Raw genomic sequence first — 285,562 nt, 5'->3', positions numbered from 1 at the left:
TCTTTTCAGTACTGGTGATTGACCCCAACAGCACTCTGCTACTGAACTACATCCTCAGCCCTTTCTATTAGTCTACTTTTTTGTTGTTGTTGTTGTTGTTTTGAGACTTGCTATGCCGTTCAGGCTGGCCTTGAGCTCACAGCAATCCTCCAGACTCAGCCTACCAACAGCTGGGACTATATGTGTGTACCACTCCTTTAGGCCTTATATTTTATTTTGAGATATGGTCCTGCTAAGCTGCCCAGGCTGAGCTTCATACCTCCTGCCTCAGCCTCCTGAATAACTGACATGACACCTGTGTGCCACCATGCCAGCTTCCTGCTTGATTCTGATATGCTCCTTTCCTGGATGTAAGGTGGGCCAGGGAGGGAGATTCCCAGGTGGTGATGGGAACATGTTCCCAGTGACAGTCTATCCAGAAAGCTTCTAGGCTCACCTCTTTCTGAGTTTTCGGGCCCACTTTCTCCTGATTGGTATAACAGAGGGATAGTTGTCAAGGATCTCAAGGTGCCCGGCAGGACGCCAGCGAGGATGGCCCTTGTCAGTGCACACCACGGGGGGCAACAGTGGCTGGCTCAGTGTGAGGGATTTCTCCTGCCCCCAGTCCAGCACCCCCTTTGGGTGAAACTGACGCCAAGAATTCGAGGCTGGGGGGATGGGAGGCGGGGGTGAGCTGGGGGAATCCGAGAAGCGCCTCGCTCCCTCAGCTTTCCGAGCTGGCGCGCGCGCGCATCCTCCTGCGTGATGCCCGCGGCGGCGAGGACCGAGCACCGTGGACAGCTGTCGCAGTGCGCACAGGCGGAGAGCGGGCACATGGTACACAGGGGCGGACGCCACAGGCTTTGCAAGCGCGCCCCCGCCTGGGGCTATAAAAGCCGCGCCACCTGCTGCCACCAGCCAAGCAGTGCGTCCAGTTGCCTGAGAAGCCAGTTTCCCCTCTCCAGTGGCTGCCTGTCTCGACATGGACCCGGAGACCTGCCCCTGTCCTGCTGGTGAGCTCCCGCCCTGCGGCACGGCACACCCCTTTACTGGCAGAGTCCCAGGCCCTAGGGCTTTGCTCAAGGACAGCAGGAGGGGGAGCCCCTTATTTCCCATTCTTAACCTTGTGAAGGATGAGGGTGCCCAGGTCGTGAAGAGCGGTGAGCAGAGAGTGGCAGGCCATCTCCTGCTCTGAAGCCTGGGCCGCTTTAATTAACCCTTCCTGTGGCTTCTCCCTCTAGGCGGTTCCTGCACCTGCGCTGATTCCTGCAAGTGCAAGGGCTGCAGATGCACGGACTGCAAGCAGAGTGAGTGCACACCCGCCCTCCCCACCCAGAGCCCCCACTTTCCCCCATTCTCACTCTGCAAACCCCTCCCAGACCTTAGGTACAGATTCCAGCAGTAGGTCCAGGGTGGATGCTTCTGTAAATCCGAAGAAGACTCCCAAGGGCAGCTGAGGACTAAAACTGGGGCCCTGGAACAAACCCTTCCCTTGAGCCCCACTCTCAAATCCTCCAGTGTCCGGGGGAGGCCGCCCACGTGAGGCTGGGGAGCAGCTCTGGAGCTCCACCCTTGTCCCTCTCAGGTCTTGTGGAACCAACCCCTCAGTTTGAGCTCCCCCCCTCACAGCAGTGTGAGGTGCATGGCGGGGTTAGGAGCTGGGAGAGGGTCTCCCTTAGTGCCCTGGATGTGAGACTAGGCACAGAGCCCCATGGATTTCCTGGCCCTGCTACACCTCCACCTCCCTGCTTTCCCTCAGGCCCCTCTCAAGGCCATTTACCCTGGCACGCTTCCTCCTAAGGCCCAACACGCCTCAGCCTGGGCCCAAACCCACACCATCCCTGGGAGCTCATTCGCACCCACGGAGGGGGCTGTGGGCTGGGTCCAGGGTGACTTTCCCGGGGTAGCCCAGCAGGCAGCTTGGGCTCCATAGATGCTGAGTCACATCAGACTTGAGAGCACGACGGGGACAGCATCCTGGCTGGACCAGGATGACTTCCCAGACCCCAGCAACTCTCCTACATCCTCCCGTGATGGGGCATCCATCTGAACACCCCCATCTCATCTGCAGGCTGCTGCTCCTGCTGCCCTGCGGACTGTGAGAAGTGTGCCAAGGACTGTGTGTGCACGGGTGTGAAGGGGGGCAAGGCGGAGGAGGAGAAGTGCAGCTGCTGCCAGTGAGGATGCGGCCCTCCTTGGGGAGCCTGTGTCAATAGTGCTGGGTGGCCCAGCGCCACCTCTGCCCATGGTGGGGTGTGGCTTTGCCCCTCTGCTGCCTGCTGATGAGTGACAATAAATCCCATGAGCAGAATGAAGCAAGGACTTGGTCTCTTTTTACAGGGAGAAGGATCTGGGGGAGAAGGGGAGCCCACTCCAGGGGACTCCACTCCAGGGGACCCACCCAGGTGAAAGTGAAGTCTTGAGACTTGGCCACTAGTCTTTTGGGGGCTGGGATGGAGCCCTGGGGACAGAGTGCATTGTCCCCCATTGTCAGATGGCACTTGATCCTCCAGCAAGGTTGAGCTCAGCTCTGGAGAAAGAGAAACCAGACCCACTGAGGCTTCTCTCTGCAATTGTCCAGCCTCACTTTCTTCACCTGCACATCAGGGCAAGGAGGAGTTAAAGCTCAGCCCGACTCCAGGGCCTTATGAAACTGCCTGTTTTCAGGGTGATCCCCAGGCTCGCCTTGGCAAACTATCAGCTGTGTTTCCAAGGCCTCCTCCCTGAATGTCCTGTCTCCCCAGAGCGGATTGTTCAGCTCCTTTTCAAATCTTCTCATCTGGAAGTTTGCTACCAGTCCCCCTGTGTTCAAGGGGAGGTAGGGAAATCCAAGCTTTTCTCTGCAGTGGCTGTGGTGAAAGAGAACTCTCAGGCCTACCTAGCGGGCAAAGAAGGGAAAAGACACAGACTTGTCCCTGCAAGGGGATAACAGGCTGTGAACACTTCAGTTTTCCTCCAAGTGAGTTTTTCAGGACATTCCATTCCAAAGCTCGCCACAATCCTGATGTGTTTTAATCTAACAGGTCGAGGTTTTCAAAAAGAGAGTGCAAGAAGAGCCAAGCCGGTTTTGAAAAGAAGCCACCCAAGTGGCTTTGTCTAACTGGCCACCCGGAATTGTTCCTTGTTCCTTGTTCCCGAAGCGGTAGGAAGTGGTGTTGGCTCCAGAATGGATTGGGTGGACCAGAAATAAGGCCCCAGTACCCCACAGCACCACCCAGAGCTGTCAGTAAGAGATGCTCATGACAGGCAGTGACTGGTGTTGGCACAATTGGCTACCCTTTGCAGAGTGCATAAAAATAAATTTCAATCGACTTAAATCAATTGAAATAATTGACTTAATTCAAAGCTATAAAAAATTTGAAAAGGGGAAATAGGAGAAAGTTTAAGGCTTTGGGGCGGAAAGAACCCTTTAAGACATTTTTTTCCCAAAAGATTGAAGCTGGGAATGAGAGTGTACACCTGCCTGTAACCGCTCTGGGAGGCCAGGCTCAGGCAGGAGAATCAAAAGTTCAAACCCACCCCAGACAATTCAACAACACAGACCTTGTCTCAGAATATAAAATTTAAAAGTGGCTGGTGATGTAGTGCAAAGACCCTGGGTTCAATTCCCAGTACTACACACTCACACACACAAGCGCACACACACACACACACACACACGATAAATTTAAGACTGCCTTCAGCTGGGTCCTTTAAGTATATCATCTCACTGTGGTTTACAACTCTAGATGAGTGTGATTATTATATCTGTTTTACAGATGGAACAATGGGGCTCAGGGTCATTTGTAGAAGGTCATACAGCTAGGATGTAGTAGAGACCAGGCCCTTAAATTTAGCTGTGCTTTATTTTTGCACTTCTAGCTTGTCTGTGGGGAAAAAAAAAACCCATTGAAAACAAAGCTTTATTGGGAAAGGGCTGTAGCTCAGTGGTGCAGCACTTACCTAGCATGCATGAGGCCCAGGGTTCAATTTCCAGTACCACAGAACAAACAAAGAAAAACAAAAACACCACAAAGCTAAATCATCTCACACCCATTAGCATAGCTGTCATATTAAAAACAAACAACACCAATTGAAACTATTGTGTATTGCTGGTGGAAATATAAAATGTCCACAGCAACCACTGTGGAAGAATCTTGCAGTTCCTCAAAAGTTAAAAATAGAAAACCATATGATCCAGGAAAAGAATGGAAAAGTAGATTCTTGATGAGATAAATGTGTGCTCTTGTTCATAGCAGGTTTATTCATAATAGGCAAAAGATGGACGCAACCAAAGTGTGCATTGATGAATGAGCAGATAAAACAATGTGGGATATAAACACAACAGGATATTATTCAACCAAAAGAAGTAATGAAATTTTGCCACATGCTGCAACATGGGTGAGCATGGAAGTCAGTATAGTCAAGAAATAAGCTGGTCAGAAAAGTGCACATTCCATATGATTCCATTTACATGAGGTACCTGGTATAATCACATGCAGTCTACACAAAGGCAGCAAGTAGAATGGAGGTTTCCAGGGGCTGGGGAGCGGGTGATGGGGGTGATGGGCATGGAGTTCAGTTTTGCAAGATGAAAAGGGTTCTGCAGGTGGGTGGCAAAGCTGTCTCAATGTACTAGACATTGCTTAACTGTACACTTCAAAGTGCTTAACATTTTTATGCGTTTGTACACTATTTAAAAGAAAGACCACTTGGATATGGTGGTGTACACTTCCAATCCCAACACTGAGGAGGCTGAGGCAGGTGGATTTAGAGTTGGAAACTAGCCTGGGATACCTAGCAAAGCTCTGTCTCAAAAAATAAAATAATAAAAGCTAAACACAATAGAAAATAGTGGCTATATTGTGTGCTATGGCCTGAATTGTCCTGCCCCCAAAATCGAGTTGAAGCCCTAACCTGCAATTTGACTGTATGTGGTTGTAGGGCCTACAGTGAGCTAATTAAGGCTGAATGAAGCCCTAAGGGTGGGGCCTTGGTACTTACATGGATTAGTGTCCTAGTAAGAAGAGTCACCAGAGGGCCTGCTCAGTACCTCTCTGTTGCATACAAAGAAGCTGTGTGAACTTGAAGGCTGTAAGGTGGGGGCCCCTACAGGCCAGGAAGAGAAGCCTCACTAAGAACCAGCCACACTGATGCCTCAGTCTAGGATCTCTTGCTTCGAGAACTGTGAGGAAAGAAACTTCTGCTGGTTCATCCATCTAGTCCTTCATATCGGACCGACTGGTAACAATGTAAGTATACACTTCCGGTCTTTTGTCATCCGTGTGTATGTACCTATTGATCTTTTGTTCATCCATTTGACAAAAGTTCCATATTGACAATGTATAGAATTCCCACAAATTGATAAGAAATGGACAACTCAATAGAAAAATTAGCCAAATAAATAAATAAATAATCAAGGAAAAATACACTTGAAAGACCAAAGAACAAGGAAAATAATCAATCTCACTACACCAAAGAAACACAAACTAAAATAACATTTTGCCCATCTATGTGGCAAAAGTGTCAAACACTGTTTTTTTTTATTAACAGAGAAAGGTGGATAAATGCTTACATATTTCCATCCCCTTCCGGAGTATAAATTGGTTAGAGCCACTTTGAGGCCATTTAGCAGAAGTTACTCAAATTAAAATGTACATCCCTTCAACCTAAGAGGTTCAGTATATCATCATATAGACTCCCTGCAGAAGTCTAGTGAAATGTCCGTGTGTAGGAAAGTAGTTTAAGCATGATCGTAATGAGCATTAATAAAAAGAATGAGGTAAGGCTGTGGGAGCTGCAATGGGAAGACTTCCACAGCTTATCATTATGTGGAAAGGGCAAACTATAAAACAGCACACACAGAACAATGTGGATTTTTTTTTATTGATTAAGCTTGTTGGTACATTTTAGGTATATATTATGATCAGATTCATCATTGGGATTTTGTACATGTACATGATATACCTTGGTTCTTTCCATTTTTCCCACTCCCCTTCCTTCCCTTCCACCCCTCCACCTCTCCTTGTTTACAAAAGCTTTCATTTTTTCCTTCTTTTCTCACTTTTTCTTTCCCTTCTTTCCTTTCCCCCACAGTCCTCCCTAGTTCCCCTTCCCCTTTGAACCTTTTCTTCCTATTCCACCTTATCTATTATACATTTTGGACTTCATTTACACTTTCAGTTTCTCTCTCTTTTTTTTTTTTTTGTACCAGGGATCGAACTCGGGTCCTTGTGCTTGTGCAGCAGGCAGCGAAACCACTGAGCTATATCCTTGGCCCTACACTTTCAGTTTCTCATAGGAGAGAAACAATTTGGTATTTACAGATGTGTGTCTTTTTTATTTCACTTAAGAGTATATTCTCTTTTTTTCTTTTCTTTTCTTTTCTTTTCTTTTTGTTTTTGGTACTGGGGATCGAACTCAGGTCCTTGTGGTAGCACAGCAGGTGGTGAAACCACTGAGCTAAATCCCCTACCCTAAGAGTATATTCTGAAGGTGCATTCATTTAGCTATAAATTTCTTTAGATTATCATTCTTTATGGCTGAGTAGTACTCCATTTTGTAAAAAAAAAACCAACACATCTTCTTTATTCAGTCACCAGTTGGTGGGCATTTGGGCTGTTTCCAAGATTTAGCTATTACAAACTGTGCCGCTATATACATGAATGCACATATCCATGTATATAGTGGTATATACTATACACTACACTATACATCCTGTGGTATGATGCTTTGAATTCTGGAGCTATGGGGAGAAAAGAATCCTTCTTCACTGTTGATAGGAGTGTAGACTGGTGCAACCACTGTGGAAATCAGTTTGGAGATTAATCAAAAAACTAGGATTATGGTTCTGCCACCTGCCTTGCAAGTGTAAGGTCCCAAGTTTGATCCCTGGTACCAAAACAAAAAACAAAAAAACAACTAGGATTAGAGGGCCAGGGATTTAGCTCAGTGGTACTGTGCCTGCTTTGCAAGCACAAGGTCCTGAATTTGATCCCCGGTACCAATAAATAAATAAATAAATAAATAAATAAATAAATAAATAAAATCCCATTTGACCCAGCTAGTCCCCTGCTGGGTATCTTCCCAAAAGAAATAAATGCAGATTATTTTTTAAAAGGAAGTGAAACTCCACATGTATATATGTATACGAATATAACTGCACCGAAAAGAAGTGGGATATTCCAGGAGAATCAAGTAGGTCTTTAGCTTTATCCATATTCATATTGTACTTCTGTTTGACTAATTCTTAATGATGCAAGTAAACACCATCACTTACACTGTTTCACTTAACAATCTGTCTGGGATCTCAGGAAAGATAAAGATCTAACTGCTGTAGAGAACATCATGCAATGGTTATTCTACTTCACTTTTAAAACCCTTCTCTTCTTTTTTTTTTTTGGTACCAGGAATTGAACTCAGGGCCTCACGCTTGCCAAGAAGGTGCTGCACCACTGAGCTATATCCCCAGCCCCTTGGAGCTTAGTTTTTGTTATTATGCAGACTGTGATTACTGTTTGGCTTGGTTTGGTTCAGTTTACTTTGGTTTTCCCAAGCTGGGGATCAAACCCAAGGCCTTGTGTATGTTAAACAAACCCTGTAACACAGAACTACGTCTGCAGCCCTCATGATTCCTTCTTGTGCCACTGTGTCAGTGAGTTTCTCTGAATTATGAGATGTATAATTACTGGAGCATGGAAAACAGTCCTTTGTACATTTGTGTGTGTGTGTGTGTGTGTGTGTGCGTGTGTGTGGTACCGAGGATCAAACTCAGGACTTTGCACATATGAAGCAGGTGGCAGCTAAATCCCCAGCCCTCTTTTTACATTTAGTAGGAGCTGCTAGATAATTCCCTCCTGAGGCTGTTCCAATTTGCATATCACCAACAATATCTGAGTGTTTTTCATGCTCCATTCTCTTGCATTTTGTTAACCTTGCACTTTGGTAAACCTGGTAGGTAAAACAATGACATCCTAGTTTTATTTGCACCTAGTTTAAATTATATCTGATCTTTAAGACTGGCAATTTTCTGCGATTGCTGGTTCATATTCTTTATCAGGTTTTCCCTACACAGTTGTTTGCCATTTCTTTTTAAAATATAACTTCATCATTTTCTTACTGATTTGTGGAAGCTCCTTATATATTGTGACCACTATTCCTTTGCTTTCCATCTACTTTGGATTTTTCAGGAAGTTCTCAAAGTTTCTGGCCCACTAAAAGCATTCATCAAGAATGGCTGTATTTTCTTTTTATCAAGATATAGTTTATGACATAAAATTCACTCACTGTAAGCATTCATTAAATACCAGCAAATTTTTAGAGTTGAGCAACCATCCTCAGTTTTAGAACACTTCTGTTATCCAAGGCTCTCTTGCATCTGTTTGCAGTTAATCCCTAGGTATCCTAGGTATCCCCAGATCTATTTCCTTTTTCTGTAGGTATGCTTTTTCTAGGTATTTCATATAAATACCATAATACAATAATTAGTCTTTTTTATCTGGCTTCTTTCACTTACTATAATATTTTTCAGATTTATTCTATGTTGTAGCATGTATTAGTAATCTGGTCTTTTGTTTTGCTTTGCAGTGCTGGGATCAAACCCAGGGCTTCAGGCACTCTACCATGGAACTATAACTCCAGCCCTGTGTGCTTCTTTTGTTTTTTTGGTTTTTTTTTTCCAGTTGTTGCGTAGTATATAGGTACACTACATTTTTTTTATCCATCCACCCACTGATGGACCCTTGAGCTCCCTGGATATGTTCATTAATGGCTATGAAGTGAATAAGCATGAGTCTTTGTGTGCACATGTTTTTATTTTTCTTGGGTAAATATTTAGGAGCGGACTTGCTGAGTTACACAGTAGCTCTATGTTTAATTTTTGAATAAAAATTGCCAAATTTCTTTCCAAAGTGGTTATATCATTTTATATTTCTAGCAGCCATACACAAAAAATCAAATTTCTCCACATTCTCATGAACAATTTGTCTCTCTCTTTGTAATGATACCGGGGATTGAACCAAGGACTTTGTTGCATGATAGGCAAATGCTCTACCACTGAGCTACATTCCCAGCTCTTTTTATTTTTCTGGTACTGGGGATGGAACTCAGGACCTTGCACTTGCGAAGCAGGTGCGGTGACACTGAACTGAATCTCCAGCCCTCTATTTTTAAAATTTGAGACTAGGTCTTATTAAGTTGTCCTGGTTGATCTTGAATTTGCAGTCCTGCCTCAGCCTTCCAAGTAGCTTCAAATACAAGCCTGTACCACCATGCCTGGTTCTTGTCTTTTTATTGTACTCATCTGGTAAATGTGCTGTGCTATCTCATTGTGGCTTCAGTTTGCATTCCCCTGGTGGCTAATGATGTTGAACATCTTTGTATCTGCTTATTATCCATTACAAGCTTACTAGCTTTCTTTGTTGATATATTAATTTGAATATTTTACCTACTTTTTGTGTGTGTGTGTGTGGTACCGGGGATCGAACTCAGGGCCTTGTGCTTGCCAGGCAGGCCCAGCGCCACTGAGCTACATCCCCCCCAGCTACTTTTTTCTTTTTATTGCAGTAAATACACACGTAACATAAAATTTACCATTTGTAAGTGTAAGCCCAGTGGCATTGAATACATATACATCATTGTGAAACATGACAATCAAACATCTGCAGAACTTTTCCATCTTCCCATATTGAAACTCTGTATTCATCAAACACTCTCTCCAGCCCCTGGTACTATCATCCTATTTTCTGTCTCCCTGAAGTTGACTCTTCTTGGTACTTCACATAAGAGGATTCATACCATATCTGTCTGTGTTCACATTATTTTACTTAGCACGTGGTTTTTAAAATTTTCATCATCCATGTTGTAGGATGTATTAGACTTCATTTTCTTTGAAGGATAAATATACCATCATATATACATATATATTTTGTTTATCCATTTATTTATCAATGAACATTTGACTTGTTCCTCCTTTTGCCAGACATAAGTAATGAGGCTATGAATATTGCCATACAAATGTCTGTTTGCATCCCTGCTTTCAATTCTTTTGGATATGGATGTCTGCTCTTTTTTAGGGTTTGGGTTTTTTTTTGGTTTTTTGGGGGGTACCAGGGATCCAACTCGGGACCTTGCTCTTGCAAGGCAGGTGACGGAACCACTGAGCTAAATCCCTGGTCCTGCCCTTTTTTAAATTCAGAGGTTTGTCTGGTTATTGAATTGTAGAAATTCTTTATATATTCTGGATATCAGTTGCATATATGTGCTTTGCAAATATTTTTTTCAAACTTACAATCTAACTGACTCAGCCTCCCAAATGCTGGGATTACAGGCATGTACCACTATACCTGGCTCTGGATGCATTGGAGGTGAAATAAATTCTCAGATCAAGCTCTTTTCATTTTTTACATAAAGAGACTGAGGCTCAGGAACACAAAGCCGGGGTAAACAAAAAGCTCTGGCGGTGGTGGCTTCAACAAGGGAGAGACTCCCTAAGTTAGGGGACTCAGGGAAAAGTTCTTGGAGGAGAAAGCACTTGAAATGGGCTTTAGGGGCACATACAGGGGACCAAGACCTGGAATATACGAAAGGGCTGTGGGTTGCCAGGGTTGATGCCAGGGCAGAGGGGCAGGGCTTGGGGTGAGAAGGTTGAAGCCTCAGGATGTTGCTTCTCCTTAAGTGCAGGCTGTCAAGGTTGACTCTCCACAAGGCAGACCCTGCCCATCTTGGAGTCTCCTTCCTGGCCACTGGTAGGATTCAATATTATCCCATGCCTCTGTATTATCCAGCACCCACCATAAGCCAGGCACTCTGCCAGGGGGCTGAGCTAGGGTGACCAGTGCCACAGACCCAAACCTCAGCCTTCGGGGAGTGAGGGAGGACAGGGATTAAACACAGCACCACACCTGCAGTCTGAGAAGCCATGCAGAAGACAGGCCAAGCACCTGGCCCAACAGTGTGCTGCTACTCACCTCAGCCCTTCCTTCACTAAGGAGTCACTTTGGCTTTAACTGAGCCTCAGTTTCTCCCTCTATAAAATGTGGGTCACAGCAGTCTCTATCTTGCAGGGCTGTTGGAAGAAATGAGTTCATACAAGGACAGCCTTTAGCACCTGGCTCAAGGACATGATCTGTGTGTAGCTCCTTTAGGACTAGTAACTGTAACTGTATGAAGTGCTACAGAGAATGGGTGGGCTTGCTGGTGACAAAAGGCCTCAGCCTGACTTGGGGCCCAGGAAGGCCTTTCTGCGGAAACGGACTTTGCACTGAGACCCAAGAGATAGAGGGTGGAGAGAGAGTTCTAGGCACAAGGTGCAGCATGTGCAAAGAGCCTGAAGTCAGATGATTCCCACTGCCTCTTTCCCAAGGGAGCCAGACTTTGCAGATGCAACCAGCAATCCCCAGCCATGGGATCCTGTCCCTTGCAATAGGGCCCAGACCTGGTGACTGACTTCTAACAAATGGAATACCGCAGAAGTGATGGGAGGTCACTTGCGTGATTATGTGACAGAAGACTATGATGTAATTTCTAAAATTGGAGGAAAAGTGAGGGGGGCTTAGTGGCAGAGCACATGTTCAGCGTGCATGAGGCCCTGGGTTAGATTCCCAGCATTCTCCTCCACCGCCTCACCCAAAAAACAGAGACAATATCTTCCAAATAATTTGGAAAGGGGAGACAGTGGTTTTTCATTAAATTTATTGGTACACTGTAGGTATACAATACAGTTACCTTCATCATTGGGAACTTATACCTTTACCTGAGTATCTTGGTTCTTATTTTTGCCCCATTCCCCTCCCCTCCCTTCAACCCATTCACCCTTCCCTCTTTACAAAGACTTTATTTCCATTTTGTCCTCTTCTCATATTAATTCCATTTCCGTTCTTTCCTTTCCCCTCCCCCTCCTACTTCCCCTACCCCTTTAGAACTTTTCCTCCTATTTCACATTATCAGTTGTACATTTTGATCCTTATTTATACTTTTAGTTTGTCACACCAGAGAAACTATTCTGTATTTACACATGTGTGTCCTATTTATTTCACTTAAGAGTATGGCCTCAATGTGCATCCCCTCAGCTATAAATGTCTCTAGTTTCTCATTCTTTATGGCTGAGTAGTACTCCATTTTATTTTTAAAAAACACATCTTCTTTATCCAGTCTCCAACTGACAGGCAATTGGGCTGTTTTGAAGCTTTAGCTATTACAAACTGTGCCGCTATAAACATGGGTGTACATATGTCACTGCGGTATGATTCTTTTAATTCTTTTGGGAAGATACCAGGCAGAGGAATAGCTGGGTCAAATGGAACCTCTAGCCCTAGTTCTTTGAGGTATCTCCATATTGATTTCCACAGTGGTTGCACCAGTCTGCACTCCCACCAACAATGGAGAAGGGTTCCTTTCTCCTGGAAAGGGGAGAGATTTTTATCTTATGGAACAATATAAGTATACAGGGAGAAGAAAAAAAACTGACAAAGTGGGTTTCTTCTATATAGAAACAGTCTTCTACAATCAAATTTTCATCTCAGTTGTTTAAAGGCTGGCAGTGGCGTATCTTTTCTGACGATGTGTAAGGAAAAGCTTCCTGTGTGCCAGGGCAGAGGAGAGGAATGTGCTCTGCCTAAGGGGGCTGTCTTATGACTATCTGGGGTCCATCCAAGAGAATGTCATGTGTTGGACGCTTTTTTTTTTCTTGCTACCAGAGATCGAACTCAGGACCTTGCGCTTTCAAGGCCCGTGCCGGAACCACTGAGCTAAATCCCTGGCCCTTGGACACTTTTGAATACATGCAGCAGCAGCAGCATCTATCACTAAGGATGAATAGGAAAAAGTACCACTTCTGCCTCGCTCTCCCTGTCTTTTGTGGGCACTCTCCCTGGCCCTTGCTGACCCACTGTGCTGCTGTGAGATGCCTTAGGGAAGGTCCACAGGGCCTTGGAGCTGGACAACTCCGGCCATCAGCTCCTGAGGCACCAAAACCAAAGCCTTGGATCAAGAGTCCAAAAACTTGAAATCCACCCCATAGTGTCACCGGGGGATCTGGAGGCAGATCCTGTCCGCACTGACCCTTGAGATGACTGCAACCCTGGCTGTCATCTAGATAGAGCCAGAAGGTCCAGCTAAACTTTTCCAGATTCCTGCCCTGCAGAAACTACATGTGTGACAATCTATGTAGTAATACACGTGTCCTGTCTGAAGCTGCTAAGTTGTGGGGCAATTCGTTATATAGCAATAGAAAACTAATGCACCCCAAAAATAAAGGCAGAGTCAATAGAAAGAAGGAGGAATAATACTGAGCTGATGGTAACTGTATCAATATCCTTGGAGTCACGGAATCTCCCCAGGAGGGAGGGGCCTAACCTCTTCCTATTCCCCTAAGCAATGCTACATACACCAGCCTCTGGTTCTGTAGCTGTTGTGACAAGGAACTAGCTCTCAAGGTGGTCCCTTGCCTCATGGCCAGCTCTAATTGAAGGAAGGGCCTCTCTAGCCTGGAGCAGAATCTTTATCCCTGTAACCACCACCCACTGTCCTGCTTCTGCCACTAGGACCGATTTTCTCTTTCCATAAACATGCAGGCATGGGTTCAAATTGCAGTTCTCCCACTTGCAAGCTGGGTGTGCCCTTGTATGACTCCTCACTGTCTCATCTGTGAAGTGGAGATGACAGCAGAATCTGCTTATGGGGCTGTTTGGGGTTGGGGGGTTGTTGTTGGGGGTGGTTTATTGACGCTAAGGAGGGAGCTAGTAAGCATGTACTCTGCCACTGAGCTACACCCTCACCCCTGTGCTGGGGTTTAAATCAGAAATTGTCTCAGCTACTTTTCTTATTGCTGAGACACAATACCTGACACCTGCAACTCTAAGAAGGAAAGATTTATTTTGGCTCACAGTTTGTCAATGTATTCATCCATAGTCATTGGCTCCAAGGCAGGGGCACAAAGCAGAGGGACACGGAGGAGGAGAAACAGCCCATGGCAGGGTGGCAGGAAGCAGAGAGAAATCAAGGGTGGTGGGAAGGGAGGTAGAACCTTCCAGGCCAACACTCCCAGTGACTCACCTCCTCAGACCACGCCTCACCTCCCAACCTCACATTTAGCTATAATTTCACTGGACTAATCCACACTGATGATCAAATCACCCCCCAAAAGCCCCACTTGCGAGTGCATGAGGCTTTGAGAGGGCATCTAGAAATAAATCATAACAGAGACCTTAACGTCCTCCACACACATCCTAGTGCACAGTAGGTATTCAAGCTGATTCCCCACCGCCAGGGTGGCGGACTAGAGATGCTGCAAATTCACTGACTCCTCCCATCAAGAGGTAGAAACATGGTCCCCCTCCCTTTGAATCTGGGCGGGCTCTGCAACTGCTTGACCAAGAGAATGTGGTAAAAGCGGCCTGTGCCAGGGTCAGGGCCCAGACCTTAAAAGACTCAGTTACTCCCTCTGATTCCTTAGGACTTATACCTTTGGTGCCCTGAGCCACCAAAAGGCAGAGCTTAATTGCCCTGAGACCAACATGCTGAAGAGCCAGCTGAACCGTCTCAGCTCCTCCAGACCAGCCTGTACTCCAGCTTAATTCCACAAGGACCTCTGCTCCAATTCCTGACCAGCAAAGGCAGAAGAAACCCTAAAACGGCAGTTGTAAGCATCTAAGTTTTGGGTAATGTGTCGTATAATTATAGATACCATTCAGAGTGACCAGTGACAAATATTTGACGGTTGCTGTCCCCTTCCAAATCGGACCTGCCCTCCCCTCTCGCCTCTCAGCTGCTGCTCATGGGTCTTACTGACAATCATTGTGAATCTTATGGACAGTTGAAGCCCACCGATGAACAGACCCCATAGGGCATCTTTTCTGACGAGTTAGGAATCTATCCAAAGTGATGTCAGTAAAAAAAGGGAATTACTGCCTCACGATGGCTTCAGACATGACTGGATCCAGGTGCTCCAATGATACTGTCAAGCTCCATTTCCTTCGTGAAGACTTTATTTGAGGCTTTTCACAAGGAGAGAAAAGGCTTTAGAAACTCAGCTTCGTGCCAGGTGTGCTGCTGCAAGCCTGCAATCTCAGCTGCTCAGCAGGCTGACGCAAAAGAATGGAAAGTTCCAAGGCAGCCTGCGAAACTTAATGAGAACTTGTCTGAACATTAAAAATTTACTAAAGGACTGGGCCATGTAACTCAGTGGTACAGCACATCTGGGTTTGAGCACTTAAAAAAAAAAAAAGGAGGCGGAGATATAGCTCAGTGGTACGGTGCCTTCCTCCTAGGCGAAAGTTGCAGAGTTTGATCCCCAGTACCAATAAATAAATACATACATACATACATAAAATTTTTAAAAAAGGAAACTCAGCTTCAGAGATGCTCAGGTTCAAGTCCAGATGGAAACCATATGTATCATTCTCCCAGCATTCCCAGTAAAAGTTTCATTGATACTCCCCCCCCCCACTCCCGCCCCCAGTCCAATACTGGAAATTGAACTAAGGACCTTCACACTGAGCTATATCCCCAGCTACCCCCTTAAAAAAAAACTCGTTTTTAAATTTTTCTTGGTTTTTTGGTACCAGGGATCGAACTTGGGACCTTATGCTTGCGAGGTAGGCAGCAGAACCACTGAGCTAAATCCCCAGCCCTCTTCTTTATTTAATTTGTAAAGAGGGTTTCACTAAGTTGCTAAGTTACCTAGGTTGGGCTTGCCCTGTTGGGCCAGGACTCTTGTAACATCCCAACTACGGATCCTCCTATGATCCCAGACCTTAACAGACCCAGTACCTGCCCCAGTGGGGGGCCTCTGCTCTTCTCATTGGCCCTCTTCCTACCCTGAGCAGTTTACTTTTGCTCTTTCACGTGGAATAAAACTCTTGTTGTTCCTTCTGTGTATCCTGCTCAATTCTTTGTTTGGGATTTCAAGAACCTAGAAACAATTCCCTCAAGTCCCTCCACCCAAGAATTGAGGCTTTGGGGCACGGAGATTAATAAAACTCGGCCCCAGCCCTTCCACCTTTCCTGATTCAGTATTTCTCACTCCCCTTAAAGACTCAAAGGGATTTGAGGCAGACAGCTTATGCCCAGAAGAAACTTACTGTCAACATGCATGGCACAGACGCGGAACTAGACCCCCAGCACTTTTCAGGGCCAAGCAAGCCTTATTGTCTAAGCAATGGAACATTTCCCCTGAGTTGATCGTGGCTATACAAAGAACAACAATAAGGCCAGGCATGGTGGCTCACACCTGTAAGCCCAGCACTTGGGAGGCAGAGGCAAGAGGGCTACTACTATAAGTACAAGGCCATCCTGGGCTACAAAGTGAGTTCAAAGTCAGCCTGAGCTACATAGTGAGATCCTAACTGAAAACAAAACGTGTTTCAAGAACAACAATAAAATCTGGCCAGTGTCCAAATAGGGCTACCAGACACAGGGATTGCTATGATCTTGGCTCTAAAGTCAGAGATGCCTAGACGTGACCCTTGAATTCTAGTATAATCTGATCACCTGACAGATGAGAAAGCTGAAGCTCAGAAGGGCCCTGGCCCATAATCACTCCATTGGAATTCAGTCCTTCTGGCAACTCACCTCTTTGGGTTTGTTGTTGTTGTTGTTGTTGTTGGCTTATTTATTTGTTGGCACTGGGGATTGAACCAGGGGCCTCTCACCTGCTAAGCAAGCACTGTATCTCCAGCCCTGCTCACCTCTTTCTAGTTTAGCGAGCACCCAGTTTCAGGGTAGTGAAGAACTTTAAACTTTCACTTTGTAAACAGAGCTCTAATTGGAAATAGGAGCTGAGAACGGAGGGACAGTTCAGGGAAGCCCTCCATCCATTCATTTGACAAAGATTTATGGAGTGTCTACTGCAAATCTGGCCCTGTGCTAGCAGCTGGGACACAAATAGAGTAGAGGGAGTGGGGGCTGCTCTTGCAGTTTTCAACGCCAGGCAGGGCAGAGGGACAGAGAAAACAACTAAGGATCGCACACATTTCAACACACCACTGGCATGGAAAGATCTGGGAAGGGAAAGACAACATGTTCACCTGCACATTCCCCTGCCATCTGTGTGCACGGGGTCAGGAGGCTCCCAGGAGGATGTGACGTCTGAGCTGAGTCAGAGACATTTCCACAGAAGCTTCCAGTAAGGGCTGGGGAGACAGCCCGACCTCCTCGCCTCCCTGCAGTCCCTACACGGGCCAAGCAGCCTCCCAGGACATGCCCTGGCTGCTCACAGGACACACTCCAAGGATAGTGACCTAGGCTGTTGCACAGAGGCCAGAATGTGTGCAGGCAGGGAAGCAGGAGGGGACTCCCCAGAGAGGAATCAGGACAGCACCGCGGCTCTTCCCCAGGACATGCACTGGGGAAGAAAGTCCCTGTGCATTTCCTTCCATGAGCTCTAAGGCAGTGCCAGCTGTGAGCACAGCTCTGTGCCCCTGTGTGCCTGACCAAGGCTTCCTGCCCTCTAGCTCAAGGCCTGGCCCACTTCCTCCCTGGTTGCACTGGGTCTCTCAGCTCTGCTGCACGTACCCATGAACGTAATCTCCTCCATCCTAGCAGGGACCTGGTATTACTTTTCCCTACTCACTCTGGGGCTGCCTGAGGAGCTTCTTGAGGACATGACATGTGACTTCTCCTTGCTTGGAATGTGTACCACTAGATGGCCTTTGGCATGTGCTGGATCCTCTGATTTGTGGACTGCTTTTGGCGTTTACTAGCTCTGTGATCCTGGGCAAGTTGCTTGACCTCTCTGGGCTCTCAATCCCTCCTCTCTAAATTGAGAATAAGCCTATGGTGCTGGTGCCAATGATCCCAGCACTCTGGGGGCGGGGAGGCAGAGAATCACCAAATTCAGGTACTCTTAGCAATTTAGCGTACCTCGTCTCAGAATTTTTTGAAAAGCAAGTGGGGTGGGAATGGAACTCAGTGCTAAGGTCCTAGGTTCAGTCCCAAGTACTGTCAATAAGTAAATAAATAAAAGCGGGCACTCACTATCACAACGGGGGTTATAATATTAAATGAGTTCTCCCATATAATACTATCCCGGTTACACACTATAAAATATAAAGTGAGTATATCATCAGTAAACGACACCGTTTTTTTGTTTGTAGTTTTCTGTGTGTTGTTTCCTTTTGATTTGTTTTTGAGATGGGGTCTCAGCCCACGCTGGTCTCAACTCTCGCTCATGCTACAAAAGCCTGCCAGAGGGCTGGGATTACAGGCAAGGGCCACAGTGCCTGGTTGCCCATCGTTTATTATGACGCAACACAATGCGTACACCCGGGTCGGTACAGATTTCTATAATCTGTCGACACTCACAACCGGTCCAGCAGCATCCCCCAAACCCGCTTTTGCCCGCGCTCCAGCCGCTCAGTCCAGTCTCAGGACACGTGGGGGGCGGGGTTGCACACGGCGGAGGGACGCGGCAGGGGCAGAGTGCTCGGTGCACGACCCTGCGCACGACACACACAAGACACACGGCACACAGTGTCCCACCTCTGCACCCAGCCCCTTGCGCGCGCTAAGGCTACCCCGAGGCTCACCTGGGGCGGCTTCTGGGAACCTGCGCCCGGCGCTCCGTGTGCATTGGCCGCTGCGCTCAGCTCTACGGCGTCACTCGTGACTCGACTCGGTGCCGGGCGGAGCGTTTGCACTCGCCACGCCACCTGTGGCCTATAAAGGCAGCGCGCCCAGCACTCGGCGCCACCACGCCTCCTCCAGTCCTCCAGCACCCACGCGCATAACTTCGGACTCCAGCCGCCGCTCTGCTCGCCATGGACCCCAACTGCTCCTGCGCTGCCGGTGAGGGGCTTGGTCTGGTGTGGGACCGGGGTGACCTGCGGGGCCAAGCATACAGCTAAAGAGAGGGCTTCTGGCCTCTCTGTGCAATACACCAAACGACCCTTCCCAGAGCGTTTGGTGTATTTCTGTCTACTCTAGATCACCCGGAGCCCCCCTTTCCCAAGAAGCCATTGAGTTAAAGGCTTGCCAGGGCTCCTTTGTTCAGTCCCGCCTTCAGGGACCATGCTCATCTGTGCCTTTCTCCTCCTCCCAGGCGGCTCCTGCTCCTGTGCTGGCTCCTGCACCTGCAAAGAGTGCAAATGCACCTCCTGCAAGAAGAGTGAGTGGGACCCTCAGTGCTCTCTACCCCGTCTCCGCCCCCAACCCGTGCCCACCCAGCCACACCTTCCTTAGGGGAGTTGAGCAGTCCGGGGGCGGGGGGTGAGGTCCCGGGTCTTCCAGGTGGAAGTTGGCGCCTCCACAGTGATCTCAGTGAGGGAGGGCGGGAACCCTCATCCCTTCTGCCCAGGGCTCATCTCTGCCACCCTCTCTCTGCCCCAGGCTGCTGCTCCTGCTGTCCTGTGGGCTGTGCCAAGTGCGCCCAGGGCTGCATCTGCAAAGGGGCGTCTGAGAAGTGCAGCTGCTGCGCCTGATTGTACCCAGCCCTGTTCCCACGTGTACATAGAACGACAGATACAAACCTGGAATTTTGTTTTGTTTTGTTTTGTTTTGTATGACTCTGACCCATTTGCTAAGTTCCATTTTCTATGAAGTTTTGTTTTGGATAATAAAGTTGTTGACTTGATTCCGAGTCTGGGTTGGTTTGTGTTCCTTGGAAATCAGGAACCAGAGTGAGGGACTGAAGTAGGAGTTTTGGGGTCTGGATTGAAATGTTAGTCCCTGGGTTCTGGGCTCTGGGCTGAGTGTCCTATAGCAAGTGCCATGTCTAGAGGAGCCATGCACCAGATCATAGTGGTTGGAGTAGGTCGAAGCTGCCCCTGAGACAGAAACTTCTCAGCTTGTACTTTCTATTGGCAGATTTCTCTGACCAGCTTGTTTCTTATTGGATTTTAGGCTTAAGTGACTACAGAGAGGAATGTTAACTATAGTTTTGTGAATTCTCTCCCTTCCCGCCTGTCCTGGTACTAGGAACTGAACCCAGGGAGCATCGAGTACATCTCATCCCCTTGGAAATTTGTTTTTTTTTTTTTTTTGTGGTACCAGGGATCAAACCCAGGTCCTTGAGATTGCGGGGCAGGTGGTAAAACAACTGAGCTAAATCCCTGGCCCAGGAAATCTTTTTTTTTTTTTTTTTTTTTGGTATGGGGGATCAAACTCAGGACCTTGGGCTTGCAAGGCTGGTGCTATGCCACTGAGCTAAATCCCCAGCTGACTCTTTGAAATTTTGTGACAGGGTGTAAACAAGTGGCACAGGCTGGGATTGAATTTTGCTCTTCCAGCCTCAGCCATCTGAGAAACTGGGATTACAGGGAGGCACCATTGCACACGGCCTAATTGCTTGAATCTTACATGGAGTGTCGCAAACTCCCTATATGAATGAGGAGATCATATTTTCTATCAGTTGTAGACCTAAATTTGATGAAAACAAAAGAAAGTCAGGCATGGTGCCCCATACTCCTAATCCCATCTGTTCTGGAACCTGAAACAGGAGGACTGAAAGTTAACAGCCAAACTTTGAAACTCAGTGAGACCCTGTCTCAACATTTTAAAAGGCCCAGGGTTGTAGCTCAGTAGTAGAGTGTTCACCTAGCACATGTGAGCACATGGGTTCCGTCCCCAGTACCCCCAAAATAAATAATGAAAATATGGGTTGAGAACATACAATAAATAGAAAATACAAAGTCCATTTCTAATTGAAGAGGAAAGTTTATATGAATGTATGGAGAACAAAATAACAAGGAAAATAAGATAACCACGAACACTACACGGTAATACAAGGGCATGCGTTACACACCAGAAACTGGACCTCACACTGTGTGGCCTGGACTCCCTACAAGGAGCCCTCAGTCTTGACTTGTGCAGGGACACTGCTAGGACTCTCCCTACCCACCAGAGCTCCCCCTCCTGACTTTGCTGGGAGCCTTGGGAAGTTCCTCCCAAGCTGAGCTCAAATCTGCTCCTCATTCCATCCCAGCCCCTGGCTACTTCAAACTTGCAAAGTGCCTGGGGATTTGGTGAGAACTGCCCAGGAGGTTTCTGGAAAGACAAAGTGGACACGAGCATCAGATGCAGGTAAGGTACTTAGTGTCTGCCCTCACACAGGGTGAGGGTGAATTCTGCGGTTTGGAGGGTGTGGTGGTGATCACTGGAAGGACTGAGGCTGGGTGGCTTATAATTATAACTGACAGTTAGTGCCCCAGGGTATCTGTTGAGGGAATGCGATTTGAAGTTCTGTCCAACAGGAAAATGAGTCTTGGGCAGAGGTGAGGACTGGCTTCCCTCTGATTCCCCATGAGAACCCAAGTCAGCCAGGGCCATGGGCGGGATCCGTGTCAGGCAGTCCTTGTTCACAGCCCACTTCACCACTTAGTGGCTGTGCGGCCTGGGAAAATCACTGACCCTCTCTGAGCCTCCAGTTCCTTTTTGCTAGTGGGGAGAGATCTCAATGTAGAGATTAAGTGAGTGGACTGGCTCCTGACTAGGGCTTAATAAGCTGTGGCAATGATGATCGTCCTGTCCACATGGACTTCTGGAGAGAATCCTGTGCCAACACACTCACACGCACTTAGCCAAAGAGCTGTGTGCTTCCCACTGCAGCTCAGTGTCCCATTTTCAGTCCTTGCCTTTCCTGTGGCATCGGATGCTGGGGAAGGCAACACGCTGCAGGCAGCCGGCCTGAGTGCAGATCTCACCTGTGTTACTTGGACCTGGGTAACCTGACCAAGTTGTGGCTCCCTTTTTATTATTGTAAAGAGGGGCTAATTGAGTCTCGTTGGTAAAAATAAATCTAAAAATGTGTATTCTCGCTCCATACAGGTAAGCCAGGGCTATGGCACCTCACTGAGTACCCAGGACTCTCTTCATCAAACCCCTCAGCCTCTGCCCAGAGGTGTGGAGAGTCACTTACTCTTCCTGCAAAAGTGTGATCGGTCCTGGGGATATAAAGCCTGGAACAAGGCAATGCAGGATCTCAGGGCATAGAGAGAAAGTTGCCTGTCATTTCTGCTACTACCTATACCTGAACTGTATTTAATCTTTTTCTGTTAAATTACTCATATTTTTATATAGGCATATTTGTGTTTCTACTGGCTCCCATGAGAAATAATACTAATAGAATGAATTTAGTTTCAAGAAATTGAAAGAGTCGTTCTTTATTATTTATTTATTTTTTTCTTGGTGCTGGGGATCGAACTTGGGTACTTGGAATTGCACAGCACTTGGTGAAACCACTGAGCTAAATCGCCGGCCCAAGAGTGATTCATTTTAAGAACCTGGCCCATGCTGGGAGTGGTGGCACACACATGTGATGCTAGCACCCTGGGAGGCTGTGGCAGGAGGGTCAGGAGATCAAGCCCAACCTGGGCTATTCAGTGACTTAGTGAGACATTATCTAAAATTAAATTTTAAAAAAATTCTGGGAGTGTAGCTCACGGGGAGGCTCTTGGTTCAATCCCTAGTCCTGCTCTAAGTAAGTAAGTAAGTAAGTAAATTGGTTAGTTTTCGATAGGGGCTGACATATCTGAAACCTGCAGGACAAGTGGGCAGCCTAGAAATCCTGCCAGGTGTTTGTGCTGAGCTCTTTAGTTCCCTGCAGCCTGGGCTGAGACTCCCCTCTCACTGCGGGACCTCAGTCTTTTAAGATCTTCCACTACTTGAATGAGGCCCACCAATATTGTGGGCAGGAATCTGCTTTGCTCAAAGTCTACTGATTTCAATGTTAATCACCTCTGGAGAAGGACATCATAACAACTTGTAGTCTGATGTTCAAGCAAGGAATAGAAACACTAGAGCCTGAGCAAACTGACATACAAAATTAGCCAGCATATTTTTTAATGAATTTTTAACAACTCTACTGAAATTTAGAATCATAACCAGTCTTACTTCCAGACATAGGTTAAACAGTCCAGGATTGAGATTCAGGCTTATCCTGTTTATAAGAATTCAAGCACTACAGTGGTATTCACAATATATCTAGAGCAAAAGAAAAAGTGTGTATGTGTGTGTGTGTGAGAGAGAGAGAGAGAGCGTGTGCATTTTCCTGAGGATTAAATCAAAGCCTCATTCATAGTTGGCAAGCATTCTACCACCAAGCTACATCCCCAGACTTTTTAAGACTTTATTTACTTTTTTTTTTTCTTGGCACCCGGGATCTAACTCAGGACCTTGTGTTGGCACGGCAGGCTCCGTCCACTGAGCTAAAGCTCTAACATTCATGATTTTATTTTGAGGCAGGTTCTCACTAAGTTGCCCAGGCTGGCCTCAAAATTAGAATCCTTTTGCTTGTGGCGGCACAGGCCTTTAATTCCAATAGTTGAGAGGCTGAAGCAAGAGTATTGCGAGTTTAAGGCAAGCCTGGATTTTGTTAGTTGAAGGGCGGGGGGGGGGGGGGGGAGATCTTTATCATTGACTTTCTTCCCTCTTTGGGAAACTGAGTAGATTCACACCCACAGGCATCAATGCCTTGGTGTAGGACCGAAAATTGACAGGCATTCCTGGTGCCTTCATTTTCCCATTAGAAAAATGAGCTCCAAACCACATTTCTAGTTTATGGTGGTTAGGAGGGTGCAAAGAACAGAAGTGACTCAACAGGGCTGACATGCACCATGTTATGCAGCAGGAATATTAAAAGGAAAAGAACCACGTTTCCTGCGTTCTTATTTTTAGAAGGTCTGCACATAACCTGCCTGATCCCTCCCTTGAGGGAATCCCGAGTTTTCGAAACTGCCTTCCCACTGCCTTCCCGGAGTGGGATGGGCCACTAGGCTGTGGCAGCCCCAGGAGAATCTCAGGCAGAGGAAGACTGGGAGACTGCGCCTAAGTGTGTCTGTGTACTGAAGACCTGAAACCCAAGGACTGTGAGGGAGCAGGGGCTGGCAATGCGGGAAGCGGTGAGTCACAGCCACACCAGTCCTTTGCGGGAAACTCCCTCGTTCTGGTCCCCACCAGCACGGATCCAAGATGCCAACTCTGTCCTGGAGCTGCACACGGACTGGGGGAAGGACTGAGAGGCAGCGATGGGGGCTGGGATGGCAGCGAGGTCCCCGGGTCTACTTCCGGGAACTCCCAGGAGTGGTGGGGCAGGGGCAGCAATCCGGAGGAAATCAGGAAGGGGCGGCGGGGAAGCAAGAAACCGCGCTGGGAATCACGCGCATCCCCTTGTGATGCAAGCCTGAGCCAAGCGGTCAGCCCCGGCCGTGCGCAAGGAGCCACGTACCGGGAACCCTGCATTCTGCCAGGCAAGTGCGCACGGCTCCTCCACCGCGCCGCGTGCACCCGCAGGGGCGGTGACTTGCGCCTGGCCAACGCTGACGGAGCAGGGAGCGCCCCGCCTCTGGGCTTGGATCCGCCTTGGGTGAGGCACAGCCTCTCCTGGCCTGCCTTTGCCTCTGGTGCCTATCCAGGTCTCTCAATGTTCCCTGAGGGCTCTGGCGCCCTTGGGAAGCCACGCTGTTTTTAGGACACTTCCCAGCCTTGGACAGATTTCTCTGGCAGTGGAGGATGCATTTTGAGTGTTGGTACAGTCCTTTACTTCTTCGTGGTCCTAATGCTTTCCCTTTTGTTCCAGCACCTTCAGCAGCCCTTAGCCTTCACATCTTCCCAGGGACTCCCATTTCAGAGGCCTGAGTATTTCAGGCTCATGACTGCCCTGCTCTGCATCGCCAAGACATCCCAAGCTGGTAGGCTGAGGCCTACAGAGCACACCAGGCAGAAAGGGCAGACCTGATACTTGAGGCCCTTCCTCTCCTTAGTGGAGGGTTGGCCTTCATCTCTCCGTGCTGGCCCTGTCACTCATTCCAGTCTGTCTGCCCTATCCTGGAATCAGGAGGGCCGAGTAGCTTTCTTATAAAAAGACTCACCCCACAGATGCACCAGCTGCCACCTGCCAGAGTATACCGTACTGAACTAAGGGTCCTCAGAGGCTGGGCTTAGAGCTTGAGCCAGGCTTGCTATTGGGCAAGTCTTCTCTACCTCTCATTGTGCCTTCTTCCCCAAGCTGATTCTCCTGCTGCCCTAGGGCCAGGAGTTTTAGAATCAGGAAGATCTGCATTACAACACATTTCACCCTTTCCAGGCTGTGTGGCCTGGGCAAATTGCTAAACCTCTCTGAGCTGTTTTCTGTGGAGAGATTGTGTCTCTGTAATAAACAGTGCTATAATCAGTCTGTACAGAGGGACTCCCTAGAGATAAATTTCTGTTAGATAGCATCCAGCTTCTTGAGAAAGATCAATCTACTTGGAACTCACTCTGCATTGCAAGTTGGGAATGTGATAACAACTTTTCATCAGACTCAGCTGGAGGCTTGCTCCAGTGTAAGAATCCAGCAGTGAAGAAATGAAGACACACGCGGGCCATGGGTGGCTTCTCTGAGACTGTGAACTTGTGTTGTAGTTGTCCAGTTGGTAAAATGGAATCGTGGATAGCGTTTCCCTTTTGGATCTCTGAAGGAGTTCAAAGAATTTAAGTTATTAAACAGGGCCTGACATTAGTTACTAAATGTTCCACAACAGTCAGCAATACCAAAAGGGAATCACCCGTGCCTCTTGCTTTTTCATATAATACAGGTTCTCAATATCACCAAAGGCCCTCCTTGATTGGGAGCGTCTGTCAATTTTCAGAACTGCCACCCTGGAGTACAGCTGGCCAATAGGCTGTAGGCAGCCTCAGGTAAAGGCAGACCCGGATAAAGCACCCAGACATCCCTCCCCATGGAAAAGGGGAGGGAGAGACCTGAATTTTGTTGGCCTGTTCCTGTGTACAGGAAGAAGGATCTGAAGACTGAGAGAGAGGCAAAGACAGGCGATGAGAGGAGGGGAAGTTCATATCCAAGTGTTATAAGGTGGTTTCTTTAGAAATGGCTCGCCAATAAAAAAGACTCCTGGTTCTTCTTTCCTCAAACAAAGAACTGGAGGAGACAAGCCAATAATGGTACCAAAAAGTATACTTGAAAAGTATGAGGTAAATGGATATGGAAGAACCAACTCTGCAGAGCAAAGTTGGGCCGAACAAAGAGAAAAAGGTGGTAAAGGCTCAAAGAAAAGTATACACCGTGTCTGCTGCCTACTGTGCAAACTCAGGAGCGATAGCGGCTTTTTGTGGTGGCCACTCTTTTTTATGCCATCCTCATCTAGTGGAAGCTTGGGAGAACTTCTACATAGGGTTCCTCATGTGTCTCAGGGATCTTGTGATTGATGGGTCCCGCTCATTTCCCCAGCCAGCCTTGCCACACCTTATCTTCTATAGCAGGAGGATAGTGTTTTGCACAAAACTTCCTGCTCTGGCAGCCTGCTAGCATCCATCCAGGAACTTGAGGAGGCTGGGGTTGAACTCGGACAGGGGCCAAAGCGAAGTTGAAGACAGTCACATTGCAGATGGGTTTGGAGAAGGGACAGGACTGGGACTCAAGTTCCCCAAATGGATAGGGCACAGAAGGCCTCTCATCTGGTGGAAATCAGAACAGGCTGAGCAAAAGAGCTGCAAGAACACTAACTACCACACATGGATGCAGCCCTCCACCAAGCACCCAAGGGGTGCACCATGGTGCACACCAACTAGTGATGGGAGTGTGGGGGAGATCCCCAGGAGGGACAAGGGCTTTATTTTGAGGCAGAGTCTCACTAACTCACTAAGTTAATTAGGCTGGGCTTGAACTTCTGATCTTCCTGCCTTACCTTCCCTGAGTGCTGGGAGTACAGGCATGTGCCATCCTGCCTAGCTGGAAAACAAGCAATTTCTAAGAAAGCTAAACACCTATCTACTCTATGACCTAACCATTCTCCTACTAGGTATTTACCCAAGAAAAATGAAAACGCATTTACATGAAGACACGTGTACAAAGACATTTCTAACAGGTTTATTCCTAATAACTCTAAACTGGGAACGACAAGGATATTTATGGATAAGCAGACTGTGGTACGGTCGTATCATAGAATACTACTCGGCACTAAAAGGGAAAAAACTACCAACTGCTGCATCAGTAAGATGTAAATGGATGTCATGAACCACTGTGACCACTCAAATCAGACAGAAAACAAGAAATACTATGAAATTTTATTTATACGAACCCCAGGAGTAGGCAAAGCTAATATATGGTGATAGAGGAGAGAATCATTGTTCCTTGGATATCCTGACCAGCAAACAGCACAGAGAACACTTGAGAGAGAGCCAGAAATAGTCTATATGCTGAGCTGAGGGTCAACACAGAACTATACATACACCAGATTCTATTCAGCTGCACACTTAGGATTTGTTCATTGGAGGGGATGAAACTATTTCTCAGTGAAATACCTGATAAAGAAAAAGAGATGCACACCCAGGCTGGGGATTTAGCCCAGTGGTGCCACTGCCTGTGTAGGAAGAGCAAGGTCCTCAGTTGGATCCCCGGTACAATAACAACAACAACAAAAAGATTCACACCTGTTTTTCTCCTGAAACTTGAAATCCACTAAGAGCCAGGTTTATTTTCCTGTGGACCATGGAGAAGCTAAGCTCTGGAGGGTTTCAATGTCTTACCAGAGCCACACAGGGCCACAGGGCAAGGCCTGCACCTGCCTTCAAGTCTTCTGCAATGGAGGCCAGTGTGCTGTATTCCAAGAAAGCCTCAGAAATAGCCAGGTGTGGTGATGCATCCCTGCAACCCCAGCTACTTGGGAGGCTGAGACAGGAGAGTCACAAGTTGAAGGCCAGCCTGAGTGGATAACTTAGCAAGTCCTTATCTCAAAAAGGGGGATGGTGGTCTAAAGATGTAGCTCAGTGATAGAGAACTTGCCTTGCATGAGCAAGGCCTTGGGTTCAATCTGTCAACCTCAAAAGCATAAATAAATAAACAAGAAAGCCTCAGACATTCATGCAGAACCCTCACGAACTCTAGTAAGGAGTTTTCCAGAGAAGTCCTTAATCAACTTCACTGCCAACTTGCTGAGGTGAGACTTGGAATGAGTCCCACACTCATTAATCATTAATAGCTGACTGTCAGGTGACATTGTGAAGGTGGTAGGTTTCTTCACACATCTGGTTGTTTTGTTATTAAACTTATTGGCTGTGGAGTGAAAAAGAAAAAAAAACCAATCCTATGCATATGGCCATTGCTGTGGTTGAAAAAGAGCTTTGCCCACATCTATCAACATTGTTTATGTCACATTGGGCAGTTTGTCCTGATGCTGCATTTGCCAAAAGAAAACTGAACTTGACTGACAATGCTTTAAGTTTCTCCTCTCTCCCTTTTTTTTTTTTCATTTGAGTGTTTTCTGAGACCGAGTCTCACTATGTAGTTCAGACTGGCCTTGAACTCACTATGTAGCCTCAGCTGGCCTCAAACTCACAGCAATCTTCCTGCCTCAGTCTCCTGAGTACTGGGAATCCAGGTCTTCAGAACTATACCCGGATATCTCCTTTTTAACACTGCAGATGTTTGAAAGTTGCATCCAACCCCAGGAAGGCTCTCCCAGGGATGAAAAATGTACCAAGGGAGACCAGAGGATATGGTTTCAGCTCTTGCAGAAACTTTGCTTCCAAGAGCCCCATCTTCCTGATTGGTTCAGATTCCCTTCTCCTATCCATAGCTGCCTTCCTATGAAGCCATCTCTTCTGAGGCTCGTCTGTCAAGGAAGGGCTCTGTTGGGGTGATTACTAACGGTATTTGGAGCTGAGGTTTCAAGAGAGAAAAAACTTAAATGACAAAAGGAAAGTGTGCCCAAGAGTGAAAGTAGAAAACAGAAACACACTTGTGGCCATGGCCGCACTTAGAACGCAGAGCACTTCCTCCTTCTGTGCCAACCCATGAGAAAATTGCTGTCAGCAATCGATTCTGGAGGAAGGCGGTGAACATGGGTGACTTTGGGCATGGTAGTTTTTCACATTGTAGGTACACATTTTTGATTCTTTCTTTTTTATCTTTTATTTGGTGATAAGAGTCCTGGGAATTGAAGCCAGGTAGCACTAAGCTGTCACCAGCACTTTCTGTTTCATTTTGAGACAGGATCTCGCTAAATTGCCCAAGCTGGCCATACAACTTGTAATCCTCTTGCCTCAGCCTCCCAAGAAGCTAGGATTCCAGTCCTCTACCACCATGCCCAGCTCACAGTGTCCGTATTCTTATAAGAATAATAATACAGGACAATGACAAGTTGTTAGAAGCATTGAATTAGTGAATACTAATTAAAGACTTAGAGCAGAGCTTTGCATATAGGGTATGATCAGTGTTCAGTCTTTCTTTCTGGCAAAACCTGTGGATAGAAGAGTCTAGAATAGAGTAGCAACTTGTTTACCAGTAAGTACAGAACTGCCATGCCCCCTACCTGCACCAAGGGACATGGCACTTGTCCACAAATGTCAGCTGAAAAGGTGCAGAAGGACCCATCAGGACTCAGAACAGTGACTCCAACCTTACCATTTCAGATTGCTTTGAAGGCAGACCCCAGACTTCTCAGTGGAATCGGCAGGCCCAGCATCTGACCCCACATCAGCTAATGGTGGCCAGTGTGACACCTAGGGGCACGACAAGCACCTACGCATGGGGCCATGTCAGTGGTCAGCAGCTGTCCAGGCTGTGACAGGCCTGGGCACTGGAGCCTGCCTGAGCCGTGGTGCCCAACCTCACTGCGATGCGGGGATGAGACAGTGCTGAGCGCTGGCTGAGAGGCAGATTCAGACTGACTCTACCCTTATGAACACCGTGGTGCACATTCTCCCGAGGCCAGGACAGCTCGTGTTGTGCCCAGATCGTGAAGTCCCAGAGACCACCAGGAGGCCGTTTCCGATGTAAGCACACGAGGGTCGTTTATTCAAGCTTAAGCAGGGACTCTCAATTGTCACCGACGCAGCGGATCGAGATTGAGAGCCCTGAGTCTCTAACTAGCAGGGTTTTTATTGAGAATACAACAAGCTTTGGTTGTTAGTAGCCAGGTGATTGGTTAATACTAAATACATATGAAGTGTAGGGTTTTGATTGGTTAGGCTTAGGGGGGGGTTAAGGGGGTTACGTATAGATTTTTGCAAGGGAGAAGGGGGCAAAGGTTAGTGGTCGACTGTCATAAGCTGATGGTTAGCAGATCCACTGACTAATGGTCACATCTATCTTTTGTGGGCAGTTAGCCATTAACTGTTTACCTTATAGGTAGTGTGTCCGGAATGTCCTTCCTGAGGACACAGATGGCTGGGTAATAAACTTAGGAATTTTGAGTGGATAAGCACAAATTTGAGAGAACAAAGGAGACAGCTCCAAAATGGAGTCACTCTGGCTCCACATTCCCCCCTTCTCATGGTGCTATAGAGGGCCAATCATGGGCCTCTGGGGGTTAATTCTGTCAAATCAATAGGTATTGGCTGGTATTGGGACCTGAGTACCATTAACTGAACAGCGTTAATTCGCTTTTTGATGAACGAAACTAGTCTATTGAGCATACAAGGTCTAAAGGTCAACAGTAGTAACACGATAAGCAAGGGGCCTAGCAGGGTAGAGATTAGGATAGTTAGCCAAGGGGAAGAATTAAACCAAGATTCGAACCAGTTTTGAGATAGTTTTTTTTTTTTTTTGTTTACGTTTGGCGATGTCCTCCCTAACTCTAGCCATGGACTCTTTGACCACTCCTGAATGATCTACATAGAAGCAACATTTTTTTACCTAAGGCAACGCAGAGTCCTCCCTGTAGAAGGGGGTGTCTCGTAATATTGCCCTGCGAATTACATGGTTGTAACCCGGTGTTTGTGAATCGACCGGGGGGAGGGTACACCCCTTTTTTTTTTTTTTTTTTTTCCACATTCAGGCCTTTCCCGTGACTCTAGGCTCCAGTGTCCGATATCTCAGCTGCCAGTGGCTAGCCGACAGAGATCAAACTCTAGAGCAGGCCACCAGGTTAATGGTGGGCTCACTTTGGACGAGCTGTTAATAATGTCACCTGTGGCGATATTGATGATCATCTAGGTTAAATTTAGGGGAGCATGTGGGTTCTGTCTTTTTAAAATCGGTGTCAAAAGTACAGTTACCACAATCATGACCGTCGATGACGCAGCTTGAGTTTGAGGGGATTGTCTTGGTCTTTGGACACCTGCCATGATGGAACGAAGTCCTCTAGGACAGCGTGAGGATCTGCAGGGCGAACGTGGGTGTAGTGCACCCACGAGGCAATCCCGTCGACCTTGAGAGCGGTGGGCGTGGTCAGGACTGTGACGTAGGGTCCTTTTCAACGGGGCTCAAGGTCTCTTTGTCGGTGTCTCCGGACGAAGACCCAGTCTCCTGGTCGATAGCGATGGGGCTCGGGAGGCAGTCCAGTTTGATATAAGGCTTTTAATTTAGGCCAGATATTCTCATGCACACTTTGGAGGCTTTTTAAAGAAAGTAACAACTTTTGGTCATCAAATTTAACAAGCACATTTGATTGAAGGTTGGGAATAATGGGAGGGGGAATTTCAAACATGATTTTAAAGGGAGTTAATCCCATCTTATAGGGTGAATTGTGTACCCTATAGAGGGCGAAGGGAAGGAGAGTCACCCAGTCACCGCCAGTCTCTAAGGTTAATTTAGTTAAGGTCTCTTTTAATGTTCTATTTATCCTCTCTATCTGTCCTGAACTTTGGGGTCTGTATGCACAATGTAATTTCCAATCCGTCCCCAATATCTGTGTTAGGGTTTGACTCACCTTGGAAATAAAGGTGGGTCCATTATCTGATCTTAGCATTACTGGAAAACCATACCTTGGCAGGATGTCTTCTAGCAGTTTTTTAGTCACACTTTACGCTGTTTTATGTTTGGTAGGAAACGCTTTTGTCCATCCTGAAAAAGTGTCTACAAAAACTAACAAGTATTTATAACCATACCTTCCAGGTTTTACCTTGGTGAAGTCCAATTTTCAATAGGCTCCAGGTCGGCTTTTTCTCAGCCTATTTCCTGGGTTGGCCCTATTGTGGGTGGCATTTGTCAATTGACAGGCTTTGCAGGTAGCAACAATATGTTCAATTTTAGAATTAGCATCACGGATCTTAATTTTAGCATGTCTCAGGAGATCTTGCATTTTTCGAGTGTCCATGTGGGTGGTCCGGTGCATCTTGGAGAGAACTTGTTCTCCCAGCGCTTTAGGCAAGATGACTTTACAATCAGAAGATTTCCACCACCCGTTGAGGCACTGAGGCATAGGTAATTGTTTTATCCAATTTAAATCTTTTTCAGTGTACTGGGGTTTTTCTGGTAGGGCTGTACTTCCCGGATCGGGCAGCTGAGTGGCCAGTGTCAGATTAATCTTTAAGGTTATTTTTCGGGCTGTCTGGTCAGCTAAATTATTTTCTCTGGCAATTGGAGTGTCGCCTTTTTGGTGTCCTGGGCAATGGATAATGGCTAATTTTTTAGGTAGCCAGAGGGCTGTTAAGAGGGCAAGGATCTCCTCTTTGTTTTTAATAGTCTTTTCTTCAGCTGTCAGGAGTCTCCTTTCTTTGTAGATGGCCCCATGGACGTGTGCAGTGGCAAAGGCATACCGGCTATCTGTGTATATATTTAACTTTTGGCCCCGTCCTAGAGTCAATGTCTTGGTCAGAGCTATGAGCTCCGCCCATTGTGCTGAGGTCCCGGTGGGCAATGGTTCTGCCCAAATGACCTCAGTCTCTGTCACCACTGCTGTTCCTGCATACCTGCGGCCATCACGAACAAAGCTGTTCCCATCAGTGTACCAGGTATCATCTGCATCTGGCCATGGTTGGTCGCTCAGATCTGTTCGAATTTCATGTACCTGGGCTAGGATGTCTGTGTAGTCGTGAAGCGGAGCCTCCAAGTTCGGGTCTGGCAACAGTGTGGCTGGGTTTAAAGCAGCCGGGGCCTGAAAGACAACTCGGGTTGGATTTAGGAGTAAGCTCTGGTAGTGGGTCAGGCGAGCATTACTGAGCCATCGATCCGGAGGCTGTTTTAGGACTCCCTCAATAGCGTGAGGGGTGGTCACGCACAGTTCTTGGCCTAATGTCAACTTGTCAGCATCTTTGACCATTAGAGCCACTGCTGCAATCATTCTTAGACACGGGGGCCATCCTGATGCAACTGGATCAAGTCTTTTTGATAGGTACGCCACTGGGCGGCGCCATGGCCCTAGATGCTGGACCAGGACGTCCTTAGCGACTCCTTTGTTTTCATCAATGTAAAGGTGGAATGGCTTAGTAATATCGGGCAAGCCCAAGGCTGGTGCCGTCAGCAAGGCTGTTTTAATTTGATCGAAAGATTTTTGTAGCTTTTCTGTCCATTGAAAAGCCTGATTGTCTTTGGTTGCCTCATAAAGGGGCCTTGCGAGCTCTGCGAACCCCGGTATCCATAGGCGGCAGAAGCCCGCCGATCCCAAGAACTCTCTGACTTTCCGAGGAGAATCTGGTGTGGGTATCTTAAGAACTGTCTCTTTTCTAGCATCCGACAGCCATCTCTGCCCTTCCCTAAGCATGTACCCCAAGTAGCTTACCTCGGGTTTGTAGATCTGGGCCTTTTTGGCGGACGCCCGGTACCCCCAGTTCTCCTATGACTATCAAGAGTCTCTTGGTTCCACTTAGGCAGTCTTCCCGCGTTTCAGCTGCTATGAGGAGGTCATCTACATATTGTAACAGAGTTAGTTGGGGGTTCTGGAGGCGAAACTCACCCAGGTCTTCATGTAGGGCCTCGTCGAAGATGGTGGGAGAGTTTTTGAATCCTTGGGGTAATCGGGTCCATGTCAGCTGTCCGTTGAGGCCTTGTTCTGGGTCACTCCATTCAAATGTAAAGATGTGTTGGCTTTTGGGTGCTAGCGGAAGGCTAAAAAAAGCATCTTTGAGATCCAAGACTGTGTACCATCGATGGCTCGGGGGAAGTGAACTCAAAAGGGTGTATGGATTAGGCACTGTGGGGTGGATGTCCATAACCCTCTTGTTCACTTCCCGGAGATCCTGCACTGGCCGATAGTCATTAGAATGAGGTTTTCGCACTGGCAACAAGGGGGTGTTCCAGGCTGATTGACAAGGCCTAAGAATCTCCTGAGCAAGCAACCTCCTGATGTGTGGAGTTATTTCCTTCTGGGCCTCTAGGGGCATAGGATATTGGCGAACTTGTACAGGATCTGCCCCAGGTTTTATTTTTACAAACACTGGTGCTCTGTGTGCAGCTAACCCCATGCCTCCAGTCTCTGCCCATGCTTGTGGGAGCATGATGAGCCATTGTTCCATGTCAGGATCAGGAGGAGCCCTCTTCTGATGTAGCAGATATTTATCTTCTAGGTTTATGGTTAGTACCTGAATGGGCCTTCTCTCTTGATTAAGGACTTTTGTGCCCCCGGGTTGGAAATGAATTTGAGCCCCTAATTTAGTCAGTAAGTCTCTTCCCAATAAGGGGTAGGGGCAGTCTGGTATAATCATAAATGAGTGGGTTACTTGGCCCACTCCCAAGTCTACTGTTCTTTGGGTTGTCCATGAATACTTTTTCATGCCTGTAGCTCCTTGAACCCAGGAGGTCTTATCAGAAACATGGCCACATGGTTTAAGTAGGACCGAATGTTGAGCCCCTGTATCCACTAGGAACTCGATAGGTCTCCCCTCCACTTTTAGGGTTACCCTGGGCTCGGGGAGGGGTGCCGAACCCCGTCCCCCCTAATCATTTAATTCATCCATAGCCAGGATAGGGGCCTTGGGGCGTCCTTCCTGTTGTTTCTTTTTGGGACAGTCTCTGGCCCAGTGTCCATACTCTTTGCAATGAGCACATTGATTTTTCCCCAACTGGGGGCGCTCTCTGCGTCTCTCTTTGTTTTCTCCTTCCACCGCAATCTTTCTTAGTCTACGTTCACGTTCCTTTTGTTCTCCTGCAGTGGCAGCCAGAAGGATCCGAGCTAAGTTTCGGGTCTGGCGGTCATCAGCTTTTTCTCGTTTCTCCTCTGCGGTTTCTCTATTGTTATACACTTTCTCTGCCACTGCCACTAAGTCTTGAATACTCTTTTCTCCTAACCTATCTACTTTCTGTAACTTTCTCTTAATGTCTGGCACCGCCTGGTTGACAAAATGTATTATTACAGCTGCCTTTGTCTCAATTGCTTCTGGGTCCATAGGAGTGTACCTACGAAAAGCTTCCTGAATTCTTTCTAGGAAAGCAGCAGGGCTTTTATCTAACTTTTGTTGTATATCTCTTACCTTAGCCAAATTTGTAGGCTTCCTCGCTGCTGCTTTTAGACCTTTTAATAGAGCCTGGCGATAGACCCAAAGCCTCTCCTTACCTTCTGCCGTGTTGAAGTCCCAGTTGGGTTGGGACAGAGGAAAAGAAGTGTTGATAGTGTCAGCATTGGTGGTGGGTTGACCATTGTCACCAGGAACCAATTTTCTGGCCTCATTCTGGATCCTCTCTTGTTCCTCAGTGGTGAACGGGACCTGCAGAAGCTATTGACAGTCATCTCAAGTGGGCTGATGGGTAAACAAAACGGTTTTTAACAGGTTAATCAAATCTCTAGGGTTATCAGAAAAATTGGCGTGTTGTCGGCGCCAGTTATAAAGATCGCTGGTAGCAAAGGGCCAGTAATGATGAGGCTGGTTTCTATGTTCATCAGGGGGCCCTATTGTTCGCAGCGGGCAGACAGTTGAGTCTGCCGGTCCTGCCGGCGAGGCGGCGCGCCGGTGACGAGTATTTTGGGCGGGACCATCACGGTTGTCGGCGGCGCCCGGGGCGGGCTCCCTAGCCCCGGCTGGGACTGGGTCACCTCTTCCAGCCTGCTGTGGCGGAAGAAAGGGGAGGGAATAGGGGGGAGGAAATATAAGATCTTCTTCGGTCCCTCCCTGGAGGACAGGGTAAAGTGGCGCGGTTGGCTTGGTTTCGGTTTGTTTTTCATCCGCGCGCTTTTTAGGAGCCTTTTCATTGGCCGTCGGGATTAACTCCGGTTGCTGCTGCTGTGGAGGCAAAAAGAGCTTAACCCATGGGGGCGGGTTAGAAATCAGAAATTTCCAAACGGCGATGTAGGGTATCTGATGGGGGGGGGAGGATGGCTTTACGAACTCTGCGAATAATCTGCAAATCAAAAGTTCCCTCGGGGGGCCATCCTACCCCGAGGGAGGGCCACTCTGAGCTACAGAGGGTGATGAACTTAGTCTTCTTAATTTCTAAACTTAAGTTATGAGCGCTCTCCCTAACTTCTTTGAAATGGTCTGTTACAAGGGAAAGAGGGGTAGTCACAGTCTGTCCCATCGTCTCGGTCCAAGTCAGCACAAACAGACACACAAACGCAACAGAGAAGCACAAGGTGAGACAAAATCGTCCTCCGCGCGATCGGAGGCAATGCAAATGGGACGACGGCCTCCTGCCGTGCCGCGGGAGCGACCCGCAACGTCCCTCCAGGAGTCTCACTGACTCGTACTCTTGGGGCACTCCGTCCCCACCAGCGGAATCCGGAACGTCTTCCAGGATCCCGGGTCGGCGGCCCTTGCAGCGCGTCCGCCTAGACCGTCTGCCGACCTTCCCAGAAAATAGGCCCAGACTTTACAAACACAAAAAACACTCACCAGCCGGCGTTGACCCTCCGGTACGGGAGTCCTGAAGGTCTTGGGATCCCGGACGAGCCCCCAAATGTTGTGCCCAGATCGTGAAGTCCCAGAGACCACCAGGAGGCCGTTTCCGATGTAAGCACACGAGGGTCGTTTATTCAAGCTTAAGCAGGGACTCTCAATTGTCACCGACGCAGCGGATCGAGATTGAGAGCCCTGAGTCTCTAACTAGCAGGGTTTTTATTGAGAATACAACAAGCTTTGGTTGTTAGTAGCCAGGTGATTGGTTAATACTAAATACATATGAAGTGTAGGGTTTTGATTGGTTAGGCTTAGGGGGGGGTTAAGGGGGTTACGTATAGATTTTTGCAAGGGAGAAGGGGGCAAAGGTTAGTGGTCGACTGTCATAAGCTGATGGTTAGCAGATCCACTGACTAATGGTCACATCTATCTTTTGTGGGCAGTTAGCCATTAACTGTTTACCTTATAGGTAGTGTGTCCGGAATGTCCTTCCTGAGGACACAGATGGCTGGGTAATAAACTTAAGAATTTTGAGTGGATAAGCACAAATTTGAGAGAACAAAGGAGACAGCTCCAAAATGGAGTCACTCTGGCTCCACACTCGTTGTGTTTTAGAGTAGATAGGGAAAAAGCATCCTGAAAGAGTCATGACAGAAAGGCAGGAATATCTGGAAGGTTTTAAAAACTTCTGCTTCCTAATAATTAAAAAGACAACTCAATTTTTTAATTAGGCAAAATTTTTACAGCTTCTAGGAATGAGGAGGTTTTGACCCATAAGACCCAACTCTTCCCTGTGCATTGAACCTGACCTTTCTGAGGCTGCCTTTCCCCCCTGACAGACAGCAGCAACCTGGACTCTTCCCTGTCCCCTCATGGATGGCCTTTTCCCAAGGCTCCTCCATCTGCCAGAGCTGGGCTTGTCTCCCCTGCACCTTCCCCTCTGCCTCCTGCTGCCTCCCGTTCACTGACTCTGTGTGTTTCTATTTAAAATCCCATTTGGGGGAGCCTGGGATTTAGCTCAGCGGTTCCACTGCCTGACTTGCAAGCACAAGGTCCTGAGTTCAATCCCAGGTACCAAAAAAAAAATGAAAAAAAAAAAATCCCATTTGGGCCCTGATGCAGCTGATCTTTCATTTCATTCCATGTCCAGCTGCAGCCTGAGCCTGGGTGTTTGTGGTCTGCAGCAAGACATGAAAAGGGAAGGGACTCATTTCCTGTCTCTATCCCAGCTCAAAGGTCTCTGATTCATCCAGAGCTCCTGGTGCTTTGCCTCTCCTCACAGAGGCCACTATGAAGCTGTCCCCTCATGTGGGTGTCAGCAGGGACCTCAGAGGCAGGATGTGGGCCTGCAGACTTGCAGAGCCCACACAGGCTGTCACTTTGCCCTGCTGACCGGAGGTGGAGGAGGGGGTTGGGGCTGTGGTGACCACCTGGGCCCCTGACTGTCCCTTCCTGCCATGCCCCTGTCCCTGGCTCTGCATCTGAGAAGCCAGAGGCGGGTCAACTCCCTAAACCTCACAGGTGGAGGAGGTCTGCTGGCAGAAAGCAGTAGTGCAGGGCTGAGTTCGGAGTGGGCAAAACACCCTTCCTGTTTTCTCCTCTACTGAAGTCCTATTTCTTTTTGAAGTCCTATTTCTGTAGAACAAAATTACCCATCTTCATTTGCCAACAGTAGGGAATGGGCTTCCTAAGTTATGGTAAATGCATCCAATATGCACTGTGCCATCATTAACAGTGCTGCATGAAGCATAGCACAAGGCTGATGCATGTGTAAGTGGGGATGGGTCTGTGAGAGTTGTTTTACTGCTCTTTCCACTTCTGTATATTTTAAGATTTTGCATAATAAAATGAGCACTCAAAGATAATTTAGCTGGGGATGTAGCTCAGAGGTGCCACAACTGCCACGAAAGCAGAAGATCCTGAGTTCAATTTTGGGTATGGAAAAAAAAAGGTAAACAGGACATGGTAACTTGTGCTGCAGCCCCAGCTACTCAAGAGACGGAGGCAGGAGGATCCTTTGAGCCCAGGAGTTGGAGACCACAGGACCCCTCCCCAAAAAGGATGCAGAAAATGCAGTGGGATATTTACAAATTGCATTATGTAGTTAAGTAAAAAAAAAAAAAAAAAGGCTAAGACTGTGAACCCAAGAACTTAAAATAGTAAGTCTATACATTGATGTCTAAATGTTAAGACATTAAAATGTACGTTCCTATGGACCCAGCAATTTCACTTCTGGGTAGGGAAACTGTATGAGAAAGGAAGTGAGTGAAAAGCCTAAATGTCTACTAGTAGGAAAAAGGCTCTGAAGACTGCATCATATTTTCTTGGAGCCAGTAGGCAACAGGTAAAAAGGTAATTAGAGTGGACCTTTAACTTACAAATTAAATTCATTCACAGGAGCTGGATGTAACTCAAGTTGTTCAATTGAGGGCTGAAACTCCTTTACACAGCCTTCAAAGTCTCTCTCCTGTACATAGGCAGATCTCAGTGTCCTTGGAGAGACATTGGCCCAGGATTTCTCAGTTAACCCCCCCACCCCCCAGAAAGGATGTTGTACTCTCCCTTCCAAAACTGCTGGAGGGTTAAACTGTATCTGAGACCATCTGGAAGCACAAGGGGCCAGCATTTGAGTTGTAGTGCAAGACTTTGTATGAAAGTTAAAACTAAAATTCCAGTCATAGCCCAAGTTGTTCATATGTCAGGCCAGTCGTAACTCCAGGGTCCACTGTGCCAGCTAACACTCAGGGTCAGGAGCTTTTCTAACTCCTTCAGGCCCATTAGCATAACTCTTACTCCATGGAAAGGGCACTACTCTGAAGCCACTTTAGAGATAAAGAGAAGAGATGCTAAGGTACCTGCCCAAGTGCAGGGCACTGGTGCGCTTCCCCCGTTTGAACCCAGTGGATCTTGCTGAAGAGTCTGAGCTCTTAGCTATCATGCTGTGTCCCGACCCAGCACCTAGAGGGCCCTGTCCACAGTAACCAAAGGGTCACACCTAACATTTAGCCTAGCACTCTACAAGGTGGCATTGCCTCTCCTAGCTGCCATGTGTGATCCCATTGGCCTCATGGCTACTCTCGGAGGAGGAAAGACATTAACTCCTGAAAGCCCCCTGTATAAAGAAGACAAGTGAAGCCCAGGGAGGTTAAGTAACCCGTGTGGGTCACAAGGCTGGGTCACACGGCTGGGAAGTCACACAGGGTTCAGATCTCTGTGCTGCACTCCAGAGCGTGCACTCCAGCCTCTTTGCCCTAAGTCAGTCTATCACACAAGCTGCACAGTCAAAAAACCAACAGGGCTTGGGCAAACTTTAAAGGTAATGAAATAATACATTTTGTGTAGGTGCATATGGAAGCATACACCAAAAGTACTCACATATGAGAAGGGAAAATGCAAACACAAAGCAGAGTTTACAATATAATTCTAACTAATAAAAAGAAAAGTTTAAACCACATGTGGTGGCATATGTTTGTAATCCCAGAACTACAGGAGGCTGAGTCAGGAAGACTACAAATGGGAGCCAAGCCTGGGCTGCTTGGACACTTAGGGAGTCCCTGTCTCCAAAATTTTAAAAAGGGCTGAGAGATATATGTGGTGGAGCAGGTCTGTAATCTCAGCACTCTGGAGGCTGAGGTAGGAGTTAGAGCCCAGTCTGGTTTACCTAGTGAGTTCAAGGTCAGTCTGTGTTCCATAAGGAGCAAAAATTCAAAACAAAGAAATGGGCTGGGATGTAGCTCAGTGCAAAAGCCCTAGGTTCAATCCCCTGTATGTTAAAAAAGAAATCCAAAGATTTCTACTTCTCTCTCTACATAAAGAACAGTGTGGAATGAAGTGTCTTCCCCTAGTTCATTGGTCTTCTGGGAAGCAAGGGCTCGGAAAGAAAAAGAGGGACCAGGAGTGAAACTGGCTGCAAACAGAGTTGAGATCTATCTAGAACCTTTTAGATTTTACAAGAAGAACATATTCATGTATTGTGCATAGTGAAAAATTAACGAAGTCAAAAATATACTCCATGAATACATGCTACAATGTTATAGCAAGGCTCACCTCTGGATGGTGAGATTTTCTTTGTTCTTTTCTTATTTATGAATTTTCTGCAGTGAGCATTATGCCTTGAGCAGTCAACGCTGGGGGAGGAAGGAAGGGAAGGAAGAGACAGAAACTAAAACACCCTTATTGTCCCCAGATGTGCCCTCCCCACCTTGCTCTCCACTGCCCCAGTTCATTCTCCCAGGCCCACCCAGGGCTCAAGGTCCCAACCCAAGCCCTGGCCTTGGCAGAGCCCATGGTGGGTGAAGACCACGGGGCCATGTGGATAGAGTGGAGGCTCCTGCCTGCCCTTGCTAGGAACTTCTGGGCCTGGGCCACTCTCCCTGGCCTGGGGCCCTGGGCATCAATAAGCATCGGAATTTACATGGCTCTATGTCCTTGGAAAGAGAAGAGGAGCCTCCTTCACATGTATCTTCCCCTTCCCACATGGGGTTCTTTGAGAGTCCCAGGGCCTTTGCGCCACTGCCTCCTGCCCAATGGGTACCCAAGGGTACATTACCAAGGCAGACTTCTCGTTCATTTCTTCCTTTTAAAAATTATTTTTCCAGTATGAGAGATTAGACCCAAAGACTTCAAACTAAGCCATAGCTCCAGCTCCACCACCACCACCCGCCCCGTTTTGTTTTTTTTTTACTTTGGGTCAAGTTTTTTCTAAGTTGCTAGGTTGCCTAGGCTGGGCTGGAACTTGCAATCCTCCTGCCTTGGCCTCCCAGCATACTGGGATTACAGTCCTGGCCTTACTTATTTCTTTTTATGGAGCATCCATTGTGTGCCAGGCACTAATATTGAACTTATTTTTTATATTGAACTTTAAAAAAAAAACTATAAAACATCTTTTTATCAGAACTATGGCTTAAATAATGTTGTTAATAATGTTAAATAATGTTAATTTTTATCATGGAAACAGATCTTTAATTTGTAAATTTATGCGGTCTTTCTTATTTCCTATGTCTATACCCTCCCATTTAATATCTTCAGTAAAGAAGAACTTTCCATTTTAAGAAAAACTGGGCATGGTGGTGCATCCCTTCATTCCAGCTTCTCAGGAGGCTGAGGCAGGAGGATTGAAGTCAGTCTGGGCACCTTAGCAAAACCTCTTCCCAAGATAAAATTTAGAACAGGCTGGGCACTGGGGAAGAAGCTCAGTAGTACAGCACTTGCCTAGTATGATGAAGCCCTAGGTTCCATCCCCAGTACCAAAAACATGAATGAATTAAATCCCTGCCCTGATGGAGAATGCATACAGTCCAGGGAAGAGACAAAGCAACAAATAAAAATATAGAAGGGGGATCGGGCCTACAATTCCAGCACTCTGGGAGGGTGAGACAGGAGGATGACTGGTTTGAATCTAGCTAGAACATAGTACATAGTAAGACCTTACCCTGCCCTATGCACCCTCCCCCCCAAAAAGTTAGAGGAGAGCAGATGGGAAAAAAGTACAGCGTGGAACAGCCATGGAGTTCCAAAGGCGAGGGGCTCAGACTGAGGGAGGTGAGGGAAGGAGTCCATCTGACAAATGTCCCAGGCACTGGGGCAGGAGGAGCAAAGGCCCTGAGGCAGGACATTCTTGGTGATCTCTAGGAGCAGGGCTAAGCAAATGTGGCTGGGGGAGGAGTCATGCAGAGCCTTGAGGGCCAAGGGAAGGACTCTGGCTTCTACTCCAAGAGAAATGGCAAAGTGTAGGGTGTGGGCCGAGGCATGGTGTGGGTCCCTGAGAGGAATCTGCTATCACTATCACCTATCACAGATCCAGCAGAGTGGGAGGAAGCAGGAATGAACAGATGGATAAATCCAAACCCATTTTTGCTTTGTCGCTTAACCCCATGTGGCTCCATATAATCTGGGATAACACAAGAGTCTCCATTTCCAGGTTTTTTCTTATTCTGTGCCCTCCTCCAAGATAAGCAAAGGCTCACAAAGGCATGCCTGTGTGGTAAGGCAAGTCAGGGAGGCCAGCACCCCTCTAGGAGAGCTTGCCTTGGGGCTTTTGCCTTGTTTTTTCAGCTCTACCTGGGTAACCCACTTCCAATTGGTGCAAATGTTGAATTCTAAATTTTCCCAGGCCTGACAGTGACAAGCCCAAGGGCAAAAAGGGCTCGGAGAGAGCCTCACCCATGCTTCACAGGCACAGACAGGAAGGATCCTGGCTGGGACAGGAGGTAACATGCAGTCCCCTCCCTTCTTCTGCCCTGAGTCTGGGGCCCTGGGGGCTCTGGTAGGAACCAACTTGACCACAGTTGATGGTCCGGTGATGCTGTGGAGAAATCCCCTCACCCTACCATCATCTTTCACACAAAAGCATTGTCTGTCCAAATACTACTTTCAAACAGTAAAATTAAATTAAAGGTCTTTTGCTGGAAGGGCAAATAGGAGGCAGGGGATTCATTCTTGGCAAGAGGCAGGAATCAAGGCTGTAGCCTCAGGATGGGAATTATCACAGGCTGGGTCTTGCAGCCCATAGAATCTGTTTGTCCCCGTGCCTATCATGAGTATCCTCTGAGACTTATCCTACCCCACACCTCAGAGTTCCCAAGGTGGACACTGGCTAAGAAGAGTGTGGCCTTTAGCTTGTATGGACGGAGCCAGGGGTCTGGCTGTGAACAGTGGGCAGAGGGGATTCCCTGAAAGGAAATAGGGAGATGGGTTCCCAACAGTCACGCTTGATCAATGGCCCTCCAGAAACTGAATCCACCTGCAAAGTCCTCTCTCTGGATGAAGCCCTGCTCTCTCTCTCTCTCTCTCTCTCTCTCTCATTGGCCACTTAGGCTGACAAACTCTCCCTAGCTGGGTAACTCAAGATCCCTGACCTACTGCTGTGGGTTCCAGAGTGGCCTTGTTCAGGTTTGGGGTGCCCCCCGACCCCCAGGAATGGCAGTGATACCTGGGGCCAGCGTGGGTGGCTGGAGCTGGGCCCTGATCCTATCCCACGGCTCTGCCAGGCCACCTCTGGAGTCCTAGTGGGTGAGTCCCTGTGCTCCTTCATATGGCCAAGCCTCAGGGACAGCCTTGCTGTGGCCTCCTCCCATGGGGACTCCAGAGTCACCAAGTCTGTCTCTGTGGAGAGGCCCAGGGGAGGGATCCCTGGCCCCAAAAGGTAAAAGTGCAGCTTGATTTCCTGGAGGCCCCAGCCACTGTCCCTCCTGATAGGTGATTGGGGTCTGCAGGCAGAGAAGGGCCACAGTGAGGGTGAAGAAGGCCAGGGAGCAGGGGCCACAGTGAGGGAGGCGGACAGGAGGCAGCTTCATTGACCTCATAGGTTTCTCCAGGGCCGGAGATGGATGGTTTTCTGCCAACCAGGGGTCCCCACAAGGATCACCCTGGGCGGGTGACTCACTGGGTATTGTGATACCATAGGTGGAACCAGGTGAGTGTCCCCTGGGGACACAGGAGTATGGCTTAAGTCCCCCCCAACCCCATTCTCCATGGGACTCTGTGCTGCCTTGCTGGGCCACAGCTGCAGACAGGGGCCTCACATGCCCGCCCTGGCTCCCCTCCCTACCCAATAATTGGGGGCTTTAAGCATCCTCTTTGACCCTCCCTCCCCCAAGCCCAGCAGACAGAAGTCAGTCTTGGACTAGCTCCATTCTGGCAGAGGATAAGGAAGAGACACGTGGGTTCTGTTGTCAGGGCACAGCATCTTTCAGGGTCTCCTGACCCCCTCCACAGCCAGGGACTGGATGGGCACTTCAGAGACAGCATCTGGCTGGGTTTCGCCAACAAGCACACAAGCAGGAGATGGGAGAGGGAGGATGACTCACAGAATGTCTTCCCCCGGGGGCCAGGGATCTAGCTCAATGGTTCCATTGCTTGCCTTGCAAACACAAGGACCCGAGTTCGATCCCTGGAACCAAAAAAAAAAAAAAAAAAGGTCTTCCCCGGACTCTGGGTGACTTGAGTGGAAACCCGAAGGTCACCGCTCCCTTTGGACAACATCTCCGGAGGCTACTTTCTGAATCCAATGACACTATGCCTTGAGCCTGGGAACTGCTCCCCACTGGTGTAGGCCTGGGACACATCTCTTGCTCATTCCTCTTAAATCTTTTGCTCTTTAGTGAACAATTGCTCTATTAAATTTCCTCAGCTGTGTAGGGAACAGGGGAAGGGGACATTACCAGAACCTCTGCAGTGAGTCCTGGTCTCCTGCGAGCCACGGCAGCACACGGCGAATTACAGGAAAGGTAGACAAATGAGACTGAGAAGAAGCTGAGCTTTGGGTCTGATCAGTGCTGCTCTGGGTGGCAAAGACAAGAACCCCTAGCTTGCAGCACCTTTTATTTAGTACATGGGGAAACAGATGTAACAAGTGAAAATGCAGAGTTCAGTACTTTACATTGGGATAAACAAGGTGTAAAAAGACTAGGGGGCAGTCAAAATCTAAGAACAATGAGGAACTATGCAGATGAAGATTTGGTTCCTCTCTGGCTTCTCCCCGAGGTGGGGTCTTGTCCTGGAGCATTACAGCATCCGGGGATCACTGAGGTCTCAGTTGTGACCTGAGGCCAAAATGCAATTATGTCTGGAACCTCCCTAGCTGGGCTGTAGGCAGGAGAACTAGGCCTACTCAAATGATTTTTTCCTAGAATTATGTAGCATTGCTCCCAACACAACTGCTCGCTGGTTTCCTGCCAGGATTCTTACTGGTAGAGGAAGAGAATAAGGGTGAGTCTCAGGGCTATGCAGGGCCCTAGGTTCTACTGGGGAATCTGAAGGTGGCCAGATATTCCTCCTCACCTTTGCAGCTACCTGGACTTCCTTGGCCTTTAGGTCTTGTGTGAGGTATGAAGAACTCAAGGGAGAGTTAAGAATCCATTCACTATAGTAGTGCTCAATGACAAAGGTGGGAATATTTGGGAAGGCAAAAGCAGCTCATGGAAAACAACCAGCTGTCTGGTCAGCTACAGCTCCTGTCCATTTTCTGAGCCTAGTTTTCCATCCTGGCAGTCAATTCCATGGATCTCCAATACACCCTTCCAAAGGATTTGTTTTGCCTAATTTAGCTGGAGTCCATTTCTGTTGCTTGCATCTAAGGAATCCTGAAGCAAGGTTTGCTTTCATAATTCACAAGGAAGTAAGGTGTCCTTGGAACCTCTTTTAGCAGATGTTCAGCCTCACAGGGTCCATAGGAGACTGAAATATACTTCAGTTTCACAGAAAGGCAGCCGTGGTGCTTGGTCTGTTCATTCTCATGGGTATCATTTGGGGTAGGTCTGTACTGTGCCACAAATTTGGTCCAGTTATACAGAAGTTTCAGTGTATCCCCTAACCTGCAGCTCGGAAGAGAGAATCTGCTTGGTTCAGTTTGCCTTCATCCAGTATGGATCAACCACAATGGGCAGGGTGCCCTGCCAGCCCCTGTGGAAGAGTTAAGCTCCTGCTTTTGTAGCCAACCCACAGATGCTCCATGTGCTGTGACCAAGATGTGATCACGTGAGTGAGTCAATGAGTGAGTGAGTGAACAGGGTCATCACCCAGCCTCCTGGTCAGAAGTCATACTCTTCTCCAAGGCTTCCATACTTCCATCTTCGCATGTCTCACACTCAGCCTATCCCAGCATCTGTGTGGAAAGATCCTTCTTGTGAAGCTGGTAATGTTCACTCTCTGCAGCTCTGTGCCCAGCTCAGCAGCAGCATCTTGAAGTGGTAAATGCTCCCTGAATCCCATCCACAGTATATGTATACAGCTTGACAGGACTGCAGCCATCTTGGGTCATAACCACCATGGTTGCCTCAGACTGACCCTAGTTGGTTTTCTCCCACATAGTTTTCCAGCAAACCATAAATAGATATAACTGCTAGAATCATATGAGAAGTTTTACACCAGACTCTGGCTTCCATGATGTGCCCGAATTTTCAGTATGATATTAAGACAAAGCAGATACATTCCAGCCAGGATGAAGTCACTTTTGTTCCAAACCATAATTATGCCTCTTTCTAACACAACTGGTCTTGCTGCTGTTGTTCACTTCCATCAGTAAGTCCCTGTATATTGTACTCTGTGCAGTCCTATACCTGTCTGCCTCTTTCTTTGATCTGAAATCATGGGGCCTATCCTCATACACTAGGACTGAGTTGTTCTGACACAAAAGGAGACTTGAATAAGATCTCCAGGAAAAAAAATGATTGAATCTTCTGTGCCTGGTACACTGATTTAAAGCCAGAAGAGGATTCCATGAGTGCCCACTGGATTAAGTAGAGAACACTTATGAGTCACCTACTATTTGTCAAACATCACACCTTACCATAAAGGAATGGAACTTACTGAGCCCTTGACATGTGCCCGGGGTGGAACTGAACACTTTCAACTTCACAATAAACCCGCCAGGGCAGCATGATTACTGTCTCTACAGAAGAGGCATGGGAGGCACAGACAGGCACACAACCTGCCTAAGTGGTGGATGGGGTCCCAGCCAGGCAGTCTGGCTGCAGAGCCAATGCTCTCACCTGTTTCACCAGGCTTTTTCTCCAGGGTCAACTGGGCACTGAAACTTCTGGGATTCAATTACAGCCACATCAACAATTTAACAATTGTTCCAAGTTAATCTGCTTCTCGGTCCTGGCTGCTGTTTAGAAGTCTTCCTATTCCATGACTGTCTCTCCAGGAGAGGTACTCTAGGTGTTATGTTCCTTTCATTACTGCGAACTCCATGTCCAGCTGTGTAGGCAGTAGGTGCACCAGAAATGGCTACTGGATGTAGGTTGTGACATAAAAAGGACAGTGACCAGCAGCTCACTGTTTATTAAGGTGGTGGAGGAAATTCCTGGTACAGTTCACAGAGGACAACCAGAGCCAGGACAAATGCAGGACACCTTGAGCCTGGACTCCACTCCCATTGTCCTCCCTCATCCAGGGACCCCTACAACCCAACTAGAACCAGTCCCCAATTCCCAAGAGACACCTGGAGCCAAATAGTTTGGATCTGTTTATTCTGCTCACATATTTCATAGAAAAAGATGTAGTAAGTCGTTCGGAGCAGTGCTACATAATTTTAGGGAAAAATCATTTGATTAGGCCTAGTTTTCCTGCCCACAGGCCAGCTATGGCATTTCAAGACAGATTCCATTTTGGCCTATGGTCATAACTGAGACCTCAAGGATCCCGTGATGCTGTGATGCTCCAGGGCAAGACCACATCTGCGGGAGACCTCCTGGGAGGAACCAAATCTTCATCTGTATAGTTCCTCATGGATCTAGGGATTCCACCACTCCCCAGTTATCTGTTACATTTGTTTCTCCCATGTACTGAATAAAAGGTGAGGCAAACTCCCGGGCTTTTGTTTCTGCTATCCAGAGCAGCCAGCACTGATCAGGCCCAAAGCTCAGCTTCTCCAAGTCTCATTTTTTTCGACCTTTCCTGTATAATATGTTAATTCACCTTGTGCTGCCATGGCTTACAGGAGACTGGGACTTACTGCAGAGGTTCTAGTAACATCCCCTTTCCCTGTTCCCTACAGTAAATGGGTCAGGATATGAAAAAATGTAGGTTTTTACAGGCACTCTCTGCACACATGGGAGCAGGATCCCCCTTCATCAGGTGCAGCAGATGTTCTTGTCTGATGCCTCTGTGCAGATGCAGCCCTGGGCACACTTGGCACAGTTTACAGGACAGCAGGAGCAGTAGCCTGAGGAAGAAAGGAGACAGTGTCAGGTTAAAGCAGTGTCACCCAACAGCTACCCTGACAGGCGGTTTGCCAGCTCCGTCCCTACCGTTGGAGCAACCTCTGTTCAGGAGGAGCCTCTGTCAGGAGAAGCAGGTGGATTTGTGGGGCAAGCCATGCTTCCTATGAAGGCTGCTAGCCCCACCTGAGCACAGGACAGGGCAGAAGACCTGGGACAGCCAGCCCCCCAACAGCCACAAGGCGAGAAAATCCAGGATGAGGTGAGACAGGCCTCTGTCAGAGCAGCTCTGGTGGAACCAGCGTAGCTTTCAAGGTGCCCTGATGGGAAAAGGCTGACCCAGCAGATCAGAAACCACACTTGGTGGCCAGGGATTTAGCTCAGTGGTTCTGCTGCCTGCCTTGCATGTACAAGGTGCTGAGTTCTATCCCTGGTACCAAAAAGAAAAAAAAAAAGAAACCACATGTGGTCACCAAGATCATATGCACTAAGGGCTTTAGGACCCAGGTGTATGGAGAAACAGGAAACCAAACTCGGCCTGGTGGTGCAGTCCGCTCATCCCAGCCCTCTGGAGGGCTGAGCCAGGAGGACTGCAAATTTGAGGCCAGAATGGGGAATTTAGCAAGTCCCTGTCTCAAAGTTCAACATTTTCTAAAGAGCAGGGTTAATAGCTCCATGCAAAGATCCTAGGTTCAATCTCCACTACTGGGTCCTGGGGGGAACAGACCTAGGTTCAAGTCTGGCTCAGACTCTGACAGAAGTTGGTGACCACTCTGGGCATCACTTTCCCAGTGTATAATGAGAGGATGGGACTCCCTCACCTCCATGGGTCTTTGATCTCAGATCCTAAACCCCTGGCTGAAGGAAGGGAGTGGGGAGCAGGACATGGCCTGTGCCTGCCTTCTGCCCTCAGGGCTCCACCTTTGACTCAGCCCAGACCCACACTCCCAGGGAAGCCACACTCACTCTTCTTGCAGGAGGTGCCTTTGCACCCTTTGGATGTGCAGGAGCTGGCACAGATGCAGGAACCACCTGTGAAGAGGAGAAAGGCAGTGAGCTCACACTGAGATGCAGGGGGCACAGCAGTGGATGTTAACTCTCCACAGCCTCTCCTGTGAGAGGGGTCATCCCCCAAATTCCTCCCTCACTGGGGAAGGAGGGAAGAAGCACAGCTTCTGTCTCCTCATCTCAGAAGGCCAAGTTTCCCCTCTGCTTCCCCACTCAGGATGGTCACAGACCCCAGACCCAGCCCAGAATGACTGGGACTGGAGACCAGGGCCATCTGTCCTCAATTCCAAAGAGGCCCCTTCCTCTGCCTTCCATCCACCCTGATTACTTTGAGATCTGCACAGAGCCCTAGGGCCCAGCCAGCAGCCAACTGACCAGCTGTGTGACACCAGGGAGGATAGCATTGAACCCCAAACTTTGACAGAGAGGCACAGGGAAGATGCACATACTGTCAGGTGCATAGCCAGAAAGAAAGCATCGCACAAAGTGAGTCCACATAGGGAGCTCAGAACTCAATGTGACCTCCTCAAAGCCAGGGATACACTGTCCTGGGGCTGGGAATGGGATACCCATAGACAGAGAGCCAGGCATCTCTTACCAGTGGTGAGGAGCAGTTGGGGTCCATGTCATGCCTAGGTGAGACCCAAGGCCCAAAGCAGACAGCAGATGACAAGCAGCTAGCAGATTATCCTCTGGAGTTCTCTGGATCCTTCAGCCTGCCTGCTAGTCTTACAGCCAGGGAACTGGGCCCCAGGGTACAAAGGCCCCACCCCAGGCCTTGCACCAGCCCTGGACTTGCACTGTGAGCTGGGAAGCTGCTCAGGGCAGGGCTGAGCATGCTCTGCGTGCCAGGCAGGCACCGAATCCCACATGCACTGTGAGTGAGCAACGGGGTACAACCTTGGGGAACAGCTGCCTCTCGAGGGAGGGGCCTTGCGCTGGGCACCACTCTGCCTTCCCGCTGCCCCTCACTGGTTTCCCCAAGTTTGCCCTTCCCTCTTGCTCCTAGCATCCCTGGAATACAGTCATGGCCTCGCCTAATGCCAAGCCCAGCACCATGGGTGTCAAATTAGTCTGGCCAGAAGTCTGAGTACAACCTTATGCCCACCCTGCCACTTCGTCACTATCCCGTGAGCCATGAACCAGTTGTGTGCATAGGACACGCTGCCTGCTTATGTCACCTATGCCTGGATGTCCCTGTCTTCACCTTAGTCCTTCTGTCCTGTTTTCCTGTACATGGTAGCAAGTGGATACAAGTCTCCTCTTACCCCATCCTTCCATTCTCCAGGCCAGGAGTAACTTTGGGGACAGCTGGAGGATCCTCCTCAGAGCTCCTGTGGCCTAGCCAGGCCAGCCTACTCCAGGATGGCAGTTTTGAAAAGAGAAGATGCCCCCAAAGAGGGAAAACTTTATGCTATATGCAGATCCTGCATTAAATGAAAAGGCAAGACAAGTAGTTATTTCTCCACTGATACCCACCCTGCCCCACACTGAAGACTGAACCCAGGGCCTTTGTATCAAGCTACATCCTCAGTCTTTTATCATTATTTTATTTGAGATGAGTTCTCACTAAACCACCAAGTTGCCATCCTCATCCATGTTTCCTTCCCCCTCTCCCTCTCACTCATTTGACCAGGCTGGCCTTGAATTCATCACCCTCCTGCCTGGGCCTCTCCAGTAGCTCACATTCCTGTACCAGCACATCCAGCTCTCCTTCACTACTTTTCACCATTGCAAATCGTTTACTCTGCTGGGACTGTTTCATTGCTTTCCATCTTTGAAGACATACAATAAATCCTAAGTAGAAATACTATTTATGAGACAGGTTTACTAATCAGAAAACTTCAAGAGTTTAATTAGCTAAGAGTCCCAGGCAAACGAAGTGGGTTGCTGCATCTGAATCCTTGCATCTGCCTGCTTGGGCTTGATGTCCAGAGGAAGCTTCCCTTTAGTCTAGGTGTGTCTTCTGCATCTGTGGTGCTTGAAATCTGAGGGCAAGCTCAAGGTCAGTTACAGGAGAGGTAAAAGAGATACACTTTATACATATATATCATGGGTACCTTCCATGTCTGTGTCAGGTAAAAGGGCCAAAGACCAAGACCAGACCAGGCCACAACAAGCCTTTATTAGGAGAATAGATCTGCCAGGCTGTCTCTGAACAAAGGAGAGACAAAAGCAATATGGCCGGGGCAGGGAGAGTCTTTTATAGAGACTGGGGTGGGGTTTGTAGGGACTGAGGTGGGGTTGAGTGAGGTAGTGACTAGGGAATGGAGGAGCCAGTGATGTCACTATGTGGTAGGAGGTGAGCGAGTATTAGGTTACTCTCTAGGTGGGACCAGGGGCATGCTGGGAAGAAGGGTTTGTTCTTTGGTGGGAGCAACCATCTTGGCATGACGTCACACAGGGGAGGGGGCAAGGCACCCTAGGAAAAGGGCAGCTACTATACATAATAGCTGCTGAGGTGGTGGGAGACCTATCATCTGAAAGTGAGACTGATTTTGGCTTTTAGCACTGGTAAACAGTGTACACGAAAACACATGGATGGACAGGGTTTACCATGCAGTGACATCAGGTTCTGCCAGCTCTGGCCAGGGGGACAGTGTATCACATGGTAGCACACATCTTCAGTGTTCTTATTTCTTCATATATTTACTGAAATTTTTGTTACATCTAAAAAAGGTATTTTGTGTATTGCTCTTTGATTTCATTATCTCCAGCATTAACATTATTATTATTATTATTATTATTATTATTGGTACTGGGGATCGAACTCAGGTCCTTGCACTTTTGAAGCAGGCACCAGAACCACTGAGCTAAATCCCCAGCCCCATTAACATTACTTTATTTACCAAAGGTTAGGTCTGAGATGGAGAGGAAATAAAACACCAGTTCCTCACTGAGCAGTTTGAGACTCTCCAAGAATTCCAACAACAGGGGAGTGGATTTCACACCCTGTAGTCACTTTGCAGCCTAACATTCAACAAGGAAAAGTAGTTGAGAAATAAAGGATTGAGGAGCTTCTGTGACATCAACATTTCACACAAGGACCAAAGGGACCACGTAGCTATCACCCCCCCATCCCCCCACGGAATCTGGCATGCTGCTCTTTCCTTCTCTAGAAAACGGAGCTCAGTCAGGTGACCTGACCTAACCCTAACCCCAGCCCTAACTCCTGGGCTGGCCTGAAGACATTGTTTCTTAGGGACTAACATTTAATTCCCAAACCCAGATCTGTGCACACCCAATTCAATCCTTTGTCACAGTCCTTTTATTCCAAGACAAAAAAAAAAGGAAGCCAAAGTCAAAGTAAAGTCATCGAGTTTTAGTATTCACATACTTTATATAAAAAGAATCTTGGCAAATGGGTCAGGGTTGTATTGTAAAAATCCAGGTTTGGACCGGGGATTTAGCTCAGTGGTTTCGTTGCCTGCTGTGCAAGCGCAAGGACCCGAGTTCAATCCCCGGTACCAAAAAAAAAAAAAAATACAGGTTTGTAACATCACTCTATGTACACATGGGAGCAAGTTCTCCCCACATCAGGCACAGCAGCTGCACTTGTCTGATGCCCCTTTGCAGACATATCCCTGGGCACATTTGGCACAGCCAAGGCAGAAGCAGCAGCCTAGAGAAGAAAGGAGACAGTGAGAGGTCAGGGCACATTAACCAGGCACCTGTCCCAACAGCAGGCCTGGCACAAAATGCCCCATCCCACTCCACAGGGCCCTGTATAAGGCTAGCATGGCTCTGTTCTGAGACAATAGGTGGTTCCTTCAGGGTTTCTGTCCTACTATGCAAAAAAGCTCACTGTCTTTCCTGAGCTCAAGTCATATTTTGAGCTCAGGGCAGTATAGCAACCCTGGAAAGGGAATGCAATGGCCCTGGGGGAAAAAAGAGCCAGTTCCCCAGAGGAAGTTCCTCAGAACCAGCTCTGGTTCCCTCCCAGCTCAGCAGAGCTCCGGATGTCCCCCAGAGGCCCCCACACCCACTCTTCTTGTAGGAGGGGCATCTGCAGTTTGAGGGTCTGCAGGAGCCAGCTCAGGTGCAGGAGCCATCTGTGAAGACAAGGACAAGCCTTGAGCCCTGGGTGTGATGTGAGAGACACAGTAGTGGGTCCCCAACATCCTGCATCCACGGGTTGCAGACTGGGCCCTGGCAGCATCTGTTCCAAAGAGGACGACTGATGAAATCTCAGGGTACCTTCTCCACCCTGCTTCTGGGAAGTACAGTGCACTCTCCAGCACTGTGCACAGGAGGGAAGGTGCCTGGCTCCAGACCCAATCTGGTGCAGTGATAACTAGCAGGGCAGTTTTAAGCCTCCCTCCATTCCCCTTGAAATGGGACCCATGGGGCATCAAAAGGGAGAAGCCCAGAGAAGGGGGACTCAAAGTAAGGAGTCCACCTAAGGCAGCCTGAAAACATACCCTCCTCCAAAGAGACATTCTATCCTCTGGCTAAGACATGGAAATACCAAGAGCCAGAAAGCACTGTCCCTTACCAGTGGCACAGGAGCAGTTGGGGGGTCCATTTCAAATCCAAGTGAGTCCAGGTGGAAACTCCAGTGCTGTGCAGCAGGGGAGCTGCAGGAAAGGCCTGTTCGGGGCATTGGCCCTGGCTCAAAGGCACCCATAGACCTTTGTAGCCTCTGGGCTGAGCCAGTGCGGGCAGCACTGGCCTTGTTGGGGCTGAGCACATGCTGCAGGGCCTAGAGCACAATTCCTACAAGATCTGGACTCTCAGCTCCTTGAGCACTATGTGGTTGCTCTCTGGTCATCAGCCAGTGTCAGCACAGGCCATGTTGTGCTCTGGCCCTGCACCGAGCCCCTGCCTCCCCTTACAGATTTCCTGGAGTTGGCCAGCCTTCCCTGCTGCAGACCATTCTGGGAACCTTTACTTCAGTTTTGCCTCTCCCCCAGCTCGAGTACAATCCAGCTCGGTGCTCACATATCTCTTTTTTTTTTAATCTTTTTTTTTTTTTTTTTTTTTGTACGGGGGATCGAGTTTGGGACCTTCTGCTTGCTAGGCAGGCGGCAGAACCACTGAGCTAAATCCCTGGCCCCTTGCTCACATACCAAGGTGCTCAAGTATTTACGCCAACTGCATAATGGAACAAGTGAAATGTATGCAGAGAACTGACCTCGATTGTGCTCCCCCAACCCCCCCATCTGTATTGCCTGTCCCTGTCCTGGCTTAGGTCAGTTGGGGACATTTTTCCTGTTCACAACAGCATGGAGATACAAAATTGTGCCTCTTCCCTTTCTACTCTCTGCTATGGCAGATGCGGAGGCTTGGGCTGGAAACATCTGTCTGGGGGCTCTTGGCTCAGCTTCCCAAAGCCTAGGCACTCTTCCCCCCACCCAACGTGCACAGAGAAGCTCAAGGCATGGCAAGGCCCCTCGGAGGGGTGCATTTTAGGTGACAGGCAGACCCTGAGTTCAGTGTAAAACTAGGGAGTGCCTATTTGCCCTTCTATATCTCTACCTACATAGATTTTACGTTTTATTTATTTTTCCAGTACTGGGGATTGAACCCAGGTCACTCTATCACTGAGCTACAACCCCAGTTCCTTCTGTTTGGAGAGTGTGTCTTGCTAATTTAACCAACCAGGTCTCAAATTTGCAGTCCTCCTGCCTCAGCCTCTTGAGCATCTGGAATCATATGAATGAGCCACCACAGCATGCTCCCTTTCACTATTTCTCATGGTTACAAAGTTTTCAGTTGTGTCAGGCCCTGTTTAGTGGGGAACAGGGAAAGGGGAGAAGGGGACGTTACCAGAATCCCTGCAGTGAGTCCTGGTCTGCTGTGACCCATGACACCACAAGGTGAATTCATTAATAAAGACAGGAAATAAGACTTAAGGAAGAAGCTGAGCTTTGGGCCTGATCAATGCTGCTCTGGAAAGCAAAGACCAAAGACCCTGAGCTTACCACACCTTTATTCTGTACAAAGGGAGTAATAGATGACTCAGAAGGCAGCACTGGTAATCCTAGGACAAGGAGGAATTTAAACTGATGAAAATCCTAGTTGGTTGAGGAATTTATGTTGATTAGGAATTTGCCCCTCCCCAGTATGTCTTCAACTGACCCAATCCTGCTCTGCAGGGTCACAGCATCAAGGGACCACTGAGGTTTTAGCTATGCCCAGAGGCAAAAATGGAGTTATGTTTTGACATGCCATAACCCTCCTGTAGGCAGAAAAACTAGGCCTCATCATAATTTTATTGTGAAATGATTTTCCCCCCAAATTATGTAGAATTGCTCCCAACACTGTTTAATTACTTTGGATCTTGACACTCTCACAAAGCCTTAGGGAAATACTACCTATGAAATTATCTTACTTAGGGACATTTGCAAGACAAAGGAGCCCACTGGTAGACCCTGGGATCATTGGATCTGAATGCAGTCAAATTCACAAAGGAACTAATGGTGTCCAGGGTAAATCTTCCATTTGGCCTAGATATGTCTTCCACATATCTCAACTACTTGGAATCTTGAAGACAAGTATAAGTTCAAGATCAACAGATGAAGCTGTTGCAGATACAGCTGCCTTGATGTTTGCAAATGAGGTTGATTCTCATTGTCACTAGTGTTGAAGAGTTTGCATTCTACCAGATGTTGGGGCACCCACTTGTAACTCCAGCTCCTCTGAATGTTGAGATAGGAGAATTGCAAGTTCATGGAAACCTGGGAAATCTATCAAGACCCTGTCTCAAAATAATTTATTGCTCAGTGGTAGAGCTCTTGCCTAGCATGAAACTCAGCCCTGGGTTCAATCCCTAGCACTATATGCAAACACACACACACAAACACTCACACACCACACACAACAATAAAACAATACCCAATATTATGAACAAATCATCACTTGCAGGCAGTATTCTAAGTTTTCTATGTATTAAGTCATTTAATCCTACAAGTCAGAACCTTTTATTATGCACCTTTCATAGGGCATAGTGGAGGAAAGAGAGCCAGAAAGACGTCATGTCAGCCAGGTATAAATGACACATGTAGGATTGGCACTCATGCAAGCTGGTGGTACAACTCACAACACTCTCACCCTGCACCCTATGTCTCCCTGTCCTGTATAATGACCAGGACAATGAAATTGGCACAGAGGCGGTAATGGGAAGGCTACCAAGCTGGCAGATAGATCCCTCTACAGAGCTCTGTTCCTCTCCTGACTTTATATACCATCATCTCTCAAGCACAACTGAACTCCCTCACTATGGGCCCTTCCCACTCTGAGCCTTGAGAGCTGAGTGTAGCATCCAGGGACATGTTCTGCCAGCTCTGGCCAGGGAATGAGGACAGCTGCACCTTGAGCTCATTTATACCTTTACTTCTGAGCTGTGTGACCTTGGGCAAGTCGCTTCACTCCCCTGGAAGACAGCACAGTCTCACCAGTCTGTGCATATTCCTGGCCTTACTGGTTCCCAATTAGAGCAAAGCACAACAGTGTGAGAAATGCTGATGTCTGTCTAAAAATTTGGGTGCTGGCTTCTCTGAGATGCATTTGGTCAGGAGGCCATGCACACTTTCTTGGCCCCAGTCAGCAGGATTTGAAGCCCAGCAGCAAGTTGTAGTTCAGAGCAATGCTTCCAGGCAGATAGGTATTTTCCAAGGAAGCTGAGGGAAGGTAATAGGATTCTGTCTGCAGAAAGACCTCAGGGACCAAATAGCTCTAATGCCAGAGTATTAAGCCTGAGGCAGGAGCCAGGCCACCATCACATTGCATCCCTACTGGGATATGATCGTGATCTTCTTTGAACAATGGTGAGAGGAGGCACAGAGAGGTTCATGAACTTGTCCAGGCCACACAGGCAGTAAGGGGCAAAGCAGGCTGTTAACCAAGACTTTTGGACACAAAAGCCATGCCCCATCCCTGAGCTGCATTTTGAAACCTGCTCCTCATGGGCCACCTGCAGGCATTCCCTTCCTGACTTCCTGGCCACATGATTCATCATTGGCCCATCACACAGAAATTCCTTTAACAAGTAGCCAGGGAACTGCAGTCATGGATTAGTAAGCTATGGCTTCTTTTTCCTCGCCCCTGTGCTGAATTGCCCAGGCTGAGCTCAAATCTGGATCCTCTGGCCTCATCCTTCCAGAGAGCTGAAATAATAGGCATGCTGACCAGCTATTCTGACTCCATCATAATGAACACCACCACACTTTGTCAGAATCTGCATTTGCCCTGCATACACATACACACACACACACACACACACACACACACACACACACAAAGAACTTCATCCGGAACAAATTAATATCCATGTGTTGCCTGGATAATGCTGAACTGTGTTTTCCATATCTCTAGACACTTTCCTGATTTTATGTATCTAAGGGCTCAGCTTGGGATCACTCCCCTGTCTCCTGGCCAGCTCTCAAATTCCCAGAATACCACACTATCTGTGTAGGAGCCACCTGGGAGCAGCAAAAGGACAGTGAGCCAGCAAGCAGCACGATCAGGAGACACAGCACTAGGCAGACATGCTACTGGCTCAGTGAGAGGCCAGATGAATCCCAATCAAGCAGGGGAGCTCCATTTCTCTCCACCACAGGCTAGGCTATAGACCTTATGCCCTAATCCAAAAGAGGCAATGTCCCCTGCCTCACCTTCAATGCAGGCAACCCAAATGCTGATGTGAATTGAAAGCCTGTGAAGAAGCTTAGAATATATTACAGATCGTACAAAATGCTTGACCTTCGCTGAACACTGGAATTGTGGAAGGAAAGAATACAATAGGTAAAGACTCTAAATTATCTTGGACCTTGAATAGCTATTTATGTTAACTTTAGTGTCTGACCTACCACTCCCTTTACTATTAGGCAAATTTCTTGGATTGTATTGGTAGCTGACCTTCACCCTCCACCTATGCTAAAGTTAAAAATGCAAAAATTATAGCATGGATTTCCCTGTTTTGCTGTACCATTTTTGCCAATTTGGTTGGTAAACAAACTGGTTTGTGACTCTCATCTTTTCCATGATTATATAATTTTATGTAACATCTTCCATGGTGGTACATGTCAATCACAGTCACTGGAATCTGTGTTCCTGGGCCATGATCACTTAAAAGAAACGATTTCCTTATTTCTTTGAAAGCAGGCTCATTATTGACCCTGGACAGAGCTCTCGGGGCTCAGCTGGCAACCCCAGCTGTCTGGCGATGAGGAGCAGGGCAGTTATGAATCTGAAATACTCGGGCCTCTGATATGGGAGTACCTGCGAAGATGTTTTTGTTTTTTGTTTTTATGGTACCGGAGATCGAACTCAGGACCTTGAGCTAGCAAGCTGCGAAGATGTTAATGCTAAGGTCTAATGAAGGTGCTGGAACAAAAAGGAAAGCATTAGAACTAGGAAGAAGTACTAGATTCTGTACCAATACTCAAAATGCGTCCTCCCTGCTAGAGACATCTGTCCCAGGCTGGGAGGTGGCCTAAGTACAGCATGCCTTCCCCAAAACGCCAGAGCCCTCTGGGATGTGCCAGAGGCAAAGCCAGGGGAGCACAGGCTGTGTCTCAGCCAGGGCTGGTCTGAGCCGGAAGCAGCATGCTCCCTGCTCAGTAGGGTTGGCTGGCTCAAAGGCTCCGCCCCTGTGGGTGCTAGCGGTGAAGTCACAGGGCCTTACTCACTTCCTGGGCACTTGCCGGGTGGAATGCGGGGTTCCCCGAATGTGGCTTGGTGCTCATGGCCAGGCTGACCCTTTGACCCAGGCTTGCATCGCAAGGCGCTACGCGTGTTTCCCAGCGCTGTTTCCTACTTCCCGGCCGCCCCTTTCCGATTTCCTCCAGATTGCTGCGCCTGCCCCGCCACTCCTGGGAGTTCCTGGAACTAGACCTGGGAACCTCGCTGGTGTTCCAGCCCCCAGCGCTGGCTCTCAGTCATTACTTGAGTTTGTGTGCAGTCCCAGCCTTGAATTGGCATCCTGGATCCCTGCTGGTGGGGAATAGAAGAGGGAGTTTCCTCGCAAAGGACTGGTGTGGCTGTGACTCACCGCTTCCCGCATTGCCAGCCCCTGCTCCCTCTCAGTCCTTGGGTTTCAGGTCTTCAGTACACAGACACACTTAGGCGCAGTCTCCCAGTCTTCCTCTGCCTGAGATTCTCCTGGGGCTGCCACAGCCTAGTGGCCCATCCCACTCCGGGAAGGCCGTGGGAAGGCAGTTTCGAAAACGCGGGATTCCCTCAAGGGAGGGATCAGGCAGGTTATGTGCAGACCTTCTAAAAATAAGAACGCAGGAAACGTGGTTCTTTTCCTTTTAATATTCCTGCTGCATAACATGGTGTATGTCAGCCCTGTTGAGTCACTTCTGTTCTTTGCACTCTCCTAACCACACAAAGGGGGAAATATGGTTTGGAGGCCATTTTTCTAGTGGGAAAATGAAGGCACAAGGAGTGCAGGTAACTTCTGGGTTATACGCCTAGGCATTGATGCCTCTGGGTGTATCCACCCAGCTTCCCAAGAGAAGAAAGTCAAAAATAGAGATCTCTTCCTTCTTTTCATTTCCCTTTCCCTCCTTTCCTCGCCCAGCCTCTCATTCTTTCTATGTTTTCATCTAGCAATATCCATTATGTGGTCCAGGCTGGCCTTAAACCCACAATTCTCCTGTCTCAGCTTCTAACTATTGGAATTAAATTCCAATTAACTATTGGAATTGGAATTAAAGGCTTGTGCTGCCACAGTCAATTTTGAGGCCAGCCTGGCCAACTTAGTTTGAACCTGCCTCCAAATAAAATCGTTAAAAGTCTGAGGATGTAGCTTGGTAGTAGAATGCTTGCCTAGCATGAATGAGGCCCTGGGTTCAATCCTCAGTGATACACACACACACACGCACAAACACACACTTTTATTTTTTTTGTCTAGGTATATAGTGAATACCAGTCTAGAGCTTGAAATCTTTCAAACAGACCAAGCCTCAGTCTCAACCTTGGTCTTTTTAACTAACGTATGATTGGATGTAACACTGATTCTGATTCTAAATTTTAATAGAGATTAAAAAATTCATTAGAGAATGTGACCCCTAATTTTGCATGTCAGTTTGCTCAGGCTCTGGGGCCCCTATTCCTTACTTAAACATCAGACTAGATGTTGCTGTGATGTCCTCTAGAGGTGATTAACATTGAAATCAGTAGACTTTGAGTAGAGCAGGTTCCTGACCACAGTATTGGTGGGCCTCATTCAAATAGTAGAAGGTCTTAAAAGACTGAGGTCCCAGAGTGAGAAAGGGATTCTCCCCCTAGGCTGCCTTGATATTAAACCCTGAAGAGATTCCAGGCTGTCCCCTCGCGCTGAAAATTTCGGATCCGTCAGCCCCTACAGCACACTAACCAATTTACTTACTTACTCACTCAATTAGTGCAGGTCTAGGGATAGAACCAAGGCCCTCCCCATTGAGCTACATTCCCAGAATTTATTTAAAATTTAATTTTAGATCAGATCTTTTTAACTCACTAAATAGCCCAGTTGGACTTGAACTCTCCATCCTCCTGCCTCGTGCCCCTTGGGTGCTAGGATCACATGTGTGTGCCACCCATCCCAGTTTGGGCCAGTTTCTTAAAATGAATGACTCCTTCAATTTCTTCAACTTAAATACATCTATGAATACTATTTCTTGGAGTAACCAATAGCAACAGAAATGTATATGAAAATATGAATGATTTAAAGGAAAATTGTTAAATACACTTCAGGTGTAGGTGGTAGCAGAAATGACAGGAATCTTCCTCTCCATGCCCTGAGATCCTGCACTGCCTTCCTCAGGGCTTTATATCCCCAGGATCAATCACACTTTTGCAGGAAGAATGAGTGACTCTCCACACCTCTGGGCAGAGGCTGAGGGGTTTGATGAAGACAGTCCTGGGTACTCAGTGAGGTGCCATAGCCCTGGCTTACCTGTATGAAGCGAGAATACACATTTTTAGATTTATTTTTACCAACGAGACTCAATTAGCCCCCCTTTACAATAATAAAAAGGGAGCCACAACTTGGTCAGGTTACCCAGGTCCAAGTAACACAGGTGAGATCAGCACTCAGGCCAGCTGCCTGCAGCGTGTTGCCTTCCCCAGCATCCGATGCCACAGGAAAGGCAAGGACTGAAAATGGGACACTGAGCTGCAGTGGGAAGCACACAGCTCTTTGGCTAAGTGCGTGTGAGTGTGTTGGCACAGGATTCTCTCCAGAAGTCCATGTGGACAGGACGATCATCATTGCCACAGCTTATTAAGCCCTAGTCAGGAGCCAGTCCACTCACTTAATCTCTACATTGAGATCTCTCCCCACCAGCAAAGAGGAACTGTAGGCTCAGAGAGGGTCAGTGATTTTCCCAGGCCGCACAGCCACTAAGTGGTGAAGTGGGCTGTGAACAAGGACTGCCTGACACGGATCCCGCCCATGGCCCTGGCTGACTTGGGTTCTCATGGGGAATCAGAGGGAAGCCAGTCCTCACCTCTGCCCAAGACTCATTTTCCTGTTGGACAGAACTTCAAATCGCATTCCCTCAACAGATACCCTGGGGCACTAACTGTCAGTTATAATTATAAGCCACCCAGCCTCAGTCCTTCCAGTGATCACCACCACACCCTCCAAACCGCAGAATTCACCCTCACCCTGTGTGAGGGCAGACACTAAGTACCTTACCTGCATCTGATGCTCGTGTCCACTTTGTCTTTCCAGAAACCTCCTGGGCAGTTCTCACCAAATCCCCAGGCACTTTGCAAGTTTGAAGTAGCCAGGGGCTGGGATGGAATGAGGAGCAGATTTGAGCTCAGCTTGGGAGGAACTTCCCAAGGCTCCCAGCAAAGTCAGGAGGGGGAGCTCTGGTGGGTAGGGAGAGTCCTAGCAGTGTCCCTGCACAAGTCAAGACTGAGGGCTCCTTGTAGGGAGTCCAGGCCATACAGTGTGTGATTCAGGTCATAGTCTTCAGTGTATGGCACTATATAATGTAGTGATTTTCTTTATTTTATTTTCCCTATTATTTTGTTTTCCATATATTCATATAAATTTTCCTGTTCAATCAGAAATGGATTTTGTATTTTCCTTTTATTGCATTTTATGAACCCATACACTTATTATTTATTAGATGGGTATTGGGGACTGAACCCATGTGCTCACATGTGCTAGGTGAACACTCTACTACTGAGCTACAACCCTGGCCTTTTTCTAAGGGTGGCCACTTTCAGTCCTCCAATTTCAGCCTCCAGAACTGGTAGGATTAGTATGTGTACCACCATGCCTGACTTTCTTTTGTTTTCCCCAAATTTAGGTCTGTAACTGATAGAAAATATAATCTCCTCATTAGTTTGTGACACTCCATGTAAGATGCAAGCAATTAGGCCATGTGCAATGGTGAATGCCTGTAATCCCAGCTTCCCCGGTGGCTGAGGCTGGAGGAGCAAAGTTCAATCCCAGCCTGTGCCACTTGTTAACACCCTGTCTCAAAATTTCATAGGGCGGGCCAGGGATTTAGCTCAGTGGCACAGAGTTTGCCTGTTTGACAAACCCAAGGTCCTGAGTTTGATCCCTCATACAAAACAAAACAAAAAAAGATTTCCAAGGGTATGGGATGTAGCTCAATGCTCCCTGGGTTCAATTCCTAGTACCAGGACAGGGGAGAAGGGAGAGAATTCATATATCTCTGCTTAAGATTCCACTCTGTAGTCATTTTAATCCTAAAATCCAAGAGAAACATAAATTGAGCAGAAAAATCTGGGAATACAGACTGAGAAGTTTCTGTGCTGGGCACATGCTGTACCTACCCCCAACCACCATATGGTCTGGTGCACTGCTCTTCTGTTCTAGAGATGGCCCTAGGTGAGCTAATCAACTTGCTGTAAGACACTCAGCCCAGACCCTAGAACTCAGGGACTAACATTTCAATCCAGACCCCAAAACTCCTACTTCAGTCCCTCACTCTGGTTCCTGATTTCCAAGGAACACAAACCAATCCAGACTCGGAATCAAGTCAACAACTTTATTATCCAAAACAAAACTTCACAGAAAATGGAACTTAGCAAATGGGTCAGAGTTGTAAAAAACAAAACAAAACAAAACAAAATTCCAGGTTTGTATCTGTCGTTCTATGTACACGTGGGAACAGGGCTGGGTACAATCAGGCGCAGCAGCTGCACTTCTCAGACGCCCCTTTGCAGATGCAGCCCTGGGCGCACTTGGCACAGCCCACAGGACAGCAGGAGCAGCAGCCTGGGGCAGAGAGAGGGTGGCAGAGATGAGCCCTGGGCAGAAGGGATGAGGGTTCCCGCCCTCCCTCACTGAGATCACTGTGGAGGCGCCAACTTCCACCTGGAAGACCCGGGACCTCACCCCCCGCCCCCGGACTGCTCAACTCCCCTAAGGAAGGTGTGGCTGGGTGGGCACGGGTTGGGGGCGGAGACGGGGTAGAGGGCACTGAGGGTCCCACTCACTCTTCTTGCAGGAGGTGCATTTGCACTCTTTGCAGGTGCAGGAGCCAGCGCAGGAGCAGGAGCCGCCTGGGAGGAGGAGAAAGGCACAGATGAGCATGGTCCCTGAAGGCGGGACTGAACAAAGGAGCCCTGGCAAGCCTTTAACTCAATGGCTTCTTGGGAAAGGGGGGCTCCGGGTGATCTAGAGTAGACAGAAATACACCAAACGCTCTGGGAAGGGTCGTTTGGTGTATTGCACAGAGAGGCCAGAAGCCCTCTCTTTAGCTGTATGCTTGGCCCCGCAGGTCACCCCGGTCCCACACCAGACCAAGCCCCTCACCGGCAGCGCAGGAGCAGTTGGGGTCCATGGCGAGCAGAGCGGCGGCTGGAGTCCGAAGTTATGCGCGTGGGTGCTGGAGGACTGGAGGAGGCGTGGTGGCGCCGAGTGCTGGGCGCGCTGCCTTTATAGGCCACAGGTGGCGTGGCGAGTGCAAACGCTCCGCCCGGCACCGAGTCGAGTCACGAGTGACGCCGTAGAGCTGAGCGCAGCGGCCAATGCACACGGAGCGCCGGGCGCAGGTTCCCAGAAGCCGCCCCAGGTGAGCCTCGGGGTAGCCTTAGCGCGCGCAAGGGGCTGGGTGCAGAGGTGGGACACTGTGTGCCGTGTGTCTTGTGTGTGTCGTGCGCAGGGTCGTGCACCGAGCACTCTGCCCCTGCCGCGTCCCTCCGCCGTGTGCAACCCCGCCCCCCACGTGTCCTGAGACTGGACTGAGCGGCTGGAGCGCGGGCAAAAGCGGGTTTGGGGGATGCTGCTGGACCGGTTGTGAGTGTCGACAGATTATAGAAATCTGTACCGACCCGGGTGTACGCATTGTGTTGCGTCATAATAAACGATGGGCAACCAGGCACTGTGGCCCTTGCCTGTAATCCCAGCCCTCTGGCAGGCTTTTGTAGCATGAGCGAGAGTTGAGACCAGCGTGGGCTGAGACCCCATCTCAAAAATAAATCAAAAGGAAACAACACACAAAAAAAGAAAAAAAGAAAGAAAAAGAGAGAAACAAACAGAATCAAAACACACAAAAAACTACAAACAAAAAACTGTGGGTCAGTTACTGATGATATATCCACTGTGCATTATAATAGTGTGTGGATTGTATTGAGGGGATTATGTCACAGATCTCATTTAATCATATAACCCCCTTTGGGATAGTGAATGCCTGCTTTAATTTATTTACTTATTGGCAGTACTATTTAGCTAGGAGCTTAGCACTGAGCTACATCCTCAACCCACCTGGTTTTTTTTTTGGTACCAGGGATCAAACTCGGGCACTTGAGCTTGTGCAGGAGGCAGCGAAACCACTGAGCTAAATCCACCCCCCCCCACCCCACTTTTTAAAAGTTCAGAGACAAGATATGGTAAGTTGCTAAGGGTACTGTGAATTTGGTGATTCTCTGCCTCAGCCTCCCATAGTGCTGGGCTCATAGCCCCGCATCAGCACTGTAGGCTTATTCTCAATTTAGAGAGGAATGACTCAAAGTTCAGAGAGGTCAAGCAACTTGCCCAGGATCACAGAGCTACCAAATGCCAAACTCCATCCTCAAATCCGAGGATCCAGTAGATGCTAACCGCCGTCTAGCAGTACTCCTCTGGCTTAAACGTTTCTTTTTATTAGTTAGAATTATATTGTAAACTCTGCTTTGTGTTTGCATTTTCCCTTCTCATATGTGAGTACTTTTGGTGTATGCTTCCATATGCACCTACACAAAATGTATTATTTCATTACCTTTAAAGTTTGCCCAAGCCCTGTTGGTTTTTTGACTGTGCAGCTTGTGTGATAGACTGACTTAGGGCAAAGAGGCTGGAGTGCACGCTCTGGAGTGCAGCACAGAGATCTGAACCCTGTGTGACTTCCCAGCCGTGTGACCCAGCCTTGTGACCCACACGGGTTACTTAACCTCCCTGGGCTTCACTTGTCTTCTTTATACAGGGGGCTTTCAGGAGTTAATGTCTTTCCTCCTCCGAGAGTAGCCATGAGGCCAATGGGATCACACATGGCAGCTAGGAGAGGCAATGCCACCTTGTAGAGTGCTAGGCTAAATGTTAGGTGTGACCCTTTGGTTACTGTGGACAGGGCCCTCTAGGTGCTGGGTCGGGACACAGCATGATAGCTAAGAGCTCAGACTCTTCAGCAAGATCCACTGGGTTCAAACGGGGGAAGCGCACCAGTGCCCTGCTCTTGGGCAGGTACCTTAGCATCTCTTCTCTTTATCTCTAAAGTGGCTTCAGAGTAGTGCCCTTTCCATGGAGTAAGAGTTATGCTAATGGGCCTGAAGGAGTTAGAAAAGCTCCTGACCCTGAGTGTTAGCTGGCACAGTGGACCCTGGAGTTACGACTGGCCTGACATATGAACAACTTGGGCTATGACTGGAATTTTAGTTTTAACTTTCATACAAAGTCTTGCACTACAACTCAAATGCTGGCCCCTTGTGCTTCCAGATGGTCTCAGATACAGTTTAACCCTCCAGCAGTTTTGGAAGGGAGAGTACAACATCCTTTCTGGGGGGTGGGGGGTTAACTGAGAAATCCTGGGCCAATGTCTCTCCAAGGACACTGAGATCTGCCTATGTACAGGAGAGAGACTTTGAAGGCTGTGTAAAGGAGTTTCAGCCCTCAATTGAACAACTTGAGTTACATCCAGCTCCTGTGAATGAATTTAATTTGTAAGTTAAAGGTCCACTCTAATTACCTTTTTACCTGTTGCCTACTGGCTCCAAGAAAATATGATGCAGTCTTCAGAGCCTTTTTCCTACTAGTAGACATTTAGGCTTTTCACTCACTTCCTTTCTCATACAGTTTCCCTACCCAGAAGTGAAATTGCTGGGTCCATAGGAACGTACATTTTAATGTCTTAACATTTAGACATCAATGTATAGACTTACTATTTTAAGTTCTTGGGTTCACAGTCTTAGCCTTTTTTTTTTTTTTTACTTAACTACATAATGCAATTTGTAAATATCCCACTGCATTTTCTGCATCCTTTTTGGGGAGGGGTCCTGTGGTCTCCAACTCCTGGGCTCAAAGGATCCTCCTGCCTCCGTCTCTTGAGTAGCTGGGGCTGCAGCACAAGTTACCATGTCCTGTTTACCTTTTTTTTTCCATACCCAAAATTGAACTCAGGATCTTCTGCTTTCGTGGCAGTTGTGGCACCTCTGAGCTACATCCCCAGCTAAATTATCTTTGAGTGCTCATTTTATTATGCAAAATCTTAAAATATACAGAAGTGGAAAGAGCAGTAAAACAACTCTCACAGACCCATCCCCACTTACACATGCATCAGCCTTGTGCTATGCTTCATGCAGCACTGTTAATGATGGCACAGTGCATATTGGATGCATTTACCATAACTTAGGAAGCCCATTCCCTACTGTTGGCAAATGAAGATGGGTAATTTTGTTCTACAGAAATAGGACTTCAAAAAGAAATAGGACTTCAGTAGAGGAGAAAACAGGAAGGGTGTTTTGCCCACTCCGAACTCAGCTCTGCACTACTGCTTTCTGCCAGCAGACCTCCTCCACCTGTGAGGTTTAGGGAGTTGACCCGCCTCTGGCTTCTCAGATGCAGAGCCAGGGACAGGGGCATGGCAGGAAGGGACAGTCAGGGGCCCAGGTGGTCACCACAGCCCCAACCCCCTCCTCCACCTCCGGTCAGCAGGGCAAAGTGACAGCCTGTGTGGGCTCTGCAAGTCTGCAGGCCCACATCCTGCCTCTGAGGTCCCTGCTGACACCCACATGAGGGGACAGCTTCATAGTGGCCTCTGTGAGGAGAGGCAAAGCACCAGGAGCTCTGGATGAATCAGAGACCTTTGAGCTGGGATAGAGACAGGAAATGAGTCCCTTCCCTTTTCATGTCTTGCTGCAGACCACAAACACCCAGGCTCAGGCTGCAGCTGGACATGGAATGAAATGAAAGATCAGCTGCATCAGGGCCCAAATGGGATTTTTTTTTTTTCATTTTTTTTTTGGTACCTGGGATTGAACTCAGGACCTTGTGCTTGCAAGTCAGGCAGTGGAACCGCTGAGCTAAATCCCAGGCTCCCCCAAATGGGATTTTAAATAGAAACACACAGAGTCAGTGAACGGGAGGCAGCAGGAGGCAGAGGGGAAGGTGCAGGGGAGACAAGCCCAGCTCTGGCAGATGGAGGAGCCTTGGGAAAAGGCCATCCATGAGGGGACAGGGAAGAGTCCAGGTTGCTGCTGTCTGTCAGGGGGGAAAGGCAGCCTCAGAAAGGTCAGGTTCAATGCACAGGGAAGAGTTGGGTCTTATGGGTCAAAACCTCCTCATTCCTAGAAGCTGTAAAAATTTTGCCTAATTAAAAAATTGAGTTGTCTTTTTAATTATTAGGAAGCAGAAGTTTTTAAAACCTTCCAGATATTCCTGCCTTTCTGTCATGACTCTTTCAGGATGCTTTTTCCCTATCTACTCTAAAACACAACGAGCTGTCCTGGCCTCGGGAGAATGTGCACCACGGTGTTCATAAGGGTAGAGTCAGTCTGAATCTGCCTCTCAGCCAGCGCTCAGCACTGTCTCATCCCCGCATCGCAGTGAGGTTGGGCACCACGGCTCAGGCAGGCTCCAGTGCCCAGGCCTGTCACAGCCTGGACAGCTGCTGACCACTGACATGGCCCCATGCGTAGGTGCTTGTCGTGCCCCTAGGTGTCACACTGGCCACCATTAGCTGATGTGGGGTCAGATGCTGGGCCTGCCGATTCCACTGAGAAGTCTGGGGTCTGCCTTCAAAGCAATCTGAAATGGTAAGGTTGGAGTCACTGTTCTGAGTCCTGATGGGTCCTTCTGCACCTTTTCAGCTGACATTTGTGGACAAGTGCCATGTCCCTTGGTGCAGGTAGGGGGCATGGCAGTTCTGTACTTACTGGTAAACAAGTTGCTACTCTATTCTAGACTCTTCTATCCACAGGTTTTGCCAGAAAGAAAGACTGAACACTGATCATACCCTATATGCAAAGCTCTGCTCTAAGTCTTTAATTAGTATTCACTAATTCAATGCTTCTAACAACTTGTCATTGTCCTGTATTATTATTCTTATAAGAATACGGACACTGTGAGCTGGGCATGGTGGTAGAGGACTGGAATCCTAGCTTCTTGGGAGGCTGAGGCAAGAGGATTACAAGTTGTATGGCCAGCTTGGGCAATTTAGCGAGATCCTGTCTCAAAATGAAACAGAAAGTGCTGGTGACAGCTTAGTGCTACCTGGCTTCAATTCCCAGGACTCTTATCACCAAATAAAAGATAAAAAAGAAAGAATCAAAAATGTGTACCTACAATGTGAAAAACTACCATGCCCAGAGTCACCCATGTTCACCGCCTTCCTCCAGAATCGATTGCTGACAGCAATTTTCTCATGGGTTGGCACAGAAGGAGGAAGTGCTCTGCGTTCTAAGTGCGGCCATGGCCACAAGTGTGTTTCTGTTTTCTACTTTCACTCTTGGGCACACTTTCCTTTTGTCATTTAAGTTTTTTCTCTCTTGAAACCTCAGCTCCAAATACCGTTAGTAATCACCCCAACAGAGCCCTTCCTTGACAGACGAGCCTCAGAAGAGATGGCTTCATAGGAAGGCAGCTATGGATAGGAGAAGGGAATCTGAACCAATCAGGAAGATGGGGCTCTTGGAAGCAAAGTTTCTGCAAGAGCTGAAACCATATCCTCTGGTCTCCCTTGGTACATTTTTCATCCCTGGGAGAGCCTTCCTGGGGTTGGATGCAACTTTCAAACATCTGCAGTGTTAAAAAGGAGATATCCGGGTATAGTTCTGAAGACCTGGATTCCCAGTACTCAGGAGACTGAGGCAGGAAGATTGCTGTGAGTTTGAGGCCAGCTGAGGCTACATAGTGAGTTCAAGGCCAGTCTGAACTACATAGTGAGACTCGGTCTCAGAAAACACTCAAATGAAAAAAAAAAAAGGGAGAGAGGAGAAACTTAAAGCATTGTCAGTCAAGTTCAGTTTTCTTTTGGCAAATGCAGCATCAGGACAAACTGCCCAATGTGACATAAACAATGTTGATAGATGTGGGCAAAGCTCTTTTTCAACCACAGCAATGGCCATATGCATAGGATTGGTTTTTTTTCTTTTTCACTCCACAGCCAATAAGTTTAATAACAAAACAACCAGATGTGTGAAGAAACCTACCACCTTCACAATGTCACCTGACAGTCAGCTATTAATGATTAATGAGTGTGGGACTCATTCCAAGTCTCACCTCAGCAAGTTGGCAGTGAAGTTGATTAAGGACTTCTCTGGAAAACTCCTTACTAGAGTTCGTGAGGGTTCTACATGAATGTCTGAGGCTTTCTTGTTTATTTATTTATGCTTTTGAGGTTGACAGATTGAACCCAAGGCCTTGCTCATGCAAGGCAAGTTCTCTATCACTGAGCTACATCTGTAGACCACCATCCCCCTTTTTGAGATAAGGACTTGCTAAGTTATCCACTCAGGCTGGCCTTCAACTTGTGACTCTCCTGTCTCAGCCTCCCAAGTAGCTGGGGTTGCAGGGATGCATCACCACACCTGGCTATTTCTGAGGCTTTCTTGGAATACAGCACACTGGCCTCCATTGCAGAAGACTTGAAGGCAGGTGCAGGCCTTGCCCTGTGGCCCTGTGTGGCTCTGGTAAGACATTGAAACCCTCCAGAGCTTAGCTTCTCCATGGTCCACAGGAAAATAAACCTGGCTCTTAGTGGATTTCAAGTTTCAGGAGAAAAACAGGTGTGAATCTTTTTGTTGTTGTTGTTATTGTACCGGGGATCCAACTGAGGACCTTGCTCTTCCTACACAGGCAGTGGCACCACTGGGCTAAATCCCCAGCCTGGGTGTGCATCTCTTTTTCTTTATCAGGTATTTCACTGAGAAATAGTTTCATCCCCTCCAATGAACAAATCCTAAGTGTGCAGCTGAATAGAATCTGGTGTATGTATAGTTCTGTGTTGACCCTCAGCTCAGCATATAGACTATTTCTGGCTCTCTCTCAAGTGTTCTCTGTGCTGTTTGCTGGTCAGGATATCCAAGGAACAATGATTCTCTCCTCTATCACCATATATTAGCTTTGCCTACTCCTGGGGTTCGTATAAATAAAATTTCATAGTATTTCTTGTTTTCTGTCTGATTTGAGTGGTCACAGTGGTTCATGACATCCATTTACATCTTACTGATGCAGCAGTTGGTAGTTTTTTCCCTTTTAGTGCCGAGTAGTATTCTATGATACGACCGTACCACAGTCTGCTTATCCATAAATATCCTTGTCGTTCCCAGTTTAGAGTTATTAGGAATAAACCTGTTAGAAATGTCTTTGTACACATGTCTTCATGTAAATGCGTTTTCATTTTTCTTGGGTAAATACCTAGTAGGAGAATGGTTAGGTCATAGAGTAGATAGGTGTTTAGCTTTCTTAGAAATTGCTTGTTTTCCAGCTAGGCAGGATGGCACATGCCTGTACTCCCAGCACTCAGGGAAGGTAAGGCAGGAAGATCAGAAGTTCAAGCCCAGCCTAATTAACTTAGTGAGTTAGTGAGACTCTGCCTGAAAATAAAGCCCTTGTCCCTCCTGGGGATCTCCCCCACACTCCCATCACTAGTTGGTGTGCACCATGGTGCACCCCTTGGGTGCTTGGTGGAGGGCTGCATCCATGTGTGGTAGTTAGTGTTCTTGCAGCTCTTTTGCTCAGCCTGTTCTGATTTCCACCAGATGAGAGGCCTTCTGTGCCCTATCCATTTGGGGAACTTGAGTCCCAGTCCTGTCCCTTCTCCAAACCCATCTGCAATGTGACTGTCTTCAACTTCGCTTTGGCCCCTGTCCGAGTTCAACCCCAGCCTCCTCAAGTTCCTGGATGGATGCTAGCAGGCTGCCAGAGCAGGAAGTTTTGTGCAAAACACTATCCTCCTGCTATAGAAGATAAGGTGTGGCAAGGCTGGCTGGGGAAATGAGCGGGACCCATCAATCACAAGATCCCTGAGACACATGAGGAACCCTATGTAGAAGTTCTCCCAAGCTTCCACTAGATGAGGATGGCATAAAAAAGAGTGGCCACCACAAAAAGCCGCTATCGCTCCTGAGTTTGCACAGTAGGCAGCAGACACGGTGTATACTTTTCTTTGAGCCTTTACCACCTTTTTCTCTTTGTTCGGCCCAACTTTGCTCTGCAGAGTTGGTTCTTCCATATCCATTTACCTCATACTTTTCAAGTATACTTTTTGGTACCATTATTGGCTTGTCTCCTCCAGTTCTTTGTTTGAGGAAAGAAGAACCAGGAGTCTTTTTTATTGGCGAGCCATTTCTAAAGAAACCACCTTATAACACTTGGATATGAACTTCCCCTCCTCTCATCGCCTGTCTTTGCCTCTCTCTCAGTCTTCAGATCCTTCTTCCTGTACACAGGAACAGGCCAACAAAATTCAGGTCTCTCCCTCCCCTTTTCCATGGGGAGGGATGTCTGGGTGCTTTATCCGGGTCTGCCTTTACCTGAGGCTGCCTACAGCCTATTGGCCAGCTGTACTCCAGGGTGGCAGTTCTGAAAATTGACAGACGCTCCCAATCAAGGAGGGCCTTTGGTGATATTGAGAACCTGTATTATATGAAAAAGCAAGAGGCACGGGTGATTCCCTTTTGGTATTGCTGACTGTTGTGGAACATTTAGTAACTAATGTCAGGCCCTGTTTAATAACTTAAATTCTTTGAACTCCTTCAGAGATCCAAAAGGGAAACGCTATCCACGATTCCATTTTACCAACTGGACAACTACAACACAAGTTCACAGTCTCAGAGAAGCCACCCATGGCCCGCGTGTGTCTTCATTTCTTCACTGCTGGATTCTTACACTGGAGCAAGCCTCCAGCTGAGTCTGATGAAAAGTTGTTATCACATTCCCAACTTGCAATGCAGAGTGAGTTCCAAGTAGATTGATCTTTCTCAAGAAGCTGGATGCTATCTAACAGAAATTTATCTCTAGGGAGTCCCTCTGTACAGACTGATTATAGCACTGTTTATTACAGAGACACAATCTCTCCACAGAAAACAGCTCAGAGAGGTTTAGCAATTTGCCCAGGCCACACAGCCTGGAAAGGGTGAAATGTGTTGTAATGCAGATCTTCCTGATTCTAAAACTCCTGGCCCTAGGGCAGCAGGAGAATCAGCTTGGGGAAGAAGGCACAATGAGAGGTAGAGAAGACTTGCCCAATAGCAAGCCTGGCTCAAGCTCTAAGCCCAGCCTCTGAGGACCCTTAGTTCAGTACGGTATACTCTGGCAGGTGGCAGCTGGTGCATCTGTGGGGTGAGTCTTTTTATAAGAAAGCTACTCGGCCCTCCTGATTCCAGGATAGGGCAGACAGACTGGAATGAGTGACAGGGCCAGCACGGAGAGATGAAGGCCAACCCTCCACTAAGGAGAGGAAGGGCCTCAAGTATCAGGTCTGCCCTTTCTGCCTGGTGTGCTCTGTAGGCCTCAGCCTACCAGCTTGGGATGTCTTGGCGATGCAGAGCAGGGCAGTCATGAGCCTGAAATACTCAGGCCTCTGAAATGGGAGTCCCTGGGAAGATGTGAAGGCTAAGGGCTGCTGAAGGTGCTGGAACAAAAGGGAAAGCATTAGGACCACGAAGAAGTAAAGGACTGTACCAACACTCAAAATGCATCCTCCACTGCCAGAGAAATCTGTCCAAGGCTGGGAAGTGTCCTAAAAACAGCGTGGCTTCCCAAGGGCGCCAGAGCCCTCAGGGAACATTGAGAGACCTGGATAGGCACCAGAGGCAAAGGCAGGCCAGGAGAGGCTGTGCCTCACCCAAGGCGGATCCAAGCCCAGAGGCGGGGCGCTCCCTGCTCCGTCAGCGTTGGCCAGGCGCAAGTCACCGCCCCTGCGGGTGCACGCGGCGCGGTGGAGGAGCCGTGCGCACTTGCCTGGCAGAATGCAGGGTTCCCGGTACGTGGCTCCTTGCGCACGGCCGGGGCTGACCGCTTGGCTCAGGCTTGCATCACAAGGGGATGCGCGTGATTCCCAGCGCGGTTTCTTGCTTCCCCGCCGCCCCTTCCTGATTTCCTCCGGATTGCTGCCCCTGCCCCACCACTCCTGGGAGTTCCCGGAAGTAGACCCGGGGACCTCGCTGCCATCCCAGCCCCCATCGCTGCCTCTCAGTCCTTCCCCCAGTCCGTGTGCAGCTCCAGGACAGAGTTGGCATCTTGGATCCGTGCTGGTGGGGACCAGAACGAGGGAGTTTCCCGCAAAGGACTGGTGTGGCTGTGACTCACCGCTTCCCGCATTGCCAGCCCCTGCTCCCTCACAGTCCTTGGGTTTCAGGTCTTCAGTACACAGACACACTTAGGCGCAGTCTCCCAGTCTTCCTCTGCCTGAGATTCTCCTGGGGCTGCCACAGCCTAGTGGCCCATCCCACTCCGGGAAGGCAGTGGGAAGGCAGTTTCGAAAACTCGGGATTCCCTCAAGGGAGGGATCAGGCAGGTTATGTGCAGACCTTCTAAAAATAAGAACGCAGGAAACGTGGTTCTTTTCCTTTTAATATTCCTGCTGCATAACATGGTGCATGTCAGCCCTGTTGAGTCACTTCTGTTCTTTGCACCCTCCTAACCACCATAAACTAGAAATGTGGTTTGGAGCTCATTTTTCTAATGGGAAAATGAAGGCACCAGGAATGCCTGTCAATTTTCGGTCCTACACCAAGGCATTGATGCCTGTGGGTGTGAATCTACTCAGTTTCCCAAAGAGGGAAGAAAGTCAATGATAAAGATCTCCCCCCCCCCCCCCCGCCCCTTCAACTAACAAAATCCAGGCTTGCCTTAAACTCGCAATACTCTTGCTTCAGCCTCTCAACTATTGGAATTAAAGGCCTGTGCCGCCACAAGCAAAAGGATTCTAATTTTGAGGCCAGCCTGGGCAACTTAGTGAGAACCTGCCTCAAAATAAAATCATGAATGTTAGAGCTTTAGCTCAGTGGACGGAGCCTGCCGTGCCAACACAAGGTCCTGAGTTAGATCCCGGGTGCCAAGAAAAAAAAAAAGTAAATAAAGTCTTAAAAAGTCTGGGGATGTAGCTTGGTGGTAGAATGCTTGCCAACTATGAATGAGGCTTTGATTTAATCCTCAGGAAAATGCACACGCTCTCTCTCTCTCTCTCACACACACACACACATACACACTTTTTCTTTTGCTCTAGATATATTGTGAATACCACTGTAGTGCTTGAATTCTTATAAACAGGATAAGCCTGAATCTCAATCCTGGACTGTTTAACCTATGTCTGGAAGTAAGACTGGTTATGATTCTAAATTTCAGTAGAGTTGTTAAAAATTCATTAAAAAATATGCTGGCTAATTTTGTATGTCAGTTTGCTCAGGCTCTAGTGTTTCTATTCCTTGCTTGAACATCAGACTACAAGTTGTTATGATGTCCTTCTCCAGAGGTGATTAACATTGAAATCAGTAGACTTTGAGCAAAGCAGATTCCTGCCCACAATATTGGTGGGCCTCATTCAAGTAGTGGAAGATCTTAAAAGACTGAGGTCCCGCAGTGAGAGGGGAGTCTCAGCCCAGGCTGCAGGGAACTAAAGAGCTCAGCACAAACACCTGGCAGGATTTCTAGGCTGCCCACTTGTCCTGCAGGTTTCAGATATGTCAGCCCCTATCGAAAACTAACCAATTTACTTACTTACTTACTTACTTAGAGCAGGACTAGGGATTGAACCAAGAGCCTCCCCGTGAGCTACACTCCCAGAATTTTTTTAAAATTTAATTTTAGATAATGTCTCACTAAGTCACTGAATAGCCCAGGTTGGGCTTGATCTCCTGACCCTCCTGCCACAGCCTCCCAGGGTGCTAGCATCACATGTGTGTGCCACCACTCCCAGCATGGGCCAGGTTCTTAAAATGAATCACTCTTGGGCCGGCGATTTAGCTCAGTGGTTTCACCAAGTGCTGTGCAATTCCAAGTACCCAAGTTCGATCCCCAGCACCAAGAAAAAAATAAATAAATAATAAAGAACGACTCTTTCAATTTCTTGAAACTAAATTCATTCTATTAGTATTATTTCTCATGGGAGCCAGTAGAAACACAAATATGCCTATATAAAAATATGAGTAATTTAACAGAAAAAGATTAAATACAGTTCAGGTATAGGTAGTAGCAGAAATGACAGGCAACTTTCTCTCTATGCCCTGAGATCCTGCATTGCCTTGTTCCAGGCTTTATATCCCCAGGACCGATCACACTTTTGCAGGAAGAGTAAGTGACTCTCCACACCTCTGGGCAGAGGCTGAGGGGTTTGATGAAGAGAGTCCTGGGTACTCAGTGAGGTGCCATAGCCCTGGCTTACCTGTATGGAGCGAGAATACACATTTTTAGATTTATTTTTACCAACGAGACTCAATTAGCCCCTCTTTACAATAATAAAAAGGGAGCCACAACTTGGTCAGGTTACCCAGGTCCAAGTAACACAGGTGAGATCTGCACTCAGGCCGGCTGCCTGCAGCGTGTTGCCTTCCCCAGCATCCGATGCCACAGGAAAGGCAAGGACTGAAAATGGGACACTGAGCTGCAGTGGGAAGCACACAGCTCTTTGGCTAAGTGCGTGTGAGTGTGTTGGCACAGGATTCTCTCCAGAAGTCTATGTGGACAGGACGATCATCATTGCCACAGCTTATTAAGCCCTAGTCAGGAGCCAGTCCACTCACTTAATCTCTACATTGAGATCTCTCCCCACTAGCAAAAAGGAACTGGAGGCTCAGAGAGGGTCAGTGATTTTCCCAGGCCGCACAGCCACTAAGTGGTGAAGTGGGCTGTGAACAAGGACTGCCTGACACGGATCCCGCCCATGGCCCTGGCTGACTTGGGTTCTCATGGGGAATCAGAGGGAAGCCAGTCCTCACCTCTGCCCAAGACTCATTTTCCTGTTGGACAGAACTTCAAATCGCATTCCCTCAACAGATACCCTGGGGCACTAACTGTCAGTTATAATTATAAGCCACCCAGCCTCAGTCCTTCCAGTGATCACCACCACACCCTCCAAACCGCAGAATTCACCCTCACCCTGTGTGAGGGCAGACACTAAGTACCTTACCTGCATCTGATGCTCGTGTCCACTTTGTCTTTCCAGAAACCTCCTGGGCAGTTCTCACCAAATCCCCAGGCACTTTGCAAGTTTGAAGTAGCCAGGGGCTGGGATGGAATGAGGAGCAGATTTGAGCTCAGCTTGGGAGGAACTTCCCAAGGCTCCCAGCAAAGTCAGGAGGGGGAGCTCTGGTGGGTAGGGAGAGTCCTAGCAGTGTCCCTGCACAAGTCAAGACTGAGGGCTCCTTGTAGGGAGTCCAGGCCACACAGTGTGAGGTCCAGTTTCTGGTGTGTAACGCATGCCCTTGTATTACCGTGTAGTGTTCGTGGTTATCTTATTTTCCTTGTTATTTTGTTCTCCATACATTCATATAAACTTTCCTCTTCAATTAGAAATGGACTTTGTATTTTCTATTTATTGTATGTTCTCAACCCATATTTTCATTATTTATTTTGGGGGTACTGGGGACGGAACCCATGTGCTCACATGTGCTAGGTGAACACTCTACTACTGAGCTACAACCCTGGGCCTTTTAAAATGTTGAGACAGGGTCTCACTGAGTTTCAAAGTTTGGCTGTTAACTTTCAGTCTTCCTGTTTCAGGTTCCAGAACAGATGGGATTAGGAGTATGGGGCACCATGCCTGACTTTCTTTTGTTTTCATCAAATTTAGGTCTACAACTGATAGAAAATATGATCTCCTCATTCATATAGGGAGTTTGCGACACTCCATGTAAGATTCAAGCAATTAGGCCGTGTGCAATGGTGCCTCCCTGTAATCCCAGTTTCTCAGATGGCTGAGGCTGGAAGAGCAAAATTCAATCCCAGCCTGTGCCACTTGTTTACACCCTGTCACAAAATTTCAAAGAGTCAGCTGGGGATTTAGCTCAGTGGCATAGCACCAGCCTTGCAAGCCCAAGGTCCTGAGTTTGATCCCCCATACCAAAAAAAAAAAAAAAAAAAAGATTTCCTGGGCCAGGGATTTAGCTCAGTTGTTTTACCACCTGCCCCGCAATCTCAAGGACCTGGGTTTGATCCCTGGTACCACAAAAAAAAAAAAAAACAAATTTCCAAGGGGATGAGATGTACTCGATGCTCCCTGGGTTCAGTTCCTAGTACCAGGACAGGCGGGAAGGGAGAGAATTCACAAAACTATAGTTAACATTCCTCTCTGTAGTCACTTAAGCCTAAAATCCAATAAGAAACAAGCTGGTCAGAGAAATCTGCCAATAGAAAGTACAAGCTGAGAAGTTTCTGTCTCAGGGGCAGCTTCGACCTACTCCAACCACTATGATCTGGTGCATGGCTCCTCTAGACATGGCACTTGCTATAGGACACTCAGCCCAGAGCCCAGAACCCAGGGACTAACATTTCAATCCAGACCCCAAAACTCCTACTTCAGTCCCTCACTCTGGTTCCTGATTTCCAAGGAACACAAACCAACCCAGACTCGGAATCAAGTCAACAACTTTATTATCCAAAACAAAACTTCATAGAAAATGGAACTTAGCAAATGGGTCAGAGTCATACAAAACAAAACAAAACAAAACAAAATTCCAGGTTTGTATCTGTCGTTCTATGTACACGTGGGAACAGGGCTGGGTACAATCAGGCGCAGCAGCTGCACTTCTCAGACGCCCCTTTGCAGATGCAGCCCTGGGCGCACTTGGCACAGCCCACAGGACAGCAGGAGCAGCAGCCTGGGGCAGAGAGAGGGTGGCAGAGATGAGCCCTGGGCAGAAGGGATGAGGGTTCCCGCCCTCCCTCACTGAGATCACTGTGGAGGCGCCAACTTCCACCTGGAAGACCCGGGACCTCACCCCCCGCCCCCGGACTGCTCAACTCCCCTAAGGAAGGTGTGGCTGGGTGGGCACGGGTTGGGGGCGGAGACGGGGTAGAGGGCACTGAGGGTCCCACTCACTCTTCTTGCAGGAGGTGCATTTGCACTCTTTGCAGGTGCAGGAGCCAGCGCAGGAGCAGGAGCCGCCTGGGAGGAGGAGAAAGGCACAGATGAGCATGGTCCCTGAAGGCGGGACTGAACAAAGGAGCCCTGGCAAGCCTTTAACTCAATGGCTTCTTGGGAAAGGGGGGCTCCGGGTGATCTAGAGTAGACAGAAATACACCAAACGCTCTGGGAAGGGTCGTTTGGTGTATTGCACAGAGAGGCCAGAAGCCCTCTCTTTAGCTGTATGCTTGGCCCCGCAGGTCACCCCGGTCCCACACCAGACCAAGCCCCTCACCGGCAGCGCAGGAGCAGTTGGGGTCCATGGCGAGCAGAGCGGCGGCTGGAGTCCGAAGTTATGCGCGTGGGTGCTGGAGGACTGGAGGAGGCGTGGTGGCGCCGAGTGCTGGGCGCGCTGCCTTTATAGGCCACAGGTGGCGTGGCGAGTGCAAACGCTCCGCCCGGCACCGAGTCGAGTCACGAGTGACGCCGTAGAGCTGAGCGCAGCGGCCAATGCACACGGAGCGCCGGGCGCAGGTTCCCAGAAGCCGCCCCAGGTGAGCCTCGGGGTAGCCTTAGCGCGCGCAAGGGGCTGGGTGCAGAGGTGGGACACTGTGTGCCGTGTGTCTTGTGTGTGTCGTGCGCAGGGTCGTGCACCGAGCACTCTGCCCCTGCCGCGTCCCTCCGCCGTGTGCAACCCCGCCCCCCACGTGTCCTGAGACTGGACTGAGCGGCTGGAGCGCGGGCAAAAGCGGGTTTGGGGGATGCTGCTGGACCGGTTGTGAGTGTCGACAGATTATAGAAATCTGTACCGACCCGGGTGTACGCATTGTGTTGCGTCATAATAAACGATGGGCAACCAGGCACTGTGGCCCTTGCCTGTAATCCCAGCCCTCTGGCAGGCTTTTGTAGCATGAGCGAGAGTTGAGACCAGCGTGGGCTGAGACCCCATCTCAAAAACAAATCAAAAGGAAACAACACACAGAAAACTACAAACAAAAAAACGGTGTCGTTTACTGATGATATACTCACTTTATATTTTATAGTGTGTAACCGGGATAGTATTATATGGGAGAACTCATTTAATATTATAACCCCCGTTGTGATAGTGAGTGCCCGCTTTTATTTATTTACTTATTGACAGTACTTGGGACTGAACCTAGGACCTTAGCACTGAGTTCCATTCCCACCCCACTTGCTTTTCAAAAAATTCTGAGACGAGGTACGCTAAATTGCTAAGAGTACCTGAATTTGGTGATTCTCTGCCTCCCCGCCCCCAGAGTGCTGGGATCATTGGCACCAGCACCATAGGCTTATTCTCAATTTAGAGAGGAGGGATTGAGAGCCCAGAGAGGTCAAGCAACTTGCCCAGGATCACAGAGCTAGTAAACGCCAAAAGCAGTCCACAAATCAGAGGATCCAGCACATGCCAAAGGCCATCTAGTGGTACACATTCCAAGCAAGGAGAAGTCACATGTCATGTCCTCAAGAAGCTCCTCAGGCAGCCCCAGAGTGAGTAGGGAAAAGTAATACCAGGTCCCTGCTAGGATGGAGGAGATTACGTTCATGGGTAGGTGCAGCAGAGCTGAGAGACCCAGTGCAACCAGGGAGGAAGTGGGCCAGGCCTTGAGCTAGAGGGCAGGAAGCCTTGGTCAGGCACACAGGGGCACAGAGCTGTGCTCACAGCTGGCACTGCCTTAGAGCTCATGGAAGGAAATGCACAGGGACTTTCTTCCCCAGTGCATGTCCTGGGGAAGAGCCGCGGTGCTGTCCTGATTCCTCTCTGGGGAGTCCCCTCCTGCTTCCCTGCCTGCACACATTCTGGCCTCTGTGCAACAGCCTAGGTCACTATCCTTGGAGTGTGTCCTGTGAGCAGCCAGGGCATGTCCTGGGAGGCTGCTTGGCCCGTGTAGGGACTGCAGGGAGGCGAGGAGGTCGGGCTGTCTCCCCAGCCCTTACTGGAAGCTTCTGTGGAAATGTCTCTGACTCAGCTCAGACGTCACATCCTCCTGGGAGCCTCCTGACCCCGTGCACACAGATGGCAGGGGAATGTGCAGGTGAACATGTTGTCTTTCCCTTCCCAGATCTTTCCATGCCAGTGGTGTGTTGAAATGTGTGCGATCCTTAGTTGTTTTCTCTGTCCCTCTGCCCTGCCTGGCGTTGAAAACTGCAAGAGCAGCCCCCACTCCCTCTACTCTATTTGTGTCCCAGCTGCTAGCACAGGGCCAGATTTGCAGTAGACACTCCATAAATCTTTGTCAAATGAATGGATGGAGGGCTTCCCTGAACTGTCCCTCCGTTCTCAGCTCCTATTTCCAATTAGAGCTCTGTTTACAAAGTGAAAGTTTAAAGTTCTTCACTACCCTGAAACTGGGTGCTCGCTAAACTAGAAAGAGGTGAGCAGGGCTGGAGATACAGTGCTTGCTTAGCAGGTGAGAGGCCCCTGGTTCAATCCCCAGTGCCAACAAATAAATAAGCCAACAACAACAACAACAACAACAAACCCAAAGAGGTGAGTTGCCAGAAGGACTGAATTCCAATGGAGTGATTATGGGCCAGGGCCCTTCTGAGCTTCAGCTTTCTCATCTGTCAGGTGATCAGATTATACTAGAATTCAAGGGTCACGTCTAGGCATCTCTGACTTTAGAGCCAAGATCATAGCAATCCCTGTGTCTGGTAGCCCTATTTGGACACTGGCCAGATTTTATTGTTGTTCTTGAAACACGTTTTGTTTTCAGTTAGGATCTCACTATGTAGCTCAGGCTGACTTTGAACTCACTTTGTAGCCCAGGATGGCCTTGTACTTATAGTAGTAGCCCTCTTGCCTCTGCCTCCCAAGTGCTGGGCTTACAGGTGTGAGCCACCATGCCTGGCCTTATTGTTGTTCTTTGTATAGCCACGATCAACTCAGGGGAAATGTTCCATTGCTTAGACAATAAGGCTTGCTTGGCCCTGAAAAGTGCTGGGGGTCTAGTTCCGCGTCTGTGCCATGCATGTTGACAGTAAGTTTCTTCTGGGCATAAGCTGTCTGCCTCAAATCCCTTTGAGTCTTTAAGGGGAGTGAGAAATACTGAATCAGGAAAGGTGGAAGGGCTGGGGCCGAGTTTTATTAATCTCCGTGCCCCAAAGCCTCAATTCTTGGGTGGAGGGACTTGAGGGAATTGTTTCTAGGTTCTTGAAATCCCAAACAAAGAATTGAGCAGGATACACAGAAGGAACAACAAGAGTTTTATTCCACGTGAAAGAGCAAAAGTAAACTGCTCAGGGTAGGAAGAGGGCCAATGAGAAGAGCAGAGGCCCCCCACTGGGGCAGGTACTGGGTCTGTTAAGGTCTGGGATCATAGGAGGATCCGTAGTTGGGATGTTACAAGAGTCCTGGCCCAACAGGGCAAGCCCAACCTAGGTAACTTAGCAACTTAGTGAAACCCTCTTTACAAATTAAATAAAGAAGAGGGCTGGGGATTTAGCTCAGTGGTTCTGCTGCCTACCTCGCAAGCATAAGGTCCCAAGTTCGATCCCTGGTACCAAAAAACCAAGAAAAATTTAAAAACGAGTTTTTTTTTAAGGGGGTAGCTGGGGATATAGCTCAGTGTGAAGGTCCTTAGTTCAATTTCCAGTATTGGACTGGGGGCGGGAGTGGGGGGGGGGGAGTATCAATGAAACTTTTACTGGGAATGCTGGGAGAATGATACATATGGTTTCCATCTGGACTTGAACCTGAGCATCTCTGAAGCTGAGTTTCCTTTTTTAAAAATTTTATGTATGTATGTATGTATTTATTTATTGGTACTGGGGATCAAACTCTGCAACTTTCGCCTAGGAGGAAGGCACCGTACCACTGAGCTATATCTCCGCCTCCTTTTTTTTTTTTTAAGTGCTCAAACCCAGATGTGCTGTACCACTGAGTTACATGGCCCAGTCCTTTAGTAAATTTTTAATGTTCAGACAAGTTCTCATTAAGTTTCGCAGGCTGCCTTGGAACTTTCCATTCTTTTGCGTCAGCCTGCTGAGCAGCTGAGATTGCAGGCTTGCAGCAGCACACCTGGCACGAAGCTGAGTTTCTAAAGCCTTTTCTCTCCTTGTGAAAAGCCTCAAATAAAGTCTTCACGAAGGAAATGGAGCTTGACAGTATCATTGGAGCACCTGGATCCAGTCATGTCTGAAGCCATCGTGAGGCAGTAATTCCCTTTTTTTACTGACATCACTTTGGATAGATTCCTAACTCGTCAGAAAAGATGCCCTATGGGGTCTGTTCATCGGTGGGCTTCAACTGTCCATAAGATTCACAATGATTGTCAGTAAGACCCATGAGCAGCAGCTGAGAGGCGAGAGGGGAGGGCAGGTCCGATTTGGAAGGGGACAGCAACCGTCAAATATTTGTCACTGGTCACTCTGAATGGTATCTATAATTATACGACACATTACCCAAAACTTAGATGCTTACAACTGCCGTTTTAGGGTTTCTTCTGCCTTTGCTGGTCAGGAATTGGAGCAGAGGTCCTTGTGGAATTAAGCTGGAGTACAGGCTGGTCTGGAGGAGCTGAGACGGTTCAGCTGGCTCTTCAGCATGTTGGTCTCAGGGCAATTAAGCTCTGCCTTTTGGTGGCTCAGGGCACCAAAGGTATAAGTCCTAAGGAATCAGAGGGAGTAACTGAGTCTTTTAAGGTCTGGGCCCTGACCCTGGCACAGGCCGCTTTTACCACATTCTCTTGGTCAAGCAGTTGCAGAGCCCGCCCAGATTCAAAGGGAGGGGGACCATGTTTCTACCTCTTGATGGGAGGAGTCAGTGAATTTGCAGCATCTCTAGTCCGCCACCCTGGCGGTGGGGAATCAGCTTGAATACCTACTGTGCACTAGGATGTGTGTGGAGGACGTTAAGGTCTCTGTTATGATTTATTTCTAGATGCCCTCTCAAAGCCTCATGCACTCGCAAGTGGGGCTTTTGGGGGGTGATTTGATCATCAGTGTGGATTAGTCCAGTGAAATTATAGCTAAATGTGAGGTTGGGAGGTGAGGCGTGGTCTGAGGAGGTGAGTCACTGGGAGTGTTGGCCTGGAAGGTTCTACCTCCCTTCCCACCACCCTTGATTTCTCTCTGCTTCCTGCCACCCTGCCATGGGCTGTTTCTCCTCCTCCGTGTCCCTCTGCTTTGTGCCCCTGCCTTGGAGCCAATGACTATGGATGAATACATTGACAAACTGTGAGCCAAAATAAATCTTTCCTTCTTAGAGTTGCAGGTGTCAGGTATTGTGTCTCAGCAATAAGAAAAGTAGCTGAGACAATTTCTGATTTAAACCCCAGCACAGGGGTGAGGGTGTAGCTCAGTGGCAGAGTACATGCTTACTAGCTCCCTCCTTAGCGTCAATAAACCACCCCCAACAACAACCCCCCAACCCCAAACAGCCCCATAAGCAGATTCTGCTGTCATCTCCACTTCACAGATGAGACAGTGAGGAGTCATACAAGGGCACACCCAGCTTGCAAGTGGGAGAACTGCAATTTGAACCCATGCCTGCATGTTTATGGAAAGAGAAAATCGGTCCTAGTGGCAGAAGCAGGACAGTGGGTGGTGGTTACAGGGATAAAGATTCTGCTCCAGGCTAGAGAGGCCCTTCCTTCAATTAGAGCTGGCCATGAGGCAAGGGACCACCTTGAGAGCTAGTTCCTTGTCACAACAGCTACAGAACCAGAGGCTGGTGTATGTAGCATTGCTTAGGGGAATAGGAAGAGGTTAGGCCCCTCCCTCCTGGGGAGATTCCGTGACTCCAAGGATATTGATACAGTTACCATCAGCTCAGTATTATTCCTCCTTCTTTCTATTGACTCTGCCTTTATTTTTGGGGTGCATTAGTTTTCTATTGCTATATAACGAATTGCCCCACAACTTAGCAGCTTCAGACAGGACACGTGTATTACTACATAGATTGTCACACATGTAGTTTCTGCAGGGCAGGAATCTGGAAAAGTTTAGCTGGACCTTCTGGCTCTATCTAGATGACAGCCAGGGTTGCAGTCATCTCAAGGGTCAGTGCGGACAGGATCTGCCTCCAGATCCCCCGGTGACACTATGGGGTGGATTTCAAGTTTTTGGACTCTTGATCCAAGGCTTTGGTTTTGGTGCCTCAGGAGCTGATGGCCGGAGTTGTCCAGCTCCAAGGCCCTGTGGACCTTCCCTAAGGCATCTCACAGCAGCACAGTGGGTCAGCAAGGGCCAGGGAGAGTGCCCACAAAAGACAGGGAGAGCGAGGCAGAAGTGGTACTTTTTCCTATTCATCCTTAGTGATAGATGCTGCTGCTGCTGCATGTATTCAAAAGTGTCCAAGGGCCAGGGATTTAGCTCAGTGGTTCCGGCACGGGCCTTGAAAGCGCAAGGTCCTGAGTTCGATCTCTGGTAGCAAGAAAAAAAAAAGCGTCCAACACATGACATTCTCTTGGATGGACCCCAGATAGTCATAAGACAGCCCCCTTAGGCAGAGCACATTCCTCTCCTCTGCCCTGGCACACAGGAAGCTTTTCCTTACACATCGTCAGAAAAGATACGCCACTGCCAGCCTTTAAACAACTGAGATGAAAATTTGATTGTAGAAGACTGTTTCTATATAGAAGAAACCCACTTTGTCAGTTTTTTTTCTTCTCCCTGTATACTTATATTGTTCCATAAGATAAAAATCTCTCCCCTTTCCAGGAGAAAGGAACCCTTCTCCATTGTTGGTGGGAGTGCAGACTGGTGCAACCACTGTGGAAATCAATATGGAGATACCTCAAAGAACTAGGGCTAGAGGTTCCATTTGACCCAGCTATTCCTCTGCCTGGTATCTTCCCAAAAGAATTAAAAGAATCATACCGCAGTGACATATGTACACCCATGTTTATAGCGGCACAGTTTGTAATAGCTAAAGCTTCAAAACAGCCCAATTGCCTGTCAGTTGGAGACTGGATAAAGAAGATGTGTTTTTTAAAAATAAAATGGAGTACTACTCAGCCATAAAGAATGAGAAACTAGAGACATTTATAGCTGAGGGGATGCACATTGAGGCCATACTCTTAAGTGAAATAAATAGGACACACATGTGTAAATACAGAATAGTTTCTCTGGTGTGACAAACTAAAAGTATAAATAAGGATCAAAATGTACAACTGATAATGTGAAATAGGAGGAAAAGTTCTAAAGGGGTAGGGGAAGTAGGAGGGGGAGGGGAAAGGAAAGAACGGAAATGGAATTAATATGAGAAGAGGACAAAATGGAAATAAAGTCTTTGTAAAGAGGGAAGGGTGAATGGGTTGAAGGGAGGGGAGGGGAATGGGGCAAAAATAAGAACCAAGATACTCAGGTAAAGGTATAAGTTCCCAATGATGAAGGTAACTGTATTGTATACCTACAGTGTACCAATAAATTTAATGAAAAACCACTGTCTCCCCTTTCCAAATTATTTGGAAGATATTGTCTCTGTTTTTTGGGTGAGGCGGTGGAGGAGAATGCTGGGAATCTAACCCAGGGCCTCATGCACGCTGAACATGTGCTCTGCCACTAAGCCCCCCTCACTTTTCCTCCAATTTTAGAAATTACATCATAGTCTTCTGTCACATAATCACGCAAGTGACCTCCCATCACTTCTGCGGTATTCCATTTGTTAGAAGTCAGTCACCAGGTCTGGGCCCTATTGCAAGGGACAGGATCCCATGGCTGGGGATTGCTGGTTGCATCTGCAAAGTCTGGCTCCCTTGGGAAAGAGGCAGTGGGAATCATCTGACTTCAGGCTCTTTGCACATGCTGCACCTTGTGCCTAGAACTCTCTCTCCACCCTCTATCTCTTGGGTCTCAGTGCAAAGTCCGTTTCCGCAGAAAGGCCTTCCTGGGCCCCAAGTCAGGCTGAGGCCTTTTGTCACCAGCAAGCCCACCCATTCTCTGTAGCACTTCATACAGTTACAGTTACTAGTCCTAAAGGAGCTACACACAGATCATGTCCTTGAGCCAGGTGCTAAAGGCTGTCCTTGTATGAACTCATTTCTTCCAACAGCCCTGCAAGATAGAGACTGCTGTGACCCACATTTTATAGAGGGAGAAACTGAGGCTCAGTTAAAGCCAAAGTGACTCCTTAGTGAAGGAAGGGCTGAGGTGAGTAGCAGCACACTGTTGGGCCAGGTGCTTGGCCTGTCTTCTGCATGGCTTCTCAGACTGCAGGTGTGGTGCTGTGTTTAATCCCTGTCCTCCCTCACTCCCCGAAGGCTGAGGTTTGGGTCTGTGGCACTGGTCACCCTAGCTCAGCCCCCTGGCAGAGTGCCTGGCTTATGGTGGGTGCTGGATAATACAGAGGCATGGGATAATATTGAATCCTACCAGTGGCCAGGAAGGAGACTCCAAGATGGGCAGGGTCTGCCTTGTGGAGAGTCAACCTTGACAGCCTGCACTTAAGGAGAAGCAACATCCTGAGGCTTCAACCTTCTCACCCCAAGCCCTGCCCCTCTGCCCTGGCATCAACCCTGGCAACCCACAGCCCTTTCGTATATTCCAGGTCTTGGTCCCCTGTATGTGCCCCTAAAGCCCATTTCAAGTGCTTTCTCCTCCAAGAACTTTTCCCTGAGTCCCCTAACTTAGGGAGTCTCTCCCTTGTTGAAGCCACCACCGCCAGAGCTTTTTGTTTACCCCGGCTTTGTGTTCCTGAGCCTCAGTCTCTTTATGTAAAAAATGAAAAGAGCTTGATCTGAGAATTTATTTCACCTCCAATGCATCCAGAGCCAGGTATAGTGGTACATGCCTGTAATCCCAGCATTTGGGAGGCTGAGTCAGTTAGATTGTAAGTTTGAAAAAAATATTTGCAAAGCACATATATGCAACTGATATCCAGAATATATAAAGAATTTCTACAATTCAATAACCAGACAAACCTCTGAATTTAAAAAAGGGCAGGACCAGGGATTTAGCTCAGTGGTTCCGTCACCTGCCTTGCAAGAGCAAGGTCCCGAGTTGGATCCCTGGTACCCCCCAAAAAACCAAAAAAAAACCCAAACCCTAAAAAAGAGCAGACATCCATATCCAAAAGAATTGAAAGCAGGGATGCAAACAGACATTTGTATGGCAATATTCATAGCCTCATTACTTATGTCTGGCAAAAGGAGGAACAAGTCAAATGTTCATTGATAAATAAATGGATAAACAAAATATATATGTATATATGATGGTATATTTATCCTTCAAAGAAAATGAAGTCTAATACATCCTACAACATGGATGATGAAAATTTTAAAAACCACGTGCTAAGTAAAATAATGTGAACACAGACAGATATGGTATGAATCCTCTTATGTGAAGTACCAAGAAGAGTCAACTTCAGGGAGACAGAAAATAGGATGATAGTACCAGGGGCTGGAGAGAGTGTTTGATGAATACAGAGTTTCAATATGGGAAGATGGAAAAGTTCTGCAGATGTTTGATTGTCATGTTTCACAATGATGTATATGTATTCAATGCCACTGGGCTTACACTTACAAATGGTAAATTTTATGTTACGTGTGTATTTACTGCAATAAAAAGAAAAAAGTAGCTGGGGGGGATGTAGCTCAGTGGCGCTGGGCCTGCCTGGCAAGCACAAGGCCCTGAGTTCGATCCCCGGTACCACACACACACACACAAAAAGTAGGTAAAATATTCAAATTAATATATCAACAAAGAAAGCTAGTAAGCTTGTAATGGATAATAAGCAGATACAAAGATGTTCAACATCATTAGCCACCAGGGGAATGCAAACTGAAGCCACAATGAGATAGCACAGCACATTTACCAGATGAGTACAATAAAAAGACAAGAACCAGGCATGGTGGTACAGGCTTGTATTTGAAGCTACTTGGAAGGCTGAGGCAGGACTGCAAATTCAAGATCAACCAGGACAACTTAATAAGACCTAGTCTCAAATTTTAAAAATAGAGGGCTGGAGATTCAGTTCAGTGTCACCGCACCTGCTTCGCAAGTGCAAGGTCCTGAGTTCCATCCCCAGTACCAGAAAAATAAAAAGAGCTGGGAATGTAGCTCAGTGGTAGAGCATTTGCCTATCATGCAACAAAGTCCTTGGTTCAATCCCCGGTATCATTACAAAGAGAGAGACAAATTGTTCATGAGAATGTGGAGAAATTTGATTTTTTGTGTATGGCTGCTAGAAATATAAAATGATATAACCACTTTGGAAAGAAATTTGGCAATTTTTATTCAAAAATTAAACATAGAGCTACTGTGTAACTCAGCAAGTCCGCTCCTAAATATTTACCCAAGAAAAATAAAAACATGTGCACACAAAGACTCATGCTTATTCACTTCATAGCCATTAATGAACATATCCAGGGAGCTCAAGGGTCCATCAGTGGGTGGATGGATAAAAAAAATGTAGTGTACCTATATACTACGCAACAACTGGAAAAAAAAAACCAAAAAAACAAAAGAAGCACACAGGGCTGGAGTTATAGTTCCATGGTAGAGTGCCTGAAGCCCTGGGTTTGATCCCAGCACTGCAAAGCAAAACAAAAGACCAGATTACTAATACATGCTACAACATAGAATAAATCTGAAAAATATTATAGTAAGTGAAAGAAGCCAGATAAAAAAGACTAATTATTGTATTATGGTATTTATATGAAATACCTAGAAAAAGCATACCTACAGAAAAAGGAAATAGATCTGGGGATACCTAGGATACCTAGGGATTAACTGCAAACAGATGCAAGAGAGCCTTGGATAACAGAAGTGTTCTAAAACTGAGGATGGTTGCTCAACTCTAAAAATTTGCTGGTATTTAATGAATGCTTACAGTGAGTGAATTTTATGTCATAAACTATATCTTGATAAAAAGAAAATACAGCCATTCTTGATGAATGCTTTTAGTGGGCCAGAAACTTTGAGAACTTCCTGAAAAATCCAAAGTAGATGGAAAGCAAAGGAATAGTGGTCACAATATATAAGGAGCTTCCACAAATCAGTAAGAAAATGATGAAGTTATATTTTAAAAAGAAATGGCAAACAACTGTGTAGGGAAAACCTGATAAAGAATATGAACCAGCAATCGCAGAAAATTGCCAGTCTTAAAGATCAGATATAATTTAAACTAGGTGCAAATAAAACTAGGATGTCATTGTTTTACCTACCAGGTTTACCAAAGTGCAAGGTTAACAAAATGCAAGAGAATGGAGCATGAAAAACACTCAGATATTGTTGGTGATATGCAAATTGGAACAGCCTCAGGAGGGAATTATCTAGCAGCTCCTACTAAATGTAAAAAGAGGGCTGGGGATTTAGCTGCCACCTGCTTCATATGTGCAAAGTCCTGAGTTTGATCCTCGGTACCACACACACGCACACACACACACACACACACACACAAATGTACAAAGGACTGTTTTCCATGCTCCAGTAATTATACATCTCATAATTCAGAGAAACTCACTGACACAGTGGCACAAGAAGGAATCATGAGGGCTGCAGACGTAGTTCTGTGTTACAGGGTTTGTTTAACATACACAAGGCCTTGGGTTTGATCCCCAGCTTGGGAAAACCAAAGTAAACTGAACCAAACCAAGCCAAACAGTAATCACAGTCTGCATAATAACAAAAACTAAGCTCCAAGGGGCTGGGGATATAGCTCAGTGGTGCAGCACCTTCTTGGCAAGCGTGAGGCCCTGAGTTCAATTCCTGGTACCAAAAAAAAAAAAGAAGAGAAGGGTTTTAAAAGTGAAGTAGAATAACCATTGCATGATGTTCTCTACAGCAGTTAGATCTTTATCTTTCCTGAGATCCCAGACAGATTGTTAAGTGAAACAGTGTAAGTGATGGTGTTTACTTGCATCATTAAGAATTAGTCAAACAGAAGTACAATATGAATATGGATAAAGCTAAAGACCTACTTGATTCTCCTGGAATATCCCACTTCTTTTCGGTGCAGTTATATTCGTATACATATATACATGTGGAGTTTCACTTCCTTTTAAAAAATAATCTGCATTTATTTCTTTTGGGAAGATACCCAGCAGGGGACTAGCTGGGTCAAATGGGATTTTATTTATTTATTTATTTATTTATTTATTTATTTATTTATTGGTACCGGGGATCAAATTCAGGACCTTGTGCTTGCAAAGCAGGCACAGTACCACTGAGCTAAATCCCTGGCCCTCTAATCCTAGTTGTTTTTTTGTTTTTTGTTTTGGTACCAGGGATCAAACTTGGGACCTTACACTTGCAAGGCAGGTGGCAGAACCATAATCCTAGTTTTTTGATTAATCTCCAAACTGATTTCCACAGTGGTTGCACCAGTCTACACTCCTATCAACAGTGAAGAAGGATTCTTTTCTCCCCATAGCTCCAGAATTCAAAGCATCATACCACAGGATGTATAGTGTAGTGTATAGTATATACCACTATATACATGGATATGTGCATTCATGTATATAGCGGCACAGTTTGTAATAGCTAAATCTTGGAAACAGCCCAAATGCCCACCAACTGGTGACTGAATAAAGAAGATGTGTTGGTTTTTTTTTTACAAAATGGAGTACTACTCAGCCATAAAGAATGATAATCTAAAGAAATTTATAGCTAAATGAATGCACCTTCAGAATATACTCTTAGGGTAGGGGATTTAGCTCAGTGGTTTCACCACCTGCTGTGCTACCACAAGGACCTGAGTTCGATCCCCAGTACCAAAAACAAAAAGAAAAGAAAAGAAAAGAAAAGAAAAAAAGAGAATATACTCTTAAGTGAAATAAAAAAGACACACATCTGTAAATACCAAATTGTTTCTCTCCTATGAGAAACTGAAAGTGTAGGGCCAAGGATATAGCTCAGTGGTTTCGCTGCCTGCTGCACAAGCACAAGGACCCGAGTTCGATCCCTGGTACAAAAAAAAAAAAAAGAGAGAGAAACTGAAAGTGTAAATGAAGTCCAAAATGTATAATAGATAAGGTGGAATAGGAAGAAAAGGTTCAAAGGGGAAGGGGAACTAGGGAGGACTGTGGGGGAAAGGAAAGAAGGGAAAGAAAAAGTGAGAAAAGAAGGAAAAAATGAAAGCTTTTGTAAACAAGGAGAGGTGGAGGGGTGGAAGGGAAGGAAGGGGAGTGGGAAAAATGGAAAGAACCAAGGTATATCATGTACATGTACAAAATCCCAATGATGAATCTGATCATAATATATACCTAAAATGTACCAACAAGCTTAATCAATAAAAAAAAATCCACATTGTTCTGTGTGTGCTGTTTTATAGTTTGCCCTTTCCACATAATGATAAGCTGTGGAAGTCTTCCCATTGCAGCTCCCACAGCCTTACCTCATTCTTTTTATTAATGCTCATTACGATCATGCTTAAACTACTTTCCTACACACGGACATTTCACTAGACTTCTGCAGGGAGTCTATATGATGATATACTGAACCTCTTAGGTTGAAGGGATGTACATTTTAATTTGAGTAACTTCTGCTAAATGGCCTCAAAGTGGCTCTAACCAATTTATACTCCGGAAGGGGATGGAAATATGTAAGCATTTATCCACCTTTCTCTGTTAATAAAAAAAAACAGTGTTTGACACTTTTGCCACATAGATGGGCAAAATGTTATTTTAGTTTGTGTTTCTTTGGTGTAGTGAGATTGATTATTTTCCTTGTTCTTTGGTCTTTCAAGTGTATTTTTCCTTGATTATTTATTTATTTATTTGGCTAATTTTTCTATTGAGTTGTCCATTTCTTATCAATTTGTGGGAATTCTATACATTGTCAATATGGAACTTTTGTCAAATGGATGAACAAAAGATCAATAGGTACATACACACGGATGACAAAAGACCGGAAGTGTATACTTACATTGTTACCAGTCGGTCCGATATGAAGGACTAGATGGATGAACCAGCAGAAGTTTCTTTCCTCACAGTTCTCGAAGCAAGAGATCCTAGACTGAGGCATCAGTGTGGCTGGTTCTTAGTGAGGCTTCTCTTCCTGGCCTGTAGGGGCCCCCACCTTACAGCCTTCAAGTTCACACAGCTTCTTTGTATGCAACAGAGAGGTACTGAGCAGGCCCTCTGGTGACTCTTCTTACTAGGACACTAATCCATGTAAGTACCAAGGCCCCACCCTTAGGGCTTCATTCAGCCTTAATTAGCTCACTGTAGGCCCTACAACCACATACAGTCAAATTGCAGGTTAGGGCTTCAACTCGATTTTGGGGGCAGGACAATTCAGGCCATAGCACACAATATAGCCACTATTTTCTATTGTGTTTAGCTTTTATTATTTTATTTTTTGAGACAGAGCTTTGCTAGGTATCCCAGGCTAGTTTCCAACTCTAAATCCACCTGCCTCAGCCTCCTCAGTGTTGGGATTGGAAGTGTACACCACCATATCCAAGTGGTCTTTCTTTTAAATAGTGTACAAACGCATAAAAATGTTAAGCACTTTGAAGTGTACAGTTAAGCAATGTCTAGTACATTGAGACAGCTTTGCCACCCACCTGCAGAACCCTTTTCATCTTGCAAAACTGAACTCCATGCCCATCACCCCCATCACCCGCTCCCCAGCCCCTGGAAACCTCCATTCTACTTGCTGCCTTTGTGTAGACTGCATGTGATTATACCAGGTACCTCATGTAAATGGAATCATATGGAATGTGCACTTTTCTGACCAGCTTATTTCTTGACTATACTGACTTCCATGCTCACCCATGTTGCAGCATGTGGCAAAATTTCATTACTTCTTTTGGTTGAATAATATCCTGTTGTGTTTATATCCCACATTGTTTTATCTGCTCATTCATCAATGCACACTTTGGTTGCGTCCATCTTTTGCCTATTATGAATAAACCTGCTATGAACAAGAGCACACATTTATCTCATCAAGAATCTACTTTTCCATTCTTTTCCTGGATCATATGGTTTTCTATTTTTAACTTTTGAGGAACTGCAAGATTCTTCCACAGTGGTTGCTGTGGACATTTTATATTTCCACCAGCAATACACAATAGTTTCAATTGGTGTTGTTTGTTTTTAATATGACAGCTATGCTAATGGGTGTGAGATGATTTAGCTTTGTGGTGTTTTTGTTTTTCTTTGTTTGTTCTGTGGTACTGGAAATTGAACCCTGGGCCTCATGCATGCTAGGTAAGTGCTGCACCACTGAGCTACAGCCCTTTCCCAATAAAGCTTTGTTTTCAATGGGTTTTTTTTTTCCCCACAGACAAGCTAGAAGTGCAAAAATAAAGCACAGCTAAATTTAAGGGCCTGGTCTCTACTACATCCTAGCTGTATGACCTTCTACAAATGACCCTGAGCCCCATTGTTCCATCTGTAAAACAGATATAATAATCACACTCATCTAGAGTTGTAAACCACAGTGAGATGATATACTTAAAGGACCCAGCTGAAGGCAGTCTTAAATTTATCGTGTGTGTGTGTGTGTGTGTGCGCTTGTGTGTGTGAGTGTGTAGTACTGGGAATTGAACCCAGGGTCTTTGCACTACATCACCAGCCACTTTTAAATTTTATATTCTGAGACAAGGTCTGTGTTGTTGAATTGTCTGGGGTGGGTTTGAACTTTTGATTCTCCTGCCTGAGCCTGGCCTCCCAGAGCGGTTACAGGCAGGTGTACACTCTCATTCCCAGCTTCAATCTTTTGGGAAAAAAATGTCTTAAAGGGTTCTTTCCGCCCCAAAGCCTTAAACTTTCTCCTATTTCCCCTTTTCAAATTTTTTATAGCTTTGAATTAAGTCAATTATTTCAATTGATTTAAGTCGATTGAAATTTATTTTTATGCACTCTGCAAAGGGTAGCCAATTGTGCCAACACCAGTCACTGCCTGTCATGAGCATCTCTTACTGACAGCTCTGGGTGGTGCTGTGGGGTACTGGGGCCTTATTTCTGGTCCACCCAATCCATTCTGGAGCCAACACCACTTCCTACCGCTTTGGGAACAAGGAACAAGGAACAATTCCGGGTGGCCAGTTAGACAAAGCCACTTGGGTGGCTTCTTTTCAAAACCGGCTTGGCTCTTCTTGCACTCTCTTTTTGAAAACCTCGACCTGTTAGATTAAAACACATCAGGATTGTGGCGAGCTTTGGAATGGAATGTCCTGAAAAACTCACTTGGAGGAAAACTGAAGTGTTCACAGCCTGTTATCCCCTTGCAGGGACAAGTCTGTGTCTTTTCCCTTCTTTGCCCGCTAGGTAGGCCTGAGAGTTCTCTTTCACCACAGCCACTGCAGAGAAAAGCTTGGATTTCCCTACCTCCCCTTGAACACAGGGGGACTGGTAGCAAACTTCCAGATGAGAAGATTTGAAAAGGAGCTGAACAATCCGCTCTGGGGAGACAGGACATTCAGGGAGGAGGCCTTGGAAACACAGCTGATAGTTTGCCAAGGCGAGCCTGGGGATCACCCTGAAAACAGGCAGTTTCATAAGGCCCTGGAGTCGGGCTGAGCTTTAACTCCTCCTTGCCCTGATGTGCAGGTGAAGAAAGTGAGGCTGGACAATTGCAGAGAGAAGCCTCAGTGGGTCTGGTTTCTCTTTCTCCAGAGCTGAGCTCAACCTTGCTGGAGGATCAAGTGCCATCTGACAATGGGGGACAATGCACTCTGTCCCCAGGGCTCCATCCCAGCCCCCAAAAGACTAGTGGCCAAGTCTCAAGACTTCACTTTCACCTGGGTGGGTCCCCTGGAGTGGAGTCCCCTGGAGTGGGCTCCCCTTCTCCCCCAGATCCTTCTCCCTGTAAAAAGAGACCAAGTCCTTGCTTCATTCTGCTCATGGGATTTATTGTCACTCATCAGCAGGCAGCAGAGGGGCAAAGCCACACCCCACCATGGGCAGAGGTGGCGCTGGGCCACCCAGCACTATTGACACAGGCTCCCCAAGGAGGGCCGCATCCTCACTGGCAGCAGCTGCACTTCTCCTCCTCCGCCTTGCCCCCCTTCACACCCGTGCACACACAGTCCTTGGCACACTTCTCACAGTCCGCAGGGCAGCAGGAGCAGCAGCCTGCAGATGAGATGGGGGTGTTCAGATGGATGCCCCATCACGGGAGGATGTAGGAGAGTTGCTGGGGTCTGGGAAGTCATCCTGGTCCAGCCAGGATGCTGTCCCCGTCGTGCTCTCAAGTCTGATGTGACTCAGCATCTATGGAGCCCAAGCTGCCTGCTGGGCTACCCCGGGAAAGTCACCCTGGACCCAGCCCACAGCCCCCTCCGTGGGTGCGAATGAGCTCCCAGGGATGGTGTGGGTTTGGGCCCAGGCTGAGGCGTGTTGGGCCTTAGGAGGAAGCGTGCCAGGGTAAATGGCCTTGAGAGGGGCCTGAGGGAAAGCAGGGAGGTGGAGGTGTAGCAGGGCCAGGAAATCCATGGGGCTCTGTGCCTAGTCTCACATCCAGGGCACTAAGGGAGACCCTCTCCCAGCTCCTAACCCCGCCATGCACCTCACACTGCTGTGAGGGGGGGAGCTCAAACTGAGGGGTTGGTTCCACAAGACCTGAGAGGGACAAGGGTGGAGCTCCAGAGCTGCTCCCCAGCCTCACGTGGGCGGCCTCCCCCGGACACTGGAGGATTTGAGAGTGGGGCTCAAGGGAAGGGTTTGTTCCAGGGCCCCAGTTTTAGTCCTCAGCTGCCCTTGGGAGTCTTCTTCGGATTTACAGAAGCATCCACCCTGGACCTACTGCTGGAATCTGTACCTAAGGTCTGGGAGGGGTTTGCAGAGTGAGAATGGGGGAAAGTGGGGGCTCTGGGTGGGGAGGGCGGGTGTGCACTCACTCTGCTTGCAGTCCGTGCATCTGCAGCCCTTGCACTTGCAGGAATCAGCGCAGGTGCAGGAACCGCCTAGAGGGAGAAGCCACAGGAAGGGTTAATTAAAGCGGCCCAGGCTTCAGAGCAGGAGATGGCCTGCCACTCTCTGCTCACCGCTCTTCACGACCTGGGCACCCTCATCCTTCACAAGGTTAAGAATGGGAAATAAGGGGCTCCCCCTCCTGCTGTCCTTGAGCAAAGCCCTAGGGCCTGGGACTCTGCCAGTAAAGGGGTGTGCCGTGCCGCAGGGCGGGAGCTCACCAGCAGGACAGGGGCAGGTCTCCGGGTCCATGTCGAGACAGGCAGCCACTGGAGAGGGGAAACTGGCTTCTCAGGCAACTGGACGCACTGCTTGGCTGGTGGCAGCAGGTGGCGCGGCTTTTATAGCCCCAGGCGGGGGCGCGCTTGCAAAGCCTGTGGCGTCCGCCCCTGTGTACCATGTGCCCGCTCTCCGCCTGTGCGCACTGCGACAGCTGTCCACGGTGCTCGGTCCTCGCCGCCGCGGGCATCACGCAGGAGGATGCGCGCGCGCGCCAGCTCGGAAAGCTGAGGGAGCGAGGCGCTTCTCGGATTCCCCCAGCTCACCCCCGCCTCCCATCCCCCCAGCCTCGAATTCTTGGCGTCAGTTTCACCCAAAGGGGGTGCTGGACTGGGGGCAGGAGAAATCCCTCACACTGAGCCAGCCACTGTTGCCCCCCGTGGTGTGCACTGACAAGGGCCATCCTCGCTGGCGTCCTGCCGGGCACCTTGAGATCCTTGACAACTATCCCTCTGTTATACCAATCAGGAGAAAGTGGGCCCGAAAACTCAGAAAGAGGTGAGCCTAGAAGCTTTCTGGATAGACTGTCACTGGGAACATGTTCCCATCACCACCTGGGAATCTCCCTCCCTGGCCCACCTTACATCCAGGAAAGGAGCATATCAGAATCAAGCAGGAAGCTGGCATGGTGGCACACAGGTGTCATGTCAGTTATTCAGGAGGCTGAGGCAGGAGGTATGAAGCTCAGCCTGGGCAGCTTAGCAGGACCATATCTCAAAATAAAATATAAGGCCTAAAGGAGTGGTACACACATATAGTCCCAGCTGTTGGTAGGCTGAGTCTGGAGGATTGCTGTGAGCTCAAGGCCAGCCTGAACGGCATAGCAAGTCTCAAAACAACAACAACAACAACAAAAAAGTAGACTAATAGAAAGGGCTGAGGATGTAGTTCAGTAGCAGAGTGCTGTTGGGGTCAATCACCAGTACTGAAAAGAAAAACAACAAAAGCAGGGTGGAGGTGGTGTGATTTGCTGGACATGTAACCAGCGTTTCCTGCGTTCAATCACTAGTATGGGGAGTGGGCTAGGAATCAGGGGAGAGAAGTAAAGAAAAGAAGTCTAAGCTGCTTTGAGCATGTCCCAGAGAGCTATTGTCTCTGTTTCCCAGTCCAGACCCAGATCCAGTTCTGGGAACAACCCTCACCTCCCCGACCAGCTGCTGGAATTCTGACATCCTATGCCAAGGTGATGTTGGAACAGCGACATGAACTGTGCGGTTGCCACCCCTCCTGCCTTCCAGGGCTGGTGCCAAGGAGGCTCCTTTGGGGCTGAGCATGTCAAGAGTGCGAGACCTGCTGAAGTGGAGATGCTGTCTTCAAAAGACAGGGCCATCCAGCAGCCCCCGGGGCATGGAATTTGGGGGCAAGGAGAGAAGAGGACAGCTAGGAGAGGGGCTCAGTGTCCTCCACTTGCTATGTGACTGGAACCAGCTGAGTCACACACACCAGTCCTCCCTCCAGGCCCTGCACACAATGCAGGTACTTGCTAAGAGAAGGGTGCTTGCAGAGACTTTAATCTTTACAATCAGCTTGGGGCCAACAGGTGAGCCCAGGTAGACTGAGAGGTGGAGATCATGCAGGGTCACACCAACCAAGGGGTGGAAAATCCCCGGATGATCTCAGAGAAAAGCAAGGAGCCCAGCAAGTCCCACACCCATGTTGAAATTGATCCAGAGCAGAATTAAGACTGTTGCTTTGTTCTCAAAGGGTTGCCCAATTTACGTACTGGGACCCAAGAATTGGCCAGCATCTTGGGACCCTGATAAGAGTGTACAATAGGGAGTTTTCATACAGAACTATCTTTAGTAAAGTCTTGGAGTTGTCTGGATGTATTAGTAGAATAAATGTTGAAGAAACAATTTCATCCACAGGGCAGCTAAAGCTGGAGATGGGTCACTGGTCCGGGAGCCCCGTGGTTTCTAGCTCCAGCTTGCCAAGGAGGTTGGAAACTCCCCAGATTGGGCCTGGGTTTTCAAAAGAGTAGATCAGATGACTTCCTGAGGCTTCTATGGATAATGTTTTCCATTTGCTGGGGTTTACCAGAACCAAGCACCATGTTGAGCACCGTGTGAGGCTAAGCACTTCACGTTATGTTATTCACTCTTTCCAATGACCCTTACGTTGATACTATTAACACTATTTTTGTAAGTGGAGAAACTGAGGCTCAGAGAGATTCAGCATCTTGTCCTGGTGTCAGAGCCAGGACTTAGATAATCTAAGTATAATGCTCCTCAGGCTGCTTTGATATCTTCAGTTCTCTGTGAATTCCAGTTACTAGACATGCTGCCCACTATGCTCCTGGGGAGTTGATTGTGCTTTGATCCCCTACACAAACTTCAGAGAACTGCAGAATTTTGGGGTCTGCAACAAAGATAGTCATCTTTCCTCCTCTGTCCACCCTCAGGTGGGTCCACAGTTCCTGGAAGGGCCCCCTTCAGCCCTCCATGGTCTGCAACTCCTGGTTTGGAAGGCATCAGCCTGGCCTGTGATACTGCACGTGTTTCCTGAATCAGAGGGCATCACACCTCTGACCTCACTTCTCCTGTGAGGACTGACCCTGCATTCCACGTGGACCGTAGCCAGGCCCAGGCTTCTTCCCTTTATATCACGGGGCCCAGCTCGTCCCTTCAGGGAGCAGCTTTCTGAGCCTGTAGCTGTCATTGTGAGCAGCAGTAACTAGGTTCATTGCCTTTCCAACTGTTAGCAGATTAATACCCCTGGGGTCTTAACCTTGAGTTGCTCTCCCCATGCCATCTTGGCTTTTTCCCATGCAGCCAAGGGTTTGAGCAGTGATCCTGAGATTCCTTTTAGAAACTCATAGCTTTTTGGTTTTTGGCTCTTTTCTGAAGATAAGGAAATCAGAGACAGCGTAGGTCTTGGTCAAATTCACACAGCAAGATTGCAATGAAGCTACAATTTGAACCACAACTCTTGACCCTGTTTCCATTGGTCCAGCTTCACAAAGTAAGAAGAATTTTTGGCTTATTTGTTACTTTTGGGGTTTTTTTGTTTAGTTTTCTTGTGTTTTGTTTCTGGTACCAGGGATTGAACTCAAGATCTTGGGCTCGACAGGCAGGCCCAGAGCAACTGAGCTAAATCCCATGCCCCACAGTGAGACGATTTTATAAATTAACCTCAAATTATGAAATTACAAGGTTATTATTCCTCCTTTGCTTTTCTATCAGTCTTCCTGATGACCTCGAAGAGCCTCTGCTTGGTGCCAAGCTGCTCCAGATCCCTTTTTCAACAGAGAAAGGACAGTGGAGTCACGGAGAGGGCAGGAAAGGCCTCAGAAGGCCATGGTGCCCAGCTAGAAATTGCATGGCTTTGCTTTACTGTCTCTGTATTTATCTCCATGGTTACCCCCTGTTTATGGCAAATGATCCAGTATCTCCTCAATAGCAGTGATACAGATTTCCTCTGAAAATAAATTTCTGTATAATACTAGGCCAGCTGATATGTGATTATAACTAAAATTAGGTGGTTCTCCAAGGACAGTAGCCAGGGAAACATTGCCCTGCACAGGGCGGGGGACCTGAGTGGTGAAATCCAGCTTAGCTGCTGGTTCTGTTTCCTGCCCTCTCCTGTATCGTCCTTTGGGCACCTTTGTGTTGCCCTCCTTTGGCTACCACCCGGCATCTTTGTGTGAATTCCAAAGACCACAAAGAGATTCTGCTCCTTTATGATGACCGTTGGTGGGGTGGGGTTGTTGACTACCTCCACATTTCTCAAGGTGGCCAGGTGGGCCCCAGCCAACAACTGCAATTATGCCAATGCCTTGGTTCCCAGCGTTTGCTCCTGACTCTAAGGACTGGAACACAGGGTGCTCCCTAAGGGACAACCCCCCTATTGTAACAGGGATCGGCGTGGCCTGACATGTCTGACTATGACTTTGGGCAAGGCCTATGCTGTTTCCAGATTTCCTCATCTGTTAAAAGAAGGCAGGTGGTACCATGACGTGATTTTCAGGAGTCTCCGAGTCACTGTTCAGCCCCTGGGGTGAGCAGGGCAAGGATAGGCCAGGGACAAGAGGGGCACTTTGCCAACTGCAGAGTGAGACCCCCAGCTGCATCAGTAATCCTGCAAAAACTGACTAGACTCCTGTCCACGCTTCTAATCAGTAAGGAGGTTAAGGAAGTGTTGTGAAACCCTGATTGAGTGTTGCTGAGCTGACTGACTGGGGTACGGGTGGTGGGGATTCAAGGAGTACTCCTTCATAGAAAATTGGTTCTTGCTCATGGCTGGGGCAAAGCTCTGTGACTGGAGGGAGAGAGTTATGGTGGAATGCTAGGAATCCACTTCAGCTGGGGCTCCAGAAAAAGCCCACAGGGCCCCTGATCTATAGGGACTCTTCCATTGTGCACTGCTGCACCCCACGCAGGAGCAGAATGGGGTTTCCTATTCTGCCCATCCTTCTCCAGACCTCCCTGACATGGCTGCCAGAATCTCACAGCTTCAGCTACTGATGTACCTATGGGCAATGATGTTGGTATCAGACAGAGTTTAAATTTGTTTTCCTCATTCCCGGGGAGTGATAATAGTTTTACCTCTTGGTTATGGTGAACATTCAGTGAGGTTCTTCATGCAGACTGCTTAACCCACAACAGGGGCTCAATAAACAGCCACCCTAGTGTCACTCTCCTATTTATACATCTGTGGATCTGAGATTAGCAAGTAGCAGACCTGCTTTCCACACCAATCAGACCTTAGCGCCCCCTGCAGCCTATGTGAGGCACTGCATACTCTGGGCTTCACCCTCCCACCACCTGTCTGGTCCCTGCCCCAGGCCAGGTGTGGCCTCAGGAGTATAGAGTCCCATCAGCCTCTCTGAGGCCCTTCTTGGCCCTTAGGCAGCACAGGCACAAAATCTGTGATGTGTCAGCCCCCAGACATGGCACTTGCCTGCTCCAGGAGGCTCTGCCAGGGGAAAGCTCTTCTCTCCTCTCTTCCATTTTCCCATGTTGAGGAAAGAGCATAGGGCCTTTGAACTGAACAACTTCCCCATCCCTTTTTTAATTTTTATGTTGAAACAGTCTTGCTAAGTTGCCAGGGCTGGGCTTGAATTTGCAGTCCTCATGCCTCAGCCTCCCAGAGTGCTGGAATTACAGGTGTGCACCACCATACTCAGCTGCTTCTTTTGCTTGACCTGAACTCTTATTTCCTTGGTATTTCTTCTCACAAATCTTTATTCCCTCCCACGACAACGCGTGAACACTGCCTCCCTTTTTCCTTTCCACCAGGTCTTCTCCCTTCTGGTCTTCAGACTGGTTTGTCAGCCAGTCCTGCCTGGATGTGGGAAGAAGGTCTTCACTGCTGAGCCTCAGTTTCCTTGCCTTGGAGTGGAGACAGTAATCTCTGCCTGCCGGGTTGTGGTGAGGATCAAAAGTAACACCAATGAGAAGCCTAGCTCACACTTATTCCTTTTTAATGTGTATCGGGCTTGGTATCAGTTTCTCCCCCCCCCACACACATTGATCTCAGATCCTTGGGCTTTCAAGGCAGGCATGGCACCACTGAGCTATATCCCTAGCCCTAGCTCAGACTTTTCACTGAAGACAGTAGACTGAGCTCATGAGTTACCTCTCCTTGCCCTGAACATCCATTGAAAGAAAATAAAGAAGCACAAAGAGGGAAAAGAGAAACTACTTAAAAATTTGAGTGGGTGAGGGTGGCTTGGGCAGTACATGAACAGATCAGAGACTTTAACATAGTTCTGGAACACCAGACTGGGTGAAATCCCATTAATGGATAGATGGAAGCAGAGAACCCGGAAGCAGTAGAGAGCAGTCTGTGGAGGTTTTGCTGTTTTGCTTTGTTTGGGTGGAGCAAGGACAGGGTGGGAGAGCAGAAGAGGGAGAGGCAGAAACCAGGAGGGCTGGGCAGATCTGGCTGTGGGCAGCCTCCTCCACCTCCATGGGAGCAGCTCCACTGTTTCCCCCAGACTGAGACTGCGAGGGCTTCTCTGAAGAAACCAAGGGACCGGAGGAGGAGGACCCAGGGCTCTCAGAGAGGGCCTGACCCACAGAGGACAGCCTTCTGCTTTCGGCCCCAAGGGGTGGCCAGGCCTGCCTGCCAGCTCCCCACCTGCGCCCACACCCACAGAGCCTGCCTGCAGCTCAGAGCAGCAGAAATCATTTCCAGAAGGAAAGCTGAGCAATGAAATCCCTGTGACTCATCGGAGATATTCAGGGAACACTTTCATTTATAAAATAACAACAGAGTATTGTGACAAAGAAACATTCAGAGAAGTTCTTCTATACTTAAATATGGTTGGCTGTTTATTTATTTACTCCTGAGAGATGCCTCGCTATGTTGCCCAGGGTCATCTGTAACTCCTGGGCTCCAGTGATCCTTCTGCCTCAGCCTCCCAAGTAGCTGTAGACCATAGGCACATTTGGTTGTGTGACAGAATTTTTAAAAATCAGGAAATGCTTGCAAAGTGGCTGAGACTAGGGCACTGACAGATACAGTGTTTGGTGAGGACCCAAGTCCTTATCGGTGGATGGCTGTTTTCTGACTGTCCTGACATGGCAGACACACCTTGTTCTCTTGTTCTGTTGTGTCTCTGTTGTGTCTGGGCATTACTCCCATCCATAATGGCTTTACTTTCATCACCTAGTTCCGTCCTGAGGTCCCCCTCTCCAAACACTGTCATGTTGGGGATTTAGGCCTCAACAGATGTATTTTGGGGCACACAATCATTCAGTCATGTTTATCTATATAAATGTATATAATATATATAATGTATAAAATATATATACAAACTTAACAACAATGTGAGTTTACATAAGCAGTATGAATTGCTCAATATTACAAATATTCCTTAGTTGCTTTGTGTAATTTCTACAGTTAGCATAAAGTCATGAATGTTCTTTAACATAAATTCAAATATAAAAAGGTGTAAAAACATGAGTGTGTCATACTAATGGAAGTGATGGTCTGTGATGAGAGTCTATTGTATCCTTACTTTTTGAGTAAAAGGATCTTGTGGGTTAGTTAATTTGTATTTTCTCTCATTTCTATCACTTAGATCCTCCTTGCACTTTGAAAACAGTGTCTGTCTCTGATGTTAGCATTGGAACTGTCCATAAACCCCCTTGGCATTGGTAGAGTCCAAGAATGGCGAACCTTTTAGAGCTTTCAATGATACAAACAGCTTGCTGTGTCACATTTGCCATAGGTGCACCACCACCGGTGTAGTCCATTTTTATTTTGAGGACAAAAGGCAAGAGATGAAGAAGTGCTCTCCTGGGGCCTGACTGGTATTAGTAGTAAGAGCAGATGTTTAAGATTACTTGATCACACAACACCAGACAAAGACCGGTCCCTGAGTTATGGGCTCCCCCATACTCTGTAATAAATTTGCATTGTTCATGTTGTGGTATGTGCGTTCTAAAGCACAGGGCCCAGGCAGGGACCCTTCATTCCGTAGTCAGGGGCAGTGTTGCACACAGCTTTCTCTCTGCCCCTCCCACACAGCATAGGCAAGAGTCAGCATCTGAGCCATGCAGGCCCAAACACAGGTCCCGGTCCTGCCCTTACACGCCTCATTACTTGGAGCAAGCCCCTGGACCCTCTGTGCCTCAGCCTCCTGTCTGTAAAAGGGGACTTGCAACAGGATTCTCCTCCAGGCTTGTTAGCAGGGGTCAGCCCCTAGCATTTGCAGGGCCTGAGGCAGAAGCAAAAAGGGAAGACTTGCCTGGGGAAGCTCACCCCCTTCTCTTCCCACCCTGGCTCGTTCCGTGCTCTGTGTAGACATCAAAAGTTACAGGCCCAATCCCTGGGCCACATCCCCCTTCTCTGAAACAGCTGCCCTTGGCCCTGGGGAGACTTGAGAGTGCACAGACTGGTGACATGGTTCCCTTTGGGAAAGACAGACACAGAGAAGAGGTCAGACAGATCTTGAAGGAAGGATCTGGGGTCCAGAACCTTATCTAGGTGCTGTCTAGAGGCTCGAGGGGAGGAATGGGTATGAAGTCTCCTCAGGCCCTTGGACTCTTAGCCTATGAGGAGAAAAACCTGAGAGAATGTCTCAGAGGAGAGGACCCAGACCAGAGCCCTGGTTGTCTGGCTCTGTGGTCCTGCTTGTGCAGGGTCCATGAGATGATGTTCACAAATGGCTTAGCACACTGCTTCCTGCTTATTAAGTGTTCGGCACACAGTTAGGTACTTAATAAATATATTTATTGGTGTTACTATCACTAAATGAGAATCTGAGTGCTGATTCTCCATTTCAAGGATGTGATTGGGGGAAACCAGATTGTCCAGGGCAGCCACTCCAAGGCCTTTGGTGGAGGTGGGTGGGATGGCATCCTGTGGGGCTGTACTGCTCGCTGGAGGCAGGAGGGACTGCTCTGCTTCCTGGAAGGTATAACTGAGAGCACGGCGCCCTTTCCAAGGTGATGGAGACCTGTGCAATTGTAGAGAGAGACCTTGGCAGGGAGATTAATAGGCAGAAGCTTAAGATGGGCTGCAGCCTCACTAAAAACCCTGTTTGAGGGGCGAGGATTTAGCTCAGTGGTTCTGCTGCCTGCCTCACAAGCACAAGGTCCCGAATTCAATCCCTGGTACCAAAAAAACCCCCAAAACCCTGTTTGTGGGATGCCTGCTATGTGCAAGGATACTCTGCTACAGTTTTTCTCTTTAACCCTGTGAGGAAAGTATACTTCATAGATGAGGGAATTGAGCATCAAGAGGATAAATGAAGCCACCCTGGTAGTGCATGTCTGCAATCCCAGCACTCTGCAAGTCTGAGGCAGGAGGATCCCAAGTTCAAACCCAGCCTGTGCAATGTAATGACTTACAGAAAACTTGTCTCAAATTTTTAAAAAGGGCTAGAGGCATAGCTCAGTGGGAGAGCCCTGGGCTCAATCCCCATACTGGGGTGAAAAAAGAAGATAAATGACTTGGCCGAGGTCACACAGCCAGGGAGGAGTGGAATGTCTGCCTCCAAAGGCCGCACCCTCTCCTGGGTGCACCATGATCCTGGTTCATGGGTGGAAAGTGAAAAACCTGTCCAGGGAAGCTCCAACTGCTTTCCAAAAGAGCTGATGACAGTGCAAATTAGGAAAGTGCTCATCACCAGGAAGTATAGGGTTAATCCTGCTCCTCCTCCTGCCAACTGAACCCCAACCCCAAGCCTCCCTGAGCTTCCCTGTGACCTCGGAGGAGGCTCCATTCTCACCCACTTCGGCACCTCAGGGCTGTTTGACAGCAGCTGGTGGACGGGAAGGTGCTGTTCAGGTCCTTGGTGGCATGAATACACAGCCTCAGAGCTCTGCAGTGGCCATGGTGTGGATGAGAGGCAGAGGTATCCCTCTCTCCAGGGTCAGCCTCCAGGGACTTCTGCCTTCTTGCTGTCTATCTAGCAAGTCATTTGTTGGGAAGTCTGCAGGTGACATTGTTTCTCCACATCTACCAGCTTCTCCTCCTGGTTGATGCCTACCTGGTCACCCAGTCCTGAGACGACCCAAATAACTAAACCAGGCCCACTAATGCCCTCTAAGTGTTGGCCTTTGGGATTTTTATTTTTTAGACACACAGAGACACAGTTTATGATTGATTCAGCACTCAAGTCCACTAACCAGGTTGTTTACTTAAGACATTATGGACCAACCCTGGACTGACAGAAAAGTCAGGCTACAATTGGGTTACCTCCACAGCAGCCTCTGTACCCAAAGTAGTTTCTTTGGGTGGAGATCCTCGGAAGCCATAGCAAGGGAATGAGGAAGTATAGCAAGGAAGGAAGGAAGGGAGGGAGGGAGGGAGGGAGGGAGGGAGGGTGCCATGAGATTCATGAGCAAGTTACTGCCATTGATACTGGTGGTATTCAGTGCTTCTGGAGACTTCTGGGAGATAGTACAGAAAAAGTCTCAGAGCTGTCCCACTGCAGGTGGGAAATGCTGGGTATTTATCCACCAACTTCTGTTTGTCATTGGTCGTGGCTGTTCCTGGGGCATTAACTCCCCTGTTGTTGGCCACCTCGTGCAGGGGTCCAGAATGCTCATGCAGCAGGAGAAAGCATTTGCAGCAAGCAGCCATCTGCAGGAGGTGGGCAGATGGCAGCTGTGGGATAGGCCCCAGGGCCAGCCTTTCTGGGTCCTGCTGGGTTCGGGTAAAACCGTGCTCTGAAACACCAAACAACCACAAGTGAAAACGTTATTGCTCCAACCACTTTACATGAATGTCACCAACACCACATTTGGGCAAATATATAAAAAGCACAATTTATTGTACAATCATTTCAACTGTTTGACTCATGCGCTGTACAGACACTTCCCAGGATCTTTCCCACAATTAATGGGTTTCAGGGGCAGCAGCTGCACTTGTCAGAGCCCCCTTTGCAGATGCAGCCCCGGGCACACTTGGCACAGCCTGGGGGGCAGCAAGGACAGCAGCCTAAAAGGATTAGAAGATGGATAAATTAGCTTTAGGTCCACACTTCCATCGTACCCCTGCCCCAATGCACATTAGCACAAACCCTGGAACAGGAGGTTGTGGGATGTTAGCTGGAAGGGATCTCAGGAGTCATCTAGGGTCCATCAGAGGCCCAGAGAGAACAGGTTTGCCAAGGTCATGGACAGTGGAAGATACAAGACTAGAACCCAGGGCTCGTGGCTCCAGGACAGTGCTGCATCCCCTTTCCACTGGACAGGAAGGAACTTCTCCTCAGTCTTCTTTCTGCTCCAGACACCATGGATCCCTTCCTGCCTCGGTTGGCTGTAGCCCTGGGGATCTCTGACTCTGGGGATCATCCACTCCAGTTTCATTTCAGATCCCTCCCAAATGGGTAAAAGGCATCCAGAACCCCCTCCAACACATCATGGCTGGATGGTGCAGGATGAGGGATCAGACCTCTCTAGGTCTCCATACTCACTTTTGCGACATGTTTTACAGTTGCAAGTTGTGCATTTGCAGTTGTCTCCACAGACACACATTCCTCCTAGAAGAGAGGACACAGCACCATGACTATGAGGACAGAGATGGAGTAGAACACAAGGTCTGCTGCAGACTGTCACAGTGGCAGTGCTGCTGGGCTGTGCTTGGGAAGCTTGCTTGGGAACAAGAGAGTGGCATTGCTTCAGACAACCCAGTGTTGGGGACGACGGTTCAGCATTGTGGTTCCACCCACAGGCCGTGGACAGGAACTAGAATGGCCCTATGAACCTCACCTGGAGTTTGTTAAAATGCACATTCATGGGCCCAACCCCTGAGGTGGTCTGATCCATCAGTCTGGGTGAGAAAGAGAATCAATGTTTTCAAAAAGCAACCCAGAGGTGATCCCCAGTACCAAAAAAAAAAAAGAAAGAAAGAAAAGAAAGAAAGAAAGAAAGAAAGAAGGAAGGAAGGAAGGAAGGAAGGAAGGAAGGAAGGAAGGAGGAAGGAAGGAAGAAAGAAAGAAAGAAAGAAAGAAAGAAAGAAAGAAAGAAAGAAAGAAAGAAAGAAAGAAAGAAAAAGAAAAAAGCAACCAGAAGATTCTGATGTATAATCAGGACTGAGAACCACTAGACTGGGTAGGCTCCAGGAAGCCCAGGGTTCCTCTGGGAATTGCTAAGCCTTTCATCCCTTCCTCACCAGTGCAAGGCAACATGGAGACCCTGAGCAGAAAGGAGAAAGGGCAGGGGACATAAGCAAGCCCAAAATGAGCACCGTGCCTTGTTTTCTTTCTATGATCTGCCAAGATTGTCTCCTTTTTGACTCATCCTGTCACTTTGTGTTACAAAATGCTAAAGGTTATGTCTGTTTAGCAAGTTTTTGGTACAGAAGTGCACTGTCAAGGATGAGAGAAGCTCCTGACACTTCTAGATACCATCTTCCAAGCTTGTGAAGCCCAGGATGGCTGTGAACCCCAACCTCACCCCTGGGTAACAGGCTTCCATGGCAGTGAGCACTTTTAGAGACTCCAAGGTCCGCATGGGCTCCCCTGACACTTGCAAGTGCTTAATGATTTTTGCAGTCTCATGACAACCCTGGGATAAAGGCAGCAGGGGAGATTTGTAACCTCCATACATAGCTAACGAAGCTGAGACCCTGAAATATGCAGTGCAGATGAGTGAATGGCACCAATGGACCCAAACCACGTGGCCAGGTTCTGGGCCAGAAAGAGCTCATGCCTGGACTCTGGTAGCAGCCCCTAGAGACCTGCAGCTAGAAGGACCTAGGTTTTCAGGTGCCCTTCTCAGCCATCTGCTGTGTCAGGACCATCAGTTCTAGCAAATCAGGTTCCTGCATGCTCCACATAGGATGCTAGTGCAAGGTCCCAGGACCTCAGGTGGGCGGTCTCACTCACCAGACATGCAGGTGCATTCCCCAGGGTCCATGGTCCAGGTGTGTGTGTGAACAGCTCCTGTGTGTGAAGACTGAAGAAGGGAGGGTGAGGAGCAGCCACAGGCTCCCTATTTATAGCCGCGTAGGTGTGGAGTGCAGCTCACCCCACCTCTCCCTGGGGCCAGACGCCCTGCACACGGCCCAGCCAGACACTCTAGACTGGGGGTTGGGGAGAGCAGGCAGAGGAGCCCAAAGGACAGATGGAGCAGTAGTCTCTTGGGTGGCTTGTCACAAAAGGGTACAGGTGGCTGCTCCCACTCCACCTGCTAAGGTATCAGGGAACCAGGCTCAGGCTGAAATTGGCAGCTATGTGCATCCAGTCTCCAAGTCCTGCACACTCCTCTATTATCTACCATTTCTTGTTTGTTTGTTTGTTTTCCTGGTACCGGGGATCAAATTCAGGACCTTGTGTTTGTGAGGCAGGCACAGCTCCACTGAGCTAAATCCCCAGCCCAGTCCTCTACCATTTCTGTTCCTCCTTCTTCAGGGGTGCTCCTGCCATGCTCCAGAGCCTCATTCTCTTTCCCCTGGGTGTCTCTGAAAGCCCTTATCAGGGTGAGAGGGTGGAAAATCAGGGGAATGTGCTCCTCTGGAGTTTCCAACATGTCCTTCTAGACCACAGGTAGAGTCATAAAAATAAGAGAGGACTTGGGGGAGATTTAACCAGCCCCCAATCTCCATCACAATCCCATTCTTCGACAAAGGCAGCTGCCTACCTTTCAGCCTATGGAAGGTACCCCTCAGATCTTGGGACTCCAAATCTCCCCACAGCTGCTGCTCTCACCCAGCCCCCATACAGAAATTTGCCCCAAGCTGAATCCTCTTTCTCCAGAAAGCTGCCTCTGATCTCTCCCTCTCTGGGCTGGAAGTAATCTCTCTATATTCTCCCTCATGCTTGCACATTTCTCGTGCCCTTTACTCCTTCCCGCTCCACTGTATGATTATTTAAACAGAAGGCTAAGCAGGTAGGCAGGATCTTACCCACCAGTCCCGTGGTGAGAGGTCAAAGGGGAAAGACTAGTGTCTGCAGCATCTCCCTGCCTGCCAAGTGTTCTGCACAATGGTTGAGGCATGTTGCAGGAAAGAATCCAGTGAATACTACAATGACTAAAGACATGAGTAAGAGTGAATGAATAAGTGAACAAATGAATAAGCGAGTGAATGAGTGAAAATGAGGGATGGAGAAATGGATGGATCTCCTGCATGTGGCACACTGAGAATTCTGCTCGGAAGGGTTGTCGCTAGTCAGAAAAGAACAAATGGGGCCTGACCATAAGCAGTAGAGACAGTACCTCAGTTCCTCCCAGGCCTCTGCTTGGTGAGTTCTCCATCCGTCATCCACAAGGACCTTCAGGGCCTCAATGTGATCCACAGAACCAAGGATTTGTGTGTGTATGTGTGTGTTACTGCGCACTGCACCCGAGGCCTTTGCATTGAGCCATATCTCCAGCCCTTCATTATTTTTCATTTTGAGACAGGGTTTCCCTAAGTCACTAAGTTGCCCTGGCTGGGCTCAAACTCCCCTCAGCCTCCCAAAGTGCTGGGATTATAGGCAGATGTCATTGCACTCAGCTCAAACCATAGATTTGAGCCAAGAAATTCTAAAGAGGAGATAGGATTTGGCGCCATTGTCATCAGAAGGGCACTTTGACAGACATTGGAGTAGAGGCAGGATTGTAGTGAGTCAGGAATGGTCCCTGACGTAAAGGTGTTCACAGCATAGTCTGATGACAGATCACACTCTAACCAAATTAAGGAAGAAAAGAAGTGGCTCCCTGATTCCTGGAAATTTCATTTTCTATGAAAAGCTCCTGTGACAGCACACACCGCACTAGCTCCTAACCCAGTCTAATAAAAACCCAGACCCTAGAGTCGCTCAGAGAGAAGGTGCCTTGAGAATGAGAGAACCCCTTCTCCATTCATTGACCATTTAATAAAATGTCCTGTCTGCTTCCAGGACTGGACTATTTGATTATTTGTGAACAGTACCAAGTGGAAAAAGAACCTGCAAATTCAGTCACGCAAGCTCCAGACACTGTGCAGGGTACTTAGCCTGAGGTGAGTAAAAACCAATCTGTCTGAAAGTCAGGAGCAAATCTCAGTCCAGGAAGCCCACAGCAGTATGAGTCTTTGCTTCTGTAATAATAGAAAGGAAAACTGCAGTGACAGTGTGAATTAAAGGTAAGAGCATACACTGGAACATAAGTGAAAGTAGGGAAGGGATTTTGTCTTGAAGCGAAAACTGAAGGAGGAACAGTTCCAACTGAGATCATGCGGGCGACCCGAGCTGTCTGAAGCTGGGGAGGGCCCTGGGAGGTGAAGAAAAGAAGACAGAGAGACCAAGATTATTCTTGATAACTGGGACCAGCTGGGACCATAGCCTGATGAGCTAATGGCCGCCTGGAGCACCACACGCTCCTTATTTATAGTGGAAGGCAAACAGGAAGAGAAGATGGGGCAAATAGTGCTACATGGCCTACAGGGCCTAGACAGAATGTAGCGTGATTGCTTCATGATCAGGGCATGTGCAGGAAGGAAACAAGGAAGGATACACAATGTAACTGTCTCCTGAAGCTGTGCCATCCAGGGTCTACAATACTCCATAATCTATGGAGGACAAAGGGAGTAGGGAAGAGACAAAGAAGGGTCATCTTCAGGCTCAGACCACGGCAAGATCAGACTGTTAACAAGAAAGAGGCCAGCTTTTATGGGTTGCTGGGGTGGGCTTGGATCTGGCTCATCACTATCTCGTTCTGATTTTAGAATTCTAGAGAAGTCCTTATGTCTTACGGGGCTGTCCTGTTGCCATGACATGATCGCTCCTGCCAAGGGACAGGGTGTGTGGGGTGGTCGGTTTTGCAGAGGCTCTGCCACTATCCAAGGATCCCAGGTGACTGCAGGTTTGGGGCAATGACTGGAGGCTCCTGGGCACCCATTCCAAAGGGTCTGGTGCAGGCTGTTGTCCCTGCAAATCTCTCATCTTGGTGTCCTCAATCTTGGAGAGCATGAGATAGGTTAGGTAAATTTAAGGCTAGTAAACCTTATATTACCAGTTTTCAGGAACTCCCTAAATGATTAGCCTGCTTACACACAGACCTGAGTAAGGATCTGGCTCAAAGTGTTGTGTTTTGCTTTGCTTTGTTTTTAGACGAGGTGGCACCATGTAGTCCGGGCTGACCTTGAACTCACTATGTAGCCAAGGCTGAGCTCAGACTTGTCATCCTCTCCTCTCACCCTCCCCACCTCCCACCAAGTGCTGGGATGGGAGACTTGTGCCACACATGACTCACGCCTGACTCAAAGTTTAGGTAATAAAGTAGGCAGATACACATGAAGGAAGAGATGCCTGTCAGGTAAAAGGGCCGAAGACCAAGACCAGACCAGGCCACAGCAAGCCTTTATTAGGGGAATAGATCTGCCAGGCTGTCTCTGAACAAAGGAGAGACAAAAGCAATATGGCCGGGGCAGGGAGAGTCTTTTATAGAGACTGGGGTGGGGTTTGTAGGGGCTGAGGTGGGGTTGAGTGAGGTAGTGACTAGGGAATGGAGGAGCCAGTGATGTCACTATGTGGTAGGAGGTGAGCGAGTATTAGGTTACTTTCTAGGTGGGAACAGGGGCATGCTGGGAAGAAGGGTTTGTTCTTTGGTGGGAGCAACCGTCTTGGCATGACGTCACACAGGGGAGGGGGCAAGGCACCATAGGAAGAGGGCAGCTACTATACATAATAGCTGCTGAGGTGGTGGGAGACCTATCAATGCCAGGCTTTGTGCTGTTTTTAGTCCCCCTGTCGGGCATCTGTACTCCCAAGTAGAGTCATTTTTTCCCCCACTGGTACTGAAGATTGATCCGGGGACCTTTACACTAGCTACTTCCCCATCACCCCCCCTTTTAAATTGTGATATGGGGCCTTGTTTAGTTAGTATGTTGCCCAAACTGGGTATGAACTTGAAGTCCTCCTGCCTCAGCCTCCCAGAGTGCTAGGATTATGGGGATGAGCCATTACGCATGGCCAGTCATTAGTTTTGGTTTGTTTCTTTGGTGTTTTGTTTTTTTTTTTTAAACAAAAGCAGCTTTTTAGTCCCCATCTACCTCAGGAAAAAACACAAGTCATGCCTTTAATGAGTAACAGGGTAAGGGTCTGGGAGTTTGCTTGTCCATGGTCCCTCTGGGGTTCCCAACCATTCTGTTCTCTCATCAAGTTGATTCTTTTTTTGTTTGTTTGTTTTGGTACTGGGGATCGAACTCGGGTCCTTCCGCTTTCGAAGCATGAGTGGAACCACTGAACTAAATCCCCGGCCCCTCATCAAGTTGATTCTTGAAGATGCTATGACAAAGGCAACTTGGAAGAGTGAGGGTTGGGAGGAACATGAACCATGCTCTGAAGGGTTAATGATCCTGAGTTAAGTCCCAGAAGTGTGCCGTGCCTGCCCTTTGTCCTCATGGTGGTCTCTGATGGTCTGATTCTAGCAAGGACAGGTCCAAGCAAGTGAGCCCAGAGAGAGGAAGGGATCCTCCCTCACCCTATCTGAGCCATCTCTCCTCCCTCCTCACTGGCTGTGCCAGCCTTGTCTTCCTCCTTAGAAGATTTCCAGTGTGACATTGCTTATGACCCCAACCGACTGAATATCAAAACCCTATCCCCTCATAATATTTCCCAATTTCTGATCTGTCCAGAAAGACTGGTGTTGGCATGATTTTCTACCATTTGCAGAGTTATAAAAATAAATTTCAGGGCCAGGGATTTAGTGCACTGGCTCCGTGCCTTACTCACAAGTGCAAGGCATTGAGTTCAAAACCCAGTACCGTAAATAAATAAATAAATAAATAAATAAATTTCAATTGACTTAAAAACCTAACAGCAAAATTCAAACTATAAAAGAATTTGGAAAAAGGGAAATAGGAGAATATTTAAGGCATTGGAATGAAAAGAACACTTTAAGCCTTTATTATTTTTTTTTTTTTAAGATTGAAGGTAGAAGGATAGCACACACCTACCCATGACAGCTGTGGGAGTTTAGGCAGGTTAGGCTGAGGCAGGAGGATCAAAACTTCAAATTGAACAACTTAGAACCTGTCTCAGAATACAAAATTTTTAAATGGCTGGGGACATACCTCTGTGGTTAGGCCCTAGGTCAATCTCCAGTGACACACAAACACACAAGGTAAATTTGAGACTGTTTTGCTGAGTCCTTTTTTTTGGTACCAGGGATCAAACTCAGGATCTTGCACTTACAAGGCAGGTGCGACTCCACTGAGCTAAATCCCCAGTTATACCCGTTTTACAGATGGTGCAATCGTGTTCAGGATCATTTGCACGATTTTATACAATTAGAATGTGGTAGAGGACAGGCCCTTAAATTTAGCTGTGCTTTTGCACTTCTGACTTACCTGTGTTACAAAAAAAAAAATTAAAGGAGCCAGGGATGTAGCTCAGTGGCACAGGAGTCTGGCAAGATCAAGGTCCTGAGTTCAATCCCTGGTACAAAAAAAAGAAAAAGAAAAAAACAAAACAAAACAAAAATCTTTAAAAACAAAGCTATATTGGGCTGGGGCTGTAGCTCAGTTTTGCAGCACTTACCTAGCATGCATGAGGCCCAGGGTTCAATCCCCGGTACCACAGAAAAAACAAACAAAAACAAAAACACCACAAAGCTAAATAACCTCACTCCCATTAGCATGGCTGGTATATTAACAACAAACAGAAATTGGAACAATTGTGTATTGCTGGTGGAAATATAAAATTTCCACAGAAACCATTGTGGAAAAGAGTCTTGCAGTTCCTCAAAGGTTAAAAATAGAAAACCATATGGTCAGGGGCCAGGGATTTAGCTCAGTGGTTCCACTGCCTGCCTCAAAAGTGCAAGGTCCAGAGTTTGATCCCTGGTACCAAAAAAAAAAAGAAAGAAAAGAAAACCACATGATCAGCAAAAGAATGGAAAAGTAAGTTCTTTCTTTGTTTTTGTTTTTTTGGTACTGGGGATTGAACTCAGGACCTTGCACTTGTGAGGCAGGTGCAGCCCTGGAAAAGGAAGTTCTTGATACATGTGTGCTCTTGCTCATAGCAGCTTTAGTCGCAATAGGCAAAAGATGGAGGCAACCAAAGTGTGCACTGATGAATGAGTAGATAAACCAAATGTGGGATATAAACACAACAGGATATTATTCAACCCAAAAAAGTAATAAAATTTTGCCACATACTGCAACATGGGTGAGCCTGGCAGTCATCACAATAATGAAATAAGTCAATCACAAAAGTACCAATACCGTTTGATTCCATTTACATGAGGTACCTGGTATTATCACATGCTGTCTACATAAAAGCAGGAAGTAGAATGGAGGTTTCTGGAGGCTGAGAGTTGGGGTGATGGGGTGATCTAATGGGCAGGGAGTTTGTTTTGCAAGATGAAAAGTGTTCTCCAGACGGGTGACAAAGCTGTCTCAATGTACTAAACATTACTGACCTGTACACTTCAAAGTGCTTAAAATGGTACATTTTATATGCATTTGTACACTGTCTTTTAAAAACAACCACCTGGGTGTGGTGGTGTACTCTTGCTGTTCCAGCACTGAGGAAGCTGAGGCAGGAGAATTTAGAGTTGGAGACTAGCCTGAGCTACCTAGCAAGGCTCTGCTTCAAAAAATAAATAATAAGGACCAGGGATTTAGCTCAGTGGTGCCATCTGCCTGGCAAGCACAAGGTCCCCAGTTCAATCCCAGGTACCAAAAACAAACAAATAAACAAACAAAAAAACCCACAAAAAATAATAAAAGCTAAACACAATAGAAAATAGTGGTTATATTGTGTGCTATGGACTGAATTGTCCTTCCTCCAAAATCAAGTTGAAGCCCTGACCCGCAATTTGACTGTATGTGGATGTAAGCCCTATAGTGAGCTAATTAAGGTTGAATGAAGCCCTAAGAGCGGGGCCTTGGTACTTACATGGATTAGTGTCCTAGTAAGAAGAGTCACCAGAGGGCCTGCTCAATACCTCTCTCTTGCACACAAAGAGGCTGTGTGAACTTGAAGGCTGTAAGGTGGGGGCCCCTACAGGCCAGGAAGAGAAGCCTCACTAAGAACCAGCCACACTGATGCCTCAGTCTAGGATCTCTTGCTTCGAGAACTGTGAGGAAAGAAACTTCTGCTGATTCATCCATCTAGTCCTTCATATCGGACCGACTGGTAACAATGTAAGTATACACTTCCGGTCTTTTGTCATCCGTGTGTATGTACCTATTGATCTTTTGTTCACCCCCTTTTTTTTGGTATGGGAGATCGAACTCAGACTCTTGCACTTTGTGAGGCAAGTGTGGTGCCACTGAGCTAAATCCCTGGTTCTTGTTCACCCATTTGACAAAAGTTCCATGTTGAAAACTTATAGAGTTCCTACAAATTGACGAGAAATGAACAACTCAATAGAAAAATTAGTCAAAGAAAAATTAGTCAAAGAATATAAGTAAATAATTCAAGAAAAAACACACTTGAAAGGCTAAAGAACAAGGAAAATAATCTTTAATCTCATTCCACCAAAGAAACACTAAAATATCATTTTGCCCATCTATGTGGCATAAGTACCAAACACTTATTTTTTATTAACAGAGAAGGGTGGATAAATGATAGATACATGCTTACATATTTCTATCCTCTTCTGGAGCATAAATTAGTTAGAGCCACTTAGGAGGCTATTTTAGCAGAAGTTACTCAATTGTAAAATGTACATACCTTCAACCCAAGAGGTTCGGTATATCATCATATAGACTCCCTGCAAAGTCTAGTGAAATGTCCGTGTGTAGGAAAGTAGTTTAAGCATGATCGTAATGAGCATTAATAAAAAGAATGAGGTAAGGCTGTGGGAGCTGCAATGGGAAGACTTCCACAGCTTATCATTATGTGGAAAGGACAAACTATAAAATAGCACATACAGAGCAATGTGGATTCTTTTTTAAAATGAAGTACAACTACACATGTATATGAATATAAATGCATGCAAAGGAACTGGGATATTCCAAGAGAATCGAGTAGGTCTTTAGCTTTATCCATATTCATATTTCACTTCTGTTTGATTAATTCTTAAGTATGCGAGACAACACCTTTTTTTCACTCAACAATCTTTCTAGGATCTCAGGAAAGATAAAAATCTAACTGCTATACAGAAGGTCACACAATGGTTATTCTACTTCACTTTTGAAACCCTTTTACAGACCGATGGATGGACATTTAGGTGGTGCTTACTTTTTGTTATTATGCAGACTGTGATTACTGTTTGGTTTGGTTTTGTTTAGTTTTCCCGAGCTGGGGATCAAACCCAGAGCCTTGTATATGTTAAACCCTGTAACTCAGAATTACATCTGCAGCCCTCATGTGTTGGGAGCCATTTTCCATAATTTTGGGGAAAAAAATCATTTCACAATTAAATTATGATTAGGGCTGTCAGAGGCCTCAACAGTCCCCTAATGCTGCAATCTCAAGGGCAAGATTACATCAGCTGAAGACATCCTGGTTCTTTAAGAACCCAGTAGTAATATGAAAAGAGAAAGGTTTCACCTGGGAAGGGGCAAATTCCTTATCAGCTTAACTCATCCCACCTACTGTGATAAGAACATTTTGCTCATCTCACAGGGCTAATCAACATAAACTCCTCATTGTCCTAAAATCCTCAACAGCATAAAATGCTCAATCTTATAGGATTACTGCCACCCTCCAGGTCATCTGATACTTCCTCCTCAATTAAGGATTATGGCCCCCCTCCAGGTGTTCTAATACTCTCCATGAACCCAATAATTAGTGGGGAGCTTGGGGTGTCTGCCTTTGCCTGCTCTGAGGCACTGACCCCCACCCCCATACTTAAAATTGAACAAATCTCTATTGTCTTTTTTTCTTAGCCCTTGCCTGCCCCCTCTCTAGGCAGAGGATTGATTGACCTCCAATATTCATGATTCCTTCTTGTGCTACCCTGTCCATGAGTTTCTCTGAATTGTGAGATGTGTATTCACTGGAGCCCTTTTTACATTTAGTAGGAGTTGCCGAAGAGTTCCCTCCTGAGGCTGTTCCAATTTGCACATCACCAACAATATCTGAGTGTTTTGCATGCTCCATTTCCTTGCATTCTGTTAACCTTGCATTTTGGTAGACCTGCTAGATAAAACACTGGCATTCTTGTTTTAAATTGCACACATTTCCATTAGTTTACTGACAATTTTGTGGTCATTTTCTGTGATTGCTGGTTTATGTTTTTTATCATTTTTTTCTACTCAGTTGTTTGCCATTTCTTTTTTAAATATAACTTCATCATTTTCTTACTGATTTGTGGAAGCTCCTTATATATTGTGGCCACTATTGCTTTGCTTTCCATCTATTTTGGACTTTTCAGGAAGTTCTCAAAGTTTCTGGCCCACTAAAGGCATTTATCAAGAATGACTTTATTTCATTTTTATCAAGATATAGTTTTTGGTGTAAAATTCACTCACTGTAAGTGTTCATTAAATACTAGCAAATTTTTAGAGTTGAGCAACCATTCTCAGTTTTAGAACACTTCTGTTATCCAAAAGTTCTCTTGTACCTGTTTGCAGTTAAACCCTAGGTATCTCCAGATCTGTTTTCTGTTTTTTAAGTATGCCTTTTCTAGATATTTAATATAAATAGCATAATACATTAATTAGTCTTTTATATATGGCTTCTTTCAGTTAACATGATATTTTTGAGATTTATTCTATGTTGTAGCATGTATTAGTAATCTCATGTTTTGTTTTGCTTTGCGGTTCTGGGATCAAACCCAGGGCTTCATGCACTCTACCATGGAACTATAACCTCAGCCTTATTTCTTTTTCTTTTTTTTTCAATTGCTGAGTAGTATATGGATATATTACATTTTGTTTATCAATTCACCAACTGATTGACACTTGAGCTGCTTGGATGTGTTCATAAATGGCTATGAATGAATGTGCATGAGTCATTGTTTGGATATATTTTTATTTCTCTTGGGTATTTAGGAGCAGAATTGCTGAGTTACACAGTAGCTCTATGTTTAACTTTTGAATAAAAATTGCCAAATTTCTTTCCAAAGTAGCTACATCATTTTATATTTCTACCAACTATATATAAAAAGCCCAATTTTGCCACATTCTCAAGAACAATTTTTTCTCTCTTTTTTTAATAATACGGGATATCAAACCAAAGACTTTGTATGCTCTAGGCAAGTGCTCCACCACTGAGCTACATCCCCAGACCCTTCTATTTTTTAATTTTGGGACTCTCATTAAATTGTCCTGGCTGATACTGAATTTGTAATCCTGCCTCAGCCTCCCAAGTAGCTTGGATTATACGCATGCAACAGCATCCCTGGTTCTTGTCTTTTTTTGTTGTTTTTTGAGACAGGCTCCTGCTCTGTTCAGGCTACACTATGTAGCCCAAGCTGGCCTTGAACTTGCAGCAATCCTCCTGCCTCAGCCTCCTGAGTGCTGGAATTACAGATGTGGGCCACTGTGGGACTACATAACCTTTGTTCCTATTTCTCCAGCCCCATTGTGATTAAAATGTGAGTTAATGGATGGAGATGCTTGTTAGTTTAGAGACCCTAGATAGGGATCTGTAACAGACCTAGAGTCCCAGAGTAAACTACTCAACTCTTTGTTTACCTGGAACTGAAATTCCAGGCACCACAATTGTTAGAACAAGCTGCAGATGTCTGCTGACCATCAATATGTGACAGTCGACCACTAACCTTTGTCCCCTTTTCTTTAATTCTATATGTTAACTTCCCTCTCAACCCTCTATAAAAACAGCCTCAGATTCTGAGCCAGTTGTCTCTCTAAGCTATTTTGCTTTGGGAGTGCCATCTGGCCAGACTAATACAGGTATGTTTTATTTTCCAACTTGTCCGGTGTGTTCCTTCCCAGGTGTGCTTCACTAGTCAGCTCCTTGGAGCATTTGGTAAGGCTCTTGGTCTTACATTCTGAAGGCACCGCTGGGATTCCTGGGTGTGCTTCACTAATCAGCTCCTCGGAGTGTTTGGTAAGGCCCTCGGTCTTACATTTTGGAGGCCCCAGCGAGATCCCTGGGTAAGGAACCCCAGTTCAGCCAAGACTCTGTGGCGGAATCCAGCAGGAGACTCAGGCACAAACCTCAGAAAACCTCCGGAGGTAAGTTTTTGGCCAGTTGCAACCATTTGTTGTCAGGAGTGAGGTGGCTGATGGGCCGGTAAGCCTCCCCTGACCCCAAGGTTCCTGACAAGGAACAAGGGAAGGTTTAGTTTTGCTTTTGTTGTGGCGCCTGTTTGTCTTGTCATTCATATGTTAGTGTCCTGTCTGTTGTGTGTTTAGTTTTGTATTTCTTTCCAAACCATCAGGACAGAGATGGGAGGATCCTGCTCCAGAAATACCCCATTGGATTGTTTTCTCACTAATTTTAAATTGGCTTTTTCCCCCCTGAACAGGAGAATGAATATGGGGTTAAATTGTCTCGTGGAAAACTTCACTCCCTGTGTCAATTGGAATGGCCAGCCTTTGGAGTTGAATGGCCAGCTGAGGGCTCTTTTGACCCAGGTCTCTGCAGGGCAGTATGGAAAAGGGTCACCAGGCACCCTAGCCATCCTGATCAGTTTCCATATATAAATATCTGGGTTCGGGCTTGTCAAGAGCCTCCGGCATGGTTACAGCATTGTTCCCTGCGAACAAACTCTCGCATTCTGGTTATGGCCCCAAGGGAACCCCAAGAGGCCAAAACCTGGGCTCCCAAGCTGGTGCTCTCACAAGATCCTGACCCCTTAGATCTTCTTATAAGACCTCCACCCTATGTGGAGCCATCCTCCTCCTCTGATAAAGCTGGGCCCAGAGCTTGAAACTCTCTCTCCCCTCCTCTCCTCGAAGAAGGAAAATCTCCAGATTCTATAACCTCCCCCTCCCACACATGAACAGGGGCCGCTTATGGTCCCCACGGAGCTCCCACTGAAGGGACTAGTTCAGTTCTTCTTCTGCCTCTTAGGGAAGTAGAACAGGGTCATTATGTCTATATCCCTTTCTCTACCAGTGATCTGTATAATTGGAAACATCAAAATCCCCCTTTTTCAGAAAAACCCCAGGCTTTGATCTCCCTCCTAGAATCTGTTTTTCATACACATGACCCAACCTGCGATGACTGTCAACAACTTCTCCAAGCTCTTTTTACCTCTGAGGAAAGAGAAAGGATCCAAGGGCAAGCCATAAAGTCGGTGTTAGGGGAAACAGAGGGCCCCCTCGATGAGCAACAGTGGGCCCGTCTTGAGGCACAACTTCTGTCCACCCGTCCCCTATGGCAAGTTAATTCCTTGGGCGGGAGAGAAGCTCTCCAAAACTACCATCAGCATCTCCTAGCTGGCTTGAGGGGAGCCGCTCGAAAGCCTACCAACTTGAACAAGGTAAGCGAGGTCCTTCAAGGACCTGAGGAATCCCCTTCTGCCTTTCTGGAGCATCTGTTGGAAACATACCGTACGTATACTCCAATTGACCCAGATGCCCCTGCAAATCGACAGGCAATTAATTTGGCTTTTGCCACTCAGTCAGCTCCAGATATTAGAAAGAAACTACAGCAGATGGAAGGATTTGAGGGAGAAAACAGGGAAAAGTTGATGAGTGTGGCAATGAAGGTGTTTAACAATAGGGATCCTTTTGAGGATAGAATGGCTAAAAAGATAAGAAGGGCAAACATTGCAGCCTTGACAGATGGAGGTTTTATCCAAAAGGAATACAAAGAAAATAAAAAAGAGGATAAAAGTAAAGTATGGCCCTTGTTAGAGAAGGATCAATGTGCATATTGCAAAGAGAAGGGCCATTACAAGAGGGATTATAAAAAGTTAAAAGAAAAGAGAGAGAAAGAGACTAAGAAAGAAAGAGACAGAGTTCTTCTAGTAGATAAAAAAGATTGACGAGGCCAAGGTGGGGATATCCAAACACATCCACCAACTCCAGGAAGCCAGCATCCTGGTCCCTTGCCAGTCAGCCTGGAATACACCCCTGCTTCCTGTGAGGAAGCCTGGCACCTCGGACTTCAGACCGGTACAGGATTTGCGGGAAGTAAACAGCCAGGTGGAGACTGTTCACCCAACAGTGCCAAACCCCTATACTCTGTTGAGTCTCATCCCTCCTGGTCATGTGTGGTACTCAGTATTAGACCTTAAAGATGCATTTTTCAGCCTGCCTCTAACACCTGTGAGCCAGCCCCTCTTTGCCTTCGAATGGACTGACCCAGCCACCGGAACAACCGGACAGCTGACATGGACCCGGCTGCCGCAGGGATTCAAAAACTCCCCCACTCTGTTTGGGGAAGCTCTCAGCAAAGATCTGCAAGAGGTAAGAAAAGTGTTTCCCCAGGCGACTATTCTTCAGTATGTTGATGGCCTCCTGGTGGCAACTTCAACAGATAAAGAATGCATTGCAGCCACCGAGGGCCTCCTGAAAGCCCTCCAGGAACTGGGATATTGGGTGTCCTGGAAGAAAGCTCAACTCTGCCGGACCAAGGTAACCTACTTGGGCTATATTCTTGCAAAGGGAAAGAGGAGGCTGGCAGAATCGAGAGTATCTGCAATTCTCCAGATTCTGAAGCCAGGCTCAAAGAAACAGGTGGGAGAGTTCCTAGGGGCAGTTGGCTATTACAGGATTTGGATTCCTGGCTTTGCTGAGATTGCCAAACCCCTACATGAGGCCACTGCGGGAGAAAATACACCCCTCCAATGGACTGAGGCTTGCCAGCAGGCATTTCAATTGCTTAAGACTGCACTTACGTGGGCACCAGCCCTGGCATTGCCAGACTTAAACAAGCCCTTTACCTTGTATTGTAAGACTGAGGGCCTTATCAAATGCTCCGAGGAGCTGACTAGTGAAGCACACCCAGGAATCCCAGCGGTGCCTTCAGAATGTAAGACCAAGAGCCTTACCAAATGCTCCAAGGAGCTGACTACAGCGAAGAACACCCAGGAAGGAACACACCAGACAAGTTGGAAAACAGACCTTTATTAGTCTGGCCAGACAGCACTCCCAAAGCAAAATAGCTTAGAGAGGCCTCTGGCTCAGAATCCGAGGCTGTTTTTATAGGGGGTTGAGGGGGAAGTTAACATATAGAATTAAAGAAAAGGGGACAAAGGTTAGTGGTCGACTGTCACATATTGATGGTCAGCAGACATCTGCAGCTTGTTCTAACAATTGTGGTGCCTGGAATTTCAGTTCCAGGTAAACAAAGAGTTGAGTAGCTTACTCTGGGACTCTAGGTCTGTTACAGATCCCTATCTAGGGTCCCTAAACTAACAAGCATCTCTATCCATTAACTCACATTTTAATCACAATGGGGCTGGAGAAAAAGGAACAAAGGTTATGCAGTCCCACATTCCCCACTGATTTTTTTGGAACTTAAGTAATCTTATGCACAAATGTAAGTATCCATTGTATACAACAACATGACAATAATAAGCATGTACACACAAATATGATGATGAGAAAAAGTTGGGTTTTTTTAACCATTGTAGGTTGGGCAACCACGAAGTTAACCATTTGAACAAGTCCCCGCCATCCTGATTATATTTTTTTTAGCCAGATCTTCTAATTGTTTTACCTTTTCTTTTATCTTTGGACCATTATTGGTAAGATTGAAACAACACATATTCTTTACTCTTTCATAACCTTGGTGGTAGAGGAGCAACAAATAGTCTATTGTTGTTCTATTATCTAAGATTGCCTGTCTCTGTTCCTGTAACTCTTGGTTAACTAATGCCAAGGCTGATGAGGTAGCATTTAACCCTTTGACCACCTTGCAAGCTAATTTTCGTACTGTCTTTTCAGCATGGACTTCTATAGAAGGCAGGGCAATAAAAGATGCTATCATGGTTATTACTTCAGCATCTATTAACAGACCTATGTCATCATCGCATCCTGGTGTAGTGTAAGGTGACCAACGTTTAGTTCTGTTAGGCACAATCAAATCAGTCTTGTCTGGTAACACTACAGCTCGACGGCTCAAACAGCAACGGGTCTTGGTTACATTTGCTGGAATATAATTAAAGGTTATTTTTTCACAGGTATAAAACCATCCTATGGGCAGGGAGATATGGCAATTGTTATACACAATTTTTTTGTTTTATGTGGCAGGACATCCCTTTTGACTGTTTTATCCTCAGACACTTGGTTGTATAATTTTCATACATAGCACATTCAGTTTTGTTTGACATAATTACCTTGGGTGTATATAATTTGACAGCATTTTTAGGTTTATGGCAGGTGTCATGTCCCCAATTATAACTATCTATGTAAGTAAGATTGTTTTCCTGGGATGTCCTTAAATAGGGTATAGGGTTGTATTAACTCTAAAGAGGTGCATACCAGAATGAGACAGCTTTCCAGCACATAATGGAAATTTACATTAACATTTAAGCAGAATTCAGACAAGTTAAGCAAGTTTGCCAATTGAATCCATACATTTTTTTGTGATCTAGTCCTTTTGGGGGCAATAATGCCAGTGTCCCAGAGAATATCATCATTAAGGCGAAACATCTCCAACCCGTTCCAGTATTAGCTTTTGGTCGCCTAGTTGGCTGATAACCTTCTATTTGTCCTTTTTGACGTCCATGGGGGGTCCTGCTTTTAGATGGTTGCGATGTATCCAGGCAGAATGTCCAGCCATCTTCACTGCCAAGGGAGCTGACAGGACAGCAGGAACCAGTCCCTTTCAACGAGGTTCCAGGGTCTTGGAATCAAACCTGCGAATTAAAACCAAATCTCTCAGCTTATAGGGTAAAGGTTGTAAAGGTTTTTCATTTGGACTAGTCATTTTCTTTCGTAATGTCTCATGTAGTTCTGACTGAAGCTGATGAACTGCTTTCAAGGATTTAAGGAGTCGAAGGTGGGAAAATTTTTCCTTCAATTCTACATCTATTAATGGAATGATTGGGGGAGATCACCCATAAACAATCTGGAAGGGGGACAAATTGAGGGGAGGCTTGGGAGTGCACCTCATTCGGAGGAGGGCAAAAGGGAGAAGCTCTACCCAACCTAGTTCAGTCTCCAAGCATAATTTAGTCAGAATCTCTTTTAAAGTTCAATTTGTTCTTTCTACCTGTCCTGAACTTTGAGGCCTATAGGCACAGTGTAGATTTCACTTTATTTCAAGGATATTACTAATTAACTTAGATAGCTTAGCCATAAAGGCTGGACCATTGTCGGACCCCAGAGCTAAGGGCAAACCAAAATGGGGAACTATTTCTGTCAGGAGCCTTTTAACTGTTACTTCTGCTGTCTCCTTCTTAGTGGGGTATGCTTCTACCCATCCTGAAAATGTATCCACAAAAACTAGCAGGTATTTGTACTCATACATGCCAGGCTTCATTTTAGTAAAGTCCAATTTCCAATGTTCCCCTGGAGTTAGCCCTCTGTGCCGGACCCCAGGGGGCCCGGTTACCCGATTAGCATTTACCTTGAGGCAGGTGTGGCATCGTCTCACCATGTCCTGAGCCTTTTGGGCTAATCCCTCACTGATGAAATGGGGTCGTAAGGCAGCCATCATCTTTTTTCCTTTTCCCAATTCCAGAGCCTTAGTTAAAGCAATCAGCTCAGCCCTCTGTGCTGATGTCCCTTGAGGTAGTCCCTGCTCCCATTTCACCTGTTGGTCCTGGTTGACCACCTCCGCTCCAGCATACTGTACACCATCACGAACGAAACTGCACCCAGCAGTATAGAATGTTATCTCTGCACAGGGGAGGGCCTGGTCCATCAAGTCTGGATGTCCTCCCCTCGAGTTTTCAAGAGTCTCAAGGCAATCCTGGATGGGCATTTGTTCATCAGATTCTGGGAGTAGAGTAGCCGGATTGAGGCCAGCGGTGGTGACAAACTTAATGCGTGGCTGTTCTAATAAGAGTCCTTGATATTGTAACAGTCTGGCATTAGACAGCCACTTGCTAGGTGAGCTATTTAACAAGGGCTCAATGGCATGGGGAGTGATCAAAGTTAAATCCTGTCCAAAGGTCAATTTGTCAGCCTCTCGGGTTAAAGCAGCTGCTGCTGCTATTGTCTTCAAACAATTAGGCCACCCTCAGGCCACTGGGTTGAGCTTTTTGGAGAGGTATGTTACAGGCCGCTTTCATGGCCCCAAAAGCTGAGTAGTCACTCCCTTAGCCACCCCATTTTTCTCTGTCACATACAAGGTAAAGGGTTTGTTTAAGTCTGGCAATGCCAGGGCTGGTGCCGATGCAAGTGCAGTCTTAAGCAATTGAAATGCCTGCTGGCAAGCCTCAGTCCATTCGAGGGGTGTATTTCTTCCTGCAGTGGCCTCATGTAGGGGCTTGGCAATCTCAGCAAAGCCAGGAATCCAAATCCTGTAATAGCCAACTGCCCCTAGGAACTCTCCCACCTGTTTCTTTGAGCCCGGCTTCGGAATCTGGAGAATTGCAGATACTCTCGATTCTGCCAGCCTTCTCTTTCCCTTTGCAAGAATATAGCCCAAATAGGTTACCTTGGTCTGGCAGAGTTGAGCTTTCTTCCAGGACATCCGATATCCTAGTTCCTGGAGGGCTTTCAGGAGGCTTTCAGGTGGCTGCAACACGTTCCTTATCCTTTGAAGTCGCCACCAGAAGGTCATCAACATACTGAAGAATAGTCGCCTGGGGAAACACTTTTCTTACCTCTTGTAGATCTTTGCTGAGAGCTTCCCCAAACAGAGTGGGGGAGTTTTTGAATCTCTGCGGCAGCCGGGTCCATGTCAGCTGTCCGGTTGTTCCGGTGGCTGGGTCAGTCCATTCGAAGGCAAAGAGGGGCTGGCTCACAGGTGTTAGAGGCAGGCTGAAAAATGCATCTTTAAGGTCTAATACTGAGTACCACACATGACCAGGAGGGATGAGACTCAACAGAGTATAGGGGTTTGGCACTGTTGGGTGAACAGTCTCCACCTGGCTGTTTACTTCCCGCAAATCCTGTACCGGTCTGAAGTCCGAGGTGCCAGGCTTCCTCACAGGAAGCAGGGGTGTATTCCAGGCTGACTGGCAAGGGACCAGGATGCTGGCTTCCTGGAGTTGGTGGATGTGTTTGGATATCCCCACCTTGGCCTCGTCAATCTTTTTTATCTACTAGAAGAACTCTGTCTCTTTCTTTCTTAGTCTCTTTCTCTCTCTTTTCTTTTAACTTTTTATAATCCCTCTTGTAATGGCCCTTCTCTTTGCAATATGCACATTGATCCTTCTCTAACAAGGGCCATACTTTACTTTTATCCTCTTTTTTATTTTCTTTGTATTCCTTTTGGATAAAACCTCCATCTGTCAAGGCTGCAATGTTTGCCCTTCTTATCTTTTTAGCCATTCTATCCTCAAAAGGATCCCTATTGTTAAACACCTTCATTGCCACACTCATCAACTTTTCCCTGTTTTCTCCCTCAAATCCTTCCATCCGCTGTAGTTTCTTTCTAATATCTGGAGCCGACTGAGTGGCAAAAGCCAAATTAATTGCCTGTCGATTTGCAGGGGCATCTGGGTCAATTGGAGTATACGTACGGTATGTTTCCAACAGATGCTCCAGAAAGGCAGAAGGGGATTCCTCAGGTCCTTGAAGGACCTCGCTTACCTTGTTCAAGTTGGTAGGCTTTCGAGCGGCTCCCCTCAAGCCAGCTAGGAGATGCTGATGGTAGTTTTGGAGAGCTTCTCTCCCGCCCAAGGAATTAACTTGCCATAGGGGACGGGTGGACAGAAGTTGTGCCTCAAGACGGGCCCACTGTTGCTCATCGAGGGGGCCCTCTGTTTCCCCTAACACCGACTTTATGGCTTGCCCTTGGATCCTTTCTCTTTCCTCAGAGGTAAAAAGAGCTTGGAGAAGTTGTTGACAGTCATCGCAGGTTGGGTCATGTGTATGAAAAACAGATTCTAGGAGGGAGATCAAAGCCTGGGGTTTTTCTGAAAAAGGGGGATTTTGATGTTTCCAATTATACAGATCACTGGTAGAGAAAGGGATATAGACATAATGACCCTGTTCTACTTCCCTAAGAGGCAGAAGAAGAACTGAACTAGTCCCTTCAGTGGGAGCTCCGTGGGGACCATAAGCGGCCCCTGTTCATGTGTGGGAGGGGGAGGTTATAGAATCTGGAGATTTTCCTTCTTCGAGAAGAGGAGGGGAGAGAGAGTTTCAAGCTCTGGGCCCAGCTTTATCAGAGGAGGAGGATGGCTCCACATAGGGTGGAGGTCTTATAAGAAGATCTAAGGGGTCAGGATCTTGTGAGAGCACCAGCTTGGGAGCCCAGGTTTTGGCCTCTTGGGGTTCCCTTGGGGCCATAACCAGAATGCGAGAGTTTGTTCGCAGGGAACAATGCTGTAACCATGCCGGAGGCTCTTGACAAGCCCGAACCCAGATATTTATATATGGAAACTGATCAGGATGGCTAGGGTGCCTGGTGACCCTTTTCCATACTGCCCTGCAGAGACCTGGGTCAAAAGAGCCCTCAGCTGGCCATTCAACTCCAAAGGCTGGCCATTCCAATTGACACAGGGAGTGAAGTTTTCCACGAGACAATTTAACCCCATATTCATTCTCCTGTTCAGGGGGGAAAAAGCCAATTTAAAATTAGTGAGAAAACAATCCAATGGGGTATTTCTGGAGCAGGATCCTCCCATCTCTGTTCTGATGGTTTGGAAAGAAATACAAAACTAAACACACAACAGACAGGACACTAACATATGAATGACAAGACAAACAGGCGCCACAACAAAAGCAAAACTAAACCTTCCCTTGTTCCTTGTCAGGAACCTTGGGGTCAGGGGAGGCTTACCGGCCCATCAGCCACCTCACTCCTGACAACAAATGGTTGCAACTGGCCAAAAACTTACCTCCGGAGGTTTTCTGAGGTTTGTGCCTGAGTCTCCTGCTGGATTCCGCCACAGAGTCTTGGCTGAACTGGGGTTCCTTACCCAGGGATCTCGCTGGGGCCTCCAAAATGTAAGACCGAGGGCCTTACCAAACACTCCGAGGAGCTGATTAGTGAAGCACACCCAGGAATCCCAGCGGTGCCTTCAGAATGTAAGACCAAGAGCCTTACCAAATGCTCCAAGGAGCTGACTAGTGAAGCACACCTGGGAAGGAACACACCGGACAAGTTGGAAAATAAAACATACCTGTATTAGTCTGGCCAGATGGCACTCCCAAAGCAAAATAGCTTAGAGAGACAACTGGCTCAGAATCTGAGGCTGTTTTTATAGAGGGTTGAGAGGGAAGTTAACATATAGAATTAAAGAAAAGGGGACAAAGGTTAGTGGTCGACTGTCACATATTGATGGTCAGCAGACATCTGCAGCTTGTTCTAACAATTGTGGTGCCTGGAATTTCAGTTCCAGGTAAACAAAGAGTTGAGTAGTTTACTCTGGGACTCTAGGTCTGTTACAGATCCCTATCTAGCGTCCCTAAACTAACAAGCATCTCCATCCATTAACTCACATTTTAATCACAATGGGGCTGGAGAAAAAGGAACAAAGGTTATACAGTCCCACAGTATGTGACAGAGAAAAATGGGGTAACTAAAGGAGTGATTACTCAGCTTTTGGGCCATGAAAGTGGCCTGTGGCATACCTCTCAAAGAAGCTCGACCCAGTGGCCCGAGGGTGGCCTACTTGTTTGAGGACAGTAGCAGCAGCAGCTCCTTTAACCCGAGAGGCTGACAAATTGACCTTTGGACAGGATTTGACTTTGATTACTCCCCATGCCATTGAGCCCTTAGGCTCTGGAATTGGGAAAAGGAAAAAAGGATAAATATATTCACTGATAGCTGTCATGCTTTTGCCACCGCCCACGTACACAGGGAAATTTATCAAAATAGAGGACTGTTGACCTCTAAAGAAAAGAAAATTAAAATTAAGACTGAGATATTGGCACTGCTACAAGCCATCTGGTTGCCCCAAGAGGTTGCCATCATCCATTGGCATGGGCACCAAAAGGGGTCAAGCCCCGAGATGATTGGTAATAATGCTGCTGATCAGGCAGCAAGACAAGCTGCCCAAAAATCAGTGGGGAAGCAAATGGTTCTGCTTCCCACACCGGTACTCCCAGAAAAACCTAAATATACAGACAAGGAGATAACAGAAATGAACAGGAGACGCTGGACTCGAGGAAAACATGGGTGGTGGACGACTAAGGAGGGAAAGGTGGTGCTCCCATCCACTGTAGCAGACACATTGCTGTGAGAACTACATGAGTCTACCCACTTCGGTGAGAAAAAGATGATGGTTGCCTTACAACCCCATTTCGTCAGCCAGGGATTAGCCCAAAAGGCCCAGGACATGGTGAGATGATGCCCCACCTGCCTCAAGGTAAATGCTAATCGGGTAACCGGGCCCCCTGGGGTCGGACACAGAGGGCTAACTCCAGGAGAACATTGGGAATTGGACTTTACTGAAATGAAGCCTGGCATGTATGGGTACAAATACCTGCTAGTTTTTGTGGATACATTTTCAGGATGGGTAGAAGCATACCCCACTAAGAAGGAGACAGCAGAAGTAACAGTTAAAAAGCTCCTGACAGAAATAGTTCCCCGTTTTGGTTTGCCCTTAGCTCTGGGGTCCGACAATGGTCCTGCCTTTATGGCTAAGCTATCTAAGTTAATTAGTAATATCCTTGAAATAAAGTGAAATCTACACTGTGCCTATAGGCCTCAAAGTTCAGGACAGGTAGAAAGAACAAATTGAATTTTAAAAGAGATTCTGACTAAATTATGCTTGGAGACTGAACTAGGTTGGGTAGAGCTTCTCCCGTTTGCCCTCCTCCGAATGAGGTGCACTCCCAAGCCTCCCCTCAATTTGTCCCCCTTCCAGATTGTTTATGGGTGATCTCCCCCAATCATTCCATTAATAGATGTAGAATTGAAGGAAAAATTTTCCCACCTTCGACTCCTTAAATCCTTGAAAGCAGTTCATCAGCTTCAGTCAGAACTACATGAGACATTACGAAAGAAAATGACTAGTCCAAATGAAAAACCTTTACAACCTTTACCCTATAAGCTGAGAGATTTGGTTTTAATTCGCAGGTTTGATTCCAAGACCCTGGAACCTCGTTGGAAGGGACCGGTTCCTGCTGTCCTGTCAGCTCCCTTGGCAGTGAAGATGGCTGGACATTCTGCCTGGATACATCGCAACCATCTGAAAGCAGGACCCCCCATGGACATCAAAAAAGACAAATGGAAGGTTATTAGCCAACCAGGCAACCAAAAGCTAATACTGGAACGGGTTGGAGATGTTTCACCTTAATGATAGTATTCTCTGGGACACTGGCATTATTGCCCCCAAAAGGACTAGATCACAAAAAAAATGTATGGATTCAATTGGCAAACTTGCTTAACTTGTCTGAATTCTGCTTAAATGTTAATGTAAATTTCCTTTATGTGCTGGGAAGCTGTCTCATTCCGGTATGCACCTCTTTAGAGTTAATACAACCCTATACCCTATTTAAGGACATCCCAGGAAAAAAATCTTACTTACATGGATAGTTATAATTGGGGACATGACACCTGCCATAAACCTAAAAATGCTGTCAAATTATATACACCCAAGGTAATTATGTCAAACAAAACTGAATGTGCTATGTATGAAAATTATACAACCAAGTGTCTGAGGATAAAACAGTCAAAAGGGATGTCCTGCCACATAAAACAAAAAAATTGTGTATAACAATTGCCATATCTCCCTGCCCATAGGATGGTTTTATACCTGTGAAAAAATAACCTTTAATTATATTCCAGCAAATTTAACCAAGACCTGTTGCTGTTTGAGTCGTCTAGATGTAGTGTTGCCAGACAGGACTGATTTGATTGTGCCTAACAGAACTAAACGTTGGTCACCTTACACTACACCAGGATGTGATGATGATGTAGGTTTGTTAACAGATGCTGAAGTAATAACCATGATAGCATCTTTTGTTGCCCTGCCTTCTATAGGAGTCCATGCTAAAAAGGCAGTGCGAAAATTAGCTTGCAAGGTGGTCAAAGGGTTAAATGCTACCTCATCAACCTTGGCATTAGTTAACCAAGAGTTACAGGAACAGAGACAGGCAATCTTAGATAATAGAGCAGCAATAGACTATTTGTTGCTCCTCCACCACCAAGGTTGTGAAAGAGTAAAAAATATGTGTTGTTTCAATCTTACCGATAATGGTCCAAAGATCGAAGAAAAGGTAAAACAATTAGAAGACCTGGCTAAAAAAATATATAATGAGGATGGCGGGGACTTGTTCAAATGGTTAACTTCGTGGCTGCTCAATCTACAATGGTTAAAACAACTTTTTGTTGTCATCATAGTTGTGTGTACATGCTTATTATTGTCATGTTGTTGTATACAATAGATACCTACATTTGTGCGTAAGATTACTTAAGTTCCAAAAAATCAGTGGGAAATGTGGGACTGCATAATCTTTGTTCCTTTTTCTCCAGCCCCATTGTGATTAAAATGTGAGTTAATGGATAGAGATGCTTGTTAGTTTAGAGACGCTAGATAGAGATCTGTAACAGACCTAGAGTCCCAGAGTAAACTACTCAACTCTTTGTTTACCCGGAACTGAAATTCCAGGCACCACAATTGTTAGAACAAGCTGCAGATGTCTGCTGACCATCAATATGTGACAGTCGGCTGACCATCAATATGTGACAGTCGACCACTAACCTTTGTCCCCTTTTCTTTAATTCTATATGTTAACTTCCCCCTTAACCCCCTATAAAAACAGCCTCGGATTCTGAACCAGTTGTCTCTCTAAGCTATTTTGCTTTGGGAGTGCCATCTGGCCAGACTAATAAAGGTCTGTTTTATTTTCCAACTTGTCCGGTGTGTTCCTTCCTGGGTGTTCTTCGCTGTAGTCAGCTCCTTGGAGCATTTGGTAAGGCTCTTGGTCTTACATTCTGAAGACACCGCTGGGATTCCTGGGTGTGCTTCACTAGTCAGCTCCTCGGAGCATTTGGTAAGGCTCTCAGTCTTACATTCTGAAGGCACCGCTGGGATTCCTGGGTGTGCTTCACTAGTCAGCTCCTCGGAGCGTTTGGTAAGACCCTCGGTCTTACACCACCACACTCAGCTTCTTATCTTTTTTATCCATTCTAGTAAACTGCTGTGCTATCTCATTATGGCTTTAATTTGCATTCTCCTAGTGGCTAATGATGTTGAATATTTTTGTATCTGCCTATTATCCATTACAAGCTTACTAGCTTTCTTTGGTGACATATCAATTTGAATATTTTGCCTACTCTTTTCTTTTTATTGCAGTAAATGTGCATATAACATAAAATTCACCATTTATAAGTGTAAAGTGTAGTGGCATTAAATACATAAACATCACTGTGAAACATGACTATCAAACATCTGCAGAACTTTACCATTTTCCCAAATTGAAACTCTGTATTTATTAAACACTGTCTCCAACCAGCCGTACTACCATCCTACTTTCTGTCTCCATTAATTTGATTCTTCTAAGTACTTCATATAAGTGGATTTATACCATATCTGTTTTTGTTTGGCATATTTTACTTACTGATGTTTTTTTCTTTTTTTTGGTACTGGGGATCGAACTCGGATCCTTTTGCTTGCAGGGCAGGCGGTGGAACCACTAAGCTAAATCCCGGCCCCAACCATGATGTTTTTAAGTTTCATCCATGTTGTAGCATGTGTTAGAATTAATTTCCTTTTAAGGCTGAATCAATATTCCATCATATATACATATATATTTTGTTTATCCATCCATTTGTCAATGAACACTTAATGCTGTTTCTCCTTTTGGCAGTCCTAAGAAATGCTGCTATGAACATTGTCATACACGTCTATTTGAGTCCTGCTCTCAATATTTTTGGACCTCTGCCCACTTTTAAATTCAGTAGTTTGTCTTGTAAGACTGCATAACTCTGTAATCATAAAACTCCCCTAGCCCCACCTGTGATTGAATGTGAGTAAATAGATAAAGATGCTTCTTAGTTCTGGGACACTAGATAAGATCCCTATCAGTCATAATTATCCAACCCTTTGTTCCAGACACCACTCTCTATAGACCAATCTACAAAGCATGTGCTGACTAACAGTACATGTCAGGCTAATTAACATATAAATGTAAGACCACTAAACCTTTGTTCCTTCTTCTGTAAATTTCACCTGTTAACTCCCCTGCAAGCCCCTATAAAATGAGCCTCGGACTCTGGACTATGCCTCTCTAAGCTACTTTGTTTTGGGAGTGCCGTCTGGCCAGACTAAGTTCTGTTTCACTTTCCAACTTGTCCAGTATGTTCCTTCTTGGGTGTTCTTCGCTGCAGTCAGCTCCTTGGAGCATTTGGTAAAGACAGCGGTCTCACATTCTGGAGGCACCGCTGGGATCCCCGGGTGTGCTCCACTCCAGCTCCTTGGAGCATTTGGTAAGGCCTTTGGTCTTACATTCTGGAGGCACTGCTGGGATCCCTGGGTGTGCTTCACTATAGTCAGCTCCTCAGAGCTTTTGGTAAAGATAGCGGTTTTACATTAGGAGCAAGAGGGAAGGGCAAACTTGGGGAAACCAGTGAGAGGCAGCGGGAAGGCAGAGTGGTGCCCAGCGCAAGGCCCCTCCCTCGAGAGGCAGCTGTTCCCCAAGGTTGTACCCCGTTGCTCACTCACAGTGCATGTGGGATTCTGTGCCTGCCTGGCATGCAGAGGGTGCTCAGCCCTGCCCTGAGCAGCTTCCCAGCTCACAGTGCAAGTCCAGGGCTGGTGCAAGGCCTGGGGCGGGGCCTTTGCACCCTGGGGCCCAGTTCCCTGGCTGTAAGACTAGCAGGCAGGCTGAAGGATCCAGAGAACTCCAGAGGATAATCTGCTAGCTGCTTGTCATCTGCTGTCTGCTTTGGGCCTTGGGTCTCACCTAGGCACGACATGGACCCCAACTGCTCCTCGCCACTGGTAAGAGATGCCTGGCTCTCCGTCTATGGGTATCCCATTCCCAGCCCCAAGACAGTGTATCCCTGGCTTTGAGGAGGTCACATTGAGTTCTGAGCTCCCTATGTGGACTCACTTTGTGCGATGCTTTCTTTCTGGCTATGCACCTGACAGCATGTGCATTGTCCCTGTGCCTCTCTGTCAAAGTTTGGGACTCAACGCTGTCCTCCCTGGTGCCACACAGCTGGTCAGTTGGCTGCTGGCTGGGCCCTAGGGCTCTGTGCAGATCTCAAAGTAATCAGGGTGGATGGAAGGCAGAGGAAGGGGCCTCTTTGGAATTGAGGACAGATGGCCCTGGTCTCCAGTCCCAGTCATTCTGGGCTGGGTCTGGGGTCTGTGACCATCCTGAGTGGGGAAGCAGAGGGGGAACTTGGCCTTCTGAGATGAGGAGACAGAAGCTGTGCTTCTTCCCTCCTTCCCCAGTGAGGGAGGAATTTGGGGGATGACCCCTCTCACAGGAGAGGCTGTGGAGAGTTAACATCCACTGCTGTGCCCCCTGCATCTCAGTGTGAGCTCACTGCCTTTCTCCTCTTCACAGGTGGTTCCTGCACCTGTGCCAGCTCCTGCACATCCAAAGGGTGCAAAGGCACCTCCTGCAAGAAGAGTGAGTGTGGCTTCCCTGGGAGTGTGGGTCTGGGCTGAGTCAAAGGTGGAGCCCTGAGGGCAGAAGGCAGGCACAGGCCATGTCCTGCTCCCCACTCCCTTCCTTCAGCCAGGGGTTTAGGATCTGAGATCAAAGACCCATGGAGGTGAGGGAGTCCCATCCTCTCATTATACACTGGGAAAGTGATGCCCAGAGTGGTCACCAACTTCTGTCAGAGTCTGAGCCAGACTTGAACCTAGGTCTGTTCCCCCCAGGACCCAGTAGTGGAGATTGAACCTAGGATCTTTGCATGGAGCTATTACCCCTGCTCTTTAGAAGATGTTGAACTTTGAGACAGGGTCTTAGCAAATTCCCTGGGATGGCCTCAAATTTGTAATTCTCCTGGCTCAGCCTCCTAGAGCACTGGAATGACTGGACTGCACCACCAGGCCAAGTTTGGTTTCCTGTTTCTCCATACACCTGGGTCCTAAAGCCCTTAGTGCATATGATCTTGGTGACCATATGTGGTTTCTTTTTTTTTTTTTTGGTACCAGGGATAGAACTCAGCACCTTGTACTTGCAAGGCAGGCAGCAGAACCACTGAGCTAAATCCCTGGCCCACTTCTTTGTGAATTCTGAAAGCAAACCCTGCATCAAGATTACTTGGATGCAAGCCACAGAAATGGACTCCAGCTAAATTAGCCAAAACAAATCCTTTGGAAGGGTCTATTGGAGATCCATGGAATTGGCAGGGTGGGAAACTAGGTTCAGAAAATGGACAGGAGCTGTGGCTGACCAGGCAGCAGGTTGTGTCCTATGAGCTCCTTCTGCTGTCCTCAAATATCCCCACTTCAGCCATTGAGCACTGGTACAGTAAATAGATTCTAAACTTTGTTGAGTTCTTCAAGGTGTGCCTAAAACCTAAAGGCCAAGGAAGTCCAGGTAGCTGGCAAAGGTGAGGAGGAATATCTGGCCATGTTCAGATTCTCCAGTGGAACCTAGGGCCCTGCATAGCCCTGAGACTCACCCTTGTTCTCTTCCTCTACCAGTAAGAATCCTGGCAGGAAATCAGTGAGCAATTGGGAAAATTTAATAGAGTGATTGTTGACTAAGGAGTAAAAGACTTAAGAGGAATGAGCAAGAGATGTGTCCCAGGCCTACACCAGTGGGGAGCAATTCCTCCACTCAGGCATAGCATCACTGGAGTCAGGAGGTAGCTGCTGGAGAAGTTCTCCCAATGGTAGCTGTGACCTTCAGGTTTCCACTCAAGTCACCCGGAGACCAGGGAAGACATTCTGTGAGTCGTCCTCCCTCTCCCATCTCCTGCTTGTGTGCTTATTGGCTAAACCCAGCCAGGTGCTGTCTCTGAAGTCCCCCACAGTCCCTGGCTGTGGAGGGGTGTCAGGAGACCCTGAAAGATGCTGAGGAAACCCTGAAAATAGGCTGTGCTCTGACAACAGAACCCACATGTGTCTCTTCCTCATCCTCTGCCAGAATGGAGCTAGTCCAAGACTGACTTCTGTCTGCTGGGCTTGGGGGAGGGAGGGTCAAAGAGGATGCTTAAAGCCCCCAATTATTGGGTAGGGAGGGGAGCCAGGGCGGGCATGTGAGGCCCCTGTCTGCAGCTGTGGCCCAGCAAGGCAGCACAGAGTCCCATGGAGAATGGGGTTGGGGGGGGCTTAAGCCACATTCCTGTGTCCCCAGGGGACACTCACCTGGTTCCACCTATGGTATCACAGTACCTAGTGAGTCACCCGCCCAGGGTGATCCTTGTGGGGACCCTTGGTTGGCAGAAAACCATCCATCTCCGGCCCTGGAGAAACCTATGAGGTCAATGAAGCTGCCTCCTGTCCGCCTCCCTCACTGTGGCCCCTGCTCCCTGGCCTTCTTCACCCTCACTGTGGCCCTTCTCTGCCTGCAGACCCCAATCACCTATCAGGAGGGACAGTGGCTGGGGCCTCCAGGAAATCAAGCTGCACTTTTACCTTTTGGGGCCAGGGATCCCTCCCCTGGGCCTCTCCACAGAGACAGACTTGGTGACTCTGGAGTCCCCATGGGAGGAGGCCACAGCAAGGCTGTCCCTGAGGCTTGGCCATATGAAGGAGCACAGGGACTCACCCACTAGGACTCCAGAGGTGGCCTGGCAGAGCCGTGGGATAGGATCAGGGCCCAGCTCCAGCCACCCACGCTGGCCCCAGGTATCACTGCCATTCCTGGGGGTCGGGAGGCACCCCAAACCTGAACAAGGCCACTCTGGAACCCACAGCAGTAGGTCAGGGATCTTGAGTTACCCAGCTAGGGAGAGTTTGTCAGCCTAAGTGGCCAATGAGAGAGAGAGAGAGAGAGAGAGAGAGAGAGAGAGAGAGAGAGAGAGCGAGCAGGGCTTCATCCAGAGAGAGGACTTTGCAGGTGGATTCGGTTTCTGGAGGGCCATTGATCAAGCGTGACTGTTGGGAACCCATCTCCCTATTTCCTTTCAGGGAATCCCCTCTGCCCACTGTTCACAGCCAGACCCCTGGCTCCGTCCGTACAAGCTAAAGGCCACACTCTTCTTAGCCAGTGTCCACCTTGGGAACTCTGAGGTGTGGGGTAGGATAAGTCTCAGAGGATACTCATGATAGGCACGGGGGCAGATTCTCTGTGTCCCAAGACCTGGCCTGTGGATCCTACATCTCATCCTGAGGCTATAGCCTTGGTTCCTGCCTTTTGCAAAGAACTGACCCACAGCCACCCACATAGGCCTTTAATTTAATTTTATTGCTTGCTCCTCTCATCTAGAAAGACAATCCTTTAGTGTGGAAGATGATGGTGGGGTGAGGGGATTTCTCTTCAGCGTCACAGGACCATCCACTGTGGTTAAGTTCTTTTCTACCAGAACCCCCAGGGCCCCAGACTCAGGGCAGAACAGGGGAGGGGGCTGCATGTTACCTCCTGTCTGGGCCATGATCCTTCCTGCTTGGGCCTGTGAAGCACCACATGGGTGAGGCTCTTTCTGGGCCCTTTGTGCCCCTGGGCTTGTCACTCTCAGGCCTGAGAAAACTTACTTTTCTGGCAGGAATTCAAATTTTGTACCAAATGGAAGTGGGTTACCCAAGTAGAGCTGAAAAACAAGGCAAAAGCCCCCAGGCAAGCTCTCCAAAAAAGGTCCCAGTGTCCCTGACTCCCCTTCCCACACAGCCACACCAGTGTGAACCTTTGTTTCTCCTAGAGGAGGGGACAGAATAAAGAAATGGGAGAGTCTTGTGTGATTCCCTCCCATATAATATGGAGCCGCATGGGGTTAAGGGGCAAAGGAAAAGGGACTGGAGTTATTCATCTGTTAGTTCCCGGTTCCTCCCACTCAGCTGGACCTGTGATGAGCACTGGCTAATAATGATACAGAAGACCAACCTTGTCCTCCTTCGTCCTCAGTTCATGGTATAAAGTGGAGGAGTCAAGAACCCAGATCTCTTCGACCCACTGTCAAAGAGGGTGGGGCAGTGTCAAGTCGACTCCCTTCACTTCCGCCATCCCCGCAGCTGCCAAGGCCAAGTCACTCTCTGCCTCTCCTTGTCTCCCTGTGCCTGTCCGCAACCCTGCAGTGTATTCTCAGCCCAGAGCAAGGCAGTGGTCTGCTCACAAGCCTCCACTAGTCTCTGTTGAGTCCAGTGGAAAAGCCAGTCCTCACAGTATCCCCGGGGTCCAACAAGGTAGCTGTGGATCCATATTTCTCTTGCTACATCAGCATTTAAAGTTTCTATCCCTCAAGTCAGGCATCGTGACATCTGTGATCCAGCTTTCTGGGAGGCTGAGTAGGAAGACCAAAAGTTCAAGCCCAGCCTGGGCAACTTATAGATTTAGTGAGACCCTGTCTCAAAATAAAAAATATAAAAAAACAAAGGCCTGTGGATGCAGCTCAGTGCAAAGGCCCTGGGTTCAATCCCCAGATCATATATAAATACATGATTTCCCCCATTCAAATGGCACAGAAGTGTGTCTCATTGTGAGTTTAATTTTCATTTCCTTCATTTCCTCTGATGTGCACTGTATCCTCATGTTCATTATAACACTGCTTCTTTTTCTGAGAAATGCCTATTATCTTGTGCTTTTTCCTTTTGCTAAAGCCCATGCTTTCTTCAGATTCCCTAATTTTCACTTGAAGCCCTTTTTCTGTTTCAGGATTCCAGCCTCGGTAACATACCACATCTAGTCTTTGTGTCTCCATGGCGCCCCTTCCTGTGAGTCTCCTTGGGGTTCCCTTGCTTTGCTAACCCTGACAGTTTGGAGAATAATGCTCAGGTGTATTGTAGGATACCTAGCTATTGGATTTGCCTGATGTTTTCCCTATTAGGAGACTGGAATTGTGGGTGTGGGGAAGAAGTCTGCAGCGTCCTCCTCATCACAAGGAGGGTATCAAGGGTCTAATGCTCTCCTCTTGACCTGTGCCCAGTGATGCTGACACTGCTCACCTGGCTTAGGTGCTATTTGTTAGGTGTCTCCACTGTGAAGTTACTCTTTTTTTGCCCTCTTGCCATGATGTACTTTTTGGAAGAAAGTCACTGTGCATGGCCCACCTTTAAGGAGCGGGGTTTAATCAGGTGCAGCAGTGGATGGCAATAACTTCAGCACCAAGGAGGCTGACACAGGAGAATTGCAAGTTTGAGCCTAGCCTGGGCAATTTAAATAAGAAGTGGAAAGGGCTGAGGTTGGGGCTCAGTGGTAGAGCATGCCTGGATTCCATTCCTAGCACTAAAAAAAGAAAGAGCACAGAGGGCAAATATTTACATAAGCTGTTTGGAATTCTTCTATACAGGTGACTTTTTTTTTCTTTTTTCTTTTTTTTTATAATAATATTCAAATATAATAGAACTCAACCAAAGCAAAACTGAAAAATACTTAAACATTTTTCCATATAATTAAAAAAAAAATCTCAAGCATTAAGACATCAGAAGATGTGATTTGTTTTAGAAAGATTTTCAAAACTAATATCGAACAAATAGTGGTCTGGAGAAAAAATTCTAATTAACTAGTAGACTCCATATAGGTCAAATTTTTTTAAATTTAAATTTCAATACAGTCATGTGACACATGATGGAAATATAATCTGAGAGATACGTTATTAGGCAATTTTATCCATGTGTATTGCAAAGTACCACACAGAATGCCAACTTCTAAGTGCAAACTGAAAAGGTATACATCAGTCATCTGGGATGGCCCCTTGATATTATCCAAATATGCAGTTAAACACGAGATACATGAGGCTACCGCTGACACAGCAGCACACTGATTTACAGTAAACTCTTTTATATAAGTAGGATGCTCTAAAGGATGAAAAACACAGCATGTTATGATAAGTACCTAAAACAGTGACAGTCATTTATCATACTATCGAGTACTGTGTTCTGTACATAGTTGTATGTGCTTCTTCTGGAAAAATACCCTCCTCTCCTTTGATCTCAATGACTCTTCCTCCCCAACCCACTGATGAGCTCCAGCCTAGTCTCTATCTACATCTCTTCCTACAGTTTTTTTTTTCTTCCTACAGTTTTAAACACAATCTATATACGGGTTCTTTCCAGATATCAGCCTGTAACCTGATCTCTCCCCTTCCCCTCCTGCCACCCCCACCCCTTTGAACCTTTTCCTCTTATTCCAAACTATCCATCATTCACCCCAATCATTTCAATCCCCAATCACACTTTCAGTTTCCCACACCAGAGAAACCACTCAATATCCACACATGCATGTCCCATCTATTCCATCCAAGAGAATGGCCTCAATATGCATCCATCCAGCTGTAAGTGTCTCCAGTTTCTCACTCTCCATGGCTGAGCAGCACTCCATTCCATAAAAAAACCACATCTTCTGTATCCAGTCTCCAGTTGATGGGCACCTGGGCTGTCTCCAAGCTTTAGCCACCACAAACTGTGTCGCCATAAACATGGGTGCACATGTATCACTGTGGTATGATTCCTCTAATTCTTTTGGGAAGATACCCAGCAGGGGGACAGCTGGGTCAAATGGGACCACTAAGCCCAGCTCTTTGAGGTGTCTCCATACTGACCTCCACAGTGGTTGCACCCGTCTGCACTCCCACCAACAATAGAGAAGGGCTCCCTTCTCCCCACACCCCTGCCATCATTTGTCACTGAATATTTTCTCTACAACAGCCACTCCCTCTGGGGTGAGGTGGAATCCCAGTGTTGTTTTCATCTGCATCTCTCGAATAACCAGTGATGCCGAACATTTCCTCATATATTCATCCACTGCCTTCGCCTCTCTGCCCAAGAAATGTCCATTCACCCCAGATGCCCATCCTTGAATTGGGTCTCTGAATCTGGGGGATCCGATCCCCTTCAGTTCTTCACATATTCCAGACAGCAGTCCCCTGTCCAAGATGCAGCTGCTGAAAACCTTTTCCCACATTGTAGGTTGTCTCCCAGCTCTGTTGGTGGTTTCTCCTGCAGCGCAGAAGCCTTTCAACAATATGAGATCCCAGTTGTCGATTCCCTGTGCTAGTTCCCGTGCTACTGAGGTTCCGTTCACAAAGTCTTCTCCTATGCCAATGTCCTCAAGAGTTCTACCCAACCCATCCTCCAACAGATTTAATGTTTCTGTCTTAACATTTAGATCTTCAATCCACTTCGATCCTAGTTCAGCGCATGGTGATAGGCCCGGGTCCAGTCTGAATCCTCAGCAGGTTGAAATCCAGCCTTTCCAACACCACTCTTTAAATAGGATATCCTTCCTCTGATGAGGATGGCCAGCCCCTCCATCAAAGATGAGGTGGCTGAGCATATCTGTAGCCGTTTCTGCATCTTCCAATCTATTCCACTGATCCTCAGGTCTGCCTCCCCGCCAGCACCATGCTGCCTCCATCACAGTAGCCCTGCAGTACAGTTTCAAGCTGGGGACCATAATACCTCCAGCCATGTCTCCGCTGCCCAGAATTTCCTTAGCTATTCTAGGTCTCCTCTGGCTTCAAAGAAATTCCGGGATTGCCCTCTCCAGCCCTGCAGAATACACTGGTGGGATCCCAATTGGCACCGCATCAAATCCACACAGCAGTTTTGGAAGCATGGCCACCCCCACCACACTGATTCCTCCTACTCAGGAACAAGGGATGTCCCCCCATTTTTGCACATCCTCCTCGATCTCCTTTTTCAAAGTGCCGTAGCTTTCAGTGTAGAGGTCTTTTGCTTTCTTTGTTAGATTGTTTCTTAGATATTTCATTTTTTGGATGCTATTGTAAAAGGAATTGTTTCCCTAATTTCTCTCTCAGTGAGTCTATTATTTGTATATGAAAAGGCTATTGCTTTTTGAGTGTTGACCTTATATCCAGCTACTCTACTGAATCTGTCAATTAAGTCTAGAAGTCTTTTGGCAGAGTATTTTGGGTCTTCTATGTAAAGTATCAAATCATCAGCAAATAATGACAGTTTAACTTCTTCCTTTCCTATCTTTATTCTCTTTAGTTCTTTCTCTTTTCTAAATTTCTTTATTTAGCAATTTATATCAGTATGGATTCAGGGTGTTTTTCTGTGCATGGTGATTTTTGTAATCTAGGCTTGCAAGGGAATAGATTTAATACAGGACACATAATTTACAGGATTATTTTATAATATTCACCCAAAAAGCCAAATGCAGAGGAGTGCAAGAGATCTGTTCACACACTAGAGACCTAAAGAACCCAGCCGAGGGCCTGGATCCCAGGGCCACGTCCCACATAACTCCAGCCCAAGGCCTAGAGCCCATGGCAACAGGTGAAGGGTCTGTGCCACCAGGCAGAGGGACCCGCACTGGAGCCCGGAAGCAAAGCTCAACGTGAAGACCAGAATTCCCCTGACAAGAACAGCAGCAGTCCATGGGAGGGCGAGGGCAAGGACCAGAGTTTCTCTGACTACTTGAACAGCCTGTTTCACATCAGGAAAAACAGCTGAGGCAAGCACTTACAGGAAAATCAATAGCACACAATCTTCCCCTCTAGTTCTCTTTTTATGCTGTTGGCAACAATCCTCAGGTTGGTCTCCCATGTCCAGAACCACGCTAACTCAGTCCAGCTGGGCATACCAGTTGACCAGTAGTTATCCCCCCACCAGCGCAGGGATAATCTGATACTATTTGCTTTTGTTGCTCAAATCATTCTAGCTGTGGCTGTCAGAAGTTCTTGCAGTTGATTCCTGTGGATGTATCCCTTCATCGTGGGTTAGTTTTTCTCTTTCCTTCGCTCTCTCTTCTTTTCTCTGAGTACAGTATTTCATTACTCTCTGGTTGCATAAATTTTAGAATCTTCTCATTAAAATCCCATTAAAAATCTTGCAGGTTCTGCTCATGCATTGAATCTACAAATCGACTGGGGAAAGGACATATCTTTCAAATACGTATTAAAATCTTTTTCTGCTGTGTAGTTTTTATTGTATTATAGGTATTCTTTATATACTCTTGAATTTCATCAAACTGAGTCTATTGATAGGCAAAAGATCTTACTGTTACAGCAGTCAAATGGAGCCTGCCAAGTCACACACCCCAGCTCTTCTTTTCAAATCTGCTGCTGTGCACTTTGAATTGTAGCAGATCGACTTCGCTTACTGGATATTTGCTGCCATCTGGTGGACATTTCTCTTCATTGCCAGCTGGGGAAATCCCCATTTGGAATGGCACAATTAAGAGTTTAGGACAAACAAGGCTTCCTTTCTTCCCTTGCTAGAAAGTAGTTCCAGGGTTCACAGCTGAGACCGTGTGAGAGCTGAACACAGGCCCTTGGGAATGCAGTTTGGAGCTCCAAACTGGTATAAGGAGTGCCAATTTTCCTAGGGTCTATCTTAGTTTGAATTTTTAGGATATCTAGTCCACCTCCACCTTTCCCACCTTTTTGTTTGTTTGTTTTTTGTTTTGGTACAGGAGATCGAACTCGGACCTTCCGCTTGCGAGGCAGCCGGCGGAACGCCCGGCCCCTTTTCCACCTTTCCTCTTTGGAATGCAGTCATAATTTATGATGAAGTGCATTGGAAGTCGTGAGTATATTTTTCGAGAATTTCATGGTATACTTAGAGATGATTACACACATTCAAGAAGTCATAGGGTGGGGACATCTTATAGTAAAGTAGCGCCTTTCAAATCTGCCTGCTCTTGAGAACCAGGCACGGGATGCAGTAAGCCTCGGGGAGGCTCCTCCGCAGGTTGACAGAGCAAGGCTGTCTGGGAAACTGTCCCGGGTGGCCACGCTGTGGCCATGGTGACAGTGCACTGGCCCGCTCTGAGGCTCTGAGGAAGATGAGGCTTCCTGAGACTGTTTCCAGGCTTGGGCCACCTCCCTGTCCCTATGGGTCCCATTAGTCAGGGCTCAGCCTTGGGCAGAAGCCAAATGCCCCAGCTGTTATTAAAATAAATAATATTTAATAGTAGTAACAAAGTTTCCAGAGGCTTGGAGTTAATTCAGGAAGAATGTTGATCTGTTTTCTACACAGCAGCAGACTCCTCTCAGGGACCCACACCATGCCTTGGCCCACACCCTACACTTTGCCATTTCTCTTGGAGTAGAAGCCAGAGTCCTTCCCTTGGCCCTCAAGGCTCTGCATGACTCCTCCCCCAGCCACATTTGCTTAGCCCTGCTCCTCAAGATCAACAAGAATGTCCTGCCTCAGGGCCTTTGCTCCTCCTGCCTCGGTGCCTGGAAAGTTTGTCAGATGGACTCCTTCCCTCACCTCCCTCAGTCTGAGCCCCTCGCCTTTGGAACTCCATGGCTGTTCCACACTGTACTTTTTTCCCATCTGCTCTCCTCTAACTTTTTGGGGGGGAGGGTGCATAGGGCAGGGTAAGGTCTTACTATGTACTATGTTCTAGCTAGATTCAAACCAGTCATCCTCCTGTCTCACCCTCCCAGAGTGCTGGAATTGTAGGCCCGATCCCCCTTCTATATTTTTATTTGTTGCTTTGTCTCTTCCCTGGACAGTATGCATTCTCCATCAGGGCAGGGATTTAATTCATTCATGTTTTTGGTACTGGGGATGGAACCTAGGGCTTCATCATACTAGGCAAGTGCTGTACTACTGAGCTTCTTCCCCAGTGCCCAGCCTGTTCTAAATTTTGTCTTGGGAAGAGGTTTTGCTAAGGTGCCCAGGCTGACTTCAATCCTCCTGCCTCAGCCTCCTGAGAAGCTGGGATGAAGGGATGAACCACCATGCCCAGTTTTTCTTAAAATGGAAAGTTCTTCTTTACTGAAGATATTAAATGGGAGGGTATAGACATAGGAAATAAGAAAGACCGCATAAATTTACAAATTAAAGATCTGTTTCCATGATAAAAATTAACATTATTTAACATTATTAACAACATTATTTAAGCCATAGTTCTGATAAAAAGATGTTTTATAGTTTTTTTTTTAAAGTTCAATATAAAAAATAAGTTCAATATTAGTGCCTGGCACACAATGGATGCTCCATAAAAAGAAATAAGTAAGGCCAGGACTGTAATCCCAGTATGCTGGGAGGCCAAGGCAGGAGGATTGCAAGTTCCAGCCCAGCCTAGGCAACCTAGCAACTTAGAAAAAACTTGACCCAAAGTAAAAAAAAAACAAAACGGGGCGGGTGGTGGTGGTGGAGCTGGAGCTATGGCTTAGTTTGAAGTCTTTGGGTCTAATCTCTCATACTGGAAAAATACTTTTTAAAAGGAAGAAATGAACGAGAAGTCTGCCTTGGTAATGTACCCTTGGGTACCCATTGGGCAGGAGGCAGTGGCGCAAAGGCCCTGGGACTCTCAAAGAACCCCATGTGGGAAGGGGAAGATACCTGTGAAGGAGGCTCCTCTTCTCTTTCCAAGGACATAGAGCCATGTAAATTCCGATGCTTATTGATGCCCAGGGCCCCAGGCCAGGGAGAGTGGCCCAGGCCCAGAAGTTCCTAGCAAGGACAGGCAGGAGCCTCCACTCTATCCACATGGCCCCGTGGTCTTCACCCACCATGGGCTCTGCCAAGGCCAGGGCTTGGGTTGGGACCTTGAGCCCTGGGTGGGCCTGGGAGAATGAACTGGGGCAGTGGAGAGCAAGGTGGGGAGGGCACATCTGGGGACAATAAGGGTGTTTTAGTTTCTGTCTCTTCCTTCCCTTTCTTCCTCCCCCAGCGTTGACTGCTCAAGGCATAATGCTCACTGCAGAAAATTCATAAATAAGAAAAGAACAAAGAAAATCTCACCATCCAGAGGCAAGCCTTGCTATAACATTGTAGCATGTATTCATGGAGTATATTTTTGGCATTATTAATTTTTCATTATGCACAATACATGAATATGTTCTTCTTGTAAACAACTAAAATGTTCTAGATAGATCTCAACTCTGTTTGCAGCCAGTTTCACTCCTGGTCCCTCTTTTTCTTTCCGAGCCCTTACTTTCCAGAAGACCAATGAACTAGGGGAAGACACTTCATTCCACACTGTTCTTTATGTAGAGAGAGAGAGGTAGAAATCTTTGGATTTTTTTTTTTAACATACAGGGGATTGAACCCAGGGCTTTTGCACTGAGCTACATCCCAGCCCTTTTCTTTGTTTTGAATTTTTGCTCCTTATGGAACACAGACTGACCTTGAACTCACTAGGTAAACCAGACTGGGCTCTAACTCACCAGGATCCTCCTACCTCAGCCTCCAGATTGCTGAGATTACAGACCTGCTCCACCACATATATCTCTCAGCCCTTTTTAAAATTTTGGAGACAGGGACTCCCTAAGTGTCCAAGCAGCCCAGGCTTGGCTCCCATTTGTAGTCTTCCTGACTCAGCCTCCTGTAGTTCTGGGATTACAAACATATGCCACCACATCTAGTTTAAACTTTTCTTTTTATTAGTTAGAATTATATTGTAAACTCTGCTTTGTGTTTGCATTTTCCCTTCTCATATGTGAGTACTTTTGGTGTATGCTTCCATATGCACCTACACAAAATGTATTATTTCATTACCTTTAAAGTTTGCCCAAGCCCTGTTGGTTATTTGACTGTGCAGCTTGTGTGATAGACGGACTTAGGGCAAAGAGGCTGGAGTGCACGCTCTGGAGTGCAGCACAGAGATCTGAACCCTGTGTGACTTCCCAGCCATGTGACCCAGCCTTGTGACCCACACAGGTTACTTAATCTCCCTGGGCTTCACTTGTCTTCTTTATACAGGGGGCTTTCAGGAGTTAATGTCTTTCCTCCTCCGAGAGTAGCCATGAGGCCAATGGGATCACACATGACAACTATGAGAGGCAATGCCACCTTGTACAGTGCTAAGCTAAATGTTAGGTGTGACCCTTTGGTTACTGTGGACAGGGCCCTCTAGGTGTTGGGTGGGGACACAGCATGATAGCTAAGAGCTCAGACTCTTCAGCAAGATCCACTGGGTTCAAATGGGGGAAGCGCACCAGTGCCCTGCTCTTGGGCAGGTACCTTAGCATCTCTTCTCTTTATCTCTAAAGTGGCTTCAGAGTAGTGCCCATTCCATGGAGCAAGAGTTATGCTAATGGGCCTGAAGGACTTAGAAAAGCTCCTGACCCTGAGTGTTAGCTGGCACAGTGGACCCTGGAGTTACGACTGGCCTGACATATGAACAACTTGGGCTATTACTGGAATTTTAGTTTTAACTTTCATACAAAGTCTTGCACTAGAACCCAAATGCCAGCCCCTTGTGCTTCCAGATGGTCTCAGATACAGTTTAACCCTTCAGGAGTTCTAGAAGGAAGATTCCTTTCTGTGGGGGGTTAATTGAGAAATCCTGGGCCAATGTCTCTCCAAGGACACTGAGATCTGCCTATGTACAGGAGAGAGACTTTGAAGGCTGTGTAGAGGAGCCTGACCCTCAATTGACCAACTTGAGTTATATCCAGTCCTTGTGAATGAACTGAGTTTGTAAGTCAAAGGTCCACTGTAATTTCCTTTTTATCTCCTGCCTATTGGCTCCAAGAAAATATGATGCAGTCTTCAGAGCCTTTTTCCTACTAGTAGACATTTAGGCTTTTCACTCACTTCCTTTCTCATACAGTTTCCCTACCCAGAAGTGAAATTGCTGGGTCAATATGAACGTACATTTTAATTTCTTAACATTTAAAAATCCATGTATAGACCTATTATTTTAAGTACTTGGATTCACGGTCTTAACTATTTTTTTCACTTAGCTACATAGTGTAATTTCTTTCTTTCTTTTTTTTTTTGTAGTGTAATTTCTAAATATCAATAAATATCCCAGTGCATTTTTTTCATCCTTTTCTTTGGAAAGGGGTCATGTGGTCTCCAGCTCCTAGGCTCAAGTGATTCTCCTGCCTCAGTCTCTTGAGTGGCTGGGACTGCAGCACATGTCACCATACCTCACTATTTTATCTTTTTTTTTGGTACCTGGGATCGAACTCAGGTCCTTGCACTTGCACAGCAGGCGGCGAAACCACTGAGCTAAATCCCCGGTCCCTATCTTTTAGTGCTCACTTTATTATGCAAAAATCTTAAAATACACAGAAGTGGAGAGAGTAGTATAGCAATTCCCACAGACCCATCCCCACTTATGCATGCGTCAGCCTTGTTCTGTGCTTCATGAAGCACTGTTAATGATGGCACAGTGCACACTGTATGTGTGTATCATAACTTAGGAAGCCCCTTCCTTCCTGTTGGCAAATGAAGATGATTTACTTTATTGTTCTACAGAAATAGGACTTCAGTAGACAGGAGAAGATGGGAGGTTTTGCCCACTCATCACTCAGCCCAGCGCTGCCCTCTTTTCCCTGCAGACCTCCTCCACCGGCTCAGTGTATGGAGCTGTCCCACTCTGGCTTCTCAGATGCAGAGCCTGGGACAGGGGCATGGGGCTCACTGAGGGCAGGAAGGAGAGCAGGAGGGAGGGAGGGAAGCGGACTGTGGAAGAGAAAAGGGGACCTCTAGCCATGGCAGATCCTCTTGGGTGCTCTGGGACCAAACTCTCCCCTTGGGACTGTCCCTCCGAGATGCAGGAGGTGGGCTTCTGTGTCGTCTCAGTCACTGGCTGCCCCAGCCCTGGGCTGTAGCCTGGTGGGCATGGCAGGAAGGGACAGTCATGGGGCCAGGTGGTGACCACAGCCCCCAGCAGCTGGGCACGGTTACAGCCTGTGCAAGCTACATAAGTCTGCCCACCCACATCTTGCCTCTGAGGTCCCTGCTGACACCCACATGAGGGGGCTGCTTCATAGCAGCCTCTGTGAGGTGAAGACTGGGGAGGAGGCAGGAAATGAGTTCCTTCCCCTTTTCATAGCTTGCTGCAGACCACAAATACCCAGGCTTAGGCTGCAGTGGACATAGAATGAGATGAAAGATCAGCCATATCAGGGCCCAAACAGGATTTTAAATAGAAACACACAGAGCCAGTGAAGGGGAGGCAGGAGGAGACAAAGGGGAAGTAGAGGGGAGATAAGCCTGGCTCATGGCTATGTAAAAAGCCATGGAGGGCTGGGGATTTAGCTCAGTGATTCAGTGCCCACCTCGAAAGTACAAGGTCCCGAGTTCGATCCCCAGTACCAAAAAAAAAAAAAAACGATATAGAAAAAGCCATGGAGGAGGCAAGAGGCATAAGTCTAGGCTGCTGCTGTCTGTCAGGGGGAAAAGGCAGCCTCAAAAATGTCAGGTTCAATGCACAGGGGAGGGTGAGGTCTTATGGGGTAAAATTTCCTCATTCCTAGAAGCTGGGGTCACTTTAAAGGGGGCAGCCATTTCCAAGATGGCCCCCAGGAGCCATGTGGGAACATTGCCTCAGTGTTCCCCAAAACTCAGGTTTCTCAAGATTTGGTTTCTTTTTTATACTTGTTTTTGTTTTGTTGTGTGTGTGTGTGTGTGTGTGTGTGTGTGTGTGTGTGTGTGTGTGTGTGTGTATGTTTGAGACAGGGTCTGGCTATATAGTTCAGGCTGGCCTCAAACTCACAGCAATCCTGTCTCAGCCCCCTGAGTGCTGGGATTACAGGCATATGCCAGCACATCTGACTTGATGGACATGTCCTTTAAGGCTGTAAATTGTAATCTAATCCTTGTGCAAATCCTGCCTTGGACACATGCTTTCCTTCTCTTGGGTGGAGGACTAGCAGTGGAATTGCTGAACCTTTTTTAGGGTCTGTCAGGCTGTTTTACAAAATAATTGTAGGCCTTTCAGGCAGAACTTTTGGGTTCAGTTGCTTCACACTATTGTCAACAGTTGGTATTGTCCAGCTTCTAAATCATAGCCTTCCTAAAGAGTGTGAAGAGGTATCTCAGGGTGGTTTGAATTTAGATCTCTCTGAGAACTAATGGTGTTGGTTTTTTTTTCAGGTGTTTATTAACATTTTTATATCCTCTTTCATGAAGGAAAGTCTAGTATGTCAGAAATTTGCCCACTTAAAAAATCCAGTTTGTTTTTTTTTTTGGTACTGGGTTTTGAACTCAGGTCCTTGCGCTTTTGAGGCAGTTGGTGGAGCCACTGAGCTAAATGCCCAGCCCTCCAGTTGTCTTTTTAATTATTCATGGGTAAAAGTCTTTAAACCTTCTGGATACTCCTGCCTTTTGGCCTCTTTCAGGATGTTGTTTCCTTATCTACTCTAAAACACAATGAGCTGTCCTGGCCTCCGGAGCATGTGCACCACGGTGTTCATAAGGGTAAACTCAGTGTGAATCTGCCTCTCAGCCAGTGGTTAGCACCGTCTCATCCCCGTGTCCCAGTGAGGTTGGGCACCATGGCTCAGGCAGGCTCCAGTGCCCAGGCGTGTCACAGCCTGGACAGCTGCTGACCACAGACATGGCCCCATGCATAGGCACTGGTCCTGCCCCTAGGTGTCACACTGGGCACCATTAGCTGATGTGGGGTCAGATGCTGGGCCTGCCAATTCCACTGAGAAGTCCGGGCTCTGCCTTCAAAGCAATCTGAAATGTTAAGGTTGGAGTCGCCATTCTGAGTCCTGATGGGTCCTTGTCCACCTTTTCAGCTGACATTTGTGAACAAGTTTAATGTCCCTTGGTGCAGGCAGGGGGCTTGGCAGTTCTGTACTTACTGGTAAACAAGTTGCTACTCTATTCTAGACTCTTCTATCCACAGGTTTTGCCAGAAAGAAAGACTGAACACTGATCATACCCTACATGCAAAGGTCTGCTCTAAGTCTTTAATTAGTATTCACTAATTCAATGCTTCTAACAACTTGTCGTTATAGTGTATTATTATTTCTATAAAATACCTACAGTGTGAGCTGGGCATGGTGGTGCAGGACTGGAATCCTAGCTACTTGGGAGGCTGAGGCAGGAGGATTGTATGTTTTGAGGCCAGCCTGGGCAATTTAGTGAGATCCTGTCTCAAAATGAAACAAAAAGGGCTGGTCTGGCCTCAATCTCTAGGCCCTCATCACCAAATGAAAGATAAAAAAGAAAGGAACAACAGAAAAAGAGTACCTAGAATGTAAAAACTAATGTGTCCAAAGTCACCTATGTTCACCACCTTCCTCCAGAATTGTTTGGTGACAGTAATTTTCTCTTGGTTTGGCACAGGAATAAATCCTCTGCTTTCTTTTTTTTTTTTGATACTGGAGATCAAACTCAGGACCTTGTGCTGCAGGCGGCAGAACCACTGAGCTAAATCCTTGGCCCAAATCCTCTGCTTTCTAAGTGTGGCCATGGCCACAAGTGTGTTTCTGTTTTCTACTTTCACTCTTGGGCACACTTTCCTTTTGTCATTTAAGGTTTTTTTTTTTTTTTTTCTCTTGAAACTCCAGCTGCAAATACTTTTACTAATCACCCCAACAGAGCCCTTGACAGATGGGCATCAAAACAGATGGCTTCATAGGAAGGCAGTTATGGATAGGAGAAGGGAATCTGAACCAATCAGGAAGATGGGGCTCTTGGAAGCAAAATTTCTACAAAAGCTGAAACCATACCCTCTAGTCTCCCTTCGTACATTTTTTTCATACATGGAAGAGTCTTCCTGGGGGTGGAAACAATTTTTTAAACATCTGGAATGTTGAAAAGGAAGACAGAAGAACCCCAAAGCCTTGTCAATCAAATTCGGTTTTCTTTTGGCAAATGCAGCATCAGTGACAAATTGCCCAATTTGACATAACAATGTTGATAGATGTTGGCAAAGCTGTTTTTCAACCGCAGCAATGGCCATATGTATAGGATGGGTTCTTTTTTTTTCTTTTTCACTCCACAGCCAATATGTTTAATAACAAAACAACCAGATGTGTGAAGAAACCTACCACCTTCTCAATGTCACCTGACAGTCAGCTATTAATGATTAATGAGTGTGGGATTCATTCCAAGTCTCACCTCAAAAGGTTGGCAGTGAAGTTGATTAAGGACTTCTCTGGATAACTCCTTACTAGAGTTCGTGAGGGTTCTACATGAATGTCTGAGGGTTTCTTGATTATTTATTTATGCTTTTGTGGTTGACAGATTGAACCCAAGGCCTTGCTCATGCAAGGCAAGTTCTTTATCACTGAGCTACATCTGCAGACCACCACCCCCCTTTTTGAGATAAGGTCTTGCTAAGTTATCCATTCAGGCTGGCCTTCAATTTGTGACCCTCCCGTCTCAGCCTCCCAAGTAGCTGGGGTTATAGGGATGCGTCACCACACCTGGCTATTTCTGAGGCTCTCTTGGAATACAGCACACCGGCCATCATAGCAGAAGACTTGAAGGCAGGTGCTGCTCTTGCCCTGTGACCTTGTGTGCTCTGGGTAAAACATTGAAACTCTCTAGAGCTTAGCTTTTCCATGGTCCACAGGAAAATAAACCTGGCTCTTAGTGGATTTCAAGGTTCAGGTGAAAAAAAAGGTGTGAATCTGCTTTTCTTTATGAGGCATTTGACTGAGAAATAATTTCATCCCATACAATAAACAAATCCTAAGTGTGTAGCTGAATAGATTTTGGTGTATGTAATGTCCTGTGTTGACTCTCAGCTCAGCACACAGACTATTTCTGGCTCTCTCTCAAGTGTTCTCTGAGCCATTTGCTGGTCAGGACCTCCAAGGAACAATGATTCTCTCCTCTATCACCATACATTAACATTGCCTATACTTGGGCTTCGTATAAATAGAATTTCATAGAATTTCTTGTTTTGAGTCTGGTTTGAGTGCTCATAGTGGTTCATGACATCCATTTACAGTATACTGATGCAGCAGTTGGTAGTTTGTTCCCTTTTAGTCCTGAGTGGTATTCCATGACACAACCGTACCACAGTCTGCTTATCCATATATATCCTGGCCATTCCCAGTTTGGAGTTATTAGGAATAAAGCTGCTATACATATCGTTGTACACATGTCTTCATGAAAATGTGTTTTCATTTTTCTTGGGTAAATACCTAGTAGAAGAATGGTTAGGTCATAGAGTAGATAGGTGTTTAGCTTTCTTAGAAATTGCTTGTTTTCCTGCTAGGCAGGATGGCACATGCCTGTAATTCCAGCACGCTGGGAAGCTAAGGCAGGAAGATCATAAGTTCAAGTACAGCTTAGACAACTTAGTGAGACTCTGTCTCCAAATTAAATTTTTGGGGGGAGTACCAGGGTCGAACTCGGGTCCTTGTGCTTGTGCGGCAGGCAGTGGAACCATTGAGCTAAATCCCTGACCCTCCAAATTAAAAATTTTAACAGAACTGGGGATGTAGCTTAGTGCAAAGGTCCTCAGTTCAATCCCTAGTACTGTAAAAAAAATTATATATATATATATATATAGATCATATTTTTAAAAAAATATATCTTCATTCAGCTTCTCATCTTCAAACTGTGGCGCCCTCTACAGGGCAGGAAATATTACTATTACCTGAGGGAGAGTTGGAGCTTTGGGATAAGAGATCCCCTGGAGAGAATATCTTTAAGTGTCTCAATCTGTCAAGAGAACTGACTGAGTGCAAGGACTATGATCAGTTTTGCAGGGTAGGAGCTGTGTAGCTCCTTTGACTAGAAACATCTTCACTTCCCTTAGACAGGGTCCACATCAAGAATTCAGAGATGGAAATACCTGAGTCCTCGGTGAGCCACTGTATCATCCAACTCGATGCTCTCTTTACTGCTGGACTTCTAATTATGTGAGCAAATAAATTTCCTTATCACTAATTTACTTCCTCATTAATTATTTGTAATTCAGACATCCTGCCTGGCACCCCACAGCCCTCCACAGAGCCTGGACCTGCTGTCAGCATCCTTAACACCAGGCCTCCGGCAGATCCAACAATTGCCAGGAGCTGGTGTTCAAGCAAAAGTCTTTCTGGTACCTTTGATAATGTCAAGTCACCTTTCATGTAACTGAAATTCAACCCATATGAAGGGCAAAGTAAAAGCTTTCCTTTTAAGTTTTCAATGACTTTTGAAGAATATTGCTGATCGCTCAGCCACAGATCACACAGCTTTATGTAAGTTTCTGCCACCCACTAAGAAATCATCTCTGGCAGCAGCAGCTCAAGACAGGGGGCAATCAGTGGAGCTGGAGTCTGTTGCTAAAGACACATGTCTTGCTTTCCTGCCAGGTACAGGGAATTATGGGGGAATACCAAAGCAGTACAATAAGGTTCCAGGCTGTAAACAGTTGGAGGAAGAGAACCGATATAAATTCTGGGCCACAAAACTATTTCATATTCCCCACTAAAGGCATTTTAAAAACTTTTTATTGTAGTGTAATGAATAATATATGCATGGCAAAGTGCACAAATCTCAAATGTGCAGTTCAATAAATTTTTAAAAAGTGAACACACCCATGCACTCAGCATCTAGATTAAGAAACCGAACATTAAGAGACCTCAGACAGTTCCTTCATTCTGCTTAGCCAACAACCCCTTCCCACTTCAAAATAACCGCTATTCTGACATCTGTCACCATAGATTAGCTTTGTCTGATTTGAACTCTATATGAATGAAATCATACTTTTGTGCCTGGCTTCTTTCGCTTACCCTTATGTCTGAGATTCACTCATGCTGTTGTTTGGAGATGTAGTGCATTCTCTTTGTTATTGCAGTATTTTGTTACATGACCACAATGTAATTTATGTATCCTTCCTTCTGTTAATGGACTTTTGGTTGTTTCCATTTTCAGGCTAGTACAAATAATGGTGCTAACAACACTGAAATATTCACTCAAGTTAAATGAAAAGATGTTTACACAAAAACTTGTATGAGAATGTTCATAGTAGTTTTGTACTAATAACCCCAAACTGGAAATAACTCAAACATCCATCAAGATGAACTCATGAGCCAGGTGTGCTGGCACATACCTGTCATTCTACTACCGGGGAGGCTGAGGCAGGAGGACAGTGAGTTCAACGCCCACGGGGACTACAGAGTAAGACACTGTCTCAAAACAAACAAACAAACGATGAATGGACAAATACAGTGAGGTATATCCATACAATGAATACTATTCCTCAATAAAAAGGAATGAATTACTGATATAGATATCAACATGGATGAAAACAAAAATACATTGTATTGAACTAAAGAAGCTAGATATAAAAGATATAGTGTGACTCAATTTACATCAAATTCTAGAACAGGCAAAACTAAATTTTAGTGACAATGCAGAGCAGTGGTTTCCTGAGATACGTGTTATGAGGCCAGAGAGGAGACTGACCACAAAGGAACATGAGACTTTTCAGGATGATGGAAATGTTCTATATCTTGATTTTGGTGATGGTTGTACTGATATGTATGTGTGCCAGACATATCTACGTGCACTCTTAAAACAAGTGCATTATATTGTACATAAGTTATAGTCCATGAAAAAATGTAGTCATTCCAGTCTGGTGCATGTGTAGTAGTTTTTCATTGTGAATTCCATTTTCATCTTCTTGATGACTATGTTGAGACCTTTCCATACGCTTATTGGCTATTTGGATATTCTATCAGTCAGAGTTCTCCAGAGAAACAGATCTAATCGAATGTTCATGAAAAGAGATGGGATTATGAGGAATTGGCTCACACTGTTATGGAAGTGTGAAGATCTGCAGTCAGCATTCTGGAGACCTGGGAGACCCCACATAGTTGTTCTTGTTCCAGTCCGGTGGGCTGGAGACCTAGGCAGAACCACTGTTTCAGTGTGAGTGTGAAGGCAGGAGAAAGCACTGTCCCAGTTTGTTTTTGAAGTTTTTTTTTTTTGGTACCAAGGATCGAACTCAGGTCCTTGAGCTTGCGAGGCAGGTGGTGGGACCACCGAGTTAAATCCCTGGCCTGGCACTGTCCCAATTTGAAGCAGGTAGAAGGAATGGTGTTCTATTCAGCTTTTATTTTCCATTCAAGCCTTCAGTTGATTGGATGAGGCCCATCCACATTAAGTAGGCAAAAATGTGCTTTACTCAGTCTAACAATTCAAATGTTAAATTCTCCCAGAAACACCTTCAGAGACAGACTGAAAATGATGTTTGATGTTTGGCAACATGGTAAAACTGATACATAAAACTAACCATCACAGATACCCTCTTTAGTGAAATACTTGTTCAAGTCTTGGTTATTTCTAATTGGATTATCTTTTTCTTGATTTATAGGGGATATATATATATATATATATTCTAGATATGAGTTTTACATACATTTATTGCAAATTTAAACCAGTGGCTATCTTTTTACTTTCTCAATAATATAGTATTTATCTTTTCATTATGGTTGTTATAGCTCACGTCTAGATGTCCCCTCAAAGCCTCTTGCAGTCATAGGTGGGGCTTTTTCAGAGTTGGCTGAATCTAGACTGTGATTTATTCATGGTGCATTGCTAGCATTAAGGGTGCTAGGATTAAGGGGGATGATTACTAAATCAGTCCACTGATTAGTTTGACACCACCCTTATGCTAGTAGCCAACACAATATGAGGGATTTAGCTCAGTGGTTCCACCACCTGCCTCACAAGCCCAAGGTCCAGAGTTCCATCCCCGGTACCAGTAAAGAAAGAAAGAAAGAAATAAATAAATAAATAAATAAATAAATTTAAAAAATGGCAAAAAAAAAAAAAAAGACAGAAAGAGGCTTGTGTTGTTCCTTGCTTGCTTTGCTACCTTCTGCTTGCCATGAACTGTTTCTCCTCTGCAATGCCACCCTGCCTTGGAGCCAGCTGATTATGAACTGAAACCTCTACAAATTGTGGGTGAAAAAAACTTTTCCCCCTTTAACTTTGGGTGTCAGGTATTTTGTCTCAGCAATGAGAAAAGTAACTAAGACAATGGTTCATGGTTATTATATTTTATTTAAGAAAGGTTTGACAGTCTCAGAATCTCTAGATCATGAATTCTATGATCTTATCATTTATAAGCTTTATTATACTTTCTTTTACATTCAGATCTATCATTCATATGGAATTCATTTTCAGTATATGGTTTGAAGCAGAAATGACTTCTTTCTGCAAAGCCAGTAGATTTAATAGTGCTAAAAGTTTCACCTTTCTCCCCGAGTTTTTCTGAGCTAATTATATAAATCTGTTTCTGAACTCTCTATTGTGTTTCATTGTTTTATTTATCTGTCATGTACCAATATTATCCTTTCAAAATTACTACAGCTTTAAGTGAATCTTGATATCTTGAGGTACAATTCCCCCTTGCACTTTGTTTTTCTCTTTCTTTTCCTTCCTTTTTTTTTTTTTTTGGTACCAAGGATTGAACTCAGGACCTTGCGCTTGCAAGGCAGGCGCCAGAACCACTGAGCTAAATCCCCAGCCCTCTTTTCTTTCTTTTGGTGGCAGTGGAGGTTGAACCCAGGGGCTTCACACTGAGCTATATCCCCAGCCCTTTTCTTAGCTTTTGAGACAGGTCTCACTAAGTCACTAAATTGCCCAGGTGGGACCCAGTCTTGTGTACCACCATGCCTGGCTTGTTTTTATTCTTATTTTATTTTTTGTTGGTTTTTTTCTTTTTTGTTGGTACCAGGGATCAAACTTGGGACCCTGTGCTTGTGAGGCAGGCGCCGGAACCACTGAGCTAAATCCCGGGCCCTTGTTTTTATTCTTTAAGAATGTCTACAAGGTCCTAGGCATGGTGGCCCATGCCAGTAATACCAGTACTCTGGGAGGATGAGGCAGGAGGACTGCAAATTGGAGCTCAGCCTGCAGAACATACTAATTTAGTGAGACCCTGTCTCAAACAAAAAATTTAGAAAAAGGGCTGGGGATGTAGCTCAGTGTGGGAGCCCTGAGTTCAATATCCAGTACCATAAAAAACAAAAATTACAGAGCCAGGTGTGGTGGTGCACACCTGTAATCCCAGCACTTGGGAGGCTGAGGCAGGAGAATCATCTTGAGTTCGAGGCCAGCCTGGGCTACATAGTGAGTTCAGGGCCAGCCTGAACTACAAAGGGAGACCCTGCCCCAAAAAACAAACAAACAAAAAACTACAAGGAACATTCATGGTCTTTTGCATTTTCAGATAAGTTTCAGTTTTGGATAAGTTTGCATTACAGAATTTGATAAGGTTTGACTAGAATTGCACTGGTTCTATGGATTACTATAGTGCTTTCTTCTGTATTGGCTTTCTTCTCATGCAGGTTTTTCCCACATGGCTGATGAACAATTAAACAAACCTGTAAAAGGTTAATTTCAGGCAATTCTACAAAAACAACTTCACAGTTCTAATTGCACTGGTAAGGAGAACTGCTTGAACCTAACACCTTGGGAGTGACTTTTCTTTTCAGATGTTGAGGATCAAACCCAGGGCCTCACACATTCTAGGTAAGCACTTTACCACTGAGATACATCCCCAGCCCTGAGTGTATTTCCTAGACCTACCTGGGTCACAAACCCATCCCTAGACTAGCCACTGTGGGAAGAGCACTACTGTGCTCTGATTGAGTAGGCCTGAATCACAAGCCACCAATCAAAACACAAAGAGTAGGGGCAGGAAAGGAGTCAGAGTGCTGAATAGTAAATATTCACAAGAGACTCACTGTCTGGTAGTACAGTCTAGTGGATTAAATACACAGTCCATGTACTTAATGAGTTAAAATGAAGACTGGGAATGTCTGACAGCACTACAAGTCATCAGACAAGAGTCCAGGGGCTTGCATTTGTTTGATATGATCATACAAACAAAAAATGTAACACTATATACTTGGGATGTACACAATGCATGCAAAATCTGTTTCATACGTGGGATCCACCAAAGACTTCCTTTGACAAAAGGGTTCGTTAACCACTAAGGTGAAATGGGAGAAAGGACCCTGTCACCGAAAAGCTCCCTTTTAAGTAAGAAAGAACATGCAATTGCTAAATTCAGGGAGAATATGAGGTCTGACAGGGACCCTGAGCTTATCTCAGAACAATCCTGAGACAAAGCCACTTGGAAGATTCTGAGCTCAGTTGAAAATGATGTTTAAGCCAGGTGTAGTGGTGCATGCCTGTAATCCTAAAACTTGTCTCAAAGAAAAGAAAAGGATGTTCAAGAAACTCTTCTAAACTATATAGTTAATAGACAGTTAGAAACTGCTCCAGAAATTGCTTTGATGCAGTCCTTGCCATCAGGAAAAAGAAATTCCTGTCTTTGTGGCATATGGACAAGAACACAGTTCAAGGAATGGGGTTGGAGGTGAGTTCTAATCTCTCAAAGACAATTCTTTGGATTATGTACCTGGGTAAATATTGGGAAGCTTATGTTTGTTTTAATTCTTATGCAAACAAAACAAAGCAAATAAACCAACTGGATTAGTCAGCTTTCCCATTGCTGGACACAATACCCGACACCCACACTTATTGGAGAGAAGGTTTAATCTGCTCAGGGTTCAGTCTAAGATTGGATGGCTCCAAGGTAGGGACATCATGGTGGAAGGGCACAGAGAGCAAAGACAGTTAGTTCATGGTTGCCAGGAAACAGACCAGTGGAAGAGGACCAGAGGGGAAGGGGTGAGAGACCAGACATAGATCCCAAGGCCATGCCTCCCTGATACACCCAGGCATACCTGGCAGTGTGCTCCATCAATCTGAGGAGCGCATGCCAAAGCCAATCAAGTTGAAACCCCATCCTAAGTACCATACCAAGTTTTAGTGTATTTCATCTGATTATGGAAGTTATGCATGTTAATTTCATTGCAGAAACTTTGAAAAAAACACTATCTTTTAAGCACTCACTGGTTCTGCTGCCTAGGAGAGACACCAACACTACTTTAGCAATTCTATATCTTTCATGTGCTTTTTTTTTTTTTGGTACCAAGGATTGAACTCCCGTCCTTGCACTTGTGCAGCAGGTGGCAAAACCACTGAGCTAAATCCAGGCTTTCATGTGTTTTTTAACAGTTGAAATTATAGCTATATTGTTCTATATTTTTCTTTCTTTCATTTTTTTTTTTTTTTGTACTGGAGATCAAACTCAGGACCTCGAGCTTGTGAGGCAGGTGCGGTGCCACTGAGCTAAATCCCAGGCCCTATTCATATTTTTCATTTTTGGAAATTTTTCTATATTATTTAAAAATATTATTTGATACATACAAAAGTGTTCCTATGCATAGGGCCAGGGATTTAGCTTGGTGACACCGTGCCTGCCTCGAAAGCACAAGGTCCTGAGTTTGATCGCTGGTACCAACAACAACAAAAAACACTTCTATTTTCCCAGGTGGTCCTCCCATATCACTTCTTATCACTCTTAGAGATAATCACAATCTGAAATTTCCTCTTATTATGAATGTATCTATACATAAATATTATTTAGTTTTATTCATTTTTAAAACTATTAGACATTGAGTTCACACTATATTATCATTTTAATATCCTGTTACATCCACTAATGTTTCATACATGTTGTTTGTAGTGTAGCATACTCAGTTTTGTTTTGTTTTTTACTGCAATGTCATGTTGCATTGTGTAGTATCTCATGATTTATCTTTTGTGTTATTATTAGTGACTTGGCTTGTTTCCCTTTTTTGTATTGTGAAATTATGAACTGTGCTGTTATGAAGATTCTTTCACATTTCTCCTAATGCACACATGTAAGAGTCTCTCTTGGGCATGTATCTAGGAGTGGACATGCTGGGTTTTACAAGATGTAAAGATTCAGCTTTACAGGGTAAATACTGATTTTCATGTAGCAATGTTCATTTATCTATGTCATCAAAAATTCTTCTTTTCATAAAAAAAGGAAGGTAAAAGTATGAAATGTCATTTAGATGCAAGATTCTACTATCTTTCTAGATATTTTCTGATCACAGCAGGATCTGGATACATATTAGTAGCTTGAGGACAAGGCCATCATACATACTGTTAATCAGCACTGATCATTTTAGAGAACCCCAATATGGTGGTATGAGGTGCTAAAAATAAAGCCTAGGGCTGAGGATGTGTTTCAGTTGTAGAGTGTATGCTTAGTATGCAAAAGGCCCTGGGTTCAGTCCCTAGCATCAAACACAAAAATAAAATAAAACAAAATAAAAATGGACAGTAGTTGTTATAGACTGAATGTTTTTGTCCCCCCCCAAACTTATATGTTGCAATCTTACCCCCCCACCAGGTGATAATATTAGATAATATTAGGCAGAACCTTTGGTAGGTTATTAGGTCTTGAGAGTGGAGGCCTAACGAATAGACTTAGTGCCCTTATAAAAGAGACACTGGAGAGCTCCCTCACCCTTTCTGCCATGTGAGGTGATAGCAAGAAAGCAGGTGTCTACAAACCAAGAAGCAGGCTCTCACCAGTCACTGAATTCACAAGCACTTTGATTAGAACTTCCCAGGTTCCAGGACTGTGAGAAATAAATTTCTGCATATATGTCACCCAACTATGGTAGTTTGTTATAGGAGCCTGAACAGACTAAGATACTGTTAAAGTGCTAAAGACAGAATTTTAATCAGTAACATACTATTACAATAGGAAAGGGAGTCCAGTATGAACTGAACTCAACTTCGATTCGTACCCAGGTCAATGGGCATTTTAAATGGATAATAGGGGACTGAGGAAAGAGTGAATGGAGGCTCAGCACACTCAGGGAAGTGAAAGGTTACAAAAAGCAAGAAAGGGAGATGGCCCATGTGAAACCCATTTAGGCTATGAAGTGGTGCTTATTGAAATTAGCCTCCTGCTCTCCCATTGAGGCTGGGAGACAGGGACCCTCTCCTCAGATCCTGGCTGGAACAAAGAGTAAATTAATTTCTTCCCTCCCCTCCCCTCTCCTCCCTTCCCTTCCCTTCTTCCCTTCCCTTCCCTTCTCTTCTCTTTTCTTTCTATGTGCTAGGGATTGAACCCAGGGCCATGTACACGCTAGGCAAGCATTCTACTACTCAGCTAAATCCCCAGCCCTTTTTATTTTGAGACAAGGTCTTGCTGAATTTCCTAGGCTGGCCTTGAACTTGTGATCCTCTTGCTTCATCCCCTGAGTATGTGGGATTACTAGCTTGGGCCACTCCACCCATCTAGTAAATTGTTTAGAGAGAGCTGGGTTTTTTTCTGGGTTTTTTGGTACCGGGGATCATACTTGGGACCTTTTGCTTGCGAGGCAGGTGGCAGAACCACTGAGCTAAATCCTTGGCCCCTAGACAGCTGTTTTTTGAGGCAGGCATTTTAAGAAGGTTATGGACATCCTAGGGATGTGGCTTTGAGTGGTTAGAAACTAAGTCAGTAATTTGTTCTTTATAGGCCAAGGTTGGGGCCTAGTAGAGAAAAGGACCCAGAATTTGTCTATATTTTGGCCAAGGAGAGGATCTATTAGAGGTGAGAGAATGAGGGCAGTGAGAGTGGGGAAAGCAGTATCTCTTTTCTCTGCCACTGCTTACTGCTTTCCCTAGACCAGGAAAAAAATCTCCCTTTGGTCTTTTGACAGCCTAAGTCCTACTAGCCCTTAGGGTTTAGTTAAAGTTTCACTTCTTCCAGGAAGGCCTCTCTGACTTCTAACCTTTTAGACTAGATTAAGTTCCCTTAGCAGCCTTGCATAGTATTAAATAGTATTACAAACTGTTTGGATTCTTGCATTCACACTGGGTCATGAGGACTGGGCCTTACTCTTCTGTGGTACGTTGTGAGCATTAATGCATTTTGCATGAGTGGACACGCCACAAAGCTTAGTCCCAACACCTTTATGTACTGGACAAAGCTGTTCTCTCCTAGACCGTCTGTCTTGCCTACACTCCATTCTCTACCCAGAGCAGGAGGAGGATCTTTTGCAAATGTGAGTGAGCTCACTATTGTGGCTTTCCATTTGCAGTAAAGAATAACTTCAACTTTCTGGCCATAGCCTAAAGGACTTGCCAAGTTTGGCCCTAGTTCACTGTGAGTTACCTCACCTGTCCTCTCTCACTGACTTCCAGCGATGGTCTCGTCTTTCTGTTCTCCAAATGGCATGCTTATTTCCTCTCAGCCTTCACTCTTGGTCCCTCTGTATGTAATGCGCCACAGCCAGGAGTTAGTAAATCCGACCCTTTCTCAATCTTTAATTTCAGCCTGGCTCTCACCTCCTCAAAGAGGTCCCTAGCCACCCAAACATTCTCCCATCACTCTGCTTTCTTCTTCATAGGTCTCCTTACAAACTGTAGTTATTTATTGTTATTTTGTTTCTCCTCCAGCCAGGGAATTCCATGACATCAGGGATCTCCTTTGTCGTGACGACACTGTGTCTGCAGCGCCTAGAATCAGGCCTGGAACTAGGATGGTGCTCAGGAAGGGGTAAGAAATCTCCTTACCCACCTGGGACTGTGGAATCGCTTGCTTCCTTGCTGCAGCGTCAACTCTAACCAAGGGGGCGGGGTAAGGGCGGTAGCCTCCTGTTGCAGGGATTGACAGCCCAGCCTCCTGCCCCGCCTCAGGCCCCGCCCTTGTCCTTGTCCTTCCCCCACTGGTCTCCATAAAGTTAATTTGGTGGCGTGTCGCGCGGGGGCTTCTGGGAGCGGCCCGCTTCGACCAATCAGGAAGCGCGGGCGAGCGGCGCGAGAAGCGGCGGCCCAGTTCTCAAGCCGGTACCTGGGCAGCGGGTACGGTTCTAGGGCTAGGTAAGCGTGTGTGTTTCTGGTCACCGTCGCGTCTTTCAGATCTGGGGCTTGTCCTTAGACTCGAGACCTCGAGGCGAGGCGGAGTTCCGGCCCCATTCTTGGAGCCATGTGGCTCACACTTCTGGTTCTCCTTATGGCAGCCGGGCACGCCTGACGCCGGCAACCGAAGGTGTTATCCAGCCGCCCGCCTTACAGTGACGGGCTGCGTCTTCCGGTCTTCCGAGTGTCGTGTTTGTCAGTGCAGTGTCTTGGCCCCCCGACTCCTCCCACCCCAGCGTATCGCTGTGCCGCGGCGCGCCACGCCCCTACCTCCACTCACCCCCACCATCCTTGGTGAAAGCTTCAGTGCTTACCTGACCACACCCGCAAGCCCCTCTCGTGTCCCGCCCTCTCTGGGGGAGCCTTTTACCCGCCGAGGGTAGGGTTCTTTGGGCCGCGGGAATACGACCCCCTGAGCCCCTGTCAGCCCTGTGGTTGTCTTCTGCACTAACGTCCAAGGGGACGCTAATGGTTGGAACTCTAAAGGTTGGAGCTCACCTTTCTGGGAGCTCACTCTGCTTTCTGTCCTCTGTAAAGGCGAGGCCCAAGTGTGCTGAGGTCCCTTTTACCAAAACTGTGGGTTGACCCCATGGGTGTTTGGTCAAAGTTTGAATGACTCACTGCTCCGAATTTGCTCATCTGCTGGGAGAGGGAAGCTTTTTGCTTTATTGTTTTTTGCGGGTTTTTTTTTTTTTTTTTTTTTTTGCCAAGGTGTCTATCCTACTCTGGAGGGCATGGGAGAATAGATACTTTATTCATTCACCAATGTGCGGTGTTTTTTGTTTTAATTTTGATTTTTTTACTCTTGGTGATCTCATTGAGCTTTGGCAACCTAACATCCCATATTTCCAGCCTAGGCCTCTTCTTGACCTTTATCTATCTGTGGACTTAGTATCTCCACCGAGATGGTGGATTTGGGGTTCAAACTGAATATAGCACTAGCAAGCTCCCTCTCATCTCTTTACTCAAGCTCCTCCTCACACCATTACTATTTTTCTCGTCTCAATAATATGAAAAGGTTTGGCCAATAATCTTTGAATTGTCCTTCACTGCTCTCAAGTCCACATCCAGTGCTTTCTACCCTGAGCCAAGTCACCACCGCCTACACCTGGATTATTGAAATAGTTTCCTATCTGTTCGCCCTTGCTTCCACCTTGGCATAGCAGCAAAGCAATCTTTTTTTTTCTCCTCGGTACTGGGGATTGAACTCAGGACCTTTCGCTTGCCAGGCAGGCTACACTGAGCTACATCCCTGGCCCTAAAGCAGTCTTTTAAAACACACATCATCAGATCATATTTTCTCCTTTAAAAATCTTCCAGTGGTTCCCCATCTTAGTAACAGTGTGCTATATAGGTTTATATAATCTGATTTGCTATGACTGTATCAGTTACTGCTGTCCTCCCCTTCTGCTGTCAGATATGCTTTGGTTCAGGGCCTTTGTGCTTGCAGTTCAATATCCATGTTGCTTGCTCTCTCACTTTCAGGTTTTTAGTGAGCCTTTGCTCACTTCCTGTCTTCATTGCTTTAGTCCTTTGCACTTACATTTTATTTATCTTGGTATCGTTTGTCTTTCCCCTCTGAATATGAGCAGGAGTATTTTTAAATGTTTCATTCTGTGACATACGTGCAGCTCCTAGGCCTGGCACAAGTAGTTGCTCACTAAATAGGAATGAGTGTTCCTGGCACTGTTGTAGGCTTGGAAATTCATTATTGAATGAGACAGGCCTGTCCTCATTGAAGAGATGTTCCTATGGACAACACCAGAGCAATAAACACACACATATAAAATGTGGTATCAGCTGTTTTAAAAGGATGATAGGGCTATTTGAGCTTTTAAAAATTGTTTTGATTTTTATTGGTACACGTTTGTGGTACATAATGATTGCATTCCTGTGGGGAGTTGGTACATTCTGTCAACCCTATCCTTGTCTCTTGCAATTCTTTTTCACTGACACCCCCCCCCCCCTTCCTGGTCTTCTTCCCTTTTGCAAAAGATCTACCTACTTTCTATTATCTGTCTTTTATTTTGCTCTTTACATTTTAAGTTTCTCTTGTAAGAGGAACCATGCACTATTAATCCTGTGTGTCTCATTTATTTCACTTAACATTATGGTCTCAAGGTGCATCCATTTTCCTACAAATGACTCAGGTTTGTTCTTTATTGCAGAGTAGTACTCCATTATATATAAATACTAAATTTCCTTTATCCATTCATGTATTGATGAACATAAAGGCTGCTTCCAAGATTTATTATGCTGCTATAAACATGGATATACATGTATCATATAATGTCTTTACTTCAGGGAGATACATAGAAATGGAAATTCTGTTTTTAGTTTTTTGAGGAATCTCCATACTAATTTCCAAAGTGGTTATATCAGTTTACATTGCCACCAATAATGTAGAACAGCCCCTTCTTGCTCCAGGCCTCACTAGCATTTGTTATTGTTTGATTTTTGATGATAGCCACTCTTTCTGGAGTAAGATGTAGTCTCAGTATGTTTTAATTTGCATTTCTCTGTCTCTCTTTGTTTTTGTTTGTGTGTGTGTGTGCATGTGTGGTTTTATGAGACAGGGTCTCACTATATAGTAGTTAAGGGTGGCCTTGGACTTAATATGTAGCCCAGGCTGGCCTTGAAATCACAGTGATCCTCTTGCCTCAGCCTCTAGAGTGCTGGGATCACAGGTGTGTGCTACCATGCCTGGCTTCATTTCTCTAATGGCTAGAGATGTTGAACATTTTAAAAATGTATTTATTGAAAAAAATGTATTTATTGGCCATTTATACTTGTGAGAAATGTCTATCCATTTCAGTTGCCCGTTTTTTGATTGAGTTATTTATTTATTTATTGGCTTTTTGAGACAGAGTCTCACTGTAGTTTCAGGCTGACCTTGAACCTCATTATTTAGCTCAGGCTGGTCTCAAACTTGCAGTGATCTGCCTCAGCCCTTTGGGTGCTAGGATTACAGGCATGTGCCACCAAGACTGGCTATGATTGGGTCTTTTATTTTGAGGGGTCTAATTTTTTAAAGTTCTTTATACTGTATAGTCTAGCTATTAGTCCTCTTCCCAAGGAACAGCTGGCAAAAATTCTGTTCCATTCTCTAGGTTGTCTCTTTATTCTGTTGGTTGTTTGCTGTGCAGGAGCTTTTTGATATGGTCCATTTGTTGATTCCTGATGTTATTTCTTGTGCAATTGAGGTTCTGTTTAGACAGAACCTGTGCCTTCAAGAGTGTTTGGGTTTGTTGTTGTTGTTTTGAGATGTGGTCTTGCTATGCAGTTTAGGCTGACCTTGAACTTACTGTGTAATCCAGGATGGCCTCAGACTTGTGGCAGTCCTCTTGCCTCAGTCTCTCAAGTGCTGGCATTACAAGTGTGTGCCACCATACCTACCTTCTTCAAGAGTTTTACCTGTTTTATTTTATTTTCCAGCAGGTTGTTTCTATTTTAACATTTAGACCTTTGATCCACTTTGATTTTAGTTTAGTACATAATGAGATATGTGGGTCTAAATTCAGCTTTCTGCAGTTGGGTAGCCAGTTTCCGCAGTACCATTTGTTAAAGAGGCTATCTTTTTCTCCAGCATAGGTATTTTGTACCCTTTGTCGAAAATGAGAATTAGATAGCTGAACATGCCTGGGGTTGTTTCTGCATCCACTTGATCCACATGTCAGGATAGGGATATTTGAACATTGACCTGATTGAAAGGAGAGAGCAAGTCCTAGGACTGTTAGAGAGAATTTCTGGCAGGCAGACAGCAAATGCAATGACCTTGAGATGTGAGTAGTTGGAGGTGTGGTGAGCTTCAGTGCCTGAACCTGCTCTTAATGAACTGAAGTAAAAAACAAGGTAGAGGGAGACAGATGTGCCTAGGATTGGTCAGAGCAAAGATGTAAAGGTAAGAGGGCTCAAGATGTGTACAGGGAATGGGTCACTTTAATTAAGTTCCTATTATGTTCCAGATTTAGTGGCTGAGGATTCAGAATTGAGCATCTGTGGACTTTATAGAAATTTGCCTTGTAGACAGGAAGACATGCTGTATATGGGAAGAAATTATCATAATTAGTCCACTAGGGAAAAAGAATATGGAAAGTTCAGAGTAGTGAGGCAGTGAAATTGTGCCAGCTGACTTTAGAAAATATATATTAATTCCCCACGTGACAGGGTGCGTATTATGTTATAACAGAGTTTGCACACTGGAGTGTAAGGGGAAGAAACGCATGAGGCACCTCAAAGAATAAAGAATTGCTAGGCATAGTGGAGGAAGGTGGGTGACTGTATGTTTTGTGGAGGGCACCCTGTGTAGCTGTGCCCAATGCATGAGCACTCCTGTCTGTAGAGGATGGAAGGTGCCCCCGGATGGGATGGGGTAAGGCAGTGGGAAATTTCAGAAAGACCTCTCTGGCCATGGGGAGAATGGGTCAGAGGAGCAAGAAAGCTTAGACTGTTGATGTAGCCTGTAGAAAAGCAAAAGTGTCAGAGCAGAGGCAAGAGATGAGGGTGTGACTTTGATTTCAGAAGTAGACCTGGAGAACGGCTGGATGTTGGAGAATTGGAAGGGGACCTGAGTGGTCCTCATTGGAAGGTGGTTTCTGCCTGAATTGCCTGTGAATTGTTATACCAATACAGATGAGGAACCCAGGAGGAAATGGTGGTGTTAATGGCTGAGAGAGAAGTAATGAGTTTGGTTTGGGACATGTGTGATTTGAAGCATCCATTATTCAGCCAGGTATAGATGTCAGATGAATAGTTGGAAATATTGGTTCAGAGAAAGAATTGGGCTAGACAAAGAGATATGGGAATCATAGTTGTTTTGATAGATGGGAGCCCTCCTAGTTAATTTGTTTTTCTTATAATAAGGTCTGTTAATAACTATATTCTTTCTCTCCCAAATAGCCTAAATTTTGAAATGTTTTGTAGCTTTACACTTTTTGTAACTCTACTAATGCCCTCAAATAGTAGCTAAATCCTCAGTGCTCATGCTAACTACCCGAGTAACCTTACTCAAACCTTTCTAAAAATGTCTACTGACCATCTTCCTTTCTTCATTTAACAAATATTTATGGAGCGTCAGTGGTGTGCTAGGTATTATTTGTTCAGTGTACTCAGAATGCTGCGATGGACAAACCAGACAAAATTCCCAGATTCAAGGAGCTTATGTCTGCCTGGAGACAGGTGCTAAATGAATAAACAAATGGACCTATGAAGCACAGCATTGACAAGGGCTTCTGAGGAGAAAAAAGGAAAGTGTAACAGAATGGATAGTGGGACTGCTTTAGTTGGGGTGTTCTATGAAGCTTCTTTAAAAAGATCTGTGAACCAGAGCTGAATGAAGTAAGGGTGTGAGCATTGTCGATATTCACCATTGTATTCGCTTCTTGGCACTTCTTGGCTTTTTGGCTAAGATCAAGTGAGGGCGGGGGATTTAGCTCAGTGGTTCCTCCACCTGCCTTCAAAGCACAAGGTCCCAAGTTCGATCCCCAGTACCAAAAAAAAAAAAAGAAGAAGAATAAGATCAAGTGATATTCACCTTTGTAGATACTCTGAGGAAGTATTTAGAATATTTGAAGAGCCAGGGGCTGTGGCTGAAGCAGGCAGTCACAGGGACAAGTGGTAACAAGGGGTTGGGGCAGGGCACAGATTATGGAGGCTTCACAATACAAGGTAAGGACATTAGATTTTAGTCTGAGTGATGGGAGCTACTGAAGGGTCCAGTCTTTTCAACGACTCATTTCCACTGCTGTGCAAAGAACAGATGGGGAAGGAGAAAGAGGACAAGATAGGAACAGGAATACCAGCAAGGAGGTTGTTTTTCCCCGTGATATACATGTGAGTGCTTTGGACCAGAGCAATAGTGGTGGATGAGACAATAATGTAATGAAATATGAAAGATAAAAAGAGGTCAGTGACTATGCTTGAGCAACTTGGAATGTGAAGGTAGCATGTACTGAGATGAGGAAGACAGGGAATAGAGCAGGTTTGGACACCAGAGGGTTGCCTTGAGGGTGACTTTAGATTATACAAATAGAGCTAATGGCAGGCACTCACCCATAGCCAGAGCTCAGGAGATGATGGCTGTTATGTTACTCCCACTGCCATTGATAAGAAATTTCCCACTGCTGAAATGAATGGAGTAGAAAGGAGTTTAGGTGGGGGGAATTTTATTTTTTTAATTAAAATTTTTTTTTGTGCTGGGGATTGAACTCAGGACCTTGTGCTTGCGGCACAAAGCTAAATCCCTGGCCCAGTGAGGGGAATTTTTTTTTTTTTTTTGGTACCAGGGATCGAACTCGGGACCTTCCGCTTGTGAGGCAGGCAATGGAACCACTGAGCTAAATCTCCGGCCCTCAGTGAGGGGAATTTTAATAGGATGGTCTGGAGTAAAATCATTTGGTAAGTGTATTCTTCCATTTTGGGTAACTATAATGAAATACCAAGGGCTGGGGATTTAGCTCAGTGGCTCTGCTGCCTGCCTTGCAAGCTCAAGGACCCGAGTTTGATTCCTGGTACCAAAAAAAAAAAAAAAAAAAAAAAAGAAATACCAAGGATTGAGTACTTTATGAAAGAAGAGGTTTCTTTAGCTCTGGAGACAGAATGTCCAAAAATCAGGCAGCCCCTCATTGATTCAACACTTTGTTGTGTTGTGGCCTTGTGTATGGCACCATGGTGGGAGCCCTGGGAGCCCGTGAAAGATGGAGAGATCAGATGATAAGACAGGAAGCCAGAGAGTTGGAAGGGCCTCCCACTAGGGCCCCAGTACCTCTTAACATCCCCACACTGGGGGAGAGTTTCCAACACATGAACTCTTGGAGACATACTTAAACCATATCTAAACAATAGTTGTTGATGAGACTTGAATTGGTAGTAATAAAAACAGCTAATATTTATTGAAGGTTACTGTGTGGCATGGGAGGGAAGTAGGTATTTTTCCATTTTACAGAGAAGCTCAGAGAGAATAATTACGTGCCCCAAGCCACCCAACTAATAAGTAAAAGATCTGGCTAGGACTTGGATACGGTGGAAGCTTGGGGAGATGTTTATAGGAAAAATGGCATGAGCAAGAGTACAGAGCAGGAAATGTACAAGGATGGTCAGAAACAGTAAATCAGGTGACTAGTACACAGGATCAAAAGTAGTATCTCAGGCCGGGGATTTAGCTCAGTGATTCATAAAGAAAGTGATGTTGGAAAGATTGTGGTGGCTGCAAAGAACTGGGTGTTGTGGAGTGGAGGGGCCAGAGGAGGGAGCATCTCCGTAGGATTCAAGCTTAAAGGAACAGAGACCTGGCCTTGTGTGATAATGAGGGGGATGAAAGCCACGGTTACAGGTCATTGCCAGAATGTAAGTATCCTCTGCTTAAGTTTGTTCAGTTAATAAGAGCTTTGATATGTTTGGAGAACGAGGATTATGTTTTCTGAATCAATAGAATCTGGTTTCAGGGTTTTTGTTAGGGAGTATCCTTGGTTTGGATAAGGAGGAATACTTAACTTGATTGTTCTCAAATTGTATCTCCTTGTTTTCTTGCTATGTTAATGTTATGTATCTTCCTATGCCTTCTAAAAATTATCTGTTAACAAACTTTGTTTCGGTACTGGGGATGGAACTCCGGCCCTTGCGCTTGCGAGGCAGGTGGCGGCACCACTGAGCTACATCCCTGGCCCAGTTAACAAACGTTTAAGTGTGCAGCTCAATGAATTTTTATGTAAGTATTCACTCATATGACCACTATTTATATTGAGACTTGGAACATTTCAAATATCCAGCATTTTTGTGAGCTCAGGCTACCATAACAAAATAGATGGGTTGTTTAACAGCAGAAATTTATTTTCTCACAGTTTTGGAGGCTAAAGGTCTGAGGTAAGTTGGGCTGTGCTGAGAGCTGCCTTTCTGGCTTGTATCTGGCTGTGTCTTGCTGCTCATTGTGCTCACATGGCCTTTCCTTCATCTTATGCACTAGGTGGGGTACTGTAAGCACTCTGGTGTGTCTCCTTGTAAGGGCACTATTGTGGTTTGTATCTAGATGTCCTTCCACAGCCTCAAGGAATGAGCAGTGCCAGCCCAAGGGAGAATCCAAGAGGGTTCCAACCATTGGCAGTGTTGATGGGATGGGGCTGCCCAAGCCCTTTGGAGTTCACATCTTGCAATACCTTCCCCTTCGTGCTGGACATGGACCTACAGGAATTAATGTTTGTCCTGCTGGGTTCTTGGTTTCTGTTCCCCTGTTCTTCCCTTTTGGAATGGAAATGTTTATTCTGTGCCACTGTTTGTTGGCAGTGTTTAACTTTCTAATTTGTACAGGGATTCCCAGCTGAGAATTAGCTCTAAATCTTAGAGGACCCTTTGGACTTGGTCTTGGACTTTTCAGCACTGCTAAACCTGTTAGGACTTTGGCGACTCTAGAGACAGACTAAATGCATTTTGTAGAAGGAAATGCCAGGGGCTGGGATGGAATGTGATGGTTTGTATCTAGATGTCCCTACAAGGCCTTTTGTGCTCGTGGATGGGGTTTTTGAAGGTTCCATTGGATTACTGACTTGCTTTTGGAGCCCACTCAAAAGAGATGCGTCACTGGGGGAGTGGCCTGAGGGCTGCTCCCTCCTGGCTCCTCCCTTGATCTCTCTCTCTGCTTGCTCTGAGTACCACCAAATTGGGGTAAGGCTTCAAAAATATTTTGAGGGAATACAGTTCAGTCCACAGTACCTAGAAAGCTCTCCTGTCCCTTTTCCCAATCAGTACTCCTTCACACTCCTAAAGGTAACTAGTATTCTTATTTCTAGTGTCGTAGATTAGTTTTTCCTTTTTTTTTTGGTACTGGGGATTGAACTGGGGATTGAACTCAGGACCTTGTGCTTGTGAGGCAGGCAGGGGCACCACTGAGCTAAATCCCTGGCCCAGTTTTTCCTATTTTTAAGATCCATGTATCCCTGTATATGGAATCATACAGTGTGCTTCTTTTCTTTTTCCTCTCTTTTGGTATCTGGCTTCTTTAGTTCATCATTATGCCTATGAAATTTAGTCCATGGAGCTGTATTTTTAAAAGTGTGTATTTCTAGGTTCTCTAGTATCTAATACTGATGTCATGGCCCCGAGGACAAGAAGCCTTCCTTGGTATATAGCAGGATTTCTAAACTTAGAAACTATTCATATTTTAGGTCAAATAACTCTTTGTTGAGGACTCTGTGCTGTAAGATATTTAGCAGAATCCCTGGCCTCTTCCTTCTAAATCCCAATAGCGTGCATCCCCTGTCCTCAAGTTAAGACAGTCAAAAATTTCTCCAGATATTGTCCAGTGTCTGGGGTAGGGGGAAAAGTCATCACCAGCTGAGAATAACTAATTTAGGGTGAAGATCCAGGGCCAGAGCCAAAGGCCTTTTGGGCCTAACAGTATCATTCCTAAGGTTCTGTGTATCATTTCTGTCACCAGTTAACTGGGGCTGCTCCATTTAAGAAGCTATAAGGTTAGTTTAAAGACTGCGTAAAAATATCACACATCTGTAGATTCTAACTGGTGAGCAGACCCTTAGAAATCACTGGAGACAGCTCTCATTTCACCAGTGGTGAAATTGAGATTCAATGAGGAACCAGTCCCAGGATCAGGGTGATGTGGGGTGGAAGCAGGCTGGAGTAGACAGTGCTGACTTTCCAGATGCCCCTTAGTGGCCTAAGTGGCCAAGAATTTACCTGAAAGTTTCTTTTGTGGATAATTTATGTTTCTCTGTGTTACCAGGTTACTTTTTTTTTTTTCTCATTGAAGATGAATTAATAGAAGCAATGTTTTATGAATCAGGAAAACTGACACTACATTCCTTACTGTAAACACTGAGTTGTTCAAGGGAGTACTGCTATTAAATCACCCAAGTCTTTTCTGATAAGTTAGATTGTCTTTGTTTTCTCAGAAATTTTATCTTCTGAATAATGATCAAGTCTAACTCTCTCTTACATAGTTTCATAGGACTATAATAACCCATAAACAACTTTTTAGAAACCATCTTTTTCCTCTTCTTCCAGAGTCATCTAAAACAATAGTATTTATGAAGATGTAAATTTTTTGGTTGTAATTGGTATCTGACAGATACAGTAAAAAATGGACTGATATTGTTATCTAACTATAGTTTATACAGTGAAAGCAAGGAGAGCAGAGCCAGTATAGGTTGAACATCCTTAATCCAAAATCAGAAATTTTCTAAGTGTCAACATGGCTCCCTAAGTGGAAAATTCTATACCAGGAAACTTTGTTTCATGTACAGAATTATTAAAAATATCATGTAAGATTGAGGTGGGCACTGTGGTACCTGCCTGTAATTTCAGCTTTTTGTGAGGTTGAAGCAGGAAGATTGTAAATTAGAGGCCAGCCTTGGCAATTTAGTGAAACTCTGTTTCAAAAAAGGCAGTGGGGGTGGAGGCTGGGGTTGTAGCTCAAGGGTACAATGCTTCTGGGGTAGATCTCCAATGCTGGGGGTAATATATATCTAAGAAGTATCTAAGCTATCTCATGTATATTCTAAATATTACAAAATTGTAAAACATCCCAAATATGAATCAATTCTGGCTCCAAGCATTTTGGATAAGCATGCTTATAAACTTTCAATACCCCATAGTTAGGCTTTTCTCCTTAGTCTTTGGTCTTAAATGTTGAACATTATTGTTTTAATATTATAATATGATTAATGAGGTTTGAGGGTAAAATATGTTTGAGATTAAATGCTTAATATCTTTGAGTCATCTTTATTGTGGAAATTCGGATTTACACTAAAAACCATATTTGGTAGTGGATGATGCAACATACATTAAAAAAGTTCATCTTCCAGAAGTTCTTTCTGAATGATATAAACTTGTAATTAAATAAATTATAATTTATTGTTAAATATTTATGAGAAGAGAAGAGTTCTTGAAGCAGAGATGTTCATAATTAAATGATAAAATGTTGCCAAATTGGCAATTTTGGAAAAAAACTAAAATAGGATTTTACGATAATATAAATCAGCAGAATTTATAAAATACTTTGTGTATTAGGAAACCCATGGTCCATAGAGGTTATCATTTCCTTTTTGTAGATGAAGAAATTGAGATGGAGAGATTTGAACTTTATCTCTAAGTAAACTGATCCACCTTCTGCTAATAAGTGAACAAAATGGATTCCAACCAGGTATTTGAGTTCAAAATCTAGTTGTCTACTTACCCATTCTGTTTGAAATATTTTTGAATATATTTTGCTATTAAAATTGTAAAGTAATTCAAAGAAGGAAGAACATTGTTGTAAATTTTGAAGCAAAGTGTATAAATAGCAACATGAGTTATTACCTCTTTATATAAAATCTCCTTTGACAATATCCAAAAAAATGTGAAGAGGAGCCGGGGATTTAGCTCAGTGGTGGCGCCGCCTGCCTTGCAAGCCCAAGGTCCTAAGTTCGTTCCCCAATACCAAAAAAAAAAAATGTAGAAAATCTAACTTGATTGGGCTGCAGGGTATTTGTAGTTGAAAGAGATGATACTTGGGTGTACAGTGAAATTAGAATTCCTCATTGAATGGCAGTAATTATTATTTGACTATATCGATATTTCTCGGTCTATAATGGAGCCTGTCCCAAAAAAACCATTATAAATTTGATAATCAGAAATTGAAAACTCACTTTATATTATATAATTTACTGAATTAGCAACACAGTACGCTGTAGTGTCTCTGTTATTGTTTCTTGTGATTGGCTAACTAGGAGTTTGGGCTCACTCTGGAGGGTATAGTGTCTCATATCCATTGGCTGGGAAAAGATCAAAATTCAAAGTAATTTCTACAGAATGCGTATCAATTTTTTACCATTGTGAAGTAAAAAAATTATTAAACCATCGTACCTGGGGGACCATGGGTATTTTAATTCTGCAGGGAAAGTAGTTGTCCCTGTACAAGTCATTAAATCAAGAGAGATTTCTTTAACACAGAAGAAAATTAAATGGCTTTGTCTTTATTCTTTTATCTTTCTCAGCTGTTTGTATTTTTTAGATAACTGAACTGTTTGGTTTGAGGGTAGTAAGGAAAAGGGCAAATTTATATAGGTTTAGTACGTTGGATTGTGCCTAAAAAGAAAGGTTAGGAAGTTCCCTGCAGCATCCTGTATATTAGGTCAAAAGAACATATACAGGACAGATTTCATCATATACAAAATACTTTTCTTTCTGACATATACTCTTTAAATAGTTTAAAGAGAGAAAGGCAATAGCAACAGGCCTTAATCTTAATCTTTGTAACAGTGTTTTTCTAGTGGGGCCTTGGGAGGGTAGTTTTGCCAAGGGCATTGCAGGTAGTAAACACTGAACCAGGATTTATTTGTTAGGTCCAGCTCAGATACTCTACCAAAGATTGGCAGACTATGGTCCATGGGCCAAATAAGCCAAGAAGGATTTTTATGTCTTTAAATTACTCCAAAAAAAAAATCAAAGAAGTATATTTTTATGACACATGAAAATTAGATGAAATTCAAATTTTAATGTTCACGATTAAAGTTTTATTGGAACACAGACATGCTTATTGTTTCCATATTATCTATGGCTGCTTTCAAGCTAGAATGACAGAATTGAGTAGTTGCAATAGAGACTGGACCACAAAGCCTAAAATAATTTATCTCCTGTCCCTTTAAAGAAAAAGTTTGCTGACCCTTACCCCGGAGACTAGTAACTTGGCAAGGGTTTGGCAGACAGATGTAGGATGGGTGGCTCTGAGGCTTTTCCTATTTTCTGTCAGCTCTGAGGCTCTGATCTTCTGGAGAATATCCTGGAAGTAACAGAGAAATAGTGAATAACAGCCATTTCAGGGATAACCCAGTGATCTTTAAAGACTGAATGTTTTCTCAGCTTGGAAGTCCACAAGCTCTCCTAAGAGGTATTTGTGTTTGTCAGCTTTACGTCACTGTGACAAAATACTGTATGTGAGAGAAAATCAGCGTAAAGGAAGAAAGATGTATTTTGGTTCATGGTTTCAGTCCATGGTCACTTGTCTCTGTTGTTCCTGGGCCTGTAGTGAGGCAGAACATCATGATAAAAGTGTGTGGTCGGGTAGAGCTGCTTACTTCCTGGCGGCCTAGAAGTGAGAAGGGAAGGGGCCACGGACAAACTATATCTTTTGAAGATGTCCCCACTGACCTCTTTCCTCCAACCAGGCCCTACCTCATGAAGTTTCTACCACCTCCCAATGGCCCATTAAGCTTTGAACCCATCAGTAGGTTAATTGATTGGTAAGATCAGAGCCCTTGTAATACAGTCACCTTCTAAAACCCCTATCTGCTGTAGCAGAGATCAAGCCTTCGTATGCTTGAGCTTTGGGGGACATTTCAGATCCAAACCATAACAGTACTGTACTTGTGGCTGATGCTTTAAAAGTAAAAGAATCTCATGAATTAATAATTGGTACCAGAAAACATGTGTATAGATATTTTAATACATACAGTAAGCATGAATACCATAAGAGATTTAAGATTCAGCCCATCTGCAAAATCCTGAAGGGGCCATTCTTTGAAAATACTGATTTAAAATGGTTTACAAATGCTTTGCTTAGAAGTCTGAATATTTATTTAAATATCTACTCTTTTCTGCCTTGATTAAATATATTTAATATGGTTATATTGACAATGTGAAAATGACCATATTTTCCATAATTAAGACTCACATGTTAATAGCGTATGATCTGAAATTATTTGGTACATTTTACTCTGTGTTTATATTTAGTTCATTTCACCTTATATGCAGTTTGGGGATTTTTTTCTGATTTAAGAATGTTGATGTGCCTTAAAGGGGCATGTTAGTTGGACATTGAATGACAGGTGAATGCAGGCAATAAGAAAATGGAAGTCTGGCCAGCCCATACTGTAGTTTTAGAAAGCTATTTCTCTAAAACTGTAGTCTTTGATTTTTTTTCTCTAATTTTTTTATATCTTCTAGTAGTGGTGAAGAAATCTAGATCATGGGAACTTCCCACTAAAAGAATTCTTCATTTTTAGCAGAATGGGTGTCCTACTGCAGCCTCTGCAGATTAGTGAGTCATTTCCTTTGTTTTAGTAGGGATTTTTTTTTTTATTGAAGTGTGATCCACAATCAGAAAAACACCCAAATTATGAGTCGAGATTGATGAATTTTCACAAAGTGGGCACACTGTTAACTAGCATTCAGATTAAAAAAAAGTTTACCCCCCCCCCTTTTTTGGTATTGAACTCGGGTTCTTGCACTTGCAAGGCAGGCGGCGGAACCACTGAACTAAACCAGCCCTTTTAAAACCTCCTTCATTCCTCTTCTGTCTCTTTATCCCAAGGGTAACCAATCCAGGCTTCTAAGAACAGTGATGTTTGCCCTACATTTTAAGGCTCTCTGTTTCTTGTGTAGTTGAGGAGACCTGTGCAGTTCAGTAAGACTTTGCCAAGTGGCACAGGGAGAGTAGTTTGTTGCTCAGGGCCCTCATTCCCTGGGATGCTCTCTGAAGCACTGTTTAGTGCAGCCAGAGCCCCCCCCCCCCTTCCCATCATGTGCAGAGGCTGAAGCATTGCTGACATGGAGGCTCCTTGGTGCTGTTAGTCTGTCCTTGCTGACCTTTTCTTTCAGCTGACCTGTCCAGCCCCAGTTTTGGTGCATTGACCATTCCACATCCTGCTTCCGGGGGTTCTCAGTGGGACTTCTTCCGGGTTCCTTCCTCCATAGCTCCCAAATGTGTAGATTTTTCCAATACAAATCTTAGATTTGGGGATACCCCCCATCATTTTAATTCTGTTGGACAAAGTTAGTGAAGTTATTTTCATGATCAGTTTTTAGTATCTTGGTTCAACATTGATATAATGGCTTATTAACCTTTATATTTTATAGCAAAATTGATGTTTATTTTGTAGAAGGGATAAAAGTTATCCTTAAATTTATGAAATCAACCTCTAATGGAAACTTTAATGAAGTGAGATGATGACTACATCAAAATATAGATTTGGAAACTTTAATAAAACATGCTGTAAAATTAATTTCTGCTGGGTGATCTATAATGTATGACAGATCTGATTTTCCCCAGATACGGCATTATATACATCTTTCTTTTTTCCTAGGCACTTGTGGAACAAACTTATTTTCTTTTGTACTCCTACCTTGATATTATATAGAAAATTCTTTCTATATGTATCTGTTTGTTCTTCTGGTTTGGAATTCTGTTCACGTGAAAATGTGGCCATTTCTTTTACATACCACTGATTTTTCTTGTAGAGGGAAAGCGCTAGTCTGGACCAAATGTGATCTGAATTCATGCCACATTCTGTCACTGCCTTATGCTCTGTGGCCTCAGAAATGTTAAGCATCAGTTGGTAGTTAGAAGGGAATGTTTTTGCTCAGGTCTATGCTTGCCAATTGGTGCTGATTTGGCTGAGGAGGGCAGGAAGTCTTCAAGAGGGACAGACTCCCAACAGATGGAAGAGTAAAGCATGTCCAGCTCATGAGGTAAATGAATACCTACTGTACACCAGGCCCTGTTCCAGGAGCTTGGGAGTCAGTCAGTGACCAAAACATTATTCATCTGCAGCTTACGTTCTGGCAGAGGTGACAGACATTAAGGGAGCTGGGGAAGTGCTGGGTGGGGGTCAGTTGCACTTTTAAGTAACATTTTCTAGTTTGTCCTTAAAGGAAAGGTGACAGTTTGTTGAAATGGAAGTAGAGAATCAACCATGAGCAAATCTGCAAGCAAAATTCCTAACAGAGGAAGCAGCACAAAGGGTTTAGGCAGCCATGTGCCTAATCCATTAGGGATCAGCAAGGGTGTCCCAGTGCAGCTGGGGCCCAGGGAAGGAGTGGGAACAGGGCTGGAGATAAGTCAGGGTAACAAGAGGAGGTGGGGCCCCATTTGTAGAACTTTACTGTGTTCCAGAGGTTTAAGTGGAGGATGAATATGATCTGACTGACTTTAAAAGGATCACTAGGTTCTGATTAGATTAGACTGGAGGAGGCTGAGACTGAATACCTTTCTAGTTCTGCCATCCCCATTCTCCCACAGGTAAAGATGGCCAGGGGATTTTATTGGGTCAAAAGATTACAATGATTTTCTTAAAACTTTAGTTTAAAACTTATGGTATATATGGGGTTTCTTTTTTTGTTGCTGTTAAAGATTAAAGTCATCTTGAAACTTTATAAAGAATACCAAAGTGTTTTTATGTTTACTCCAACTGAGCTATTTTTGTTTTACCCTTGTGCTCTTGCCTTTAAAGTTAATATCCTTTAATGCTCATTTTAAAAAGTCCTTATCTTCCTGCTGTGGATTTATGGCAGTAATAGTGCCCTTTTAACATTAACCTGTGCTTCATAGCTGAGATATAATTATATATTACATTAGTGTTATAACTGTAATGCTAGACCAGTGGGATTTCACATGTACGGTAGAAGCCATGAGTTTAAAACAAAGAAGAAAATAAGCAACAAGAATTACTGTTTAAAGTTTTCTTTTTTTAATTGAATAATTTTGTTCCTAATCTTTTAGCTGTGTCAGTTTTTTAATGATGGTGATAATTTTACCACCTGTTGATATAACTAGCAGTAGGAGTTATATACATTCTGTTGATCAAGAATCTTATGCAAGGGGGGCCAGGGATTTTGCTCAGTGGTTCCACTGCCTGCCTCGCAAGCGCAAGATCCCGAGTTCGATCCTCGGTACGGAAAAAAAAGAATCTTATGCAAGAGAGCTGGGGGTACAGCTCAGTGGTAGAGCTGCCTAGCGTGTAGAAAGCCCTGGGTTCAATTCCCAGTACTGGCAAAACCCCCCAAACAATAAGAATTTTGTGCAAGAGTAATACAGTATATTTAAGATTCATAATGTAATTGCTTATTAAATAGCAATACTTTTTGTAGGGCTTTTCTTAATCAGTTGTTGGAGAAACGGGTGATCTTGCTTACAATATTTGTGGTCTAAAAGCTAGCTGCTATTTTATTTATTTATTTGTTTATTTATTTTTTGGTACAGGGGATTGAACTCAGGATCCTTGTGCTTGTGAGGCAGGTGCGGTGCCAGCTGCTATTTATATTAGTATAGTTTTTGGTAGTAATGGTATTTCTTAAAGTAGTAGTATAATAATAAATCTGATGTGCTGGATGTTATGTGTACAAGTAGACACTGCTCTCGAAACCTTGTAAACTAAAGAATGTGTCAGTGAAGACCTGGACATGAATAAAAAAGAAATATTTTAGCCAAGCATGGTGGCACACACCTATAATCCCAGCTACTTTTTAACACTGTCTGCTCAGGAGGCTGAGGCAGGAGAATTGCAAGTTTGAGGCCAGCCTGGGCATTTTAGGGAGACCCTATCTCAAAAAAAAAACCCAAAACCTAAAGAAGTCTTGTTAGCAAGGACGGAGTTGTGTTAGAATAATGTGGGAAAGTGGTTAGCCAGAAGACATGTATTCTTCTGGTTTCAGTTTAGTCAAAGTGCAACAGAGTATACTAGGAATGTGCCTGAGCTTTTGTAGACTGGAGTTACTTCTGGAGCCTCTGTAGTGATTATGAGAATCATGTGAGACAAGACCCTGCATGGTGCCCTTCTGGTGGTGGTGTTTTTCTTTTTTCTTTTCTTTTCTTTTCTTTTCTTTCTTTCTTTCTTTCTTTCTTTTTTTTTTTGATGGTGGTAGTGTTTTTCAAGACATGTGGAGGGGGCTGGGGATTTAGCTCAGTGACACCACGCCTTGCTCCCAAGCACAAGGTCCTGGGTTCAATCCCTGGTACAAAAAAAAAAAAAAGAAAAAGACAAGAGGAATAGGGCATGCAAGATGATTGTTCCTTAAGCTAGAAGTTGCCACAGTGGCTTCCATATCCTATTGCTTTGGGTCTATGGAAGGAGGCAGGAATTGTACTATATCTTTCTTTGCATTTGTTCTGGTGGCTGAAATCAGTCTTGGGGCTGTCAATATGTACAGAAATGATCTGTTTCTTCACAGTCTGACTCATTTTCTCTGTCAGGCCTGTTCTTGGTCTATGTTCAGGAACAAATCCTGCTTGCTGATGAGCTGTCTCCTTGTCTGTTTACAAAAAGTCCTAGTGTTTCCCTAAGCTTATATCAGATTTAGGCAGTGTTTCAAGCCTATCTCTCCCTTGATTTAGGTCTCTTGTATTTTGCCCCCATCTAGGATCTGCATCTGCAATGGATACTGAGGGGTTTGGTGAGCTTCTTCAGCAAGCTGAACAGCTTGCCGCTGAGACTGAGGGCATCTCAGAGCTTCCCCATGTGGAACGGAACTTACAGGAGATCCAGCAGGCAGGCGAGCGCCTGCGTTCCCGTACCCTCACACGCACTTCCCAGGAGACAGCAGATGTCAAGGCGTGAGTACTGGTGGGGAGGCAGCCTTGGTGCTGGGTGGTTTGGGGGCAGAATCCGTTTCTTTCCTGCCTTGAATTTGGATACAGCCTGTGAATGACAGTCACAAGCCAGATTCGCAGGAACTCAGAGAGGTTTTGTAAACAGGTCAGCAGCCTTGCTTTGTCTACTTGGCACTCCAGTTTTCCGGCCTGTCTGTTTGACCAAGCTGTGAGCTCGTGTCACAGCGGAGACGATCAGGGTGGAAGGGGCCCGAAGAGGTCTGTCATACAGAATCTGGTCACTGTCATTCTTGCTTGGGTTTGCCAGTATTGGGTCATAAATGGCTCCTACAAATATCTTAGTAGATATGGGCCTTGGCTATAAGTGGTACCTTTCAAGCCAGAAAGTACTCAGCAATGAGCAAAGTTTTTAAGGGCACTTGGAAGAAATAGATGGTACTCGGTGACAAGAGGCCACCTAAGCGAGGAGTGATTCTGCCTGCTTATTGTCAGTGAGTCCAAAGCCTGCCTCTGAATGGCCTTGAAACACAGTACTTCCTGGCTGATTGTAGAACAGCGATGTGGGTGACTCAAGAGAAAATGCTGACTAACTGGGCCAGCAACTACTACTGCCACACAGCATCCATTGGGCTCTTGATTCCATAAAGGTGTGTTTAGCATCTTCACTGGGCCAAACCTGGACCATATCTGGAACCACTACCATGAATTAGACCTGGTCCTTGCCCTCCAGGAGCTTATAATTTGCAGGACCGAACAGAAAGAACCATGTTGCTTTCCAGAAGAAATGTGATTTACTGGCTACTTAATACCTCTCAGATTCTTGGTTTGATTTAAGATTTTGCTTGATCTTCATAGCCAGCGTGTAAGGCTTGTGATACCCTTATTACTGTGAATGAAAAGTCTCAAGAAGGCAAAAAACTCACCTCATACAATTGGTGTGGTGAGCTAGGATTCAGACCCAGTGAGGCTGACTCCAGAGCACAGGTTCCCAAACCCCTGATGGAATGACAATGGGGGAATGAAGCAGAAACTGCTACTGTGCCTTTGGTGGGTCTGGAAAGTCACTGAGGTTCTATGCGAGAGATACACGAAATTGTCAGTCATCTCTTTAGTCTTCATTCCTTGGATTTAAGAAAGACTTAAATGCTGGTATTAATGTAAGGACATTGTTTTATGTTTCTGGAGTGATTATGAGGACTGCATTCTTTATTTTTTGCAACTAAACTTGAGAGCTGAATGTTCTGGCTGCTCTTTGGAGTCAGTAAGGATGTGGAAATTCTTCTGTAGCTCTACCCAAAGTGTTCTTTTTATTAAAACTTTTTTTGATGGTACTGGGGATTGAACTCAGGGCTGGTGCACGCCCTGCAAGTGCTGTGCCACTGAGCTACATTGCCAGCCTTTGCTATGAGGCAGGTTCAGGTTAAGTTGCCCAGGCTGGCCTCAAACTTGCAATCCTCCTGCCTTAGCCTCCCAGGGAGCAGAGATTACAGGCATGAGTCACTGTGCCTGGCAACCCAACCAGCCTTTAGGCATTTCTACTGACTTCCCCTCCCCAAAGGCTTCTTATTGCAGCCCCTGGCTGCCTGTGGTTACGCCTAGTTTTGAGCATGCAGGCTCTGCTTGTGTTCAGTGATGCTGTTGGAGTGAAGGCCTGTAATACCAGCTGAGTTGCTATAGTTATAATTTAATTGCATCAGCTTTACAGTCTATTAAGAGCAAAAAAGGAAAATGTTTTCTTGGTAACAATTATCAGTCATGCTCTTTTTCTTGTAAATTTCCATTCTTCATCTCTTTTTACCTTAAATTCATTATTTTAGGGAGCAGGAAATTGGAACTTTGAAAGAATGGGTATAGGGTGGGGCAGATGCTTAAAAAGAAACCAAAGGGCTGATGACTATATTTTTCCATCTTTTTGATAGGCAGAGATTAAAAAATGTGTTGTGAATATTTTAGTACATACAGGATGAAGACAGAAAGGAGAACTGAGTAGGAAAATTTTTTACACGAAATAAGTTGTTTTTGTTTTTTTTTTTGGTACAGGGGATTGAACTCAGGACCTTGCGCTTTCTAGGCAGGCACGGTGCCACTGAGCCAAATCCCCAGCCCTGCATGAAACAAATTTTTAAAGAAGATCCTGTCTTTAAGATGTGAGATTGTAGATTTCAGACTAAATTGTTTTGTGCTGGATTATTTGCTTATATGTACTGGGTTGGATTTTTCTCTTTAGGGAACAGATTTGATAGATTTTTGCATGTGTGTGTTTGATCTTTTTAAATTGTTCAGTTTTTTCACACATGGAGAAGAGTAATATAACATATAAAGGTGTAAATCAGGGATTTGTAGACTATGGCTCATGAGCCACCTCCAGCCTACCGCCTTTTAAAATTTTATTGGAGCATAGCATACTTGTGTATGTATTGTCTCTGTGCTGTTTTTATACTACAATAGCAGAGGTTAGTTGTGACAGAGATTATGTTTTTTACAAAGCCTGAAATACTTGCTGTCTTCTTCAGAACAAGTTTACTGACTCCTGGTATAAAAATAAAATGAGTACATACCCGTGTACATATTGCAGAGCGAAGATACAGATTATCAGTATCTGTGAAGCACCCTGAGTGCCTGTCATCAGTTGCATTTCCCACATTCCAGCAAGGTGGCTTGCTGGATTTTTCCATTCAGACTGAAGCCAAACAACCTAGAGGTGTGCGAAGAAAAAGCCAGCAGTCATTCTGTCCCCCTAACTTTATCCTCTAAGGTAACTTGTGTTTATTTTGTTTATTCTTTTACAGTTTTCTCCACAATCATGCAAAGCACGTAAAAAAATCTGTTGTGTTTGACCAAAGTTACATAGCAAATTATAACTTCACTTGTCTTAATACTACTAAACTGTTTTATTTTATTTATTTATTTTTATGTTTTTGGTACTGGGGATCGAACTTGGGACCTTGCACTTGTGAGGCAGGCGGCGGAACCACTGAGCTAAATCCCGGGTCCCTAAACTATCTTTTAAGGCACTTGATATTTATTAGGCACTGTGCCATGTACTTAACATACATTATATAATTTCGTCCTAAACTAACCTTGTGAAATAAGTGATAGCTCCATTTTATAAGTGAGGAAGATCAGGTAGCAAATGGGCACCCAGAATTCAAACTCAGCTTCGTTAATAAAAATCCCTTTTGGCACTTGCCATATGGCACTTTTCAGTTCCCAGAAAATTGTCAAGTCATTTTCCTATTAGGTCTTCAAAGCTGTAGAGCAGGGAGAGGCAAGGATTTATTTTTACATTTAACAGAGGAAAAAACTGGAGCTTGGAAAGGTAGTGTGTCTAAAATTTTCAGTGAATTAAAGTACAGGTGAAACTTGAACCCTAGCCTCCTGACCTTTTTTATGAACTTCATGTGTATTGGGAACAGCCTTTGTACTCTCATTCTCCTGGGTCTGGAGTGTTTTACTCCAGCTTCTGTGACGTTCTGCTCATGGTGGGGGGGGGGGGCACACTGCCTACCCAGTAGGAATTCGGGCAGGTAGAAGGCAGAGAACCTTTAGATTTTTCCATCCTTAGAAGCTGAAAGTTTCTGGTGCAGCCTTTGCTTGTAAAACCATCCCTATCCTAGGTTCCCTACCTTCTTCATCAATACTCCTTTCCTCTCTACCTCCCCCCATCAGGGTTTCTGCATACATAAAACATAAACCATCTGCATAGTTCCTGTAGGCACCACCCACTTAGATGACCATTCTCCTCTAATAATCCTAATAGTTGATTTTTAAATTCTAAGGTTTTCGACTCTGATACACATTCAAGTCATTTGGGCACTGAATGCAGTCTCACATATCACTGATGGAGATACAGCATCATGGGACCGAATTGGGAATAACTAGCAAGTGGAAGTAACCCTGCACTTCCATTTCTAGGGATCTATCACAAAGATATACTGGCAAATTATGAAAAGTCTTGTGCACAAAGATATTTATTTCAATATTATTTGTAGTAGCAAAAATAAGAACTCAAATGTCCATCAGTAGGGCACTGGTTGAATAAATGTGGCACCTCTGTATTCTGGAATACTTTTTAGTGTCAAGGAATGACAATACACACTACTGTGGAGTGATTCCAGGACATACTATTAAGTAAAAACTGCAAGGAGGAGAAAAGTATATAATATTCTTATTATTTATTTTAAAATGCAGATAAAAGACATCCTGTGTTCATGGATCAGAAGACTTAAATATTAAGGTGTTAATATTCCCCAAATTGGTCACAGTTGGCCTTTTTTTGCGGAAATTGACAAATTGATCCTAATTGCAGGGAACCTAGAATAGCCAAAATGATCTTTAAAAGGCAGAAGGAAAGTGGAAGACCCATACTTCTGATTTTGAAATTTACTAGAATGCCATAGTAATCAAATTTGTGTGATACTGGTATAAGGATAGATATATAGATTGATGGAATAGAATTTTGAATCTAGAAATAAATCCACATGTCCTTGATTAGCTGATTTTTAACAAGAGTGCCAAGACCATTCAATGTGGAAAAAATAGTCTTTTTGAACAAATGATGCTGGATATCTACATGTAAAAGAATGAAGCTGGATGTCTACCTCTTACCATACACATAAATTAAATTTAAAATGGGTTACAGGACTAAATGGAAGAGTTAAAACTATAAAACTCTTAAGAAAATGTAGGCATAGGGCTGGGGATTTAGCTCAGTGGTTCTAGCACCTGCCTCAAAAGCCCAAGGTCCCAAGTTCAATCCCTGGTACCAAAAAAAAAAAAAAGAAAAGAAAATGTAGGCATAAATCATCCTGACCTTTGGTTTGGGAGAGCCTTTTAAAATATAACATTAATAGTGTAAGTGACAGAAGAAAAAGATCAGTTGAACTTAATCAGAATTAAAAGCATCTGAAAGTTGGGCTTGGTGATGTATATATGTTACTTAGGAGGCTGAGGCAGGAAGATCACAAGTTCAAAGCCAGCCTAGGGAATTTAGTGAGACCCTGTTCGAACAAACAAACAAAGGCTGTGGATGTAGTTCAGTGGTAAAGCCCTTGCCTGGCATGTGAACTAACCATGTAACCTAGCATATGAACTAACCTTGAGTTCAGTTTCCAGCACGGCAAAAAGAAACAAACTCTTTCATACTGTCAAGAAAACCAAAGTAGCATGCTACCACAGTGGTACATGCCTTGATCTCAGCACTTTGGAGGCTGAGGTAGGAGGATCCCAAGTTCAAGACTAGCCTGGGCTATATAATGAATTCAAGTCAACCTGGACTACATAGCAAACTCCTGTGTCCCCAAAAAATCAAAACCAAAAGACAACACCAAAAACCACCACTACCACCACCAAAACACCACAGAATGGAAAAAAAATTGTAAATTATATATCTGTTAAGGGACTTGTGTTCAGAACATGTTTTTAAAAACCAAACTCAGAATTTAATAAAAAAGACATTTGTAATCTTAAAAATGAGCAAAAGATTTTGTCTAATAAGCAATGCTGAGAAACAAGCAATGAGAAATGCTGAATGTCATTTGTTATCAGGGAACTGCAAGTCAGAAAGCACAATGAGACACTCCCACACACCTACCAGGATAGCTATACTCAAAACAACACACAAGTATTGATAAGAATGTGGAAGAAATCCACGGGCCGGGGATTTAGCTCAGTGGTTCTGCTCCCTGCCTTGCAAGTGCAAGGTACCAAGTTTAATCCCTGGTACCAAAAAAAGAAAAAAGAATGTGGAAGAAATCAAAGCCATCATACACTGTTAGCCAGTTTTCTGTCATGGTGACAAAATAACTGAGAAAAGTCAGTGTAAAGGAGTAAAGATTTTTCTCCCCTTACAATTTCAGAGGTTTTAGTCTGTGGTCATTTGGGTCCATTGTTTCTAGGCCTATGGCAAGAGGACAGAAACATCATGGCAGAGGAAAGCTACTTGCCTCGTGATGACTGGAAGCAGAGAGCAAGAGCCAGAGTGAAAGGGACCCGGGACAAAATTTACCCTTAAAAGCACTTGTCCTAGTGACCTGATTCCTTCAATTAGGCTGTGCCTTCTAATAAGCACATTGAGCCATTTAATCTACATGATAAAATTAGAGCCCTCATATTTCAAACCTTCCCCAAAGCCCCATCAGCTGGCAACCAAGTTTTCAACACAGTGAACCTTTTGGGGACCTTTTGGATCCCAGACATAACATACAGTGTTATTGGGGATGTAAAATAATTCAGCTTTTTTGAAGATCTTTTAGCAATTCCTCAAAAGGGTAAATATAGTTACCATATGATCTAGCAATTCCATTTCTAGGCCTATACCCAAGAGATGAAAACATTTGTCCACGCAAAATCTTGTACATGAATGTTTATGGCAGCACTTTTTTTTTTTTTTTTCCTGTACTGGGGATTGAACTCAGGACCTTACACTTGCCAGGCAGGTGCAGTGCCACTGAACTACATCCCTGACCCCATGGCAGCATTTTTTATAATAGCCAAAAAGTAGAAATAACTCAGATGTCCATCAACTGATGAATGTATGCATAAAATAATTTATAGCTATATAATGGGCTATATTTGGCAGTACAAAATAATGAAGTTCTAATATATACTCTTAACATAGATAAACCTTGAAAGTATTATGCTAAGTGGAAGAAGTCAGTCACAAAAGACTACCTATTGTATTTATATATTTATGGGCAATGTTCAGAACAGTCAAATCTAGAGAGATGGAAGGATCAATTAGTAATCTCCAAGGGTTGGGGTGACTAGATGGGGGGAAGTGACTACTGATGGGTAGTTTTCTTTTTTTTGGTACCGGGGATCAAACTCGGGTCCTTGTGCTTGCGCAGCAGGCAGCCGAAACCACTGAGCTAAATCCCTGGCAAGGTAGTTTTCTTTTTGAAGGTGATAAAAATGTTCTAGAATTGATTGTGGTGATGGTTGCATAAATGTAATTATACTTAACCACTGACTTATCCACTTTAAATGGTGAATTATATAGTATATGAATTTTATCTCAAGCTGTTTGAAAAAAGCAGGTAATACAAGTGTAGTACGTGTACTAGCTGATTTAAAAAGAAGGAAACTATTTTAAAAGTACCTGGGGTTTGTTTTTAATCAGGAATAGTAAGACACAAAGGCAAGGAAATGATTGACATGAAGCAGTAAGGTTTTACTCACAGGTTCTAAAAACAGGAGGCACAGCACACCACACTGTGGCAGGTGGGGAAGGCCTGGGATTGATCAGGAGTGTTGGCAGTTGTAATCTTGAAATACCCAACCCTGAATGCCACAGTCCTGAATATTGAAATCTTGAAAGCCAAAATCCTGAACATTGCAATTCCTATGAAGAAGGAGGGTATATAAAGAATAGAAAGCCAAATTCTGAAAAAAGGATCGAGTGTGTGATACGGCAACAATGAAAAATGTCAGTTTAAAAATGCATCATTTGTCTACATTGGCATTACTTCCAGCTGATGAAATTCCAAGAGCTTTTTAATAAATTAAAGCCATGTTTGCTGAAGAAGTCAGTGGTTACTGATTATTTTTAAAATAATGATGCACATGGTAGAATAAGAGAGTGTTTCTGCAGTAGTGCTGCCTGACATTCAGTCATCAGTGTTGTTTCTGCCAAACTTGTGGTCTGTACATGAGTGTGTACATAGTGGATTCATTTCTGTATACCTGAAACAGCATAGAAGCGTGGCACAGAGGATGAGAAGACAAACTAGGGAGTGCTCATGTTAGTGTGTATCAGACCACAGAAGAATTTCAAAAAGAGCACCATGCAGAAAATGAATGCAAATGAATTCTTTAAAGAGAGCTGTGCCCTAAAAGAAAAAGAGCAGCTACTGGTATCTGTCATGATGCAAGACTTCAGAATAAAATGATCAAGAAAATTGGCAGCTGTTACAGACTACCTCCATGTAATTCCCTGTAGCCTATGCCTATAACATACTTTCTCACATCTGGAGCTTTCTTTTTAGTTAGTTAGGTCTTTTTTTTTTTGCCCCTTACCCCCACTGTTTTAACTTGTCAGCATTATCTTTACTATGATACATATTTCATCTTCATATCTTTTTCAATAGGAGAGGTATAAATTATATAAGAACATTTTAGAGTTCTCATTTTCATATTTTGCAAATTTGACTTTACACCAATTGCCTTATTACAGTGTTGACTGTATGTAAGCATTGTACATATTAAAACATTAAAACTTCCTCTTTGTACATCTGCATTTGTGAAGTGTAAAATTGATCCTTTTTTTTTTTTTTTTTTAGTAATATGCACATATAAGGGGATGTGTTAGTTATCTCATTGTCAGAAAATGTTTGATGCACAAACATTTCAAAAATCCTTTGCAAATACACCATACTTTCCTCTGAGTCTAAAGCTGGAAACTGCTGATTATTTCATAAACTCATTTTACTGATGATGGACACTAAGACCTAAAGGTTGTAACTCACTTATATCTGATCTCATAAGTAGGTAAGGGTAGCATGAGAAGCTTGACTCTGGACCCAGTGCCTATTTTGCTGCCTGTTTTGTTTTATGTGACAGAGAATTCTGGCTGTTTTCCATGATTCATTCTCCTGTTCTGCCCCGTGTTTGAGCTGGGCACTCAGGCAACCAGAGACTACATTCTCCAGCCTCTCTGGCAGGTGAGCCTGACCATGTGACTGTGGCCAGTGAGACATAAGCAGAACTAACATGTGTAGTTTCCAGGACACATTCTACAAAGGAAGTTGCTGCCACTCTGAAGCCTATCTGCAGCCCCTCCCACCCTTGGTTTTTTGGTTGGGTTTGGAGAGGGGCTGTACTGGGGATCAAACCTAAGGCCTTGTGCATGCTAGGCAAGTGCTCTAACACTGTGCAACATTCCCAATCTCTTGTAGGTCATGATCAACTTTATCAGTAGGCTTAAGGTGTTCCTCATGGTATTTCAGATGACTACAGTTAACAACCTGGTTGTACACAATTACCAATCATGATAATATGCTTTTTTCTTTTTCTTTTGTTTTTTTGAGACAGTCTGTCTGTATAGTTCAGACTGGCCTTGAGCTCACTGTGATCCTCCTGCCTCAGCCTCCTGAGTGTTGGGATTATAGGCATGCACCACGAGGCCCAGGAATAATATGCTTCTTTTTTTTTTATTGTAATAAAATGCTTCTTGATCTATTTCTTTTCCTTATTTGTTTTTTGTTGGCACCGCAGATTGAACTCAGGACCTTGTACTTGCAAAGCAGGTGGTGACATCACCAAGCTAAATCCCCTGCCCCCTTGATCTCTTTCTTTATGCATATGGTTTTGCCTATTCATAATGGTTACATTCATGTGACATGATTGTCATTAGTATATGTTTATACTTGCAAAAATATGTTAACATTGCCTGTTTTATTGTGTAATATGGTCTATGAATAAGTCCTCTTTTAAAAATGCAGATAGGGCCGGGGATTTAGCTCAGTGGTTCCGCCACATGCCTCACAAGCGCAAGGTCCCAAGTTTGATCCCTGGTACCGGAAAAAAAAAAAAAAAAAATGAAAGATCTAAAAATGCAAATAGCTTGGTGTGGTGATGCACACCTGTAATCCCAGTACTGGGGAGGCTGAGGCAGGAAGATTGCCATGAGTTCAAGGCCAGGCTTCACAGTATGTTCACTAGGCTGAACTATACATAGTGAACTCACTAGTTCAGGCTGATCTAAATAGTGAGATCCTGTCTCCAAAAAAAAAAAAAAAAAAGCAAATAAATGTGTTTAAAACAATTAAAAAAATTTTTTTTCTAGAATTGTATTTTCAGAGTTTTTATTCTTCTGGGAGTTTAGACTTAAGGGGTTTTGTTCTGAGATTTCAACATTTGGGATTATGGGTGCATAATATTGTGTTTCTTGAGGTTATGGCCCACAGCCATTACTGAAGTGGAGAGAGTGAGGGGAACATGAAAACAAGAGGCTTTATTGTGATTTCTGCAAAAAGGCAAGGCAGCTTAAACATGTTTAGGATTGGCTCTTTTGAATAACTTCTAGAGAAGTTACTCAGGTGGAGCTGTGTCTAATTGTTTGTTACCTGGTTTGGGGATTGCTAGGACAGGAATAGTAGCAGAGAGTGTGAGAATCTAATAAAGGAGGTAGTGGGATATGGTCTCTGGATTGATTGGTTTGCATATGAAAGATGAAATTGCTGCGGAGTCCTTTGATATCTCTAGGAATTGGCTACTCTGGGAGGAGCAGTCCCTTTAAGTGTCACCAGGGCCCCACAGGAAAAGCATCAGATATGGAAAATAAAAAGGCATTATTAGTGTAGAAGGTGAGCAAACAGAAGATTACCTGAGGAAAACAGAAGGAATAAGTGAAGAAGACAGAGGTCTTTTAAAATAGATTTGACTAGGGCCAGAGATTTAGCTCAGTGGTTTTGCTGCCTGCTGTGCAAGCGCAAGGACCCGAGTTCGATCCCCGGTACCAAAAAAAAAGGATTTGACTTTGGAACTTTGTATTTGAAAACAAAATTAATAATTGAAAATTCCTCAAAATTGAAAATAAAACAAATGAATATAGGTGTGTATTCATTTGGTGACATAAACGCATGGAGAGGAATAGTACCAAGTAATATTTTAATCTGTTTTCAAAAATTGTACTGTTGGTAAAGGGTTGTTATTGCTATTCAGAAACAGTTATGTGTGTAGTATAGGATAAAGCATGTTAATAATTATTGTGAGACTTTTGGTGTGGGAAAAAGGAGATACATGTGCAGATAGAAAATCTATGAAGTTAACCTGAATCCTTGTGGGATTATTTTGTTTGTTTTACTAAGGATTGAACCCAGGGCCCTCATACTGAGCTACATCCCCAGCCCTTTTTATTATTATTTGGAGACAGAGTCTCACTCAGTTGCCTGGCTGGGCTGCAACTTGTGGTCCCCTGTGTCAGCCTCCCATGGTGCTGAAACCCTGTGTTCTTAATTTTGAATTGGATGTATCAATATAATTAATGATGTAATTTATCTTAAGAAAACTAAGAGAAGACAAAAAGCTCCATTTCTAGCTTTGGCTATTTATTGGAAAGGCCTAGAAACAAAGCAGCAGTCGTAGTGGCTCAGGTAATTGTCCCTAAAGTTCATTACTTACTAAAGGCAGCTGAAGCACTTTGGAGAGTTGGCCAATTCCAGGTTTGAGGCAGGAGTTCATCACATGAACATGAAACATCCTGTCATGTCACGTAGCAAAGAAGTAAGTTATTAAAGCCTATTTGAGTCATTTTACATGAACTCAGAAACCTTCAGGGGCTGGGGGTGTATGTAGCTCAGTGGTTGAGTGTGCATGAGGCCTTGGGTTTGGACACCAGCACTACATACCAGAAAGGAAAAACAAAAACAAAAATGACAGCACCTGTCTGGCAAGCGCAAGGTCCTGAGTTTGATCCGTGGAACCCCCCCTCCAAAAAAAACCCCAATCCCCCTCAGGACCAAATTGAAGGGGCTCCTGCTGGCCAGAGATGAGATTATTTGAACATTGATAACGATAGTACCTGAATTGAATTGAAACACATCAAATTATGAGTTCATAATGACACTGAAACACCCTCACCAGTCCCCTTTGGAGGATGCTAGAGAGCTAACTCATTCAGGGTAATCACATGGTTGATGAAAGGAGTTTCTCTGAATTGAAGTATTTGCAAATGGAGGTAGAATATCACCATTTTACAACTCCTAAGGAATTAGATTAAGTAATGGTCATCAGACGCTGTAACTATTGCAAATAGAGATAACCAGGCACACAACTCATGATGAAGTGTGAAGTAATCTAAGAAAATAGTAAAATCTGAATTTGATCAAACCTTCAGAACTACACTTGATCTTAGCCAAAAGGCCGAGAAGTGATAAACCTTCAGAACTTACATTGAATTTGCAGGAAATATAGAGCACAGAGGAACAAGTTCAGTGGTATCATGGGACTTTAATCAATAAAATCTGTTCCATAGGAGACTGCCTCTTTGCTACCCTGAGTGTAGTCTATGTATCAATAACACCAGCATCTTCTGCAGACTTCTTAGATATGGAGAACCTCAGGTTCCATCCCAGACATGTTGGATCGGAGCCTGCATTTTAACAAGTCTCCCAGTTCAATTCCCATGTCTGTTTAATAAGCTTGAGTAACAGTGCAGGACAAATAATCCAGAATCTTCAACAAAGAAATTATAAGGGGAAAAAATGAGTTGGAGGCGCAGTCTATAGATAAAGCTTGAGGAGGCATATCAATCATTCATAAGTAGGGACCTTATATGGATCTTAGAAACAAATTAAAAATTATGAAATAATTGGGCAATATTTTGTATCTTCAAAATAATCTGAGTGATGAGGAAAATATAGATGAAACAGGATTGGCTGTAACATGTGAATTATTGAAGCTGGGTGGTGGCTACAAGGGGGGTTCACTTTTTTTGTCTTAAATTATTGTCTATTTTTTCTTTAGCAGCTAAAAAAAGGAGGTCACAAGGATATATACAATCAAAAAGACATACAATAACAAGTATTGGCAAGGATGTGGAAAAATTGGGAACCCTTGTAGATTGCTGGTGGGAATATGAAATGGGAAATAGTCTGGCAGTTCCTTAGAAGATTAAACACAGTTGCCGTTTGACCCAGCAGTTGTACTCCTAGGTGTATACCCAAGAAAAATGAAACCATATCACACAAAAACTTATGCATAAATATTCATAGCATTTTTCATAATAGTAATAAACGGAAACAACCCAAATGTCCATCAACTTTGAGTGGACATATAAAATGACATATGTTTGTACGATAGAATGCTATTTGGGAATGAAAAAAAGAATGAAGTACTAAAACATGCTCCAACATGGATGAACCTTGAAACATTATGCTAAGGAAAAGATGCCAAACACTATATATTGTATTACTACCTTTATGTGCAGTGTCCAGAATAGGTAAATCTGTAGAAACAGAAAGAGATTAGTGACTGGGGCAGTGGCACTACTCATGGATAGGGGTTTCTTTTGAGGGTGATAAAAATATTCTAAAATTGATGTGATAGCTGTATGACTACGAATATGCTGACATCACTGAATTGTACACTTTAAATGGTGAATTGTAGGTATTGAATTAATATCTTGGTGAAGCTGTTAGGAAAGAGGGAAGATATTAAACTAATATCTGTGCTCCAAGGCTTCACTCCAAGAGTAATGAGAATCACTGGGAGGGAGGAAAGTTGCATGGGTGAGTCTAATGTGCAATCAAGAGTTGAGATCCATTGTATTAGAAGGGTGGCTATTAACAATTGTTAGGAGAAACAAAATTGCCCGTCTGACATAGTAGCTGGAATGGCATCATAGTTGACCTAAAAAAAGTCTACAGAGAAGAATCCTCTGGGTGAATATAATCTGTTGCTGTAGTATTTATTAGAATAGAATGAATATGGGAAATGTCTGTTAGTTCCAGATTGAAAATCTTTAAAAAATTTTTTTAAAAAATTGAAAATCTTGGGTTATACCTTGTAGGTATTACATATATTGCCAAATGCTCTAGCTTCTTCTAAGTTACTCAGAGTGACCACATGCTTAGCCAACGAGGTTTTGTGGTACTAAGTGGTAATCCAAAACAACAATCTAAAATACCCCTCTGTTTCTCTCACATTTCTTCCTGGAAGTATTCTAGATATTAGTGAGAATCTGTTGTTGTTATTGTTGTTTTAAAACTCATCCATTCTGTGTTGTCAGGATGAGCAGAAATAAAGGTGGCTCTATTTCCATTTCTCTTGAAAAACATTTACTGGTCAGGAGGCGGTTTTGTATATTGTTGGAGCAAGCAGAGATAGAGCTTAAAGATGTACTGGCATAGTATTCGACTTTTGAAGAGAAGCCATGGAGAACTTGGATTCTGGTTTGACTGCCCTTGAATAAATCATTGACGACCCAGAACTTTTAGTTTCCTCAGCCAATGACTGAAATATGGACTAGCATACTCCTAAAGCTTCTAAAATTTTGTGGTTCACTATATCTGTCTTTTCAGTCTATATGTCTATGTCTTTTCATCCTGTAAGTGTAGGATGGTAACTACTTTTGGGTTCTAGGGAAGCTAAGGGAAGAAGATTGCAAGTTTGAGACCAGCCTGAACAACTTAGCAAGACCCTGTCTCAAATAAGAGGGCTGGGGGTCTAGCTCAGCACTTGCCTAGCATGTTTGAGACCCTGGGTTCAATACTCAGAATCCCCCCTCCACACCCCTGTGCAAAAAAAAAAAAAAGTATGTTCTAGAACTAGATGACCTGTCTCTTCCACTTCCTGGTTCTCTAACTTTGTAAATTACTTAACCTCTTTGCACCTTAGTTCTCCCATCTATAAAATGAAGGTGAATAATTGCATCTACCTCATAGAATTCTTTAAAGTATCTGGAGCAGCCCGATCTTTGGTGCTGTTATTGTTTCACTGTAAATGAGGCTGTCCTAATTCAGGTGTGATCAGAACTCAGATTGCTCTTACTGCCAAATGCAGCATTGTGTCTGTTATACTGGGTAATAGATCTTTATGGGGAAGTATAAAATAGGCATATAAAATTGTCTGGACAGTAGGGAATTTTGAATAAAAAATACTCTAATTTTTTATGAAGCATATTAGATGTCCTACTCTTTTTGTGCTGGAACTGGGGATTGAACTGGGATCCTTGTGCTTGCGAGGCAGGCAGTGCAACCACTGAGCTAAATCCCCGGCCCTAGATGTCCTACTCTTGTATTTTTCCTCACTTTGTCTCCCTGCCCTATCCCCATGTAGGTCAGTTCTTCTTGGGTCTCGAGGACTTGACATATCCCACATCTCCCAGCGATTGGAGAGTCTGAGTGCGGCTACCACCTTTGAGCCTCTTGAGCCTGTGAAGGACACAGACATTCAGGTAAGGCTGCCCAGTACATTAGGAACCCTGAGCTTATAACCTAGGCTGAAGGCCCTGGCCTTTTGTTCACTAACTGATTTAGGAATTCTAATTTTCATTTTCTTCTCCAGATATTAAAAGAGTAGGAGACTCAGCTTTGGAGGTAGGGTGGGGAATACTGGGTTATTTTGACAGTGCTCTGTGTGGCTGAGATTAAGAAAGTGATTCCAGCCTGCCCTTTTAGATAATCTTAATTATGAGAACAGATTTCTCTTCCTTCCTTGGACTTAACCCAAGGCACAGAGACATTAGTTGTAAGTTTCTCTTGCTTTCTTTACTAGATAGCAAATAATTTTACTGTTCATCTTTCACATTTCTTTTCTACATCTTGCTTGTATTCATTGGCAAAAAGCTGGGGAAAATTTTGAGCACTATTTACTGAAACCTATTCAATGACTTCCAGGAAATATTTGGCTGCGTTAGTGGCACCAGGAAATGAAATAGTCTAATAGAGCACTCCAGTCGAATTTACCCAAACATGCCACCAACAGTTGATGGCTCTTTTAATCCAATCAGAAATTGATATAAAATTGTTAAGGAAAAACTTTGTGGTCCATTTAGTTTGGAGGAATTGGAACACTACACTGTATTTGCATTAGAGTGAAGGGACAGTGGAACAGTATTTTTATCATTGATTTACCTTTCTTTTTGAGATGGGCTCCTTGCTGTGTTGCCCAGGCTGATCTTGAACCCCTAAGCTGAAATGATCCTCCCACCTCAGGTTCCTGAGCAGTCAGGACTATAGGTGTATACCACTCCACCTGATTTGATTTACTTCTGAAATGAATAGGTCTCAGGTTCTGTGCTTGCAAATCCTAATAAAAATGGGTAGTGTTGTATTGATCTTTGGGCTCAGCTTGAGTTAATACTCTACTTACTACCCTTCCCGAGGACCATTTTAGTCCATCTAGTAACATTTCTGCTGAGTTTATTTAGAAACCTAATTTGCATGTAAATATTTATAATTTTTCCAGTTATTGATATGCTCCTGAATCGTATTTGCCTGTCAATTTATAGGTGCCTTCTCTTTTCTGTGTAATCTTTCTCTTTTTTTGCAGTACTGGGGATCAAATTCAGGACCTTGTGCTTGCAAGACAGGCGCAGTGCCACTGAACTAAATCTGTGGCCCCTTTCTGTGTAATCTTAAAATGCCATTTATACTTAAAATTTTTTTAGCCACCCCTCCCCCATTCAGTGCAACTGCTTCATGGTCTGTAAACAAGTGCTTGTAACAGAGATGAGATGGGGTGATTAGGACAGAGTTTAAATAAATTTAAAAATCAATAAATATATTTTGGGAGCAAACCTAATAGTATAAAAAGATATGGCACTGGCTGAAAGATTGTTTGTTTGATTGTTTTTAATGTTGAAAATTCCAAAGAAGTTGTTTATTTGAAAAACTTTTTAAAATTTGCTTTGGCATTTCTAGAATATTTATTTGGAACACTCAGCAACATTCAGTAATGTACTTTGTACATTTATACTTATATAGTGTTCCATTTTTTAACCTTGAAATAGTGACAGATTTATAAATACATTGAGTGGTAATGATCATGTCTTCTAACCTTCTGCTTAACTCATGAACACCCTCTTCAATACCCTCATTAGATGGTTTCCTAGCAATGCATGCTCATCACATCAAAGAGGATTTCTTAATTTTGAATGAGCATGGCTATGAGTTTTGGTCCTGTGTGGGAAATCTTTGAACTTTTGAGAGTTAAGATGTTTCCATTTCATACTTTTACCTCTCACTTAGATTTTCCAGAATAGCTTGAAAAGTGCAAAATGTTCAGTCCAAGGTAACTTTTTTTTTGGTACTAGGGATCAAACTCGGGTTCTTGTGCTTGCGAGGCAGGCAGCAGAACCACTGAGCTAAATCCCTGGCCCTAGGTAACTTTTGATTAGTTGGGAATTTATCATCTAGACCTGAAGTAGTTTTGAAATAAGTCCTCTGTTGACTTTGTCTTCTTGCCAGCAAAGATTTAAAGATGGGGAGGACATAACTTAGGTCTAACAGGCTGTGGATTTGGCCTGATCTAAGGGGACTCAAGTCTATCAGTAGGGATTAGAGGCTTTAAATCATTGACCTATGCTTAAACTTCATACACATCTGGTAGTATTATGTCCTTGTCTGACTTGTATAGTCAGTCAAGTGTAAATATCAGGCCAGTTCACACCTTTAGCATTAAGTGGTCTCCTTTTAATTCTTCTCATAATGTGTTGGTTATCCAAGAAGAGTAAAATTGGAAATTTTCAGTTACTTATTTTTTAGAAAAGTCAGATATACTATCTGATGGTCATTTTGCCCCCATTTATTTTAATAGCTTTATTGAGATAGAATTCACATACTGTATGGACTTGACTATATGAACTTTTGTTTTTCAACTAGTGCATTTTTTGGAAATGAGAATACACCCTAATCCCATGTGCCAAATATCAATCAGAGTAAAATTATTATCAGTTTATAAGATCCTTAAAGTAGTGTTCATAACAGAAGTGCTAATGCCTTTGGCAGATGCTGTCCATGACTTTCTACTGTTCATCATTTGCATTACTTATGAGCTTGAAAAGGTGTTTTCTGATGTATGAATTGACCTTTTCTTTTGGTAAATACTGACTGTATTTCTTTCGCTTTCTAATAGGACTTGAAATTAATATAGATTTTTGTTATTACTGTTGTTTGTCATAATCAGTGATTCTTTGTTTTTGTTTTGGGATAGGGTCTTGATATGTAGCTTAGGCTGTCCTTTAAGTTATGTAGTGCAGACTGGCCTTGCACATGTGATCTTCCTGCCTCCGTTTCCCGAGTGCTGAGATTACAGGTGTGCACCACCATGCCCAGCTAATGACGTTGGCATGCATTGAGAATGCATTTTTTAAAAAATTGCTGTGGTCACCAACAGTATATTTTTTTAAATCCACTTAAATATACATGTGGATGATAGTACTATAATTTTTAAATGTTTATTGAGTTTATTTTTTAGAAATGATGGTGACAAAGTCCTACAAATTTATATAATAGAGGTAAGAAGCCATGATGTAATACCATACTGCTGAAAAGACTATACTAATCTTTTCCAAGTGATTTTATACTTGGGTACAAGTCTTTTTAAAGAGATCTACTTGCTCACTTTTGTCTTTGGAGAAACAATATTGAGGGTAGGTTGCACATCTTTACTAAGCTCTGAACAGACCTAATGTACCATGGATGAAATGTATTATATAATGTGAAAGTATAAATTTACATAGTTCAGTTATGTTCTGGGCTTTTTCACTAGATTGCATGTATATTTCAAGAAGGCTGAGCAGAAATAGCCTGAACCAGCCATAAAAATTGGAGCGGCAGTTTCCCAGCAGTAAGCTATAATATTTCCAAATGGCATTAGACCAAAGCAATAATATTATTGCTAAGCCTACTATATTAAATTCCTACCCATGCAGAAACAAATTACCACAAACTTGGTGGCCTAAAACAACGGAAATTTATTCTGTCACAATTTCTGAGTTCAGAAATTTGAAAGGAAGGTATTGGCAGCACTACATTTCCTCTACCGGCTCTAGCGGAAAATCTTCCATCTTTCAGCTTTTGGTGGCTTTAGGCTTTCTTTGGCTTGTGGTAGCATAATTCTAGCCTCATTCTTTGTCTTCACAGTTTCTTCCTTATGCCACATCTCCCTTTCAGTCATTGGATTTAGGGCCCATCCTAAGTCCAGGGTGATTTCATCTTGAGATCTTAACTTAGTTACTTTTGCAAAGATTCTATTTCCAAATAATATCATATGTATAAGTATAGGAGTTGGGATTTGGTCATATCTTCTAGGGCAAAACATTCAACACACTACCCTTAGAAGTACAAGAAATTTCATAACTATGACTGTAAATGATAAAACTTCTTCAAGTCTGTCTCCATTTCAGTTATATAAGTACGGAGTAGCGGGATAAGACATCCATTGCTAGTTGTTCTTGTGACTGCATACCCCAACCAAGCCTCTGATCTTAGTATTCTCTGTTGGATACTTGAAAAATGGGCCTGATTACTTACATCTGATTCCAGAGTTCAGTACTAGTTACTGTTTCAGAACAGGTTAACAAACACTGTATGTGTTTGAAGTAGATTTATTTATTTTGGAGATGGAGTCTTGCTATGGTATCCAGACTGGAATCAGCTGATTCTCCTGCCTCAGACTCCTGAGTAACAGAGACTACAGGCACACGTTACCATGCCCTATTCCTATTAGGGAAATTTCTCTAGAGACATTTCAACAGAAATAGTCTGCTTTTATAAGGTATTAAATGTATCATTTTTAGGGTAAGTATTTGCTTGTCACCTTCCTGTAGCTTGAAGCAGCCCCTGTGGAAGTTCCACATCCTAATTTCAGTCCAAGACTCTGTGGCTTTCATTAGATGTCACCTCTTAACATACTCTTCTCAAATCTCCTTACCATGGCCTCCACATATAATAGATCTTTACTGCCTAGGAAAAGGGAACTTTCTGAATACTCCCTTACAAAGTTGAAAGAATTCTAGATTATGGTGTTGGATTTGACTTAGTAGTAGCCAGTTCTAATCTTAGATAAGTGAAAATGCAGCCCCTTCTACCAAAAACAAAAAAACAAAAAATCTAATTTTGAAGATCTTAATAATCTTCCTAAGTATGTGAATGGAAATCTGTCTTATATGGATAAAGAGGAAAAGAAGTCTTACACAGGGATAAAATCACTATAAGAAAAGCAGTCAAGAAAACTGATCTATCACATGTAAGATTAATGGTACAATGGTAATTAACTTGTTAAAAACTTGTTTTGCTTACTGTACTGTATTAGTAATAAAATATTCATTATTTCTTTTATTTTTCTGTCCTTGGAAATGTGGAGTATGTTCAAATCATGTTTAGTTTATATTTTAAACAGTGAAGACTAAATGGTTTTGGTAAGTATAAAAATCAGTCATTTTATAACTTCCTATAACTTAAATTCTTATCACTTAAATCTCGCTATATAGTTCAGTCTGGCCTTGAACTCATTGTAGCTCAGGCTGCCCTCAAACTTGCCGTGATCCTCCTGCTCAGCCTCCCAAGTGCTAGGATTTACAGGCTTGTGTGACGGCTCAGCTTTCCTATTTTAAGAATTGAGGTATGTGTTGCTGCCTAAATTCTCCCATATATAACAGCAAAGAGGAAAAGTAGTTGTGTTGTTCACTAATTGTGTGTTTGTAGTATTGGCAAGTTGGTTTTATTTATTTATCTATTTATTTATTTTTATTTGAGACAGGGACTTGCTTTGTAGTGCAGGCTGATATTGAATTCAGTATGTGGCCCAGGCTGGCCTCGAACTCATGGCAATCCTCCTATCTCAGCTTCCCTATTGCTGAGATTACAGGCACTCATCACTACACCCAGCCCGGAAAGTTATTTGAGAATAGGTTGCAGAAATCCTATGGCAGTTTGTTGGAAAGAGGGTCAGATTTGTATAGAATGATTAGTATACGAATAGTATCTCTTCAGGAATATTACTAGATAGATATTAACACTGAGGAAAAAGTGTAATAAACTTTCCCTAGTTTAAATCAGTTGAGGGAAAGTGGAGTCTGAATGGGTAAGCAGTATCTGAATTCAAGGACTACTTTAAAATAAATGCATTTGTCATTTTATCTGTTTCTAGAAACTGAAACTGCTAAGCATGTGTACCAGAGTTCTTACCAGAGCTACTGTAGTCATCAAAGGAAGAGATACAGTTCATTCATAAGATTTGCATCTATTTGCATACTGAGAATTTTTATAATTTTGAGAAATATTATAAGAAATATTGTCTTTTTCCTGCACTTAATATGTTTGAGCAGGATTCTTTGAACAAAATGGTGATCCAGCTGGGAACTTAGCTCAGTGGTGCCACCGCCTGCCTTGCAAGCGCAAGGTCCCAAGTTCCATCCCCGGTACAGAAAAAAAAAAAAAAAAAAGGTGATCCAGCCTAAATTAGATGATTATAAATTTTGTCTTGATAGACTGTGGACTGAAGGAATAAGATTTTGCTGCATTTTTTTCACATAATATAAAAATATAAAGGAGTATTCCATGTAACTTGTGATGCTTTTAGTTAAGCATTTGTGTTTATCTCCTTTCTTATATTCCTTGTGGCCCTAAGAGAGTCAGCAAGAAGTTCACAATAACCTTTCTTTTGAGTTTGTAGAGGACTTTACTGGATGTTTGAATCTTGTGCCCCCTCAGCTTATAGCAACTGTTTCTCCTGGACTTAACACAACCTGTAGTTAATGGGGTTTAACTCACTAGCAAATGAATATGATTATCACTGGATCCACAGTCCTTTCCTGGAACACCAGGTACCTTTTAGACCAAGATTCAGGTGTAGTGGCTGAAGTGCATGTTGAAAAGATACACTTCTCTGTCCAGGTCTTAGAGACAGGAGTTGTGCCACACTTTTTTTGTTCTCAGTGTGAACACAATGGTGTCTACACTACCCCTGCTTAATATTTATTATTATTTTCTATTCCTTGTCATTGAATCTTAACCCAGTGTAAATCTCAGAGCTGGTAAAAAGAAAAGAGAAGAAAAGGAAGGAAGGAAGGAAGGAAGGAAAAGAGAAAGAAAGAAAGAAAGAAAGAAAGAAAGAAAGAAAGAAAGAAAGAAAGGTCTTCTTAGAGAGGCTAATGTGCCATCCTGTTTTGTAGCCTCATGCTGATTACTGTGGTAAGAATGGAAATAATTTAGTTTTTCTGCTTGTTTATGATAAGAGAAAAGGTAGGCATTGTGGTCTGGTGGCACATTGAAATTCTATGAATGGAATTAAAAATGGTAACTTCGGAATAAAAGTGGGTTTGTAGACAATGTGGAAAACTGCTTTTATATGAGCAAGGGATATAAGATTTCAGTCCTTTTATTTATCCATTTACACTTACTTGAATGCAAGGCTTTCAGAACAAGCAAGTAAATGGATGCTGAATGCATTCTGTCTGAGCAAGCAGAAAATGACAGGCTTTTTTGTCTTCTCAGAGGTTTCTTATATCTTGAAGTGAATGAGAGAATATCAATTACCAACTTAAGAAAGAAGTTAGAATCGTTCTGTAAGAGTATTTTGGAACAAGCCCATAGCTAAAATATTTATCTAACATTTTAATAGAGCTCTTCAGATACTGGCCAGGCTCTGCTGCCTTTGAACTGGAGTTGAGTCATCCCCTCCCTCCTTTGCTAACTTTCTCTTAATCTGCCAATATCTATTGATGCCCCAGCACTCTGGAGATGAGGAAAATATATTGTCATCTTTAGTCTGGCATCTTTAAATTGCTTAGTTTCAGGAACCAGAAATAGACATGTTTTTATCTGCTGAACTATTTGATATTGGAGTAGATTTGATTTAAATGGTGGTCAAAGTCTTGTCAAATATTGAATGCATTACTGTAGACCAGCCTTTCATTCTCAGATGGCAGCTCTTGACCTGGTATGCCACTTTGATCTGCTTGCCACAGCGCTTTGTGATCTCTTAATTCCGTTTTGGAATGTTCAGTCCAGAGCTTTTCAGGCCTGCAGCCTAATGTAGCTCCTTTGATTGATGGTAGTTGCAAAGTGTAGCTCCCTAGTTACAGAACTTTGGGTCCTGGGTGGTGAGTGTTTCCACCACGAATACATGTTCTGTGAAGAAACAGAGAGGGGCTCTCATAGGGGAGGCTTGGTTTCAGTCACTTTTGTTTGTTGTTTGTTGAGAACCAAGAAAAGATGCTGGGAGGTAGGAGGGCAGCATTCTCTAATGACTAGACCTAAACTAAGAACCAATGCAAGCTAGGCACCATAATGCATTCCTCTAATCCCAGCTACTCTGAAGGCTGAGGTAGGAGAATCACAAGTTTAAGGCCAGTTTAAGCAACTTAGCAAAACTATGTCTCAAAATGAAATTAAAAAGGGCTAGAGTAGCTCAGTGGTAGACCGGTTGCCCTGGATTTGATACCCATTTTTGGGGGTGGGGTGCATATTACTTTCTTTTAAAGGATTTTTTTTTCCTGTTTCATAAATCCTTAGCCTGTATCTCCACCTCAGATATGGAGAGGTTGAATGAATTCCCTAAATCCAGGTTGCTGGTAGCTGTGCTGGGGCTGAAGCCCTTGGTTCTGATAGTCACTGGCTTGCAGTGATCACACGGTCAGCAGCAGTGCACGTGCCACTTTATTTATCATGGAAGAAGAAAGGCCAGGTCCTGCTTCTCACTGAGGAGTGGCTGTGAGGCCGAGATGCAGTCAGCAGAATCCTGCCTGTGCTTTGCATAAATCTGCAGCACTGGAAGCGCTGCAGCAAAGTCTGCTGATCAGGGCTGGGCATGACACAGTGGTCAAGAAATGTCTCAGAAAGAACCCTTGTCTTATAAAACATATTTACAATTAGGACTGGGCTATTTAATTTATAAAGCAAAGGGGTGGATCAAGTCAGCAGAATATAAGTGAGAGTGTGGATTTGATGGCTGATTTTTACTATTATGGCCTAATTGTGTTTATTTCTTTGAATAGCATAGGCAAAAGATTATAGACAAGATTTTCCTCCACTCTTCTCTTTTTTTTTTTCAATTGTTTTAAAATGCTGTTGCTGTCTTAGGGACAAGTAGAAACAGCCATAGAAGATTATGATGTACTCAATTTTGAAATACACTGGTGTGATAATCTTTGGGAATATCCTCCCCTGTTAGGGTCTCTCTTATTCACGAAGCACATCAGTCTGTCTCAGCAGGATTAGTCTCTAAATGAGCAGGGCCCCCTGGATCCTTGAAGGTTTATTGACATTTACAGTAATAGTTGGTCCTAGGATGAGATCCAAAGCTACCTCACATATCTTTGTGTTGAAGAAAGTGGTGGTGGGTATTAGTCGTTCAGAAGGTATTTTTACTGAATCAGTACTTCTCAAACCAGTCCCACCCCCAAATTTGTCTTAGACTGAGAGATTCTTTTATAAAAATACAATAAAAATGAATTACTAGAAAAAATGAAATAAAAAGTATGCAGAATACAAGCTTTGATTTTTAAAATTAGACTCAATAGAGAAAATTACTTTTACAGGTTGCTATAAAAGTTTCTAACTGCTTATTTTCAGCTTTTGTACTTATCTGTGGCAGACTGGGAATAAACTATTTGCAGAATGGAACTCTTTTGACTATACTTTGGAGTTGTGTGAGTTTAGGTGTGCCTGCCTCCTTCCTACCTTCTTCCCCCACTTCCCTGTGCATGGAAACGTGGTTTAATGAGAATTTTAAAATACTGTCTTCCATTTTAGCCCAGGTGTCATCAGGGAGGCAAGACTGAGGTTTATTGAACATTAATTATATCTAGCTGCTATACTGTGCTCTTTCTAGACTTCTGCTAATCTTCCCAACAGCCATCACAGGCAGGTGCTGCTAATTCCGTTTCACAGATGAGGAACCTAAGGCCTGTAGAAGCTAGGTATGCCAGACTTTTGTGCCGATCTGTTTGTTTGAATTCAGTACTGTCCTCTTAGCCTCCTTGGTTTTGAATTCCATTTAGACTAAGACCAATTTAATAAAGGAGTGAATTTTCAGATTGTATTTGAAGAAGGAAGACTAGTGGAAATATAAAATAGACATATAGTTGATTGCACATTAAGCGAAATAGAGTGGAAAGCCCACAATGCCAGAGAAAGATGAACATTTTTTAAATGGATATGGTAGGCATTGCTCTTATTTACATGAGCTTAATAGTAAAATAATGTTGATTGAGAGGAAGTAGGAGCATACTTTCTAAACCCTGGTACAAACTTCCTGCTGGGTTTGGGAGGAGGTGAGTTTTGAGAGAAGGCCAAATCTGCTTCATTCGTTTATCTCCAGGTGCTTGCTTTTTTGCCGTAGTTTTCTGCTTGCTGAGCTGTCAGTTTAATTTACTGTCTAAAGCTCAGCCTATTATTTCTCAGGTTTGCTGCCCTACAGGTACAGTGTAAAGGATTTCTCTGAAATCCTGGAGCAGCTTTTAGTTTCAAAATGCCAAGGCTTTGTGGTTGTGAAAATAGGTTGTGTTCGACTTCTTGCTTGATCTTCTTTGTTTTGTGAAAAAGCTGAGCTTGGGTTAGAAGGATGATGTTAGAAGTAATTTAAAGGGCACATCAAATTTTTAGTATAATACTGAACTATTGATTGTTGACTTATTTGTGGGTTTAATGTAGACCCATTTCCTTACTTAGTGTCTAACTGGCCATTAAGCTCTGGCAGTGTGCCGGAATGTTGAAATCTTAATCGTATAATACGATTTGGCTGTCTAAGGGTATTATGTGCCTGTCTAAGGGTATTATGTATTATAATAAGGGTATTATATTGGTTTTTAAAGATAACAGACAGATCTCAACTTTGTGTACTCTAGAATACAGAAAATAATTTATACCAAAATTATTCACTTCTAGGAGGTAGCATAAAAGTGAGGGATTGACATTCAACAGAACATTTAACACTTCATACAAATTGTTACTCTGTGGACTAATTGGTTCTTATAAATAGTAAACTAACCGAACAAATCAAGAAGACTAATCAGGGAACTGAAAGGGGTGGCATTGAGTGTGCGAGAGCAGGTCACAATTAAGCACTCCATATAAGTGACCATCAGCATTCACCTGGTACCACACTCCTGGCACAAGAATTGAAATTGGAATCTGGCTTGGGTTGGTGCCATGTTCTGCTTATGGAGGGAGCTGGGCAGAGGCTGTAGTGGTTGGAGGAAGCGTAGTCACTGGTTGCAAAGAAGTTCTATCCTTTTCTTTTATAACTTGGGCACCTCTTCACTGGATTAGAGGGCGTGCCCTTTCCTCTTTGAGTTATGACTGAGGGAGAGATGACTTGACATCATTAAATCTGGGATTTTGAAGAATTAAAAGAGGACTGTTTGGAAATTCAGTTTTCCCCTTTAACTACAAAGTAAAGACACGTTTAATTTTAAAAACTTGGAAATTGGCTTCAATATGCACTTTTTTTTTTTTTTTAAAGGGGACAGGGTCTCACTATGTAGTTTGGGCTGGCCTTGAACTCACTATGTAGCCCAGGGTGTCCTTGAATTCAGTGCTGGGATTATATGCATCTCTTTTCACCAGTGTTCTAGTTGGTTTGTTTGAAACAAACCAGCCTGCAAAGCAGTTTATCCTTGAAGTGTTTGCATCAATAAGGATTTTTAACCCCCTTCTTTTTTATCTGTTTCATTTAGGGACAGAGTCAATAAACTATATGTTTAAAAACTTATGATAGAATTTATCAATTATAATTATTTTCACTGTGGAGGTAGTGAATCTGATATTGAGGCTGTAGCTTAAAATACATTGCCTAAAAAGCAGTCAGACTCAGAGGAGAATGAAAAAGAGAGAGAGACAGAGGGAAGGGGTATGGGGATTAATAATCCCATCTTGGTTAATCATCATTATCCTCTCTGATTGCCATGAGCGGATGTGCTATTGCTTCTGCAAATGTTAATAATTCATGGATGGACTATGCCAAAAGGAGGCCTTAAATCTGGTCTCTCAGCAGATTAAATATACCGTCTGCCATCAGTAAGAGCCAGGAGAAATGAAAGATGGACTTGTTGTTTTTATTCATTACCCTGATTTCCTCTGCCTTTCTCTCCAGCTTCATTCATTCTCATTTTGGTTACCTTAGTATTTCCCTCTCTCTATCTAGTTTCTCCCCTTTGCCCCCCATTAAATGAGTGCTGAGAATCCTAGGTTTACTGTCAATAACATTAGATTTTACTTTTCCTTAGCTACTAGTAACAACAGATGCCATGAGAGAAAGCAGAGAGGCAGAATAAAGTATTTCCTTGGAAATGTCTAAATCAGTCTGCATATTTGAAAAATGTATTAAAATGTGCAGCCTGTGTTTTAGAAAGTGTTTGAAATGGCTTCTTTTTGCTTTGAAGAACATTCCTGCTGTATAGGCAGCTGAAGATGTAAGAGGTGTTCTTACTTTATAGAGGTCTGGGGGTATTTTCCCATTTTATTGCTGAGGACACTGAGACATAAGGCAAAGTGCGGAGTTGCCTAGAACCCATTTGTTCTGACTCCAACTTCAGTATACTTTCCACAAGACTTAATTATCTCTTGATTTTAGAAATTATATGTAGGTATCATTATGGGATGCATCACCAGAATTCTAATAATATATGGGTAGCTTCATAGAAACACTACTGATTAAATTTTAAATGATAATTTTCCCAGAAGCACTAATAGTTTGAAGAGGCTGATGGTCTGTAGTTATGTAGATATTTCTAAAATTTCTGCCTGAGAACCTTTAACAGCTTGTAGGTTAATCAGTTCTGTTGAGCACTTTTCCTGTATATGATGCCTTAAGTACACTAAATGGATATAGTTTAGTCCAGTGGTGGTGAACCTATGGGACACGTGCCCACAGCAGGCTGTTAGTATCAGTGAAAGCTCTAAAAGGTTCACTATCACTTATATGGTCTCTACCCACAAGACATTTTCATTGTTTTAGGTTTGCTGTTGGGCTTTGGCTACTTGAAATACCCCAGTGTTGACTTAGGATGTGAGGTAGTAAAATAGCAGAACTGGAAGCGTTTTAGTCTCCTCAGTAGATTACTGGAGGACTTAGTGTTAAGAAGCACGTTAATAAAAGGTACCTTTGTTTTTAAAATCATTTCCACTGTGCCCCTGCAGGAAGGCTGGTAAAGAGAACAGTGCAGGAAAAGCAGATTTTTTAATCAGCCTGTTTAAAAAAAAGTTTTAGAATTGCAGATTCCTGTGTTCCTGTTTAAGAGATGACAAGGGCACAATACAAGGAGGAAAACCTGACACATTATTTATTGGGTGGTGTGAGCTTATGGGGCCTAGAAAAGGCTGTGCCTCCCCTGATGTGGTGGTTTGTCCTTCCTGAACTGTTAGATTAGCAAAGGGAAGGGACCCCCTCCCTTTTCCCATCCCTTCATATGGGACTAGCATCCCATAACTCATCACTGTGTTCTGTTCCAGATTCATTTTGTTGTTATGTCTCATAATTTTTACTTTGGCTATTTTTATTTTATAGGTTTTTTTTTACATCCTTGAATATAATTTTATTAAATCTTGGTAGCAGATGTTATTTATTACTTTGAGAAATACAATATTTAATTTTATAGTAGAGATTAGTAAGAAAATAAGAACCTGTCTACAAGTTTTTTTCTTTAAAAATTTCAGAAACCTATATTTTGTATGTGTTAATACATGTAAAATTCTGCCCCCTAAAATGAAATAAATAGTTCCTTTACTCTTGTTTAAATTGTTGAGGCTTCGGTAATTTTACTGATCTTGTTTTTTTATGGAGGAGTCTTTATATTTAACCAATATCTGGCCTCATCAGTGTTTTTCAGCTAGTAGCAGAAATAATAAATATGTGCAGTAAAAATTTACATGAAAACTAAAAATTTCCTCTCTGCTCCTTTTTTTTCTTTTTGCGGTGCTGGGGCTCAAAGCCAGGCCCTTGTGCATACTAGGTGGGAACTCTTTGTATTTGCTTTGATCCCAGGTTGATGACCTTACTTTAATAAGATCCAAACTCTGAATATTTGGGTTTATAAAAGAAATCTTGGGACAATGTTTAGCTTCAGTATTACTTCACAGAACAGCTTCTCTACTGAATTTAAAATAGATTTTGTTTGAAAGAATTCTATTTACAATCAACCTGGCAAGAAATACATCTGTTGTGTAAAGTACATTGGTAACAAGAATTAGCAAGCTAGAAGCCAAGTTATTTTGCAACCATCATTGTACCTCATATAATAACTTAATATTCCATGAAGTCTGGGCCTCCTGAACAATTTTTCTTGGTACAGTGTCACATAGTGAGTGCTGTGCACAGAGCTCTAAGGAAGCCAGAACCTGGTCCAGGTCACTGCATGACCTTGGCCAGAATCTTAGTTTCTGTGAGCCTTATTTCTGAATCTATGCCACAAGGGGAATGAATTTCCTCTGAGATTTTTATGGCTATAAATTTGATGAGTCTTCGTAAACTTTATTATTTCATTTATTTTGTTTTATTGCAGTAGAACCAAACATACTGTGTTGGTTCTTGCCAAAAGTCTCATTTGTTTCCTCTCCCTGAATATTGCAGTCTGCACGATACTGAGAGAGGGGGTGAGGTGGAGGGAAGGCTGACTGACTGACTGGAAAGAGAGCTCATTCTGTTTTTTAAATCTGGGAGTCTGCTTAAAACTGCACCAATTACCCTGGAAGAATATTTGTGCTCATCCCATTTTAGGCCATTAATAACTTCTTTTACTGGGGAACTACTACTGGAAAGCATTTTAAAGTGAAAATCTTACTTCTGAATTATTTTCACCCAGGTGCATTAAGTTTCTGGCAAACTGATAAGCACTGTTGTCACCCTTTTTCAGTTGATAGTCATAGCAAAGGCAGAAAGAACCCTACTCTGGAGCAGCAGGAATTCATCTGCTTCTCCAAGCTGGCAGAGCTTTCTTTTCACTGTTCTCTCTTGACCCTGAGGAAACTAGCTTGAGTATGAGCAAGAGAGAATAAACCTTAATTTGTTTTAGTGTAAAATAAAGACATAAAGAAAGTGTCTTTATTTATTGACTGCCTATATCTAGTGTTCCTTCTTACTTAAAACAACATTCAGGGTGGGACGAAATGCCTACTATAAAGTCCAGATTCCTTTTTCTTTGTCTGCTGATTCGTAAGGACAGATGGGCTATGAATTCCACACCATTGACTTTGGGCCAGGGCCAGGATCTTCTTGTTTTCCCTGGTTGTAGGTGCATGAGAAGGTAGCTGACTTTGGGAATCAAATACTGTCTGTAATGATGCTTAGTCACAAAAGAAGAATTTGGTGCCTTCATGTTGGTTAAGAACCACCGTACCATCTATCTTATCACCTAAGTCTGGAACTGTCCCAGGAAGCTGAAGAGATTGGAAGGAACAAGCAAAAGTAATACCACCCACACCTCCACCCCCCCATTAAGTAATTATCTGAGTCTACCTATGTGGAGCTCAGTAAACAGTAAAAATCAGTGAGGTAATTATGTTGTGTGTCCATTAAGGATAACACTATGGTACGAACTTAAGAGAATTCGAGTAAATACAAATCTGGATACTGCCCTCTGGAAGCTCCTTGTCTTCTGTCTAGAGAACAAGGCTACACTCCTACAAGTGATAGGCCAAATGGAATAGGAATGATGTGAGATACTAAATGCTGTGGAATTTCAGAGGAGAGGAGGTTGGAAAAGACCTCCTGGAACAGCTGGGATCTGAATGGGCCTTGAAAAATGCTTGCAGAAAGATATGGGAGTAATGACCTGACCAAAGCTGTGAACTGAGATCAGAAGTTATGTCCTAAGAAGTCAGCCTGTAAGGGATGCAGGGCCAGATGTGGACAAGGTGACTGCCAGAGTGAAGTGTCGGTAGCAGGTACTGTTGAAAGTTTGGGAGCAGGTAAATGTCACGAAAAAAGGAGGATGTGGTAATGCTTATAGAAGTTGGCTTGGCCAGTAGAAAGCTACCTGCTGACCTATTCTTCAGAAGCAGTTGTAATAAGCCACAAGGTGACGACAGCTAAGACCAAGGAGGTAGCCAGGACAACAGAGGAAAAGATGTGTGAAGGACATTTGGAGTAATACATCTTCTACACTTGGTATTTGATGGGCTTCAGGATGTTCAGAAATAACATGAGGTTGTATAACATGGGAACGAGGAGGATTGGTACTTTTCATCCAGGCCGAGAAACTGGGGAGATTAACTAGATTGAGAGTTGAAATTTCACTCAGCTTTTGCTGTTTTGGCAAAACTTCATTATGGAAATGCTTCCCCCTCCTGGAAAATATTTAGATTTAAGTTAAGAGGCACTGCTCAGAAAACAGGTCTAATACAATTTTCTAGAGCCACTGGCCTAAAGGCAAGAGTTGAGACAGTGAAATGAATGTGTGGAAGAGGAAATGTATGGCATGGGGCAAGGAACCAAGGTGTTGGAGGAAAGAAGAGCCAGGAGTAGACGGGTGATGGTAGAAAGGGAACTAGGATTCAGTTATGCTTTGAAAAGCTGGAGGCATTGAGGGTGGGGAGTAATCACCCAACCTCCCTTGGCCTCTCATTTTTCACCCTTAAAAGTGCATACCCACCAGTAATATTACTTGATCTTCCCAGCATCCCAGTGAATCTGGCAGATGAACAGAGCCCACTATGGATCTGTAAAATTATGATTTCTGGGTAAAGTCCTGTGTACGTTTAGTGTACTTGTAGAGCTTTCCATTTGTTTACTTGAATAAGATTTTACCTGGCAATTGTTCCAGTTCTACTTAAACCATACAATTTCAGTGGATTCCTTTTTCTGTTCTATAATGTCCATATTTGTGATATCCCTTATATTAATAAAAAGAATTTTCTACCTTTTTCTGTTTGCTTTAGTTTTTGGTGCTTAGGCCTGTGTAAGGTTAAAACACAAAATTAAACAGTGGGTCACCTAACAGACATTTAGGAATGGATCACTTTATGTTCAGTTAGTGACAAAATAAGTAGAGAAACACCTCCAGTGTTTTTAGGACCTCCTCATTCAGGCATTGGGTCCAGAGACAAATTAATCTCTTCTGCTCCTTTGCAGCCAGAATATTGTGCAACCCCATGCCCAGCCTCTTTCCTGGAGACTGGGGGAAGAAGGAATCTGAGCTAGTTTAAGATTTATTCTAACATAAAGAAATTTATTTGGTGGCATTACTAAAAAAGAAAAAAAATCTTGACTTAGTGAGGTTTTTTGTGGTTTTTTTTTCTCAAGTGAATAGAGTTTTTCTCTCCCCTATTGTGAAATGTAGTTCCCTCAGGAACAGATTTTACATCAGTCAAGTGGTTTGACTGTAACTACATTTGGGTCTTCAGGTTCTTTTTTCTTGTCCCTTCCTTCCCCAGGCAGAGACTCCTGTTGCTGGATATCCACTATACTCCAATACAGTATTTTTTTTGATCAGAAACAAAAGAGTTTGCTTCTTACACTGATTCAGAGCAAGGTCCCCCAGGATTGTCTTTTGTTCAGTAATTGGAGCATAAGCTGAGCCTGGTTAATTTCAAAGCTTACCCACAACACACATTCCCTCCCTTCCGTCCTTGTGCAGTTTCTGAGCTGTTGGTGGTACCTTGTATTCGGTCTGGAACAACAACAACAAAAAGCTTGAATTGTTGAATGTTCACAACTACTGTGACATCTGGTATGGCACCAAATAGCACTGTTGGTGCAGTTAATTTTAAGTTTGGGTAAGAAACAAAACTGGAAAGCTCTTCATCTTTACAGCATTTGTTAACACATGCACCTCCAAATTATGCACTGGGTGCTATCACAATGAATAAAACAAAGGAAATCATGAGTTGATTTTTATGTTAGTAACATAAGTTCTTTCATTGTTATTTGCTGTTCAGACACCAGCAAGTTCCTGTGTTCATTCCTTTTGGTTTAGTTGAAGGTTTTGTTTGGTTTTTTTTTTGTTTGTCTTTATAAGGCAGAAATGTAGAAAACATATCATTTCTGGGCATTTAATTGGCAAAAGCTCTGATGTAAGAAATAGAAATTAATTATAAGAATTATTTTTCTTTTAAAGCAACAAAGTCTGTAACTTGTTTCTGCTTCTTAAAAATGATTACAGTAGATGAAACAATCTTAAGTAGCCAAATTCTAGATGCTAACTAGCCATTATTATTTGTATAAAAATATATTGTGAAATTAGACAGTATTATATATCTTTCAGGTTCTGCAGTATAGGACTTGGATTTGCAACCAACAGATTTGACTTTGCAGGTTTTTAGTTTGTGAAGAAAGAATGGTCTTTCTCATGATTCTTCTTTTGTAATCTGCACTGTAACAGTGGCCCACTACCTGACTGGCCTTGCTCTCATCATCAGGTCGAGGTCTTAGAATGGTTTCATCTTTGCTTTTTTATAAGCTTTCCTATAATTGCACAGTTGTTTGCTATCTTGAATTTCCTTTTGTGACAATTAAAAACATGCCAGTATTTTAATGTAATCTTTAATTTTCAAGTTATACATTCAATCATGGAAGGGAAAAAAAATCCCTTTCTGAGGAACACTTTTAAAACCATTGAAATAGAATAAGAATATTCATTACTTGTACATCATGTATTTTCCCCTAAATGGTGTACAAAGAAGTGACAGTTGAGCTGAGCATATGTTAATAGAAGGTCTGCATTTTCCTGTGACACTGACAGTTTCATTGGCTGTATATTCCTGAAATGCAAATAACCTCTGTTCTCTTCAGAGCTGTAATTAATCTGAATAGTTATTTAAATAGTATCAAAATCTTTTAACTACTAAGAAGCCAAACATTTAAGATGGTGAATTTACAGTTCTGTTTGAAGGACAGTACAATTGACAAGGGCACAGTGATCTGAGATGCTGCTGCATGTTGGATCTATACATTCTGTAGAATAAAATGGCAGAATCTATCTGGTGCTATATAAACTCTTTTAACTACCATTTATTTTAGCATCATGGCATGTGCAAATTCCTGCTGTTCAGTTAAGGGACCAGCTTCACAACTGGTGTTACAATCTGTGGCCACAGCACTGCATCACAATGCAGCAAATGCATTTTCCACATTAACCTAACATGACAGCTGAAGTGATTATTAACCATGCAAGATGTCGGAAGTCATCAAAAATTCACATCAGAGTAATTGCAGTGGCTTGGGTCGGGGGAAAAAGTATCATAGCATTCCTTGCCTACATGTTGTCTCTCCCCCTCTTAAATCTTAACTTGGTACAGTCCGTTAACAATAAAATACCCTTCTGTAACCTATAAACTGTTACTCCCATCAGTTTGTGCTTTCAAACTGATAGCTGACTTCTCTGAATTTGCATAGAGCACCTCTGAGGATGATACTCTGCTATGGGGGCTGCAGTGCACCCTTTTTAAGAGGACCTTGCAATCTCATTGTCTAATTGGACTCTTTAGTGCTTCAGTCATATCAGCACTTGCAGAGGGGTCGTTGTCTTCGCTTTCCTTCTTTCCTCTCTTTCTCTCCTTTCTCTCTCCCTATTCCTCTCCCTTCTCCTATTGCCACCCCTCAATTCCAGCAATTTAGGGTGGGAAAAACTTGAGCGCTGGTTCCACAGAGCTCTTCCCACGTAAGAAGGTATGGAAGAGCTGCAGTGACCGACAGCATCAACTAGTCTCCAACTCCTTAAATTTGAGAGCTGCAGGTAGGATTGCCTGTGTTTTGTAAAGAAATTAAGATAAATGCACCCTGGTAAATAGAGTGACAGCATGTTGCAGTTCACTGTGAAAGACAAGGTCTTGGTTTGTTTAAAATTTTGAGTTACATTTGGAAGCAGTTAACTCATTTGATAGGAAAAGTACTTATCTCTTCTGAGACTTGTTCGCATCTGTGTCTTGCCATTGTAATGTTTTTCTTTAAAAGAATATATTGGGTGGGGCAGAGAAGTATTTGCCTTAAGATTTAAATAATTGATTGTTTAGGATTTTTGCAGACTTCATCTTTAAGTAGCAGGGAGTATATGGACTTTCTTGAGGATTTTTAAGAGACATGTGAAGTGCAGAATTCTTCTATGATGTGAAATATGAAAATGGAATTTCTTTTTTGCTAAAAACCAATTATTTTGGATTATAGGTGAGTTGCTGTATGTGTGTTGTGTTTTGTGTGTGTGTGTGTGTGTGTGTGTGTATGTGTGTAGGATACTTTACCAAGAAATCCAGTTACTTGTATTTGGTGATTAGGAGAAAATTAGAAATATTTGGAATTACTCACAGGAAAAGTCTCAGCATTAGGCTTTAAATGAGAAGAATGAAATAGTAGGGGAAGTGAATTCTTAAGTATTAGCAATAGTTGGCAATTTAAATTAAGATACTTTGTATTTCTTAAATTCAGCCTCAAATGAGTGTGAGTTTTAAAAATATAGTTTAGATTTTTGTAATTTGTGTAAGTGAAATGAAAACGTCCTGTCATGTAAACATTATTTGGAGAGTAATAAAATTATAAGATTGCCTCTAATACTTTTAATACCTTAATATCAGAGAAAAATGTTTTAAATTCAGCATTAAAAAGCAACTTGTTGTCTTCCCTTAAAAACAACACTATCTCAAAAAAAGACAATGATATATTCAGCTTTTTATTTCAAGGAATTGTATTTGTATTGTGGGACCTGTAAGGTGTGGGTCCTCTTTCAGAGGCTCAGACTTGGAAATTGCTCACTTAGGGATTTAGTAGTTCCCTTCAGAGGTGTAGGACTTTTCTTTACTCTTAACAATAGGAAGGCTTGAGGAGCTGTCAAGTGGGGAATGAAGGAGAGCTGCTCAGGGAAGGGAGAGGAACTGTGAGAATTTGGCTTCTGTCAGTGCTAGAAGTCTGGATTTGCCCATGACTTAAGATTTCTTTAAAACTCTGACCCAGTGCAGTACTGCAAAGAATTGATTTCTGAGATGAGACAATGAGCTGTGGTTTGCATTTTGTAAAGATGGAGGAAACCTCTAACACTGACCCTGTATGGGATATGACTCAATTATCCATGCCTTGGTACAGTTGCAAATTATTTTCCTTTGTCTGAAGTGGGTGGATGCCAGCGCCTTCATCAGAGCTCCTTAATTTAATGTATGGAAAATGTCTCAGCCACCATTTTTAACAATTAGCTGTATCATAGTCGAGGTGAACTGGATTCTGAAGGCAGCTGCAGGGCCCTTTCATTTACATTAGGTTCTGTGGCACAGGAGCTTTGTTACTATAAAACTAAGAAAATGAATTTGCACACTGTACAGAAGAGTTCTGTAGGAGGGTGGAGAACATTCCCAGAAAGAAAATGGAATCCTTTTGTCTACGGTAAGTATTTCTCATATAGCGGTGAGAGGTTGAAAATTTGTCTTTGGTTGAATGGGCAAAATAGACTTTTAAATAAATGCTGCAAATATGAAAGGTGTTGCCCAGAGATTCTTGGATGTATTTTTTTAAGGTGTATGTTAAAAACCAGGTGTGATATATATATTCTTGAAGTATTCTTGAAGCTTCATGAGTAATTTTAGCAAATGATTTAAATTAATTATTCATTAATAATTGAAGTTAATGAGAGGTATAAATATATCACTAGTCGGAGATGAAAATGACACTTGAGAGAAAAAAGAAATCTGAATGTGGTAAATTTAAGAGTTGAGGCTTCTTTTCACTGTCTTTTATAAAAAAGAACATATTTTCCATTCCTGAAAAGAATTGCTTAATTGTAATACCTTTTGTTGTTGTTAAGAAAATGCTTCATTGTTAATGACCTATAATTGCTGATTAAAAGACATTAAAAAAATGTTTTAACAAAATAGGATTTTTGTCTTCAAAGATCAATAGATTGAGGCTTTCGCTCTCACTCATGAGGATAATTTTCTGTGCCTTCTGCTTAATTAATAGTTGTGACTTCAAAGCTATTCATATAAAACTCTTATTTGTAATTGTAAGCTTATAAATTTGGATTCTTAAAATTAATTGGATTTGACCTGGCTTATTTCATTGTTCCTTTCTACTGTTATTAAGAGGAAACAAGTTGATTTTAACTTTAATTTGTATGTTTATCTTTTAAAGGCTGAAGAATTTTTTTATCTTTTAAACCCGAAGAATTTATAGTAAGTGTATTCAACAGTAATTTGTACCATGAAGAATTGGCTCAAAATTAGAGGCTGTATTAGGAGTTGAATCTTCACAGAACTAGTATCTGAGAATCCTTTTAACTGGATATCAAATTTATATTGCCAACTATTCTAGTTCTTCTTGCACTAGGTGTTATTCATCCTAGTTACTGAATGCTGTTTTCTGTAATTAATGGATGTTTAAAACTAGAGAGAGAACAATTTTCTTCATATCAACCCTTTCTCTGACATAGGAAGATTCAGTTTTCATAAGCCTAGGGTTAGAATTTTACAAAGATTCAGTAAAACCATGGTACTAATATTAGTTTGCAGCATAAAAGCTTAGGTGTCATAATTTTTTACTGTAGGGGGCATATTTAATATATTACTTGTTTAGGTATATGGTAGAGTACAAAGGGATTCTTTTCCCTGGATTTTTACAAGGCTTGCACCTTAAATAAAAGAGTTTTAAGGTAGCAAATTAGAACTCCATTTTAACTGCAGCTTTGCTTACATATAAAATATTTGGCTGGATGGCATAGGAGTGTTAGAAAGCCTTCCTTTGAAATTTTTAAAGCAGTACACTTAGTTGAAGAGCCTGTTATTATTTTCTGTTGCTGGCTTTATAAGAAGCTGTGTCCTTTTTAGGTACCATGAAGACATAGCAGAGAACCATTTGCCTCCTATTTTCTTTGCCTTCACTATGGTCTACTCAAGTTTGGCTGCTGGAAGAGGCTGTCCTTCCTGATAAATGAAGGGGATTCCAGATTCTCTTCACTCTAGAAACTCTTCGGTTTTCTCATGAAATTTTAGTTTACCTAAAATTTCAAAAGAGTCAGGGGGAGGTTTTTGTTGCAACAGAAAATACCTTCTTATTAAACCTTTGAGTGCTGTGGCAGTACCATAATGTAGATAAGCAAGCATGTCAGCCAGCCCGCTAGGAATTGTTCTGTGGCACTAAGATGGCAGTGAGAAAGGAGTAAAATGGCGTCACCAGGAGCACTGTGATAAGTGGACCACTTGAGTTCTTTTCCTTCTTTTGAGTTTGAAGACGCCTTTAGTAGCACTGCCTTGCCAATTTAGTTACTTTTTATGATTAGAAGATAGAAGTTTTGAGATTTTCTTGACTGAATTAGCAGTTATATCTAGATGGCTTTTTTTTTTCTTTTTTTCTTTTTTTGGTACCGGGGATCGAACTCATGTCCTTGCGCTTGCACAGCAGGTGGCGAAACCACTAAGCTAAATCCCCAGCCCTAGATGGCTTTTATTAAGAAATTATATTAACACTTCTGAAATTCCTTGCTTTGTGCTTTCTTCTTTGATAGTATAAAAACTTACTTCTTCCACTGTAGAATGGAGTTTTAGAAAATGAAGGACTGTATACATTTTTATGGCAAAGTGAAACTAGCATTTGTATGCACTTACGTTCTTTCTTGGGTTTTATTTTACATATATATATATATATATATATATGCCTTAAAAAACAAAGCTTATTGTATTTCTTTTGTGGTTTGAGATGTAGATTATTTTGCAAGTGAACTGTAGTAATGACATTGCTTATTTCTCACCTGTTTCCACCTCTTCTGGACTTGGGATTTATGGAGCTGGCCTTAGAGTTTATGTAGCACAATTAGCTTATCCTATAGTTAAGTAAAACAGGTTTACTGCAGTTAAATAACTTTCTCAAGGTCATACATTGAAAAGCAGTTGGTTTTGCCCTAAATCCAGACCACTTGACTCCCAGTCTATGCTGTGTCATACTGCAGTCTCTATCTGTCTCCATTTCTTTCTGTTTGTAGGCTTGCTGGTGATTGATTTAATGGGTTGAGTTTTCAGCAGTCTGTCTTTGCTTTAGCAACATAGAGGTGTTCCTTTTGAGCTGTGCCAGAAATGAGGTGTGCTTGGAGTCTTCTTAGACTTGTGTTACAAATGATATGCATTTATAAGTTTATCATTTACAAACAAACACTTACAAATATGATCTATCCTGCAAGCCACGCTTTTAGGTCTGCTGTGTAGGCTCGGCATGAAAAGCAACATGGTGCTCATCTCCTGGGCTGGGCAAGGTTGTCATGTTTATCTGCTGTGAAGCCGAGTATTCTCAAGTGTTTTCCAGCAGATCACACATTTAACTCTAAGTATGAGGAGTCCCACAGTGGAGGGTCACCCCTTCTTTTTAAGACTAGACTGAGTGAAAGAATTTTAGTTCCTTGTCAGTTTTCAGGCATTTTCTGTTTGAGGAAGAAACTGATCCTGCCTTCTCTCTTTCTGTTGCATGTATTTGTCACACCTGCTAAGCAGTGTTTCATGTTTTCTATACCTGCGGTAACATTGGTGAGTGGTGCATTCTGCAGTATTTCTCATCCCTGACAGTGTAAAGTCAGAACGTTTCCAAACTTAATTAAGGTTTTAGAGAGCATGTGAAATCACAAGTCCTGTTAGGAAAGAAGCATCTTGTCAAATTCCATTTAAAACAATGTAAAGTTATTAAAGAAGGTTTCTTGTTTATTTTAGTAGTCTCCAAAATATATTAATTTTTGAAAAAAGAATTTCTGAGTAAGAAGAAACTGCAGGAGAACCAAAACTCCCTTTTCTGTGACAGTCTTGAAGATTGGTGCTCCAAACCCATCAGCGTAAGCATTGCTGCATAGCAGGAGGAGCTGTGGTTTTTGACTGCAGTGTAAATGACTGACACCATGTACCAGCAGGGAATTAATATGAGATGTGGTTCCCAAACACTGTCCTACAGCGCTCCATGCGCTTGCTAAGTAGAACTCAGGCTTAATCTGGAACCCTGCAGAAGTCAGCCTGCTGAAAGCTGTAGGCTCCCACCCGGCCACCTCTGAGACATGCCCTTTGCTATTCTTTCCCCCTCACAACCCCCAGATCTTGCTTTTGTTTCCTTTTAAAAGCCGTTATTGAGTCTCCCCCCACCCCCGCTTTTTTTTTTTTTTAACTGCAGTGCAGTTTTAATGCCCAAAGTTCTATGGATGTGCACTAATCCATCTCCAAGATGGATAGATTGAGACATTTTTATTATCCCTTAATGAATTCTTCTTAGTATGTTTGCTTTTTTTCTTTTTTTGAAATCCTTCTTGTCTTTCCTTTATGTCTTTCCTTCATCTAGAATATTTGGACTTCATATTTTCCTAAATCTTCTCATACCATTGGTTGAGGAAGGGGTTCTCTGCTGCCTTCCTTTGAAACCAGATACACTTTCTCACACTGTTAATATTCATTGTTTGCAGAGCTGCAACCAAAAAGTTCTCTTCAGAATTTTTCTCTTTCTGTGTCTCCAGAGTTTATCCCTACCAAGTGTGCCAGGCTTTTGGGGGCAATTGGCAGGAGATAAAATGCTCCACACTGGCTGTCTCAGCAGTCTGTGCTCTGTTAGCTTGGTGCCTTCTTTCCTTGTCCTCTAGTGCTCTCCCTGACCTCCTACAATCAGTAAGTGAAGAGAGAGGGTTGCCAGCAGAGGCCCTGGCACTGCAGCTTGGCACATCTTACTGCATCATGACCCTTTTCGCTAGGATGCAGGATCTAGCTTGTTTTTCTGAAAGTGATAAGGTAGCAGCACTGAACAAGTCACATTCCTCCCCCAGTGCTCTTGTGACTAGCAAAGAGGTGGCTTATACAACCCTCTGTATAACGGGGCTTTGCTGGATTTGGGAGGAGAAGGGATTCTGCTGAAAAAACATTGTTTTCCCTGGTAGTATGTATGGTCATCATTTATAATTTTACTCATTTATATTATGCCCTTAATACTTACTACCTCTGTCTATGGAGTCTCCAGAGCCATTCAGTAACTGAGTTAGGTGAAATGTTTTTCTTTCCTGGATAGCCAACTAGAAAGGTAGGAGGAGATAACAAGAGTGCCCTAGGGCCCCAAAAAGAGGCAGAATAAGCTTTGTAGCTATAGTCCAGAGATTGAAATGGCCTCCCTGGGATGCAACCCTTAACTTTGGCCTTTCTCTCTTTGACAAAGGAGGCTTTCCGTGCATCTCTATACCCCTTGCTACCCACCACCAAACTAGCATGCCCCTTTCCTTGCTGCTGCTTTCCCTTCTGGTTTCTTTCTTTATCCAATGCTGAAACCTTGGAAATTGGAATTTTGTTACATGGTGATTTTTTTTTTTTTCTTTTAGGGGGCTAGGGTAAGAAGCAGCTAGAAGGGGTCTGTAATTAGGTGGATTTACATTAATAACTCTGTCAAGCCTGTGGCTTTCGCAGAAGGCAAAGGGGCAGATAGAATTCTGTCATGGGTATCTTAGCATGCCCTTGAAGAGACCAGGCATGTCAACTCAGTTAGGTCTTATGTTGCCTAGGTCCTTGGCTGGTCCCAGAGGAGTCATTGCCCAGTGCTGTGTATTTTTGAGTTTAGAATCTCCTAGTGAGCATTGAGTTTTCATCTCTCTGTGAGAAGTTGTAGACCATTCTGAAAACTTATTAGAATCATGGGGCAGGGAATTTGTTTTGTTTAATGGACCCAAACCTATCATATAATTGTGTAACCCTTTTTTAGCCCAGTACCAGAAACAGTGCATAAAATGGGACCCAGCATCCTGACAGTGACAGATGGCCTAGTGGCCACCCAGTGCCATGTTGTATCGCCAAGGTCTGCCACCTGTGGCTCCAGAGGGGCCTGCAGCACCACAGATCTGCTGAGCCTGCAAATGGTAGACTCGTCTAGCCCTCTCGCAGCATCTGCTGCCACCTGCTGAAGGAAGGCAGCTAGTCTTTTGCATATATGCACAACAAGAAATCCTACAAAGCATTAAAAATATATTACAATTGACAGATGTCAGCTATGCCCACGTAAGACTGCTTTCTGCAGGAGTATTTTAGAAGATATGTATGAAATCTGTGAACAGATGATTTATGGGTGATTTAAAGTATTAAAATTTTTGTAGAAAACAAACATGGGATTTACTGTAAATATCTGAGTTGGAGAATAAAGCTTGGACTTCACTGTTCAGTCTGTATTCCTTACAGATGAAGATTCAGCCTCTCATGGACCTTGTAAGGTGACATTTTATGTACTATTTTCTTACAGTATAGTGGTCTGATAAAATAAGCAAATATACCATAAATCTTACAGAAATTCTCCCGATTTTGAAAATACCCTAATTTAAAATTTTCTGTTTTGGCTTAGTGTGTGTGTTTTATCAGTAATGAGTATTTCTGCACTTGGAAGATTCCTTGAGGCATTCTCAATATAGGCGTCACAAAAGGGAGCTAATGAAAGGCATGTCCACACCATCTGATAAGCCCAGGGGCTCTGGCTCTGAGTACTGGCAGGATTTCTGTCTTGCTCATAGGAATAGTATCCTACTTCATCCTTCCTCATTTTTCTCTCTAAGTAGGAATATTACCTTTGTAAAAATTTCACCCAAAAGGTTTCAGAAGAGGTCATTTGTTCAGAAATTGGGAAAAAGGTTTGGGAGAGGTGAAGAGAGTATTTTACTTAGAATGGATTGAAGTAAAATAATGGCTACAACTCACACTCCTCCTGTCCTTATAGAATTTGGACTCTTCTCCATTGCAGTAACCAAAGTTCTTCAGTTTTTAAAATTTGCTTTTTTTCCCTTTCCTTTCCTTTTTATTTTGTCTACCTAGCTGTTCCTTATGTCTTAGTAATTTTTTGTTTGTTTGTTTGAGGCAAAGTCTTGCTTTGTAATTCAGGCTGGCCCTGAAGCCACTGTCTAACCTAGGCTGGCCTCAAACTCATGGCGATGTTCCTTCTTCAGTCTCCCAAGTGCTGGGGTTACAGGCGTGCACCATCCTGCCCAGCTCTTTCTTAAACCATTTCTAATACCACTGCTCACTATATGTTAATATTTTGATTTGGAGTGTTGGTTACAGATTTCTTGTTGATTTGTATATATTGTACATGTTAAATGAGGGATGGCCAAAGATTTTGTAATATTCACCATGTATTTTTGTGTTGTGTCAGATACTTTCTGATAAATATCTCACCTGCTGTGAATGCCTCACTCTGTAATTTTTTTCCATTAAGTTTATTGGTACATTTTAATTATAGAGTACAGTTACATTCATCATTGGGATCGTGTACCTTTACATGATGGTCACTCTATATTTTGACAGAATGGATTACAGTTAGTCTCTTAGAGGGAAGAGATATGAGATACTCTTATGTTTTGAGGGTTGTGTAAAATATGGCTGTTACTTCATGGGATCTACTTAGACTAGTTTTACTTTTCAAAAACAATTTTAAAAGACAGGAACTTCAATTCACTGGTTATGTAACTGTCCAACAAATCATTTATTTGTTGTAGATGGGAAGCAAAGAACTGTGAGTCAGTGGAAGCTCTTTTTTGTGTGTGTGCCATCTTTTCCTAGCTAACTTGAATACTGAAATTTTTCTCACAGAACCCCTCTTTTCTTTTTTTTTCTCCCCGTCCCACATCATTTCTTAATAGCTTTCACTTTTGGAAAGTAAGTTAAGTAAGAAAATTTAGCCACTTGGCAAAAACAAGGATCCCTTTGCCCAATTCCTTTTTCTACAGTAGAATTTAGCTGCCATTTGTCTTCTAAAACCCAGAGTCTGAATGGTGATTAAAAATAAGGTTGTTTCAAGCCTGTCTTTCTGGACCTGAGTGTTTAAGAGCCACTTTAGCCACAAGATTTCAGAGGTATGACTACATATTTGTTAAGAGAATCAGCTTATTTTGAGGTTATGTTTAAGGTTTTCAGCTTGTATACATTGCAAGACAGCCCACTTCTTAAAGATGTAACACATGGCAGAAGATACTGTTTGAGCAGATGTATGGTATTTATTGTTCTGTAACAATAAAGCAGTAATAATATTTTGAAATGATGTAGAATTGACCTCTGGAGCAGTGATTTCAATCTTTTTGGACTGTGACCCATAGGAAAAAATGTAGTTTATATTATGATCCACTTCATATACCCACCCATAAATATATATAATCCAAACAAATGTTTCTTTAAACAGTACTTACTTATACCACATAGCAGTGTTGCATTTTGTTTCATTTTAAAAATGCAGTTTGATGCCTTGCAAGCACAAGGATCTGAGTTCAATCCCCGGAACCAAAAAACAAAAAAAAAACCAAAACCAATAAAAATGCAGTTTGATCTCATGACTCAATTATGGATTCTTACTCATAGTTTAAAAACTACTGTTCTAAAGGAATGCCAGAACCTTGACTTTTGTTATCTCGTCCCTCATGATGTGAGACTGGAGAGAAAGAAATAAAAATAAAAGCAAGAAATACCGTTTTTTCTACCGTGGTGTGCTGTGATGAGAGAAAGCATGGTAGAGTGGAAGAGGGTAAAAAGGGCCAGAAAATTTGGTTTCTAAGTCAGCTGTGCTGCCTATGAACTAAGTCATTGTAATGTAGAGCCCCCAGAGCATTTTAGAGTTGGTAAAATTTCTAGAAACCACGTCATACAGCTTGCTCAACTGTTGAAGTTTATTGAGGTCACAAAGTATAATCTAGTTAAATAGTATTGTGAGGTTAGCCTTGAGTTAAAATAGAAGACTACAACCATATGTGTGTAACACACTTAAGCCTGGCACAAAGTAATTGCCATGTAAGTGTTAGCTGTTATTAGTATATCTTCCTTAAATCCAAAATTGTGAAATCCAAGCTGCCTCAAAATATGAAACTTTGTGAGCGCTGACATGATGCCCCAAATGTAAAATGACACGCCTGACCTTATGTGATGGGTTGCAGTCAAAACATAGGCACACTGAAAATATTGTAGGAAATCACCATATGTTGTATGTATAGGGTATATGTGAAACATATGAATTTCATGTTTAGATGTGGTTCCTACCCCTAAAATGTCTCATCATGTTTATATAAACATTCCAAAATCTGAAAAAAAAAATCTGAAATCCAAAACACTTCTGTCCTAAGTGTTTTAGACAAAGGATACTCAGTCTGTATAACCATAAGAATTATTCTCCAGGCACCCCCCTTCATCTTTGTAAAGGAGAATTTATGCCTAGTTAAGAAAACAAATTTAAGGATATTTTGCCCCCCTTCAGATCTTTATCCTTTTAGAGAGGGAAAGAATTTTTTATTTTCACCACTTCCAAGTTTGCTGTTCCTTAAATAGTTGGTATGGAGAGTCAGAATTATATTTGAATTCTGCCCCTGCCTCTTCCTGATCCAGAATCCTTTGTCAAGTTAGTTAAACATTGAAATCTGTTTTTTATTGTAAAGCAGGGTGGGGAAAGTAGGGTGATCATGTCAGTACTTTCATCTTGTTAAATGATTAGCAGTTATTTCTTTGAATTGTCTAGAGAACTGTCTCTCTTAACTGCTTCCTGAATGGGAGCTATTTTGTGTTAGAGAAAGCTGGAAACCCAAACGTGTTCAAGGAGCCAGTTAGAAGAGAAGTCTGTTTCAGGACTCTGGCAGTGAGGAGCAGTATAGAGATTGGGGAAATCAGGTGTAGTCATCTTATCTGGCAAGCCTAGGTAAGATGTTCTTTATTGAGTGGGCCAACAGTAGAAGGGGTTGGGTGGGGGGACTAAAGACAATTAAATGCTTATGGCAAGATGAGGAGATAGCAGTAATGGGAAGCTCTGAGGCCCATAGTCTCAAAAGCTGGTATGTCTCGGTGGGAGGTGAGCTATCAGGCTTTTGTCTGCCGAGGGTGCTTCAGAGAGGCAGGGAGCTAGTTCATTGCTCACACCCTAGCTCATTGCTCCCGAGAACCCATTTTCAGATAAGGCATAAAAATGTATCACCAGGTTGAGAGTATGGGAGGTGCCTCACAGACAACTGAGGCAGGTTATGTTTCTACCCAGCTTTTTTTGTAGCTCTTTATTCAGCCAGTAGTTATTTTTCCTTGAGGTGTATGAGGGTGTCTTTCCTTGAGGTCTTTCCTTTTACTTATATTGTTGTAGCTGCCTCGTTCCTGAATTGTTTCAAAATGTTTACCTTTCATAGTCATTTTAACTTTGGGAAAGAATCAGAAGTTGCATAGTGCCAGATTTAATGAGGTGAATGAGGACAAACTATAATGTTTTTACAAGCCTGCCTTTCCACTGAATGGTGTTCAGTAGCATCATTCACTGTATTTATTTTTTATTACACCTTGTAAAGACAAAAGAAGGCTTCTAGAACTGCTTTAGAAAGTGTCAAGAACAATGGGTGTGTTCGAACTGAGGGGGACTAATGGCAATATGTCTTTTATTGTAATAAATTTTTAAATTTTAATTTAAACATTCACCATATATTTTGATCACCCTTTTTATGTTCTTTAAAAGAAGCTAACCACCACCATTTAGCACACAGATCCCAGCACTACTCTGTACATACCATCATTTTAAAGATCACTTCAAAAGATAGGTCACTAATGTGTTATTTTTTAAAAATATGATTTTTAACCCTGCTTTAACTGAAAGGAATAAAAAATGGAAATAAAAATGTAGAATCCGTGTATAGTTGGCCCACCATGTCCATGGGTTTCATGTGTATGGATTCAACCAAATGCTGCACAAAAATATTGGAGGAAAAAAATTGCATCTGTACTAAATACACAAAGAATTTCAGTTTTTTAGCATTATTCCCTAAATAATACAGCATCACAACTATCTACATGGTATTTACATTGTATTAGGTATTACAAGTAATCTAGAGATTGATATATGCAGAGGTTATATCCAAACTCTGTGCCATTTTATATGAGGGACCTGAGCATATGTGAGTTTTGGTATCAAGATAAAAGTAACCTACCTGCCCCTACTTCCTCCCAAGAGTAATCTGCCCTGAAGCAATGTCTTTTTTTTCTTCCTTTTTGTTCTTAACCACTTCTTGGAATTTCATCCCTTAGAAATTATTAATACAGATATTTGAAGCAGTCTTCAGGTTCTATTCTGAGAAGTGCCCTGCAGGAGTCTTCATGAGAGAACTGTTTTCTGGGTGTTGGCCACTGTCCCTGTTCTCTCCATGCACTGTCCACTTTGGGGTAGGATAAAGCAGGTATAGGACAATCATAGGCCAATACATAAGGACCTAGGGAATCTATGAAGAGTAGTAATGTTCTATTTAAATTTTATTTCCTATCTGCCCCACCTCCATTTTTTTTTTTTAAAGAACCAGGAACCTTATATCTAGGACTATTTGAAAAAATAGACTAAAATGAAAGTAATCAAAAACTGACTGTAAGTTTCAAATACAAGAAAGTTGTCAAATGTGTTTTAGTTTATTATTCTAAAAATTTTTGCTTAATTCTACTTTGTATTATATTTCCCAAAAGTTCCTGTTTTTTTTTTTTTTTTACAAAAAATAATGATTCTGAATAAACATTATTTCAGACATGTATGATTATGCCAATAGTGTACTTGACACACGTGTACTTTTCCTCATAGGTGGATCTGATATGTAAGGTAACTTGTATTTGTGTTGCAGCTGAAGACTTTGATCTCAGCTGATGGGTCAATTTCCTTGTTCCTATTTGGCCCCTACATCCCAAACTGTGGGAAAGAAGCTTCTCTCTCGGGTGTGAAGATGTTGGCCTGGAAGGCTACTCTGTTTTGTGTCTCTCTGCCTGCCTGCAGTTGTGGCTGTCAAGATAGTGTCCTGTCCCCCAACAGGCCAGTGAAGACAATAACAGCAACAGGGAAGGCACCTTGTGCATCTGTTTCTTAATTGTCACCAAAAGACCTAGACTTAATCAGGTCTATTAATAGAGCTATATATATCGAGGCTTGGGCTAAGAACTCGATTACATCATCTGATTATTAAGCAGGAACAAACTGGGGTTTAGAAAGTTTGAGTGACTTGTAAAGTCCTGCCATTAGTCAATGGAGGCACTGGAATTTGAAACTCATATTTCAAAACTTGTCCTCTTGGCCATTGTAGTGTTGTGCACTTGCATTTTTTTTTCAGACATTTATATCCAATGCATGTTAAATTAGATTTGTACACCTCTTCTTCACCTCACTAATTTTAAATAAGCAATGGATGTAATCATAGGGTAGGACATGCACATGGCAAAACCTCAAAAGAAGTGTGTAAATAAATGCTTCTTAGAACTACTTAGCCATTGGTAAACAAGTGAAAAGCCTGAAGACAAATGGGCAGTAATGGTTCCCACAACATTAGGAAGAAATTGAAGCAACAGAACTATAGAACAGTCACTGAAACTGTAACTGGCTACATAGACAAAGCTATGTCTCTATCATCGGCTATTTAGGAATTTTGAAGGGCAGTCTTGACTGCTTACTTTCTACATGTTCACGGGCTGTAAGACTACTTCTGTCTCATGGGAACTTTACCTTCTAACTATTGTCATGTGTTCCCAGAATGAAAGAAACTAGGAAACATGTTTAAAATCATCTATTTTGATGTTTTCAAGTTGACAGCATTTTGTGAGGGTGGAAGTGGACAGGGTAGCAGATATCTTGATAGTTCTTTTGTCCTACAATATACTTGTAGTTGTTTGAAGATTAATTTTAACCTAAGTTGTATCATTTCCCCCTCTTTGTAGGGCTTCCTGAAGAATGAGAAGGACAATGCACTGCTGTCTGCCATTGAAGAGTCCCGGAAGAGGGTAAGAAAATCCACAGTGGTATAAAGTCATAGGGCAGCAGTGTACAGCAGGTTGTGTACCCCCTCAAAGTGGGGGTCTGTCAGGCACAGCTCTCTCCTATGTAGATAGGTAGTGTAGAAGGAGTTCCATGGGAACTGTTTTTTGAGAATACTGTCCTTAAACCTCTCCATGTATTTAGTGACCGAAATGTATCTGAGATACTGAACTGGACAGTTAATAAATTAATCCTAAAATGGAAGGACCAGAAAATTCCTGAATTTCATTTATTGTATTAAATGATATTTTGCCTTCTCCTGAATCAGTAGTTCAGAAGAGCAATTGTGATCATTGATAATTTCTCCCTTCTTTTTCTTTTAACACACAACTTGACTGTACCACCTTTTATATTAACATTTTCTCCAAGATCTTAAAAACAAAGTAACTTGGTGCTCAGAAGTATGGTAAATAAATTAGCCAGAGCAGTCATTGTGTGTTGGCAGTATTTTTCAAACGCATTCCTACAAGATACTCAAAGATCACTTATTTTACTAATATTTTAGTTATCTCTGTTTGTTCTTGACAAGGATCAAAACCTTTCCAAAATATCCCATTACAGAGTAAGAGATTGTCAGGCCATGGGAGTCTGGGGAGGGAGGAGAAGGGCTGGCTGTCAGTGGGGTTGGCTCTGAGACAGCTCTTCCCCAGGAAGGTGTGCACCAGTCTGCAGCAGTGGGCCTCTGTGGAGGGACGACAGGCTGTTTACTAATTTGACTTTGGTAGCAAGTGAAATATATGTATGTATTATTTGTGTGGTTTTAAAAATAGTAAAGTGGAAAATGGTGCTTTGCAGTGTGCTTTATTAATATATTCTATGAGGGTGAAAGTGTCTCAATAGGACTGATGTGAGACAGGGCTGCCGAGGGGCCTGCCAGCTCTAGATTACAAGAAAATGTTCCCAAGGCATTATTTAAATGACTGATATGTTTAATTGTCAGAATAAAATTCCCTAAAATTTTGTTAATTTGATTGCTGGCAATAGTATATAGTCCTAGAAATAGAAAAACCCACTTGATACAGATTTGAAAATATTAAAAAAGGGATTTTTTGTTGTTGTTGTTCACACTGTGGAGTTACCAACATTGATTCTCCTGCTGTAAAGGACCAATGAAATTAAATTAGGATTGAATACCACCAAGCCTTATTAATCCATTACCCTGCAGAATGTGTTTCTGGAATTGGCAGTCTCTGAACATTGTGCCATACTGAGACTAAATGTGCAGCCAGCCAAAACATTTAGGTGACATACCACAGTGCAAAATGTGTGCATGTGTTTGTGAGGGAGATGTTCTGATGTTGGGAGCCCTCCTAGAGGGAGGCCTCTGACCTGTCTGGACAACAGGAGACTGCTGCTGAGCAAGCATTATTTTCAAAAAATGATTTGAAAATCAGCAGCTTCCTGGCATTTTGGTGGCAATTTCATGTTTGAATAACTTGCCAATGTCCTGCTGAATTGCCAAGAAAACAAGCTACAAAACCACAAATGTGTCCTATCTTTTCCCGTTTGGTGCATCCCAGCAAAAACAGAACAACATTATCAGAACATATGCAGTGTTTCTAAAAGGCAGCAACAGCTCAATAATAAATGGGTCTGAAGTCAAAGCATATTGCCCTCTTCCTTTTATAAAAATGGATTCTGAGTGCTCCCCACCTGTTCTTAATTCAGTTGCCCAGTTTTCTCCCTGCCTTCCTTTAATGTGTTTAAAGGGAAATATTTTCCACATGTACAGTAACTGGAAAGATTCAGATTTAATTTGTAATAGTTTCTTTACTACTTTGTCATTTTCTGTGGTTTGTTTGGCATTCCTTTTTAACACAACCCTTCCTATTTACCACTTTTGTCTTCCCTTGGATTTCTTTCCTTCTTGTCCCTACTGGTCTCTGTCTCCTACCTCACCTCAGAACCTCCCACCCCTTCTCTTTTCTTAGTTCTTGGTTGAGAAGCTCTGTTGATTCTCTCTCATGAGCTCCTTTTAGCATTCTTTACACCTAATCCAGTGGTTCAGACATGAGTATAAATGGAATAGACAGGAATTGGACAGATAGGTGACTGATCATCCCTGATTAGCCCATAAATGGGATGTTCCATTATCTCTAATATAATTGAGATAAGCTTGATGGAGGTAGTATGGCCAAGGGAAGAGAATTTTAATGTTGGTTCATTTATTTTTGTTTGAAGCGCCTCACATTAATGATGAATGGAATCACAGTGCTGTTCATTCTTGTTGTATATTTGTTTCTTGATGAGTGGCCTGGCATACTTCTTCAGTGTATATCTGAGGACTCAAGCCCAGAAAGCATCCATTTTTCAAAGATGCTTAGTGCTCTAAAGTACTAGGGAGAAATTCTTGGCACACACTTGGCAGCCTAATAAACAGGGTAGGTAATTCCCCCTATTGTCATTCTGACTCTTACCTGATGCTGAAAGTCTACCCCCACCAGCCTCACCTAGTTTTTCTGCCATTCTTTGTTTACTGGACTTGTCCTTAAGAAAAACTCTTGTGACATTTTATAGTATCCACAGCTTCATCTGTGCCTTACATCTTGTTGCCAAGCACAGAAAGCTGTATTAAATGCCCCCTCCCCCATCTCATTTCTATTTTCCCGGGTCTTCTTTGCTCATGGCCCTCAATTGTCCTATGTTGAGGAGGCTTGAGGAAGAGTTTTAGAGCACCTTGTGGCTCAGTTATGTACTCTTTCTGGATAACTTTTAGGGAAATGACTCCTGCCCACTGGTACTCCATCTTTCTGATCCTCAAAACACTTAGCTTTCATGTTTAAGTTCACTTCTGTGAAAAGACACAAAGATTTTTCTCTGGGTGTTTTTTAGCTCATACTTACTGATGTAGAATGATGTATTCTACTTGATTCTCAGTAAAAAGAACAAAATCAGGTGGAAGAGTGTTTTTTAAGCTAGGGAAGGTCATTTCTCTGGTGTCTTTAGAATACATATTAGAAAAGGGTACTGCAAGAGCCTTCTTCCTAATCACCTCGTTCATGTGTCTGTCTGTCTGGCAGGCTGGTGTCCCCTTTTCACATTTTAGTAAATATTAATCAAAATACAAGCATCCCATTTGTAGAAAAAGTATATTTGATTTTCTGACAGTTCCTCAAAGCTCAGATATTGTCAGTATAAATTATCTGCATTGCCAAAAATAAAGCAGGCATTCTTAATATAGTACTCTCTTAGTTCTGCCTAATTAGATGCCAATCTGATCAGAAAATGAAATGGGTTTTTGAAAAGGGAGGTTAAGCTGATAGGAAACCTGGTCTGCCAATTGAAGAATAATAGGCTGAGAATGTTTAGGATTCAGAGTGTCTCCATGGGTTGTTTTGATTTCCTTCTACAAGGGTTTTGCCTGCATCATTCCTTCTGTCCTTCCTCTCTTTCTTTCTCCTTCCCTCCTGCTGACCCTTCCTGCTGTCCCTCCCTCAGTCCTTCCCTTTCTTCTGTCTTTTTGTTCTGAGTGCCTTTGTTTTGGCAGCAACCTGCACTGTCACCAGTAGACAGTAGCGAGGTCTGCTAGACTTTGCAGTGACTTTGAAAAGCAGCAGCTTGATCCCAGAAGGCTGTTTTTCTTTTACTGATTTGCCTCCTGCTATGAAAATATTAGCGTTTCTTAAAAAATTAAAAAAATCATGGAATCTTTTGTTTCAGTCTTATCTTAGATGTTTGTTAAATCTTAAGATACCATTGATCTTATAATCCATAATTATTTTATGTACTACAAGGAAAAAATATTCCTATGATAATCAGTTTTAACATGTAGCCTAATTACAGCAGTTTAAAAAAAAGATGTTTGTCTTAGCACATGTAGAGATGCTCATGTAAATCAAAACCACAATCACATCCATTAGGAAGGTTCTTATAAGGAAGGAAAAACAGAAAATATTAAGTATTAATGAGGATGTAGAGAAATTAGAACATTTGTACACTGCTGGTAGGACTATAAACTGGTGTACCTCTTATGGTTATAGTACATAGATTCCTCAAAAAATTAAAATTAGTATTGCCATGTGATCCCAACAGTTCTACTTATGAATGTATAGCCAGAAGAGCTGAAGCAGGGACTCACAAAGAAATCTATACACCCCTGTTCATAGCAGCATTATTTACAAAAGGAAGGTGAATGTGACACGTTACAACATGTATGAATCTTGAGGACATTATGCTAAATGAATAAGCTAGTCACAGAAAGACAAAACTGATTACAGTTACAAAGATGAGTAGTCAAATTCAGAGACAGGATGTAGAATGAATGGTGGTTGCCAGGGCTGGTGGAGGGGTGAGGGAGGGAGGGAGGGAGGGGGAGAGAGAGAGGTGGAGGGAGAGGGAGGGGGAGAGGTAGAGGGAGAGGGAGGGGGGGGAGAGAGAGAGAGAGAACCTATTTAATGTTACTGAATTGTACATTTTTAAATGAAATACTTTGGAATCAATCTCACAAAAGAAATAAAAGATCTTTACATTGAAAATTACAGTACTTTGAAAAAGGAGATCGAAGAGGATATCACAAAATGGAAAGATATCCCTTGCTTGTGGGTAGGAAGAGCCAACATAGTGAAAATGGCCATACTCCCAAAATTGTTATACAGATTTAATGCAATCCCAATCAAAATACCACTAGCATACCTCACAGAACTAGAGAAATCATTGCTAAAATTCATTTGGAATCAGAAGAGACCTAGAATAGCAAAAACGATTATGGGCAACAAAGGCAAGGCAGGAAACATCACAATCCCTGACTTGAAATTATACTACAATAAAAACATCATGGTACTGGCAAAAAACAGACCTGAAGATCAAAGGAACAGATTAGAAGATGCAGAAAGAACCCCGAACACACTCAGCCACCTTATCTTTTAAGGGGCTTTTTTTTTTCAGCCACCTTATCTTTGACAGAGGGGCCAAACATGTACATTGGAAGAAGACCTCTTTATTAAATGATGCTGGAAAAACTGGCTTTCTACATGCCAAAGATTAAAATTAGACCCATGTCTCTCACCATGTACTAAACTAAAATCAAAATGGATCAAAGATTAAATGTTAAAACAAACACTAAATCTGCTGGAAGAGAGAATAAGTAGAATGCTTGAGGACATAGGAGTAGGCAAAGACTTTCAGAACAAAACCCAGACCGCACAAGAAATACTACGAAGAATCAACAACTGGGACCTTATCTTAATTAAAAAACTTTTGCACAGCAAAAGAAATCACCCACAGAGTGAAAAGACAACCCACAAAATGGGAAAAACCTTTAGCCAGTGATTCCTCAAAGTACTAATATCTAGAACATATAAAGAATTGAAAAAAGAATCAGCCCACCCAAATTTAAAGACCCAGTCCAAAAATGGACATCTGAGATGAGTACACACTTCTCAGATGAAGAAGTAGAAACAGCAAATAAATATATGAAAAAATACTCAACATCACTGGTCATTCAAGAGATGTCAATTAAAGCAACACCAAGATTCTGTTTTACTCCAAAAAGAATGGCTGTTATCAAGAAATCAACCAACAACAAATGCTGTCAGGGTTGTGGGGAAAAAGGAACCCTTCTCTACTGTTGGTAGGAGTGTAGATTGGTGCAACCACTATGGAAATCAGTGTGGAGATTTCTCAAAAACTAGTAGGAGTAGAGGTCCCATTTGACCCAGATATTCCCCTTCTGGGTATCTTCCCAAAAGAATTAAAACCACCATACCACAGCAATATATGAGCACCCGTGTTTATAGCAACACAGTGTGTCATAGGTAAATCTTGGAAACAACCAAACGTCCATCAACTAATGAGTGGATAAAAAAGTTGTAGTGTTTTATATAACAGAGTACTACTTAGCCATAAAGAAGGGTAAACTTGAGACATTTCTAGGTAAATGGAATCACCTTGAAACCACACTCTTAAGTAAAATAAATTGAACACACATGTGTAAATATTGCATTGTCTGTCTGGTGTGAGAAACTGAAAGTGTAAATAAGGACCAAAAAGAATAACAGATATTGTGAAATAGGAAGAAATTGTTTGAAATTATACCAAGTGTGATATATACTTTGTTAATTAAAATGTTTTATGCAAAAAACGTATAGTAGTATTATGAAATGAGTTGAGAGAGATTAACAAATGAAAATAAATTCTTCTGAGATCATGATACACAATGTATTTACCATTGTTAGTCTCTAATAATTTTTGTTATGAAAAATTACGTTTTCATTGAACAGCTTTTATATTTTAATATCTACTTGTATTACATGAAAATAATAATTAAAGTAAAATATATTTTAAAATAAAATGGTAAGTTTTGTGTGTGTTTTACCACAATTCAGAAGTTTTTAAATGTCTCAGGATCAATGAAATAGTAGGCATGTTGCTACCAGTTGTCAGTAAATTCTTTAAAAGGATCATTTTAAAAATAGATTACTGTTATTTTACTTATAGAGAAGTGGAAGGTTGGGAGGGGTGCTTTGCATGTGTTTTAGGCTTTCACGGAAACCGTATTCTTGAGTTTTCACGTGGGTCATTGCTCTCTTGTTCCTCTCTGCAGACCTTTGGCATGGCTGAGGAGTATCATCGAGAGTCAATGCTGGTCGAGTGGGAGCAAGTGAAGCAGCGGATTCTGCACACACTGCTGGCGTCAGGAGAAGATGCCCTTGACTTTACTCAAGAAATTGAGGTAGTTTACTTGCAAGAGATAAAACAAAAATAAAAATGTGAAATCAAAGAATGTTTATCTACTTGGCTAGTGGCATTCTGGCCCAGTTGATCACTATCTCCCCGTGAAACACTTTCTTCACTTGGCTTGAATTCATGATGCCACATTCCCTGCATTTCCCTCCAGTGTTCCTGGCTACTTCTCTTTAGTTTCCTGTGCTGAGTTTTCCTCAGACTTTCTGACCTCTGCATGTTTGACTTTCCTTGGGCTCAGTCTTTGACCTTTTTTCTGTCTTAATCAGTTCCCCACTGATTTTAAACTTGTGCTTCAAACACTGTCTACATCCTGAAGATTCTCAAATTTAAATCAGAAACCCTGAACACCACACTTATTTAAGTATTAAGTAGTTCCCTTCTTGGACATCTCATAGGCATTTTCAAGCTAAATATGTCCAAAATTGAGTCATAATAGCAACTCCTGCTCAATCCACCTTCTTTTCTCACAGAGGTCCCCATCTTTATAAATGACAATTCCAATTTTTCACTTATTCAGATCAGAAAAACCTCAGATTTCATTTCTGTCCTCTCTGCCCTTCTTATAGTCAGTCTATTTTGCACGTTGGCAAATCCAGTTAACCCTACTTTAAAATATACCACAATCCGCCATTCTCCACCACATCCATTGTTTTTTTGTGGTTTTTTTTGGTACCAGGGATCAAACTCGGGTCCTTGTGCTTGCGCAGCAGGTGGCGAAACCACTGAGCTAAATCCCCGGCCCCACCACATCCATTGTTAACACTTGGGTCCAGACCATTAGCATTTGTTGCTTGGACTGTTGAACTAACTTCCCAACTGGTTGTGAGTCACTAAATCTAGTCTGTACTCAAGGGGAGAGGATTATACCAGCACATGACTACCAGGAGGTGGGGATTATTGGGGCTCTTTTACAAGCTGCCAAGCACACTGGTTTCCCTGATTTTGCCCTTGTATACTGTTACAGTCTCAACACAGCACCTAGAGTGGTACTATTAAAAGACAGTTTAGATTTCTGTCACTGTACTATTCAGAGCTTTCCATTGATACCAGTCTCTCAGTTGGAGCAAAAACCAAGCTCTTGACCATGACACCTAAGTCTCTAAATGACCCAGTCTCATTGCTAAGTTTAATCCTGTATTACTGCCCCCCCATATCTTTGTTTTGTGTGTGTGTGTGGTACTAGGGATTGAATACAGGGCCTCACACACGTTAGGCAAGTGTATATCATTGAGCTACATTCTCAGATCTTATTTAAAAAATTTTTTTTCTTTTAACTCTCTTGAGACAAGGTCTCATTATGTTGCTGAGGCTAGACTAGAATCTGTAATTTACCTGCTTCAGCCTCCTGAGTATCTGGGACTACTGGGGCACGCCACCATGCCTGGCTTTTCCATTGTTCTTATTCCAGCTACACAGGCTCTTTACAGGTAGGTTCTCTGAAATAGCTGGCAAGCTCTTAGAATGTTCTTCCTAAATGACTTATGGTTATCTCCTGATTTCCCATCCTTCCAGTGTTGACCCAGTACCACCTGAATGAGGTCTCCTGAGTCCTTGATATTTTACACATTCATTCACTCATTCATTCATTTATTTATTTTACTTCTTTTGTGTTTGGGATTGAACTCAAGGCCTTTTAGCACTTCTCCTATGTGCAGTAGTGTGTGTTTTATGTCTTTATATTTTTTTTTGATTGGGTTTCTGGATTTTTGAGACAAGATCTCACTGTGTAGTTCAAGCTGGCCTTGAACTCATTATGTAGCCCAGGCGGGCTGCTCCGGCTTTTTATTACATATTGTCTGTTTTTTACAGACACTTAGAAGCTCTGTAAAGGTAAGAATTTTTGTTTGGTTTATTACTATATATCCAGTACCTAGAAGAGTCTCTGGAACACAGTAGATGCTCAATAAATACTTTCTAAACAACTAATTGGCTCTGGCTAACTTTGTACTAACTGGAGTATTAGGGAAATGGTGAAAAAAGTGGTTTTTAGAATGAAAAAATAATAATCTTTTTTTGGGGGGGGGTACCAGTGATCAAATTCTGGACTTTGCGCTTGCAAGGCAGGTGCAGTGCCACTGAGCTTACATCCCTGGCCCTGGAAAAATTAAATAATCTTAATTGCTAGTGTTCATTAGCTAGAGTACTAAGTTGAGGATTTTCTCCTTTTTAAAAATTTAAGTTAAAAAAGGAATGCAGTTATATGGTTCCAGAGTTAAACCACCTTGTCTCCAAATAGCCCATTCATTTGCCTCTTTGTCTCTTTGATCCGTAATCACTATTAAATGCTTTGGGGGGGCGGGTGCTGGTGATCAAACCTAGGCTTTCATGCATGCTGGGTAAGCATTCTACCAGCCCAATTATCATTACTTTCTTATATTCTTTCTAACATTTCTAACATTTTATATTAATAAAAGTATATGAGCCGGGGATTTAGCTCCGTGGTTTCGCCGCCTGCTGCGCAAGTGCAAGGACCTGAGTTCGATCTCCGGTACCAAAAAAAAAAAAAAAGTATATGAGACAATATGTCCTGAGTCTTCTTTCACAGAGTTAGCTAATTATATGTTCTATTTTGCATCTTTCTTTTTTTTTCCCCCTCTTTGTGTCCTGAGCTTCTTCCTTTGGGGGATTTTGAGGCTGTATCTAGGACCAGCAGGAAAGAGTATCTTACTTTTATCTATAATGTCTGCCCTTGTGCCTGCCATACACTTACCATCCTGGTGTCGGGGAGAGGACAGCCTTGGACTTCAAATCCTAGCTCCAGTTCTGAGGTCTTATCCAAGTTATTTAACCCTGCAGACCTTCAGGTTCTTCACTGGTAAGATGGCATTACCAGGGCAAATCAGGGGGACCTGGCCTATAATGGCAATTCCTTACTGTTATCTTCTAAAAAGTAGTCTGAAGTAATTTGGAGGTGGAGATTAAAAATGGTAATGCTACAAACATGATAATGTTAAGAATTTTTTAGGAATATTATCAATGCGTCCCCGTAAGTCTTTTTCCTAGAACTTGTTCATGGGTAGCTAGCATTCTTTTGTATACTGAAGATAGGAAAACCAAGACTAGTGAGGCCCAGGAGTGTTGGCTTCTAGACTATTGCTCTGTGAAGTCTGGGTCAAGGATGGGAGGGTTGGCAGTTTGAGGTGCCTGCAAGTAACTTCACAAGTCTTGGATCTATAAATTTTCTCCTGATTTAAAAAAGTTATTCTAGTAAATTAGTTCCCACATAAGTAGATGCGTAAGTCTTTTGTCTTGAAATTGCTCCTTGAGGACCTTGTCCATTGTTCCTTAGACTTGTAGACTTCAGACTCAAATCAGTGTCCTTGACAAAGAGCTAATGTAAAAGACCCTTGGGCAGCCTAATGTTTCTTCCTTCATTCTTTGTAAATCCAGGCAAATAACTAGAACAACTCATGGTTTAATAAGCTTTATTTTTTAAAAATTGTGTTAATAGGTTGTATTCTGTATAGGGATTTGAAAGTAATTATAAATTGCAAATGAGATGTTCTTTCTTGATTGTTCATCCCTTAAAAATAGACTCTTCTATTTATTAAACTCTTCTTCCTTGACCTCCAGTCCCTTTGGAAAGGAGATACTGATACTTTGCTGTACTGTTTGACACTTAGGACAGTAAATAGCATTGCTGCAAAAGTTGGCAGATAATGGAAACAGGCCTCTTCAGATTATCCATTGGATAAAATGGAATCACCATTTTATGGAAACTTGCAAGTTTTAGCTTTTTTCCTGAAAAAAAAAATATATATATATAAGTGAGCAAATAGTAAACATACAACTTAATATTTTAGTAAGTTATCACAAGTAGAATATACCTAGATGAAGAAAGAACATTTCCAGCACCCCACCAATCCCATTTGTACTTCTTTCTTATCTCTATCCCCCAACAATGGAACAACTATCCTGACTTCTGATTAGAGATTCATTTGTGGAAATGGAGTCACATAATAGGTACTGTTATTTCTGGCTTTTTTTGTGTAACATTTTATATTTTATTGCATGTATATTATTTTATTCCACTCATTCTCTTGACTGAACAGTATTACTGCAATTTGTTTATCCATTCTGGTGTTAACAGACAAATGATTTTCCATGATGATTCTTATCGGTGTATCCTCCCACCAGCAGTATGTGAAAATTCTATTTGCCCATATCGTTACCATACTTGGTGTTTTCTATCTTTTTGAGTTTAACTTTTCTGGGCCTCTGTGGAACCCTGTGTTTTTAGAGGGTTTCTCCACATAATTTCCTTCAAAATGACAGAAAGGTGATATTATCTCCACTTGGTCCACACTCTTCATAAAAAGACTGCACAGTGTAAAGGACAGAAGGCAGGCTTTGGGTTCATGAGGCTGAGATTCCTCATTATGAAAAGCCTTTCTTGAGTAACTGTTGTAAGGAGTGTAGAACACATGTAAAGTCCCTGGCACAGAGTATATACTCTGCACATGCTAGCAATATTAGTGTGGCTATTACTATTTGGTAAGTTTTACCTTAGTTTACTTTGCTTATGTTCATAAGAATCTTTTAAAGGTGTTTTCAGGTATTACTAGGAATGAAATATCTTTAGGCATGAAAAGAACTATGACTTGATATCTACAATATTCTTTTTTGGGCATCTTATTGTCAAGAATAGGTTGTTAAAATCCAAAGGATCATTAGGTAGAAAACTTCAGATCATTCTGGTCTGACCTTAAATTTGAAGGAAAATGTCCAAAGTTCAATATTTAATGTAAAGAGAGGCTCAAGACTTTAAAAAATATTCTTTAAAGCAAAAGTGGACTAAGATACAGTGGTTCCTGAACACCCCTCCCCAAAGCCATTCACTAATAGAAGAGCAAAGAGGTGTTATTAATATCTTTCTGGAAAGTTTTAATAAAGGAAATGATACTTCAATAGTATAAAAATTTTGGAACTGTCCTTAGGATATCATTGAAGAAAGATATAACTAGGAAAGAATTGAAAGATTGTTAATAACTTTTCAAGTTGCATTCTGACTGAAAATGATGTACTTTGAAGCCAGAAGACTTATGGCTGCATGCCCTCATATCCTGCTTCTTGCATCTTGTCAGCTTTAGGAAGAACTCCCTTACTTTATGGATTACAAGACAGGATGGAGGGCTTGAGCAGCAAGGGGTATCTTTAACATGTTCACAACAGGGCCATACATGCATGACTGTCCCATCGGGCAGCTTGAACCATGCAACGGAACTGTCCCATGCTGCCTGATGGGACAGTCATATGTGTACCACTGTGGTTCAAGACAGTCATGCATGTACCACTGGTGATTCAAGCTGGCGGGAATGTGTTATTGTATCTTAGCCAACTTTAAAAATGGTATTTAAAGGTAAATATAGCTACCTCAATACAGTCTGCTGGCTGTGTTTATGTTGGATGTAGTCAGTGGGTGGGTGATTCCTTAATGTATTATCTAGAAAATAACTCTGCAAGCAGTAGGCTCACTAGAAAAGGTACTTTAATTGTAGATAATGATGATGACATTCCACTCTGATATGTGAACTATTCAGTATATGTTAAACAGCATCTAATTTTGGTAATGGACTTTATATATTTCATCAATTCTAGTCACACATCTTTCCTACACTCTTAACATCTCTGAAATCAAAATGTTTTAAATTCAGTGGTGTTTGACAGCATATTTTTCTTTCCTACTGGTGTATAAAGTACATTATTTCTTACCATAGGTAATGTATGAGAGTTGATGAAATACAGTAAAGTATACAGTGACAAGAGTTGAATTTGAAAACCCCAGAGTAGATAATTCTAAGCTATATTTTGTGGTTCTCTGGCAGTTTCCTAGGGTTTGGGGCTGGTTCACATTTTGGAGTTTGAGAAGGATTTCAAGAATACAAAGGGCTCTGTTACTCTTTAAAAGATGAAAAAAGAAAAAAACCCAACTCAGTAAGTCTTTCAGCTAGCTTATCATGTCGTAGCATACACGAATACCTTCTGATCTTGTGCAGTATTCTTTTTTTTTTTTATTAGTATATGTTTGTGATACATAGTGAATACATTCATTGTGGGGATTTGGTACATATACATATCACATGTACATATATCATATCTTAATCCTTTATACTTCCCCTTCCTCTCCCTTATGTCCATCCCTAGATCCCTTTCCCATTTGAAAAAGATCTCCCTGTTTCTTATTATCTTTTATTTTACTCTAATTTATTTATATTTTGGATTTCTCATATAAGAGAAACCATGTGATATTTAAATATATGTGTCCGATTTATTTCACCTACCATTATGGATTTAAGGTACATACACTGTCCTACAAATTGCCCAAATTTATCTTTATTCATGACAGAGTAGTATTCCATTGTGTATAAATACCACATTTTCTTTTCCTGTTGATGGACATATAGGGCATTTCTAAGATTTAGCTATTAGGAATTGTGCTGCCATAACATGAATATTCATGTGTCACTGTAATATAATGTCTTTAGTTCTTTCAGAAAGATACCTAGAAGGGAAATAGCTGAGTTGAATGGAATTTCTATTTTTAGTTTTTTTGAGGAATCTCCATACTAAATTCCTTAGTGGTTATACCAGTTTACATTTCTACCAACAATATAGAAGGGTTCCTTTTACCCTGCAGCCTTACTAGGACTTATTGTTTGATTTCTTGATGATAGCTATTCTTTCGGATTAAGATGGAATCTCAGTATTGTTTCATTTTGCATTTAAATCTCTAATGGCCTGTGAGGCTGAACATTTTTTTCTGATGTATTTATTGGCCATTTGTACTTTTTCTGAGAAGTATCTAACTCAGTTGCCTGTTTATTGAATGGAGCTTTTGTTTTGGGGAATCTAATTTTTTTTAGTTTTTTATATATTCTAGATATTAATCCTCTGACCCAGCGATAGCTGACAAAAATTTTTTCTCATTCTGTAGGTTGTCTCTTTACTTTGTTAATTGTTTCCTTTGCTGTGCAGAAGCTTAATTTGTTATAACCCTCTCCCCCCCCCCCTTTTTTTTGGTACCAGGGATCGAACTCAGGACCTTGTGCTTACGAGGCAGGTGGCGGCACCACTGAGCTAAATCCCCAGCCCCTATAATCCCATTTTTTGACTATTCATGTAATATTGAGGTTCTGTTCAGAAAGTATTTGCCTATGCCAATGTCTAAAAGGGTTTTACCTATTTTATCTTCTAGTATGCCAAGTGTTTCTGTTTTAATATTTAGATCTTTGGATCATTTGATTATAGTTTAGTACATGGTAAGAAATAGGGTTCTCGCTTCCTTCTGCATGTGGATAGCCATTTTTTTACCACCTCAATTTCAGCCTGTTATTGAATTTTTCAGAGTTTTTACTGGTAGGTCTTCTTCGTTCCATTTTGGGAATTCATATGTGTCTAGGAATCTGTCCATTTTTTCAAGATTCTCTAATTTGTTGCAGTACAATTTTTCAGTAGTAGTTACTTTTGACCTTCAGGATTTCAGCAGTGTTAACTGGTTTTGCCTTTTTCATTTTTAGTTGCACTGATGTGGATCTGTCTGTTCCTCTATTTTTTGTTAGTTTGTTTCAATTTTGTTAATTGCAGCTGTGATCTTTGTTTTCTCTCTTTATTCAAGGTTTTGGTTTGGATTGTTGCTGTTTTTCTAGCTTCTTGAGGTTATTTGAGCTCATTCTTTTTCTTTCTTTTTTTGTTTTGGCTTTTTTGAGACAGTGTCTTGCTATATAGTTCAGACTGGCTTTGAACACACTGTACAGCCCAAACTGGCCTTGAACACAGTCAGTCCTCCTGCCTCAGCCTCTAGAGTGCTGGGATTATAGGCATGTGGCACTATGCTTGGCTCTGTATGTTGTACTGACATTATCATTTGATTTTTTTTGTTGTTGTTGTTACCAGGGATTGAACTTGGGACCTTGCACTTGTGAGGCAGGTGCCAGAACCACTGAGCTAAATCCCCAGCCCATCATTTGATTTTATTAATTGTTTAATTTCTTCCATGACTCAGTGTTCAGGAGTATGTTATTTAATGTGCAGGTGTTTGTAAAATTTCTGTGGTTTCTTTGTAGTTGATTTCTAATATCAATGTGCTATAATCTGATAGTATATGTGAGATGAATTTGATTCTTTTGTATTTAAGCAGGATTTATGGACTAGTATTTAGCCTGTTTTGCAGAAAGTTCTGCTAAGAAGAATATGTATTCTATTATAGGGTAGAACATTCTGTAGATATCTACTGGTCCATTTATTCAGAGGTTTGGATCAGCTCTGATATTTGTTGATTTTTTGTTTTAGCTGATCTCTTTGTGAAAGTGGAGTATTAAAGTCATACACTATGATTGTGTTGGTTTTGATCTTTTAAATCCAGCAGTGTTTTGAAGTTAGGTACCCTGATACTTGGTGCACTATATTTACAGTTGTTATTTCTTCCTATTGAATTGTTCCCTTAACCAGTACTGTATATAGTGACCATTTTGCCTCTTCTGAGAATAAAATTGTAACTCTTGCTTGCCTTTTGGGGTCCTGGTTAATGGACTATTGTTTTCCATCCTTTGATTTTTAGTTTGAATCTCTTGAATGGAACAGACTGCTAGGTTTTGTTTTGTTTTGTTTTAATCCAGTCTGCCAATCTGTGTCCTTTAAATGAGGAGTTGAGGCCATTTCCATTGAAAGCTATTAATGAAAGATATAGACTTATTCCTGTCATTGTATCCTTTTTCTGTTGTTGACTCCTTTAATTTTCCCTTTGTTTAGCTATTTGCCTTGCTTAATGTGTTCATTCCATCTGACTGGCTTTGTTGGCTTTGTTGTCTCTGTGTAGTATATTCTTGGTATTTGGGGGTGGTGCTGGTTTGATGTTCATGATTGGCATTTTTTTGTAGTGGAATCAATTTTGAAAGAGTTTTGCAGGATATATTAATCTGGGTTGGAAGTTGTTTTATTTTGGAGCTTGAAACCCTTCACACCAAGCTCTCTTTGGCCTTTAAAGTTTGTGTTGAAAAGTCTGCTGTAATCCTAATGGGTTTACCTTTATAAGTGATTTTTTGCTTTTCTCTGGTAGCTTTCAAGATTCTGTCTTTTTGTTGAACATCTGGGATTTTTTACTATGTTGTATTATGGGAAGCTTGTTTTTTCATCATAGTTATTTGGCAATCTTTAAGCCTCACTTACCTGTACATTATTCTTTCTCTATACTTGGAAAGTATTCTGCTTTGATTTCTGTAAACAGATTTTTTTATTCCATATGTGCTGCCCTCTAATTTCTCTGTAATTCCAATTAGCCTTTAGTTGGTCTTAGCATCATCTAGTAGTTGTTGGATTAATTTTTCTTGTTCTCATCTATTTTAAGGTTTTTCTCAGTAAATCATCATATAGTTCCATTTTGTCCTTGATTTCTGAAACCCTGTCTTTACCTTGGTGTTATGGCCTGTGTCTAGATGTCCCCACAAAGCCTCATGTGGTCATAGATGGAGCTTTTTCAGAGGTTGCCACATCTAGAGTATGTGATGCTGGGATTGACTCATGGTGCAGTGCTAGGATCAAGGGCGCTAGGATTAAGAGTGTGAGTGCTACCCATCCTAAGTAGCCTGGATAAGATGTAAGGGATAGAAAGAGCTCTGGTCGGCCCTTGTTGATTTGCTACCTTCTGCCCCCCATGAACTCTTTCTCTTCCGCCATGCCTGTCTGCCCTGCCACTTGCCTTAGAGCCAATTATGGACTGAAACCTCTACAAACTGTGAGCTAAATAAACCTTTCCTCTATTAACTTGTGGGTATTGGGTATTTTGTTTCAGCAACAAGAAAAGTAACTAAGACACTTGGTCACTTCTTCTGTTTATAAATTCAGTTGAATCCTTTATTGCCAAGATTTCTGTTTGGTACTTTTTCCTGGAGTCTATTTCTTTGGTAAAATTGTTGCTATGTTTTGAACCATTTTGGTCAGCCCTTCCAATTTTTTTTGTTTCTCCCATAGCCAGCCACATTGGTCAGTTAGCATGGTAGTTCAGCTGTCTTTTGGGTTTTGTCCTCTTTTGAACCCCTGAGTTTCTTTGTTTCCTCATTGATCATTTTGCACAGTTTAGCTATCTGGTGTTTGTTTTCTTCCTTATTGGAGACCCTTGGATCTACTTTGGGAGAGTTGGATGCCTTTAGAAGCATTTTGTTGCCTTTTTGGTTTTTTGTTTCACGTGCTGAGAGTTGAAGAGAGTTGGTTGTTGATATCAGTATCTCTTTAATTAGGTTCTGTTTTCCAGCGTTATGTTCTTGGCTTTGTCAAGAGGTATTTATCATTTCGGCCTATTCAATTTAATTGTGTTGGACCCTGTCACTGTGTTTTAAGGAGAGAATTTCTGATTATAACCATGTCAACAGATCCAACCATATGTCATTCATAAACATTAAAACTTACTGTATTTGGAAAATTTCACCCTTTTTGCCAATACTTCTTACAGACTATATTATACTGCTTTTATGGTTTGTCTGGAATGTGGAGGGTAGGGGAAGGAAGTGGTATATCATTGAGAAGAGAGGGAGGTAAGAAAAATGTCAGTAGGTAAAAAACAGGAAGTTGGACTGTATTGGAATTTCTGTTTCAGAGTATCTGTCCAGGCAGGAGGAGTTAAGCAGATAGGTAGAAGGGTATTTAGAGATTAAGGGAGGATATGAGTTTGTCAGAACCTGCTAATATATTAGGTAATTTTGTTTGGATCCTCTAAGATCTTTTTGTTAAAGATTACCCTCATATGCCCTTGAGTGCTACTGTTTAAATTTATAGCACTGATTAATTCTTATTTTCTAATACACTTATTTAGACCTCTATTTTTTTTTTTTTTCTTTTGGTACCAGGGATCCAACTCGGGACCTTGGGCTTGTGAGGCAGGTGGTGGAACCACTGAACTAAATCCCTGGCCCAGGCCTCTATTATATTTATGCCATTGGATGGGTGGAGAGGATAAGGGTTAAGGATAAGGGATAAGGGATAAGGCGAGATAATAAGGAAGAGAGGAGGAAAAAGAATAGGGAGGGGAAAAGATAAAAAAACAGGAGAAGAGACATGAAGCAGGTCAAAGGCAAAAACCTTGAAAATTAAAATATAACAACAAAACAATACCAATAAAGAAGAACTAGAAACTGAAAAGAAAAAATGGAAAAAAGAATACACAATCCAAGATGGCCCAAATCAAACAAAGCAAGGATGTAATAACTACAATCAAAATAAAAATAGAAGTCAAAATAAAAACCTTTACACAGTTACTATAGCATTAATCCAGAATATCCACATAGCCCCCTCTACACTGACATCACAGTGTGATTTCAAGCAGCCATGCAGTTTACCCCTGTAGGGCAGGTGGGCTAGGACAGATAAACATCTTTGGACAGAGAGATAGTGAATAGTACAAGGGCTAGTGGCTTTTTGGCCATATATTAGACAGTGAAAGCCCCTGGAGGGAAGGCAGAGAGACATGGAGATGTTTATCCCCAAAAATGATTAAGGAAATTGGATCCATGGGGGCCTGCAGTGGGTCACAGGCCCTGTCCAAAGATGTTTATCTGTCCTAACCCACCTGCCTGCAGAACTTAGTGCTGGCCCCAGGCTTGGGTGAGGGACTCCCCTCTCCCAGGGCCGGGTAGTGGACGTGACCTCATACCATCTCAGGCTTGTCTGTTCTGGCTCCACCATATCACTGTCTGACCTATGTGCCAGTGACTCTGCTCACAGATCCACCTCCAGCCCTTTATATTTGTGCACAACTGGTTTTTCCTGCCCCTTGCAGTCCTCAGGTAGGAGGGACACCCCGCCCCCATACCCACACATACAAAGCTTGCTGGGAATTATGGGTAGGGCACTGAATGTTCCACACAGAGTGCTCCCATTGTATGTGGGTGCAGTGGGCGGCCTTTTTAAAAAAAAATCTGTGTAGGGCGTGGCTTCTCTCTCCCCACAGTTCTGCTATTCGCCAGTGCTGGAGTGCTACCATTTACTAGCCAGCGGTGTATTCCTCCCCTTGCAGGTGCCGGACCACTGTCGGTTACCAGATGTGGGTGTGTCCCACCGCTAGCAGGCTTTGGAGCGCAATTGTTAACAAGATACAGATCCTGGGTGCGTGACAGTTCATTCGGTCCTACAGTGTTTCAGCTTCTCTGAATCCCCGTGTTGAATATATCACTTTGCTGCGCCCAGCTGGAAGGATAGAGTGAGTGTAAGTCTATTCAGTCAGCCAGGCCATCACTGAGTGGTTGGCTCCCTTCTGGCAGTTCAGTCCTCTCCTAAGATGGCATGTAAGCCAGGTCTGGGGTGAAGGGTAGGGGTTGAGAGTACCGCTATCCAGGAATGGTCTGATTTGCCTTCAGATACCCTCTAAACACTGGATTTTAGTTCAGCTGGATTTTCTTTTCATTTATCCTCCCATATCAGACTTCATCTTTTGCCCCCATCTCAAGGTATCTACTTTTCTCCAGTGCCAATTTAGAGCTCTTCACCCTTGCTGCCCTCCCATCCCCTGGGTGGCCATTTTCTCTCCCTGTTTGTTGTTCTGATGGTAGAAGTTGATAGACCCGCCTATTTGGGAAAACTGCTCTCCTCTGTCCCCATCTAAAGGTGACTTCTGGCAATAGGAACATCCTTCCAGTTTCCTCTCAGTTTCATGTTTATGTGCTTATGTATACCCTACAGTTCCCAACCATAATTGGTGTTATTGCTTGTGTTATGTTCTGTAATTTGGCATAATTTTTTGTTTCATGTTTTACTTATTTTAGAGTTTTCTCTAGGTTTTCACATGTAGGTTTGTGTCATTTTTTTAATTGCTGTGATGTTTTACCATATGGATGGCCAAAGAACAGGGTCACATAGTCATTAGTTGGGTTCCACTTAGAATCCTAGTTTTCTTGTTCCCAGTTGGTGTTGTATTTTGTTTGTTTGTTCATTTTGTTTTGTTTTTTCCTCTTCCCTTAATAGTGCTAGGCTCATTTAGCCAAATGCAGATTTAACACTTTGGTTCCTTTTTGCTCACCTAAAGCCTAAATGTTCCACTTAGAAATTAAACTTTCTTCCTTCTGTAGTACAACAGTATTTTTTTTTTCACTCTCTACTTATTTTGCAAAGAGGGTTCATTATATTCCTCCTCCCAGTATGCCCTCCATGGGAAAAATTGTATTCATTCTTGGATATACTTTGTGCAAAAGTAGGTGCTAAATTAAAAAGTTTGTAATTTCCTCCTGCCACCCTGTCCTGGGACGGCTATTTTAGGAACACCATCTACTCTGAGAAGCCCATTCCAGATTTGTCTCCAGAAGGCTGCTATTTGTCTGTGTATCTCCGGGCTCCTGGTGAGCATCTTTTCCTTTCTGGCTGTGCCCTCTAATCTTCCCTATTTTTCTAGTCTTATTCCCTGCTCCTTTTATCCTATCCTGCTGTCTCTACTGTGGTGTGGCCAAGCCCCAAAGCAGATAAACTCAGGTTGAAGGCATTTGGAATGTTATTCCCACACAACCATAATGGCACCCACTTTTGCAGCCCCTGGGCAGCCCTGGCTGTGGAATTCCTGCTGAATATTTGCTAGTTCCTCTGCTCAGGAATGTGCATACATATCCTGTGGATGGATAATTGACTTTGTGTATGCTGAAATAGCAGCTTGGCCAAGGGCAGTTGAAGGAGAGGGACTTTTGAAAACAAGAACATTAGACAAAATTAATTTACATGGAAATTTGAAGGCTGAAAACCAACTGCTTTTTAAATGGATAATTTAAAAAATTAGACTTTAAGTACCAAAAAATATTTCTCAAGGCTGTTCAAGGATAGCTCAAACAACCCTGTCCTTACAGAAATGCAGTAATCCTATTCTTTTCCTTTCTCCAACTAGGTTATTGGACTTTGAGTGCTCTGTTCTTTAAAAAGACTGGGATCTTCAGCTTTCAAATAAATCTTTTCCAGAGAAGTGGCTATCTTACACAACAGTCCTCAACACAGTATTACTGCAAACACTCAGAATTAGTCCAGAAGTGGAAAATGTGCTGGTGAGGGTTTCCATTCAAACAAAGAGTGTTCTTTGTAGAAAAATAAGAGGCTTTGTAGCCAGTGCAAAGTAAAATACTTTCTTTTAGGTCATATTCCTGTAGTGTCCATATCTATCCATTGTTCAGCATAAGACTGGTTCACATGCTCAATATAGTTGTTTAGTTTTGGCTTACACAGTAAACCCACAGCTAGCATTTATTGGCCATGTGGTAGGCACTGTACTGAGGTCTTTACTTACTCCTCACAACAGTGCTGTGAGGTAAGCGCAGTCGGCCCTCTGTGTCTGTGGGTTCCACATTCATGGATTCACCCAACTGTAGATCACAGATAATCCAATGGGGAGGGGATCATGTCTTTACTAAACATGTACAAACTTTTCTCTTGTCATTACTCCCTAAACCATACAATGTAACAACTACTTATTACATTGAAGTAGATATTACAGGTAATCTGGAGGTGATTTCAAGTGTACAGGAAAGATTGTAGATTATATGCAAATATTATGCCATTTTATTTAAAAGGCTTAAGGATCTGTAGATTTTGGTATCTGCAGGGGATCTTGGAACCCACACTCCGTGAATACCGAGAATAACTGTACTATTTCTGTATTTAATCTTTATCCCAAACTTATCTTGCAGGTATCATTACTAACCCCATTTTATAGCTAAATAAGGCTTAAAATTGATAAGCAGTATGCTCACGATCACATAGCTAGTAAATCATGGGAGTTAGGATTTTTAATCACACTGTCTATTGTTCTGTGATAGCTATCCTGGGGAAGTTGCCCAAGCTGTCCTGGAAGGCAGGTTGCTGTAATGATGAAGAGTATAGTGAGCTAGAGTGTAGGTTCAAACCTTGCTCCCTACTGGAGGGAACTTGGGCCAATTATTTCACCTTTCTGTGTGCCTTTGTGTGAAATATATATAATAAAAATATGTATTTTTCCGTTATGGAGTTAATACATGGGAATTCAGACAGTGCTTGGCAAATACTAAATGCTCAATTAATGTAGCTCTTGTTATTATCTTTGTACACCACTATATAGAGCACATCTACTTACTTTAGGCTCACAGCATAGCTGTTATCATTTTGGTCATCTCATTTGTATTCAAAGCTGAAAGGGAGAAATCTGAAAAGTCATGCCAGGCTCTTTCCCTCTCTTTTTCAGGAAAAGAAGCTGTCTTCAAATGTTTAACGTCTTGGGTTTACATCTCATTGGTTAGAACTAGGGCAGATGATCATTCCTAGGTATAGTGGAGGCTAGAAAAAGGTATAGTCAATGGTGTGTAGAGGCCATCTCTTGGGCCAACACTTACATTTTCAGAGACTTTGCAGTCTAGTTGATATCATCTCAGGTAGCTAGAAATCTGCCATGGTAGGAATATTTATATCACAGAAACGAGCAAATGCTACATGTCAGATCCCCTTCTCCAAGAGCTAATCATTAAATAAATTTACCTGCACACCTTTGGATATATTTAACTCCATATGCTGATCCGAAAGGTGGCAGGGAATAGAGGTGAGAAGTAGAGATTGGGAATGGGTTAACCAAGCCAGCATCATCTACCAAAGTTAGTAAACCCTTTAAGTTTTTCTAATACCAGTGATTGTTGTAAATCCAAGCTGAGAGGGGCCTTTCAAGGACACCAAGGGCAAGGCCTTCTTTTCACTGACAGGGATCTGAGGCTCCAAGTCAGTGTGCTTTACTTCACATTGGAAAAGCAAGTAGTGAAGTGGCCCTCCTAGGACTTAGATGTCCCAGAGAGTGGATTCATTCTCTAGAACTGAGGGTTTAAAACCCGCCTTTGTGCAAAATTAATCAGTAGTTATTGTCTTAATGTAGACTTAAAATTAGAAATCTCTGAACCTGATGTGACCCTATGGAGTGTCCCCTTAGCTGCCTGATAGGATCAATGAAAGCAGGAGGCACATGGATAAAACTATGGTTTCACCGGTGTGAAGGAGAGAGATGAGGTGGAGGGGGGCTTAGGATTAAAACCAAATATCAGCAGAATGTACTTTTCCACAGATAGTCATTGAGTCATTGATAGGCTTATCCAGATTCCCATTGCTTTTTGTTTTTTGGTACTGGGGATGAACTCAGGACCTTGTGCCTTTGAGGCAGGCGGCAGAACCACTGAGCTAAATCCCCAGCCCCCCATTGCTTTTTAATTAATCCAAGCCCGTGCTTGATCTCCTGTGTTTATGGTTGAGTTTCATTTTATTGAAACCCCAAAATCATCATTTCAAGGAAGTTTTCAGGGGTGTTTGTTTGTTTTTAGTTCTTTGAGAAAAGTTATCACTCTGCAGTTCAGGCTGACCTTGAACTCGCTATGTAGCCAAGGCTGATCGTGAGGTGATCCTCCTGCTTCAGCCTCCCAAGTGCTGGGATTACAGGCCACTGCCACCCCACCCTGTTTAAGGAAGTTTTAAGTAGGAAATAGACTCCTCATAGCTCTGTTACAGACAGAGATATGTTTGTGTGATTTTTATTTCTTCACATCTTCTTAACCAATTCTGCATCTGTCTTTATCTACAGCCAAGTTACATAACTGATGTGGGCCCCCCTGGTCGAAGCGCTATGGATGCTGTTGAGATGGCCTATGCCCAGCAGGTGAGTCTGCTCTCAAGGAAGAGTTAATCCAGGAAATTCCTTGTGAGCCTCAGAGAAGTCAAAAATGTCTTCATGTGAAAGTCAAACCCTAAGGCAAGTTGGGTTTTTATTTAGAGAACTGGTTAACATTTTACCACACAGGCCACTGGAGAATTCTACCAAATAGGGTAATAGAAGGACTCAGATTTAATGAGGAGAAATTGAAATCTGCCCTCTACACTAATCAGGGCATCCTGTTTGCATTGTTGGCATTAGCAGCGTGTACAGTAAAGCCCTGAGTAACTGTGCTGCATGGCCTGTGGCTCTGTATTAACTGAATTACCTGTGAGCTGGTGGTATGATCAGAAATCCTTCTTTCACCTTTTGTTGAGAGAAATTTCCTGAATGCTTTTCTGCTTAGTGAGCATAGTGTACTGAGTGCTACTTAATGTCATTGCTGTCTTGGCAAAGCTCCTGATATATTGGGGGTCATTCTTCTGACTGTTGATCATGACCATACAATAGCAAGGGAGTGGATTGGGGTTCTCTATGGTAACCACAAACTTTCTATTGGATTGTAACTGTCCCGAGGACAGGGCATACCTGGGATTGCCTTTTTGAATAAAATAGTACCAGATGACTGTGTTTTATTATACTTTGCCATTTTCTTCCACAAAGTATCAAGAAGGACAAACATTCCTGTCTCTCTCTCTCTTTTTTTTCTTTTTGTTTTTCTAAAATACTTTTATTGGTACATTTTAGGTATACAACACAATTACATTTCTCATTGGGAATTGTACCTTTACATGATGCATCTTGGTTCTTATTTTTTCCCCATTCCTAGCCCTCCCTTCACCCCCTCCACCCTTCCCTATTTACAAAGACTTTATTTCCATTTTTTCCATTTCTCAGCATTTTTCCTTTCCCTTCTTTCTTTTCCCCTGCCCCTCCCACTACCCCTACCCCTTTGGAAATTATCTTCCTATTTTGCATTATCGATTATTCATTCTAATCATTGGTACATTTTAGGTATACAATATAATGGCATTCATCGTTGGAAATTTGCACCTTTACATAGTCTCTCTTGGTTCTTCTTTTTCACCGTTGCCCAGCCCTCCCTTCAACCCCTCCATTCCTCCCTATTTACAAAGATTTTGTTCCTATTTTTCCATTTTCTCATATTAATTCCATACCCTTCTTTTCTATCCCCTACCCCTCCCACTTCCTTCCCCTTTGCCCCTTTTCTTCCTATTTCACATTACCTATTATACATTTTAGTCCTTATTTACACTTTCAGTTTCTCACATCAGAAAAACTATTTGGTGTTTATACATGTGTGTCCTATTTATTTCACTTAAGAGTGTCACCTCAATGTGCATCCATTTAGCTATAAATGTCTCTAATTTCTCATTTTTTATAGCTGAGTAGTACTCCATTTTATAAAAAACCCACATTTTCTTTATCCAATCTCCAGTTGATGGGCATTTGGGCTGTTTCCAAGTTTTAGCTATCACAAACTGTGCTGCTATGAACATGGGTGCACATATATCACTGTGGTATGATTCTTTTAATTCTTTGGGGAAGATCCCCAGCAGTGGAATAGCGGGGTCAAATGGGACTTCCAGTCCTAGTTCTTTGAGGTGTTGATTTTTATTTTAATAAAGGTCTCTCTTGAGGGAGACCTGGAACCCCGGAAAGCACCAACTTTTAAAGAAAGAAAAGGAGACAGCCTGGGGGACAAACATCAGTTTAATTCCTCTGGCACTATTTGACAATCACAAAGGAAAGAAGCAAGGCTTTTATACATGTAGGAAAGCAGCTTAGTTATTCTGGCTATCATCTTTCTGATTTTAACCTCTGGTGACAAATGACTTTAAGTGACTCATAAAAGCTACAGGCGAATTCACAAGTCCCCTGTTTCCATTCACCAATCTTGTACATCAAAGAGCACACCGAAGCCCTCTTCTTATCAGATAGTATCAAGAGAGCAGGACGACTTTAGCCAAAAATCAAGCCCACCAGCCCACCATAAACATCACAGATGTGTATAGTGAGTCGTATCTCTCTTACCACCCATAGAGTCTGATCCCGGAAAATGGTAAATAAGAAAACTAGGAAAACCTGTTTTTCTCCTGTGAGACTTTTACAAGGTCTCAAAGTTTTCTGGCATTCTTTTAACAAACAGACTTGTGGAATTTCCCAGAAACAACTTAATTCTCTTAGTTTACAAACTTCTTGTGATCTGTTCTTACAACTAGATAGCTGAATTCTACCATTTCCCACATTGAGGTATCTCCATACTGATTTCCACAGTGGTTGCACCAGTCTACACTCCCACCAGCAGTGGAGCAGGGTTCCTCTTTCCCCACAGCCCCGCCAGCATTTGTTATTGGTTGATTTCATGATAGCCATTCTTTCTGGAGTGAGGTGGAATCTCAGCATTGTTTTCATTTGCATCTCTCAAATGACCAGTGATGTTGAACATTTTTTCATATGTTTATTTGCCATGTCTACTTCTTTGTCTGAGAAATGTCTGTTCATTTCAGATGTCCATTTTTGGATTGGGTCTTTAAATTTGGGAGGTCTGATCTTTTTAAGTTCTTTATAGATATGAGATAGTAGACCTTTGTCTGGGGAAAAGCAGGTAAAGATTTTTTCCCGCATTGTGGGTTGTCTCTTCGCACTGCTGGTGGTTTCTTTTGCTGTGCAGAAGCTTTTTAATAAGAAGAGATCCCATTTGTTGATTGTTTGTGGTAGTTCATGGGCAACTGAGGTTTTGTTCATAAAATCTTTTCCTTCACTGATATCTTCAAGAGTTCTACCTAACCTCTGTTCCAACTGGTTCAGAGTTTCTATTTTAATATTTAGATCTTTAATCCATTTTGATTTTAGTTTAGTGCATGGTGAGAGATACAGGTCTAGTTTTAATCTTTGGCGAGTTGAAGCCCAGTTTTTCTAGCACTATTTATTAAAGAGGCTATCTTTCCTCTAGTGAGGGTGTTTGGCTCCTTTATCAAAGATGAGATGGCTGAGTGTGTCTGGCGTTGTTTCTGCATCTTCTAATCTGTTCCACTGATCCTGAAGTCTGTTTCTTTGCCAGTACCATGCTGTTTTTATCACAGTAGCTTTGTAGTAGAGTTGCAGGTTGGGGATTGTGATACCCCCTGCCATGTCTCTGTTACCTAGAATTGCTTTTGCTGTTCTGGGTCTCTTCTTGTTCCAAATGAATTTTTGGATTGTTTTCTCAAGGTCCGTGAAGTATGCTGCTGGGATCTCAATTGGAATTGCATTAAATCTATATAGCAGTTTTGGAAGTATGGCCATTTTCACTCTATTAATCCTTCCTACCCAGGAGCAAGGGATGTCTGTCCATTTTCTGCTATCATCTTCAATCTCTCTTTTCAGAGTGCCGTAGTTTTCAGAGAAGAGCTCTTGGATTTCTTTCCTTAGCTTGATTCCTAGGTATTTCAGTGTTTTCGATCCTATTGTGAAAGGAATTATTTGCCCTATTTCTCTCTCAGTGAGTCTGTCATTTGTGTAGAGGAAATCTATTGATTTTTGTGTGTTGACCTTGTAACCAGCTACTTGACTGAATTTGGTTATTATGTCTAGAAGACTTTTGGTCAAGTTCTTAGGGTCTTCTGTATACAGTATCATGTCATCTGCAAATAATGACAATTTGACTTCTTCATTTCCTATCTTTATTCCTTTTATTTCTTTCTCTTGTCTAATTGCCGTGGCTAATGTTTCCAGAACTATATTGAACAAGAGTGGTGATAGTGGACATCCTTGTCTTGTTCCTGATTTTAATGTGAAGAATTTCAGTTTTTGACCATTTAGTATGATACTGACTGTTGGTTTTTCATAGATGGCTTTTATTAGTTTGAGGTAGAGACCATCTATTCCAATTTTTTGTAGGGTTTTTATCATAAATGCGTGTTGGATTTTGTCAAATGCTTTTTCTGCATCTATGGAGATAACCATATGAGTTTTTGTCCTTGGCTCTATTGATATAGTGTATTACATTGATTGATTTGCATATGTTGAACCATCCCTGCATCCCTGGGATGAATCCCACTTGATCAGGGTGTATGATCTTCTTGATGATCTTCTGCATTCTATTTGCCAGTATCCTATTAAGGATTTTTGCATCTATGTTCATTGGAGAGATTGGCCTATAGTTCTCTTTTTCAGTTGAGTCTTTCTCTGCTTTGGGGATCAAGGTGATGCTTGCTTCCAGGAGTGAATTTGAGAGTATTGCTTCCCTTTCAATTTCATTGAAGAGTTTAAACAGTAGTGGCAGCAGTTCCTCTCTAAATGTCTTGTAGAATTCAGCAGTGAAGCCATCAGGGCCCGGGCTTTTCTTAGTTGATAAGATTTTAATTACATTTTCAATTTCATTGGTTGACATTGGGTTGTTTAGAATTTTTAGGTCTTCTTCGTTCAACTTTGGTAATTCATATGTATCTAGGAATCTGTCCATTTCTCCTGTGTTGTCCATCTTATTGGCTTATACATTCTGGAAGTAAGTATTGATGACCCTCTGGATTTCTGTTGGGTCTGTTGTCATTTCACCCTTTTCATTCCTAATTGCATGGATTTGGGCCTTTTCTTTCCTTTTTCTGACAAGATTGGCTGAGGGTTTGTCAAGTTTGTTGATTCTTTTGAAGAACCAACTCTTGGCTTCATTGATTTTTTTGTATCGTTCTCTTAGTCTCCATTGCATTGATTTCTCTTCTGATCTTTATAGTTTCCTCTCTTGTATGAGCTTTGGGTTTGTCCTGCTCTTCATTTTCTAGAAGCTTGAGGTTCAGCATCAGATTGTTTAATTGGGCTCATTCTGTTTTCCTAATATGCGTATTCATTGCTATGAATTTCCCTCGTCAGACTGCTTTCATTGTGTCCCATAGATTCCAATATGTTGTATTCTCATTGTCATTTAATTGAAAGAACTGTCTGATTTCTTCTTTAATTTCCTCTGTGACCCATTGGTTATTCCGAAGTGTGTTGTTCAATTTCCAAGCGTTTATGAAATTTTTTGAGTTTCTTTTGCTATGGATCTCCAATTTCATCACACTATGGTCTGATAATATACAGGGGAACACTTCAGTTCCTTTGCACTTACTTAAACATGTTCTGTGTGTGAGTATGTGGTCTGTTTTTGAGAATGACCCATGTGCAGCTGAGAAGAATGTATATTCTGATGTTGTGGAGTGGAAGACTCTGTAAACATCTGTTAAGTTCATTTGTTCAAGAGTTCGATTGAGTTCTAGTATTTCGTTACTTATTTTTTGTCTAGTTGATCTATCTATTTGTGACAGTGGGGTGTTGAGGTCCCCCACTACAATTGTATTAGTGCATATATGACTTTTCATGTCTGTTAGTATTTGTTTTATATAGTTGGGTGCACTAGTGTTTGGTGCATAGATATTTATGATTGTCATCTCTTCCTCTTGGATTGTTCCCTTTACCAGGATGTAGTGTCCTTCTTCGTCTCTCTTAATCAGTGTTGGTTTGAAATCTACTTGATCTGCAAAGAGAATAGCTACTCCTGCTTTTTTTCGGGTTCCCGTCTCATGGAATATTGTTTTCCACCCTTTAACTTTCAGTCTGTGAGTTTCCTTTTGAATTATATGTGTTTCTTTTATGCAGCATATTGTTGGATTTTGCTTCTTGACCCATTCTGCCAGTCTCTTTCTTTTGATTGGTGAATTGAGACCATTAACGTTGATGGTTATAACTGAAACGTATTGACTTGTCATTGCCATGCCTTTTTCTTTTTGTTGGGTTCTCCCCCTTTACATTTAATTTCTTGTCATGCCCGATGGGTTCATTCTGCTTTGCTTCCTGGGGTTGTGATCCTCAATGTCTGTTCCTAGGATATTGTGTAAAATTCTTTGGAGTGCTGGTTTGGTATTCACGAAGTTCCTAAGGTGCTCTTTGTCATGAAAGTATCTTATTTCTCCATCCATTTTGAAAGATAGTTTTGCAGGGTCCATCAATCTGGGTTGGAGGCTGTTTTCTTTTAGGGCTTGGAATATGTCACTCCAAGCTCTTCTTGCCTTGATGGTTTGTGTTGAGAAGTCTGGTGTGATTCTGATGGGCTTTCCTTTGTATGTGATTTGTTTCTTTTCTCTAACTGCTTGTAGAACTTTGTTCTTCTGTTGAGTTTCTGGTATCTTAACAATTATATGCCTATGTGTAGATTCCAAGGCTATTTGGAGTCCTATATGCCTCACTTATCTATATGTCAAGTTCTTTTCCCTTGCTTGGGAAGTTTTCTGCCATTATTTCTGCGAAGAGTTTTTTTATGTCATCTGCACTCCTGTTTCTTCATTGACTCCAATCAATCTTATGTTATTCTTCTTTGCATCGTCTAGCAGCTGCTGGATTGATTTCTTGTGTTCCCTTATAATTTTGAAGCAATTTTTCTTTTCCTGATCATTAATTGCAGCCTTATCTTCTGTATCTGAAATTCTGTCCTCACATTGGCTCATTCTGCTGCATAGACTTTCAATGGAGTTTTTCATGTCCTGGAAATCTATTTGCATCTGTTTTATGGATTCCATTTGTTTCCTATGTTGGGATTTCATCATGTTCCTGAGCTCCTCTCTAGATTTTTTAATCATGTCTTGCGCCAGGAGCACAATTTCTCCTGTTATCTGAAAATTTATTTCTGATTTCATTTTTTCCAGATCCCCTTTTGTTGCCAGTTCAGTGGGTCCAGGTGGTTGAGTATCAGAGTGTTCCATCTCATTTCACTTTGGGGTTGCTGTAGGTGATCTGGAAGTCTGGTTTTGAGACTTATTTACATGTTTTCTCATTTTGACTGGTGGGGTGGGGGGGTGCTGTTGGCACCCATGCAGCTTACCTCCTCTGAGCTAGGAGAGGTGGGACAGGGGCCGGGAGTGGTGATAGGGATGGTGGCCCAGAAGCCCCTTCCTCTGGGCCGGGAGCAGTTCAGGACAGAAGGTGACCCAAAAGCCCTTTCCTCTGGGCCAGGAATGGGGGGATGGACGGTGGCCCAAAAGCCCTTTCCTCTGGGCTGGGAGCGGTGGGAGGGATGGTGGCCGGGAAGCCCCTTCCTCTGGACCAGGAGCAGTGGGATGGCAGCTCAGAAGCCCCTTCCTCTGGGCTGGGAGCAGCGGGACAGATGGCGGCCCAAAAGCCCTTTCCTCTGGGCTAGGAGTGGCGGGATGGATGGTGGCCCAGAAGCCCCTTCCTCTGGGCCAGGAGTGGAGGGACCACATTCCTGTCTCTTGAGCTGAGGGTTGTTGGTTTCTTTCCTCTTTAAGATTGTCCTACATGACCAGTAGCCAAGGAACCTGTCCCCAGCCGTTACCAACTCCCATGACTTTACGGCAACTCATCAGTGCCACTTGTGGCTCTCAGCACTACTCACTTTCTTTTTCCCTTAACCTGGAGTAGGAGTTGGAGGCAAAAACTGATGGCAGCTATAGAGGGAAGGAAAGGGCTGTGAGAAACTTTCAACCTTGTGTGGTTTGATGGAGGTCTCTATCTTCAGTTGCCAATTAATTAGACACTGGAGTTCTGCATGAACTGAATACCTGGTAGGCTGAAATCCCTTTTCTACTCCTTGTTGAAAGACATGTCATAAGTGTCTTTTTAAAGTCTTTCTCCTTTACCACTGGCAATAGCTGCATGTATAGTACCATTGCTATTAAGAACTCCAAGTGGCTGAAGCCAGCTTCATCAGCTTCCCAAAGCGAGTTCCTCCTCCTTCCAACTCCTTGGTTTACCACTGGCCTTCAGCTATTTCCATCTGCTCCAATTTTTAGATCTCTCTCTTCTTACTCCCCCTACACATTGACATACTTTAAATTTCACCTTCATTATGTGTGGGTGACTCCCTCCATTGCCATGGCCGCCACCAGGAGTGCAGACCTAATGAAATAAGCTTCTGAGGAGAGAAACTTTGGTTTGCATCTGCAAAAACTAACACTTAGCACACAGTGATATCAAATACTTGTGTTACATGGCCATCCTCTCCAGTGGAGAGCAATTCTTTATGTCCCGTATTGAAACACAGTACCTTACAAAGGGAAGGCCCCTAATAAATGCTTATTTAGTAAAAAAAAGACTTGTAATTTAAAACCATTTTATTTAATCTTTATAATGGTCCTGGAAGCCAAGTGATACTGTCATCCTCCATTTTTTTATGTTTACCTAAAGAGCAGGTTCTTTGTAGGACAAATATTCCAGACGTGCAGCAACTGCTATTCTGACACATGTAGAGGCTGTAGACTTTTTTAGTCTGTGAGCCCTAACCTGAGGCCAATCAGTCCTTTGGTTAGAATTTCACCAGATTTTAGCATGGTTTTTAGGAAGCAGCAATTGAGTCCCTTCCATCATCCTTGCTCCCTTCTCCTTGCCTGTGGCTCTCCAACCCAGGATCAACTTGGTTTCATTCTTCAGGTGTTGGAAAGCTCAGGTAGCAGTTACCTGGTGTGTTGCTCACAGCCAATGCAGAGCTGAGGAGCTAACCAGTGTGGATATGGAATGAAGGTGGCGGAAGCTTCTACTGATCATTTGCTGGTTTCAGAACTGTTGAGGAGGTCTTGAAAAGAAGTGAAAATGGAAATTGTGCCATTTACTTTGCTTTCCATCATTTCAGATTTATATCTATAATGAGAAGATTGTCAGTGGGCAACTACAGCCTAACCTCGTGGACCTCTGTGGTACAGTTCCCCGCCTGAATGATAAGGTATTGCCCAATGCTAATCCAAGTAGAAAGGTGAGGTCTCACGTTCAGATGGGATTAGCAGTTTGCTAAGAACTGCTGAAGAGATTCTGTTCCATGGAATAAAATGTTAACTGGTCTTCAGTTTTATTTTACATAATTTTGGAGTGGTGTTTTTTTTTTAATGGCTTTTAAAATGCATCTTCAAAAGGTCCACCCAGGATCAATTATTAGTCACAAGTGTTCTTCTTGAGCTATCTTTGCTTTGAAATCCTGTCAGCCTCTGTCTCTCTGCTCACCAATTTTCTAGGGTCTTTTTTTTGTTGGTACCGGGGATCGAACTCAGGACCTTGCACTTGCGAGGCAGGCATGGTGCCATTGAGCTAAATCCCCGGCCCTTAGGTAGGGTTTCTATGAGCATTTTTCACATGCCACTCATTCCATTCCTCTCTCACACCCCCTCCTTGCCAAGTTTTTATTTCCCCTCTACTCTTTATCCCTGGCTAGATTTTTTGTGGGGGGAAGCAATAAAACAAAGAGTGGATGAATGGGTGGATGGGTTGGGTGGCTAGAAGAAAAAAAAGGAGGAAGTGCTATTCTAGAAGCAAGAATCTACACACAGATTTTATGTTATAGCTTTTTCCAACATGCACGTAGTTTTGTAAATAGCAAAACATAAGGTAGTACAAACAGATCTAGAGAAGAAAGTAAGAATGCACTAATCACACACACACCCCTCCCCCGGTCACATTTAGCTAGGTATTCTGTAGTTTAATTTTTCAGAGAAACCACAGGTTTTTCTCTTTTGCTTTGGGAAAAGTATAAACCTGTGTTTCTCTACTTGGTGCTGTCCTTTTTAAGAGTATTGCAAGGGTTCAGGGAACATATTTTTAAGGAGAGATTTATGGCCAGGAGGACTCCAGAGCAGGAGCCCCCCTGTATGTTAGTAACACAAAGGAAAAAATGCTGCTCTTTCCTGAGAGGTGCTTTTGAAGGGAGTGAGTGGGAAGGAAAATGGAAGGCCCAAGGTTCACAAAATAGGGTGAGAGCTGTGGTTTCTTGGAGAGTCTCTGGAAGGACAAAGCCTAGATTATTTAGGTTAAACTCTTATTTTAAGCCTTAAGAAATTCAGATAACCTTGTAAGGACTAATACGTAGCACTTGAGTTTAAATTCCTAGAGCTCTGGACAATTATAAATGTATTCAGTCTCTCTTAAGGGATAACCCACTGAGATTCAGTGTTCTTGTACTTTTATGTGGCTTTAATTATGTAGGTGGTTATGTCAGGCCCAGAATGGCAATTGATCTAAAAACCAACCTGGGGTGGGGGCTGCTCATCGTTAGGTAGAACCCTGGTGGCTGGCAGGGCAGAGGCAAAGCTTTTGCACTGAGTTTGAGTCTGGGGCTCTTAGAAGACATTAGCCTCCCTCCTCCCCCAATCCTCACCCTGTCTACCATTCAAGTCAGAGTGCTCTAACAACCAAATAAATTCTCTGGCCCTGCAGCATTGTCACATGTAGTCTCATTTATACACAGAACATTTCTGACATGTGGACCATGGTAAAACAAATGACAGATGTGTTGTTGGTACCGGCTGGTGATACCCTGAAGAGCCGAAACAGCTTGGAAGTGCGCATGGACTTTGTCAGGCAGGCCTTGGGATACCTTGAGCAGAGGTAAGGCAGCAAAACCACAGTGGGGCTGGCTTTCCCATCCCCCATCCCCCATCCCCCATCCCCCATCCCCCAAGGGCAGCTCTTTCTCCGTCTTAAACAGTCCTCGGGCTAAGTGCACCATGGCTGGTGTAGTTGATACAGATTGAGTGAGGCTGAAAAGTAGTTCTGCTGTCAGACACTTCCTGACCAGGGAGCACTGTTAGACTTCTATGTTTCTTTCTCTGCTCTCTGTCCCCTTAATGTGGAGACACCATGATTATTAGGCCGTAATGAAGGGGACAATAGTTAGGGCACAGCCGCAAGCTCCTCAGCAAACCACCTCCAATTAGTGAGGAGGTGGCAAAGGGGCCCAGGCACAAATCACAGGCATTAGCAGCTGGGAAAGACCCTGACTCACAGTGATGAACTGAACTGAGCCAGAAGGAAAGTCAGGCTAAAGGGGCCTTCCCAGAGTAAGGCAATAATATTGCTGGGAGTAAAAGTTATAATGCTGAGAGAAAACAAAAGCCTAGGAGTAATGGCTGAACCACATCAATAAACAGGATTATGACTGAAGGCCCCTTTAGCTTGACTTTCCTTCTGGCTCAGTTCAGTTCATCACTGTGAGTCAGGGTCTTTCCCAGCTGCTAATGCCTGTGATTTGTGCCTGGGCCCCTTTGCCACCTCCTCACTAATTGGAGGTGGTTGCTGAGGAGCTTGTGGCTGTGGCCTAACTATTGTCCCCTTCATTAGTAGGGCCTGTGCCATTTTTCCCTCCCTGTGGATACTTCTTCTAGATCTGAATGGGCCAGCAGGGGTTGTCATGAGTGTGCAACAGACTCTCTTTATTTCTGAGACAGGGTGCTGGGCCTCTCTCTGCTGGCTGGAGAAAAGAAAGCCCAGTTGAATGTACTTGCTAAATTGCATCCCTTTGCCACCGGGCCTCTGCACCTGCCAGCAGCCTTGTCGCGTGGTTGCCCTTTGTCAACAAAATACCTCATTAGGAACTCATACAGTTTCCTTGTGTGTAACTGAGGTAATTCAGAGAACAGGTTTTTATACCAAATACTATATTAATTAAACAATCACTACATGAATTGACACCATCAGACATACTTACTACCCTCCATTCCTTTGTTAGGAAAAATCTGAAACCCCAATTGTTTTTTACCCCTCTAGCCTGGTCATAAAGGGTTTATAAAATAATGGCTGAATTTGTGATGAAGTTTTAGTGATATAGACCTTCAGCCATAAAGGACCTAATGTATGCAGTAGTATTTACTCATTATAAGTCAGCAAAATATGAGCCAGAATTTCTTACACAATATTAAAACCTGAAGGAATTTTTTTTAAATGGCTATAAGTGTATGACTGCTTTTTCCAGGATAAACCTAATCCTTAACATGGGTGCTCAACCTCACCACTGATACCAGGCTGCATTCCTTTGTTGTAAATCTCTGTAAGCCATCCCATATTATTATTATTTTTGTACCATTAATTTCCTAAACAGCACTATTTTGGAGTTTCCTGTCCGTAGTTATCGTAACCTTATTTTCTTTTTCACTCCAGTGGTGTTAGTCTCTTATGGGATCCTTTTAAAGAATTCATTAACACCTTTTGATAAAGGCAGTAGTTTAGAATAATTGTATTTAGTTTTAAAGTATTTTTGCTGATGCTGACAGTGTGCATACAATATTTGAAATGATGTAATGCACCAGATGTCAAAGGAGACCTAGTCCCAAATAAATTTTTATGTATAAGACCAAAAATGTTGAGAAAATACAAAGTTGGTCTGTCTCTTTCCTGCCACACTCCAAGATTTGAATCAGGATATATATTCCATAGCCCTCAAGGAATTTAGGCTGCTTCAACCTAGAACCTTGCCAGTACATAGGTTGTCTTAATTCAGGTTGGAAGAGACTAAACTGGGATCTGTGTGTTTTCTTTTTTTCATCTAACCTCTGCTTTTAAATACTTCCATTGATAAGGAACTCATTCATTTGTTAAATTGTGTTTCATTTTCATTATAAAAACAATTTCTTTAAGAAATTCTGGAAGGTGACCTGAAAAAAGATAGGAGGTCCTCTATACCTTATATCCAGAGTTTCCTATACCTTGTTGTATGAGTGTTTTATTTTTTATACAGTTATGACTCAAATGTGTACAATATATGGGGATTTTTGTTTTTGTTTTTTGGTACTGGGGATTGAACTCGGGTCCTTGCACTTACGCAGCAGATGACGAAACCACTGAGCTAAATCCCCAGCCCTATATATGGTTTTATATAGTTTGATTTTAAATTCTTTGTCAGTATCATTTTTCATAACTACATCAAATTCCATTAAGTCTTTTTCATTTTCCCTCCTCATTGTACTTAATCTTGTGTAGAGCTTCTTTCTGCTTATGGAGCAAGTGCCTGACTTTTGGAAGTAATTTACTTTGTTTTGGACAAGAATATATGTAGAAAATTCTTTATTATATTATCCACATGTTTGAATATCAGTAACTTGGAATATTTAGTCTTTTTATAGAAGCACTTAAAAATACTGCAGAGTATTTAAGGATACATTCAAGCAAATAAATGAAAAAGAATAATGGAAATCACTAGTTCAATAATAACCAATAATTGGTTCAGCAAGGACTAGCAATAGGAACTAAAGCTATTAGGTCAAAGATTATTGGCGAACAGAATAGTCACAAGACCTAATTATAAAAGGGAATAATATTAAATTGTGATGGAAAGATCTGGTGGGCAACACTTGGTAACCAAGTAGTCAGATCCAGTGATTATCACTAATATGGCCTCCTTGTGAGACCCAGTAGGAAGTGTTACTCAGTGAGAACTGTGTAGGATTATTGAGTGTAAAAAGTGGAACCTGAGTTGAATCATGAGGAAATGATCCACTTTGTGGGCCATTCTACCAGACAGCCAGACTGAGTTCTTTAGAAAAAGCCAATGTCATGAAAGACAAAAAGGTGGTAGAACTATCCTTAAGAGAACTAAAAGTGACAAGACAATTAGTTGCCAATATTTCCTGGATTGGATCCAAAAAAGAAGGCTTGTATTTAAAAGAAATTTTTAAAATCCTGTATTTAAAAGAAACAATAAAGAAACAATAAAGGACATTACTAAGAAACTTAAATGTAGGTCAGCTTTTCATCCCTGGAACAAAAAACCTGACAAATACAACTTGAAAGTTTTATTTTGGGCTGAGGCAGGAGGATTACAAGTTTGAGCTCAGGCTGTGCAATTTAGGGATTTAGTGAAAACTTATCTCAAAATAAAAACTGAAAAAAGGGCTGAAGCTGTTGCTCAATGTGAAGGCTCTCTGTTCAATCCCCAGTAATGTTTAAAAAAGAAAAGTTTTATTTTGACTCATGGTTTCAGAGGTTTCAGTTCATGCATGGTCCTCTGGCTTCAAGGCAGAAATGGCATGGCTGAAGAAGGCTGCTTAGCTTGTGGCAGCTGAAGAGCAGAGATAGTTGGAAGAGAGCCAGAAGACAAATAATACCTTCCAAAGGCTCTACCCCAGCAACCTGCCACCTCTAGTCAGGCCCCACTGGCAAGAGGTCAGCACCTGTCTTACTTTCTTTGTCACTGGGACACAGTACCTGAAAACTGAAACTTAAAGGAGGGAAGGTTTATTTTGGCTCACAGTTTCTAGAAGTTTCAGTCTGCTGGCTGCAAGCAGGACTGGGTGACACAGGGTAATGGCAAAAGTGAAGCTGTTCCTGGCATGGTAGATAAGAAGCAGAGGGAGTGAAGAGAGGAACTGTGGAGGGATTTAAACCCAGGCCAGACCCCCACCTCCTAACAGCAAGCCCTCTGTAAGCCCCCATAATCCAATCACCTTCCAAAAGTCCCACCTCTGAACATCAGCCTTTTGGGGGACACTTTTGATCCAAGCCATAATAGTAGATAATATTTTAGATAATAATAGTTAATGTTAAATTTCTTGGTGTCATAATGGTATTAAGTAGGAAAATGTCATTGCTTTCAGAGCTAAGTAATGAAGTATTTATAGGTAAGGTAGCCCTTGGTTTCTCTAATATATTTTCAAATGGTTCAGGAAAAAAAAAATTTAAAGCATGTTTGTAATTATGTGTATGGATGTGGATAGAGTGAAAATGTGTATCCAAATGTTAACAGTTGATAAATCTAGGTAAAGGGCATATGGGAATTAATTGAACTATTCATATTTTATGAGGTTTGAAATTTTTCAAAATAAAAAATGTAAAAAGAACCCACTAGAGCATTGGGCTGTGAGCTTGAGCAATTATTCTACAAATCAGCCCTTAAAACATTTGATGTACAAAATTGTCTTCCTCCAGGGCTTTCTTTGAGTATGTGCAGTGATGAGAAATCTTTACAATGATTGATAATGTAGTTTGCTTCAACAAGCATATACTGTTTCCTCCTCTGCGTTAGCTTGGAAAGCCAGGCCCTGCCTTTGAGAATTCACAGCCTAATGTGATGGATGTGGACATAGTTGTGTGTAATATGTGTTTTCAACCTCCTTGTTTTTTCCTTTTAATATTTTCCAGCTACAAGAATTACACTCTTGTGACTGTGTTTGGAAATTTACATCAGGCCCAGCTGGGTGGTGTACCCGGAACTTACCAGTTGGTTCGAAGTTTCCTGAACATTAAACTTCCGGCTCCCTTACCTGGACTTCAGGTACTGACATCTTCATATGATCAGTTACTCTGCAAGAGCAGTTGCTCTTAGATATTTTCAGTTGAAATGAGGTTATGTGTGAAAGGGGACCAGGGAGGTGAGGATGGAAGTTGGAAGGCTCTTCAGAGGCCAGTTGTGCAAGAGTCCTGGGCATAGGGGGAGGGAAGATGGCACAGGCTTGGGCTGTGTTTTGAAAGTTGAGCAAAGAAAGAGTATGGGGAGTGTTGCATGTGTGGTAGGGCTTGCCAGGCTTAGGGCCAGCTGTCAAAAGCCTTAAGTGCCAGGCTGAGCACTTAGGACTTAACAGCTCAGAGGGTTTAAGTGGACAAGTGACATGGTTCAGTGTGGGGTTTAGAAAGAGTCTGACTGGGGAAAGGGAGGAGGGACTTAAAAAGGAAGTCTAAGATCTACTTTTCTAGCGATCTTAGGGAAAAACAGAACAAGAAGGATGAGCAGAGGCCTGCTGCCCAGACAGGTACCAAAAACAGATTTAGGGTAATCAGCTGCAGTACTGGAAGGGTGGGGACAGAGCTGCCTCATATCCCTTGTGCCTAGCAGTGCCTGACACCAAGAGACTCAGCATTTGAATGAATAAGGAATGATTGTCTGTTCATTAGTAGTTAAGATTTAATAAAGTTAGTAGATAATGATACTCTCTTTTTGGTCAGTTAGGTCTGTTTCGTTTCATTTCATTTTGTTTCATTCTGTTTTTGGTACTGTGGATAAAACCTACGGCCTTGACACTAACCCTAACCCTAGGCCTTTTTAAAATTTTGATACACGTTCTTGCTTAGTCATTAAGTTGCCCGGGCTGGGCTTGAATTTGTAATCCTTCTGCCTCTGCCTCCCAGAATGCTGGGATTACAGGTGTGCACCACCATACTATGTAGGTGGTCAGCTACATCTTTAGCCCTTGCTTTGTGGGGGTTCTCGGAGTTTATATTATACTCACAGAACAATGTCATCTGATTACTGCCAGCTGGGATCCGTGGAGAAAGCACAGGGCTAGCTTTAGATCAAATTGGGTACATGCACTTTAGAGAAACAGCTCCAGGGCCACATTGCTACTAGCTTGCCTTGGACAAATTACTTAACCACCCTGTGCTTCTTTGTTTGTAAAATAGAGAGTGGGGAAGCTGTTAATGGTGTTGTGAAAACCTCAGTGACTTGATACCAGGAGAGGGACTTAGCTGGGTGTCAGCACATCAGAAAGCAGTTAGTTTTGTTTACTTCAGGCATGTCTCTTTTTTCCTTTAGGACGGAGAGGTGGAGGGCCACCCTGTCTGGGCACTAATTTATTACTGCATGCGCTGTGGAGACTTGCTTGCTGCCTCACAGGTGGTTAATCGGGCCCAGCACCAGCTGGGAGAGTTTAAGACCTGGTTCCAGGAGTACATGAACAGCAAGGACAGAAGGTACAGTGACTGAGATGGTACATCCGCAAGAAGCCACATGGAACGAAGAGGGTGATCTCCACTGACATTTTAAGCAAGTGCAGGGAAGAGAAAATGATAAGTTTCCACTCGGGGTAAAAAGGAGCTTGGGAAGTGGGCAGAACTCTTAGGAATATGATTGAAAACATCAAAGAAGATCTTTATTCTGACATGGCTCTCTAAACATGCCTACCTCTGTGTTGAGAAAATTCTGTGTTCCAATAACAAGGGACTGTGTGCTTGGAAGTACGATTTGACTTATTCTGTAAATCTAAGGGCCGTCAAGGATGCTTTATAAAATGGAACTTTTTTAAAAGTTCTCTTGCATTAAGGAGCTGCAAAAAAAACACCTTAGTTTTTCTCTGGGTTTTAATACTGCAGTCGGACACAAGTTCATAGTCAAACCCAGTTTATATATATTTATGTATAAGAAGTAATAGGGATTTCTTTAATTGTACCTGGAAAAATGAGGGATACTTTTCTTGGCAGTGTTAATGGCATGTCAGGAGGTTATCTCAAATTACAAGCCCCTGCCTGTATTGTATTTAGGGTTTAAAGTAGGGATAATGTCTTGGAGTTTCTCCTGCTGGAGACCCTGGGGCAAGGATTTGAGTGAGTGTGAGGCCAGCGGGGGCTGAGAGAGTTAGGGAGGACTACTGCTGTCCTTCATTGCATGAAGGCTGCTGGAGGGTGAGGTGAAGCACTGATCCCAGCATTTTTGACCTGCCCCTGAAGGCCTCAGCCACTAGAGAAAGCAGACAGGTAGAGATGCAGGTGCTGGTAGTTACAAGTCAGGTGAAGGGATGATGCTCAAGGGGTGTGGCAGAGACAGTGTCCTTAGCCAGGATGAAGGAAAGCCTCCGAACTCTGTAAGTGGTACTTTGTCTTGCTCCTGAGGGCCTTTGCTGAGTGTGTGCTGTTGGTTCCCTTATGTCTTTAGATTGTCCCCAGCTACAGAAAACAAGCTCCGGCTGCATTACCGCAGAGCCCTCAGGAACAACACAGACCCCTACAAGCGGGCTGTATACTGTATCATTGGCAGATGCGACGTCACTGACAACCAGAGCGAAGTGGCAGACAAAACTGAGGACTACTTGTGGCTGAAGGTAGCACTGCTTCCCTGGCCTGGGTGGGTTGTCACCCCTCCTCTCTGCTCATGTTCTCCACACAGATCTTCCCTGCTTAATGTCTGATGCCAGTAAAGTGATCAGGACCAGTGGGTTTCCTGTCTCCTGGCCCTACTTTAAAATTTCCCAGCTAATAGCCATAGTCTGTAACACAGCCTCCAGCCCCCAGCATTGAGCATGGCTGCTAAGCTGCTATAACTGTGCATGTGACTCAATATAGTTTGTACCAATGCATGTGTTTCTTTTGGGGGTTTAGTTGAACCAAGTGTGTTTTGATGATGACGGCACCAGCTCCCCACAAGATAGGCTCAGTCTCTCTCAGTTCCAGAAACAGTTGTTGGAAGACTATGGTAAGATCCTGGACACAGCCACCTTCTCTCTTCTTGTCCACGTAAGGCAACTACTTTGTTTTCCTTGGGGAAGATCCTTGTCTCTGAACTCTTGAATTTGTACCATTTCAAATGCAAGTAGAAGCCTTGTGGCCTTAGAAATGTGTATGTCCCACATGGTCATCAACAGTAAACTGTTTTTTCTAATTCTTTCAACTGCTGTGGTAGACATTTCCTCAGGGAAGCACATAAAGAAGACATCACTCTTCATTCCCAGATCTTGCCAGTGACCATATCACAGCACAAAGGAAAAGAAAGATCTTTTGTCCTTTTATTTCTCCCTCATTGTTTAAAAATTCTGGGAAGAATAGATGATTCCAACTATTGATTGTTGAATTCAGATTTCTGTGAATATGAGTCAACTGAAGGTTCTTTGAAATCTTTATTTCTGTCTGTTTTGAGTTACTCTTATCAGGGTACAAGAGATAAACAGTCCCTTTGTGGTTGTTCTGTTTCTGCCTACCTGAGGCACACAGTTGAGTTTTATGGCACAGCCCCTACTTCCAGTCCTCTTGTGAGGTCTAAAGCAGGTAGAAGAGCCAGGTCACACTTCTGAGCAGGTTTATCTTCCCCTACCCACTAGGTGAGTCCCACTTTAGGGTGCACCAGCAGCCCTTCCTCTACTTCCAAGTGCTGTTCCTGACAGCACAGTTTGAAGCCGCCATCGCTTTTCTCTTCCGCCTGGAACGGATGCGCCCCCATGCTGTCCACGTGGCCCTGGTGCTGTTTGAGCTAAAGCTGCTTTTAAAATCATCAGGGCAGAATGCTCAGCTTCGTAAGTACTCACTACTGGATTGTCAGTGGTGTCACCACAATACATCATTCCCATCAGCAGTAGAATCATAGCCACTCAGGATTTGGGCAATCATTTTAGGGTGTATGGATAATTAGGTCAGGGGTCCTTGCTTTTTTTCCCCATGTTAGATTTCCCTGCAATGTGAAATATAGAAAGCGCTGCACAAAGTGGCATCTTTGTGGCCAGTTTGGTTGCCTGGAGAATGGTACAGACAAAGCAGGCCCTTAGAGCCATGAGTCTGGTTTCCACTAGGGTCTGGGTTTCATGATCTTGGAAACCCCAGCCAGCTATTTATGGACCACCATGTGGCAGAGTCAAGTAAATTTAAGTGAATAGCTACAGGTTCATTAGGAGAGCAGTACAGTCAGCCCAGAGCCTGAATCTTGATAGTCAGCTGTATTATTTCTTCATTCGAAGACCAGCATGCTAGTCATTTACTACACAATTCCATGCTCTGCACTCTTGTCCATGGAGAAGAATTGAGACAGGCTGGTAAGGGAGATTGGGCAAAGTTTACATTGGGAAACGTGAGCTGGGCTGCAGGGGTAGATGCTCCTAGGCCTGAGGATTTAGTTTCCATAGTTCCTGGGGTGTGTGGGGCAGAGGAGCAGTATGGTTGTGATTCATTCTGTCCCCACTGTACAGTCAGCCATGAGCCTGGTGACCCTCCCTGCATGCGGCGGCTGAACTTTGTGCGACTGCTCATGCTGTATACCCGGAAATTTGAGTCCACAGATCCAAGGGATGCCCTCCAGTACTTCTACTTCCTCAGGTAAAATTTGCTTCTAACCCTTCAACGAGTTTTGATCTCTGAGAATGACTATCAGAGACCCCCTGTCCATACCAGAAACCAAATTGCTCTTGTCTCTTTACAGGGATGAGAAAGATAGTCAAGGAGAAAACATGTTTTTACGCTGTGTGAGTGAGCTTGTGATAGAAAGTCGAGAGGTACGTCAGTGTCCTTGTCTCCCCTGCCCACAGTTCTCCGAATATGTCCTCTCAGGAGAGGTGACACTGCACATTCCCCTGAGTGATGGTGGTTGGGGCCTGGGGCTGAGCTTGGAATTTCCTTTGGTTCCTAACAGTTAACATAACTATTTCAGTCTCACTGTTTTCTAGTCTGTGTAAGATTTCCATTCACCCATTTTCTTCCCCCTTTTGTCTCCAAAGAATTGTATATTATGTATTGTCCAGTAAATTGAGTAAATTTTTTCTTTTACAGTTTGATATGATTCTTGGGAAACTACAGAATGATGGAAGTAGAAAGGTGGGTCAAATGTATCCCTAAAGACATGTTGGTTTGCAGTTGGGGGCTTATAAATGTCAGAAGAATACTATTTTAGGATTCAAAGTATTACTGATGCAAATCTGAATGAAACTGCTTAGTTTAGAAAATAAAATGGACTAGGTGTGGTGCCAGACATCTATATAATTCCAGCACTCTGGGAGGCTGACACAGAAAGATTGCAAGTTCAAGCCAGCCTGGGCAATTTAGCAACTTAGTGTAATCCCATCTCAAAAAATTAAAAGGGCTGGAGCTCAGTTTAAAGGCCATGGATTTGATCCCCAGGATCACAGTCAGCTAATACAGGCTGGAGATGTAGCTTAGCACAGAGGTCCTGGGTTCGGTCCACAGTACAAAAAAAAAAAAAAGAGTGGAAATCATAGGCCCAGATGATGACCTTGATTTTGTGCACATTTATATCTTTCTTTAAAATTTGTAAATCTGTGATTATATAGCTTTTTTTGTGTGTTCAAATACTCATCTGTTTGCCTTCTCTTTTTTGAGTTAATAAGGTTATATTTCTGCTGTTCTTGGCTCAGAAAATATTAAGAAAAAGAAACTGATTAATGTACTTACTCTCCTCTGATGGAAAAGTTAAAAGTACACTTGACCTCCCTCAAAAGGCAATTTCTGAGGGCTTAAAACTCTACATCAACCATAGAAATGCAGCTAGTCCAGGGAGCCCTAGCATTTCTCCGAGACTCATTGAGCCCCTGTAGTGTCCTAGTAGAAGAGGCAGGGTCTCTGAGGTCAAAGATCACACCTTATCCTGACTACTCCTGCAGCCTAGGGAAAGCCCTTTGTCCCTCAGAGACTTACTTTCGTCATTTGTGAAAATGAGCTCACGCTGCCCAGCTCAGAAGAGAGGCCTGATAATGCTGATGATAACAGCCCATGCTAATTGGGCAATGATAGTTTCCAGGCACTGTGTGAGTGCTTTCCATGTGGCCTCTGGGTTTTTTTTTTCCTTTGGTACCAGAGATCGAACTCGGATCCTTGTGCTTGCAAGGCAGATGGTAGAACCACTGAGCTGAATCCTGGCCCCTCCATGTAGTTTCTTACTTAATTGCCACAGTGACCTAGGTGGGAACTGTTACCATCTGTGTTTTCCAAGTGAGGAAATAGAAATAAAAGAGGTTAGTTATTTTCCTCAAGACACCCAGCTGGAATTTGAACCCAGGCCTTCTGACCTTAGAGCCCATGCTCTTCCCTGGTATCCTGTGCCACCTCTAGAGCAGCAGGGGCAGGTCATCTGGACTTGATCCCCTCTACGAGTCCAGTGCTAGTGGAGAATCGGGATGGCCGGTCAGAGGTGTCACACAGTCCATCTTTATTCTCCCAGTGCCTGAGGCATCTTCTCATACTCTCTTGAACATTCAGTTATTTTATTGAGTGGTGATGGTGATTTTTTTAATATCCTGATACGACTTGCCATGTATTTTTTTCAGCACTATGTTTCTTTTGTCATCTGTCTTAGAAACCAAATCTACAATCTTTCAGAGATTTTCCCCAAGCTCCTTGATTTTTCTTCCTACTTCCTACTTATCAGAAAATTTTAAATCACTGATAATTTCACCTATTCTCTGGGTCATTTTGGAAAATCAGAAAAGCACAATTGTCTTATTGCTAACTCCTCTATGTTTCCACTGCCTCTTCATGTATTGTTCCATTGATCCCTTCCATGGCTTTTTTTCCTCCCATAGTTTTAATAAGACCTTATATCCATAGGAAGGCCAGAGTCTAGCTGATGAAATACATGTATTACTTAGGGCAAGCATTTTCAATTAAAGTACTTTTTGGATCCTAGATGCTTCTTCTGTGTATTGAAAGTAATAGCTTTGTGCATTCTGTCTCTCTTCTTCCTCCTCCATAATTTGTCTTGTCAGCCTGGAGTCATAGATAAGTTCACTAGTGACACAAAGCCTATTATCAATAAAGTTGCTTCCGTGGCAGAAAATAAAGGACTGTTTGAAGAAGCAGTGAAGCTTTACGATCTTGCCAAGGTAAAATGTGCCCCTTTCTTCCTTTTGCACTGAATAGCTCTGTTGGCCTTTTGTCATTAAATGCACAAACATTTCAGCATCACTGTTACTATAGTGCTGTCCCTGCTGAAGCATTTTCTCCTAGTGCTTAAGCAATTAACAGTCCAGTCAGGGTGAAATTCCCATTTTACAGAATTATTTATGCCCATAAGATATGTCTGGCCAAACAAGAGCAACATATTGAAAGGATATCCTGCAGGCATTGAAGTGTCATCTCACTTGGCAACAGAATAAGCATCTGTCCCATTTTGATGGTAAAGCTGTGGTGAAAATGCTTACCTTCAGGCAGCCAACAGTATGCTGATGAATAGTGTATGTCACAGCTGGGGCCTTTTGAGAGAACTGGAATAAATATTTCTACATAAGAACATACGATGACTGCATTGATTTAGACCTAAAAAAGATCACATTCTTTCCTTTAATCAGAGAAGAATAGGCACAAAAAGGGTTATAATTCATGTTTTTTTAATTTAAAAAAATGTGTAGATTGAGCTATAATTAGGGTATAGAACAGTGTGCAGACCATGTCTTCCTCAGTGAATCTTCCATGGGATACAGAATATCTCCATCTATCACCCGAGAAAGTTCCCTCTTTTGTTTTTGTGATTTAGTTTTTCCTTTTATTGATTATTTCCTGAATTTTAAAAACTTGAACAGAATGCTGACAAAGTGCTGGAGCTGATGAACAAATTGCTGAGCCCTGTTGTTCCCCAGATCAGTGCCCCGCAATCCAATAAAGAGAGGCTTAAGAACATGGCCCTCTCCATTGCTGAACGGTAAGGCCCAGTTGTCTCTATGGGGCTCTCAGGGTGCCAGTGCTAGGCCACTTGTACCCATGCCATGCATGTTTGGTAGCAGCACATAGCTTTCAAAGTGGCTCTGCTAACTCACCTTGCCTCTAGCCATGCATAGGAGTTCCCCGGTTCACACGTCATAACCTGCACTTGGTACCATCAGACTTTGAAGAGTTTACATTTAAACCTGGACTTACACTTAATTCTAGACATTATCCTTATATATACAGAGTTATATTTGTCTTCACTAGCTATCTCACAGGCACTTAGGAACCCAACTACTGGTGGATAGAAGGGGTGTTCTTGTGGACAGTGTTATAGAATCTACCCACCCCCCCACCCCCCATTGAGTTTACTGTGTTATGGCTGCCTTAACTCCCAGGCTGAAGCAAAGGATGCTCCTTTTTATGCCTTCTATAGACACTTCTAATAAAGTGACCCACAAAAAAAAATGGATTTGAGCTGGGCATTGTGGCATGTGCCTGTAATCACAGCAACTGTGGGAGGCTGAGGCAGAGGATTGCAAGTTCTAGCTCAGCCTGGGCAACTTAGTGACTAAGCAGGACCCCAGCTCAAAATTTTTAAAAAGTGCTAAGGATACAGCTCAGTTTAGAGGCCTTGGGTTAGTCCCTAGTACTACCAAAAACAAAACTAGGTTCAAGATGCTTTCCTGGGCTAACACAAAAGAACATTCTTTGGCTAGTGATGTATCTCCACTTAGCAAATGATCCCTAGTGTTGGCTGCTGGGCTTTTTGCCTTTCAGCACCTCTTGCCCTTTCTAAAGATTTGGAGACTGAGCCTCTTTTTTTTTTGCATGCAAAATATTTGTAGGTGGATTGATAGCAAATTTACCATCAATGCATAACCATTTCAAAATCAACAGTTTTTCACTCTAATTCCCCTTACCCAGAGTTATTGAAAATGCTATCCCACAGTTGTGGATTATAATCTGAAATTCATAATACATCCTTGCTTCCCTCCAACACCCTCTTTTTGTCCTTCAGGTACAGGGCTCAGGGTGTAAGTGCAAATAAATTTCTGGACTCTACATTCTATCTTCTGTTGGACTTGATCACCTTTTTTGACGAGTATCACAATGGTCATATTGACAGAGCCTTTGATGTAAGTTTCACAAGGGATGTTTGAAGTGCAGGTTAATGTATGGCCTTGAAAATTCAAAATGCCTCATGGAATTCATGTAAAACAAAAGAAATTCGGGCCCGGGGGTTTAGCTCAGGAGTTCCACCCAAGCTCAAGGTCCCTCAATTGCCAGTACCAAAAACAAAAACAAAAAAACAACCAAAAGAAATGTCATTAATATGCATCTTATATGAAGGAGGACAGCTATGATCCTGGGAATCTAAAGGGGATTTCCATGTTGCTTTTTTTTCTTTTTTTGATTCCTTTCCCCTTTAATCTGAAAACAAAGGTTTCTCAGTAATTTGAAGCCTCTGAATTTTAAAATTGTGTGAGAAAACAGGGATACAAATCAGCTTAGCAAGTCAGAATCAAAGCCTTTGTGTATACAAGGGGAATAGCATTTTCTGTGAAGGAGCCCTTTCTGAACAGGTTACATGCTGACAGTTATGTTTAGGGAGATGAAATGACAATGATGGCTATGTAATATAAGGCTGGTGGTGGTTTGTTTTAAACAGATAATTGAGCGCTTGAAGCTGGTGCCCCTGAGTCAGGAAAGTGTGGAAGAGAGAGTGGCTGCCTTCAGAAATTTCAGTGATGAAGTAAGTTATTTTCTTCCTAAGTTACAGAATTCTGTTTTCTCTACTTCCACTGAAAGCTTTTTCTTTTAATGTGGCTAATAACTGTAAGAGTTCTAGTTAACGGTAATCACACAGGCTGAGTTTTCCAGAACAAGTCCAATTTCAGATATGCTGGGTTTTGTTGTGAATATACACATGTTCTTGGGAGAAACAGGTTTCTAACTGTTCCTGTGAGATCTAGTTTACTCTATTGTCCACTTGTACTAGAAGGTATTTTAATGTTTAATACTGATCTTCTGTATTTCCATTGAGTACAAGAAACATACATCATGATTCACAGACCTCCTTCCCTCTCCCTGAATTATTTTGTCCAAAGAAGTAAGTGCAATGCTGCTGGATTAAATAGTCAACCATGTGCCCCAGAGCCATTGTCTACAGGATTTTAAGCTCATTGCCACCATGTAATCCAGGGACGCTCAGCTGGGCTCTCCACTAAAATTGCTAGGAGAGGTTTAGAAACCTCTTCATGCCCAGGCCCACCCCCCCAGCAATCTGCTTTGCCTAATGGGAGCTGCAGCCTGAACCTCCCCTAGTCACCCAGAAAGACTTTCTTTCAAACACAAATACTGCTGGTTCTGGGATGTCACTGGTGGCATTTAAGTTTAATTTTATGGTGCTTAATGTTCCTTTTTAAGCAAATGCCCTTTATGAAAACATGTTTTTATTGTAGAGAAAGTTAAATGGCCAGTTTCTGTGCATGAGGAGGGGTTCCCTGAATCAGCAGCTTACCCCTTGCCAACCTCACCTTCTCCCCTGCTGTGGAGTCTACCCTTAGCTGCTTGTTCCTTTGCTGTTTCTTGACTTCTCCTGGATATATTATTAATTGCATTATGGCTAAAGTAGTACACCAGGGTTTGCCTCTGTATAAACTTCCAAGGGCTCAGGTCCAGTGGAGACAGCCAGAGAGGTCTGAGACAGTGGGGTGTGGTTGGAACTGTGGAGAACTAGTGTGTGCATCCTTACCTCCTGATACTCAAGTCCAGGTGCTTTTTGGTTAATCACTCTGCTGGCCAGTCTAAGCCTACATGCTTGCCAGATGTCAGTATGCTTTTGGCTTGTTTCCTCTACCAAGAGGAACAGAAAGAATGACCACCTGGCCTTCTGAGTAGCATTGCCCGGGGGTTGCTATCACACTTGACATTACAGTGCCATCAGTTTGATTCTGGCAATTGCAGCTCTCCACTGGCAGCTGTGGATGTAGTGTGGCCAGTTAGAGTGGCCACCTCCCTCCATGTTGCTGACCCCAAGGGTTTGCTTCTTTTTCCTTACTCCATGTGTTTCTTTCTGTGTAGATCAGGCACAACCTCTCACAAGTTCTTCTCGCCACCATGAACATCTTGTTCACACAGTTCAAGAGGCTCAAGGGGACAAGTCCATCCTCAGCATCCAGGCCCCAGCGAGTCATGGAGGACCGCGACTCTGTAAGATCTCAGCGTTTGCAAGAAACATTGCTGAGAACCACCTTTCTGATTTGGAATCTGTTAAACTCTTAAGAGACCACGTGACCCTAAACTGTTCTTTTCCCTGATGACCTGGCATCTGGGTATATCTTATGTCAAGAGCTCCTTGAGGATATCAGACATTAATAGGATTGCTGTTCTTCTCAAGCTTTGTTTTAAAAAAGAATGTGCTAAGTCTACAAATACTAGCTTTTAGAGAAAAATCAAACAATGTTAATTTGGCATTGAATCCACAAGAATTTTTGCTCATTTTAAAATACAGGATGTCCCTGACTTACAAATGAGTTCCTTCTGGTAGAACATTCGTAAGATTCATACCTAAGTCTGACAAAGTAAGTTGTATACAGTACACCCGTGAAAATTCACAACGTGAATGTTCGTAAGTCGAGGACTTGCTGTATGAGATTATTTTGTGAGCCTCATCCCACCAGTGAACACTTTCATAAAAACTATATTTTATTTTTTCGTCAACACATTAATTTGATGCAAACCCTTGTTTCTCCTCTCTTCTGAGTCTCACAATGACCCACAAGAGGAGCTAGGTCAGCATTTTATAGCCATCTTTCTGCTAAGGAAACTAAGGCCTGGAAGTGGTTACTAACTTGCTCCCTTGAGGGCCCTTAGGTGTAGGTAGGTTCAGGGGCAATGTCTGGAAGCCAGATCTGTCTGACACCTGAGCCTGTGCCTTTTCTGCTGCCCATGGGGCCTCCAGCAGTACATGGGTCAAGCAGAGTCCAGGTGGATAGAACTGTGGGACTTACAGCATCTGTTGTCCAGTTCATTTGACCAAAGAGCAAAGGTGTTTGTTTGACCCATTTAAACCATGAAGCAGGGCAGTCCATGGTGTTTTTAAAAATTATCTTTCCCTTAACTTTTCCACTTAATTTTTTACAAGACTCTCAGGACAATGTCCAACAGCCAGACCTGATTTTGGTAGTTAGAACTCCTGACAGTCCTGCCTTCTGCCTCCTGGGCTGTCTGTGGGCTGTCTCCATTGTGACTTCTGTTAGTGAAAGATGGTAGAAATTTTCATCTTGAGGAGTGCTTATAGGTTTTGTTACAGGTGTTTACAGACTTTTCTGTCTAACCCAGATATAGTTTCCGTCCTTACTGGTATGAACATCTATGGGACAACCTGAAGCCTCAGATCCCAAATGTCCTTACAGGAATCATCTAAAGCTGTTCTCATAAGTTTCTTTACTCTATTCAGTAATTTCTCACTTGAAAACAGAATGAAAGCAGTCTTTTCTTCTGTAATTGGAAACAGCTGGGTTTAAATTTTTATGGCCATCTTTTTTCCTCTTGGAACCATCCAGGAATTTGCTAAATATTATTGCTTGGGAAAAGAGCACCTATGTCAGGGATGGAACGAGGGAAAGAACGAAAGGAAAGAAAGGAGGAAATGGGATGAAGTAGGATTCCACACAGTCACAGCCTTTGCCTTATGTTGAAGGTGCTACATGGGGCCCCAGGAACTCAGATCCCTGTGAAAACAGGAGAGGGAGGCTCAGAAGACTGCCTGCCTCTGAGGCAGCCCTGGAAGCTCAGCGCTGTCAGCAGTTAGTCACGTGTTCCACAGCAAGGCAGCTCCCCTGGCAGACCTATCAGCCTTTTGCTTAGTAAGCCTATCAGCTTTTGGCTTTGATGCCCTGTGGAACTGGAGCCCCAGTGGGCAAGCTTCACTAACCCTGCACAATGCTGAAGGAATAGACTGCAAGGGGTAAGACTCGTCCGCTAACCAGGATCTTTCTTTGAGACCACAGGGTAGCAAACAAGAATGTGATGTGGTTTTTGGTTCTGTGGCCTGACTTAAGAGTTAACCAGTTTTCTCCTGTTGCTCCCCCTTTCTCTCAGCAACTCCGAAGTCAAGCACGAGCCCTGATTACTTTCGCTGGAATGATACCCTACCGGACATCTGGGGACACCAATGCAAGGCTGGTGCAGATGGAAGTCCTCATGAACTAAGTGCCATGCTCTGGGGGCTTCTGGGACTGCAAGTGTCAGTATATTAGGCACACGGGCCCTCTGGGGTGGAGTTTCTGGTTTTGTTTCTGTTGTGTTATGTTGTGTTTTTTGTAGTATGTATTTTTGTCAACACCAATAAATTTCTTTGATTTGTGTTTCTTTTCAACATTTTTTTATTTTCATTGTTTTTTTTTCCTTTGGAATTTTGTTTAGATTTTTATTTGTGTATTGGGTGGAAATGCTATCATGGCCAGAGAGTGAGAGGCTATATAGGTGTCTATAAATTGACCTTAAATAATTAAAAATGTATCCCAAATGAGCAAGGAAACAAAGTCTTTCAGAGTCCCTTATTTAGATATAATATTCCATATAGCAGATTGCAGTTCATTTTCACATTTCTATTTGAATGTAAAAGCCAGTCTCAGCCTTGGATGATTTCTGATTTGCATGTTAAATACCAAGTGCTGCTTTGTCCTCCCTCTTCACCATTGTGCCTTGAAGTCCAGGTGATCTATGACCATCCCTCAGATCATCTGCTTTGATCCCAGCTTATTTGGTTGTTCTGTTGAAATCCCACTGGAGGCAAAGCATAGGCCATGAGAAAGAAGGTTGCAGGTGCCCCAGCTAGAGCTGGACAGAGGGGTGACCTTCACTCCCTCATATCCTGCAGCGGCTGCTCTGAGAATTGACTGATCCGGCTTGGGCATCTCTTTTCCCTTCTGTGGCACTCAGTTCCTCTGCTTAGATGACCCAACTCCCCACTCATGGAGATGGTTGGCCAGGTGAGCTCATGGTCACATTCTGAGGGTCTAATATACAGAATCCAGATATCACGTGGCACCTGCACTGTAGGTGTTTAGTCCCTGAGCAGTAGTTGTCACTCATCATTGGTTCTATTTCTCCCACCACCAGTCCCAAAGCCCTGTTGTAAATGGGAAGGGAAATGAGGACAACTGTTTGCTTCTGGCTGGGCCAACGTGGACTGTGTAACACAGGGCAGTGGTCTGCTCTGCTGAGGAGTAATCTTTCTCAGGAGAATGCTAAGATGCTAAAGGGTTTCCAAAGGTGCCTTTGCCCCAGGGAAAAGCCTTTTATTATAGGGTGTGGTCACCCTCCCCTTTAACACTTATTAAAGTAAGTGTTATTTTTCCTATTGGAAAAGAAAGAATCCTGTAGATAATAGGACCATCTGCTGCTGAGCTGTTGGATTCCATTTTCCAGCAAGGATGTAGCCTGAAGATCAGCAGGGCTGTATCTACCCTCCTCTGGTCCCATCTTGTCATGCTGGGGTGCCACCTTCAATTGAGCTTTATTGGAGTCTCTGGGAAGATGAGCCCTGCAGGGGACTTGACTTAGCAAGTTGTGCCTTGCTTATATGTGCTTTTGTTTTTACGGTGCTTTAAGAAGAGTACTCTGGATTTTTGTAAGTGTTTTGGTTTTTAATATTGGGTCTTGCAGGTAGAAATATAAAGCAATGGCCAGGGCTTTAGCTCAGTGGTTCCACCGTCTGCCTCAGAAATATAAAGCAATGTCAAAAATGAGAGAAAGTCAAAATTGTTTAAATAGTATATGCTTAATGGCTCACCTCTTCTTTATTATACTGTGAGAGGTAATTGTGGATTTCTTTCCCTGCATGGTGGAATTCTACTGGCTCAGAACAGTAGAACTGTACACCATTTCTACAGAGAGAATGAGAACTTTTGACCTATAACATGAAACCAGAAAACCAGAAGGGAGAAGAAAGCAACCAGATATTGAGCTGTGAGTGAAAGTAAAGTGGTCACTAGTTGGCAGTTGAGGACTTGCTCAGAGGAGACTTTCGTGGGAAGAGTGAGATAACTAGGTTCATACCAGAAGGGCTAGGCCTCCTGGAGCAAATCCCAATGCTTGTCTGATTCTGTGGTCTCACACTGCCTGCTGGGTTTGTGCAGAGCTGAGGAGAAACAAGCCAAGTTTGCAAAGCCACAACATCAGCCGGTTCCCTTGCATCCATTCATATAGCTTGTGCTAAAAAATCATGACCCATTATTAGCTTCATGTCATCCTCAGCTCACCAGTTTAGAGAACTGAATTCTTTCCCTATGTGTTGGCCCATGATTTCACTATTATCCAGAGAATCTGAGAGCAAATGGCACAGAGAGTCTCTCTTGTCTTCCAGGGATGAGATTCCAATCTTTCTAAGAAAATCAAGGGCTCTTGGAAACTGACAGGGTTAGCTCCAGTCTTAGAGTGGCTCATAATTAACTCACAGAGACACTCAAAGGGAAGTACTGATGTGATCTGCGTCCTATCCAAAAGCCTGGAGATTTGATTTCATGGATCCCTTTGTTTGTTTTAAATATGCTGCCCAACTTCACAGGGAAATCTGAAGTGGAAATGGTAAGCTCTTTTAGAACACAGTTCCTTTGGTTTATGCTCAAGAGCTAGGCAGCTTATCAAAGTTCAGTAAGCGCCTATATACAGTGGGGTGAGAAGGCAAACCCAGCTCCTCCTCTCTAAGAACTTAAAATCTAGTTACTGACTTAACCATGATTTGGCTGCTTCTATTGTTACTTTTCAGATGCAACATGTCAAGTCCTAGGTTTTAAGTTACTTCATGCAAAGGATAATAATCCACAGTGTCCAGCATTTTCTGATTAAAACAAAACAAAACAGAACTATTCTCTCTCTGGATGTTCACCTTTGCCTACATTGTATGAATAAATGCTCCTGGTCCAAACCCTTAATACTCAATTTAGCAATTGCATTCAGATGTGCCAGCACCCTACTGCTTTAGTTTTGACCCTTTTTTCTCCATTAGCATTAGAACATTTGTCTACTTTTAAGGTGTCATATCCCTTTTGAATTTCCATCATGCTACTCAGGAAGTTCCTGGAGCCAGCAGAATGCTCCGATAGAGATTAAAACCCCAGACTATGCCCAACCTCAGGCCTGCCAATGTGCTGCCAGCCCCAACTCTCATTATGGACTCATTGAGCCTCACTCAGCCATGGAGGTGGGCTGAGTACTGTGTCCGGCACCTTGGAAGGAGGTGTTACCTATAAAGCGCCCCCCCTCATAAAATAGCATTTTACATCAATAAGGGCTTTTGCGCCTACATTTTCAGGAATATCAGAAAAACCAGCAACTTATGAAACAGGAACTGTCTAGAATCCTGGAGGAAAATGAAACTGTTTTCAGGGTCCTGAATGCCCACTGATCTTAATTCCAGCACGCTGAACCAGAAATCGTCTGCCCACAACCCATTTTCTGACAATTTCATAGTATGTACAGTATTAGTATCCCTCACAGGGTGGGGGCAGGAGGACAATGAATCTTTCTGCCACTTGTTTCTAACTAAAAAGGACAATGGAGTAAAGCTAAAAACTATGAACTAGAATGTTCAGAAAAGAAATTCCAAATGATCTGTGCTTATCCTTACGCTGCTAGGCATGTAACCTATGCCTAGCT

General features: G+C 43.7%; 9 protein-coding genes, 1 long non-coding RNA gene and 1 pseudogene across 23 annotated transcripts in view; 4 read left to right on the top strand and 7 right to left on the bottom strand.

Annotated features, from left to right (window-relative positions):
- The window catches only part of Bbs2 (Bardet-Biedl syndrome 2), a 116,925-nt gene extending 98,320 nt beyond the window's left edge, over positions 1–18,605 (bottom strand). Inside the window, exon 1 of the mRNA XM_087184739.1 lies at positions 18,483–18,605. The gene's annotated coding sequence lies outside the window, so the exon portion shown is untranslated. The remainder of the gene's footprint in view (positions 1–18,482) is intronic.
- On the top strand, positions 522–2,294 carry LOC106008760 (metallothionein-3-like). The gene is made up of 3 exons (XM_087185498.1): positions 522–992; positions 1,221–1,286; positions 2,051–2,294. The coding sequence occupies exons 1-3, from the start codon at positions 962–964 to the stop codon at positions 2,158–2,160; spliced, it is 207 nt and encodes a 68-aa protein (XP_087041624.1). The 5' UTR covers positions 522–961; the 3' UTR covers positions 2,161–2,294.
- LOC147830669 (metallothionein-1E) lies at positions 18,602–19,525 on the top strand. The gene is made up of 3 exons (XM_087185882.1): positions 18,602–18,741; positions 18,995–19,060; positions 19,282–19,525. The coding sequence occupies exons 1-3, from the start codon at positions 18,714–18,716 to the stop codon at positions 19,371–19,373; spliced, it is 186 nt and encodes a 61-aa protein (XP_087042008.1). The 5' UTR covers positions 18,602–18,713; the 3' UTR covers positions 19,374–19,525.
- Positions 19,526–47,982: 28,457 nt separating this feature from the next.
- On the bottom strand, positions 47,983–50,454 carry LOC110347618 (uncharacterized). Its single transcript, XR_002392350.2, has 3 exons — positions 49,642–50,454; positions 49,002–49,067; positions 47,983–48,040 (listed from the first exon to the last, which is right to left on the bottom strand). It is a non-coding gene; the product is annotated as an uncharacterized LOC110347618 (long non-coding RNA).
- Positions 50,455–62,993: 12,539 nt separating this feature from the next.
- Positions 62,994–63,953, bottom strand: LOC101701172 (metallothionein-1E). Its single transcript, XM_004875522.4, has 3 exons — positions 63,778–63,953; positions 63,459–63,524; positions 62,994–63,237 (listed from the first exon to the last, which is right to left on the bottom strand). Exons 1-3 carry the CDS (start codon positions 63,803–63,805, stop codon positions 63,146–63,148), a joined length of 186 nt encoding a protein of 61 aa, XP_004875579.1. The 5' UTR covers positions 63,806–63,953; the 3' UTR covers positions 62,994–63,145.
- On the top strand, positions 63,913–132,718 carry LOC110347620 (uncharacterized). 7 transcript variants are annotated; one of them, XR_015440466.1, is made up of 6 exons: positions 63,913–64,036; positions 72,196–72,390; positions 78,760–79,053; positions 101,838–101,969; positions 110,882–110,982; positions 115,933–115,950. XR_015440466.1 is itself a non-coding variant. In XM_087185258.1 (5 exons), the coding sequence occupies exons 2-5, from the start codon at positions 72,352–72,354 to the stop codon at positions 110,894–110,896; spliced, it is 480 nt and encodes a 159-aa protein (XP_087041384.1). In that variant the 5' UTR covers positions 63,913–64,036; positions 72,196–72,351; the 3' UTR covers positions 110,897–120,828. The 7 variants fall into 7 exon arrangements, 6 of the variants coding, with proteins under 6 accessions (XP_087041384.1, XP_087041356.1, XP_087041547.1 ...); XM_087185258.1 differs by having other exon boundaries at positions 110,882–120,828; XM_087185230.1 differs by lacking the exons at positions 110,882–110,982; positions 115,933–115,950 and adding an exon at positions 102,539–106,348.
- On the bottom strand, positions 78,011–78,970 carry LOC147830668 (metallothionein-1E). Its single transcript, XM_087185759.1, has 3 exons — positions 78,795–78,970; positions 78,476–78,541; positions 78,011–78,254 (listed from the first exon to the last, which is right to left on the bottom strand). The coding sequence occupies exons 1-3, from the start codon at positions 78,820–78,822 to the stop codon at positions 78,163–78,165; spliced, it is 186 nt and encodes a 61-aa protein (XP_087041885.1). The 5' UTR covers positions 78,823–78,970; the 3' UTR covers positions 78,011–78,162.
- On the bottom strand, positions 95,241–97,013 carry LOC147830667 (metallothionein-3-like). The gene is made up of 3 exons (XM_087185574.1): positions 96,543–97,013; positions 96,249–96,314; positions 95,241–95,484 (listed from the first exon to the last, which is right to left on the bottom strand). Exons 1-3 carry the CDS (start codon positions 96,571–96,573, stop codon positions 95,375–95,377), a joined length of 207 nt encoding a protein of 68 aa, XP_087041700.1. The 5' UTR covers positions 96,574–97,013; the 3' UTR covers positions 95,241–95,374.
- LOC147830666 (metallothionein-4) lies at positions 106,798–108,988 on the bottom strand. Its single transcript, XM_087185658.1, has 3 exons — positions 108,887–108,988; positions 107,474–107,539; positions 106,798–106,995 (listed from the first exon to the last, which is right to left on the bottom strand). The coding sequence occupies exons 1-3, from the start codon at positions 108,915–108,917 to the stop codon at positions 106,904–106,906; spliced, it is 189 nt and encodes a 62-aa protein (XP_087041784.1). The 5' UTR covers positions 108,918–108,988; the 3' UTR covers positions 106,798–106,903.
- An 11,399-nt stretch (positions 132,719–144,117) lies between the features above and the next one.
- On the top strand, positions 144,118–282,278 carry Nup93 (nucleoporin 93). Of its 8 annotated transcripts, XM_087184373.1 has the most exons (24): positions 164,172–164,249; positions 182,409–182,601; positions 197,377–197,494; positions 230,628–230,690; positions 237,266–237,394; positions 249,413–249,501; positions 250,648–250,727; positions 253,955–254,029; positions 262,644–262,733; positions 264,246–264,385; positions 268,910–269,042; positions 270,300–270,457; positions 271,416–271,581; positions 271,859–271,952; positions 272,575–272,766; positions 273,433–273,559; positions 273,663–273,735; positions 274,010–274,054; positions 275,959–276,075; positions 276,772–276,890; positions 277,914–278,031; positions 278,565–278,648; positions 279,980–280,108; positions 282,002–282,278. In XM_087184373.1, exons 5-24 carry the CDS (start codon positions 237,366–237,368, stop codon positions 282,110–282,112), a joined length of 2,169 nt encoding a protein of 722 aa, XP_087040499.1. In that variant the 5' UTR covers positions 164,172–164,249; positions 182,409–182,601; positions 197,377–197,494; positions 230,628–230,690; positions 237,266–237,365; the 3' UTR covers positions 282,113–282,278. The 8 variants fall into 8 exon arrangements, with proteins under 8 accessions (XP_021112678.1, XP_004843258.1, XP_087040499.1 ...); XM_021257019.2 differs by lacking the exons at positions 164,172–164,249; positions 249,413–249,501; positions 250,648–250,727 and adding exons at positions 144,118–144,407; positions 163,827–163,926; XM_004843201.4 differs by lacking the exons at positions 249,413–249,501; positions 250,648–250,727 and having other exon boundaries at positions 164,092–164,249.
- On the bottom strand, positions 194,316–194,472 carry LOC147830665 (U2 spliceosomal RNA; annotated as a pseudogene).
- Positions 282,279–285,562: the final 3,284 nt, after the last annotated feature.

The sequence above is a fragment of the Heterocephalus glaber genome, unplaced genomic scaffold, assembly GCF_053883595.1.
Source record: "Heterocephalus glaber isolate CG9 unplaced genomic scaffold, H.glaber_assembly_v1.0 deba00000071, whole genome shotgun sequence".
NCBI lineage: Eukaryota > Metazoa > Chordata > Mammalia > Rodentia > Bathyergidae > Heterocephalus > Heterocephalus glaber.
The sequence above is the reverse complement of the archived record's forward strand: the minus strand, read 5'-3'. Positions and strand labels throughout refer to the sequence as shown.

Excerpts from the sequence above, each read along its gene's own strand:
- LOC147830666 (XM_087185658.1), bottom strand. The coding sequence starts at position 108,917 with ATGGACCCTGGGGAATGCACCTGCATGTCTG. Across the intron at positions 107,540-108,886 it reads GGAATGCACCTGCATGTCTG|GAGGAATGTGTGTCTGTGGA; the intron begins GTGAGTGAGACC and ends CCTCTCTTCTAG. Across the intron at positions 106,996-107,473 it reads CTGTAAAACATGTCGCAAAA|GCTGCTGTCCTTGCTGCCCC; the intron begins GTGAGTATGGAG and ends TAATCCTTTTAG.
- LOC147830669 (XM_087185882.1), top strand. The coding sequence starts at position 18,714 with ATGGACCCCAACTGCTCCTGCGCTGCCG. Across the intron at positions 18,742-18,994 it reads CAACTGCTCCTGCGCTGCCG|GCGGCTCCTGCTCCTGTGCT; the intron begins GTGAGGGGCTTG and ends TCCTCCTCCCAG. Across the intron at positions 19,061-19,281 it reads ATGCACCTCCTGCAAGAAGA|GCTGCTGCTCCTGCTGTCCT; the intron begins GTGAGTGGGACC and ends TCTCTGCCCCAG.
- Nup93 (XM_021257019.2), top strand. The coding sequence starts at position 163,839 with ATGACATCAGGGATCTCCTTTGTCGTGACGACACTGTGTCTGCAGCGC. Across the intron at positions 254,030-262,643 it reads AGATGGCCTATGCCCAGCAG|ATTTATATCTATAATGAGAA; the intron begins GTGAGTCTGCTC and ends CCATCATTTCAG. Across the intron at positions 269,043-270,299 it reads CTCCCTTACCTGGACTTCAG|GACGGAGAGGTGGAGGGCCA; the intron begins GTACTGACATCT and ends TTTTTCCTTTAG.
- LOC110347620 (XM_087185230.1), top strand. The coding sequence starts at position 72,352 with ATGAAAAGTTGTTATCACATTCCCAACTTGCAATGCAGA. Across the intron at positions 72,391-78,759 it reads TTCCCAACTTGCAATGCAGA|GTCACCCCGGTCCCACACCA; the intron begins GTGAGTTCCAAG and ends TTGGCCCCGCAG. Across the intron at positions 79,054-101,837 it reads GTTCCCAGAAGCCGCCCCAG|GTCTTCTCCCTTCTGGTCTT; the intron begins GTGAGCCTCGGG and ends CCTTTCCACCAG.
- LOC106008760 (XM_087185498.1), top strand. The coding sequence starts at position 962 with ATGGACCCGGAGACCTGCCCCTGTCCTGCTG. Across the intron at positions 993-1,220 it reads GACCTGCCCCTGTCCTGCTG|GCGGTTCCTGCACCTGCGCT; the intron begins GTGAGCTCCCGC and ends TTCTCCCTCTAG. Across the intron at positions 1,287-2,050 it reads ATGCACGGACTGCAAGCAGA|GCTGCTGCTCCTGCTGCCCT; the intron begins GTGAGTGCACAC and ends TCTCATCTGCAG.
- LOC147830667 (XM_087185574.1), bottom strand. The coding sequence starts at position 96,573 with ATGGACCCGGAGACCTGCCCCTGTCCTGCTG. Across the intron at positions 96,315-96,542 it reads GACCTGCCCCTGTCCTGCTG|GCGGTTCCTGCACCTGCGCT; the intron begins GTGAGCTCCCGC and ends TTCTCCCTCTAG. Across the intron at positions 95,485-96,248 it reads ATGCACGGACTGCAAGCAGA|GCTGCTGCTCCTGCTGCCCT; the intron begins GTGAGTGCACAC and ends TCTCATCTGCAG.
- LOC147830668 (XM_087185759.1), bottom strand. The coding sequence starts at position 78,822 with ATGGACCCCAACTGCTCCTGCGCTGCCG. Across the intron at positions 78,542-78,794 it reads CAACTGCTCCTGCGCTGCCG|GCGGCTCCTGCTCCTGCGCT; the intron begins GTGAGGGGCTTG and ends TCCTCCTCCCAG. Across the intron at positions 78,255-78,475 it reads ATGCACCTCCTGCAAGAAGA|GCTGCTGCTCCTGCTGTCCT; the intron begins GTGAGTGGGACC and ends TCTCTGCCCCAG.
- LOC101701172 (XM_004875522.4), bottom strand. The coding sequence starts at position 63,805 with ATGGACCCCAACTGCTCCTGCGCTGCCG. Across the intron at positions 63,525-63,777 it reads CAACTGCTCCTGCGCTGCCG|GCGGCTCCTGCTCCTGCGCT; the intron begins GTGAGGGGCTTG and ends TCCTCCTCCCAG. Across the intron at positions 63,238-63,458 it reads ATGCACCTCCTGCAAGAAGA|GCTGCTGCTCCTGCTGTCCT; the intron begins GTGAGTGGGACC and ends TCTCTGCCCCAG.